Genomic DNA, 269,754 nt, shown 5'->3' with positions numbered 1-269,754 from the left:
GTCAATCGAGTCACATCCCGTCACTTCAGACAATGCAGACGATTCAATCCTCCCCGCGTGGCCACTCAGATATCATTACGAGTAACACGGTGGCGCATTATTCCCTCATTATGGCCGTTTAAGACAGATGGACACGTCCTGTCCAGCCGCTGGCGAGAAGAGGAGCCCAGGCGGCGTGTGGAGCGGCGGCGTCGCATAACCACAACAGAGCAGCTCGTATCCTCAACACCGGTGGTGATTCAGGTTCTTTATTACAAATTAAAACAATCTCATGAATATCTATGACTCCCCCTCCCTGTAAATGGCTTCACGGTCTTTAATTAGAGCTAACTTGTCACTGACTGAGCTGACACAAGCCAATGTCATGCAGACTAAATGAGGTAATCAAATAATTAATGGCTAATTGGGGATCAATTAAGCAGAAGATAGAGCGCTCGTATACAGCGTATCTGCTCCGCGAGTTTGCCCTCTTACATAGAAATTGCTAATTAACTAATTGAAAGGAACTGAACTGTGATTGTATTTCTCTAGAAGGACAGACCTGATATTCATTCCTCTGGTTTTAAATCATCCTAAAAGCTCTTTCTCTCTGGCTTTTCTGTAAATACAGCGACTGTACATTCGCTTGTTTTTTCGGGTTTTTTTACCCCCCTTTGCTTACAGAGCTCTTAAGATGAAGACGTCTCAGCAAAGCCAACACAGAGGATTATTATCATTTCTCAGCAGCGGGCTGTGTTGGCTGGAAAATGGGGAATTCACAATGCTGATTAGTGTGGGCATTTTGAAGTTTTGCAAGCTGATTCACTTCTTGTCAGAGGTGGAGAACTGAGGGCGGGTGAAGCCCTTTTCTAATCTTATTCAGCAGCATTAGTCCGGGTAGCGTGGGTAAGTGTTTACAGAAACAGCAACCATCAGCTTTCCTTAACAGCACAAATAAACAGAAATGCGGTGACTTGCTCCATAGCATATTCTATACTTATCTCCCAGAAGAACCATGTCAGCTCATTCAAGTGACTCTTAGGCCGCACTGTCCGCCAGTATAATGCTGCTTTGTACTAAAAGATGTAATATATCACATCAGCTGTGCACGGAGCTACTGCAGCTCTACAGTCGTCTCACAAATACTGAGAGAAGTTAGCTGCCAAGGCCACGTTTATACTTGTGCAAATGTTAAGTTATATTTTAGTGACTTTCAGTGGTTATGTACAGACAGTGTCTGGACTGGTTAAATGAGCTTTTGCCATGTGTATGCATTTTGTGCATGGTATGAACAAATCTGCAGCAAATGGCCACAAAGTTTGGCAACTTGATTGAACATTATGACCACCTTCCAAATATTGTGTAAGTCTCCCTTGCGCCTCCAAAACAAAACAAAAGAAATGGACATGGGCCTTCTGAGGGTGTCCTGTGGTGTCTGGAAACAGGATGTTGTTATGATGCCTTCCTTTTGTACCCAGAAGTCAAAATTTCCAAGTTGGACTTTTCAATTGGACCCCCCACCCCAAAGTCCCCCTGAGTTGAGTTACCAAGATGGCTGCCAGAAATGATAAGCTCCTGTAATGTTTCGTTTATTAGCACTTCTGATTAGCTTTTGTCGCATTAAATCGTCGTGTAGACAGTATTTTTAGACATGCATGTGTTGAAATTCTGTTACAGTGCAATTTAAGTTTTATTATGTGTTATATGGGAACTACAAGCCTGTGTCATGCTAACAGTGGCTAAAAACAATGGCCTGGTAAAACCAAAACGGTGCGAAACAACATCGTGGCAAACTGTGATTATTAGTGCATTATTAGAGTTGATTTAAATTAAACAGTTGACGTGATCTGTTCCATTTACAATTTGTGCAACTTAAACAACCTAAATTAAGTTTAACATAGTAATGATACCAGTTAATATCAAGGTTTTTAAAAAATTTCACTCTGCACTCAAAAAATGCAACTGAACACACCGAGTTTCCACCAAGTTATATTTGGACAAGATGAGAATTTTCATGGACACGGTCATCTACTTTTCTGACTTTTGTAACTATTACACAGACAACTCGGGTGTTATGTAATTCCCAGCTCTGACTTCCGACCTCCGAGGTAAATGGAACGCGCCATTAGTGGCGACTTTAGGTCCTATGGGTTTAGGGGAGGGGCCTCTATGGTGGACCATCCCACAGATACTTGATCAGTTTGGGATCTAGTGAATTTGGAGACCAGGTCAACACCTTGTGCTGTTTTTCATGTTTTTTGAGTTGTTCCTTAAGCGTTTTTGTGCGTGTCATCAAGGAGAATCATTGCTATGGGGTGTAGGATGCCTGGTCTGGTCTAGGTGGGTGCGATGAGTCTAAGTAACATCTACATGAATGAATGCCAGGTCCACAAATTTCCCAACACTAAACTGTCACAAGATGATCAACGTTATTTACTTCTCCTGTGGGTGGTTTTAATGTTGTGGCTGATCACTTTAAATGGTCTGTTCTTCCTGACTTGATCACATCAGGCATTTTTTCAATTAATTGTTCTCATTATTACATGAATATCAGTGTCTATGGCAACGTGACAGGTGACTTATCACCAACATTTAAGTTGAAATAGTGAACAGTTGGTAATTTGCATGTTTAGTAGCTAATCAGTAGCATCGTCATTTATTAAGAGTCTAAGATTTATTCTCTTTTTTGTTACCAATTCCTGACTTAAATGTATCCCCCCAGCATCCAGTAAAGACGGCTAAACAATAAGTGAATAGAATAGTACAGAATAGAGTTTATTTTCCATTTGCACAAGTACATTATAGAACGGATACGTTGGAATTCTTATGTGTTTCCCTGAGTCAAGGTTACTAAAAAAAATAGGATAAAAAAGAGTAGGCAAACTGACCAGGCACAGATAATAAAAACTAATACAGGTAAATACTGAAAAATACTAGATACTATGCTCATAAAGGGACTGAATTATATACTGTATATAGAGAATCACTGGAAACTTCATAAACTTTAGTAGATTAAGGTGATAATTCTCTGTAGATTTCAACACTTTACTGTTAGATTATGACTCACAGTTAAATACAGCTAAAATTCCGGATAATAAGAAACACGTAACACCAGCTCTGCATGCCCCCCCCCAAACCTCCTCCATGCTCTCACTTTTGGTTTCTCTTCATAAAGGGCACACGCGCCCTTGAACGGTACGAGGCATAAATCACGTAACGCACATGTGTTTCATCTTACGGTGATACAATCAGCACAGCGTCTTACTGAGACTGGGCCTGGCTGCTGTGACGCTGTGACTGTAGATGTTGCTGGGTCAAATATTAGAGGTCAGCGAAACGATGCTGTCAGTCACCGATCAGGCATAACATTATGACCACCTTCCTGACATTGTGTAGGTCTTTGTTTGTGCCTCCACAACAGTTGTGACTCATCAGAGAATGGACATGGGCCTTGTTGTTAGGTCCCCTCGGCCTGGGGGGTTGGACGCTCTGCATTTAGGCGTGGGGCCCACCTCTCTGCCGGGGTTGGGGTGACCCCCCCGGCCCCCAAAAGTAGTGTCCTTTTAGTAGCGTGAGTGTGGACGTGTAAATGTATTTATATGTGTGTATGTTCATGAGTGTGGGGTGTGTGTGTGTGTGTGTGGGGGGGGGGGATCTTGCTGTAATGTTTTATGTTTTTATTTGTATGAAGCACTTTCTGTGGCATTTTTGAAGAAAAAGTGACGTATAAATAAAGTTTGATTAATTGATTGATTGATTATTCACATCTCCTGTCACTGGTCATAATGTTGTGGCTGATCGGTGTAAGCTGCCAAAACACTGAACACACCTCAGATGTGTTTATGAACTTTGAATTTTAGAGTAAATCTGTTTTTTTTTCTGATTAGACTTCAATACAAACTTCATCTCTACTCTCAGACAACAACTTCAAAATGTGTCACTGTTTCCTCCTTCTATCTGTTTTTCAAGAAATGATTGATTTACACATAATAAATATAAAGATATTTTGATTCCATTACATTAAAATGCGAAATGCTTATAATGGATATTCTGCTACCGAAGCAGCAGCAGCTGCATCGAGTAGGTGAAAGAAGAAGTGTGTCTTCCTCTCTGGAAGAATCTGCGAGGTCTCGGCTCGACTCCAAGCAGTGTTGGTGGGATTTAAGATTTCACAAGTGTTCACACAGTTAATCCTCGCAAATTGAGTTCATTAAAAACGGTTTACTTTCGTTTTTCTTGCCTTTTGTAGACACGCAGCAGCGCGTCTCATCAGTCTGAGGCCTGCAGTGAGCCGAGCCAGCCTCCAGAGTTTCCACCAAACACACTGGTCTAAAAATAAAATATAAAAATGTACACGCACAAACATTTCTCTCTCTCTCTTTTTTTTTTCCTCCAGCACAGACGCACACACATCTGTTTTAAGAAGCCGACTTCATGAGGCGGCGGACGCATTTCCTAAACATTATTTCGGTAGTGAAGCTTTACAGCTTCCTTGAGTTAGAATCACAATAGGAAGGAAGCAGCCTGGTGTGAAATTTAACAGAGTGCTTGTGTAGGTGGATGTTGTGGGAGGTGAGAAGACATCAGCCTTTATTTCGCTCTTGCCGGATGCAGGAAATTGACGGGACTTTTGATTATTTCTCAGGCAGGAATCATGTGATGCGATGAGTTTGATGGGAGGTTTTCAATCCAACGCTGTCACCTCAGAAGTTCACGGCGAGTTTATCTTAAAGCAATGAAACTAAGAGCACAGTTAGAGCTGGATTTATGTTTTTGTGTCGGATCTGAGCCGAAGTTGCATTGTACCCCATCAGCCACAACATTATGACCACCTTCCTAATATTATATAGGACTCCCTTGTACCTCCAAAATAGAGATGGGCCTAAGGTTAAGGTTAACCAGAAACTGGTACCACTAACGGCAATTGGTAGCACTAGTTTCTGCTTCCTGTAGAAACAACTAAAGCAGAGTTTCCTATTTAAACTGCAACTTCCCACCAGTTTCTTGGACCTGAAGCTACTTGGATAAACAGTGAAACGCCTTCTCAAAACTCTACAAGTCCACTTGCCCTTTTTTTAACGCCTTTTGGATTACCATGACCTGACCTGACTGGCTGAGAACAGATGTTCCAGTACATCCCCCCAGAGCAGGGGCGTCACTAGGTTTTAAAGACAGGGGGGCTCAACCCCCAGGAGATGCACAGGATGTGAGTGAATGTAGTAGGTGAGCACAAAATTTCACAAACAGCAAACAAAAACTGAGAATTTATTTATTGTCATTATTTCAGTGTCCTTTCAAATACATTGCAAAAACAAACACAAGTTCCAAGTAGCTATTAATAACACAGACCAACATAGAGTCATGACTTTCACTCACAATGTCACGATAATTGTTTGTTCTCAAATATTTTGAAGTCGCTCATATTACATATATGTGACTAAAATGGTTGCAATTTTGAAGGCCTGAAAAATATTACTTAATTTTACGTGAATTAAATTAATATTAGTGAGAAGAATGGATTAGAAGGGGCTCACTCTACCTGATACTGTGAAATGAAATGGACCAATTTATGATCGTATTTAAGTGATCATATACAATTATTTATTTAAACTCATATTCTGCCCATTTTATATCGAATTTGTCATTGTTATATTTCATCTTAAAAAGGGTTTATATTTCCTTTCATGTCAAGGTTCTATGTCTGTTTCTGGTTTGTTTTGTCATGTTTCCTAGTTTCCCGTCCATCGTGTTTCCTTGTGGTTTTGTCGTGTCTGTCTGTGTCATGTTGTGTTTCCTGTTTTATTTTGTTAAGTTCCAGATTTCCTGTCTTGTGCCTCTTTGTCTCTTGATTGTTAATTTGTCTCACCTGCGTTGATTGTCCTCATGTGTCTCACCTGTGTCTTGTCACCTCTCAGCCCTCACGTGTATATATGAGGGCTGAGGGATGTTCCTTGTCGCGTCGTAATGTCTCCACGCCGTGTTCCATGTTCCCTCATCCTTGTTTTTTTTTTTTCCTGCCTTGCAGCGACTTTTGTTTGATTATTAAATACTTCTTTTGTTTGAACTTCCTGCCTCCTCATTAGTCCTGCATCTGGGTCCTCACCTCAGCTCCCCCACTTAACATTTCAGCACATCACTTGTGTCATTTTACAATTATTTTTCCCTTTTGACAAACTATATTAACACATTGGTCCTAAAATGACACTAAAACCGCAAACACTGACTAGTAAACAATTTGTTTTTTCACTGTGAAAACCACAAACATGTTTCATGAACCATTTTTAGAATTTAGAATGAAACTCTTTTAAAAGCTTACAGGAAACAGGAAAGCTAGTTATAACTATTAACATTAAAATGAAGGAAATGCATCATGCATTTTTGTGCAACTATTTGCAAACATTTACAAAACTACCAGGCGTAACAATAAGTAACAATATCTAGATCTATTGGTCATGTGATTAAGACGCACCAGCGCGTCCTCAGAGGTTACGGACATTTTACTTGGGCCTCAGCCTCCCACAGATACTTGATCAGTTTGGGATCTAGTGAATTTTGAGGCCAGGTCAACACCTTGTGTTTTTTGAGTTGTTGCTAAATGACGTTTGTGTGGTTTTGGAACAATGAAATCGATGTGAAATCATCCTAAATCCAGCAGTAATAATAATTAATAGTAATGACAGGACTTTGAAATGTTGCGTGTTCAGCAGTTTGTGGAGTTACATTAGATTTGATTGACAGAACATCCACTTTAGATACTTCAGTGTAAATGTCTAGTTCACGTAGTCCACAATGGCCCCATCAGCTACAAATATCACAACCTTACATCTGACTTTCTTGCTCCTAAAACCAAAGAGCATAACTGTGTCCTGTTTTCTTTCTATTCAAATATTCAAGATAGTTTCATTTTTTTTTTCACTTTGACAGGGTACAAGAATAAATAGGTCCCAAAGATGAAATTAATATTCAAGCAAAGATTATTTTAACAAGAGGACTCAGAGTTCCTTTCCATTCATTGCTGCATACGTGCTGCTGCCCATGAAGCTGCAAATCAAATATTTTTTTTTTACCTCTTCTCCTGAAAGGATCGTGACAATGTGATGTGTCTGAAAACCAAATTATTCCAACTTTAATGGCACTTGAAAAGGCTGCGAGCACTTTTGTTCCATTTATATTTGCGAATAAAAAAAAGAAATAAATGATGCACAACACAACACCGACACACAACACCGCAGCAGCAGCAGCAGCAGCAGCAGAAGAAGAAGAAGGATGGATGGATGTAGAATATTGATCCCTCTGAAGCAGAGTATCAGTCAACACTCCACCATCTGGCCTAGATAAACATTTGTTCACTGCGAAATCTCATTTATTTGCGCGCAAGATGGATTGTGCCCGACATCGTTTTGTAATAGTTTTAAAAGATTCCAACTTGTCTTTCAAAACAATTGGAAATAAGCGATAAGTCGTTAACCTCTTATAGATTAACAGTCAGCGAGTGGATATAATGTATAAATTAAAGATAGTACAGCTGGGCTGCCAAGTCGTGTGAAAAATTACAAACAATTAAAAAGCAAAACATTTATTAACCGGGGAGGCGTCAGTCCATCTGCCGTAACAAATGTTAATAATGACTTTTTAACATAAAGAATGAAGAACTGTCTGTTGACCAGATGTTCTGCACCCAGAAGATCAGTTCGGTTGTCGGCCTTCGGAGGATTAAGATGATTTATTAACCATGAAACAGCAATACTAACAGGTTGTTAATCCTGCTCTTCTTTCGTGGAGCCGGTGTCCTCGCCAGGCTGCGAAAAAGGAGGAACCGGGAGATCCCACAGTGTTGCTCTTGGACAGGTGTGTTTCCTGGTGCTCTGGTTCGTTTCAGGCTGCCAAACTCAATACAGCTCCTGCCAGATACGGGTGGTGGGAACCCTGATTAGTTGTGACTCTGTCTTCCTGAGTTTCAAACACAGGGTTCATGATAGAGTCCGTGCAGATAGCGTTTAACTGCTTGTCTCCTGGTGAGCAGCCTCGCTGTTCTTGGGGTTTGAGCGACACCATTTGTTCTTTTATTTATGGCAGGTTGTATTTAACGAGAGGAAGGAAAAAAATAAAACAAAAGAAGTCTTCTGACAACCGAGAGGCTTAGTTTTGCAGGGGTCAAAGGTCGGAGGGGTTTGGACTCCCGGGGGTCGCTGGAGCAGAGAGAAGTGGTCCGTGTAAATTCTGCCTCTACATGTTCAGATAGATGAACTAATTACCGCGAGTGTCTGCAGAGGTGCACAGACAATCAAGTCTTTAGCTTATCTGCTGCTTACAGCCACTCAGGAGGTCAAACGCACATTAGCCCGCTATCACTGCTAATCTCTGTCTCCCTGTCAGTCTCTGCTTCCTCCTCACTCCACTTCAGCAGCACACACACACACACACACAAACACACACATGCACTCGCATGCATGCCATTTAAATAACCAGGTTATCTTTGCTTTTCTGCAGAGCGCTGATTTCTTAAGGGCGATGTAAACAAGAAAATGGATTTCTTGAAATAATGTTCGGGGGTTGGAGGTGCTCCGTTAATGCACGAAGCTTTTCTGCCTGATTCCTCAGTCGTGTAGACACGAGAGCAGGTTTTTAATTGGATTTTTTCATGTGCACCAGAGAGTATTAGAAAGGAATTAAAGGAATTTGTGCCGAAAAATATATAAATAAAACGAAATATAATGCCACAAATACAGACATATTCTCGAATTAACCACAATCCGTGGGTCCTTCCACGACACACGATGCAGCATCAGTGTGTGATGTATTCAATCAAACTACACTGATCAGCCATAACATTAAAACCACTAACAAGAGAAGTTAACGACACTGACCAGGGCAAGTGTGACAATTAAACATTCTGGGAAAACTTTGGACCTGGCATTTGTGACATGTAGCAACCACCTAGACCAGACCAGGTACCCCCACCCCATAGCAATGACAAATACTTGATGGCAGCAGGATGCAGCCTGACACAGACACACAAACAGTTTAGGAACAACTCAATAAAACATGAAGAACAGCACAAGGTGTTGACCTGGCCTCCAAATTCACTAGATCCCAAACTGATCAAGTATCTGTGGGATGATCCACCATAGAGGCCCCTCCCCTCAACCCATAGGATACTAAGCCCCCCCACTAACAACACTGTACTGCCAGACACCACAGGACACCACCAGAAAACCCATCATGTCCATTCTCTGATGAGTTACAACTGTTTTGGAGGAACAAGGGAGACGTACACAATATTAGGAAGGTGGTCATAATGTTATGCCTGATCACTCTATAGTCATTTTAGCTCTGTTAGTTCCGTCTGTCTCCAAATATACAGTTTAGGATAATTTAAAACTTAATTTAAAACTCCTAAAATCATCTATGTTTCTCACAGGAAAGATACTGATGCACAATCCTTCAAAAATTCAGTTCTCTTTTGTCTTTTGTGTGACATAATTTGCATGTTTGTGATTATTTTTGGCCTATGAAGTTTTACTTCCTCTTTCCACCTGAACTTAGCAACATTTACACTGAAGTCTAATCACTCCCAACACTTCACGTACCGTATGTGGTCATTCTCACAGAAGAATCAAACTTGTTCATACATTCACTCACTTTTTATTCTTTGATCTAAAAAGGTGTTGTGCCCTTCATTTTAATTTGATTTCATGAACAAATGAGTGTGCATCCTGTTTCAGGCTAAGATGTTTTCCTGAAGGTTTTTTTTTACAGGGTTATAACGGTGCCAAGTTTCACAGTAGGAAACACACACCAGCAGACACACAAACTCAAACAAGCCCCCCTCCCCCGGTGAACGGCGACGAAGAATTGAGACGTGATGCGGTAACATTACGGCTTCATCTGGAACAGTAATCTAGGAAATTGTCCTCTTTGTGCAGGCGATGAGCGCGACATGTTCCACTTATCACAGAGAGTCAAATATCGAGCTGTTATGTTTCCACCTTCATCTCCCTTTGTCTCAGCCAGGGCTTGTGCTGTTTGGTTGACTTTATCTCCAGCTGTACTGTAAAGCTTTAAATTATTCAGTGCATGCACAGATCGAGAGAGGGAGAGAGAAGGGGAGGGTTGGTGGGAGGGGGGAGGTGGGATATTGTCTTCGACAGCAGCCTCTATTTTCCGCTCTTCCATCTCACTGCATATCAGCTCAGACACTGTTTGCCAGAATAAACCCTGCGCTCCCACGCTGACGGTAAAAAAAAAAGTGTTAAAGGCAATTTAACACAATGTAGATTAAATGGTTCGCGTAAACTTCAGCTGAACTGATTTTAATTAGTAATAAAATGTAAAAAACGTACTAGTCATAGGCCACTGCCGGTCGTAGACAACTTTGGTTTGACTTTGGCGATTAAAAGAAAGGACTGAAAATCATTAACAACGCGCACGCTTCATATCAGGTCAGATTAATATGTAACGTTATGGGTTAGACTACGTGTTACATGTTAACGCTAATGCTAACCGCGAGCTAACGCAACAGTAGCTGTATGTTTCATAGGTGTCCAAGCAGAAGCTGTATTTGCAACGTTCCCCTCCACTGTGGTTCCACTTAACATCTTGTAATATCTTTGTTGGAGAGGCTTCACTTCATAAAGACAGACCAGACTTTGTCCCCTCTGTGTCCTCCTTTGGTTAAATCGTCCATCCAGTGAGTGAGAGTGGAGGGGAGGGTCGGTGAATGTAGTCCCATCAGTCAGAGTCAACTTTTTAAAATAACACTCACGGTCTCGGAGTGTATTGAGTTTTGCCAAAACAGTCAATTGAAATATGCTAACTGCAGTTTACAGTTTCTAGTGTGATGTTTTGCCTCCAGTTAAGCCCCGTCCCTCAAAAAACGTCACATTGTTTACAAACTGTGAAAGGGTCTGTACTTTCATAGCGTCCTGTATCATGTAGTTCCTTACAGTAACTTACTGACTCCTTCCTCTTAGAACCTTTAGACTCATCTTTGTGCGTTTGTCACACCTTCGTAACAACAACCTGCACAAATGAGCACATGGGACGTCTCTCTGAGGACGGGGGGAGCTCTATAGGGGACCATGTAATTCACTGGTGTCTAAGAGGGAGTCTTTTAGTCTTGTTGATTCCTGGCTTGCCTCTCTTGTCCTGGTGGACTCAGGTCAGTTCAGTTCAAGTCCATTTAATTTACATGGGCTCCAAATTGTCTGAAGATGCTTTAAAGAAACCTGACACCTCCAGAGCAAGCAGCTAAGGACACGTTGAGAAAGAAAGAAATCTCCTTTTTAACAGGAGAAAACCTTGAGCAGAACCCATTTGCCTTAGGCCCGACTGGGGAGAGAGAGAAAAAAGGGAGAGAAGAGAAGATGAGAGCAGCAGGAGGAACAGCATGAATTCATAAATACATGTAAGGATGACACAAACAAGAGGTGCTGCGAGGTGTTCACATGAGAAACCGATAAGAGGAATGGATAGAGATGGCACCAGTATGCATCATGGGAAGTATCCCAGCAGGATTTACCTATAGCACCATAACTAAGGGATGATCCGGGGTCACCACAAAACATGAAGTTTCATCAAAAAAAAAAACTCTAGGAACTTCTGCAGACGTGTCGCGTTTGCAGAGAAACCGCAAGAAAAATCGTCTCTAATCAAAAAGCTAATGACTCTCATCAGGCTGCTTCCTTTGATACGAGACCTGAAAGAGGACGGTGGATTCCTCCTGTCCGCGCAGCTAAAAGCCTCCAGCTCTTTGTGTCCCTTCTGTCAGTCCGTAATCATCAAACATGAAACGGGATTAAAAAAGAGGAGAGCTGCTGAAGGGCCCGTTTCTCCTCGCAGGAAGATGGTCGAACAGAAGCACAGGGTGTTTAAAGGGGAGAACAATGAGACTCTGTCCTCCAGCAGTTTGAGAAATAAAGATAACCACAAAGATAATCTAGGCTGCGCACACAAGGTTGTGTTTTATCAATGTTAATAATATATATTGGGATTGCACCCTGTGGCATTTAATACATAGTCTAAATGGCACGTAACCTTCGAGAAGAGTTATGAGATAATATTGTGTTAGTTTTCATAATTAATGATCGTTTTATATTTCACATCATCTAACGCTACCACTGTAATGCTTCACTCTTTTCAGTCATGGATAAACTAAAAAGGAGCTCTGGTCAATACGTCTAATAATAAAAATTTAATTTGAAAACCTTCTGAACAGTCTGGTAATTTATTCAGAACTTCTCGTGAGTGTGTGTGTGTGTGGAACGAGAGAAAGGCAGCGAGTCCATCTGTGTGTTTCTGCACCTGGCGCATCCGGCTGGAGTCCATTGTGGAAGAGGAAGAGGAAGAAGAAAAGGAAGAGGAAGCTAACACACACATCGACATCGCACGTCGCACGCGTACGCGACTCTATTCTTCTGAGTCAGGGTCTCGGGTCAGCGTCGGGGGATCTGCTCTGATAGAACTGGCACAAAGAGCACGGCAACAGCAAACCTGATACTCATTACGTTCACTGTGCAGCGTGTGTGTGTGTGTGTGTGTGTTTGTGCTCAATATTTCGACACGGTTTGTGCTAAACAGCTGCATGTTCAAGTGTTCACGTTTGTGCGTCGCAGTTCAAGAACAAACCTTGGTTTTGTGCCCATTTGCAGCTGCAAGAGGCGACGTTCTCATACGGGGCTAAAATGATCAAAAATATTCCTAAACAACGCAAAAAACAGGCTTGTTATGCACCGATCAGCCACAACATTAAAACCACTGACAGGGGAAGTAAATACCATCGACCATCTTGTGACAATTCAGTGTTCTGCCGGGAAACTTTTAGACCTGGCATTCATTAGTGTGGATGTTACTTAGACATGTACCACCCACCCAGACCAGACCAGACCAGACCAGACCAGACCAGACCAGACCAGACACCCCCCCACCCCACAGCAGTGACACTCTTTCATGCACTCACTCCACGCTGCAAAAAGGAACGTTACCACAGGTCCTTCATCCCAGCTGCCATCAGGCCCGAGTTAACAATAACTCACAACTGGGACTCTCTATGACCTGATTTGTCCTTTTTTACAGATTCTTTTGCACAATAATCTGCATTTTTTTGCACTGCCTATCATGCATTAATTACCTCAATGTCCACGTTCACTGATTTTAGCTGTATATCCTTGTATATTTTTCACATTCTTTCAAATGTGATACTGTCTTTTATTGTTTCTTATATATGTTTTCGTACCTAATTCTGCACTAATGTGACAAGGTAATTTCCCGTACGTGGGATAAATAAACGTTATGTTATGTCTTATGGCAGCAGCGACCGTTCCCAACAGCATGCAGCCTGACACATGCACACACACTCAGAAACACTTTAGGAACAACTAAATAAAAAAAAAAAATAGATCCCAATCTGATCAAGTATCTGTGGAATGATCCATAGAGGCCCCCCTCCCCTCAACCCAAAGGACCTAAAGGTTCCTATTAAAACTTCATTAGAGAGGAGGAACCATTACAGTAAACCACATTCACTGAACCTCTCCACTGGCCTACGAATTTGAAGCTTTACAAATGGCAATGAAAGAAGAAACCACGATAGAATAGGAAGCAGGAAACTTGATTGACATCCCCGTAAAAAAAAAAAGGAAACTGCTTAAATACCATTTCATGTTAAAGGTCAGGATGCAGAGACTTGAGAGACGTGCAGCTTGATCCGGTTTATGAACACTGCAGAGCAGACGTGACTTAAATAAACGACACCAAAAAACGCAGCTCAGACTTCTTTGATTTATCGATTGCGTCCCTAACAGAGCTCCAGCAATCAGAGCAAAGTCTTAAGTTAGCATGTGTGGTCTTGATGTGTGTGTGTGTGTGTGTGTGTGTGTGTGTGTGCGCTGTCAGGTCGTCCTTGTCGTGTCCAGCGGTGACGGCGGAAGCTTTGGTCCTGTCACTGCTCATCGTTGCTTCACGTCCACAGCGCTCACTATGTGTCAGTGTTTCTGTTCCACATGGAGGCCAGTGGGGCATCATTACCATCTGGCTATAAGGCTGTAGCAATGTCAAATATAGGCCAGTGGACACACACACACGCCACGCGCCCTTACACAACGATAGTCCAGACAGTGCGCTGTTAGCACTCGGAGAGCAACAAGGGGGAAGGAGGCGACGGGGATGTGAGGCGAGCCGCTGTGACAGTCCATCCAAACTGACCGCCAGCGCTCTGGTGGCAGTTGGCCTGGTTCCCTCTCGCTGCTCTGTGACATTCCCTCAATCAGTGCTGCAACGCACACACAGACACACACACAGACACACACACAAACGCAAGATCACACATGCTGAGTGATATCCTCCAGCGGCACTCATTGTCTCACTAGACTATCCATATAGAGTCATTCATCCCCTACAGCTCCAGATACACACACACACACACACACGCCAATTTGTCCCTTTTCGTTCTGCACATCAGCATCAACACATGTGGTCACAAGAAAAAACATTTTTGTGGGCAACACATGGAAATAATTTCTACTCGGGATATTCTCGATTTTCAAAATTTTTTTTTTACACTTTGTGCTTAATTGATTCACTAAAAGATTCACTCCTCAAAAGAGTCTTCTGTTGTTTTTTTTCCCCAGCTGAGAAAGTAATGAGTGAGTCAGCATCAGGGCGTATTTCACTGATGCTGATTCACTTATTACTGTGGAGTCACAGCTTTTCAGCAGTGGAAAGTGATCTGAGTGCTTTAATTTTGCCTTTAGGTTCTAGAGATGAGTGGCTATCACAGTGATTTTTTCTTTTTTTTGTTTAAAAAAGTTGGATGTTGATATAGATATATACATTTTTATGTTACATTTAATATTACACTTTATATATTACATTTATTTATTGGTATACTAATATAACATAACTTAGTAGTAGTAGTACTCTACTTCGTTTATACAGGATATCATTTTATATTTTATATATTCTCAACGTTTGCACATTTTGTTTACATTTTTTGTTTAGCTGCTGCACCGTAGGAAGATAATATCAATCCTGTGTCATGTTGCACATGCCAGAATTGACAATAAAGTTGACTTGACTTGATAACGATGGAAAGTGTGATAACTGGAACATTCATGTGCTGTAACTTTGTTTTTGTCTATTTGTGAATCAAATTAAGGACCTTTTTTTTCAGCAGTTCCTCTAATGACCACTAGAGGCTTCTCCGTAAGCGAGCAGATCCCCATACACCTCCATGTTAAAATGCTAAACGCTAAACAGCAGAATTAAACACGTTTTCAGACAAATGCACAGACTAAATGATATAAAGGCTCAAAGTTATGCATAATTAAGCGGGTGTGGTCTCTTGAATTTGCCCGGAGTTAATTGGGAGGAGTCAGGCACTGCCAAGATGGCGACGCCTGAGGCCACCACACTGAGCTGCAAGATCTTTAAATCTTTGAATGCAGTCACTGGTTATAGCCTGGTTCCACAACTCTGGTCCACAAACTGCTGCTTCAAGGAAAATGACATAGAATTATATATTTTTAATGGAAATAACTATATGGTCTATAATTTGTCCACTGTTTTAGTCAGACAGAACCCAACCCTGAGACTCGAGACTAAGCAGCAGACAGCAATGTGACCAAATTGCACTTATTTTTATTAATAATTCATTATTTTTAAATTAGTTTATTGAATGCTTCGCTAACTTACTTCTTTGCACTAAAACAAATGGAAAAAATAAACTGGAGTTGTTATTTATGAGTTATTATGCTGTTATCTTACTGGTCCGGACTGAGTCTGACATCGCTGCCTCAAGGGGCGCGGACCCCCTGTTGAACATCTATGTAGTTTTTAAGGGAGCAGAAAACAATCATGAATGCAAACCAGTGATCTGAAAAATATGAATTAGTGTAGCTTTCAAATAACGTAATAGCGCATCTGCATATTTATATGTGACATTTAAATAGGAACTGATCTATAAAGTTCAGTGTGTTTTAATTTGCAGCTTCTCTCAGATCAAACCAGGTCGACTGATTAAAGGTCACGTCTTATATTTAGCAGGAAGTCGTCATCCAGAGTGCAGCGAAACCAGAAACAGGTGGTGTTCCTCGGCTCTAATATGTGTTTTTAAATGTTTTTGCATAACTGGCAGGAAAACAGATGAATCTTCAGCATCCATCCCTGGTGAGTTTCACCTTGCCCAGCAGTCTTCTGAGAGCTGCTGGTCTCATTAATCTCGTTTTCACTCCCCTGCTTGCTTTCCTCTTCTTTTTTTTTCCTTCCCTCATCCCTCGCTCCTCCTCTCTCCTTTGCAGACAATGATCCAATTAGCTGCTAGCTGCCGTGGCACCAGTTGCCTGCAGATGCCCGTGTGTGTGTGTGTGTGTGTGTGTGTGTGTGTTTGTGTAGCCTCCTGCCTCAGTAATTACCAGCCTGATACTCCTGCAGCTCAGTAACCTTCTTCTTCTTCATTCTGTCTCCGTGGTTCCCATCGCTGTTTAAAGAGTACGTAAAGCTGTGGAACACTTCTATGGCTTTAATCAGCCGTAGGAGTCGTGGATGAACCGTGAAGCTTATAGGTTCAGAGTGGATCAAGAAGTGAAGTCGTGGCCGCGCTCCGTGTCGGCAGCGATGCTGTTACATATGAAATCAGGCCCAGGCCGCTTGGTTAAAGGAGAATTCTTGGTGGTGGAATGAAATCAGTGAAGTCTGTCAGTCGTAAACGTAGCAACAACACGTCAGGACAAGAATATGACTTTTAGACAACGTAACGTGTTTAGAAAAGGTGCACGTGAATAATTAAGCAACACTGCACAACAGAAAAATGTGACTTTGTGAGAAGGTCTCAAACCAGGGGTCTTTGACCCCCGAACTGATGGAAAGATTAAGTAGGGACCCCCTACCTACTATATGTGTTCTATATTAAACTAGTGCTATTTATAAATATACATTATTATTATAGTTTTGCATTCATTCATATTAAACTATTCAAATAATGCATAGGTTCAAATATGTGCAACAGTTGGGTGGTCGTGTAATAAACATAAACATACATACATGGGATTTCACCTGGGGACTCAATAAGCTCTCTTTAAATTTGTGGTGGAAAATTAAAAAAAAGTATATATATATATATAAAAAACGTCTAGTCAACCAAATATTTTCCCCTGCAGTACCTCCGTGGACCCCTAGGTGTCATGGACCCCCTTACGCCCATGTCCTCTGAATTTAATGCACCTGTTTAAAGTAACTAATACCAAAAATACACTTCTATTAATTGTGACTCATGCACAAAAACCAGAGATAATCCAAAATAATTGTTGGGTGAAAAAGGGTCAGAAACAAACTTCATGTTTTGCCCCTTGATGCCCCAAGTGCCCTCATCAAAGTGTTTTTTTTTTGTTTTGTTAGTGTGTCTCTGAAAGTCGTCTGTGTGGCCCTTCAGCAATAATTACAGCAATAAGTAATAATTTAGATCATCTACGTCTACGTGGATCATGTAGACGTACCCTGACCTGCCCTCTAGTTATACATTTAAATACATTATTTATATATAATTTAACACATTTCTTCTATTGTTAGTATTAGGAATTAAAAAGGGTTATGAAGATGAATATACACTGTAATTCCTGTGTGTGCATCAGATTGAAGCTTATCAATCATATTTCATTCTGCAGAGATGAGAGAGGAGGTTGAAAGAAAAACAAAAGGAGCTTTTGCTTTTTGCACTGGCCTCTAACCAAGGTAACGGGGTGTGGACAACGATGTGGTCTGCTGTGACTCCCCTGTACGTTCTTAATGAATGTGCGTTGCTACAGTTACATAGTAAAGTATGTTTCTTTGTGGTGTTTCAAATGCTCCACATGCCGACGTTTTGATTTGAGCACCTGCGCCTCTGAAGGTCTCTGCACGGCCCTGCTGACTCCTCAGCACTCACATCGTCCACCTGTCCACCAGGTGTCCTCAGTGTGTTTCCACCTCATCCTCTCATCTACCTGCGCACCTGCTTCTCATTACCTCTTCTCCCTCTTAGCAGCACAACCACGCTTTTTCATTTTTCATCCTATTGTCTGTTGCTTTTTTTTTTTTTTTTTTTTTTTTTTTACCTTGACTGAGACGCACGGACGTTCATTAGCATGAAGTTACACCATGTGAGCGTTTCCATCCTTCAGCGATCGTTCTATAAAAATATGCAAAACCGTCTGTAGCCTTCTAGCCTGTAGTTGCTTCTCTAAATTGCTGCGGCGTGTTTGACAATGGTACTTGCTCGCATGTTTTAAACATGAGTGTGTTGTTCCGACTGCTGTGATATTTTGTGCACATTGTAAAGCGAGGCCAGCGCTTTAGATGTATTCACTGTGAAGAGAGCATTTCTAAAAAGCTCGGGGAGGAATCTGCGGGAAGACTGTGGCTTGAAGGACACACTGGAGAGAATAAGAATCGTTTTAAAGTGTATCTGTGTACATGGTCACAGTGTGTTATCGTTTTGTGTCTTTGAAGGCGCGTCGCTGATCTATTGTGTGTGTGTGTCTCTCTCTCTCCTCTGTCTTCCCCCTCGCTCCTTTGTGGTCCTCCCTTTTTCTTCAGCCCTCTTTCATGAAGGTCCCTGGGTCGAAGGGAGCAGCAGCTGCTTGAGGCTGTTTAGGATCCAGAGGGTTTGACCTCCGACCTTTATGCTACAACACCGCGCCGTTCGTTTATACTCAATTTAACACAGCAATATGAGTGAAGACGGAGCGGAGCGAGGCAGGAGAGATCAATGAGGGGACATGACTGGAATCCAACAGCAGCGCTTCAGCTTTACTCTCAGAGGAGGGGGAGGCCGATAGTCCCATAATAATTTTATATTTGAGGGGTGAAGACCTCGGTGAACACTGGCGTGGTGAAGCCTGGTCAGTGTGGCAGGACTGAGCGGGAGATTTACTTACAAAAGAAAGTGTTTGTTTTTTTTTTAAATCTAAAAAAAAACGCACAAAAATAAACACGTCTTAACCGAATAAAACTAAACTTTGATGAGGTCACACAGACCATAAAAGCAGGAAGTGATCAAACATTTCCTCCTTTTTGTTCCTGGAACACATGGTGGACGTGGTAAGTGACTCAACGATTAATTTAAAGCATGCACATCTGAAATAAACTAGTTTTAAACTTAATGACACTCGTCTGAGTCATATTTTATCCGGTATATAAATATACTGCACATAAAGACACCTGGGATAGTAAGCGTGTGCACATTACAGGAAACTGGCAAACTAACAATGAATGAATGGAAGTTTTTTTGTTCATAGAATAAAAGAAGAGAGAGCTAACATACAAATGACAAAAATTAACAACGCAAAGTAAAAAAAACAACAAAGCTTCACATGTTTTATGTAGCAAAAGGAGCAGGAAGAAGCCAAAGCTTATTATGTTATATCAATGTATACACATGCATATACACACATATATACTGATACACACAAACATAACTACATATAATTACAGTCAAAAAACAAAACAAGAGACATCAACAATTAGTAGTATCATCTAGTGTCTTTCACCCTCCATTTCATCCCTGCACCTTATAAAAACATCCTCTTTATAGTTGGAACTGTTTTAAATTTGGACATTGTTTTAATTCTTCTCTAATATTGTTGCATTTTTTTACTTTTGCGCTGAATGAATTAGGAAAATTCATTGCTTGTTTGTGCGTATTCTGGTGACTTTAGAGTTACTAGAAAAAAACATGATTAAAATGTAACAGGGACAGTTGGACAATGTTTTATTGGTGTATTTATGTAAGTTACATATCATGAAAAACTGATAACCTAACGGGCTTATGCAATTCCAAAACAACTCTCATACTTTGATCATAGCTGGCACCGTGCTGCGCTTCCATTACTACTAGAAATCTGCAAAACCTAAAATAATCTGATAATGGAAACGTCTGCATTTAGTTATCGCTAAAACATTTTGACGCTCTCATGAGGTGGTTTTTCAGACGTGTCGATATAAAAGTTTAACGCAAAATTTCATTTCCCCGTCACCAGAGATGACGCAGGGGATTTTGAGACCAGTTCATCTGAAGCCCATCTTCCTCAAAGTGAAGTCTTGCCGAGAATATAATGTTATGAGATGTCACGGGATGAGACTTTATGAGAGTCACAGCTCATTTGCAAGACACCTTTCAATGGAAACACGTACAAAGAGCAATTGTGCTTTATCGAAACTTTAGAAATATCGCTTTAATTTTGCGAAAAATTGGAAACGCAGCTATTGTCTGGTTCGCCTTGGGCACAGCATTTATCCGAGCATGCTAACACCTAACACCTAATGCCCTCATATAAAGAACTGGCGATGGCAGCGTGCATAAGATGCCAGGAGAGCAGTTTCAAAGCTCCTCGTGGTGTCTCAGGCTGCTGCCATCTAAGCAACGCCTGCCTCCACCTCACTCCTGGTTAAATCATAAATGGCCTAAAGAAGGTGGTGCTCAAGTGGCGACGACTGAAGCCACTCAGAAACGTTGAAAGCTGTTGTGTTGGCGCCGTTCTGTGACGACGCCACTTAAACGCTCTCAGCAGCTCCGCCGCCTAGAACCGAGCGGCTCATGTTGCGGTTGTTAAGTTAATAAATGTGGATCAACTTTCACTGAAATCACTGCAGCACAGAACATCGAGGAGACGTCTGAGTAGACGGCGTGTGGGAGGCTGAACAGAGGAGAATTTCTCGGCCTGTCTGGCTGCTGAGACGCAGGAGGAAGGAAATGCATTTCGTCTGCAGTTAGTTACATTTCTGGGGAGTCAGGTTACGCCAGAGCTTGATGCGCGACTGTAAATGAAGCTTAAGCAGACAGCTAGCGGCCTGTAAGGTCGCCCACCTGTCACTCAGATAAACCACACCCTTAATTAGTTATGCAGAACTTGCAAAGCCTTGATATCATTTAAACCAGAGGTCTTCAATGTTTTTCAGGCCAATGACCCTCAAACTATATTATTATTATCATTTTGTATTCAATGTCATGCTAGTCAAATAATACACAGGTTCAAATATATATGTTTTTTTTATTTCAAACATGTGCAACAGTATGGTGGCCGTGCAACTGCTGGAAACATAAACATACCTACATAACATAGCTAAACAATAATTGACACTTCCACGATTTACACATGGCTAAATGTTAAATAAATGCTAAATAAATTCTGCTAATATTTCACCTGGGGACTGGGGACACCAGCGTGGAATATTCAGCCTCATGATTGGCTCAGCAGCGAAAGGGGCGGGGCCTATTATGTACAGGAACTTTAGATTGACAGGTCTCGGCTAGTGAGGCGCTCTGTGTGAAACGGTGCGCTGCCTCCACTTATCCCTTTACTGAAATACGTTGGATTCATGTCAATGTGTATTTAAATGTGTGGGGGAAAGTTAAAAAAATATATATGTGTAAGAAATGTCTAATCAACCAAAGAATTTGGAACCCCTCTACAGCCCCACCCCCACCCCCTGTGGTACTAAGGCTGCTATCAGAGGTATGACTGCAGGGAAAGCAAATGTTTGCACCAACTTTCATGGCTGAGACTGAAAACACAAACAGAAGGTTCGTTCACTCAATGTATCCATCCACACTCGGGCAACCGTGGATATTTGTACACATTTCAAATCAGCATCTTCATCTCTTCAATAGTTGTTGACGTCTTAGTCTGAAGTGAAGCTTCTCGTTTGAATTCTGTATAAATAAAGACCTAAGTAGTGGATGTGGTGTTTACGTGCTGTATTACTCCATAACTAAACCTGAGCTAACCCCGGTCACTGATTTCCAATATTTTTCAGCTTAGGTCACAATCTGTGACAATAACTGTGTAGAAACGTTTTCCCTTCGTCTCTCCCGTCTTATCAATCCGCTCACAACCCGTTAGATTTATCCCGCCAGCCCTCGGGAACCCACACTGGAAACCACCGCCTCAAGTATATTAAATGCCTCGGGCTGTAGTTTATATATTTGCTGCATTGCACACCTTATCAGCTCCCAGATTTCCATCATATATTGATTTATTTCGAAATAAATCTCCCTGCAACGCCTTGAGATATAAATATTAAAGGAGCCGCTTGAGAAGCACATTCAAAGGAGAACCAAGGGTCTATTTGGGGTTTAGATAAATCTGGAGAGATAAAAAAAATTATAATAATTTCTGCCAGATTCAAGAAGTAAACAAGGCCAGATTTTGGAAATGGCAAAAGGTTAATTAATGTTCTTTTGACATTTGGGAATTTCTTGGTCATGTTGTTTTTATTGAGGGGAGCTGTGTGTGTCAGTAAGGCCGTGTTCTCTATCTGAAATATACAGTATGTTCATTTTTATGTATTATAGGCAGACATTTGGATCTTTTCTTTGGATTTACTCTCGTTTCATTTCTTAAAAAATGGTGAGTTGTTTCAGCTGAGCCCTGAGACTGTATCTTGCAAGAGACACGTGGGCATGTTTTGTATTCTCTGTGTGCATCTGTGTGGGTAGGTGAGTGGTTACCAGGTGTGGATCCTGCAGAGACGCAAGAAATGCACAGATGGCCAAAATCTCCAGGGTCTTTCATATGCACATGTGTAAACAGAGCCATGCAGCGGGAACGCTAAGCACGAAAAAAAAAAATAAATAAATAAATAAAAAACATGATGAAAAAAACTTTCTTCTTTGTTGTTTTGTGGCGACGTTATTTCATTATTTAAAACTGTTGCGACTCATAATCAGATGGTTTTAAATGGTAAAATACACCGATCAGGCATATCATTATGACCTAATGTTGTGTCTAAGGTCTCTCTGGTGTCTCCTGAGGGTGTCCCCTGGGTTCTGGTATCAGGATGTTGTTAATAGGGGCCTTTGGGTCCGATGGGTTGAGGGGAGGTTTTTCTGTAGTATCGGTTTGGGTTCAGTTCCTCATGTTCTGGTTTATTTTTGAGTTGTTCCTAAACGTTTGTGTGTCAGTGTCAGGCTGCATCCTGCTGGGGATAACTTCTGCCATCAAGGAGTTTTTTGCTATGGGGTGGGGGCGCCTGGTCTGGTCTGGTCTAGGTGGGTGCTACATGTCTAAGTAACATCCACATGAATGAATGTCAGGTCCAAAAGTTTCCCAGCAGAACATTGAATCGTCACAAGATGTCGATGTTATTTATGTGTCCTGTCCAGTGGTCATAATGTTATGCCTGATCGGTGTAGTACAAGTGCATTCGCAATGAAATGTGGTTGGGCATCTAATTGAATAGCAAAATGAACCCTGTGAATAAGAGGGAACAGGTTTAGGTTAGATTGAAGCCTATTGAGAAACCGTTACTCCTCCATGAACCATCCATCATAACAGAGCTAAATGATTCTGTTCTACCAAATACTAAATACTAGATTATGTTCGGTGTGGACACCTCTCATATATTTACATGTATAATTGAGAAAGCCGTGGAACTGTGCTGTGAAACCTCTGCAGTGGAGGATGCAGTTTGCTGCGCAGCAGTTCAACAGTGAGACATGACTTCATCAGCGGCGCTCAACAGTTCGTCATAAAAAGGCGCGTAACCCCTGACGATGAGCGATGATCGTCTCTCTCTCCGCCTCTGCTCCGGTCTAAAGTCTTTAATTAACATGTCTGTGTGACAGTGGAGTGTGTGTGTGTGTGTGTGTATGTGTGTGTGTGTGTGTGTGTGTGTGTGTGCGCCTGCAGACGAGTGTGAAATTGGCTAATTAACATGACCTCCCTTTGATCCGGGGAGAGCACACATATGACATCTGAGTCGGGGTGAGCCGGAGGGATGGGAGGATTCCTGGAAATTGTGTGTGTGTGTGTGTGTGTGTGTGTGTGTGTGTGTGTGTCTGCTGCACACGAGTTCAAGGTTAATTGTCACTCTCATAAGGTGTTATGTAAGCTTACAGTAAAGGTTAATCAAAGCAGGCTCTCGTTTGTGTATAAATAAGGGACTCAGTTCAGGTTTCATGTCCTTAACGTGATAATAATTGCAGCAACTATACCAGCCATAGCAGCCAGGACTCTTTCTTGGTCTTGACCTTGCTATTGTGAGTATTTGGTGAAAGAGCAGTGGTCTTAAAAGTGTTGCATTTGCAAAAAAACAAACAAACAAACAAACAAAAAACTGTAAATACCCAGAAGTGAAGCAACATTGAATAAGAGGAGACGACGAATTAGCCGTTGTGTAAGCACATAGCTGCACCAGATGGAGGGAGTTAAGCAGAAGACAGATGGACAATGAACTGCTTCATCGCACCAATATGTAAGAAGCATATTCACCCCTGCAATGTGTTTCTCTCCACCAAAGATGGTGTTGGTCTGCAGAGTGTGACAGTAGCAATAACCAGGAAAAAAAAAAAAAAAAAAAAACACTGTAGAAAACACTGCAGTATATCAGCATCTCATTTGTGTTGCAGAAGTATTCGTTAATCTGGTAACTGTGCTGGTTTATGCAGTGAAGGATATTTATGAATATAAATATAACTCACAACCTGGGTATATGTGTTACATTAATGCACTTTGCTAGTGCAAAATCCATGCACATTTCTCACTTAAATGTATGTATTTGCACCAAACATTGAATTAAATATTATCATGTGGGGCACTAAATTAGGTTTTGATTGTGATCGACGATTTGTGGTAACTTTGTAGAGATTTGTGTGATGCAATATTGTGGAAAATGGCACGTTACAACACATCATCCCACATCCTATCCTTTTTTTTTTATTTTTTTTTTTTGTATTAGAAGACGATTAAACACTGAATTTACCCTTAAATTAGCATTTTGCCTGACTATTTAGCTACTTCCTGACCCGCTCACAGTTTGTTTTAACCAACCAACGTTTTGTTTGCAACACATTTTTAATATTTAGGATTAATAGTACCTGAGAAGTATAAAAACTTAGCATCATCTTTGAACGGGAAGTAGTTTTTGGGGAAAAGAAAAAGTCCTCATATGTGGACACAGGTTTTATTTCATTGTGCAATACAATGAAGTCACCAATGTGCACCAACTGTATAAAACTATTTCAATCCCTGAACATTGCTGTGCAAAAACAGGACTTCAAACAATTAAGTCCCAACGTACTCAAACGAGTGACGTCAAAGCTCGTTACTATTGATAGAATTTGTTAAATTTGGTCTAAATGAAGCTGAATAAGCTGCCACAAACCTGAAACGTCCCCATATGAGGACGCAGGGTCTCAGGAGGTTGGAATAGAATAGAATAGAATAGAATAGAATAGAATAGAATAGAATAGAATAGAGAATAGAATAGAATAGGGTAGGCTGCTAGTGAAAGGCTGTGAGTAGAGTACCTTTTGCACTGAAGCTGTAGCTGCATAAGCGTTTGTGCTGCCTGCTACGTTTCCAGTTTTCACCCACTTTCTCTGCACAGCAACGACTAATTTGTGTCTAGTTTCCCTGTAAATTAGCTGTAACACAAGTTTTAAGGACCTCTGCCTGTGCACGTAATGAATATTTGAAAGGCCAAACCTCTTAACAACACTTATTAGCAAATTTATTAGACAGTTTTCAGCTTGAGGCCTTCATTAGGGTCATTGTAGTTAATATTTTGAAAGACCAACAAACACTTCCTCGGCTGTAGCTCGTTTTTGCCACATTGAAAAAAATCTAATGTGCTGATTAAATCCTTAAAAAATAAAAAAAAAATAAAAAAAAAAACGTCTAACCGTGACAGACTGTGCAAAAGTGTGAAAGTCTGCAAAGTGGAGGAACGATGTGGAAGACCGGAGACACCGCGTGGTATTTTAACGTCAGCTGTTTCTTGTCAAACAATCCGTCGTTGCTCATTTGCTGTTTATATTATTAGTTTTTTTGTGAATCGTGCACATACACGTACACTGTGTTCCTCTACAAAAGCCGATTTCCAAAGCCAGTCCCTGAATGGGCCTTGGTGAGCCACCATTAAAGTACATAATAGCGTGTAATAGATGATATCTGTGTAAAATTAAAGCAAAGCCAGCTGCCTCCAACAAACATACAAATATATACAATATATTTAACATAAATGTAGGAGACGGTTATTTAACATTCTAGTGGCCGTCGGGATTCAACTCTCACAGAGACAATTTTTAAATGATCATCCGACGGTTTTTGTCCTCAGTCACTGGACCGTTAACGTATAATTTTAGCTTGAAATGGGCTGTTCGTTCACCTTCCCTCGTCATTCCCTTTTTGAACTGTCCTCTCCCTCTCCGTCCCCGTCTCAGTCTGTCCAGCCTCATCCCGTCTCTGCGTCTCTGTCACATCAGTTCAGCTCTGCGCTCTCTCAACGTCTCTCTCGTTTTTGTTTTTGTTTTTTTGTTTTTTCACCTGCGACTCCATCATACCGAGTCCCCTCTTCGCTCGTTCTGTCTCTTTTCCTTCTCCGGTTATGTTTTTTTCTTTCTTTCTTTCCTTTTTCCGACTCCTTCTCTTTTTCCTTCCACCTTCCCTCCTCCCCCTCCTCCTCCTCCTCCTCCCCCCTCCTCTCCTGCTCCTCCTTCCCCTCATCTTTCTGTTCCCCTCCATCACCTCCTGGGTAATGACAGGGGGGACAGGTGGAGACCAGACCATCACTACCACCAGTCTGTGTATGCATGTGTGTGTGTGTCTGTGTGTGTGTGTCATTTACACACACACACACACACGCACACACAGATGGTGGACAGGGGTCCCTGCCGGCCAGCCTGTCTGTCTGGTGATGGGGTGTTGTTGTTGTTGAGTGCACTCAGCCTCACATGATTAGCTAGACAAACACACACACTCACACACACACACACACACACACACACACACACACACAGACACACATGCATGAAGTCCCTTCTACGTGGCACATATGGGGCTCAGCACCAAAACAAGTCACCTGCTATTCCAGTCACACACACACACACACACACACACACACACACACACACACACACACACACACACACACACACACACACAGGACGGATCATGGATCAGAGGACTGTGGGACTGTCAGTACTGATTATGCATCATCTCCGTGTGCGTTGTGTGTCTGTGCTTTACGTAACATTATCGATGCACAGAACGTGTTTATTACGCTGCGTTTACAGGTTACAGGGATATTTCATTGTCGCTCTTCATTGTGACTCATCAAACATCAGGAAATTAAAACGCGGTTGCCTATAATTCTATTTATTTACCCAACAGAGCAGCTCGCTGTCTGATTCATGCTATTTTGGCACATTCTGATGAAGCGTTAGATCCAGCGGATAAAGTTGGTAAACCGGTACATTTTACATTTCACGCAAGTAAAACTTTCAGTCAGCTTTTATACCAGTAAGCAGAATTCTTTTTTTTTTAAGTGTCGCATTAATAAAGTTAGGAGATAGTATTCTCTGTAATGAATGCCAGGTAGCTTTTATATGCACCTACTTTTATGTGCATAATAAAGAAATGGCACAAGGGAAAAGGAAGGTAGAGTATGAGATCCAATTAGTTGTGGAATATTGCCACAGTGCAAATATTGTTTAGGTTGTACAAACTCGCAAAAGCAAATGTCACATTGTCGCTGTTACGTGTAGATGCGGCAATGAGATGATTTGTGTTAAATGAAATGAGTTTGCTTCTGCTCATAATATCCTAAATTTTTCTGTTTGATTATCAGTCAAAAACCTCGTGGCGCTGTCGCTTTAACGGCTTCCACTCCCGATTTTAAGGCTGCACAGAACTGCTTGCAGGGGGTTGCCTTTCTTTCCAGACGCGAAAGTATTATTGATGGCAGCGAGGATTGGCTCACAGATCGAATTCATTCCGAGTGTACTGGGCTTTGCAAAGCCAGTTAAGTTCTCCCACACAGTACTGGGGAGGCCGTTTTTTTGGATCTGTTTTTGTGTGTAGGAGAAGTGCAGTGTTTAAACAAGAAAGGGAGATTTTAGAAAACGAGCTGTACTTATGTAAGACCTCTCACAATGCACCCATTCACACACACAAGGCGGTAGGTGTAGCAGTGATTGGAAAAAAATGCTTTAGTGGCATGAACTTGGACGGAGCTGGATTAATCTTGAGGCAAAGGCCAATGGTACAGTTGACATTTGACTTGTGACATACACCAATCAGTCATTACATTTAGAGCTTTGTAACCAAGGACCAAGGACCCCCAACCTGACTAATTAATTAAATAGGAACCCCCTACCTACTATATGTGTTCTATATTAAACTCGGCCTAATGCTATTTATAAATATACATTATTATCATTTTGCATTCAATATTAAGCTATTAAAGTAATACACAGGTTCATTATTATCCACATTTATTTCAAACATGTGCATCAGTAGGGTGACTGTGCCAGAGCATTGTGGGGGAAAAGAATGTATAAAAAATGTCTAATCAACCAAAGACTTTGCAACCCCCCTGCAGTACATCCGCGAACCCCTAGGGGTCGCAGCCCCCTCATTGAAAAGCTACAATCTTGTGCATGTCTTCAAGGTTTATCAGGCCAAGGACCCCAAACTGATGGAGAGATTAAGTAGGAACCCCCTACCTACTAAATATGTTTCTATATTAAACTCGGCCTAATGCTATTTATAAATATACATTATTATCATCATGTTGCATTCAATATTAAGCTATTCAACTAATACACAGGTTCATTATTATCCACATTTATTTGGAACATGTGCATCAGTAGGGTGGCTGTGCCAGAGCATTGTGGGGAAAAAGATTGTATAAAAAATGTCTAATCAACCAAAGATCTCGCAACCCTCCTGCAGTACCTCCACGGACCCCCTAGGGGTCGCAGACCCCTCGTTGAAGACCTATGATGTAGTGAATTTGGAATTCAGGTTCATGTTTTTTTGTTTTTTTTAGTTGTTCCTGAAGCATCAGTGGTTTTAATGTTGTGGCTGATCGGTGTATTTATAGGCAACTGAATGAAGGAGCGTCCGCTAGAAGCCAACTGAAAGCTACAGTTTATTGGGCAACAAGGACAGTTACATGTGTGGAACGGCACAGGAGGAGCCGGGGACTTAAGTGGCAACCGTGTCTGGCCACATTTGTTCCCATGTCAACCAGACGCCACTCAGCCACATTAAACGGCAGCACATGATGAAACGTTAGATATAATAGAAGAGGATGGTTTTTACACATGAAGGGAATAAATCACGCAGAGAGAGGTCACCAGTTTGTCACCTTCATACAACAGTGAGAAGCCTGACGGGAGGATGAGAGAAACAAATGAGGGAACGGCTCCATACGTCCCCCCTCACTTCGCTTTCCACGATCGCCTCCGTTGCATTTCTTCTTTTTTTTTTTTTTCCAGGCCAGCAGCGACGGCGGTGTCATCAGTGAGCAGGTGCAGAGCAGGTGCGAGACGCCCGACAACATGTGTCACCTTGACGTCAAACTGTTGTCACGTGTCAAAAGATATGTGTCTCCCAGCGGTGTCCTAAGAGGGTGGAAAGTGCCTTTGAGAGTGAGGCTGGAAAAGAAAAAAGCCCCGTAACATAGATCATTAAATTTAAGGATGAAGATGTCAAGGTTAGCCTTAGGTTAAATTTAAGGTTTATGCTTGGGTTTAGCCTGCATAAAGTGAATCTAAGTCAGTGTAACACCCCATGAAGTGATGAAAACGTGGCTCAGTGTGTGTGTGTGTGCTTCGTCCAGCTTGTGTGTTTTTTGACCGTGGAGCGTTTTCTCCCGATTCATTTATTCATCTCATATTTCGTAGTAACTTTATGGATTTATTCACGTTCATGTGTGATCCTGCGATATCCCCGCACGCCTTTGTATCGCGGTCCCCGTGTGTTTGTCCAGAGACGCCATATTATTAACATGGTTGAGTGACCTTCACAGGGTCATATCGCACTCAGTAAATCCCTCCATGCTGCGACCGTGCACAGTTCTCAGCTCTCCACTACTCCCTCTTTCACGCCGCCATGAATATTATATTTCCTCACAAAGCGGCTTCGAGCATCGCGCCGGTTGCACGCCGAAAGTCTCACAAACTCACATGACAGCGAGGCTTCGGCAGAGGTATAAATAGGCTCTGTCTGCTGATGTGACGCGCGGGTATTACAGTTTATTTGCTCCAGGGATGCCTTGAAAATAAACAGCACACAACAGACTTTGGGAGATTATCCCGACTGTAAAGAATAGGATGTATATTTAAAGCAGAACGAAATCTGTGACTGAACAGTAAACTGTGATTCCTGCAGCGGTAATGTGCGGCAATCAGCCACAACATTATGACCACCGATGGTAGAAGTAAGTGAGTAGAAGTAGATTTCATTGTGAATGCAGCTGTACTACACCGATCAGGCATAACATTATGACCACTGACAGGAGAAGTAAATAACATCGACCATCTTGTGTTCTGCTGGGGAATTTTTGGACCTGACATTCACTCATGTGGATGTTACTTAGATATTTACCACCCATCTAGACCAGACTGGGCGCACCCACCCCCATAGCAATGACACTCCTTGATGGCAGCAGTGCTCAAAAGCTGCATGATCATGTTTTCACATTTGTGCACTGTAGTTCAAGAACAAACCCTGGTTTGCTTGAAGCTCCAAGGGGCAACATTCTCATATAGGGCTGTCAAAAATATTCCTAAACAACACAAAAACAGGCTTGTTATACACCAATCAGCCACAACATTAAAACCACGACAGGAGAAGTAAATAGCATTGACTGTCTTGTGACAATTTACTGTTTTGCTGGGAAACTTTACATAGCAATGACAGTCCTTGATGGCAGCAGTCGTCCCCGGCAGGATGCAGCCTGACACAGACACTCAAAACACTTTAGGATCAACTCAAAAAAAACATGAAGAACAGCACAAGGTGTTGACCTGGCCTCCAAATTCACTAGACCCATGTCCATTCTCTGATGAGTCACAATGGTTTTGAAGGCATAAGGAAGACCTATACAATATTAGGAAGATCGTCAGGTCCATGTATGTTTTGGTCTTTCGATTTTCCATTTAGAAAAGGACATTAAAAACATAAAAAATTAGGGGTTATTTGAACAAAACATAAAATAGTAAGAATGCAGCAACAAAAAATGCCTAATTTGTGTGCAGTTACTTTAGCTATGATGAATATACAGAACATTCACTCAGTTTGACATAAAGATTTCCACGTCTAAATTGGATACTGCAACTGGCACATGAACTATGAGTAGTTATGAATGAACTATAATTGGACTTTTCATTATCTATGATTCATTGTTTCCATGGTGAAACGTTTGGCGTTGTAGCCCCCGGCCACTTCACCTCCCCTCTCAGCTCAGCTCTCCTCCATTCGACCCTGGGACTCGGGCTGACGGAGCGGCAGCGTCCTGCAGAGACACCGAAGACAGAGATGCCGCATCCGAGGCTGAGACAGAGGAAAGATAAACAGAGTGAGTGTGTAATCTATCTGCAGCTGTTCGGCTGCTGGACAGGGTGCTGCTGCTATAACATCCTTAATCTGACTGGCAAGGCTTGATGCTGATCTGACAGCTCCTGCTGATGCACTGTGGAGGGAAGAGACAGGAGCTGCACTCATGCACACACACAGACACACACAAACACACACAGACACACACACACCTTCATCCGTCCCAATAATAAATCCTAAATACAGCTAAATCCATGAGTGTCATTAATATGCAGTTAAATGATACATGTAAAATGACAGAAGTCAAACTTAAACAACTAAATAAGTTGTTGTGACTCCCCTTGAGATCAAAACAAATTCTAATCTGATCTTTGTGTCACTAACCCATTAAAACTCTGCCCTTTATTGTCATTACACAGTGGACAACGAGATTGGATAGATTCTCCTTTACAGTGCAAAAAACACATCTATATAAAAGAGTGAAAAGTAGTTATTAAGATTTACAAGCTAAAGTTAAAACATTAATGCTAAAAAATATACAAAATTATGAAATATATATAGTATTTTTTTGTTATTGCAGCAGTGGTAAAGTGTAAACATGTATTGCACAAGATCTGTCGAATAGACAGGATAGACAGAATAGCAGCAAAAAAGAAATATATATATATATATATATCGGTGCAATTAGAGGTCTGTTATTGCACATCTAAGTATTATCGCTAGCATGATGCATTATATTAGTTTGTTTTTTCCAAAAATATAACCAGAATATTTTATTTTTATTTTAATTGGGACCAAGTGAATCACTTTGCGGCCCGTGCAGCAGTTTTTCCGCAGTTTGTCGTGGTTCAGCTTGAGCAGCTAATTAAACGGTGAGAAAATTTCCAGTAAACAACTAACATCTGTATAGTGAAGCTAATGAGCGTTGAAAGAACAGGCTCCATTGTTCTGAAAGTCTCAGGAGAACACGCACACACACACAAAAGCAACCAGACACAATGGATTAAGATAAGAGAGTAAAACAGCTTTTAAAAAATGATGAGCACCCGTTGTGTTTGCTCCTATCCGTCCTTCCCACATTGTCATCTTCATTAAGTTGATGTTTAAATTACAGCGTTTGGTAATGAACGCAAACATGCAAACCTACCTCCACGACCTCTTCAACTCGTGAGGATACCTCTGCTCAATTCTCCTATAGCTTGGATGCAATGCGCACGGCTCTAAATACCTTTCAAGTTTGAATTCTTCAATTTCCAAATGATCACGTATTGAATGCAACTGATTCAGCTAAGCACTTTATGTAAAAAGTAACATCAATCCAACATGGCTACATACTGTATGTGGACATCATTGAAAAACATTTTAGCCAAAGTATCTTTCAAAAAAGAAAAAAGATAAATTTTCTATTGTAGTTTGGTCTAATATTAGCAAAACACACACACGTATACATAAAGACATTGGCTAACATGCTAGCCAGCAGTTGTGGGCTTTATGTCTTTAGAGTTAGGGGAACAGTTGTCAGTAAAGAAGTAACGTTGAAAGGGAGGGAATGTCCTGCAGCAAAAGAGTTCTGTGTGTTTAGTCCATATAAGTTTGGACGTGTCGTCTCTTCCTTGCATTGGAAAACACACGTAATGTCACATCCTGTTTCTCTGGCATCAAATAACTAATTAAAATGAAACAAAAAATTGTCACTTGAACATCCATGAACACAATATTAACTACTTACAATGACATAAACCATCCACTAACATGGAGGAGGTGGAGCTTAAGACCTATACTGCACTTAAAGTTAAATAAATTGTTCAATTCTCAAACTGTTTTCACAGGGTTCGATCATTACAGTGATCAAATGAAATTCAGGTGCGTCCAGGTCTTTATTTAAAGCATTGCTTGAAGGGTATATATTGAATTTAAGCATAATTATAATTACCACTACTAAAGCAAAGCCAGAGATAAAGAATTGTCTACAAAAAAAATAATTCCAGCATTAATTATTATTAGGTCTATTGGATGCTCTATTCTAGCAGATCAGTTACAATCTAAGGTCTGTTTTTTACCCGTGTAATAAGCCGTTATTAGGGACGCTGCTTGTTTGTCCTGTCAGAGTTTGTGAATAGATCTATAGATATAGATCTATGATGTGTCATTAAAAGTTTTATCAAATAAATAAATAAGAAATACTTAGGCCATTACTTTAGGAAAGTGATGATAATAAAACCAACATTTTTTTAAAAAAAATCCAAGCACTCTGAATCATGGCTACATGTGTGACGTTTGGAAATCGATTCAAAATTCAGAATACTTCTCCTTTAAGATTGCGGAGTATCTCTTTCCTTCGTTTGTTTACCTGCACTGCTGCCTCTGCTGGCACTGTACAAAGATGGCGGTGCTTTGGGCACGTTACCGCCCCAAGTCAGTGCAGCGTCTACGTATATATGTTTATGGCTCACTGCACCACTAAAACCAATTGCCACTACCTTTTAGCTCTGGTTTAGCCTCCACCAGCCTCTCAGTATTTGTCCTTTTAGCTGCTAAAGTCAAACTTGCCAACTTTGCTGCTTCCTGTAAAGATAAAGCTGAACGTTTTACTAAATGTGGCATAAAACCAAAACTACGAGTTAAACAAGGTGAACAGCTCCACTAGTGTCCGTGGGTTTTAATGCTGCGGGCAAAGCTTTACACATCTGATTATATTAACGTATGATTAGTGGATCTTTAATGTGTTAAATTTAAGCTCTAAGGTCGCCGGCTGGGGATTTTCCTATTATTATGCCAATAAGCCACATCAGAAGTACACAAGTACATATGTGAGCGTGCAGGCTTTGAAAGGCCGTCCATGCTCCTCCACCGAGTCCATGAATAATGCACAACGCACATTTTCATACGCTTCCTCTTCCCTCCTCGCATCCCTTTCTCTCCTCCTCCTCCCCCCTCCTCCTCCTCCTCCTCCTCCCACTGTGCCACAGTAAAAATAGAACCGTAGACCTGCAAGCTTTGGCTCTGGTGTTTACACCATCATGACCCTCCCCACCGCTCTCTCTCCTGACAGTGGGGTTATTACTCTCATTCATCTCAGCCTGTTCTCTCTATCCTCCACGGGAGCCAGAGAGCAGAAACAAGAGAAGAGGTTGTCAGGCCAGACTGGGAGCAGAAAGAGGGTCCTCAGGTAGCATATAGATGCTTCATCTCCATATCTTTATTATGTGTCTCATAAAAATAGCCCCGCTAAGGCCTCTGCCGCTCGCCTCCTCACGCCTCCCACTCCTCCTCTGCATGCACTCAGGCTCTGCTCAGGGGAAATGAGGAGCTCGTCTGCCAGACGTTAAATGTACAAACTAGGATGCACAGACAGAGAGAAAAAAAAATGAGATGCAGGCTCTTTTTCTGTGGATGCAAAGCAGAAATAATGATCCTTTACGATGCATGAATATAGTCATTGGGGATGTGAGATGTGAAAAGGCTTATTTTATTGTGGTTAGTGTTGTCCACATCTTTAAGTCGATACTGGTCAGGCAGAGAGAGTCCAAATGTAACTTTTGGTTTGTCTCTTAGGAAATCAACATGGTTTTTTGAACATCTCACAAATAGAATAACATCATAAACAGAAATTATAGACACAACAACAAGTGAGACTTTAGTTAAAAAAAAATATTAAGTTCTGATATAACTTGAACACTCATACACTGATCAGGCATAACATTATGACCACCTTCCTAACAGTGCATAGATCTCCCTTGTGCCGACTCATCAGAGTATGGACAAAAACCTTCTGAGAAGGTCCTGTGGTGTCTAGAGGCAGAATATACTTAGTGGGGGTCCTTTGGGTCCTATAGGTTGAGGGGAGGGGTCATAGATAGTTGATCAGTTTGGGATATAGTTAAGTTGGAGGCCAGGTCAACACCTTGTGCTGTTCTTCATGTTTTTTGAGTTTTTCCTAAACAGTTTTTGTGTCTGTGTCAGGTTGCATTCTGCTGGGGATGTCTGCTCCCATCAAGGAGTGTCGTTGCTATGGGGTGGGGGGTCCTGGTCTGGTATAGGTGGGTGCTACATGTGTAAGTAACATCAACATGAATGAATGTCAGGTCCAAAAGTTTCCCAGCAGAACACTGAATTGTCACAAGATGGTTTTATTCACTTCTCCCCGTCAGTGGTCGTAATGTTGTGGCTGATCCATGTGTGTGTCTACAGACTCATTTACAATTAAAACCTCACATTACTGAACAGAACAGCCACTGTACATAAAAGGTAAGATCGCCCCTTAGAAAAAAACAACCTTTAGTGACTGACTTCATTTCATTAACAGGTAGCTTTGTCCGTTATCCGTCGACATCTGCGATACCGCACCGCGGCTGGGAGACAGATGCTTTTTATGGAGGCAGCCAACAGGCGTTTTTAATCACGGTGCTGAATGCGTAATAGCTTGCACGTGTCAGACCTTTCGCTGCTATAATTATGTGTCTAGCATGACTCGCTAGCTTCCTCCATTTATCCAACAATGAAGAGAGCAACACCAGCCGGGTTTATTGTTGTGGCAACAAAGCGTGCAATAGCTCAGTGACTGCGCGCTGAAGTCACCCCACGCCAGAGTCCAGGGCACAGCCCTTTTTAGAGTTTAAACCCAGCTCCTTTTGTTTCATCCACATTAGAGCGCTTTCTGTTGAGTTTCCAATGATGCACTGCATGACTGTTCAACATTGTTTGAAACCTGTTCATCAAGCATCTAAAGCTCTTTGGGATTTGATACAACAAGACGATGTTGACCATTTGTTGGGGCTTCAGTTAACATCTGTGACTCTGGTTTTTCCGTTTTGGCTGAATTTTACTAAGTATCAGATCAGAAAGGCCATCGGTGGGATCGAACATTACTAGATGCCAGCTTTGTGTGATGTTTTTTTTTTTTGCTTTTCCTAGTTTCCAAGCCAACCAGCAAATCGATGTTTCATGTTTCCCTTTCTCAATAATAAGTACAGAGTGCTGCCACCTGCTGGTATGGAGAGTTATGTGCTTTCATGCCGGTGGCTGTTGCTTGTTGTCTTAGCAGCGTTTTCACACAGCTTCAGTTCAGTTCTTTGATAAAGGTTTTGGTCTTTTAAAGACATCTCTGTGCACATGAGCTGACAAAACATCATTTACATTATGCAGCTGGAAACTTTCCTAGTTTTTGCTCAAAATACCTCCAACAACAAGCGGTGAAAGAAGCGTTTATAGGGTTTGACTTTCCATGATAAGGTAAATTTGTCTGTTTACTTTACTATCAGCTATCAGTTCTTTTTATGACATGATATAACGCACATGTCACATCAGAATGCTGAGGCATTTCATTGGCCATATTTTGTAAATGTTTGGTTGTTTGGGGTAAACTTTGTGTGTCAGGACCCTGTCTCGTTTTTTTCTATCAGTGACTAATTGCTGGTTGAACGGACTCGGTGTCGAACGAAATGAAAAGCGGTGCCTCCTGTCATCTGCACAGAATATCAAAATCTCAGCTTTTCCCTTGAACCAGAGGCTACAATGGAGGACAAAGATGGACAGAAATGAAGGTGAGTAAAGTTCCCCTCCTCCACCGGCGAGTAAACAAAGATGCTGCGAAGAAGTGGCTACGTGTAATTTCTGGAAAGTGTGACACGTGAAATGGAGACAGATAGCTGCACTCAGCCGCTGTGAAGGAATCAAACCGCTGTTTTCTGGCTCTTTGTGAATAGGAAGCATATTGCACACAGTTGTCACACCTTCCCTTTGACCGTTTTCTTTTTTTTGTGTGGCAGTTTTCTTTCTTTTTTTTTTTTAAATTACCCCCTGGGCATGCTGCTGTCTCCAAAGCCTTTGAAAAAAGCTTTTATTTTGGCATTTGATTCCCTGCTCTCCTTTACTTTCAATGTGTCTGTGCGTTTTTTTTTCTTCTTCTTCTTTTCTTCTCTTTCATGCAGAGCACCTTGGCTGCTGAGGTGGGGAGCGGGGTGGGGGTGGGGGGGGTGTTGGAGGAGTCCACAGTTACTCAATGGGAGAGGAGAGGAGAGGAGAGGAGAGGAGAGGAGAGAGGAGGCAACGAGGAGACAATGAGACACTGGGACTGGGGAGCATGTAAAGGAAACGAGGAGACGAAAGGAAACATGGGGATGAAATGAAAGGGACAAAGCAAGGCAAAAAAAATGCAGAAAAAAGAAGAGGAGACGCATCAAGAGAGAAGATGAGACGGAGGGAAGACAGAAAAAAAGAAGAGCAAAAAAAAATAGACTGAAGAGTGAAAAGAGATGAAAAAAAGAAATGGATGGATGGGAGAGTGAAGAAGAAGAAGAAGAAAAAAGAGAGGACAGGAGGAGGATGAGAAGCCAGTCGTTCTTTACCCGAGGGGGGGGGGCACAGCGGGGGAGTGTGTGTAAGTGTGTGTGTGTGTGTGTGTGGGTGTGGGTGTGTGTGTGTGTGTGTGGGTGGGGGGGGGAGGGAGAGATGGGGGGGCTCCTCATCCCTCTCTCCTCCAACTGAGCCTCCTTCTTCAAGGTCAGCCACACACACATGTACATGCACACACACACACACACACACACACACACACAAGCAGGCAGGCAGGTTGGCAGACATGGTAGCAACACACACACACACGCACACATGCACACACACCAACGCACACATTTAGTGGAGCTCAAGTAGAAAAGACGCCTTCTGCCCGCTTTTTTCTCTCTGACTCCGTGTACCAACCAGCCAAGTCTCAGTCAACCATCTGGAGATAAAAACATTCTTCCCACACACACACAGAGACACACACACACACACACACACAATCACAGACACGCACTGTGTGTTTATGATAATCGACCAAATGCCTCTATTGATTCTTCCTCTCCCTGCGTCTATGTGCGTCTGTGTGCGCATGTGATATCAGTTTTATTTGAGAGCGATTCTTTAAAGCGTTCGCTTCCATTGATCCCAGTACGTCAGAAACTATTTCTGCTTGATCTTTCATTTAATTCCAAAACGCATAAAATGGCACGACCCAAAAAAAAAAAAATAAACAAATAAAATGCACATGTGCTGGGATCATGCCGGAGAGGTACGCTTACGCCTCTTTTTTTTTGTTCGTTTCTTTTCTTTTTTCTTGTGCAAGTGTCAGAATCACTTGGAGTGTTTGTGAAGCTGAGCAGCGGGGGTTTGAATCTAACGGAAATTTAAAACAAAAATGAAACCTTGTGTGCGCCTAAAGCACACAACACTAACCCAGTGATGGCGAGCATGGAAAATATCAAACGAGGACAGGTTGTGGATATTAGTTTGGCAATGATATGATTTTTCTTTAATATCTCCCTGCTGTGATCCTTTTTGGTATATTCGCAACTAGTCATAGAAATGCACTGTGCACATTATGAGCCTTTTTAATAATTTAATTTAATCTTTTTAATATTTTCCAGCTCTCTTTGAGCGCATGTTTTTCAAAAGCCTTGAAAATCTTCTGCTTTGAGCACCCGCTGAATGGCTTCCCCTCCACAATGGATGAGAAGCGGCGCAGACGTCTTTATTTGCGAAGGCCGCCCTCCAAAGAAAATCGTACAGTTTCAGAGAATGCCCCCGAAAATGACGGTTACGTCTCAGAGCGGAGCCTTCAGTCAAGACGAAACAGATTGAAAGCGCTGGACGCACACAGACGGGCAAAGACAGCGCGCCCTTTTTGCGTAAGTGTGTGTGTATTTCGAACAACAGCACGTGACAACCTGGCTGATTCGCGGGGACACACTCCACTGATGCATAAAACACGGATCCACTTTTCAAAGGGGCGAGTAACCGAGTTAAACTCTGATCGTCCTCCAGCCTGTCACACTTGTAAACACCCGGCTAGATTTACGCTATTTGACAAGTGCATCAGATGTGCTGCGGTTGAAAGGGATTGTGTTTTGCTTGCGTGGGAGACGTTTGGGGTTTGCGTGTCAGGAGTCTGTGCACGACACGGTGTAAAAGGATGCAGAATGACCGAGGATTACGGCGTGCCTGCACAGTTGCATTTATCGTTGCGGGCGTATGTTTATGAGGGAGAAGGAGTTCATCCAGTGTGTGAAGTCAGTTTTAGTTGTATTTTAAAGGAACGCATCAGCTTACTTTTAGTTTTTGAACGCTACGTTTACATATTTCATATAATAGGGCGACATAACCAATTCGCTTTTTTTTTTTGGCTACGCTAATTAGCCGGTGTCTTTTAGTGTCGTACTTCCCTTCTTGGGCAGAGGGGTAAGTGTAGGTTGAAGTCTAGTTGCATGTCCCATCACTTATTACCTGCTGCTGTTGGCTAGGCTAGTTAGCTGGTGTCTTCTTGTTGGTTGCTAGCTGGTAGCTAACTTCTAGCCTGCTAGTCTGGGCTTCTAAATGTGTTTCACCTCGGATCTTAACACAAGGGATTCTAACATCTTATCCTGTGTATTAATGAATGTGTTGCTGATCCTCTAAACCAGGGTTCCCCAAACTTTTTTCAATGTGCACCACATCAGCTTGTGTCGACGAATGTTATATTCTTTGAACACCGACACTGTATCTTTGCAGATTTGACACACTCAAGCCCCAAGTGGCCACTCAATGAACTGCAGCTTTTGGGCTTCGTCACTCAGACCCGGATGTTGACGTCTGTGTGAAAACGTCAAAAGTCTCCAGAAGTAACAAAAAGGTTGCTTGATTTGTCACTAGTCGCTTTTTGGGGGGAAAAAGTCGCTAGAGGGGTCTGAATACTCGCTAAATATAGCAACAAAGTCGCAAAATTGGCTCGGTCACGAGCAAAGTCACGTCAGAATATACCATTATGTGAGGGGTGAAGATGAGCATCGTTTATAAATATGATTAAAATATTATATTATAATATTATTATAATAATAATATAAAATAATATTATATTATTGTATATATTAAAACGTAATTAGAATTTAAACCTTTAAATGCGGATATGTAATAAGAATTGGTGAAGTTTAGAGGGATTGTCTGGGATCATTAAGGGGCCACTCCAATTGCTTTGGCAGACCAGGTCTGACCCAGGGGCTGAAGTCTGGGCTCCCCGGGTCTAAGCCCTAGAAATGCGCAAAACCTAAATTTTGCAATGAAAAACTGGTAATGGAAACACCTAAATTTCATAAAAACCTCTCAATTGTCGCTAAAACTTTACATTACACTACAGAATTATGGAATAAATCGAGACTTTACGAGAGTTACAGCTCATTTGCAAAACACCTTTCAATGGAAACACGCACAAAGTGCACTGTGTTTAACCACAATTTTAGAAATATTGTTTTTATTTTGCAAAAAACTGTAATGGAAACGCAGCTACTAAGAGATTGTTGAGAAAAGTTCTTGGAATAAAGTAAGAACCAAAGGGCGTCCATCTCCATCTATGAATAATTTTATATTTGTTGACATTTAATTAACATTCAAATTAAATCTCAAGGTTTTTTTTTACTCTGATAGTGTTTAACTGACCACTGTTTAAGTTTTTGTTATTGCAGGCTCCTTGGGACCCTTTGAAGGATTCATTTGAAATACACCACCAGATGTTGTCCAAACTTTTGACTGGTAATATATAATTTTACAAAATGTGCTTATGGGTTGTTTTGTTAAAAACTGCCTAGTCTAATCTTGTCCACATCTGTTCCCTTGAACCCTACTTAAGTGGTTATTATTGTAACCATGGCCACAGGTTTCTCCTGAACGTACCCATTTAACTTAAGTATCTAAACCTAATAAACCTCTAGAAAATAGTTTCATTTTTGCCATTGCTTTTGAGGACCCTGACAAAAAAAAAGCTTAAATTTTCTGTTTGTTCCTCTCAATCTTGTCCATGATTGGTCCCTTGGACCTTAACAAAGTGGTTATTATTGTAACCGTGCTTATGAATTACCCCCATCCATAACCTTGATGTTTTTATTTCTAAACCCAATCAAATTTTAGCTGCACCAGGAAAAAAAAAAAAAAACGGACTAATTTCAGGAGATGGAATTATTTTGTCAAAACTGTCCAGAAACTCTTAATGCATTCTTCTTTAAATGTTATTATTTGACCCATGAAAGCCAGAGAGGTCACATTATATTCAGTCTCATGTTCTGAGCACCAGAACATAGTGGTAGTATCTGCCACAAAGCCTGGAGATGGAGGTGGATGAATGGGTCAGTCAAACTTTCTATACCAACAGTCAGTGTTTTGGTTTTTCTAATTATGTCGATTATTTTTCCATTGAACCCAGAGAAAGTGGTTATTGTTGTAACCATGGTTCTTAACCTCCTGAGACCTGAGCTTCTATTTGTTACGTGTTGTTAATTTCTCCAAGGACCCAAGAATTTTAAAAACTAAGCATCACATTTAATCTCATTGTCCTCAAACGGATACTAACCAGTTAGCGACGCTGTAGCTTGGTACTACTGATAGAATATGTTAAATTTTCATGTCATATCAAACTAGAGAAGTTTCAACCATAAAAATAAAATAAAGATTTTCCTGAAATCATGCTATAATTTTTTACACCGACTAGTGTATTGACCCTTTGGTACCACTAAATGCAAAACAAACGCATCCACTTATGAGGACAATGGGTCTAAATGAAGCAAAATAAGCTAATGTCCACATATGAGGACGCAGAGTCTCAGGAGGTTAATGCCCACAAACCATACTCATATAGATTATGTGTTGGAAACCAAATTAAACTTGAACCACAGAAGAAAATATTTTCATTTCCATTTATTTCTTTTTTTTATTATTATTTCTATTTGCAACCCATTCAGATGACACTATACTCTCAGTAGGTCACTAGATCATGAACATGTACAGTCTGTGCTTCACATTTTGTCGTTGTATTTTGACATTTTGTTGTAGCTTGTCCAAGAAGCATTTGGCATTATTTTTTAAAAATGTGTCTGACCTTGCCTTCTGGAAGTCTGTACTTCACATTTACTCTCGTCTCCTGAGCACTGCTCACATTTGGTTTCGGGACCCGTCCAGAGAACATGTGGCTTCTGTTGACTTCCTCCAGTGCACTAGGGCTACAAGTCTAACATCCAACATCTTCAAGTCTCTCTTGAAGTGGATCTCTAATGGAGGGATTAATGCCTTCCAAGGGGGATTTATGTGAGTATTACTTGGCGGAGAATGGTGTCTAATGCAGTCAAACTAAAATTAGGTGTATCAGTGAGGAATAATGAACCAACCATTCAGCGACGTAATCACTTTATTTCTCCCCTTATGTATTTATATTCTCTTGTTTGCACGTTTGAGATAATCTGTATCTATTTTCATTGAATGTTTCAGATATACTGTACATATTTCAGGTTACAATATCACATTTAAACAGTGGAATAAAAATACTGCTTTTTTTTTTTTTTTTTTTTTTTTACTTATAAAAAATATAGTTATATTTAACATATAACTAAGTGAATCCTGACTGTTCATACGATTCAACTAAAAATCACCAGTGCTGAAACCACTAATGGGACGTGGGCTTCCACCCCCTCTTGTAAAATATTCCTCCTCTCCCTTTTGGGTTAAAATTGCCTCCCCTCCATTTATTTATTTATTTATTTATTTTATATAACTGGCTACAAATTCACTGCCGTTCATTACCCAGACAGGGTCAATTCCCCAAACAATGTGTTTGGTGCCACAATAAAAAGGGTGTATTTTATGGCGTGTAGCAGTAAAATGCTATTAAACAGATAAAACACCGGCAACGAGCATCAAGAGGATTATAAAAGGAATTGCCTTGATAAACCCCACATATCTGCGTGATGACACACCGGCGATGCTCCTCTCTCCATTTGCCGAGGAGGAGGAGGTGGAGGAGGAGGAGGGGAAGCTGAGACTTGAGGAGCACATGGCCGGTGAGATTGCAAAGCTCTACAGCGCCACCATGAGGATGAGTGCAGGCTGGTTAAAAGCAGGCTGCCTGTTTATCCTGGATCAAGTTCCATGAAGGGGGAAAAAGGAAACCCAGTGAGATAACATGAGATATTTTGTAGCCACAGGCCTGAAAAGGAGAAGAACGATGCACAAAAAGCCTTTAAATCAAATGATGACTCTGCAACATTTTCAGGAGTTTTCGCATCACTTCTTGTGGACTCCATCTTCTTTCAGACACATTATTTTTCGTTGTACTGCTTTCTGTTTTTCTACACAACAGTAACACGTCAAACACTGAGGGACATATGCACTGAGGGAAAATTCTGCATATATCTACATGTGTTTTAAATGTGTGGTAAAACTGTCACTAGTTCAAATGAGCCATCGTATTTCTTCGTCTGTGTGACGGACTTAATTAAGTGTCACACCCCGAGACGCGCTGCTTAAAATTCTAACCCAGCGTTGGGTAGTAAAACTGGATGCGTCTCCTCCAAGTCCCACGTCTGAAGCAATAAAGCTCTGACATCCTCATTAGCATATAGATGCATGCGTGAAATAATCCTTGCCATTAGGTTTTTAAGTACTTAAACATGCCTTTTGGTTTATGTCTTCGCAACTTTTAATAATATTTCTCACTTGGAAGGTTTTTCAGTATTCAGGAAAAACCTGCAGCCCTCCCTACAGCTGGTCTCATGCTCCCCTCTTGTGGTTAACGTGAGAATGGCTGCAACAAAATGGACCCTTTTTGCAGGGACTGTATTCGTTGAGGAAAGTAAGGCAGGCCTCATCCTCACAACTTTCTATAGAAGGCTGGTGGAGAGTGATAAACTGTGGATCTGAAATCAAGATTGATTGACTGCACAGAACTTTTGTCAGCCCTGGTTGATTTAAATGTTCTCTATAAATGACTTAAATCATTTATGCATTTAACTCTTTTATCTAAATCTGCACAGGTTCTAGAGAGAAAAGCCATTTTAAACCATCTGCATTACAGCTGCATGTATGTCAACATTACAATGAAACTTGATTTGATTTGAGCACTTTTAATTGATAAACCATGATAGTTGACCCACTTCTGGTGAGGTGTTTTGCACTGTCATGTCAAAGCAAGAAGTTTCCAAAGATACAACATGATGACAAGAGTGTGAACGTGAACGTGAGCGTGAATCCACACTGATGGATCTGACCCGTCACCTCTGTCATCAAGGACGAGCTCGGGTACGTCACTTAAGGACAAATTTGAGAAGCACTACTTTAACATTTTCATTTTCTTGTCACACGTGGTTCATTTTGTTGCAGAGCAGGTATTCAGGAGTAATGAAGTACTTCTGCATTGTCATGCTGGTACTTTGGGCGAACTCCGTATTTCAGTCCTAAACTACACTACTGGTCAAAACTTTAGTCCAAGCTAAACCAGAACTATCTCAGGATAAAACAAGATGGGAAGCTTGAAAATGTGGAGTGGACCATGGCCCAGTCTCTAGACTTTAACCCCATGGAGCTGGTTTGTGATGAACTGGACAGAAGAGTGAAAGCAAAGCTCCCTACAAACAAGTGCCACACATTTCTGGGAACTTCTGCAGCATAAGTGGGAAGAAAAATATTTGATTTATTTGGTCATTTCAGAGTAAAATGAGACATTAAACTGTATGCATTTCAACAAAAAAAGAAATAAATATTGGATTGGTATAAAACTTTTGACCAGTTGTTATATGTGCAGGAGCAGGGTCACACTTTGTTGTTTTCTTTTTAATCTGCCTTTAATTTTCCAGAAGATACATCTGGACAAATAAGGGCTCTGAGATTCGCCTGCAAGACAATTTCCTGATGTAATCTAGTCACAGAAAAAGTTTACATTTCTGGTTATGAGATAAGTGATTTATCTTGTAAAGCAGAAAATCAAGAATAGAGGTCTTATTCATCTCTGAAAGCAGCAGCCAAAATGCAGAACTGCAAAGGCCTGGGAGTAGGACTTTTCAAGGCATCACATAGAGAGAAGTCTATGCTCTGTTAGATAATATGTGTTCACATCAGTTTGATTCCGTAATAATATTTAAAAGTTCCCTTAAAAAAAATCACCATCTCCGCAGAAGAGTTGATGGAGATTACACAGACCTCATCATGAGATGTTTTACGGGACTATATTTCACATTTCCTGCTTGACTTTATTCATTTATAGAGCATTATATTCAAGTACTGATAAAAAAAAGATTATATATGTATATTATGTGACAGATGAACAAAACGACCCTTATATTCTAGTTAATATGCCAGCCTTTATGAGCACACATTTAGAGAACAGATTATTTTTGGTCTTTTATATAATTTATTAAACTACATATAAACCGCTTATTGTCTCATTTTGTCATTTTGCCAAACGCTTCACGGGGCAGGAGGGGGTCGTAAGGATCCGCTTCCCCTCGGTATTTTCCGGGCTTTTCCGGCCGCCGCTCGTTCGCGTTCGGCCGGTGTCGCCATCTGCTTTCTCGTCCTTCTCCAATCTCCGTGTTGTTGTTCCCGGTGACGCGGCGGAGGTGTAGCCTGACGCGGGCTCTTACGTGTCGGCCAGAATAAAAGTGGAGCTCCGGAGGCCCGGGAGTGACGAGGGGAGTCTGTACCGGTAAGGAGGATGCGGTGTCCGGGGCTCAGAGAGACGATACGCGGCCGTAGAAAGTGTCGGTCTGGTCGGGTTCGGCCCGAAGGAAACAAAGAGATCATGGCGCCGCGGTGTGTTTGTAGCAGGATGGAGGGAGGGGAGGCTGCGGCTGTTTGCGGAGAAACACGGGCAAATGTGCGGCTTTGACGCTGAGCCATGAGGGGCAGTTTGCGCGTTAACACACCGGGGCTTTAGCCTTGTTAATAAGCCCAGATGTCAAACGGTGCTTTTACAGACAAGATAATCATGCGTAAAATTTGCGCTGTTTTCCCCCGTAAAGGCGCACCTATAGCACCATGTCTATAGATATATATATTCCATTCATCACTGTAACTTTCACGACTTAATTCAGATTTCTTTATCAGCTAATGTCAACGCAGCCTCGTGGTTATTATCTATTAATATGTGAATAGTGGGGGGTTGTTGCAGGCCGTGGGGTTTGGTTGAAAACTGAACTCGGGCCTGTGGAGTTTACGCACAAACCGACGATGTGTTTGGGGAGTTTTAATCGTGGTTTCATCTTCTGGGATGTGACCGCGTTGAGGGGGGCGTTGCCCGGCCATGTGGCTCCGCTGTCACACACACACACACACACGAACACACACAGGGAGAGGGCGTCTGAGTGATATTTGAAAAGCAGAGGGAGAAATGCGTAAAGCCAATCATGCTGCTGGAGAGAAGCTACGCACAGTGTGAGATCACGGAGTGAACGACACGTCCCGGATCAACAGTCAGAGCCTCGTGCTGAATTAAAACTCAAAGAAGTCCAGTTACTAAAATTTCTTCCCAGGCAAGGTCCGAATATTATAATGTCGCTCGATACAGTGCGTCCTCATGCAAATAAAATCAACCACTGTACGTGTATTTATATATCTTTTCTTCTGGGAATATACTTTTAATAAACCAGTAAGTCTGAACTTGTGTGGCACTCCAGTGGAAATACTATAGTTGTCTTTATACATTTTAAGTAACAGACATCTGAGACTGAATAAAATAAATAAATAAGAAGTGCAACTTTGAGCAGCCTGAACTTCACCTTACACTCGTTTTATTATCATTAGGTGATAAACATCACAGATGCCGTCACAGAACAAAATGTCAAAGCACCGCTTAGAAAAAAAAACACAGAATAAATAACCAAGGTGTGTGATTGTGTGAACTCTGAGCCTTTTGTTCAAATATAGTAAAATTATTAGAATTAGAATTGAAAAACTTTTATTTTATTTCAACAATGGGGAAATTGCAGTTTGCAACATCATAAAAAAAGAAAAATAACAAGAGTAAAGAGAAACTGAAACTGCATAAAAGATAAAATAGAATAAAAAATATATGAGTATCTTCATATATACAAAAAGTGTTAAATTGCACAAATAATGATTGTTGGATATGGCACAAATATAAACGTGCAGAGCTTTTGAGCTGCTCCCTTTCTCCTCTCTCCTTTTCTCCTCTCCTGCCTCCCTTTTTAGCCTCCTTTCCTAGTGAGATAAATGGGCAAGTAAGAGAGTGGCTGGATCCCCTGGAACCTGAATAACAGCTAAGATGGTCAGAAGAGGAGAAGATTCCCCGTGTTATTTTGGTTCAATTAAATCTGTCTTGTATTTATTCGAGGTCCAAAAATTCAAGCTATGAGATGACCAAATGTCCCACATTTCTGGGACATTCCCTGTTTTGGATGACCTGTCCCCTGGCTACAAATGTCCCCAATTTTAGCTTTTTATGAATGAGAAAAAAAAGTTGCGCCTAGACTACAATTATTACAGCAGCTGGTCATGCTACTATTGACGTTACAGACATAGCAGTTTAAATATGTTTAAATATGAATAAATATGTCAAAATAAATTATATATAATATAATATTTACTCATCATCACAGTAAAATAGTCCATCCTTAGTCAATCTGCTGCTTTAATTCTTCTCTGATCCAGTAGAAAATGTTGTGAACACAAAACTCGCTGTAATAGTCTGAATCCTGACGCTCTGGTGCGCTGTGTTAAGATGCTACAGTGTTAAGGTTTTCAGTCTCTTCTCATCGACATATTTACATAAAGGGCGTCATCGATCGAGTTAACGTACACAGCGCTCAATCCAACATCCTCCCAGAAGAACACTTTAATTAACTTAAAAACAAAGTCAAATATTTATGTCTTCTCTTTAGAAGACTTCCCGGGTTGTTCTTAACAGAGGAAGCCACATGTTTGCTGGTTTATTATTGCAATTTTTCCAGTCACTCAAAAGCAACCGGCTGCACTATTGATAAACCCTTTAGAATAGGAATCTCTTCTAAACTAAGGAGCCAGTTTGAGTATCAAAACTGACTTAATTCTGGTGCAGTAGAACAGAGAATGTTGTAATTCCTTTTGGTTGCACAGATGAAATTAGACCCATGATTGACCTCTTTCCCACATCCTGTATCAAGTGTCATTAATGGGAAATAAACCGTGCAGAAAAAGCTGTACTTGTCCAGAATACTAGAGCCAGAGATCAGATAATTGCATTACAAGTGCATTATTGTTACCAAAATGCAGCAAAAGTAACATAAATCCATTAAACGAGTGCGTTTCCACTCGAGCTCTCACTGTAAAAACCGTTCTGCACACACAGTGCTGTCAGTTTAACACTGTGAGCGGCACCCGGCCCAGGTTAGGAATGAAGAAACTAACATTATCATTTGTTAACGTGTTTGTAGAGCTCCGCTAACGACAGATGCAGCTGTTCTCACGCAACGATTCCGGATGTGAACATCATAATTACACGTTGTTCATGTAAATTGAGCAGCTGAAAGTCTCATCTTGGATTCTGTGTACAGATGTGGATGTCTGTCAGTGAGCTGTGTGTGTGTGTGTGTGTGTGTGTTGCTCTGTTTGCGCGTCGGCTTTTCGTCGTCCCTGTTCAGTTGGAAAACAAATGTCACCATGTGCTGCAGAACCTCTTCTTGCTGGAGGGCGTACGTACTGGTGTCCTCCTTTTCTTGCACAAACAGATCATCCAAACAAACCAGTGAACACTTTATCACCACCACCACACCTTATTTTGGGCTTCAGGGTGCGTTCGTCTGCTGTGTATTCAGCGTTAATACCTGTAAGTACAATGCAGCCTCCGGAGTGGTTGCATTCAAACTAATATCCCCCTAATAATCTGAATCATTGATCAGTCAGTCCAGTGCATAAGTACGAGAACTAATCGCACTTATCGCACGCGATAAGTCACAGATTTAAAAGGCCCTGAACATCTGGTTTGAAATAGACCTGTGAATATTTGGACCTGAACTTTTCCAAGCAGAGAGAGAAGGGGTAATTGTCCAAAAATCAACAGCTGGAAACTCAGGACGTGTCACTTTTCCAGCACTTTGTATTTCACACCGTCACACGTTGACTCATGTGATAATTATGATGCTTCACTGAATCAGAGCTGGTAAAGAGACAGTCTGAACCCACCTTAGCATTAATCAGAACTGTAGGACATTACAGCAAGATCTTCCTTTAGATCAGAGGGGAATAAGTCAGATTACTGTATAAGGAAGTGGGACTGTTACTCACAGTTTAGGCTTCTGTGTAAAGTTGACGCAGAGGCTACAGTTGCTGTGTTTCCATGACTTCTGGAAATAACAAAACAAAATACCGCAATAAAAAACTGGTTGTGAAAGCTTATCACAAAAGTGTAATGGAAACAGTTTTTGGCATTTCCCCATCAGCAGAGAATATCAGAGTTACAGCTCATTCGTATTTGCAACTGCAATTGTACTTTATAGAAATTTCAGAAATATCACCTTTATTCTGCAAAAAACTGTAACTGAAACGCAGCTAGTTTCTTTTAATCTGGTCCACATCTGTTCCCTTGAACCCTTCCAAAGTGGTTATTACTGTAACCATGGCCACAGATTTCTCCTGGACATGCATACATGTAGTTTAAGTGTCTAAACCTAATCAACCTCTAGAAAATAGTTTTATTTTTGCAACTGCTTTTGACGGCCCTGAAAAAAGAAGCTTAAACAGACACCTATGCAGAACCTACATAGAGCCACAGTGACGCAGAACGCAAGAGCTGTGATTGGTCCACTGGGTAATAGCATGTTTCCACTCATACAGTATTTCCAGCAGCTTTTCTATCTCCCCAATTTTCAAATTGATTGTTGTGGACCAAAAAAGAATCTGTAAGGTTAGGAGAGGATGTTTGGAGATACACCTTTAGTGAAGCAGGAAGTAAAAAGTGAAGCAAGAAGTAGAAACAAAAATTTTATATTAATTAATTAAAACGACACAGTGCCATCTAGTGTTTGGGTGGTGTTTTTACACAGCTAGTGGTAGAAGTATATATGTCCAGAGTTGGCCAGGTGCGTAGGTTACTTCATCTAAGTCTGGCAGTACTCTAAAAGCACCTTTAAAGTTGATTTACTCTGCATACAGAACATTTAACTTCTAGTTTGGTACTTTTAATTACCAGTTACCCAGAATAGTACATTTATTAAAGGTAGCTGATAAACAACCTCATAGAAATCACCATAGAACAACATTGAGAGACTGTTAAGAAAAGTTCTTGGAATAAATTAAGAACCATTTGTTTTATTTAGATATTTAATATTTTGTTACTCTTTAGAAAAGGCTTTGAAGGTTTCATTTGGAATATAACTTTTCTTAAGGGTCGTGCGTTGGTTTGACTTTTTCTCATGGCGTCAAATGAACTAAAGAGGATCCTGATCACGCAGATGTTGTGTCTCCAGCCGTACTAAAGTTAAATCACGACACCTTCTCTTCTAATTCTCAGCTCAACCAATGAAGATGGAGTCAGCAACCGAGGCTCAGCAGGGGGCGGAGACTGCTGTGACGGAGACAGAGAGTCAGCAGATTACCCAGGCACAGATCGCTACTTTGGCCCAGGTGACACATGATGTTGACACTTTTACCCAGTACCATCTATACCCAGCTCAGGTTTGGAATAATTAACAAAATAAGGAAAGAAGAAGAAAAAAAAAACGTGTTAATGTCATTTTATACCGACGCGTGGCAGACGGAGCAGTGATATCTCTTCTGAATTTTAGGTATCCATGACAACAGGGCACGCCTCAGCGACGGGTCCCACGGTAACGCTGGTACAGCTTCCCAACGGACAGACGGTTCAGGTGCACGGCGTCATCCAGGCTGCTCAGCCGTCTGTCATCCAGTCCCCACAGGTCCAGGCAGTGCAGGTGAAACACACACACTCGCAACACATACACTCACTTCCAGCGTTTGGTGCGTCTATTGTTCGGGCACAAAATAAAGTCAAATGTTTGATTGTTCTGTTCCAGATTTCCACCATAGCAGAAAGCGAAGATTCACAGGAGTCAGTAGACAGCGTGACCGACACTCAGAAGCGCAGGGAGATACTTTCACGACGCCCCTCGTACAGGTAATCAGCGTGGAAGGCTGCCAAGAAAATCAGGGTAGCCCATTAGTAAATGAAAAAGGTGAGGTGGGACAACACAGTCATGTCATTCTAGGCCACACATGTGAGTTTATTAATGATATTTTACACAAGGCCCAGTATTTTTATACTCATTTACATTGAATCTAATCTGATGTCTGACAATGAGGATTTGCTAAATGTGATCTTTGTCTCCTGTGACAAACCTCAGCTCATGAAATTATTGTAACCCACTGAGGTTTATTCAGTAAATCTCACGGTCACTCGTCCCAACAGGAAAATCTTGAATGACCTTTCGTCCGACGCACCGGCTGTTCCTCGTATCGAGGAGGAAAAGGCTGAGGAGGACTCGTCTGCCGCCGCCGCCACGCCCGCCATCACCACCGTTACCGTCCCGACACCCATCTACCAGACCAGCAGTGGACAATACAGTACGTGATAGCTGGCTCAGTGGAGGCTACAGGTTTATCTAATTCCAGGGTTTCCACAGAGTCTTAAAAAAGTCTGAAATGTCATAATCCCAATTTAAGGCCTTAAAAAGTCTTAAATACAAGCATATTTTGCATTATATGTCTTAAATTACATTTGGTCAAGTCTTTTTTATTTTGAAAGTAATTCTGGGTCTTTTATATTCCTTATTTCTTTGTACTTTGTGTAGGTCTTACATTTAACCCATAATGGTCTTTAAAAAAGTCTTAAAATTCACTTGTTGAAACCTGCAGAGACCCTGAATTCAAACATTTAGTCTTGTTAACTTCATTTGTTTCATTTATCAATCCTGGTTGAATGCTGTAGTGCTAAAAAGCTCTAAAAACACAGTCATATGAGATTTTATTCCCTACTTTCCTGACTTTTTATTTTGCTGATGTGGACAAATCCTCCTGTATTACTTACTTACTTACTTAAAACAAAGAGAACATGTAGGACATGTAGGATACGTGCTTTAAAAGATAGTTGAAAGTCATTTTGTGTGACAAGCTTGTAAGTAAAGCGAGACAAATAAGAGCTAAAGGAGAGATATAATTCTCAGGTGTCAGTAGAGACCATTTCGGTTTGGTTTACTGACAACAGTGAATATTGTAAATATATTGGTAAAAATAGGATTAAACAGGCAACGATAAAAACATAACAATATATTATATGTAATATTTTTATTATTAACATTATAACCAGGAGGATCCAAAGCACAAAATAATAAATGTCCATACCGTGATTTGAATTAAACTAATTCCTAACATTTTTCCTTCATTATTTCTCTTATTCTTCTTCCCTTTTCACCTCATTGCCATTTGTCCATCTCACCAAACACATAGTTGCAATCACACAAGGTGGGGCCATCCAGCTGGCTAACAACGGTACAGATGGAGTCCAGGGCCTTCAGACTCTGACCATGACCAATGCAGCTGCAGCCGCCCAGCCTGGAGCCACCATCCTGCAGTACGCACAGACCAGCGACGGCCAGCAGATACTGGTCCCCAGTAACCAGGTGGTGGTCCAAGGTGAGAAGATGGGATTATTGTCTTTGAGTGAGTGAAGCATGGATCAAGGTTATTAATACATCAATTTTAACATCTATTTGTGACAACTTTTCTTACTTAGCTACCTCTGGTGACGTCCAGGCCTATCAGATCCGAGCGGCCCCGGCCAGCACCATCGCCCCTGGAGTAGTCATGGCCTCTTCACCCGCCCTCCCGACCCAGGGGGCCACCGAGGAGGTCACCAGAAAACGTGAGGTTCGCCTCATGAAGAACAGGTATGAACAAAGTAGAGTGTATATTAGAGATTGACCGATATGGATGTTTTAGGGCAGATACCGTTTTTTTTTTTTCACATCAGCCTTGGCTGATGGCCGATACAGTACTGCTTTTTCTCCCTCCATTTAAATGATAAAAATGGCGTAATTTCACCAAAAACAAACATTTATTGGTCTCAAAGATTATTTAACAGCATGCAAATACATACAAAATAAACACGTAAAAAGAGGTGGAGCACAAGCATTTTCCAGCTTCCAGCTGCAATACACACTTGGCTAGTGGGGGAGGGGCAATGTATGGGCTGCACAGGGCTGACTGTGGATAAAAATACACTACCGGTCAAAAGTTTTAGAACACGCAGTATCCCCTGGTATAGTTGTTAGGACTTCATACAGCATGGCAGTGATCCAAAACTTTAGTTCAAGCTCTATTAGAACTACCTCAGGATAAAAACAAGATGGAAACCTTGGAAACATGGAGTGGATCATGGCCCAGTCTCTAGACTTTAACCCCATGGAGCTGGTTTGTGATGAACTGGACAGAAGAGTGAAAGCAAATTACCCAACAGGTGACACACATTTCTAGGAACGTCTGCAGCAAAGTTGGGAAGAACTCTCTGTAAAATATTTGATTTCCATTTTAGAAAGAAAGAATGTCACAAGTGTGTTCACGTGTTAAATCAGCCAAAAGTGGTTACTGTGATGAGTTGAAAGTTTAAAATATATTTTGGGTTAAATATTGATTACATGATTTTTTTCTTGGTCTTAAAAAAAGAAAGAAATATTGGAGTGTTCTAAAACTTTTGACTGATAGTGTATTTGTGTGTATCACCGAATGCACCAATGTATCGGCCCATGCCGATACCAGTAAAAAGTCCAAATATCGGCCCAATATTACGACCGGCTGATATATCGGTCGATCTGTAGTGTACATGTTTAACATCAAATATACCTGCTGTCATCATCATTTTCACTTAATGATAAACCAGTCTGAAACATTGGAGAGGAAGTTTGATGTCAGACAAAAATTAATCAGGAGCCTCTGATTATTACAGTTAAATCTTTGCTTTAATTAATATTCATGCATCCAACAGCCGACATGGAAAAGTCCCAAATCCGCACGATAAATCCAATTGTGAGAAAGAAACAAAACCCCAAGTTGTGTCTGATCCTTCCTACAGAGAGGCAGCCCGTGAATGTCGCAGGAAGAAGAAGGAGTATGTTAAGTGTCTGGAGAACCGAGTGGCCGTCCTGGAGAACCAAAACAAGACACTAATTGAAGAACTTAAAGCCCTTAAAGACCTTTACTGCCATAAATCTGAGTAGTTCCTCTTCTGAACGTCAAACGGGGCCAAGTAGCATTTCAGTTTCTTTCAAATACTGCGACTGTTTTATTCTGCCTTTATTTTTTCTTCTTTTTGTTGTCACCCAATCTAACTCTGCTTAGATGACCTTATTCAGTAGGCTGTCGGGATGTTGAATTTAAAATGCACAAAGTTGTGTAATCCCACCCAGGTTTGATGATAAACATTGGGGAACTGAAACGTCATGGTTTAAAACAATCATTACAATGGTACAGTCAGCTGGTGACAGCACTTAATGTGATAAATGCGTCACACGCCTTCATCTGAAAGCCTGTGTCTTGTTGTTATGGTTTTGGCAAACATCCTTGTAAGTTAACTTCTCATTGTGGTCATGGTTGAGATGCTTCAAAAAGCACCACAGCTGAGTAACTCAGAGGAGACACTTGCTGCATTTCCATTAACCCTAGAAATGTGCAAAACCTAAATGTTGCAATAAAAAAACTGGTGATGGAAACGCCAACATTTCGAAAAAAACCTCTCAAATATCTCTAAAACATTTTTGCACTCTCATGAGGTGGTTTTTCAGATGTATCGATATAACAATGCGTTGCAAAAGTGCGGTAGAAGCACTTTTTCTTTTGCAATTCCCTGTCACCCCTGAGATGATGCATGGGGTCATGTGACCAGTTCATTTGAAGGCCATCCTCCCCAAAGTAAAGTCTCGCTCGATGAGAATTTAAGAGAATTGCCAAGAGCTCATTGGCAACCTTTTAATGGAAACACGTACAAAGCGCAATTGAGCTTTGTCGAAATTTCTAAGCTAGCTAAAATTACATAACTGGTCCAATAGAAGAAGACCAGTTTGGTGTCTGTCTTGCAGCCTTTTATTTCACAACTTCTCTCCAACAACTAATAACTACTCTGAGATGTTTTATTATCTGTCCTTTTGGTCGGTCTTTTACTCTTGGCTTCCTCCATTAACATCCAGTTCAGTCTCTTTACACAGCTATCACCTGTTTATATCTAACTGAAGACCTCCCAGTATTATAAAGCGTTACGCACTTCTTCTGGCAGAACATACCCGATTACCAACCAATGTTCAGAGCACAGAAAAGAGACACTACTATCCCTTCAACAAGCATCGTTAAAATAGTTTTGAATCTTTTATTGTAAAAGATATGGCGAACTTCCAGGCCAACTCGCAGATTCCAATGCCAAAGAAACAATTTCTCATTATAAAATAAGCAAAGCGTGAAGACTTTCAGCTCCTTTTGAATCTGTCTTTGAATGAGCACAAAGTCAATCTTCACAAATTCATAAAACAACTTAAGTTAAGAAGTCAGCGATTCTTTTTGTGAGCTATAACTGTTTCAAACAGTCATGAACAGTGTTGTCTGAGTCAGACTGTCAACATTTAACTGAGGCAAAATCAACATTACGCAAACACATGAACACCATCCACTGGCATCTGTGAATTTTTTATTATCTGCCAATAGACTGAAGGTGGTCGACCAGGGGATTATGAACCAACATCGATGTAATACAGCATTCACATAGTTGAGAGTTCTTTAGTGAAGTGTTTTAGTTGTTCAGCTGTTGAAAAGGCGCTTAAAAAAAGAGTGTTTGTGTTTACTATTACTGTATATGTAAGCAATAATGCCCCATCAAGTTGGCCTTGGTATCACTACACTATATCATTATTGTTGTCATGGTTACCTGTGGTTTCATTAACATTGTGCTCTGGTTTACAACAGTTAAAGTTGTTCTAATATAAGGTGAGTGTATGGATGGCTGGTGAATGGTGGTTACATTTAACTGTTAAACAGTTTTCTTTGGCCAAAACTGTGACAACAAGATGCAACTTATAAAACTGTTAGTTTTCTTTAACATAAATGTGATACATTGATTGTGATGTTTTAGCCTGTTAATTTGGTGCACTTTGCGGTACATTTTACTAGTACATAAGACAAGCTCAGTGGGTTGCAGTTAAAGGCTTGATCCACATCCCGACCCAACAAATTAGGCACAAACAAGTTTTATATTTTTTTGTTGTTGTTGTTTAAAAAGATGCTATCGACTGCCGATCATGGATTAAGTGGAGAAGTTGTAGTGGGTTGTCACACCTTTCCATTGAATCATATTGTTTTTTTACTTCTACATGACTGATGGTTATCAGAGCTGCTATTACACTGATATTGTTAGCAGGCTGAGACATGACTTTAAACGTTTGTTTTTACAACCTGGACTCCTTTTTTTTAATATATATATATATTTTATCATTTTATGTCACTATTTACTTACTTATTTAAACATTTTGCTCACCAGTTTTATATAAACCTATTACATTTAATTGGAAAAGAAAGAAAAAATAATACTTTCACCTTTGACTGATGACTTATAACTGTTCTGTACACAAATAGTAATTCAAAGGGCATTTATTATATATGGACTAATTATGTTTATGCTTCTGCGTCAATTTAACCAGACTTGGCTACGTTCATAGATCATGGTGTCTAGTCCCGTTGGGATTTAAACTGCACTTAAAGGCTCAATTAATGTACTGCAGGACATCGACACTGTAACCTACGCACGTAGTCTATGACGCTGTGAGATGTTTATATTTTGCGCTCGTCAATCTGTAACAACACCACCCAAACGCTAGTTGGCGCTATGTCTATTTTGGCATTTGGGTTAATATTCTGTTTCCTGCTTCACATTCAGTAATGGAGACTGAACCTTTCACTGAAATTTTGCCCAAGTGGAATCATACGAATGCTTGTACCTTCGAACCTCCTCGGTCAGTCTTTTTTCAGTGATTCAAAACAATCAATTTAAAAATTGCTGAGATGGAGAAGCAGCTGTAAATAATAAAGCGTAAACATGCTACTACCGAGTGGCCCAATCTTGCGGCATTGCGGGAATGCAGGCCCCGCCCATTTCTGGGGAGGTGCACGCCAGGCTGTTGCATTAGGGTCTGTGCAAGGTCTGGGTTGTCGCCATAGCTACGCCATCAAATTGAGGCAGAAGCATTTAAACCGTCTGGTAGTGAGTTAAAATTAAGTATGCAACAGATTAGCATCTGAGGGGATAAAAATAAGGTCCAGGTTGTACAGAAACTTATGTCCAGCACCAGAGATGCAGATGTCACATCAAACATTTCTCAGTTGGTCATTAAACACAGTTGTTTCATGATGTTAGATTTTTCAGCGTTGTAAAATGTTTTTTGTTTTTGCAAAATGGCGGCAAAATATTGTTAACCTAATAGCGTAATTGCCTAAGTCATATTTGAAAACAAGAAAAACACAATTTTTAGCAAGCACATTGGTATTTTTTATTTTTATTGTAACAGTAAGTCAGAAAATGACTTGGGCAATTATGCTATTAGGCTAACGACATGGATCGTGACAAAATGTGAGATTGTGGAGCCCTTTTGTAGCAGATTCTTTGAAAAAAGAAAAAAAGACAATAACTACTGCTACGAAAGTGTAAAACTAATTATCCACAAAAGTGAAAAGAGAATACTGTTGTGGGACTGTGTGTGGTTTTTGAGGAGATATGTGTACGTACTCGTCAGTTTATTTTTATATATATATATTACTGTATATAGACTCTACAGCATGTGTAGACCTCATGTATTTCTGTTTGTTTGATATGAAAAATGTTCCTATGGCTTGTATGAAACCAACTTTGCATATTTGTAACATACGTCGGTGTATAATTGAAAGCAATGTATGTGTGTGTGTATTCATGTAATCCGCCGGGCCTACCGTCGTCATGGCAGCTAGTGTAAGAGGAAAAAAAGGCCTTTTTTGTGGGGGGGGGGTGCTATATTTTGGAGTGCTGTAATCTGCTGATGGATCAGTGTTGGGGAGAGCGAGCCTTTTTGAGAGCAGTTGGGGTCCACAACATGTATCATTTTTTATCTTTCTTTTCTCATAGTGTTTTATCATGAAATGATAAAAAAAAAGGCTCCACCAGTACCTGTTTTTTTTTTGTTTTTTTTTCCAAGTCATACAATGAAAGCACAACTTTCTTTCCACTGGAGCCAATCTTAGTGTTTATTTTATTGTACTTTATACAGCATTTATTTTAAAGTTTTCCCATTTATGTTGGATCCAGTGGGAAGATTCATACCTGTAAATCTGTCTTCAACTAGAAACCGGTGTGAACGGTTTCTGAACACTAAGTGCGTTATTATTTAGGGAGGTTAAAGATGCAGTCTGTGGATGCATTTTAGTTTGACACAATTATGTCCTGTTAGCACATAAGTAATGATGTTGACCTTTAAAATGGAGGGTTTGTTTGTTTATAGCTTCGTCTGGAGATTAACCTTTCTCAGAAGCTAATGAATGGGCTTTCAGTTAACGTTCATTTGACTTTAAGTCATTACTGTGCTGATTTAAAGTCAATCATTACTAAGTTTTAAAGCCTCTGGGATTAGCTGAGAAAAAAATTTACTGGATGTACTTTATCTGCCCCTGTCTTGCTGTTCTCTTGTGTCACAGTGTTGTTCAGAGGAATTTGTGTAGAGATATGACATTTCAGGAGATATGTGAAGTCTGAGTGCAAAGGGTCGTAGGATGGAGGATAATTCATTAGTACTAGCAGTTCTAATGGTGTGTGTAGGGATTGGTAGCACAATGTCTTGATGCTGCTGTCATTATGATATTTAAGATGAAGAAGTGTGTTCTGAAAAAAGGAATGATTTCCACCCCTTGTAATTCACACATCCAGTGATGGTGCTAAGAAAAAAAAAAGACTAGTAATAATAATCTTTTTATCAATTGGATATAGTGAACTCGACTGTGTGATGTGATTACGCAATATCTTTCCAGCAACACCGACAGTGTTGTTTTAATTTCTGTGCCGGAAGAGTTTCCTTTTTGTACCCACGGGCCTCATTTTTTTTGCATGTGTCATGTTGATATCAATGTGTGTAAAAGTATAAATAGAGAGAGAGTTTCTAGAACAGTAATAATGACATTTTTCTAACTTTTAATGTGATCGGTTTGTATATTGCCACTTTTACAGATTATCAATTTAAAAATGCTATTCATTGTATAGTATCTTTGTCACATTATAAAACTACACCAGCCCATTATTTCAAAGTGCTGTTAACCTGACATTACATCGCTCTTTTGTAAACACTTGCTATGTTACAATAAAATACTCTGGATGATTGTTATGAATTTTATTGTTAATCGCTTATATATACATATATCTATAAACATTCAAGTTATGATTTATACATTGATGAACTTTTTATTCTGGCTGACTGCATGGCGTTAGCTGTTCTATTTGCCAGTGACATTTTAGCGTCGCATTTGACCAAACAGAGACATGTTTTTGTCAAACATCTTACTCACTGGAGGTTTTTTGTTGAATTACAACATGTGCACATTTATTCTGAATGGCTGGGTTATAATACTCTCACATTAATAAACTAAAACCTTACCTTAAATATCTTGGGCTGGGTACATTTTTATCCCATATTATCCCGTGAGCAGCATTGAAATATTGCAGTGGGCTTGGGTGCAGTTAATTTGAGCAATTTATATTCTGTTGTTCTAACTAAATCTATCGATATATGTACAAGTTTAATAAATGTTTACGTTTTATTTGCACAGTCTTTATTATAAATATACAAGTATGTTAAACAGATAATTAGCCTAGCAAAATATATAGCAAATAATGGAACAACTTTAAAATTTAGTTTAGTTTATGTTTGTAAATTTCTTGGTCACAGTAGTTGAAAGATAAGAGAAGTAGAAAGAAAGATAAAATAAAATATGAGTAATATCTAGTAAAATAAAAAAGAAAATAATGTAAGCAAAAAATGTACAGAATTAGCATATCAACAAATGTATGAGAAACAGAATTTGAAGAATTAGCTTGGATAACTTAACTTTTAAAGAAAGGTGAGCTAGCAGATGACAAATGTTTTTACTCATATATTAAATGAGAAATAAAGAAAAATATGAAGCATCCCTCAGCTATGCATTGACTGACAAGTAGATAGTGCCACTAATGATCCAAAAATAGTAGCGTTGTAAATACATTTCATGGGTTTTTAAATCGTCTCTGACAGACAGCTTCTTTAACCAATGAGCGACATCCAAAGGCTCTTGTTTTGATTTATCAGCCAATGGGAGTGAATGGCATTCCTTAGTGGGCGGGGCTACAACGTAACCGTGGCGAGTAGTGATGGGAAGACTCTCTTTTCTGAGAGTCGACTCTTTTGCCATGGCTCTCTAAGAAGAGTCAGCTCTTTATAATATTTTAGCCCAACAAGGCGACTACAAATGCTTTGTGTATTGATAAGCCCTTTTACATTCAATGTTTTATGAAAAGCCTAAAAATTGTCTCATTTTTACTTTCATTTAATATTTCAATTCTACTTTAATCGTGTGAACAAATTAACAATTTCAGTCAGATGCTGCTAAACTTATGGGTGTCTCAACTATTTTTGGTTTGAAAAAAACTGGAAAAGGCCTCATACCAGTGGTTGTTAATGACAATTAGTGCTACTATCTAAAATTAATATTATTTTCATATTGAAGTAAAGACACTCTACTCTGCCATCCCCAGTGTCTTTAAATTTCAGCCACCGAAACAGCCTCCATAAGTCACTCATAGCTTATACATTGTCATTCTGGCTTGCGCTGTAACACTTCGTGCTTCACTTTAAACAAGAGCAACTGAAAATTTTGCTTAAATTTCAGCCAAATTCTTTCTTGAGTGCTGCAGAGGCCCCTGCGTCAACGCTGACGTGCACCTCCCCAGAAATGTAAGTACTCGTTGCGGCGACACAGCGCTGTGATTGGTCCGCTTGGTTGTTGCTTTTTCCGTTTTAGTATTTCCGAATTGTTGTCCATCTCTGAAATCTCTCCTATATCTCGGAAAGGCTAACTGAGGAGGTTTGGAGATCCAGGAAGCAGAAACAAAAATTAACCCGACTGGCAAAAAAGTGTCCTTAAGTGTTTGGACCGACAGCGGGTCTGCGCATAATGTCCTTAGCCCTGTGCAGTAGTATAAATTAGGCTTACTCTCTGTTTTCACATAATAGTATGATCCAAAGTCCTCACATGTGAATGACAACATGGTGTAGTCAATAAAAACAAAGTCTTGTCCCCAAACTAACGCAAACGAAAAGACAAAAAAAAAATAGTGAAGAGCCGGCTCTCACCGGATGGGAATCGGCTCTTCTGATTCACTGCCAAGCATCGGCTCGTTTACGTATTGCACATCACTAGTGGCAGTAGAGGCTGTTAGTGAAGTCCGGCAACAGATGGCGGAGGTGGCGGCGTCTCCATTCAGCACAAATCTGACAGGGCGGAGGCTCTGAAGGAGGAGATGGTTATCTAAAGAGGAACCACACGAAAGCCTTGTCGAGCTGACTCCATTGATATTTTTTCTCCTACTGTCTTGGATTTTTTCCCCCCTACTTCTTTTCTTTTTGTTGTTATTTTTCGCTTGAGGCCTCGGAAGCCTCGGGCTAGATTTGGCGACACGCCGAGCCGAGTGCACGGAAGAGACGTGTGTGGGATTGTTCCGAAACTCCCGATAAAAACAAGCGAAAAAAAATGTGTTTGCCAGGATTTGAAGTTTCCGCTTCGTGACGCTTTTTTTTTATTATTATTATTATTATTTTGTAGAGCCGGTCTTATTTACACGATACCAAAAAACAATTTGAATTAATGTGGAGTAGAAAAAAGTTGAAGATACGAGCTGGCCTGCTATGGTGCTAGTTAGCTACTTAGCCGAGAAACTTTAGCATTGTTGAATGAATGAATGAATGAATGAATGAATGAATGAATGGACCAGCGACCACTTTTATTTAAATAACATCTGATTAGTGTTAAGGGGGAAAACGTCGAAAACAACACAAGACGACGCTGAATGTAAACAACGCGGTGGTTGTACTTTGTTGAACCACTTAACCTCATAACAGACCGGAATGCAATTAATTAGCGTCGGTGGACTATTTATCCTTCAAAGATAAGTGTTTTATGCGTTTATGCGACTGGAGCCCGGTAATGTTCACGAGGCAGGGCGACGCTAAGTTTACCTAGCCCCAGATATTTGCACTACTTGGACTTGGCTGCGGTAGCGTGAAGCTTTACCGAAGCTTCCGCCCAGTTCGCGATGGGGAACACGGTGTCGTGCTGCGTCTCTCCGGAGTCGAGCCCCAAGCTCCCGTCGAGGCAGCCCGCGGAGAGACTGGAGGATTTCCAGACCAGCACCGAGGCGAGCGACGACAACACCGTGCCCTACCTGCAGCACATAAGTGACAGAGAGGTGCCCGATGGTAAGTGTCGGCCATAATACCCAGCAAACACACACACACACACACACACACACGTGACGGTGGTGAGATGGCACAAACCTGATTTTTCCCATGCCAGCGTTTTAAGCCACGGGCGTGTCTAGCACGTTTTTAGGGGTGTTCACGCCCCAAAACTAAGAGTCTGCAAGGTCTGTTCAGTGCAAAAACTAGAGCCAGAACATAGATAGATGTTGGCTTTGTTATTGACATTCATATCTTTAACCTGTTATAATTCCAACCCTTTTTTTTTTTTTAGGACGCACTCAAAGTAAATTGAATGCTGTTCATGAACATTTTGGGAGCTCATGCATGATCTTGGTGTCTTTTAAAAGACAAGACACTGAAGTGTCTATCACGGAAATCAGAATCACTCTAAGTGTTATTATTCCTGAGTAATCAAAGTTGGCACACAGTTAAAAAAAAAAAGAAAAAAGAAGTTGCTTAGTTTGACTGAACTTTTTATTTTTTGAAAAAAAAAATGTGTCAGCTCTGTAGTTGGGATCCTATAATGGCTTTTATCAATGAAATAAGAAGAAAATCACATATTGCATGCAGCATTTACTCAAACGCAACTCGTGCACAGAGCTCTGATTCATTCAAAAAGCTGCTGCTGCTGCACTTATTGTTCCTACATCGTCTCATGTACTTGCAATACTTTTCTGTATTTAAACCAAACGGTGGCTTTGTGACACAGTAGTGTGACATTAAAACACCCCGTCTGACCCTTGAATCGCCCCTGAATTTTGAGTCTCGTGAAATGCTACAGCCGTATTTGTTTACAGCAGGGGTGTCAAACTCAATTTATTTCGGGGGGGGGGGGGGGCACATACATACGGTCCAATATGATATCAAGTAGGCCAGGCCAGTAAGATGATAATAGTGTAATAACCTATATCAGGGTTTTTTTGTGGAGTCTTAACATTTGAAAATCCCAATTTAAAGCCTTAAAAAGTCTTAAATCTGAGCGTGTTTTGCCTCGTGGGTCTTAAATTACATTGAGTCGTAAATCCTTACGTCCATTTATTACCGCTTCATTTGCAGTATGAGCTCCTCTGGCCCCGGCCTATTATATTATATATCCTCATTAGTGGAGGGTTGTTCTGAGGTGATAGTAAAATGACAATACATTTTGTTATTTTGAAATTAATTCTGTGTTTTTGACTTGTGGAGGTATTAAATGTAACCCATAGTGATCTTAAAAAGGTCTTAAAAAGTCTTAGATTACACTTGTTCAGAAACCTGCTATAAGTAAAGACAGATTTTATTTGTTTTAGTGCAAAGAAGAACAAGTAAATTTAATAAACTTTAAAAGAAAATGAAATTTCTTATGAACTATAAGTTCAATTTGGGCTCATTGCTGTTTAGTCCTGGGTCTCAGTGTTGTGTTGTGTTCATAATTTAGTTAGTGCTGGCAGCTAGTTTCATTGAACGTTTGCAGTCTGCTGTGAATAAAAACAGATCTGACCCTCTGATGTGCGTCCTTTGGCCCGCGAGCCGCATGTTCGACACCTGTGCTTTTACAGGAAGCCTTTTCTTAATCCAGTCACTGAGCGAAGACGGCCTTCGCGTGACTCCCCGCGAGCATGCAAACTAACCTGGACGGCAAATATGCAGCCACGCACCAAGTCAACTCGTGTCAACAGACAAACAAGATAGTTCAATTCCTATATTTACACACGACAACTTTATAGTATAGCCTTTCACAACTGCGAGGAAAGTATGCGCTCTCGACACTGCCAGAGGAGTTTATTGCCCTCCCGGTGCCAGCACTGCGCTGATATGAGAGCATTCTTGGCACCGCTTGGTTTTGCACTGCATCATATTGATCCTACTAGCGTCACATTACAAAGAAGGACATAAAAGATGAAAACAAACCCCATAGAAATTGGCAGTTAAAGCCTCCCTTTATTCGTTTTTTTTTTTTTTTTTCATGACCTACTAATTAATGTGGTCGGGGAGAAATCGACACCTTCACCAAAACAAACACTATCTTAATGTGTCTGCAGCATGGAGTTAAAAGTCAGGCCGCTGATCACGGAAGCATCTCAGATATTTCTCTGTGATGTGGGCCCGTGCTCTGTAGCCCTTGTGTCGCCACCCTTCATTGATTCCCAGACATGCACTATGTCCACTCGTGTTGTTGTGGACAGTTCTCTGTGTGTGTGTGAATGAGAGAGAGAGAACAGCAGCTGTTGTCCGGTTGAGGATCATAATCAGTCCAGCAGTCAGTCTTGCATTCCTCCTTTCACAAGTGCTCCCATCACCTAATCCCCTGTCTTTCATGTAATCTGCCGCCCGCCCAGATTTGGAGGAAGAATGCTGTGCTTCTCAAGCGCAAACAAGCATCGTGCTTAAATATATGGCTTTTAATACAGTCCGGTGATGCACTTTTTTTGTTTTCCCAGAGCTGGCTTTGGAGTCCAACCCATCGGATCACGCCCGAGCAAGCACCATCTTCCTCAGCAAGTCCCAGACAGACGGTGAGCAATCGCAACATGACGAGCGCACGGCGGTGATTCACGTTAACTGTGTTGCTTAAGACCATGTGAACAGTAAATACGAACGTGTCTTAAACACACAAATTGTTGCATGCACAGTTATGTTCAGGGATGTGTTGTTAATTCTCTGCTAAATACTGAATGTTTATTTCTGTTGACTTAAATTAGCTGCAAGTTTCAACCACAAAAACATTTGCTAGTGACTGAAATTAGTCTGAAAAGGGCTTTTTAACAGTCAGTGATTATTTATACACAAGTGTTACTGAGAGGAGAATATGTAATAAATAGCATTTCATGTGGTATTTAAAAAGTCCCTTTCTCTTCCTTTACAGTACGAGACAAGAGGAAAAGCAACCACATAAACCATATCAGTCATGTAAGTGAACAAATCCAGATGTTAGTTTAAAATCTTTGTTCAAAAAATGTAATAGTTTAACCAGTTTCCATAATGACCATAATGACCTGACTAATTCAGCGTCTTTTAATTTTATGCTAATTTACGTCTGTATATAGTTTGTGGGGGTGGATATTGTCAAAGACTTCACATCAGATCACAATGATAATTCATTGGACAAATTGCATCAAAAAACAATATTAATTGAAATGATTCAGTTCCATTTTTATTGCACTTGTCCAGAAAAAGTGGATCAAGTTTCTTGCCACTTAAATGTCACAACACAGTTTCAAGTTTTGCTGCCATGCTCGTTTCTGCTATTTGCCAGTTTTGCGGAAAATCTATATTAAGACATTAAATCAAAATCGATGTTGTATCGGATATGTTGCCATACAGATATGTTTTCCAACTCCTAATAGTTTGTGTTTAATATCTACCACTTAGGCTAAATAAGAAAAGAGTGTCACATGAATAGAAACGACCGCGGTTGGTGAAAACTCTTGAGGCGGCATAAATGCTTCAAAACTATATTTATTCTCCGGTGTCAGATAATGATTGGTCCAAAATGAATTCTTCATCCACATGTTGCAGTGATTTTAGTTTGGGTTGATCAATGTTGCCACAGTTACCTTGAAAAAGTAATCCAGTTATTGATTGCTCCTTTTAAAGTTAACCTTACTGATTACTTGATTGAGCAGCTCCCACCTCAACATAAAAATGACAACCAGTTTGGCCAGTACTCAATTTATTGGAAGAGCATTTTTAACAGCTTTAACTTAAAATACGAAAAAAAGAAAAAAGGCAGCATTTCCTCTACAACGTACAGCCCAAACAACTTCTTCACTTCTCCCCCACTTACTGGTTTTTGCACCAAAGTCCAGCTTTTGCTGTTTGGCGGTGGAGGACCTCCTGTACTCGATGCAGCTCTCTGCTTCTTTTGCATCACCTGGTGGGATTTTAACGTTTAACGTTAACTGCGACTCCGAATGTTTCTTTAAATGCGCACTTGTGTTTTTGAAGCTGGATAAGACTTTTCCACCAGCACAGAGTGTTTTCTTTAGCTGACACAAACTCAAAATAGTGGCGGTATTTCCAGCTCTTCCCCCCTCATGCTGAAATCATGAATCCTTGTACTCGGGAAAATGTGAAACATACTAACGCACAGTGACTTGGATAAGTAACTTTAATTTGATTACTGGTTTGGAAATAGTAACGCGTTAGATTACTCCTTACTAAAAACAGTGGTCAGGTTAATAACGCGTTACCAGCATCACTGCTGTTGATCAAAATTTATTAACTCCAAGATGAGCTTCACAAGTTTAGATATCGTTAACTATAGCAGTGGGAAAAAATATGGATGTGGCCATATATCACACCTCCACCACCACTTTTTCTGTACAAATACAATAAATTGGAAATGGATCATTCGGATTAATATTGTTTTTTGACTCAATTTGTCCAATGAATTATCACTGTCATCTGCATTTCAAATTTCTCCATGAGCTATGAAGAATATTGCAATGATGTGTTGTATCGTGAAGTCTTTGCTAATACATATCACTAGTTAACTAGCAAGCGGCTAATGTTTTAGTGCCGTAATCCCAAGACAACACAGAGACACCGGCACAAGTGTGAATGTTTTTAAGCTTTAAGCACTGCATTGAAACAGAAATGTGGAAGTTTTGAGCAATGACGCCGTCTGTAAGGCCCCAAATCTGTAAATGCCAACATGTTCATCTCTAAGAAAAACAAGGGTAAACCAGAAAATCTGGTGATCAGTAACAAAATATCTTCCTTTGTTTAGTTTTTTTTTACCAAAGGAAACACAACTTTGTTAGTTTTACTCTTTGCTCTTGAATTGTCTCAGTTCAAAAAGGTGAATCACACTTTTTAAATGACAGAATAAAGATCTGGTCCAAGTTGTTGATTCTGTGATTTCGCCGCCTCCAGGTTTCTCCTGGTCCGCTCTCCAAGAAGTACAGCTCCTGCTCCACCATCTTCATCGACGACAGCACCGTCAGCCAACCAAACCTCAAAAGCACAATCAAATGGTGAGAATGTCGCAGCGTCGTGTCGCCCAAAAAATCTAATTTCACACGAGTAAATCCCGTTATGTCACGGCGGGGGCTAATCCACGCACAGTAATACTTAACGGATGCGTGACTGAAACAGATGAACTTACACCTCGTTTAGGTCGTTCAGCTGTGATGACATTATGTTCATGACTCTGGATAATCACATTTAATCAGGATTATCTCGGTGTTTAACTGACGGCGACCTGATAAATATTTTATTTTTGACAAACAAAAACACACCACTCTCCCGTTTTTTCATCATAGATATGAAACTAACACGTTTTTTCTTTCTCCAGTGTCACTTTAGCAATATACTACCACATCAAAAACAGGTTGGTGTAAATCTTTAATTTGATTGTTGTTGTTTCACATATGGGAGATTATGTTGCTGGAACTTGAAGTGAACTATATTGACCGATGCCGTGTTTGTTCTTTAGGGACTCGAACAGGTCACTGGACATCTTTGATGAGAAGTTGCACCCCTTATCAGTGAGTATGTTTCAGTTAGAGTCTCATCACCTGTTATACATCAATAAAACTCAGGCCGAACAAACAGGAAGATACTAGAACTGATGAGAGTTGAACTAGTCTCGTATTTTAATGTTCTGCTTGGTTCAGTCTGACATTTTATGCTGGAAATTGTTAAATCAAAGCCTGAAACATCAACTAGCGACCGAGCGTCAATACACAATATCTTCATATGTGGAACGGGGCTTGAACCAGAAAAAGTCCCTCATTTGAGCCAGTTGTTTAGGTTCATCTAGTTCGTTGTATAATCATATCCATTCATCCAGTGCAACCACAGTTTGTTCCTGAGATCTATTTGCATTGTCATGCGTCTTGAATCTGAGCCTTGAGTGGTCTCCTAGTACAAAACTTCACTTTGTTTAGAAACTCTAACCCCCTCTTCTTCCTTCGGTGGTGTGATTCACTGACATCTGTTCATGTGATGAAGGGAGACACATGAGTGGTGTCCACCTCTGCAGTGAAGACGTTTTATTGTTAGCTCTCATAGTTCAGACTGAAGCCAAGTATTCACCATGATGGAAGGGTTTACTTCTGGCCTCATCTGTTAATTTAATGGTATTAGATCGTCATTTTTTTATCCCACAGTTTGGTACTTGATATGGCAATTTCAATTTAAAGCCATATGTTCCATAGTAGTGGAATCAGTCCTTTATCCCCCCTCATACTACAGTCCAGGGTTCCTACGCAAGTATGGAAAATATGGAATTTGATTTTATGAATTTCCACGTCTGGAAAAAAATGGAAAAATATTAATGTAAATTGTAAGTTGTAAATTCTGTAATTTTTTTTATTATACGGTTTATTTTATTTTGCTAGTTTTTGTTTTACTTTATCTTTCTTGTGTTTTTTTATGAGTGTTTCCTTTTATGTGCAACGAAGCTATGGTGACATAGTCATTAAAGTCTAAGACTGTTACAACTGTTCAACACTGTTCAATGTGAATATCTTAAAAATAAATTAATAAATATAAATAAAATGTTTGTGTGAGAGCACACATTAGTCTAAGAAAAACATCCAAAAAAACGGTTTGGGCAGATTGACGTCCATCCAGTGCGTGAGAGTGTAGAAGTCGTGAATGTAGTCAGTCAACTTTTTAAAATAACATTCACAGTCTTGGGGAGTGAGTGTATTAGTATATTCTCTAAAATATTCTTGCCAAAACAGTGCGTTGAACTATGCTAACTGGCATTTATAGCTTATAGTGCTTGCGATGTTTTGCCTCCAGCTAAGCCCCGCCCCTCAAAATATGTCACATTGTTTACAAACTGTATCGGAAAATGTAAAATCTCAGACGACCGGCTCACTCAAGTTATAATTTTTTTAATTTATGATTTATTAATTTATTTTTGTTAAAAAGCATTTGAATACTTATTTGATGTTTAAAGTCTTTTATAACACCAGGTACTTCTGATGTTCATGTGCAACTTACAATAAGAAAAAAACGTGCACTTAATTTATCTTTAACTTATCTGTATGAGCTTCATTAACTAGCTATAATCTTCTAGAAATGATATATGTTCAGAATAAAGAAAACAAACAATTAATTCCACAATTTATTTACATGATACACAACTGTTTGCTCAAATGCCATAAATTTGATTCTGAAAATTAGGGACTGGAAAAAGTGTGGGATTTTTAAATTCCAAAGATGTAGGTCCAAAGATGAACCGATTCTCTTCACATTTTAACTGTATTCATCCCGTACAGAGAGAGCCAGTGCCAGATGACTACTCCCTCGTAGACCCAGAACACAAACTGATCTACCGCTTCGTCAGGACGCTCTTCAGTGCTGCACAGCTCACCGCAGAATGTGCCATCGTCACTCTTGTAAGTGGTCGTCTTGATACTTTTATGGTTTTCACAGCTTTTAATGTGAACACCTATAAGGTTGTAGAATAGAAAAACATATTTTATTATTATTATTATTATTTGGAATTATTAAGAATCTTAGTCCAAAAGAACTTGTAAAGCTGCGTCTTTTTGATATTATTGGTGCTGTTGGGGTTTCTGGCCACCAGAGGGCAGTAAACTCCCACAATCTGACTTTACCCAAACAGCAGAAATGACACTTTACAAATTGAATGTCTACAGATTCTACCTCAGGCTGATTAAAAAGCATCTGAGGCACAAAGCAGATGATTCCTGGCTGCATCAAATTATATAAATGTATAAGTTTGATATCTACATATACTTAAGATGATGTCATAGACTGACTAGGGTTGTCTTTGAATGGACAGATGAAAGTTTCTGTTGCATTTTTGCGTTAACCAGAGATGAATACTAGAATTGTAAAAACCGACCTTCATGCATGCGTCTTCCTGAAGGTGTACTTGGAGCGACTGCTGACCTACGCTGAGCTGGATATCTGCCCCGCCAACTGGAAGCGCATCGTCCTGGGAGCCATCTTGTTGGCCTCCAAAGTCTGGGATGACCAGGCCGTGTGGAATGTCGACTACTGCCAGATCCTTAAAGACATCACCGTGGAGGACATGTGAGTTAAATGCATATCCACCGGATACATGTTTGATGAGGTGCTTCATCATGTTAGAGAATATTGGTTCAGGGAAAATTACACAGCCCAAATAGAACTTGATTGTACAGTTATTCAATGAAAAACATTCAGCACTTTCAAAATGTATTTGTGTAAAAATCATTTGAATTGGGAGGAGTGATCACTTTCTGTTCACGTAATTAATCCTGAATAAAGTAAAAAAAGGAACCGAACAAAGTGCTTAATTGGTATCGTTTAAAAGATACTGGTATCGGTACTGGTATCGAACATTTTTAAGCGATACACAACTCTAGTGTCATGGTATGAGTAAGTAAATTGTGAGTAAATTTGACACTAGATGATCATTATTTCATTATTTAAAGTATAAATAACGTAACATTTTTATTTGTTGGTGTGTCATGGTTTAAGAAAGGTTGGGAAACACTGACCAAATTCTGTGCTGAATATAGATTCACTATGTTTTGTAAGATAACATCATCTTTAAAAAAAAAAAAAAAAAAAAAAGATGTTTTATGAAGGCGGTGGAGTCAGAATTGGAGCAAAAGTGGCTCTGAATACAACTAATACTTACCATGGGATTGTTCAGTGCTGGTAGTGTTTTGCATTCTTGTTTGAAGGGAATTAGAAGACGATAAGGACGAGAGTCGACTCGGTCAAGAAAACCAACACAAGTGAAGTGAAGGGACAATGACTGAGGACCACAGAGAGAATTTTACTGTGCACATCTGGCACATCAGATCGTGGTTGTGATTTCATAACGTAACAGGAGGTCGTGTGCTGCGTTTGTTGCTCAATTATTTTCAAATGTGCAAATTTGAGATTAGAGAGAAGAATTTCAAAACTCCTGTAATCTGAGCCCATTTTAACGCTGCCAGATTATTTAACTGTCGTTTTCCTGAGCTGCCGCTGAAGTTTCAATTCCTTTCCTGAGGCCACGTTTACACGAATACGAGTTTTGGGTGAAACTGCGTAACTTTCTGCCGACCGATGTGTTAGTGGAACCGCGACGCCTGATACGAACACAAAGAACATTTAATGGCTGACTACAGACTTGTGACGGTGCTGCATCAGATATTGACCCTTGTTGGGTGGTTAGGGCAAAATATACTGTTGCTTCACCACTACCATGAGCTAAAAAGGATGACAGACAACTATATCCTTTCAGATCTGGCACAGGGTTGATGCACAGGCTCCGCCTCTTCTTGTTTTTTGAGTTCTGATGGCAGAAATGTCACCACGCATATGTACTGCAGACTTTCTACAACTGGGTTTTGCAGTGGATCCATCTTTATGGAGAAATTCTCAAAAACGACACCAAGAAAAAACTGAGGAGAAAAAAAAAAGATCTTGGTACGTGTGGGCATGGCCTGAATGTGGTTGTGCTTTGAGTTTTCAGGACGGCAGATAGTTTCAGCTGTAGGAAAAGGAAGGTTCCCAACAAACGCAAACGTGGTTCTGGCGACTACAATCTCCCGTCTCTAATAAAAAGAATAACAGAACAAAGATGCACTCATGGCGGACAGAAGAAGGGCCGGGGTAGATGGAAGCTGTCTGTCAGGCTGGAAGCCAGTGAAGAGCACAGGGGGCTGCACTTGGAGGACCTGAGCTTTATTGCCTACAATTGCTTTTCGTGTGTGTGTGCAAAAGAGGTTGAAAGTGCCTCCTTGTTTTTTTGCGATTCAGAAAGATGCGTTCGCTGCCTGCATGTGTGTTCCCCCCATCCCCCCCATCCCCATCCCTCTCTGACTCTCCCCTCTCATATACGTCTGACCTACACTCTCTGTGCTCTGTTTTCATTGCCGCTATTGAAGTGTCTTTGTGAACCCGGTCGGGTCTAGATGGAGGGATGGGGACGAGGAGAGCAGGGAGAGAAACAGAGAGAAATGAAGGGGAGGGTCTCAAGTGCTCTCACTGCTTCTACATAATGGCCCTGGCTCTCGCCCGCTCCATTAGTTGCCCCGGGAGACCAGACATCACACACACACACACACACACACACTCGCGCTCGCTCTCAACCACCTTTGCTGACCAACAAAGCATCCTGGATGCTGTCTCCTTGGCGACCACCTCCCTTAGATTTTCTCGTGACCGTGATGATGAAGGAAGGATGATGGAGGTTGTAGTCTGAGGGTGAAAAAAAAAAAAAAAGATGAGCTGTGATACTCCAGCTAAGTGCTTGTCTGATTACCCTCCTGTTTGTGTTTGTGTGTGTGTGTGTGTGTGTGTGTGTGTGTGTGTGTGTTCCTACCTCCATGGTCACTTCTCAAGTTTAAAGTCGATACACAGATAACTCCCGACCAAGTTTCTAATGAGAGTCTCCTCCTGGTCCGGCTGTAGACGTCATTTCTTTGGTGAACTCCTCCAGGTGAACGGGATTAAAGTCGTGGATGGTGTGAAGCTGTTTCCTCTCAGTTTCAATGTGCCTGTTCAAAATTCACAGCGACGCCTCCGTCTCCTCAGCTTTGTCCTCTTCTAACCCGCAACACCAGTCCTTCTTTTTGGAAGATTACTTTTCTTTAAATTGCTCTTTGGAATTATTTCTCGTCAGGAGAAAGTCTGAATACATTTTTTTAAAATACTTGTTTACTTTTCAATAAGTACCTGAAAACATTTTCACCTCCTATGCTGGACAACTTCCTCCTCTCATGCACTAGACTCGATTGATGATTTTTGTTCTCCTCATAACCAGACTGCGTTTAAGATACATCGTTAGACGCTGCAAGACTTTCTGTGCACAAACTACATGTAGTTGCACGACACTTTGATCCCCATCAAAGGACAAATGGGACTAAAATGCATTTATAGTGCATTAGACATAGCTTCAGTAGTTTATTTTAATAATAAAATCAGAAGGAGTGCAATTAAAAAAACAAAATAGTTTCAATTAGTCCTGAGTGATATACTGGTTCATACCAATCTACCGCAGTAATTCTTCTCTCAACCAGTAGAAAATGTCCTAAACACCTGATTATGCATGAAAAAAAAATAAATAATGATAATACAGTGATACCGTCAGAATTTTGTAAAATACCATGATATAAACTTTTAGTTTTAGTTCATGTGATATCTATCAGTAGCGGGGAGTTTAGAGGAAGAGATTTAAATGTTGAACTTTTTGAGAAATGAAGTGTAACTAAACATTTAAGCGTCTTATGAGCCTCGTCTTTCCGTATTCTGTTGCTTCGAATGCTGCAGATAATCGTCTGAGACTCTGTTTCGGACGCTTCGTGTCTGAGATTAACCCTCTGGTGTCTCCCTCCCCTCCAGGAACGAGATGGAGCGCCACTTCCTGGAACTTCTTCAGTTTAACATAAACGTTCCAGCCAGCGTATACGCCAAGTACTACTTCGACCTGCGGCAGCTGGCTGACGACAACAACCTCAGCTTTCCTCTGGAGCCCCTCAACAACCAGCGCGCCCAGAAACTAGAGGTGAGCCGACTTCTGAGAAAGACCACACAGTGACGCGTTTGCTCGGTAGCTACTTCACATTCTCAGACAAAATGAGTAAATGTTTGTTTCTGCAACTGCTTCCTGCACCAGTGGTGATTTCCTATTAGTATTTATGCAGATTTCTTTAATCCAATTAGAACGCCATGATCTAATTTCCCTGCAGGTTTCAGTAATATTTCTGATTTATGTTTTATTACTCATCCAGGCCATTTCAAGATTATGTGAAGACAAGTACAAGGACCTGAGTCGCGCCTCGATGAGACGATCCTTCAGCGCAGACAACCTGATAGGTATACGACGCTCCAACGCTGTCCTCTCGTAGGCCACACTTCTTCCCTTCCTGTTTTCCAAAGCCCAGCTAACCCACAGCCAGTCCCGGACGAACATGGCCGCCTCGACGTGGCCGCCGCCGCGTTTTATTACGCTGAACTTGAAATTGAACTGTTTACCTAAATTGACAAAACTGTACGACAACACGGCTTTTGTTTTTACAGAACCCATTATTTATTTCTTACTTTTCCCACAAGTTTCTAAGTGTTAAACTAGGAGCGGCTCTGACGGAGGTAGACTTTGGATTGTCATTAAAATGTAATTTTTACAACAAGAAATGACTCATTACCTGCAGCGTTAAAGGACGAGGCTGGTGTTGTTCTATTTCGTTGTTGCCAAATCCCATGAGAAGACAAAAATGATAATATATGACCCTGTGTCAGTAGAGCGTCTTTTTGTCTTTCCCTGGGATTCGTTAACAGTTTCAGAAATATAAGACACCACCAGACGTCTTCTTTTTTTAATAGAACAAGTGCGAAACGTTCTTTCCTGTAAATTAGACACCAAACGTTTCTTTGGGTGGGTGTAAATCACACTTTGTTTACTGTCGATACCAGTGATGTTTTATTATGTTTGAGTAAATTTTCTACCCGTGTGGACTGAACATGCGGCATGTCTCACATTACAAAGTATTGGACTATTAATACTCCACAGGAGTCGACTGAAGCGGCCCCTTCGGTCAGGAGTGCCAACTGCGATTGGTTTCATGTTATATATTCGCCACAGGTGGTCCAACGGGGGACGGTTTACTGACAGTGGATCAGTACGGTTACTGAGCAGCTCGGTGCAACAGTTAGGTTGTAGGTGGGGGTCCACACTGTCCAGTATAGTGCCCCTTTAAATCCTGCCCGACGTCGTCTGTAAGAGCCCCTCTACAGATTGTCCTTAAACCTGACTACACTACATAGATCCTGAGAGGGGGGGTGAAAAAAACACTGATGCCCCCCTTCACCCACACCCCCTCCCACCCCTTTGCTTACTATGTAGGCTACTAGCTGTGAAATTTGTCTTGTTTTTAATTGAAAAAAAGATGCAGATGGAGTATTTTAAATAAACACTAATCATGTAACAAAGATGAGAAGTTGTGGGTTTTATGTTTTCTGATCATTTGTCTCTGTTGAGTCTTTCAGATTGGTCTGATGAGAACCAATCAGAGGGCTCCTACCCTTGATCTAGTTCAGACAAATAAAAGCCATGCTGGGGTCTATTCCCATAGAGAAAAAGGTTGAAACCTGAAATAATATAGTAGAGAGCAGGGCTGTTACAAATTACAAATTCAGTTGGGACAAATTTCATAAGATCAAGAAATGTTGCCATGCCAGACCAGTAAGCAGCTGTCATCGGGAAATTTCAAACCAATACAGATCCGTATAATGAAAACTATGAACTTTTTATCCATAAATCAAAGTATTATCTTATCTTTTAAAGTTGATTATGCCAAAACGTGCATAAAAACTAAACTAGTTATAAATAGAATGAATTGTTTCTGGTCGTATCTAACATGGTACATACATTGGAAAGTGCATTTAACTGAATAAATCTTTTAGTAGTACCCCAACGCCCTTACTTGATGGTAAAATGAGTTGGTGTCTTCATTTCAGTGTTGAAAAGGACACGTTTTAGACCCCTAGCAGCACCTCTGCATCCACTTTCCTGGACTGATGTGACGTGCAAATTTAACAAATTCTATCAATGGAAACGAGCTACAACGTCGCTAATTATCAAGTCCTCGTTTGAGGACGGTGGAATTTCATTGCTTGCAATTCTGGTGTTGCACAGCCATGTTCAGGGATTGAAATAAACGCTTTTATAATTTGTTACACATTGGTGACTTTATTGTATTGTACAGTGAAATAATCCCGATGTCCACATATGAGGACTTTTTTTTCCCCACAAAAACTACTTCCTGTTCAAATATGATGCTTATTTTTTTAAACACCTTGGCTCCCACTGATCCCAAATTAAAAGTGCATGACAAACAAAAGCTCAGGTCTCAGGAGTTATACTTACCACTGTACTATATATCGGTGTAACTACGTAAGTACGTCAGGTTTTAAATCAATTTAATGCTGCACTGAGCAATCAACCATGTTTTATTCAAATGAATGCATGATATTTAATACATGGCAGTAGGAAATTTTAAATTATTTTCACATCTCCTTCATTAGTTCTTAACTCATTAGGTTAGAAAACGTGCTCATTTTCTCAGTGTTTATTTACAGAAAGATGGATGCAAAGAGAACACACTGTAGTGTCATCATGGCAGACTGCACTGCTCTCCTCTTTAAAACCCCAATGAAACGAGGTGTCTAAATCCTCAGCGATTGCAAATGTGCTTCCAGAATCTGCACTGATGCTTGTTGTAGATTAAAACACAGGAATGAATGTCTTGTTGCATGTGTAGTCGTCTGTTGTGTGAAGCTACTGAGTGAAATCCTGTCAGGGAGCAGTTTAAAGATGGAGGACGGTGCCACTAAAGTGCCCTCAAAGCATCGACGCAGGATCCTGCAAGAGGTACGTGAGATGTATTTAAGTCCAACCTTTATGACCTACAGCCCTTTATATGAAGGAGACTCTTAACTGTGATTGCTGTGTGTTTGTTTATTGTCATATTTAGGCCAATAAACAGTCACACTGTGATGTTAATTGTTTACCTTATGTGCATTTTTCTCCCTACAAATTCACTTTTAAATCAACCTGTTTAACGATTGTTACTTAAGTACAACTTTAGATGTTGTTCAGATACGCACAGTTTTTTCATTCTTGTTCTCTTGAAGCAAAGAAATCACAACATAAAATGAAAAAGAGCAACAATACAGAGACAAAACTCGAGATCAACTCAGTTTTAATTCCACAATATGAATCAAAATCTACAGTATTTTTTTTGTATCCTTTAAGGAAATCTATGAATGTGACAAACGATGTCAACAATTAATCCTAAATGTCACTTCTTATTGTTTTTTGTCTTTTTTTTTTTTGTCAATACTCTTTTTGGCATTCACCGTCACTCACGCGGTCACATTCACTCACACACATCAGACTAATAAATTAGAGAGGTCATCTAGCATGTGGACACACAGTAGTCTAAGCAACACGAGGGGCAAACAACACTGAGGGAGAATATCGCAAAACATCACAGGAGGAGGGGAGAAAAAAGTCTGATTTACAATACCAGAATAATTTAATACACCTGTTTGGTCTTTGTAGTTTACACTGAGATGGCTTCATATTTGTCTTTCCAGTCTGGGCTAGTTGGTAAATGGCACTACACACTTTACAGTATGTTGTCGGTGCCTCTAAAATAGATTTGACCACAGATTCCTACTGATAACTATTTTAAAACCATGAATTCAGTCAATTATCAGTGCGATTTCTCAAAAGTTATAAAAGATTGAGTAAATAACATTAAAAAAAAGCTTGTTAAGCTATAAACTGTCACAAATAATGACACAATACTTTCAAGTGCTTGTTTGTCTTCCAACAGTTCAACCTTCAATCTTCATATTTTAGTTGATATTTTTATGCAATTCTCAAACAAATTTCAAACCATTATCACAAATTATTGGTTGGTCAAGAAAACGGTGTAAATAGTTGTTAGATTTTCCCCCAAGGTGTTGTGTTCAAAATGTTTGTTTTCAAGCTAAAAGAAAGAAAATACATTTACAATGTTAGAAATAAGTGCACATTACTTCATTATAGATTTTTTCTTTCATCAATGCAGTCGCCAAGTAGCTTTCTCTTTAAAATCTGTCCAATGAATCAATTAAATGTTTGAGTTTAGCGTCTGTTTGTTCTGCCGTGAAAGTATTAGAAAAGTATGTTTCTCAAAGTAGGGTCTGGGGACCTCTAGAGGGCCTTGAAATTAAATCAAAACTCCAACAGAAGAACTGTCCAAACAGAAAACATGAAAAAGTGAATACAGGTAAGTTCACTGCAACAATATTTTTGTAGTTCACACATTTTAGACAGATGTGGCACAAAAGTCAGTGGTTTAATGTCGATCTGTTTGAGGGAAGTTTTATGTTTGTTTTCTTGCCCCTGATGAACATGAAGTGAGCAGTTCCGCTGTGAACCAGCAGGTGGGGGTAAAGACCAATGTCCCCTCGTAGCTTTAAATTGATCATTGTTATTTCTAACAAAAGTTATCTTTTCATTGAGAATTAGTGACTTTATAACAAAGCTTCTGAGGAACCTGAATAAATCGGTTTACTTTTCAAAACTGACAAAAAACAAATAAAAGATTTAACACACTTTGTGATCATACCAAACACACCACTCAAACACTGACATACAACAACACATTTATGTGTCTTCGCTTGTGGCGTTGGTTGGTTATACACTAAACAATATCGCACATATCTTATTTTTCTTTCTTTTTTTACAGGTGAGATATATATATATGTATATGTATATACAATATGTACACAAATAAATATATTTTTATCTCTCTCAGTGCTCAAGCAGACAGGAGGAAGCATGTGAGAGTCCATTATGGATCCACTTAACTTGTTTTGAGCTCTTCTGCTAATAAAAAAACAGTTCTAGTTGCTGGAGTCACAATTAAATATTCAATGTTGGATTTTCATTTCGTTAACATTCAGATTATTCAGATATTTCCTGTTTTTTGTGTACCAGAACTTTTGGTCCGTCGAGTTTTATATCATCTCAGTCGTTGAGTTTTTGATATTTAGAGCTCAATTATACAAAATGACACAAGGTGTTTGGATCCTGGGAACAGAGGCGACTGTATGTCCTCTTAAAAGTTCATATATGGGACGGAGCAGCTTTATGGTAGATCCCTGATGTCAGTCCAGTTCCTGTGTGACCTGTTAAAGCCGTACTGGCCTCACTGTACATGGAGGGGGGAGCGGTGGCTTTCTGTGACCAGCAGGGGCAGCATCGAGCCACAAACCTCCTCCAGGACTCCAGGGTCTTTCCTGACCAAATCCACACTCCCGAGGTGATGCCCACCACTAAGCACATGAAGTACTTGAGCATGAAGACGGCGTAATCGGGGCCCTGGCCCGAACGCTGGCGCTCGGACATGCAGGAGCAGGCCAGAGCTTTCTCCCAGCCGGGCCGGTAGTGCTGCTCGTAGACGAGGCAGGCCACCACGATGGTCGCGGGGACTGTGTACAGCACGGTGAACAGTCCGATGCGAATCATCAGGCGCTCCAGTTTGTCAGTCTTGGTGCCGCCTTGCTTGATGATGCTCCTGATGCGGAATAGTGAAACGAAGCCAGCGAGTAAGAAAAGCGAACCGGTGAAGAGGTAAACCACAAGAGGCGCGAGTACAAATCCCCTCAGATTCTCCAGACTCTGGTTCCCCACGTAGCATATACCAGCCACAGGGTCTCCGTCCACCGAGCTGAGAGCCAGGACCACGATGGACTTGACGCTGGGGATGAGCCAGGCGGCGAGATGGAAATACTGAGAGTATCCGGCGATGGCCTCGCTGCCCCACTTCATCCCTGCAGCCAGGAACCAGGTGAAGGACAGCACCACCCACCAGATGGAGCTGGCCATGCCGAAGAAATACACCAGCAAGAAGACGAGGGTGCAGAGGGCAGGGCCGGTGGTGTCGTAGAGGATGTGCAGCTGGTCGCCGCCAACGCCGCTGGCGCCACACGCCACCCGTTCGTGACCTGCCACCAGGCGGATGATGTAACCCAAGGAGACGAAGAGGTAGCAGGTCGCCAGGAAGATGATGGGCCTCTCCGGGTACTTGAAGCGCTCCATGTCAATGAGGAAGGTAGCGACCGTGGTCAAAGTGGAGATGAAGCACAGCACCGACCAGAGTCCCACCCAGAAGCTGGTGAAGGCGCGTTCGTCCGCCGTGAAGTAGGGCTGGTGGCAGGGCTGGGCGCAGTTGGGCAGGGTGCCGGTCTGGACCCGGCCATACAGGTTGTGGGACTCCCTTTTGATGGGGACCAAGGGGTCTCGACAGCGGCAGTCCCTGTCACACGGCGGGGGGTTGGGGGGCCTGGTCCTTCCTTTCGCGGTGGGCTTGGGGAACAGGGGGGCCAGGGTGGTGGTCTCGCTGCTGTTCTGGTCCATGCACAGGGTCTCGTCTCCCAGCTGGGGCAGCTGCTCGCAGCTCATCCTCTCAGGCCACTCGAAGCCGTACTGGCTCATCAGGGGGGAGCAGCCCCGCTTGGCCCGTTCACACACGGCGCGGCAGGGTGGAAGCGGCTTGCGGTAGTCCGGCAGGCAGATCGGAGTGTACATGCTGCACAGGAAGAAAAGCAAGTCCGGGGAGCAGCGGATCCGGACCAGGGGCCAGAACTGGTGCACCTCCAGCCCCACCTCCTCCTGGGTGTCATGGTTGAACTGATTGGGCATGTAGGTCAGGTTGTAGCCGATGCCCCTGCACATGGGCACGGTTATGGGCTCGCACACCAGCTCTTTAGAGGCTCCTGATGTGAGACCAGGGCACCAGAGCAGAAGCAGCAGGAGCTGCAGGAACACCAGACTGCAGGGCATGTGTCCGACTATAGGTGCCATGTAAAAAATTATAAATATTAAAATGTGTATTTATTGATTCAGAGTCTTCAAAACTAGAAAAATGATTTAACCGTACACCACTTTTTCAATTTTCTTGGAAAACATGTTCCTCTGGATGAATCACGACCAGAGTTTCATTCTGCTCCAAGAGGGGAAAGCAGCTTTCAGCCTCTTAATGATTGAAAAACCTTTACGGCAGATCCAGTTCTTCCAGCGCCCTGATAGAGCTGTCAATCATTCACCAGAGCTCCCGCAATCATTACGGAGAAAGTTCATCTCCGGCCTTCACGTTCCAATAAATCTAACGACCCTGTAACAGTTTTACCAGCTCCATTTCTCCCCGGGTGGCCGCGTGCGCCGGAAAAAGTGGCATCATGAAAGTCAGGGTCGGTGTGAAAACAACCTGAAAGATGTCCACGGGCAAAGCGATAAAACAGAGACACAAACAAAAATATATAAATCACAGAGCGGTCATGAAAAACTCAGCAAAAGCTGACAAGTGTCCGCTGTCTGCGCGCGGAGACTGATGCGTAAAATCCACTTGACGTCTCCTCTCGGGTCGGTTTATTCCCATCAGCAACTCCAAATCGTTCTTTTGAAACTTTCTCAGGTGTCCTCTTTGTTGCTTCTGCAGGGAAAAGAAATAAAACGCAAAAATAATCCGAAGTGTCCGTAAGGGTGGAATAAAAAAAACTTCTCTTGAGTCGTAAAGTCCTGCAGCTGCGCTCTCTGAGCCTGAGGACGGAATAAAGTCCGTCTGAAGCTGCAGCACCTCCTCATCACACCGAGCCTCTGCTGCGTTCACGGACATCGGAAATGTCACCACTCTGCCGTGAGCGCATCTGAAAGTCGACTTAAGGAATTCTCTGATACTGACTGAATGCTCCAAAGCCATTTTATTTTTATTGTGTTTGGTGTTTATTCATTTGATCTCAGCCCAGTTCAGATTCAAATAAAAACAGAAAATATAACACTTTATTTATTTAGAGCAAACAAACACATAATAAACTGTGAATACAGCAGAATGCAATAAAAGGTTAAAAAAATGAAATGGTGACTCTGCTAGGTCTATTACAGAAGAGCATCAAAGGAAAAGCCAAAAAGTATCTTTTTCAGAAAAAATAAAGGAAATATATCAAATGGAACAAATGACGAGACTCCCTAAAGATATACTCACTGTATAAGATGGAGCCCTGCCCAGATTAATGATTTTTTTTTAATGATTTATTTATTTATATTTTCTTATCTTGTTTTTTTATTCTGCTTCAATCCTTCTTACTTTCATTATAGTCTCTGTCTCCTTTGTTGTGTCATAATTGTTATTAAGTCCTTATAAACACTACATTATTAGTATTATTATTATTATTATTATTGAAAAACTTGAAAAACAGCAGATATGTTGAATATGATTCTGTATGTATGATTTTGAATGAATTAAAAAAAATTTACAAAATAATTGAACAGGTTACTAATACAGTTTAATTAATTCATGCAAGAATAAAAAGTGTGCGCCCCTGAATGCACCCTCTGTCATTTGTTTAGTAGAAGTGCAGCTCTGAAGTGGATTTATCAGAGTGTATTTATTATGTTCGAGTCCTTTTATTGCTTTACTTTATCACTTTTATTCCTCCATAATACATTTGTTTTAACATGTCCATTATGATCTATTTATTTATTTATTAATATTTAATATTTATATATGTGTTAATATATTTATTAACGGGCTAAAATAGAAAGGTACTTGTTTTCAAGTTAGTCTTTGTTTGCCAAGTAATGTTCTACCAGCCTTTAAGACTGTTTTTTTTTTTTAAATGTATAAATGTACAGCGAATGACTTTCTCTTAGGTTACATTAATTTCCGTCATGTTTTGATAAATATTGTGTGTTTTTCTGGTCTAATTAGTGACATCTCTGCCTATAAAGGTTACGTTAACTTTAGTCTCCGGAATTTGTTAAAATGTCTGATCTGTGTTAATGTTGTTCTTCTGCAGCTCAGTGAAGCCTGATAACTGAAAACCTGCCTCCAGGCATCAAACTGTCCACGTTGGAATCACCTCCAATTTCCAGCAGCACGTGAACGCATCATTGAGTCATATTTACGGCTTCCTGCATTAGGAGGTAGGAGTTTTTCCAGGAGAGATGAATGTTATAAATGATGAATGAGGCCTCACCTCCAACCAAACGACCACACATGTAAACTCGCACACACCTCAGTTTTGTTTTGTTTTTGGATTTTTGCTTAATGATGGATGATGTTAATGATGTTGAAAATATAAAACAAGAATTCGCTTATTTACATATTTTCTATTTCTCATGTTATTGTTTTCTTTTCCGAAGCTGTTTTAACACGTGCATTTTCCACAACATTTTTAGTCAGATTTCCATCGCTGAACTTGTTGTCCTGAGTATTTGTCCACATCCACCGTCCCTGACCTCTGATAAACTTCTGACCTCAGTTTGTAGTTCCCTGACGTCAGCAGATGGTCTGTTTTTCATTTCCTGTTCGCTCTGATAGGTCATTAACAGCAACGGTGTTTAGCCTCTTTTCTTTAATTAAACGAGACCGGTGCAGATGTATGGGACACTTTACATACTAAACTTTATTAACCTCCTGAGACCCGGCGTCCTCATATGGGGACATTAGGTTTTAGGTTTGCTGCAGCTTATTCTGCTTCATTTAGACCTGTTGTCCTCATAAGGAGACACTTTTTTCTGCCATGTACTGGTAGGGAAGGCTCAGTACACTTGTTTATTTATGCTTATTAACTTTTCTAGTTTGATGTGACATGAAAATTTAACAAATTCACAAGTGCACGTTTGAGGGCGTTGGGTTTTCATTGTTTCCCGTTTTGATTTTGCATTAAAATAGTTAAAAGTTTTATGCTTTTGGTACATATCGGTGACTTAAATTGAAATATACAGTGAAACAATCCCTGTGTCCACCGAACCTTTGTCAGTGCCTACTTCCAGTTCAAAGATGATGCTTTATTTTTCTTTTTTTTATATACTTCTACTAATCCCAAATACCTAAAAATCTTAATCTTAATCTTAAAGAAATTAAGATGCATTTCAAACAAATGTTTGCGTCTTTGGAGGTTATAGACTGGTTTGGAGTTGGAGTTCAGACACTGAGCTCTTTATTAGGACCATGTAGAGTTTACGTTGTGTTCACTGTTCACTGTGACCTACAGTAGATTGTTAGTTGGGGTCTCTGGGTCCTATATGTTGAAGGGAGGGGCCTCCCTCTGTGGATCATCCCATAGATACTTGATCAGTTTGGAGTCTAGTAAATTTGGAGGCCAGGTCAACACCTTGTGCTGTTCTTCATGTTTCCTTTCTAAACCATTTACTAATTTAATTTTTTAATTTAATTTTGTTTTCTGACGTTGAAGCTGAAGCACAACCTCTTGTCGCGGAGTTGCTCCCGTTTCAAAGCCGATAACCAGCAACAATATTTGCCCTCATGTCCGGCGGCTTTTTTCCTTTTTTCTTTGCTTCTTATCATTTGCTCATTCAGTGGGTCTCTCTGTCTCTCTGATCTGTACAGTCTGTGTGCTGCAGCAGTGAGGGTACTTCAGAGCCTGAAGTGGCTCACAGGCAGCACCGCGTCGCACAACCGCTGCTTTAAAGTGAAAAAGGGATCATCCAGATCAGTTTGGCAAACTTTGAAACAAACGCGTTGAGAGAAAGAGAGAAAAGACGAAGATTTGTGCATTAAATATGATTCGTTTTGTCACACTGATGAGACGAGATTAGACTTTATTGTGCCTCGAGGGTGAAAACGTGTTAAAACCGGACGGCATAAAAATGTGTTTTGTAATCACAAGGAAGTGTTCTAGGTTTAATCTAATCTGCTGATTTAAATCAGGAAGTATTTGAAGAAACATGTAAACAAGATTCTTTTATGTCATCAGTGAGAAATTTTAAATGTTCCAGTTGTATTTAGCTGCTAATGCTAATAAAACAATCAAAACTAAATGAAAACTAAAATAAGATTTTAAAAAAATAAAAAAAACAACCTCTCTGTCTGTGAGCCACGCCGGACAAAGGTCACCGCGCTCTCTCAGGGACAAAGGTCTCCAAAGGTGTGTTTATGTGTGTGTGTTTAGTGGTGAGGGTGTGTGTGCTCAGCGTATCAGCCTTTCAAGACAAGTCTCTCTGATTCTCCCCCCGCCACCCCCTCCCGCTCAGGTTACTCTGACAGACTAAAGCAAACAGCGAGGAGTTTGTGAGTAAAGCCTGGGAGGCATCAATCTCTCGTGTCTGCCCACAAACACACACAAACGCACACTCACGCGTATCTGTGTGTGATTGTTTGTGGTGATTTTCCCTGGTGCCAGGCTTGTTTGACTAAGACTTCAACAAGAGAAAACACACAAGGAGACGCAACCTGCATCACTGGCAGGTAACCACGGGATACACACACCTTTCTACTTAGCTTCCCTGTGAGGACCCCGACTGACCCGAGTCGAGACCTTTTAATTCAACTTTGAGGTTCATTTTCATTTCATCCTGATATATATGGGACATTAACGTAGATGTATGAGCAGTCACCTGCAGTTCCTCAAATGAGCACTAGAGGTGGGGTCTAAAATCGCGTCAACCCTCATAGACCTCCATGTTAAAATGTGCAACTTTAACATAGAAATAAACACGTTTACACACTGCTATAAAATAAATAAAATTAAAAAGCAGTTATGGTTTCAATAGTTTTTGTATTGCACCTGCACCGCTGCTGTCGGCTGCAGGTTGGGGAGCAATGCAAGAACCAGGGAGACCCATGAAGAGAGAATTGTTTGGAGGAATTTGTTGGTAAAAACAAAGTTAGTTATATCTTTGAGATGTCATGAGAAGGTCTTCCAGACAGAAGCACAACTTCCCAGTGTTCAGCCACACTTTTTGTCAATAGCACAAACCACTGTGAGTTACAGTAATTCAAATACAGCCGGCTTTAAGGGTTCATGCTGTCACCCAGTATATTTATATGCATGTTATTGCCCTAATCTGACTCTAACTGGACAATAAACGAGTTTCTCTGACTGGCATACAGACTAAGGCATGTATACGCCTTAATCAGAGTTTAACTAGACAATGTTTGCGCAACGACTGCACTGGCGTATGACCCCAGAACAAACACTTCTAAGAAAGCCGCTCGCAGAAGAAGAAGATAAACAGGGCCAGTAGAAGAACCACCTGAGGGAAAGTGCCATCTAATCTGAACCATAAATAGCACTAACATTACATATGTAATTAAAAAGCTGAACTATTGTCCATCTTGTTCTGCTACATGAACGACAATTGTTATTATATGACATAATAGGTCAACTGGAAAGGAAGACGTATTAACTCACTGAAAAGACACATATCGCCACCTAGTGCGGAGGAGGAGGAGGACATGTTCCCGTCAGTTATTCGATTTTCTCCGTTGCATGTAAACTGGGACAAGGACTGTCAGCAAACTTTAATTAACCATACAGTAGGCGGAGTCATGGCCTGTCAAGATGGTGGCCACCTGTGTCAACCAGTCTGATCTTCAAACCAGGGATGAGAAGACACCGAACACCCACGTGAAGAAAAACACAATCTGGAAAATGTCCTTGTAATCAAAGAACACGTCTGAAAAGAGAAGAAAGAGCATTTAGTGATTGATTTGTGTGAATTAACTCTTGATGAATTAAGTTAATGAAGCAGCTTTTGCCTTGTGCTCTAACTCAGGTTAAATTATCCAAAATTTTCCCCCACTTTAGGAGTCAATCTGAGAGAATCCGACCAGAAATCGTTGCCAAGACCTTGCATCAAAACCAAAGATACTGACTCTTTCTAAAAACAAACAACTCATCTTTAGCCTCGAGCAAGTAGCAACCAATAAGACAATTATGAAAAAAGCCCCTTTGCTCCAAACACAGCTCCTGTTTTTGCCTTTTCAGGGGAAGCGTAAACCTTTGTCCCAGCGGAGACCTGTCGCAGCAAGGAAAGTGCATGTGAATTAACAATGGCTCGGTTCCATTAAGTCTCCCAGTCAGCTATGACTGTGAAGGAGTGTGTAGGACCTCCCCTAGGTGGAATGCAGCCGTCATTAATTCACCAGTGATTTCGGGACTGAGACGGGTCAACATGTCTGCCGCGAAGAAACCAAACACAGCAGCAGTCGACCGTTCTGGCTGAAATGGTGAATTAAAGTTTGAATGCTGCTGCGTTGATGCATTAAAACGATGGAGATGAGATGGTTTAAGCTTCTTTGTATCGTTTACTGCAGTTCATCCGAACCAGTCACACTTCTGACACAGCTGGACCCCACTGCTTTAACCTTTAACAGTTTATATATATATATATCCTTTGCAAACCTCATATTTTCATGTTGAAGTAAAACATTTCTCTTTGAAGTTCAGCGGAAGGAAAAGTCTGCAAAAGTCCAAGTGGCCTTCACTTGACGGCAGAGGCAGAAACGTACATCTCTGCCTCTCGGCCTCCATGTGTGAGTCGGCTCAATCGTGGCGCCTCTCCGTGTTTGATCTGAACACGCCTTCAGGATTGAATTTAGATGATTTTTATTTATTTATTTATTTAATTTTTTTTTTTGTTTCCATAGCAGACTGTAGATTGTGTGTTTCCCCCCCCCCCTCCTGCCGCCGCCCCCCCTCCCAGGAAGCCACTTTCATGTCAGCGCTGCATGAAAATAGGACGTGCACAGACTTGGAGCTTGTTTGGCTGAGGCCATCCGTCACAGAGAACAAACGTCACGGCTCTCTGTCCGACTCACGTTAGCGACTCTCTGCACGCAATTTTTAATGTGATGAGAAGAGAAAGTCATCAGTGGACGCCTGGAGGACAGAAAATACAGAACGAAGCTTTTAACAGTTGTGACCGAATTGTGACTGTCTCCTGTTTATTAAGCTTTTAACTTTTAACTAACCTTTCCTAAAATATTACCTCTCACATCCTGTTATTTTATTTATGTGGTGTGCAGCAATCAGGCATAACATTACGACCACCTTCCTAATATTGTGTAGGTCTCCCTTGTGCCTCTAAAACAGTTGTGTCTCATCAGAGAACGGACATGGACCTTCTGAGGGTGTCCTGTGGTGTCTGGCAGTACATTGTTGTTAGTGGGGTCCTTTGGGTCCTATGGTTTGACTGGAGGAGCCTCTATAGTGGATCATCCCACAGATACTTGATCAGTTTGGGATCTAGTGAATTTGGAGGCCAGGTCGACACCTTCTGCTGTTCTTCATGTTTTGTTTTGTTGTGTTGTGTCTAAAGCGTTTTTGTGTCCATCAGGCTGCATCCTGCTGCCATCAGGGAATGTCATTGCTATGAGGTGGGGGTGTCTTGTTTGGTCTAGGTGAGTATTAAATGTCTAATTAACATCCACATGAATGAATGCCAGATCCAAAAGTTTCCCAGCAGAATGATGAATTGTCGCCAGATTACATAAAAGTGGTTGTAGTCGTTTTAAGGAGTTAAAATATTTTAGACCACGTATTTTCTATGGTGTGTCTCTTCTTTCAGCTGGTTCCTGTGGGTTGAACTCAACTACACTACTAGTGATCTGTTAGTCATCGCTTTCCTTTTTTACAACCATAATCTTTCTTCTGAATTCTGATGTTCTTCTTTATGTTGATAATCGTTCAAGGCTTTTTCGGCTCTATAATATTTGCCCTGATCGCCTGAACTCATAGAACCTCGGTTACATTCGTAACTACCCCATAGGTTCTGGTGTACTTGCCGTTGACTGTTGTGTGTCTCTGGCCAACTAATCATTGCTGGTTGGTGTGAAACACATTGTTACTGGTGGTTCTTCATGTTTTTTTTTTTTTTTTTTTAGTATTTATTTATTTTAGTTGTTTTGAGTTTGTTGTTGTTGGATGAATGTCAATGAATTGTCACAAGATGCTCAGTGTTATTTACTTCTCCTGTCTCCTGGTTTTAATGTTGTGGCTGATCGGTCCAGTCTTAAACCGTTCATCCTCAAGTAGAGATGAGGAGCAAATGTCACAGCACCTCGAGATTTTTTAAAACAAGTACCAACAACTCTTGTTATTGGCTTTACAGGCAAAGTACCTGTTTGTAATGTAATGTTTTTATTTTTTTAAATTAACTTATTAACTGAACATTTCAACGAACAAACAAACAAAATGTAGTTTATCAGTGTATTTATATATGAAATATGATTTTTCTTAATTTTTTTAAGCAGCTGGTCAGACTTTTTTCTTGCAGGCTTTGTGTGTTCACTTGTTCAGATGGTGTTGAAGCGTAGTGAGAGGAGTTTATGTTTTATTTCAGTTGAAGAAAAAAAAAAACGTTTTAATGACAGTTTAAGTAGAAAATCAGCTTTAACACTGATGACAGCACTCAGACAATCTGCTCGGCCGAGACCTGCTGAAAGCTTCGATGTGTCCAAACGAGCCTCTGAACAACCAGGTCACTGGGAACGCTGGGGCCCCGCCAGCTTTTGTGTCAGTGTGTGTGTGTGTGTGTGTGTGTGTGTGTGTCAAAGCCATACACTCTCCTCTCATGTTGGGAGAGCAGAGGCCTGGCCCTTCCCTCCTCTGTGACCGTTGTCCTCCTCCTCCTCCTCCTCCTCTTTTTTCTTTCCTCCGTCCCCTTTTCCTCCTTAAACTGTCTTTTGTTTTCATTTTGCGTTGGCATTTCTGCTCCGTCGTTGTTCGGGACCTAAATGAGTCTTGACTGGCTCGCAGGCCACTGGAGAAGCACAAAGGACTTCGTTCCACTCGCTACAGTTGATCCATTGTGGCCGTCCCACAATGCACTAATTGGCGACGACAATTAAGCGCGGTCGACACTCAGCTTCAATTTGCCCGCTGCTCCACGTTCATCACAGGCAAACGAGTCCGAGCTCCGTGCTCCGTGCTCCGTGCACCCCCCACCCATCCATACTCTACCCCACCCCCCAGATAATATTAAACATTCACTCTCAGGCAGCTTCACGCTCACCTTCATTCGCATCAATCCCATTCGTCTCTGGAGGCCGAGCTCCTGAGCTGAGTCCGTTTAGAGGAGCTCTTGTTTATTTCAGGCCGGAGTTCATCCTTAAAAAATAAATAAATTTCTGTCTTTTAAGGGAAATATAGTGTTTGCTCCCGCACACAGATCGATGAACCGACAACTCAAAGATCATGAGACTAGAACGATGTTACGCACAAACGTCTCAGACGTTTCCTTTAACGTAAATACTGGAACATTTTACCAGTTTTCTCCTGTTGTTACATATTCACAGGGGAAGTCTGCACATATTTAACACTCAGTTCTATTTTCAGTATGAACTCATAAGATAGCCACATGTATGCAGAGAAAAAAAAGATCATAATTGAAAAGATTTAGCTGAAGTGAAGGAGTAAATCTTTAATTTTTCACCACTGGATGTGATTGAAAGTTTTGAATCTGCTACTAAATGAATCTTTTTATTTTTTATATCAGTCACTAATGGAGCACAGAACTGAACTTCACCAAAGACTAACCAGTGGGTTAAGAGTAAATTCACCAGCCTTCATGATTCCAGTTTTAGTGTTTTTCTGTTTGAGAGGTTCATGTCTGAGTTGGAAGAGAACGCTGTCAAATCTCTGACCGGTGGTTGCTTTAAAGTCGGCTCTAAAAGGCACAGCTGTACCCTACAAATTCTAAAACGCAATACGTCCAACAAGGGTTTTAAAAACATCTGGCTCTCCAAACTTAACATCTAACTTGGGAAACAAACAGTTCACCCCCAGGGAGAACAGACACGCATTTGAAACTGTGCGAAAAACTCTGCAAAAAGAGTAAAACTCAAACGTAAATGACATAAACAGAAATCCTTGATACCTTTCATGCAATCTCAGAAAGGAAGCTACTTGTAAAGACTACAAGTGTTTTGATGTCTCCATTTAAATCTACTCTTTACATTCATTACAGTTGTGTCAGTAGCTACTTTTCAGATTCCAGTTAAAGATGAAGAGTTAAAGATTATGTTGTGACTTTTTGGAGCTCAAGATTAAAAACAGTGAAGTAGTGCAACTGTTTTGGAGGCACAAGGGAGACCTACACAATAATTGGAAGGTGGTCTCAGAAGCAAAAAACGACAAAGGTTTCAAACACTTCCACTATTAAGAAGTTTGTCTTTATTGGCATCAGTGGCTAGCGGACAAACATGAACAAAACCAGACATGAGGAATGAACAGTGGCGATTGTAAAACGAAAAGAATCGAATCAACTCCCTGTTCTTGCATAAGAGTTTGGCTGCGATGGAGAAAAACAAAAAAAAAATTAACAAAACAAAAAATTTGACGACGAATAACTTAAAAAGTGCAAAAGAGTTCCTGTCCAGTTAACTCTGCTTAAATACTGTACAATATATAATCTTCTCCAGAAATGACGATCGTCATGTGCCTGAAACATAAAGAACGTTTCTTCCAGTCGATGTTCAAGTTAAGTTTTGTCTTTATGCAAAAGGAAAAACAAACAACATGTTCTCAAATATTATAATACGTTCAAGTAAAAGTTTAAAAAAAAAAAAAAGCAAATGCAATCAAACTTGTTCTTTAAATTGTCTGAACAAACAGCATAAAATGAGCAACAAAAAAAAAAAAAAAAATCCAAAACTTTCACTACATAAGATGAGAACTGTGGAGCCCGGCAGGCGCTTCATTTATTTAATCATTTCATTTATGTTTTCAATCATTTGTGCACGCAGATTAGTAACTTGTGCTTTGTAATATGCAACAATACACTGAGGCTAATTTATCCCAGAGGATGTTTGGTTCATTTGCAACGTTAAAAACATCTAATGCATGATATAAAAAAAAAGTTTCTCCAGATGATCTTAACCACTTTGTTGTGAGCGAATCATGATCTGTATTAAAGCCTTTGAGTCTGGGTTGGTGTGCAGAACTCTAATCTGTGCAAACATTTAAAAAATAAATAAATAAATGAAGCTCCTTGAATCCTGCCGGGCTCCACGGTGCATGAAAAGAAAACCCCACGCATTCAAAATAAATACAAATACTTCCCTTTTTTTTTTTTTTTATGCAGCAGGCACAGTCAATCAGCTTCAGGTCAAAAACCAAACAATAGAATAAATAAAATCAGTGCACTTTTCTTGTCATACCCTCAACTACTACTCAGTCTACAGAATCCTGCGTGCTTCGTAGACATGGATCACTGTCGGTCTGATCTCGTAATACGTGTTCCTGAATAAAACCAGAGTCAGTTCAGTCAGGCGCTGATAACAGCAGCTTATTCCCACAAAGGTCTAACATGGTTTTTATGGCTCAAAAGAGAGAAAGAGAGAATCAGTCTATCCACACGGAGACTTTCAGGAAAAGAAAACATGGAGCAGGAAGAGATGGCAGCTACGTTTCCATCCACATTATAGATAGTGAATTAAAAAAAAGAAGAAGAAGAAGCTCGCGTCGTAGCAGAATATGAGTCTGAGCAGTTGGATTTCATTATGTTTCAACCAATAAACACAAAAATCTACGTGCAACCAATCAGAGCAACGTACTACGAGTTGTTTTCTGCCTTAATTGCTTTATTTCACTGTCAATGTCTTTCTGATGGCGGCCATCTTGTTCTCACCGTCACATAAAACCCGCCCACCTGATCCTATTGGCCCAGATGACGCGGCCAAAATTTCCTCACTTAAGATTTTGTGGTCGTGGAGGAGCTTTAACGTGGCCCTCAGGCTCCTTTAACCTCCTGAGACCTGACATTTTCTCGTATTTGGGATCAGTAGGAGCTAAGAACAATAAAAACTAAGCGTCACCTGTGAACAGGAAGAAAGATTTTGGGAAAAGCATTATGTCCTTATATGTGGACACAGGGATAATTTCACTCAATATTATAATAAAGTCTAACCAACATGAAACAAAAAATAAAACTGTTAATTTTCATGTCTGAACATGGACAGAATTGTAAATAATGCAGTCCCAACGTCCACAATCGAGTACTTGCTAATTAGCAAAGTTACGGCTTGTTACTGTTGATAGAATTTGCGTGTTATATTAAACTAGAAAAGTTAATAAACATAAATAAACAACTGTAAAATCTGATGAGGTTTTGCATCTTATCCATTTTTGTTACGTGATCGTCTGCAGAATGAATCAGCAGAAATGCCCGCTATCATGTTTTTACACCAACTAGTTATGAGGAAAAAAGTTTAAATGAAGCAGAATAATCGGCCACAAACTTTAAACTTAACGTCCCCAGATGAGGACGCAGGGTCTCAGGAGGTTAAAGCTGCAGACTGGGGTGCAGCTTTAAGCCAGAATTGACTTTCTTTAGTTTGTGATAAGCAAAACTTAAAAAAAAACAAAAAACTCTAAAAATGAATTCAGTCTGAACAATATAATTTTCTTCAAGCCGACAGAAACGACCCCCGCTCTTCCTCTTCTTCACGTTCGTGTAAAAACGTGGACGGAGACGCAGCTGGTGCGGCGGCGTTAAGTCAACTGAAGTGTTTCCAGACCTTTACACATGAAAGCGGAGGGTTATATAAAGGCCATCTAGGTTGCATAGAGATACTAAAAGCTAAAGCCGCTATCGTGTTGGATAGATTCTGCATGAGTAAAGCACAACAGGATGTAGAATCACAGAGGAAGAGAAAGAGGAAGAGGAAGAGGAAGAGGAGGAAGGCAACAATGAGAGAATAAGTTACAGTATATTATTGCCCCTTTTTTTTTATTTTACACTCAGACGGATGGAGGGATGGAGAAAAGTTTGAAATTAAAGTCCGGTTGCATTTACAGTCGAGAAAAACACTGATGAGTTTGAAACACGTTTCAGTGAATAAGAGGACGGGTCAGCTATTAATTTAATTATTTATTCATTATTCAGTGAGTTCACATCTATGTAAACCCAAAATCCACTCGAATGCTCTCACTGAACGGGACTGTAAATTAATTTTTTATCATTATTATTATTATTATTAAGGACAAGTTCACATTATTTACTTTAGATGTATCGACTATTTAACAGGTTCTTTAAAGATACTTTTTTTTTTTTTTTGCAAATTCTGGTTAGAGAGGTTGGTCTCAACATGCTTGGCATCAGGCATAACATTATGACCACCATCCTAATATTGTGTAGGTCTCCCTTGTTCTTAAACTGTTTCTGAGTCTGTGCGTCAGGCTGCATCCTGCTGGATTAGGTGGGTCCAAGTGGTTTTAATGTTATGGCCAATCGGTCTGGTCTTAAACTTAAGCAAATAGTATAAATGTTTTTTTAACTTATTAACTGAACATTTACATCCTTTTATTTCTAAGAGCACCTGACTGTGGTTTTAGGACAGAAAAACTGTGAACTTGTCCTTTAATATTTAATACATTTATTCTCGTAACAGTCGCCATTCAAGTCTACGGTAAAGTTTTATTTGGGCGACTCCACCACGTTTTTTTTTTTTTTTTAGATTAATGGTTATTTCCCTTTTCAATTTGCAGTTATTCAAGTTACTCTGTGATTTAGTTTGTAAACAAAGACGTGTTCCCAGAGGCCAGGATTCATTTTACGCTTAGTTCGTCGGGAGAAACCCAGAAGAAAAGCAGCAAATTTCCCCAAAATATTTGCTCATTTCCAGTCTAATCATTTCTTAACAATAAGAGCAGGCGGTTTGATTAAACCACCAATATGTTTTTTATTATTTAACGTGAGGAAAAAGCATTAGGTGAAGATGGAGGTGTGTGTAGGGACAGAGATGGAACAAGACGTCCTGTGTGTGACGACATTAAACTACATAATAGCAGTAGTTTAGTCTGTGAAGCCTGATGCAGCCGTTCTTCGGTTAGTCCCCCCCCTCCACCCCCCAGGTCTTTACAGTGGGACGGAGGAGGCTCTGCTCAGGTGTGTGTGTTGGCAGGTACACAACCTGATGATGCAGGTTCTTTCCCTCAGACACACACAAACCAGGAAAAAAAAAAAAAACAAAAAAAAAGAACAGGCACTTTGTCCAGTGTCACGGCCGTCACGGCGGTGCCCTCTTTGTTACCACTTCTCTCTGTGTGTGTGTTGGTCTCAGGTGTCCTGGTAGGGCAGGTGAAAGCATCCGGGGCTGTCGTCTTCAGGCGACCAGAAGGACGACGGCCTCTTGTGGTGGAGCTCTCGACGAACGCAGCGAGGACACGGCTGAGCTTTCTGACGACACTCTGTGTGGAAGACGGCGCCGCAGCCGTCACACCTGAAGACAAGGACACACGCAGGTCAGACACGACTAGTCGAATAAAATAAATCAGACACAACTAGTCAAATAAAATAAATCAGACGCGAGTAGTCGAATAAAAAAAAAATCAGACGCAACTAGTCCAATAAAATAAATCAGACACGACTAGTCGAATAAAATAACGACTGGTCGAATGAAATAAATCAGACACAACTAGTCAAATAAAATAAATCAGACGCAACTAGTCAAATAAAATAAATCAGACACAACTAGTCGAATAAAATAAATCAGACACGACTTGTCGAACAAAATAAATCAGACACGACTAGTCGAATAAAATAAATGAGACATGACGAGTCGAATAAAATAAATGAGACATGACGAGTCGAATAAAATAAATCAGACACGACTACTTGAATAGAATTAATCAGACACAACTAGTTGAATGAAATAAATCAGACACGACTAGTTGAATAAAATAAATCAGACGTGACTAGTCGAATAAAATAAATCAGACACGACTAGTCGAATAAAATAACGACTGGTCGAATGAAATAAATCAGACACAACTAGTCAAATACAATAAATCAGACACGACTAGTCCAATAAAATAAATCAGACAAACTAGTCGAATAAAATAAGACAGACACGACTAATCGAATAAAATAACGACTGGTCGAATGAAATAAATCAGACACAACTAGTCCAATAAAATAAATCAGACACGACTAGTCGAATAAAATAAATCAGACACGACTAGTCCAATAAAATAAATCAGACGCAACTAGTCGACTACTCATTAGTAGCCAGCAGACTTGGTGCACATCTGTAAAGCCTTTAAAGAGAACCCATGTTGGTCCTGATCCACTCTGTTTGATTTGACATCTTCCTAAAGCCCACGTTATCATAGCTTTCACTACGCTCTTCAAATGGAAACAACAAAGAGCTGTCACAGATATATTTTTACAGATATCTGCCAAAGAAAAGAGAATAATGGTCAAAACTACAAATATAACACAGTGCACAGATAAAATCATTAAAACTTGATTGTAATAAATCACAACTGTCCATTAACGGTGATTACTCATTTCCTGCACATTCACCTTCTGAGTAACTAAGTCAACAAAGTCCAACACGGTGAGGATTTATAGTTCCGTTCCAGTAAGTACAGCAGATACAACTGTTATCAGTTAAGACTTAACACTTCCCTCACAAGTCATAAAACACAGCTCCACGAGGTGTGTTTGTCCACAGCTCAGAGCCTTCAAAGAATCCGTCCCGATCAACTCTTATCTGTCTGCTCTGTGTCGCTCTGAGTTTCAGGGACGAGGATCTGGACTGTGTCGCACAAGATCCCTCCATGCAACAGACACACACACACACACACACACACACACACACACACACACACACACCAACACACACACACACACACACACACAGACACACACAGAGCTTTAGTGTTAGCAGATAGCCAACGGTCACTTCATCCAGCTTCCTCCCGGTCATATCTGTCCATGCAAATACTTTAGTTATTTTTGGTTCAGATTTTACAGCCTGTTTCATCTCAGCGACTTCCAGGTAGAAAACCTCAGAGTCAGTGGATAAACGCGACTGACGAGGTGGGAAGTTGACACAAGACGAATATTACGTGACCCCCAAAAAAATGTTTTCCTCACGTCTATTACTATTTCGATGTGAAACACCACCAACAAACTGAAATAAAACATCATAAAAATCAGCTGTTTAAGAAGCTTTTTAAATGCATTTATGAGCCATACTCTCCGCCATCTTTATTTTACGTCATCAGATGTGTCAGTTGCTTTGGCTGCTTTTGAAGAAGACGTAGTTTAGTTTGAAAATATGTCAGAGGACGAGGCAGAAAGGGAGATTCCTCGTTCAACTAACCCAGTAGCCTACGCTTACGCCATGAGTCTTCAACAGGGGGACAGAAGTTTAGGTTATTTAAGTTACACAAATGAACAGATAACTTGAACCGACTCATGAGTTTTTTTTACTAGAACTATTAATGAAATCTACAAGACCACACGAGGCAAAAAATTATAAAGATATTCTAAAAGTTTTAATTGTTTAATTTAAATGTAGAAAAAAAGTACTGGTGTTTCGCACCGTTTCGGTTTTACCAGACTATTGTTTTTAGCTGTTGTTAGCGTCACATGGGCTGGTAGTTCCCATATTACGCATGAAAAACTTAAATTACACTGTAACAGCATTTCAACATATGTATGTGGAAAAATACTGTCTGTATGCAACAAAAACTGATCAAGAGTGCTAATAAATCTAATATTACAAGCAGGCGGCCATCTTGGAAATTGAATTCTACGACTTTCTGAGTAGAAAATCCAACTTTTGGGGGCGTTCCAGTTCTAAATTTCAACTTGGAACTCAGAAGATTATAATGGAGCGTTTCATTTGTACTCAGAAGTCAGAATTTCCAACAGTGCAAAAATGCAAATTTTAATTCCAGCTTGCAACCTTTTGAGTGCAGCTAGCCAACGTGGGAGAACAGGTGGTCGTGTCAGTGGTTAATAAAAAAAAATTCAGTCTTTAACTTTATAAAACTCATGTGAACATCCAGGAGCAATGCAGAACATGCCTCCTTTAAATGGTTTTCTAATGTCCTCCTCTTTTCCTGTCGTTTTCAGTGTGAATACGTAGCTTGACAAGTTGAGCCAACCACTCCAGTGACAGCGATGGCGGCGACCTTTGTTGAAACTTAAATAATCTTTTTAGCATGAGCGCCACAAATAAAAATCAGAAGTAGATATTTGTCCTGCTCAAATCAAACCGAATCCACACACACACACACAGGAAACACAAGAGGGAAGTCAGAAATACAGTTGTTCCTGGGAGCTATCGGCGCTATCGCGTGCAGATCCTCTGACTCACTTTTCCGCCGTGTCAAGTCTAATCTTATCAGATCACATCAAATATAAATCAGTCGCATCTATGACGGCCGACCGCGTTAAAGGTTCAGATTGATGAAAAGGTCAAGGCAGGACGTGCACCTGCGGGTGGCGTTCTCCTGGAAGGGGTAGATGACCTGTCCGTTCTGGCAGAGCTCGCAGATGAAGCCTTTCTCTCGACACAAGCTGCAGCTGAACACATGGGAGCTGGCGAACTTGATCACCTTGGACAGGAAGGGAGCCAGTTTACCGTCAATCACCTGGAGGAAGAAGAGGAGCGAAGGAAACGATCAAGACAAACCAATAAAACGCACGTTTTTTTGTTGATTAATACACATACATGCAAGTCAAAAGTTTGGACAAACCTTCTCATTTAATGTTTTTTTTGACTATTTACATTGTAGATTCTCATTGGAGGCATTTTTTTAATGGACTGATTAATTTATCATTTACTTCTTGTGTTAATCTTTCAATTGCTGTGTTTCCATTACCCTAGGAATGCGCAAAACCTAAATATCATGATAAAAAACTAGTAATGGAAACATCTACATTTCGAAAAAAAAAAAAACTAAAACATCACTGGTTTTTCAGATGTATTGATATAAAATTTTATTGCAAAAGTGCAATGGAAACACTTTTTTTGCATTTCCCCACCAGAGGAGATGATGCAGGGGATCATGTGACCAGTTCCTTTTAAGTCCATCTTCCTCAAAGTGAAGTCTCGCGAGAAGAGAATTTAAGAGAATTATTGATATCACATAAAGACGAGACTTTAGGAGAGTTACAGCTCATTTAATGGAAACACGTACAAAGAGTAATTGTACTTTATCAAAATTTCAGAAATATCACTTTTATTTTGCAAAAAACTGTAATGGAAACACAGCCACTTAATCCTTCATTTAACTTACCATTAAATAATAACCAAAGTTAACTTTTCCTTAATCTTTTATTAAAAATGCTGTGTCTGAAGCTGCTATGAAAATGCAACAACCAGGAGAAATTAATATAAAAACTGATTTTAAAATAACTTAAGCTACATCTCCTGGAGAAAAATCAACAGGAGGAGAAACTGGAGGGAAGACAGTAAATGAAGAGAACGTCTTTTAATGGCAACGCTTGGCAAGTTCCTTTAAGACCTGAGCCCTCGGGGGTGGGGTGGGATGAGGTGGGGTGGGGTGAGGTTTGGGGGGGTTTGGCAGCCACAGGGAGTGGAGCTGTATTGTCTTGGATCGACGTGGATGACTGCACCGAAAAGCCGCGAAAAACTTCCAGACGTGAAAAACCGAACGCGGCTGCAGAGCTTTGTCGTTGCTGCGTTAATAACGCAGACAGAGCCGCAGGCAAAGTAAGATGGAAGTGAGACAGAAACGGAGCAGAAAGTAAGAGAAAGAGAGGCGGTGATACAATATGCCAAGAGAGATCTTGAGAGGGAGCGAGAGCCTGTATTCAGATACAAGTGGTTCCACCTGGCAGAGCTCTGGACCTCCCAATTATAACCTCCTTCATGCTGTTTGTTAGCCGACGAGGACGAGAGGACGAGAGGACGAGAGGAGGACGTGAGATGGAGAGAGCAGGAAGAAACCACACACACGGAGGAAACGAGCACACTGAGGCGTATACTGAGGCTGATTATAGTAAACCATCAATATCTACTACAACAAGGCAGCGGCACGGTGCTTCTAAGGACACTCTCTGGATGCAGAGACGTGTCCTCCTTAAGAAGTTTGTAAGAATGATGAAGCAAATGGAATTAAGCCCAGAGAATAATCCATATGTTGCTTTAAACTGAGCAAAAACACATTTGTTGAGTCCGCTTCATGACTGTGCACATGAATCTGTTTAAAACATACAAAAAATAGTATATTTATGTAGCACATATGTGTATATGTGTACGTATGTATAGTATAGTTAAAATTGTATGTTAATGTACTGGACATATTTTATATATTTATATGGATGTTTGCATTGGAGGAATGGTTAAAAAGAGGTGCCAACTTAAATAAATACTTTTCGAACAGATGGGCTGTGTTTCTGTTCATATATATATATTTAGTTTTTTGGTTTATAATCATCATTTCTTTCTTTTGTGTGTACAAATGCTTACATATTTCTATACACGTCTGACATGTTTGAAATAAAGCTCATTTATAACTTCATTAATAAGAATAAAAATAGACATATAAACGTTAAGACCTGCAGTTCCTGGTAAGTCAACACATCTTGTAGCTAGCTAGACCTAACTAACTAAAGGGTTGTTTCCTAAACGGCATATTTTAAAATGATCGGCTCGGGTTTCAGCAAAACTATTGTGTTACAGTAGTTATTTGTCTTAAATTTGCCATAAACAAAACCACGTCCCTGTATCGTCAAAACTTCTTCTGCTTCTGTTTTAATGGCAACTGGCCAGAACTAAAATCAGGTGACTTAACTCTCATAAATGAAGTGAGTCAAACTGAAATTTGAAAAGGAAGCAATGTGGATGTTTGCTGAGGTGGTAGTAGGAGATCATCATCCAATAATACCAACTGGATTCACTATATACAAAAACATATCGGGAAATGAAATAGATTGAGTGCACTCAGACAAAGGCTGCACTGAAATACTGTGTTTAAAAGAAAAGAAAAGTTTCCTCAAGACAGCGTCAAGGTGAAACGTTAAGTTAAGGAGTTTATGGTGTTGGACGACCAGAACATTTTTAAAACAGAGAACCGAGGTACGAGCTACCCTCTCCATGCTATATTAGCTTTGACAGCTCTATTTGTTTTATTTAATACAGTCGCACGGAGTGAACACGATCTTGGAGAATACAAGGACTTAAGAAAAGCTTTTATGAACCTCCAGGGAGGAAAATTTAGTTTTTGCTCGGATCGGCCAATGTTAAATGGTCGGGCGGCAATCAAAGACCTGATTGGGACATCGCTAGACATCCTTCAGACACATTAAACGTCTGGAATATAATGTTTTTCTCTCAGTGGGACAGACAGGTACAGAGACATGAAGCTGACATGAAGTATATATGTGCTCCCCATCACCCCACCAAACCTAAGCAGGCCTGCTCAGTCGGTCCAGCCCAGTCCACATGACGAATGGCTCTCCTGATGGAGGCTGACAGGCTCCGTAATTAAGGCCCACTATAATTGGACTGGGCAGAATCAAACGACTGGCAGCGCAGCCCTGGTGGCTGACTGGTTCTCTGGAGGCACGGTGGGAAACAAGCAGGAAGGCACAGAAAGATGGATGGATGGCAGAAGTAAATAAGCAAAGAGAGGGTGGGGACGTCATAAAGAAAACAATGAATAAATCAAATCTACCAATCTTCATATGTATCGGGCTCGGATGCAATTTTAATTCTTAACTCTAATATACTCTATATTTTATTGCTGAACACTTTGCTCCATTTTCTTAAACTTGTTACGCTATAAATATTCAGTGACCATTTTATTAGCTGCACCGCTGTAGCACATGCCAGCAGGGTCGCTCTGGGACAATCATCTAGACGGGAGTCTCCAAATTGGACGGGACTACAATGAAGCCAAATATCGACGGCTGCCCTGAGTGTCTGGGCCAACCAGCAGATCTGTCGGAGCTCAGATGATTGTTCTCGCTCAGCTGAGTCGGACTCATTTCTTCCTGCAGACAGGACTCAGGATGTTTGTTGACATGTGTATTCTGCAAAATGGTTCACGACTCTGCCAAGGTGTCGAGGAACTCCTTGCTTTGGTGTAACCAAACCAAAGTTTGGTTTGGGTACTTTAACATTAAACTTATGATACTATTCATCAAGTTAAGATTTATTCACTGTTGACCTAATTATGAAAGGCATCATTCACATTATTCTAGCATTTATTATCATAAATAGCAGCTTTAATGACTCACGCTGATTGCAATTGAAAATCTAGCTGTATTATTTATCTGCGAATGGTTGTGTACGCCCATTTGTGGCATAAAATCATTGGAAATCTACCTTTTTAGTTAGCTTTATTGGTCTATATATGCAAAAACAAGTAACTTGCTAATGCACTGGAAAGCAGTGTGAACATACGAGACATTAACATCTGTAGTATTGGGACTGTAAGGTCATTTGTCCCTCAGACCGTGAGACATCGCCTCCCTGTGAGAAACCAACTGGACTGTGGTCATTATTGCCACTACTGTGTATTATTTATTTATTTTATATACAGCATTATATATTCATGTTTTCCGGTTTTCAGGCTTCTAAATGTGTTTGACATGTACAGTAGTTGCATATCCCATCACTTCTAACCTACTGCTGTTGGGATACTTGTACATTGGGGTTGTGCTGCTCTAGTAGATCGGTTCGATTTTAGAAAGTGACCAATCACAACAGATTCTCACACTTTTAATGTTTTGGTTTAGTGTTTTGGAAAAAAGACACAACTGCAAATGAATGGAAATATTTACATCATCAGTGCTATCGCATCGTTGTTGCCCTCGAGTTCGGTGTCTCAAACACCACCATTATTAATTGGTAGGTAGGTCATAGGTATAATTTGATCCTCATGTTTTGTTTTGTTTTTTATAGATAAGCCAATAATGCAGAAGAATGTGCATGAGGGACTTCCTGACTTCCACCGATCCGCCACAACATTAAACCCACTGAAAGGAGAAATAAGTAACGTTGTCCATCTTGTGACAATTCAATGTTCTGCTGGGAAACTTTTAGACCTGGCATTCATTCATGTGGATGTGCCTTAGACATGTAGCACCCACCTAGACCAGACCAAGCACCCCGACTCCATAGCAATGACACTCCAAGAAAAATCTGTATAGGAGCAACTAAAAAACATGAAGAATGGCACAAGGTGCCTCCAAATTCACTAGACCCCAAACTGATCAAGTATCTGTGGGATGATCCACAGAGGCCCCTCCCCTCAACCCATAGGACCCAAAGGCCACCCAAGTAACAACATCCTGTTTCCAGACACCACAGGACACCCTCAGAAGACCCAAGTCCATTCTCTGATGAGTCACAACGGTTTTGGAGGCACAAGGGAGACCTACACAATATAAGGAAGGTGGTCGTTCCTAGAACACTGATTTACAATAATTAACATTATTAGTTAAATATCAAAGTGAGTCCTTGAGTCTGAACTTCTAAAACACAATAAAACACTTCAATGGATAAAAAAAACAGTTTCACTTCATCCTCCAGACGTATTCACCTATTTGTCCGTTTCCCTCCAAAATTCCTCCCAAAACACGCACACACTTTTCACCTCCTCTGCCTCCATCCATCGTTTCAAACTCCTCCCCCTCCAGTTCAGCCTCTTTCTCCGCTCCATGCAGAGTCTTTGTGCTCCAAAACCTCCTAATCCCCTAAAACTGCTGTTTAACAGCCGTTCGCCTGCCCTCCTCTCTGCCTCTCTCTTAGACACACACACACACAGAATAACACAGCTCCATTGAGAGAAACTAGAAAGCCAGCTGGGATTACATGGCTGGAAAGACCAGGGTGAGCTCTGTTTGGATAACACCCTCTCCTCTCTCACACTCACGGAAGACTTGATGCATGTTGGACGTCAGTGTATCCTTGGTGGAGCCTGTCTGTCTTACCGGGGGGTTCCCCGATTTTCTGAGTAAGGCACCGGGTGAGCGAATGTACACGGCAGGGTCTTGTGCATGACAAGTGATGGATGAAAACATGTAGAACGCAAGAGTACTCCTGAATCTGGATGTTGTGCACATGAATAAAGGCGGCGAGAAACACAAAAAAGAAAAAGGAAAGGGTACATCTAAGTAAACTGTGTACTTTGGATTTTTGACAATGAAACGTGATAAAATCTACTTTAATACATTGAAACTGGGTTTATACCGTGCTTCTGTGGCGTGCAAAGGCCCAAGCTTAAGATAATGATGCACTATTTGGTTTAAAAAAAAGAAGAAAAGAAAAGAAAGGAGGATGTTATACTCAGGAAGCTCAACAAGGTACAAAACTTTAAATCTGTGATGCAGAACTTTTACAAATGAAAGACCCTCAAGCTCTTGACACAAAGGTTCACATGAAACCAGAGTATTAAATTATTAAATCTGCAATCTGAGGTGAGATTACTGCGTTGGCCAGTAACAATGTGTTTCACACCAACCAGCAATGATAAGTTGGCCAGAGCAACTTAAGCCACAGACACAGAACAGTCAACGGCAAGTACAGCAGAACCTATGGAGTAGTTATGAATGTAACCGAGGTTCTATGAGTTCAGGTGGTCAGGACGAATATAATAGAACCGATGAACGATGATCAACATAAAGAAGAACATCTGAATTCAGAAGAAAGATTAGGGTCTAAAAAACAAACAAACAAAAAGAAAGCGGTGATCACCAGTGGTGCAGAGTTCCACTCATTGGAAACAGATGAAAGAAGAGATGCACCGTAGTAAATATGTGGTCTAAAATATTTTAATTTCAAAAAGAAACAAACTCCTTAAAACTTGAGCCTGCTTTTATGTAATCTGGTGACAATCCAATGTTCTGCTGGGAAACTTTTGGACCTGGCATTCGTTCATCTGGATGTTCCTCAGACATTCAGTTACCGACCAAGAACACCAGCCTGACACAGACACACACACAAAAACACAAAAAAAAAAAAAAAAAAAAAAAACATGGAGAACAGCACAAGGCGTTGCCCTGGCCTCCAAATTTACTAGGTCCCAAACTGATCAAATATCTGTGGGATGATCTACAAAGCCCCCTCCCCTCAGCCCACAGAACAGAGTGTCCCACCAACAACATTGTGTTACCAGTCACCACAGGACACCGTCCAAAGGCCCATGTCCATTCTCTGATGAGTTTTTTTTGATCGTTGTATATTTCAACACCTTTGACCTTTCCAGAAAAACAGTTATATGTACGAGACCAGAAACTACAGAAGAAGCAGATAAATAAAACAACATGCTGACACACATCTTTTAGATTCACATGCGTCTCTTTTTTTTTTTTTTGCTCCTCAACATGTAATTTGTTGATGTGCATTTACGCCTCAAAGCCCCCCCCCCCCCCCACACACTCAAAGCCCTGATGAGAAACTGAAAATCTTTCTGAGAACATCTAACATTTACTTAAGAGGCCTGTGTGTGTCTGGACAAGTGTGAGTGGAGAGGCATGCCTGGCATACGGGGAATGCCAGGGTGTCGGTGTGGGAAGCCTGCTGCACGCACACACACACACACACACACACACAAACAGACACACACACACACACACACAAACACTGCTACTACTTTAGCCCCTGCACAAAACCCTAGAAAACATCCTTAAAGGTAGCAGAGGGAAAGAAAAAAAAAGGGCAGAGTGTCCTTAGACAAACACATATGGCTTCTACAAAATGAACTAGTTCCTAATAGGGGGGGTGGTGGGGGTGGAGGGTGGAGGGAGAATATGGGTGGAGGCTGTTTTTGTGTCAGGATGGTGAAAAGACTAGTGCGGTCCGGGGTTTAGCCAGGGGAGTTCAGCCTTCAGTGACCTCTGAGCAGGAACAAAAAAAGCCACGTTGATTAAGAGCGTCATTTTATTCAGGGGGCGAATCAAAAGAAACAAGCTTGTTAATATGGAAAACCAATTAAGAGGCAGAGTGCTTGAGAATCTCCGAGAGGAGGGAAGAGAGACGGGGGAGGCAGAGGAGGAGGAGAGGGAGCTGTGCAGACTCGACCCAAGACAGTTGTTGTTGATATTAGCACGAAATCGCTAGTGTGGGGTTTTTTAAAAAAAAAAAAAAAAAAAAAAATCAAGGGAGAGGAGACGGCTTCGCACACACCCACATCCATAACAGGCATGTGTGCTTAGCGTGTGTGAGGCCAAGGGGATGTAGGGAAGAATGGAGGGATGTCACGCTTTGTTTTTCTGCCTGTTGATTCTGAATGTGACCAATTAGTGAAGCAGAGAGGCACAGAGTGTGGGAGTGGAGGAGGAGGAGGAGGAGGGAGTTCAATCTCTTTCACCGTGAGAGTCTTTGCGGCCCGAGCTCTGAGTCAGAGCGGGTTGAAAGAAGAAAAAAAAAATAAATGGGGCAGGGTACAACATAATGAGCATAATGACAAACAAAAGAACTTTTCAGTCATTTGTGGTCGCTTTCCTCTGACCCCCCAACCTACACCCCACGCCCCCACCACCCCAACTCAATTCGACGACTCAACACTGACCTGCTGATTTCAGCTTTAGAGAAAAAATGATGTCTTTGCTCTCGTATAAAACTGTGAACATTTCATAATCTCCTCATGAATTAAAACAGGGAACAGCAAGCACACACTGAGAGACGGGGCAGTTCGGATTTCTGCTGACGAAATAAGTGACGAGGCCGAGTTTTCACGACGCCCGATACGAATTCTTTCCACCGACGCCATTGTTGTCCGGGGATCAGGACACTTGAAAGAGCGGCTCCAAAATGAACCTATTAGAAGGTATTACCCGCTCTTATCGCCGCTGTGACATGGGACACTTGCCAAAGAAACAAAAGAGAGGCCGTGTTGACTTAAAGGATAAGAAGAGCATTATTCCATATGTTTTCTTTCCGTCAACAAATCCCATGGAAAGACCAAAACTAACAACGTCTTAGTCATTCTCCCCGTCCTGTTTCACGGCCTCGGCTCCGACTCCACGGGTTCGAAAACAGCTCACAATGTGCAGCTTCATATTTTCTTTTTATGCCCTAGTTAGTTCGTGCACCTGCTGCACAAATTGTAGTTTTTAATCAGCAGATTAATACACATCTAGTGCTCTAGTAAATATTTTCAGCAGAAAAAAAGGTAAATGTGGCATAAGTCTTATGCTTATTCTAATGATTTTCTTACAGTGAATAATTATTTAATGTCACGGGGAAAAACATTTCAAATCGAGAAGATCTATGGGTCATAAAGCTAGCAGCTATTAGCTACAGAGCAGCTAACATGTGTCCTACAAATCTACAGGATAAACTTCAAGAAGCTATTAAATAAAGAGAATAAAGTTAAAACACCAACACAAAACCATGTTATGCAAACAACTGACACTACATTTAAGATGTCAGGCAGAGCTTTAAAATGTTGGCGTTTCTTGTATCATGAATTGTTTCTTAAACCTCCAAAACAAGGGATTTACACAAACTCTAAGTGAGTGCCCTGCAGCATTGTTGAGCATTTACGCGTGCGACGACAGCTTTAAACCGGCTGTGCTGAGTTTCTCTGTTAAAAATCAAACAGCAGTTATTGCTGGAGTGTCTCATGTCGGATTTATTATTTAATAATAGTTATTTTGACTAAAATCGCCGAATCACACAGGAGGAGACATCTGTGTTAGAGCCACAGATACGTGGATGACGAAGTCTTTTCTTTATCTAAACCAGTGGTTCTCAACCTTTCTACCATGAGGACCCCGTCCTTATCCTCAGGGTGGATCAAAATCTTAATTTCAAGTGCTAACCTGAACATGCAAGTTAATGAGTTTCCCACATGAGCATTATTAAGATATGGATGGTGTTTGCCCACTGAAATAGTAGGGACCTCATCATTTGAAATGGATGCAGATCATGTTAAGTTTGTATTAAACAAACAACCGTGAGTGAGATCTTTTAATAAAATACAGTAAATCACACTAGTGTAATCCTGTTAACTTCTGTAGTTTAGGTAGATAAAGGTCTCAGTCTCACAGCAGAACTGATCTAAACCATCTGAAGAAGTGGGTTCCAGTTTGATTCACACTGACATTTAGCCTCTATGCTGAATGTGACATCGCTGTATTCACGTGAGGAGTGAGGAGGTTTTGTGAGAGCGTACCTGCTGCAGGTCAGCCATGGAGTACAGGTGGATGTGCTGTAGCAGGTATTCCCTGGGGAAAATCCTGGAGAAAAAGACACACAAAAGAACAAGTTTACTGCACCGTCCTCTACAGAGCTGGTTCATCATCATCAGGACTGAGGCACCGACGAGGCGCTGTTAGTCCATCCATCTCATCCACTTATAACATGCTATTCCAGATGTTTCCTCTCACTGGCAATGGATTCCAGTTCCTCGTGAGGTATCAAAAGATATTCCCAGGTTAGAAAATTCTGGGTATCACCACTAAGTCTTTAAGGAGGTTCTACAAGGAGGCATCTTCAACAGATACTCAAACCATCCCAGCTGGGTTCTTTGCTGGGTTACAGATTTATTTATTAGATTAAATATTGTCAGGAGAGTAGGACTCTGATCTCCCATCTCTAACTATGTATTTTTATAAGTGCAATATGGTGCATTTATTAGACTAAGGGCTACTTTCATGTAATTTTAATGTTCTTGTCCGTCTCTTGTAAGGTTTGCACCATAAACTAATGTCACTGCATATCTGCGTTTGGAGGCTGACCGCCTTAGTAAACTGCTGATTACACAACAAGTACTGAATCCAAGCTTAAACTGGCTCCTAATGCCCTCTGCGAAGACTAGTTTGTAAATAAATAAGGAAACAATGATTCAATGCCGTAGGTACGTGTGAGCACATTTAATGTTTAACCACCAGCCTTTGAGCCCAAGGTGCTAAACAAAGCAGTGACATCAATCCAGACACTGTGGTGAAACGAGCGCATGAATGTTTCAGTTTTCCGCGGACAAATTTGTTTCAAAAGCCACTAAGTGAGATAACGTGTTGATATCTGCGGTTTACGGTGTTTGGGGTAAGAGGCTGGGGAGCGTATTGTGTCAATGAGTGTCCTCACAAAGATATGAAGACGCGCATGTGCGCTCGGAGGCCTCCTCTCAGACCGCTAAGATGGATGGCACCACGTTAAATCCTGGCTAAACCTGTGATGAGTGTCACTAAAACGCTGGGATGTGTGTGCATGTGTGATCCAGACACGTCGTGGCGATATGCACCGCTGATAACCGAGTCTGTTTGGCAGGTTACCAATGGTTACCACATCAGCATTCATAAGACAACACAAACACACGGGGCTGATTGTGCAGTCGGAGCCCAGATGGACACGCCCTTACAGTGTGTGCTAATCTCGATAAAAGCACTTGAGAACTAACACATTTTTAGGATTATATCACAAAGGGCCGACACAGATTGATGCATGTATGCAAATGTACACAACATGCCAACAGCGCACAATGTTTGCACAAGGCCTGAAAGTATTAAAGGCAGAGTTTTATTTCACTATCCTCGGGGATATTTCCACTCCAGCGGACACACCTTTCATTAAAAAACTGTTATCACTGAGCGATTATGGTTGTGTGTGCCGAAGGAGCGTCTGACCCGAGTGAGTGTGTGTCAGCGTGAGGAAGTCTCGCAAATGTGTCTGTGTGTATGTGGCAGGGGTGGACAAGCTAACACGTTGCAATCTAAAGCAAACCAAAGCCGTATCTGTGCACACAGATGTTATCGTGCCAAAGTTACACAGATCATTTTATGTTTAAACTTTTAGGATGTTGTAAGTGTCACCGCTGCTACTTCATAGCCTCACGATAAATAAAGGCGACCATCCTGAGACGCCATCTGGGAGACGCGAGCCCACGGCTGGACGTCCACAGGAGACAGTGGCTCGGTTTTGGACCAGCCTCAAGTGGACATTCAAGGAACTGCAGTTTTTGTCTCTTTCTCTTTGGTTTAAGCTTTTAATTCTGGACGTTGCCGCTCAGAAGAGAAAAAAATAAGAAAAACATCAACTAGACAAGAAGGCACGAGCATTTTTCATCTTCGTCTCATCTGAACATTTAATAAGATGTTTTGTTTGTTTGTCTCAAAAGGTTTCAACTTGTGAACTACGAACACAGACTACTGCCCCCTGCTGTTAGAGGGAGTTATTTTCTCTCACTCACAACGTGCTAACTGGTTGTTGGATGTACCTGTTGTGGTGTGTTCAAGTGCAAACTCTTAGGCAAAGACACAGGCGACCAGAGGAGACTGTACACCGATCCAGCATAACATTATAACCATCCCACTAATACTTGATTAGTTTGAGATTAAGTGAATTTGGAGACAAGGTCAAAATCTTGTGCTGTTCTTCATATTTTTTTGAGTTGTTCCTAAAGGTGTTTTTTGTTTGTGTCTGTGTCAGGCTGCTGCCATCGAGGAGTGTCATTGCTATGTGGTGGGTGTGCCTGGTCTGGTCTAGGTGGATGCTACATGTCTAAGTAACATCCACATGAATCAGGTCCAAAAGTTTCCCAGCAGAACACTGGATTGTCAGTGTTATTTACTTCTCCTGCCGGTGGTTTTAATGTTGAGGCTGATCGGTGTACAGTCAGAGTTCGTAGCTTTGGTGTGTTCGAGTCCTAAACAAGCATCAAAATAACATTTGAGTACTCTGCTACTTGGCTTGAGATCCTTCCCAAACAACCACAACTACATAATTAGAAACTACCTAAGAATGTTGTACCAAGGGCTATGTCTGCATTTATATAAATGAGATGCACGCTCACGTCAGTACCAACACACATGCTATGAAAAGAATAATGCAGCTGGTTACATGAAAAGAGACACGACCACTGTAAAATAAATAATACAGTGAAGGGCTGGGCGGTATGATCAAAAACATATATTGCAGTATTTTGCAAAATTCTGATGGTGTTACGGTATTACGGCTCGGAGAATAAAAAAAAAAAGGAATTAAATATTATCAAGATGAAATCAGATAATGGGGACAAGTACAGTTTAATTTATTTTGACATATTTATTCATAATTAAACAGATTTAAAGTGCTGTGTCTGTGATGTCAACAGGACTGGCTACCGTAATAAATGTAGTCTGCGCGCACCATTTTTTTCTCATTCATAAAAAGCTAAAATTGGGGACATTTTCAGGGACAGCTATAGATGGGAAGCAGGGTCATAACGTGGGACATCTGGTGACCTTAAAAAAGAAAAACCAAACCCCCCATACGACCAATGTGGCACCATTATTTTTGGCACAAGTCTTCTCTTTCTGCCGCTTCATATTTTTTTTTTTAGACCTTTCCATCTTCACCAAATCACAGTGACACAGTCGCACAATGTGTTTTTAGTGTAATCAAATACACTGGTATGTTAAAAATTCATATCATAACAAAAAAATACCGTATTTGGTATGAACTGTTATACCACCCAGGACTAAAAATACGTTTTTTTTTTATTGCAAACAACAGGTATTATTTAGCACTCAGAACTGTTGTTGGTTGACTTGGCAAATTCTTACTTTAGTATCAATGATTTCCGAGCAAACTTTCTGCAAATACATTAAGATCAGCAACATGGGACTAACACCCAAACGTCCACGTCGATATCACCAAGCAACAATAGGATCAGGATATTTGTTTGCGTCTTTCCGTAATCAGCAACTTTGTCGTTATTGTGGACTTTGTGTACTTTGCTAGTACGGAGAGTTGGCAGGTGTAGCAACAGCGGTTTGTGATTAGGCACTTCCACAAACAGTCCCATTCATCCAGTATAAACAGACTCTTTGTGCTCAAACTGTATGTACTTTTCTTGCTGTCGCACATATTAGAAATTCTTACACTTTTACCCGTACGGGGAATACGAACGTCAGTGCCGTCTTATAAAAAGTGTCGCACTGTTGTCTATATACGTTGGTCAATATAAAGACAATAAAGTTGTACCTGAAACTTGACTCCTAATTAAACTGCACCTTATCTTGAGTCTCACCTTCACCGAGCTCTGACAATAAAATAACAGCTTTTTAACTGCGTATTAAGCAACTGAAAGATTCCTCCGCTATCACTGATGTGAACCTCTGATAGCGTCCGACAGCTGCAGCACAGGGCAAAACAACCTCGCCGATCTCTAACCCACAGAACGTGGCCGCGTTTCCGATTCGCAGCTCTCTGCCTGTATGAAACAGACATCTCTCTTCAGACCCCCCCCCCCCCACCCACCTCCCACCCACCCACTGAAGTAGACTGATGACTACGGGAAGGTTTTAGCGCCATGGCCCTCATCAATCCTGCAGTGTTTGGAAGTGGCGGGGCACCGGCCGGCACTCGCTAATGGGACAGAAGTAAACACAGGACGGCGTGATGCGGCTCTGCTTCGCAACAGAGGACGACTAACAAGGCCGATAGGAATACTCCAATAGTCCGTGGTCTCCAGTAACATCTGTTACTTTAAAACATTAAAAAACAGATGCTGCATTGTAGTTACCCGACAGATTTAATTTCCTGTCTGTAGATAATCAGCTAGGTCGTCCCGTACTGCACATTCGGGACAGCTGATATGAATAAAATACACCTATTAAAATACACTTGAAAATACGCTTAAAATACCTGTTCTGCTTTTATCTCCTCATGTTTTATACAGTCCACTCTTTGTTCTTGTCATTTTTCTGCCCCTATGTATCTATGGTGTAGTAATTTCCCCATTGTGGGAGAAATAAAGGTTTTTAATTACAATTTTAATTCTAATTGATGTGGTAAATTTCCACTTAATTCTATTGAGAAACAGGCTAAATATTAAATAATCATATGTATTATTAATTAGTGGATTAATCATTAAACAAATCATCAATATTCTTATATTAACGCATGATGTGGTACATTTCCTGTTAATTCTAATGAGAAACAGATTAAATATCAAATACATGAATTATTAATCAGTGGATTAACTATTAAACAAATCACTAATATTATTATCAAGCTCAGTGTAAAAGCTTTAACGAGATCCTGAATATGTTTCATTTATTATTACAATTCTGTACATATTAATTATGTGCATATTTTGGTTACACTGTTGTGCATTTTATTTTTACACTTATTTTATTTTATTTAATCTTATTTTATTTTATCTTTCTTTTTACTTGTGATGTTTCTCTAATGTGACCAAGTAATTTCCCTTGTGGATCTGTCCAAGTCTAAAACAAGCAAATATTCACAAGCTGAGACTTTAGTTGTTTTTGTTATTTATCAGCAACCTAATTTATTATTCATTCATTTCCGTGGCTGGTTATTATTACCACGCAACTGTTTCAGCTCAAGAGGCAACACAAAAAAAAATTAAATATATTCCTTATAAAAAAAAAAAAAAAAGAAAAAGAAAAAGAAAACCTCATTAAAACGACTCCCACTGACATCGAGATTTTATGAATGAACATTAAATGTGACAAAGAATGAATTAAATTCTCTCCGTCTGCCGGTTCCGTCGGCTCAGAACGTATTAGTGACCCGGAGCGGGTCAAGCAGCATCCATCAGCTCACAGACAAGGCTTTCAGGGTGGGACCCCCACTCAGATAAACAATCATCCCCTCTGACCATCACACACATCAACATACACACACAGGCACACGTCTTTTACACATACGCACATTCCTCTGTGCATGTGTGTGTGTGTGTGTGTGTATATATATATATGCAGATAAAAGTTATGGCAGTATATACATTTGAACTCAGACACACACACACAGATCGTACGAGGAGACGTCAGCAGTATTTAAGTGCATCAGTGTGAGCGTCTCACACAAGCAGCTGATGTTAATCATGAAGATGTATGGTTTTATGTATCATAAAGTCAGCTGTGCTGCAAAAAAAAACATTAAAGAAGCGTTTGAATTAAAGTTCGCTGCCTCATCTTTCTCTGTTTACTGTAGGTGGAGACGTAACAGACCATTTTACAAAAAAAATAAAATATATTTATGCCTGATTTCTTGTGGGTTAAAGATATGTGCTCAGACCTTGTCTAAATCTGACCTGTTTGCAAGTTAAAATGTGTAAAAGTTTCCTTGTTTTTAAATGGGACAAGGCTCCATGACATAATCAAGAACAGTTTTCACCATTTTAGTGAATTCTGAATGAAAAGATAGTGACATCTATGGTGTTACGGGTCAAAGATGACCTGTCCTGATATATTTTGTATCATCTTTGGGGGGGCACATCTAATGAAGAGGAGGGATGACACAGGTGCACAAAGAGAGGTCTTCAAAATCATATAAGGTGACGTGTCATGGCCGTCGATCCCTTATTTTACACAGTCTGCTGGTTAAAAGTAATTCCATGAGAAGTTGTTGGAAGCTTGCAACGTAGCGCCTCTTATTTGGGGTCTTAGTAAACCAGGCCATGAGTTTTAAGAAAATGTTGATTCATTTCGGAGCATCACCAAAGCAGTAGCGCCAGTGTACCTTCGCCTGAGGTCTTCAGCGACGGTTGCTCTGCAGCTGAACAGGTAGGCTCGCAGCGACTGGAGCTGCTGACGGAGGCGCAGGACCGTGCTGAGAGGCTCACAGTGTTCGTACAGACACGGGTTGAGCTGCTGGACGTCCAGCAGCGGCTCCTCGTACACAAACTCCAGGAACTCCTTGGCCTGTTTGGACACCTGGGGGAACACACTGGAGTTTACACGATCGCACGAAGGAAGTAACAACCTCCAACGAGCCGGACTTTCTGTGCTCGTGACGGATTGACGTGAGCCGATGAATCCTCTCTGGGGCAAGTTACAACATGTTAATCCGTGAGCTTTAGAGGTGTCATCTGATTTTTTATTTTTTTCTTCCTTTGGACAGGGCCAGTCTGGTCGTCTCCCCCCCTCCTCACCTCCCCTTCCATCCCCCTCTTTCTTTCCAGCCATTAAACTAATCTAGAATAATCTCTTCTGGCTGTAGCATCATACTTAGCCTACGGACGTGAGAGAAGTATCAATCTTCTCAACCAACTCACAGTAAGTAAGAGAATTTACAGGAACATTTGCTCTTACAGGAAAACAGTGGATCGTTAATGGTGCCCAAATGCATCCTAATAGTTTTTTTTTTAAAAAAACAAAACAATACTAGTCTACTTTTTATGCCTCAGAGTCTGCTGATGTTTCTACTGCATGTTTTCTCATTTATGCATGCGTGCTTTCCCACCTTGTGCTTGCTGGTGTCCCAGTTGTGCAGCAGGCGCGCTGGGATGAGGAAAGAGTTGTCCTGGTGGCAGCTCTGGCAGTAGTACCAGCCACTGTAGTAACAGACCTTCGCCTTCCCCCTGGAGAGGCCTACTGGACGCTGACAACCTGGAGAAAGTCAGTGGTTTAGTATAAGTATGTGCTTACGTGTTACCATTAAACATACAGTAGAAACACTCTTATGTGTCTATGTTCTCATGAGGAAACCATGATTTCTTAGTGGATTATTTACATATCGTGAAATAATGGCTTCATGTCCGTGCAAGTGCAGTAACCACTGGTTGTTTCACTTCGAGGTGTTGCACAGGTGCAGTCTCGGTGTTAAAGCAGCGCGATAAAGCAGGAGAAGAACCGAGATCTGGAAATGTCAAAGGTTGTAAGAGGAAATAACGTGTCAGTTTACTGCCCCTCATTAATTATCACACTGAGCCGGTTGAGCAAACCCGCTGATAATTAACAAGATAGCATGAAATGAACTCTGCAACAACCAGGACAACGACACAGCAGCAATGGACAGACTCCTCTTATTACTCAGTTCTTTATGTTAGATGATATAACATGGCTATAAAAAAAAAAAAAACGTCCTGACCGGATTACAACATTTATTTTTCTTATCCGTCCACACGTTGTCCTGAGCATCTGATTAGTTGAGCTTGCTGAACGTTTTCAAACACCTGGACATTCACCTTTTCTACCAGCCAAAATAACAGCTGTACGCACCTGACGTTGCTCCTGACGTTTTTTTTGTGTGTTTGTCTCTGTCAGGCTGCATCCTGCTGCTGCCATTACTAAAGGTGGGGGTCCCTGGTCTGGTCTAGGTGGGTGGTACATGTCTAAGTAACATCCACATGAATCCCAGGTCCAAACGTTTCCCAGCAAAACACTGAACTGTCACAAGATGATCAATGTTGTTTACATCTCCTATCAGTGGTCATAATGTCATAATGTTATGCCTGATCGATGTACGTGACATAAAAGTAAACTAAACACTGGGAACCAAACATCAAGTCAGTGTGTCATCCATAAAAACAAATATTGATTTTACTGAGTCCACTCTGTGTAATATTGCGTTAACAGTTCATGTTTAGTTCATCTTCTCTTTAATCCATTTGAAGTATTCACCAGAGTCGTGGTTTTCCCCAGTAGTCACAACACAGCGGACTTCAACAAGTAAGAGCTTTGTTGGACCTGAAACACCAAGAGATCTTCTGCTCTATTCAGCCCGATAGCTTCCCCACTCTGCTTTGTCTTCCTGGCTCTTTAAAGTTCATTCTTCACCCAAACACCCGGACTTGGTCCTCTGATCACACACACACACACACACATAGAAACTAGAAACGGCAGCGCTCTGAAGAAGTGCAACAGGTGTCCCTTATCCACACCATCTTAGAGGACATGGGGCCTGGAAGAAAACATCAAATTAAGGGAGGTGGAGAAGAAAAGAGGCCGAAGATTGTTATCTGACGTTTGAGAAAACAGAGGCTTAAGAAAGCCACCGAAAAGAAGAAATGTCAGAGGAAGAGGGACATGTGTCAGCATGTTTGTCAGTGGAGCTTCAGCACGAGAAACAACACGGACGGCATAACTGAATAAGAGGAAAGAGAGAATAAACAGGGGCTACCGAGAGATGGATGAAAAGAATTAACCGCATGAAAGAGAAGGAGGAGGAGATCAAACAAGAACAGATGAGTGCAGACAATAAAAGAGAAGTTGGTCCGGCTACTTTTCTATCGGAGACGACAATCTGAAGTCTGGAAAAAGACAGACAATGGTCTAATCAGCATTCAGAGCTGGATTCCTTCTTTATCAGACCAAAGGGAAAAACAACACTCATGTCGGAGCTCCGCTCAAGGGACTGAATAGTGGACTGTTACTGGCAATCACGTAAATAATCAGAAAATCATCTGATTTTTCTTTAGACCGCTGACGAGTCCCATCACGTTAAAACAGGAAGACGCTCAATTTGTCTAAACAGTAAAGAAAAACAACAATGACAAGCTCATCACCGTGGTCTTTCACTCTACTGGCTGTGATGAAGTTGGGTGTAACACTTATTTACATTCAAATGTACATTTTGCTGCTCTTACAACTTTGATTACCAAAGATAAAGAAACCACAGCCAAAAACTACTGGCTACGAAAGCCAGTCACTCTCCATAGACCTTAAAATGTCCCAACTTTACAGCAGAAATAAACTCCTGAGTAAAGATGTTTATGGCTAATCTTTTCATTAATGACAACTGCACAGGGTTTAATGTTGGTATAACGGCTTAAAGGCCTTCACCCTCCTGTTACCAGGTATCTGATACTCTGCACCATAAAGGCACCGGTGCTGATGCTAACGGTAGTAATCAAACTGAAAAGCAATGCATACTTGGTTGCTTCATTTCGATGCCAATAACCACCCCATTAGTTCTATAGCTGTGCCGATGCTACATGTGACGTCACGTCAGTTTTTCACCTGCATGGATGGAAGTGAACCTTCAAAATGCCTGAGGCCAAACGTTCATCAAAAGTTTGACTTTAATAATTCACCTCAGAAGGTGCAGGCTGGACAACCTGGAACAAATGTTTGAGGAGATATTGTACAAGGGAGGTAACACCTGGATTTTGATTAATCATCTGATGATTTAAAAGTCGGGAAATGTACCATCGTTGACATGTTTCCAGACTTTACGCTACTGAAATGTCCACAAAATGCCTTAAGATAAAGAGGCACCATTTTTTTCCATTTTTCAAGCACCAATTCGGGGACATTTTAAACAGCAGCACCGTTTCAAAAATACCGGTCTGGCACCCAGGGACACACGACCCCTTGGACCAGTTTTTCATGTGCTCCCTTAGTTGTGCCATGTGCTACAGGCCTAGGACACTGGGGGACGATGCACTGACCTGGTTCTCTCCAGATAGTCCGGTTTCCTTCGACCCTCCAAATACATGCTCGTTAGGTTGATTGGTGATTCTAAATTGCCCATAGGTGTGAGTGTGAATGGTTGTTTGTCTATGTGTTAGTCCTGCAACAGACTGGCGAACGTGTCCAGGGTGTACTGCACCTCTTGCCCAATGACAGCTGGGACAGGCTCCAGCAGCCCTGGTAGGATAAGCGGTAGTAAAAGATGAGATGAGACTGATCAAATTGTATGGCGTTATGTCAAGATGGCGACAGCCAAACCTTCATCTTATGCACCACACTGGGTATTTGACAACCTTAAACAGCTTTTTCATGGGTTTTCTTTTGAACCGAGATTTTCAGAGAGTTTCGTTAGTGCGCCTTTTAACTTTCTGAAGAATGTGGGTGACCACACGAACTGCCTTTACACCAGTTACACATCTGATCCCAACATGAGTCAACTTACGTCCAGATGTGATCTGGCGCATTGTGACTGCTATGGTTTTAGACATTTTCTTTGTGTGCCAAACAGTAATCTATAAATTACAAGCATCTATTTTCAAGACAAAGTTTCAGCATTGGATGTTTGTTTAAGTTTCGGTTTAAACTACTGCCTGTGGATTCAAAGGAAAAAAGGAAAACTCTTATCTCACCGAAGGACCCATGATGGAATACATATGTGTAAGTCGGATCTAGGTAGGCTAATTATGGCAATGAGCTCATGCTGTTGTTGGGGTGTATGCTCCTTCAAAAAAACCACAGTCGAGTGGTTGGGAGCCAGCCGGCCGAGGGGATGGTCAAAAGTCAGGGAAATACTGTGTCACTTCGAGGAAACAGCTGACCACCAGACCAGCTTTCTGGCCAACTGCAGCCTCAAATTTGGTCCGCTGCTACTGGGACCGGAGGAACAAAGGAGCATACGTATGGAGCCTGAAAGCGTTTCCAAACTGAATAACAAACTTTAACCTTAACCTCAAATTCTATATCATGAGTAAAAGGAGAGAACACACCCACACATTCAGGCACGTGGTGGGAAAAGGGACTTTGACCACAGCTGCAGCAGCTCTATCATCCGCTCTGCGCAGTAAAACAAGCAGTAAAGCCTCAATAGGAAATGCATGGGGGCTCTAAGGAAGACAACACAGAACACAATAGAACAAAGTATATAAATCTGATAGTGAAATCTTATTGATTAAAACCCCAGAAAGCAGCAAAACTTCCCTAAAACATGCAACAACATCAAAAAGAGGAAACATAATAGAGATAATAAGCAAGTATTTCTACATAATATGTAGAGATATTGAGCTATTATCCAGAAGTAAGCATCGTGATTACATAAGTAATAGTATAAAATGGTTAGAAATTACTCCAACAGAGTTTTACAATTCTCACGAGAGAAGTTTGTCAGATGTTTCCGGTCCAACCAGCATCATCCAGCTGTATAGGTGCAGTTTGAGCAGATTCATAAAGACTCTATTTTCATTGCTACTGTTTGTATATGTTTGAAAGTTTATCTTTTTGAAGGAGGAAACAAATAGTCAGCCTATGAGAGACATTCTGCAGTGTTTGTGATGAAATAATTACTTGGTCAGGTGTTACTGTACAACAAAATAAACATCTGCTAGAACCGTTAGTATCTGCAGGGGGCAGATGTTTTAACCGTAAGAACACACCTTGCTGCAGTTACTTTATTTTGCTGTAGGTGGTGCAGCTGAGTGGCTGGCTAAATACCACAGTAAGTAAAACAAGGTCATTAATTACACCATATACCAACTGAAGCATGCAACAAAAAAAGTATTAGTGCAAGATTGCGGTTGTTTACTCCAAAAAAACTGTGATTTAAACACCAAAGCAGCGTAGACTTAATTAAGAAAGATGTTAATAGACGTGTTATAACTAATTTGTTAGTATAGGGTTGCTTTAGGAAAACTGTAACAGGAAATGGAGCTGCATACAGTTTCTTACATCCATTGAGGGCATAACATTATTGGAAATGTAAATTGTTTAGTTTTCATAAGTGTATGTGCAAATAAACAGCTAACGACTTGAAAATGCATCAGCAAGCAGTGGACGTAGGACGGTATGAGCAAAAATGTATATTCTGATGGCATCACAGATTTTTTTTTTTTTCATATGGAGACATTTGGGGACATTTACAGCTCTGAGATGTATTTTTTTTATCAATATAAAGAAGAAACAGGGACAATTACAGTTTAATTTATTTTGATGTTAAAAGTAGCGCGACCAGCTACCGTAATAACTGCGCAATATTTTTTTTTTTTTCATTCATAAAAAGCTAAAATTGGGGCCATTTTTGGGGACAGCCTTGGACGAGGGACAATTGGGGGGAAAAAAAAGTTCTCTTGTTCTGCTGCTTCATTTTTCAGACCTTTCCATCTTCACCACACCTCACAGTGACACAGCTGCACCATGCGTATATAGAAGCGCTACATTGAGAACAGTTCGGTCTGAAAAGGTGTCTCGTGGTACAAAGCTCCAAACACTGTGTAATCAAATATACAGTTATGCCTTTATATTAAAAATTCACATCATAATGGGAAAAAATACCAGTATTCACTATGAAGTGGTGTACTGCCCAGCCCTATGTGGGCGGGCTCCACGCAAATCGACATAACTACATAATTGACATCATTAATTACGTCAGTGCATCGCGCCGAGCTACGTCCTCCTTCATCAACAACTGCATTTTCTGCCCGTCTCTGATCTTTTATGTGTCTTCCTGGGATGAAGAGAAACGCGGGACAGAGGGAAAAGATGAATGGGAATTCAAACGTAGCTCAAAGGTCCACCGATTGTACCGCGGCTCTCTGTAGTGAGACAGAGAGGGGTCACTTTGACCTGCTCACAGTGAGCGAGCGAGAGACACAGAGATACAGAAAGGCAGCGAGGGAGAGAGAGGTGACCTCACGGCCAAAAAAAAATGGGAGCTCCTGCTTTCATCTGCCCGCCGCTGGTCCAAACCAACACACCTCTGACAGGACACTGGTGTGTGTGTGTGTGTGTGATGTACATGTGTGAATTAAAACTGAAAAGACAAGAGAAGGCTGAGCTTTGATGTGTCTCATTCACACCGACCAACACTCAAACGAAAACCGGGACAAATGGAGAGTCCTATAAGTAAGACGCTGTGTATGAGAGTTAGAGTTGCACAGACAAACGGTCCATCTTTTGATGTGAACCCACCTCCTACTTCCTCCATTGGCTCATATCTCGCGATTCCCACTTCACCCCCAGAGTCCCCCCCCACCTTCCTATCCAACAGATTCACATCATGGTCTCCAGGGGCCTGAGAATGTGCTCCGGTACAACAGCAGGGGTCACCAAACCTGAGGACGCTTTCTGCGCAATCTACACAACGTGTGTGTGTGTGTGTGTGTGTGTGTGTGTGCGCGCGCGTGTGTGTGTGTGTGTGTGTGTTGCAGGGTTACGGGTTGATGGGGATCGCAGCCTTCAAACGAACGACCATTTCCCATCAAAAGGAATCTAAAATGCAGTAATTCCCATATGTAATTAGTTGAATACATTTCACATTTTGATGTTAAATAACCAATCACTCGATATGTATGGATGGAAGTAGCATGCATATGCAAAGGGGCAGACTTGAAACAAGTTCAAAGAGAAAACACAGGAAACCAAAGTAGCTCGCTAAACATCAGGCGGCGGCGGCGGCGAGGTCGCAACCATCAAGAAATCTTCTTAAAAGTAGTGGCTTCCTAAATGAATAATCAGATTTGCATTGATGTAAACAAGAGAGTATCTTTGATGAATTAGGCTCATGGATCTATTGATCTTACAGTACTTGGTCTTCTATTGACACCTCAGTCCTAACTAGTGCCTAATACGAAAATTAAAAAGTAAAGCTTGGAGACCTCCAACAATTTTAAGGCTTTGAAATTTAAATGGTGTTAAAAAAAAAAAAAAAAAAAAAAAACTTTTCAGGACCTGCTAACACGGTGGGAGACTCAGAAGGGATACAGTGAAATAAATGAGGGGGTGACAGCAGGAGAAAAGGAAACAAAAAGAGGGAAAGGCTGCGAGAGTGAATGAACCGGTGAAAGAAAGAGGGAAAGAAATGGAAGAAAGAGGAGGGCAATAAGCGGACTCGGTGAGCAGAGGTGCGCTCTGTATAGAAAATGGACGTATCCAGCTGTCCCGTCCATCCAGCTCTGCCCAGAAACCCTTCAAACAAACAGCCACGACAGCGGCTGACCACTGTAGCATCCCCAGGCCGCTTTCATTCGAACCTTATTCATTCATTCATTCATCCATTTTTCCTCTCCTCCGGTGCTTTAAGCCTACCAATTATCATCAGTTGCCCCCAGACGGCCTCTGTTCTTGTTCCTGTTTCAGCTGGCCTTTCAAAAACGGCCCTGCATTAATAAGCCAGTTGTTACAAATAAAAAGGGAGGTGAGCGGTGATTATTCAAAACCCTCCTGAGAGAGAGAGCGAGAGGGGAGTGGGAGAGGAAGCCCACGTTTCACACCCAGGGAGAGTAAAAGCACCGCCTGCCATTTATGGGGCTGGTATGGAGACTCAGGAATAATAAAGGAGATGGAGGCCGTAATGGGCCTGGAAAAAGGGGATCAGACTCAACACTGAATAATGACAGATAACGGGAATAGGTACAATCATTAAAGAGAGCATCCGCCATTTTCAGATTGTGCTCAGTGTGATTTAGTTTGGGAAATACAATTAACAAACTCTGTGGGTAAAGTAGCATCAACTGAAAACTAAACCTAAAGACACTTTTGGAAGAGTTGGACCTAAATATTTGATTATTTGGAATTTGGATCTTATAGATTTTCCCTTAGTTTTTTCCCTTTTTGGGTAAAAGTTGGATATTAAGTAAAATGTAACATATTTTGTACTTTTTAATTGAACAGTTACAAAATATTTGTAGGGAAGGCAACAGGCGACACAACGCACACACAAAACTACATTAATGTAAAAGTAGTATGCTACTGTTTGGGTTTACAGTGTAGAAAAACCAAAAGCTAGCAAACGTAGCTTCATGACAGCCCTGTTTTATGAAGCATTCTCACACCTGGTCTAGGTGGATGCTACATGTCTATGTAACATCCATGCCAAATTTTTCCTAGCGGATCATTGATTTGTCACAAGATGGTCAATGTTATTTACTTCTTCTGGGGTCATAATGTTGACTTTTCTGCTGAAATTGTGTAAAGTGCTAAACCAAAAACCACATGACATGATCAAGCCGCAGTCGCAGTAAACAACATGACCCTGGCAGCAGAGTGAGCAAGTGGGTGGCTGTGGCTAAGGAGGCTAACGTGCTAGCTGGGGAGCATGCTAAAGCTAAAGCTAAAGCTAAAGCTAGCTGAGTAGTTTTAGTTAGTTGCTACGTAGTTCTGAATCTGAGCCACTGGTATGAGGTTGTGTGGCTGCATTTTGGTTTTGGTTTAGTCTACATGTGCAGGGCGAAACGCAAGACTGTTTGGTACACTGATTTTGTGTTTAGGTGAGCGGGTCGTGACTCAGTCCTGTATCCTCAACCCCTACCCAAACCAGGTTCTGTACCCTTATTCCCCCAATCTCCCCGACCCTCATTCCCTACCTGAACCAGGGTCTGTATCCTCATCCCACCCCTTCTTTTTCCAGGGAGAGAGGAAGCTCAGACAACCGACAGACAGAACTGTGTATTTTGTTGAAAAGCAGTAAAAAGGGCTAATCTCTTGGTGGTTGAAAGTCACAGGGTTGTGTGGGGGCAGCATGGAGAGGGGTGACTCCAGGACGCTGGAACTCACTGCCTTCTTGAGGTGTCGTGAGCCTAACTTAACAAAATATCTGTGAAAACCCCAATGAATTGCAGCATACTGCCCACTGCTGTTGGCTAGGCTAGTTAGCTGGTGCCTTCTTGTTGGTTGCTAGCTGGTAGCCGACTGCTAGCCTGCTGGTGTTTGTTGTGGGATATTGGCACAAGGGATTGTAACGTCTTATCCTGTCTTAAAATGCTCAACTGCACAGGGACTACATTTTTATACAAATCAAAAATGTCTGATTCATCAAATACATTTGATTAAGTTATGCACAATTAAGTGAAGGAATGCTGTGAGTGACAGATGGGTGGTGTATCAGGTTGCTAGCTGTCTCACCTCAGGTCCAACCTTTGCCTAATTTTAAATAGACCGAAAACTTGAAAAACCAAAACCTCTCTTAAGGAAACTCAACGGTCAGTGCACAGTCAATGTTCCAACATGGTGACCACTTCCTTCCCATTAATGCTTCCTGTTGGCACATAAGGCCAAAAGATTTTTCACACATCCGCAAGTTTCTTCTTTAATACTTGAATGTCAAGAAAGTGCAAAAATATTTCTGTGCGTCAACACTAATGCCTTCTGATCAAATTAGGCAAGTTTACTCGTGATTGTGGAAGCCTCGCGGTTAGTAACTGATGTGTTGGAAATAGAAATGTGTTAACGGCCTAATTAAGAGAGAAGTAAAGAAAGGGAAACATGTCTAATAATTACTCTCCGTGCCTTGTAAACATCTTATTCAGTAACTTGTGAGCATGTGTTTGTGTATGTACAGCACGGGTCAGTATACCACTCACCTGCACACTTGAAGCTCTGAGCAGTGAGCCCCTTCTCCACAGCCAGACATGTGAGAATACTGAGGAAACTGGTGGTGACTGACTGTCGCTTGGCTCTCTGGGCCTCCCTCTGCCTCCGATCCCTGGACGGCTTCGACCTCAACAGCACTCCTTGAACGCTGGAGGGTCCTTCTCCTGAGTTTCTTCCATCTTCTTGTGCAGGCCTCTGCGCTGCGACCGCCTCCCGCAAGGCCTCCACCCATTCCTGGGCCTTGAGTTGGTCCTCCGCCCTAAGTCTGAGGACCTCTTTAGGGAAAACAGCCTGGAAAAATGCTTTTCCATCAGCCCATGGCTCTCCGTTCTCTACCTCCTGGTCTTGCTGCACAGACGAGCAGGAGGCCAGGGAGTACTGGTGGACGGGTTTGGACACAGACCCACGACCTTCGGTGGGGAAGGCCTGGAGAGCCGATCTCGTCAGGACAAAGGTGAAGGCCCGCCAGTTGTTCTGGTCCATCAGCTGGTGCAGCAGACCAGCTTTGAGGACTTCCTGGCAGCGCTGGGTGAACAGGGGGAGTGTGGTGGGTCTACTGAGGACAACAGGCTGAAGAGAGAGCGATGCCTCTCCTGATGTCGGGGTGTCGCTCTCGCCATCGGGCCTGGTGTCGAGCCCAGATGGAGACGGAGACGAGGAGGGGGACATGGGAGCGGGAAACTTAGCGACCTGTTGCTTTTCCACTCCGGTCTTAAGCTGCCGGATCTCCTTCCTCACCGGTCTGGCCGCCTGGACCTTCTCCCACATGAGTCGTCGCCATTCCATCGCCTCCCATTGGCTGGCCGCCCTCAGCTGGAGACGCGTGCTGTTGAAGAACAAAGCCTGGAGCGTGCGTTGGTCGGCGGGCGGCGTGATCTGACTGGTCTGGCTGGAGGGCGCTGGCGAGATGACGCTCTGGCAGTGTGACAGCGAGTAGGCGGTGCCCAGCTGGAGGTTGGCACTGCTGTCCAGAGTGTACAGCCGGAGCTCGCAAGGCGTCAACTCGACATGGCAGGGTGTCCAGCGGCCCCGGGGGCCTTCACGCTGTTCCATCTCACCCTGCTTCACCACGCTGCTACTGCTGCTACTTTTATCAGCTGGAAAAAAGACACAGAGGAGGAGGGTAAAAATAGGGAAAATGGAGAAGTGAGACATGAGTAGTGCATGCGTGTTCATGAGAAGGCATTTCATGCAGCTTCTGAGGCAGCAGATAATGTCAGACGTTGTTTGTTTGTTAAATCCTTATGAAGCCTGGTCTCTAGAAGCGAGTGATTTTAGAAAATATAAAACCTGCCAGTACATTAGGTACATTAATGTGAAAAGAAATGCTTTACAATATAACAGTCCTGTATTAAGTCTTAACTTCATGAACGTTTTCATTTTGGAGGCTCCCGTTTGTTATACTATTGAATTTTATTGTGTTTTCCCAACACATGTTTTTATTGTTTATATGCTAGCGTAAATAAAGCTAAGCTAAGCTAAACAAGCTACATCCTCCAAGTTGCCACCTTGCTGATGTTGCTTCAACATGAAATGAACTTTATAATGGTCATGAAGGGAGGACTTAGTGCAGGGCTTTTAAATTAGAATGCATTCATATTCACATATTCACCAGTGAACCTATTTTTGGCAAGTGAGGAGCTTTAAAGGAACACTCCACTATAAATTAAATGAAGCTCAAGAGCTGACTCTGAAAAGCTCTTAGACAGCTGTAGTTTTTTGATATTTCAGTAGATGGTTAATAGCGTTACACACACGATCACGATACACGATCACAACACTATCAATTTTTTGAGGATATATTAACTCAGTATATAATAATGTGTCAGTTAGAGACATTATTTTGATTAATCTGCGGATTATTCCACTAATCCAACAGCAGTAGCAGTAACGGTGCAGGAGACAGAACTCCTTAAATCTGAACATGACTTATTATTGTTATATATACACTATTGTATATTGTATATTGAATCCACTGGTTACCGATATGTGCTTATAAATGTATGTATGTGTAATGAGTATTATATTTATAGAGATAACATACATTTCGAAAACTATTATTTATGAATAAATGGGATTATATTATTGTAATGAAGTTGACTGATTGATCGTGTATATGTAATAATTATATCCTGTAATGCCTATATTGGTGCCGCTGATTGATTATATATCAAAGCATTTTGTATATTAAATCCATTCATTATATAGGGACATGCAACATGGCAACGAATCATAAGGTGATGAGGCAGCAGGAGTTAATAAGTTTATACTTTTTCTTGCTCCTTTTCAAAATTATCTTCATATTTTCCTTCTCTTTTCCATTTTTCTTTTTGTTCTAAATAAACAAATAAATAAAATAAACATGACAACCCTTCACACTTCTAAATATTTTGAGGTCTCAGAGTACACTTGGTTCCCTTTTAGTGACATTTCTGAACATTAAGGTTAATTCCTTCTTGATGTTCAGCATTTTTTTCTGTTCCATCGTCTCTAACTGACCCTTGGGCCATCATCTAGGTCGGCCTGTTTCCTAAGGAGGTAGCTTATCAGGAGGTTTGAGCATGAGTATTTTAGAAAGAGAAAGCCATGCAGGAGTGTCCTCCACTGACAACGTTTCTTATCAACTAAGCAGGAAGAAACAGCGTTGTTTTTTTTTTTTTAAATGAAAGGTCAGTGGGCAGGCTGTCCTAAGTACTATGTCCTAAGTACTAAAGGCTCATTAGTTTTTCCTCTTATTCTCTTTCTGTGTGTGTTTCCTCCTGGATTAAGGAGAGTTCAGACTCAGGTAAACAACAGATGTGACCTTTGATTGGACGCAGAGCTGGGTCAGTCTTTATAATGACTCGTTAAATAATAAACTTTATTTGTACAGTACTTTAAAAGTTCATAAACTGCACTGCCCAAGTATCAACAACCTGGTCATAGGACAGCGACGTGCAAATAAATCCTACTAAACAAATGCAAAATCCAACACCACATTTGGTTGCCACATAGTTTGGTATGTTATCACGGTAATATCTTGACTGGGAACATTCTTAAATCAGTGCTTACTGGGCAGACAGGTTTACTTAAAAATAACAACAATCACTTACCCTCACCGCCTAAAGCAACCTGGCAAATTAATTTAATTGAAAACCGCCACCAATTACAGTCTAATTGGCAAACACTGCATTTAGTTTCTGTAACGTGCTGAGGCAGTCAAGGAGGGAAAAGGGAAAAGCTGACTCCCTCAGAGCTCCTGTTAACTTAAGGGTGGCGAGTCCAGCGCCTCATCAATCTTATCAAAACAGCAGCAGACGTGGTGTCAGTCTAGGTCTCGGGGTTTGCGTGTTCACAGACATTTCGCCAAAGGAAACAAATGAATATGCAAATAAGCTTAGCTGGAATCAAGTCCGGCTGATTGGCAGTCTCCACGCTTGGGAGGGTTTGCGATGAGAACTAGGCATTGTGGCCCAGGAAAACTGCTCTGTTCAATTAGCCTTCATTTCTACCTGGTAGGTTTTGACATCACACAGAGTAATAGTCTAATGCACACACACGGGCCTACGCTCAGAATTAACAATTCACTCTCCGTGCTGCTAACTAACGCTCCAGCACTGCTGCCCTCAAGTCAATCACGACGTAAACTTTTGCATAATACCACATGCTTCTTTACGCTGAAATACAGATTCCCTGGAAAGCCTACATTAACATCCCTCCTGGGCATCACAACTAGCCAGCTTTAAGCACCTGTGATCATTCCTGGCATTAAAATTCACCTCCACATGTGTCCCCAAGCCACAACTGGACACAAACACTTTAGGATCAACTTAAAATACGAGTAGAGCAGCAAAAGGTGTTGACCTGGCCTTCAAATTCACTAGATCCCAAACCAATCAAGTACCAATGGGACGATCCACAGAGGCCCCTCCCCTCAATCCACTGCACCCAAAAAAAAAAAACACTTGTAACATCCTGTTACCAGACACCACAGGACACCCTCAGAAGACCCATCATGTCCATTCTCTGATGAGACACAACTGTTTTGGAGGCACAAGGGAGACCTACACAACATTAAGAAGGTGGTCACAATGTTATGCCTGATCAGATTAGAACTAGAAACATCAGTTTGCAGAGTAATTTAGTGGGTGCACCATTAGCAGCAGTGACAGAAAGATCACCTGTTATAAGACACCAACTCTACATGGCCGCTTTGCGTGATTGATCGTTTTTTAAAGAAAACCTATTATGCTCATTTCAAGGCTTTTAATATGGTGTTGGACCCCAGAGGGACACTACTGGAAGATTCAATCAATAGAAAAAAAAAACTCCGTACTCCTCTATTCTGCTTCCCTCTGAAACAGCAGCAAAAAAAAGCAAATAAAAAAATGTCTACTCCATCTATACAACCGTACGTCTGGGACCCAGAATCTGACCCAGTCAACGACACAACAACACACGACCTGAACCTCGTTTGCAAGACGTCTCTGAATGGTAAATTTGCTAAATTCCACCACATCTCATATAATCACCGTATCAAATTTCAATGACAGGTGGGGTGGGCGGCCACTGGGGGCTGAGACCAGAGTCAGGTGAGCTGCCATATATGGAGCTTCCCCTGAAGTCATGATGTCACAAAATGAGACTTTTTGAGAAAACTTTGCAAAGTTGGGAGTTTTCAGCGGCGCGGAGCTGCCTGAAACACAAGCCTACCTCATGATAAGACTTTTATCCAGCGTTTTAAACATATTTATAAGTCTGAAAAGCAGGAAAAACATCATAGGTTTAACTCAGCTTATGCAAGACCACCCCTGTTGAGTAGGCGATGCTTAATGTGACCCAGGACAAAAGGAATTGTCACATTGGGCGACCAACCATTCTGAGATCGGATCAATCAAAGCGTCCTCGGTTCCTGGTTGTGTCCTCACTTGTACTTTCAAGCTCGTCCTTTGCAATTGAACTCCCCAGGACAGTCGATGTCCACGATATAGCACGTTTGTTACTAACAGTTTAAGCCATTTGTCAGAACATTTCTCTGTTGGGTATTTATAGATAATCAATAGTCCAAATGGGCCTCCAGTGCTCAAACTTGCGAGAATGCGCTGCATTTGAACGCATCATCAGGCAGAGGCTCACAATTTGATCCCTGCTTTCAAAAATAAACCCTGGCTATGGACTCGTCTGAATGCATTTTACAAAACATTTCTATATTAATCACTGTAGTTTACTAAGAATTTGTTTTGTTGTGATGTTTTTCCGTTATTCATTTTAAATTAGTTTATTTATTCATTTGTTTTGAGCAAATAATAGACTTCAAAACATAACAGAACTCAAATAAAAGCAATATGTAAAGCCTGTTTGGTTCTATATATGCATTAATATTGTGTATATAAAGCAGTGATCATCATATCCATTTACCATCGAAACATCCACAGCTGTCGCTAATGGAAAGGCAAACAGGCCACTTTTTTTTTTTCTTTAAATGTGAATGAAGAGACATTGCGAGGCTGCTCTAAATGACTGTGCCTTCTGCTTATTACCGTCCCTTTCCTACTTCTCTCCTTTCATACACATCGAGGCCAAACTAAATAGCCTGATGTCTTTTCACACATATGCTAATACTAAATAATCCTGCCAGTATCAGGGGCCGGGTAATTGGGTTGCCTCTTCTCTCGCCTCATTTGAGTCCATTTGCTGACAGGATTACAGGCTATTATCCCTCAGGATCCCTTAGGATCTCCTTAGGCCTTCAGATAGCCAAAACACACAAACAAATGGTGTGTGTGTGTGTTTGTGTGTGCACACGTGTGTGTTGGCCTCTCCGCCTGAATGCGGACTGTCATAGCACAGCTGTGTCATTTCAAGTTATCATCATCTTCTATCATTATTGCTTTCTCTGAGGATGCTTCAACCCAAGTACAGCACACGCCCCGATCTGCAGCACAAATAGCCCAGGACTTCTGTTCCCCCGAAAAGCCCCCCCCCCAAAAAACCCCACAACCCTCCCCAAGGGCTGATAAAGCATTTCACTGAACGGACGGTCAATCAGAGCAAAAAAAGGGGGAAGAGGTGTGGATGTATCTGGCAGGTAACCTGGCTTCCTTCTGGCTGGAGCTGAGGCTACTTCAGGTTCAACGAGCTGGTCACCAGAGGCCACGACGACATCATCGTCAACGAGATCCAATGTGATTAAAGGGTCAGTTCACCCAAATTGGAAAATAGACACATATTAGCGCAACAGTGCTGCAGCTACATAATTTACATAAATGAGTGAATTAAGTGATGAGTTGCACATGATAAATAACGGCACGTTTGACTGTAAAGAATCTTAGTCAACCAGGTCACAGCATCTTTAAAACAAAACTGACTGAATTCAACTGGACTGGACGGAGTATGTTTGTCTTGTTTCGCCTTCATCCCCTTCTACATGACTGGCAGGCTTTTATTTGGACCATTCATTAACCCAGGTTAATAGGATTAGCTGTAATAGAACTGTTATTGACTGTTTAATGCCCCAGTGCCCTAGTTTATCCCTATATCAGTAACTTTATGAGCACTCAGCATACACCCTGAGCCTGTTTTATAATGAATATTTTTATAACTAAGTCCATTTTTCTTTTCAGGACTGACTTATTTACGTCAGGGTAGCACGGTACCCACCAGTCATTTTAAGTAGAATGTGTCATTTATGAGAAAGATACTGAAATAACGATACTCACAGGATATCAGGTCTTTAAGCTCTAAAATCGATTTTCAAATCAAAATATTGATACTTTCGACACTTCAGTCATTGGAGGTAATGTAGGAACACGGTGGAAAGTGACTAAACTGTTGAGTTGTGGCAACACAACAAACCTTGTGAAACACCTCAGGTTAAACCACGACACAGAATACGAGACATTTAGGACAGAAGAGGAGAGAAGAGTCAAGAATTAAGATGTAAGTTCTCATTTTATAGTAGTTAACAGTTCACAGTTAAACAATAATTTATTTTAATGGTCTTATTATTTTTACTTATTTCTTTTTAAGTGTTTGAAACACCACTTTCACATATTTTGTAGAACTGAATCCTCTGGTTTTTCACTACCTCAATATACTTCCCAGTTTAAAATAAATAAATAACTCTGATGTCCTGTATTCTTTATGAAGCTATGATTTGAAACACACTTTTTAAGGTTTACCAGACACATTCGAACATCGAACATCAGCATCATCTATATCTTCTGCTCTTGTTTATGCTGCGTTCACATGCTGCATGGCCCCCGCTGCCCCCACAGCCTCATAAAATCCTGGGAGAAGAGCAGCTAGCAAGTCACGTGAGTTTCAGGTGAGCACCACCCACTGATGTTCCTAATATAAACCCAACCCCCCACCACGAAGGAGTTGCAGGACTGTCGACTGTTATGTGATGAAAGTCAGGTCGACACTGATTATAAAACACAGTAGAGGTCGTAATTAAATCTATGAAATCTTGACTTGAATAAATTTGCTGAGAACAGACAAATACTGTGCACTGCAGTCGTGTATGTCCTGTAGGAAAAACAGGCAGCACCAACAATAGTATTTAATAGTACAGTACTCCAGCATGCTGCAAGTTGGGGTAGTGTAGTGGTATTTATCTGGAGGCTGTCGAAAGGATTTGGGCCATTCCTCTGTTAGCGTTAGTAGACGCCTTTTCAGATGAGAGTGCACTGCAGTAGGACTTTTGTTGCATTTCAGGACTATTTTACATGTCATCGACTGCAGGCATGATCCAACTCTCTATGTCTAAATCAAGGCTAAAGACATTTTTACTGTTGCTTATAACTAATGCTATACATAAGGCTTGGAAATGTTTTTATTCATACTATTTTATTGGATTTTTATTTATTCGTTTCATTGTGAACCACATTGAAGTCCCTTGTGTTTAAATGTGCTATATAAATAAATTAAGGTTAAAACTTACCATCTCGCTGATGGTTGAGAATCATGTTCTTCAGGGTGTTGCAGTCCACCGTCGGCAGACCGTTGTCGGTGTAGGCGGACGGCCTGTAGTTGACGTCCGACCTGGACCGGTTGTGTCCCTTCTTGAAGACCGAGCTGGTGGAGGAGTTGGCCGTGTTGGTGGTGCACTCCTTGCTGTGGGCCGCCAGGTCATTGGTGGAGCGAGCTCTGCTCCTCTTGCCGTGCCTCAAGCCCATCCCCAGCCCCAGCACGCTGAAGTTGTCGGCCCAGGCCAAGCCGAGGGGTCCCACCTCGGGCTGCTCTCCGGCCAGGAGGCTCCACACGCCGCTGGAGCTCAGCTTCCCCAGCGCTGCGCTGGACACTTCCTGTAGCTGCTTGGGCTGCCGAGCCGGCTGGAGGTTCACCGTTTGAGCTTGGCTCGGACCTTGGCCCTGCATCCTGTCCATGCAGTGGATGAAGTCCTCTGTGGCCTCCAGAGCCGGGCTGATGTCGCCCACTACATCAAGCTGCTCAAGACCCTCCATGGTCGTACCAGGGTGGGCTTTTCCCCCCCCGCCCCCAGAGCTGGAAAGACAACTAGATAGTTTTCCACAAAATCCCTGTAAGCAGCATCCACACGTCCAACAAACAAAACTAGCAGTCAGCTGGACAAATAAGTCGTTCAGTAACGCTAATCAGCTAAGAGGAGGAGAACATCCAAGCAGGCTGCAGGCTTCACAATCTGCCGTCTGAAGTCTAGTCCTGCTTCCCGCCTCAAGACAGGGCGCCCATCCAGGTTTCCAGTCTTCCTCCTCTAGCTCTTAAGGAAAGTTGGATATCTGTCAGGGGGGGGAGGGGGAGCTACTGCGGCTTCATGCCAGAGCTTAACAGGACTGGAAGCATCCTGGGACTCTCTGATACGATCCAATTTGGGCGACGAACTGTGTTGCGTAGCCAGATTTATTCAGTTTGAGTGAAAAAAAAAAAAAAAAAAAAGATGAAAAATCCCTCCGCCCTGTCCGCTCAAAACGAACCATCGACTCTATGTACTGTCATGTCCTATCAGGGGGACGTAAAGTCATCTTCGCTGTAAAAAAAAAAACAAAAAAAGGGAAGAGAGAAAGAGGAAATGAAAGAATATTCTGATTAGTTTACGCATACAAACGCTTCTCGGCCGCTCTTGTAAAATTTAACCAAAGCCTCCGCAGAAAGAAAAGTTGGATAAGAAGAAAACGATGCTTCTAAATTAACTTTAAGGATCTGAGTACCTACCGACATACTGTATCATCCTGACAATGACACCAAAGCTTCACAAATCGCTCCTTGGCAAATAGAAACAATCATCGTTCTTCACATGTCCTGATGAAATAAAGCTCGACTTCCTCCTCAGTTGCTTATCACTGGTCTGAGCAGACTGAGAGGAAGCAGGCCTGGGTGGGGTTGCCATCATCTGCCCGACCACATGTCTCTTCTGTTTCCACTCCTCTTTCTGTTTCTCTCTCTCTCTCTCTCTCATACATATATATATATATACATATACATATATGCATACAGTCTATACAGTTCTTTCTTTCTCATCTGTGCTCTTAGTGATTTTCTCCTCCTCCACAGCTCAGCCTCTTTTACGTTTCCCCACATATGAATTATTTATGGACATTACATCAGTGCAATGCAAAGTCTAGACGCAATATAGAGAATATTAACAATTCTATCTATGAGGATTTGTTGGACATTATTGTAATTTTATTTATTTTTTTAAAATTATTATGTAAAAGTCACTTCATGTCTATATAATTTCTTTCTAAAAACTGCCTGATCCTACAATTAATCACAAAAAAATAAATAAAATCATCATCTAATCTGTTCTCATTCGGTTTTGCCAACCCGTCCATGTTTCACTTTTATTTTATCACCTGATATGATCTCATTTTATTCCATGACATTTTTCCCATGACATCATCCGCCTGCAGATGCAGCTCTCAGCTAAAGGTGCTTCGTCATCGGGGTTAGTTGCTCACCGAGCTGAACTCCTGTTGACTCACACATGCTGTCGAGCTCACACAGTCGACTCAGCGCAACAATGCAGATCATAACACCTCCGGGCCGATTCTGCTTGAGAAGATCATTTTCGTTGTTTGTGGCGATCATAAAATGAGTGAAACACTTTTCACTCTCACCACCACCGTGTGTGTTTGATGCCGCACCATAAAAATATCTGAACACAAGTTCTCATGTGAATTTTTTTCCCCTATGTTTAGTATTTGAGATGCCTCACAGAGACCACGTCACGATTAACCAGCCAAGAACCAAAAATAAGCCCAATAAACTAAAGAGCACAAACCTTGGCATGGCTTGTACTGTGAGCATCATTTGTTATTCAGCAGGACAACGAGCCAAAACACACCTCTGGGCTTTTTAAGGTCTATGTGACCGGGGATAGTGCTGCATCAGATGACTTGGTCTGACCTCCACAATCACATGATCTAACTCCAGCTGAGACAGTTTAGAAAGCAACAAAGCTGGTTGAGATATTGGAGATGGTAGAAAACTGATGGCACTCAGTCAGATATCTAAAACATAGATTATAGATTTTATTTGCTCACGTAACTACAGACAGAATTTATGTTTTACTTTGTCAGAATTATTACAGTTTTTAACCAAGTGAGTCTGAGATGTGGAAACAATTCAGAGGCGTGAGATCCGACAGCTCTTTGGAGGTTTTGAGTTTTTGTTTCTTATTACAACAAATTGTAAAAAGAAGCAGCACACGCAATTTACAGTCAACAAACATTTCACCAGCGTTAATCACGATCTTATTGGTTGCAGATGGATGTTTTAATTTGAACTGACCATTTACCGTAGCAATCTTGAAATTCCACAGCAAGAAAACACGAGCTCAATAAGAAGTGTGAGAGTCACATATTTCTTGATATAATAAGTCTAAACACAGACGCTCAGTGAAGTCTGTCCATTCAGAGAAGATAAACTTAGCTCACAAAACAAGCAAAAAATGTGATGAACTACACATGCATTATCTCTTAAAAGTCGTCCAGTTAACTTTCTTTACACAACATCATTTTGTTGCCACTTCATGCTTCTTTAATTCAGCCGCAAATTAAAAGCACCTTTTAAAAAAAACCTCGGCAAAGCACACAATTAAACATAACAGAGACTTTAAATGCATCACTACCTCCTCTTTCTCACCTAGATTAGCTTTTATTATTTAAATAAAATAAATAAATAAATAAAATAAAATAGCTCTCCACAAATGTATTGCCTCAAGTTTGATAATGATAGGAGCTGATAAACAGTAATGTTTTGATTCCTGTTGTTTGTCTCTGCTCTTCCTTCCTAACCACACATTCAGCATCAGCATCAGTAAACACAGTCAGAGGTGAAGCCACGGTCAGCCTCACGGATGAGCTACAGTCACTGACAACGTAAAACTAACCCTCCAACACGTCCCGACGATCACGGAACCAAACATTTAATAAATAAATGTACACAAATCGATTTAACTACTAGGAAATATGCCAGAATAAGGCCCGTGTTTATCCCCGGCTACTAGTAGTTAGCTTGCGGCTAACATTAGCCTCTCTCCATCTTTGAACAATGACGTTTTAATTTGAGATAAAACTGTTCGCTCGTTAAAATCTGAAAAAATCTCGTTTAGTTGCAGCTGTATCGGTGTTTTCTGGTGGTTAAATCGGCACCAGGGACAAGCTGTAAAGTGTAAATCGAGACTCACCTTACTGTGTTTACCATTATGTCATTTGAAAGTCCGTCAGCGGTAAATTCCTCCGACGGAAACCGAGGCCGCAGGAGAAAGGTTCCGCGTACCATTTGTAAAAACAGAGAGAGCTGCGTTAGTCCCTCATTAAACAAAAATACATATATAATCTAGTACTTACAAGACAAAACAATGAATGAATCAATAAACTCAATCAATAAGAAGATTTATTAACGCATAAACACACTGAAGATGGTTTATATTGCTGCAGAAAGCAGTTTTAAAAACATTTTGTTTCATGGTGGCATGAAATGCTGGAAATTTTCTCATCCATTTCAGTTATTTGTAATTCTTTATTTCATGTACAAGGATCAAAGAAGTTTTGACAAATCTTATGAGCTTTTTAGGTCACTCCTTCAACACTTCCCGGGCCCCATTTACTGATGTTTTCTGCATTAAACCAATTCTGTTTCACACACTGGGGCATTTCCATTATTTTCATTATCATGAAATGGGATAAAAATCTCTAAAAGCCATGATCAATACAGGGGCTGGTAGCAGGAGGTAGTGCATTTACTTAGACTCACAAAGAAAGGTCGCGACATACGGCTACACAGACAAATCTGGGAAGAGGGCTGGAGAGAGGAGGACAAAGCAGAGGTGGAGAATAGTTTGGAGCTAATGGGCTGCTTGAAGCTGACCCTGCATCCAAAGTGTCAGTCCAGCACAGAGAGAAACACAGTTATTCTCCTGCGTGGCCTGAATAGATATACACGGGGACAACAATGAAGGGCTTCGCACTAAATCTGAATCGAACTCCAAAATCATAGACATGCAGGCATATCTGAGGAAAGTAACGGTATGTACTGCATCATTGTACGTGTTTAATTAAACATGCAGCTGTCCAAAGAATCTAATTGATGCAGCTTCTTTAAAGACAAAGAAACAGGTTTGATGTGCAGGATGCCTTCAGTTTATAGAGACGAAAATCAGAAATGAAACTAACTGGAATCGGTTTGGTCACATGTTATAACTTTAATGTCATGGTTCAAAGCTCACTTAGCACAAGATTCTCCAAAACCTGCTTGTAATTAGTCATAAGAGACAGAACGGCCTTTTACCGTTGAATACTGAGGACGAGCTTGGTTTATTTTTGCTCCACCTCAGTCATGATTCCCCGTCTAACTCGATGTTATCAGGATAAAATCACAGATTCAAGCTGGATTTTATGCGTTCATGAAAAACAATTTATTGTTGCATTGTACTCATCTTTTCTTATAATTGCAAATGAGCTTATGTTATGGATAAGTCATTAATATACTTTGCTATATTTTACCTCTATAGCTATAATATTTACAATCTTTCAATATAAACTGAGTAATTATGTTTTGGACGAATCCTCTTTCTCAGTGTGTCTGGATTTTTTGCAAAGCGAACGGTAAATTATTTCATTACAAATATCAGCGCAAATCACTGACTTTCAGTCCAAGAAATACTACAAAAAAAGCTATAAAAAATACATTTAAAAAAGCCCATTTGAGTAAAACGTCTCTGTTGGATCCCTCCTCCTCATCCTTCTGTGAATGCTCTTTGTCTGAATTTGTTCAAAAAGTAAAGAAGAGGAGGGCCAGGCCGCACTAATTGGCTCCACTATGTTACTCTCTCTGCAGAACAGGACAATAGTCCCACATGGCTGCAAAATAAAGAGGGAGATTTGAGAAATGCTTAGATGTTATTCCTCTTTGTCAGAAGTTATGGAAAGAAAATTTACAAAGAGAAGAGAAGAGCATGTTTTTCCTCTTTTCTTATAATCATTTCTTCATGAAAAGAACATTTTCTGAGAAATTTTTATAATGTTTTGTCCCTGCTGCTCACTATTTAGCTTTTGCAGTTTCATTCATCATATTTTTATGCTGCATGAAGTCCACGGCTCAGAGGCTCAGCTGCATCTGAGCATTTGGAATCCTTTTAGACTAAGTGCCTATAGCGACTGAGGCAACAAACAAGCATCAGCTTTAGGAATAAGACTATCTCTGTCCACGAGACGACATCATTTTCCATCTAAGAGCAATCTCGCATCCCCCTTCCCTTGACTCATGCACTCAGGTCTCTCTCCGTCCTGTCAGCGTTGCATATCTCCTCCTTTATTTTGATCAAACCATCTCCTGCTGATGACTAAATTATGATTAGATTTAAGGATGTGCAGCGCTTTCATCTGTCTAGTGCGTTGTTTAATACTGCTCCCCCTAACCCCTCTCGAACCGCCACCCTGACCCCCCAAACACACACAGCACAATAGCCGCCTACCTCGACTCACTCACCCGCTATTGAAGAGCAGAGTGGCTGCTTGGTCCCCATGGAAACGCTGCGTGTGTGTGTGTGTTGAGTAAATGTTTCTCCCTCGCTGAGATTAACCTGAACATGGACTCAAAAAACAAAAAAGAAAACAAGGACTAATTTTTATGTGTAAATAATCGTCTCTGATCCAGTGCAACCTGTGTCCCGCTGCTTTGTCCTTCCTATACTGAATGAGAGGTTTCATTCGTGGAGAAACTGAGACACTTTGTCGAAGTTTTGCAAACGTATGTGTTTGAGAAAGAGCGCAGCGCTTCCTGATGTTCAGGGAAAAGGTGACAAAAGGTAAGGACCAGCTTAGAGGATAAAGATGCAACCTCTCCTATTCTTACATTTGAACCTCTTTTGTTAAGTTTTTATTCAACAATAAATTTTGTTGTTTGTTTTTTTTTTTTAAATATTTATGCTGTCTGTGGTGCAGTTTAAGGGGAGAAAATGTTAATTTAAGTAGAAAGGCAGCACAAAATCAAAAAAAAAAAAAAAAAAATCACCAAAAAGTAAAAATCACTTCTTATACACCAATCAGCCAAAACATTATGACCACAGGAGCAGTAAATAACATTAACCATAGATAGATAGAACCATTGGCACTAGTATTTGACTGACACTAGTCAGAGTTGTGCTGAGGAACTTTTGGACCTGACATTCATTCATGTGGATGTTACTTAGACATGTAGCACCCACCTAGACCAGACCAGACACCCCCCAGCCCATAGCAATGACACTCCTTGATGGCAGCAGACATCTAATGCAAAAACGCTTTAGGAACAACTCAAAAAACATGAAAAATAGCACAAATGCGTTGACCTGGCCTCCAAATTCACTAAATCCCAAACTGATCAAGTATCTGTGGGAAGATCAGTAGGGACCCCTCCCCTCAACCCATAGGACCCAAAGCCCCCCCCCCCACCATTAACAATACTGTGTTACCAGACACCACATCCTCAGAAGATCCAGGTCCATTCTCTGATGAGTCACAACTGTTTTGGAGGCACAGGGGAGACCTACACAATATTAGGGAGGTGGTCATAATGTTATGCCTGATCAGTTAATCTAAACACAGCTGTGAGCCAGAATTTAAGAGGCTTTACGAAATGTCCAGTTGATGGACCGATGTCCTGCTGCAGCATCACTTCTATTTAGAGTAAGAGGCTTCGTTGGGGCAACAACTGAAACACAAAGTTGAATATTATTCACTCATTCACTCTGTGAGGTTCGTCATGCACCTTTCCGAGTCACATAAATTGTCAACTTTTCGATTCTGGACTGCTTATTTGAACTGGGAATCATCATCAAGCTAATAAAAACTAAAAGATATGATAATTTAAGGGTGCAGATGTTTTACAAAATGCTCTGTGGATGCACGTGCAGAATGTCTTTTTTATGTTTTTTCTTTTCTCTCTCTCTCTCTTTTTTTTTTTTTTTTTACATGAAAACAGCAATTTCAAATCTATGTGGATTAGCATGGACACGTGCGTGTATGTATTCGTCCATTCAACAGGACAATACCCCGGTGTGTGTGAGTGTGTGTGTGTGTTCAGCCCTGGCACCACATGTTTCATTCACACCTAATGATCGCGGCCTCTCAGTGGCAGCCATCTCTCCTCCCGGACCAAATCCAATTACTGGGGACAATAGAAACCAGCTCCCGGCTCAGGACTCCATCAGCTCCTCTGTGCTGCTGCTCCGAGACTCCTGCTGGACCCCTAATCATGTTAAGGGTCCACAAGGGCCACAGAGAACACCTGTATGTACACACACACACACACACACACACACAGAAACATACACAGATGAAACTAGAAATACAAACGCAAACATGTATCAAATGCAAAAGTAAAATGTGCATTGGAGAAAAAAACACAGACCACACACACACACACATATATAACACAAGCAGCATTTTAACAATCAAAGAAAAGTCATATGCATAAACACAGTAAGCAATGTTAACACAGTGAGCCCTCAATATTGCTTCCTGCGCAACTCACTGGACTCAATATTTACCTAATGATAATCTCTCTGGGAAACACAAATAATTTTTAAAGCATTACAATGGCTCCATCTAGTGGCATAAACATTTCACAACATTAAAACCACTGACGGGACAAATAAATAAGGCTGACTTATCTTGAGACAATAAAATGTTTTGCTGAGGAACCTTTGGATCTGACAATAATGTGGATGTTACTTGGACATATAGCCTCCACCTAGACCAGATCAGAACCCTCCCCTCAACCCATAGGACCCAAAGTCACAACTGTTGATGTCGAAGAAAAAATTATTATTATTATTATGACAACTGCTGCCTCACGGCCTCACCTGGTGTGGTATATAAAGTGCGTTTGCAATCAAAGAAAGAAAAAGTAAAAACTCTGTGTATAATCTCTGTACACAAAAAATGACAATAAGTACAAAACATAAAAAGAGCTAAGACTCACTGATTCATTGGAGCCATGTGTTTCTCGCCTAAAGAGTTTTTGAAAAAAAGTTGGGTGTTTTTAAAGTGCTTTATAGTTAAAGTTGGACTGGTTTGGATTGAAGGTTGGATAATATTTGTGTGTGGCATGTAGTAGATTTTCATATTCTCTGGAGAAATAATTTTCATTCAGCTTAGTTCCCCTGTATATTGTTTCCTCCTTGTTCATGCATGACCCTCTGCAGAGGGTCAGTGAGTCACAGAATCAGAATCAGAAAAATCTTTATTTGTCCCCGAGCAGCAATTAGGAAGCCAAAGAGCGGTACCTAAAATTAAAGAGCTTGAGGAAAAATACAATAGAAGCATATTGTGTGCAATGGCAGGCCTTCTGCCAGAAAAATCAGAATATTATGAAATAAATATTAGGATATAAAGAAATTTAAAGTTGTGGGAGAAAATATATATATAAAAAATATATTTAAAAATGTGCGACCCCCCTGCAGTACCTCTGTGGACACCCTAGGGGTCCCAGAACCCCTGTTGAAGACCTATGCCTTCGAGTTCAGGAGGAGAATATGTTGTGATCAAAGGTTGCTCTCCTCCAGAGTGGCCTGTACAACTATTTGAAACCCATAGATGTAAAATTGACTAGATTTAAATACACGTTTATGAACAGCATGGTTCCACGTGGTCTTTAGTGTTTTTCAATGAATTAATGAAAGCTTTATTTTAATCATTTAATACAAACGACCAAACAAAGAAAACAACATTTGAACAATTTTTACATGTTCAAAAAGGAGCAGAAAGAAGCTTTACGCATATCCTACCCCTTCTCCATTTAACATGCACTTCCTGTGTTTTTTTTCTTATGTTCTATAATATTTGGTTATACAGTACATACAACACCAACCTCACTGAAATAACTGAAGAGCTTGAAAGGATTCAGAGTCTGTCAAAATAGAGTGAGTCTTTGCATTCAATGAGATGTTTTTGTTGCTCGTCCATGAAGATGTTTTACAGAAATTAGTCTGCATGTGATCAGATCCTTCCTAGCTTTATGCTTTATTGCCTGAGAAATCACATGAACAAATGAAAAACGTTTAACTGGATGAAAAAAACTAATCTTTACAAGAGCACAGAGGCTCAAAAAAGTCCAAAGCATGCAACAGAAACAATTTGGGCATTTACATTACATTTTTCACATTTAACATTTAATCTTCATGTCTGAACGACTGTTTCAACTTTTGTGTTTGGCCTTGCGTTTCCAGTTTCTTTCGCCTTTGAATATTTAGCCAACACTTGGAATAAACAGTAATTACAACTTGTCCAACAAATGTCACATAACGTCACCTTCTGACCTTCAGTGTATTTGCTCCCGAAATTGCAAGAGGGATCATGTTTGCAGTCATTTCTAATACGCTTAGCTTGTCATCAGCTTCATTTTCATCATTGTCCTCAGAAAAAGTGTTTCTTGTAGAAAGATCAGAAGATATCTGCCTCAAGATCTTTAACTGTAAGGGTGGATCCAAAACAGCTCAAATCCTGAACTGCTCCCAACTGGGACATTATGGCCGGGCTCGTCTTATTCTTCAATTAACCTTACAGTTTGCCTTTTGTGTAACAAAAAGATTTTCTAAAAATACAGAAATTTAAAGGCACTCTTCAGTGCTTGTTTCTTCTGAGTGAGAGTCCTATTTGTTGCATCATTCAATCAGCACAACCTCATTCGGAGGTTGTAGCGCTTTATACTTCTTCATCTGACTGAGGAATCAACCTTTAGTTTCTCCCAGATGGCAAAGAAATTTCATGAAGAGGAAGCAAGTGTTGTTCCTCCAGCTGATAACATAATGAACGTAAGATGAACTCAGATGAAATCACTTCAAAGTGATGTGAGCAGCTACAGAAACAGCAACAGGTTTCACGTCTGCAAAAAAAAAACTGCAGCCGTGAGATGAAAAGTGAGGTGATGACTTTTTTGTGAATATTTTAAAATCTCCTCTTGAAGAATAGTAATTACTAAATGACCAGAAAGCCTTACAAAACCACAGCAGACTAAACAGGGTGCCATGCATGATAAGGCCACACTCAGTGCTTTCAAAGCATTCATATCCTGACAAACATTATCAGGATATGAGTAATTTGGATTTCCTTATGGGGTAAGTTGGGCCAACACACAGAGAAAGCATATCTGAACATAACTGCAGATCATTTTCATTCTAAACTAATTTAACCCCAGGGTGGTTAGTAAAACAAAGAAAAAGCAGTTGCACAATAGTAAGAAGCTGCAGGCATGTTTCTGTCCCTTGTGTAAACAGCCCATGCCTTCTGAAGCTTAACACAGATGAGAACACATACACAGAAAGAGAGCATTTCTTCCCATCAGAGACCACTACTACACATCAGTGCATTTTTATTTTATTTTACCTTTATTTTATCAGGCAGCCTGGCCAAGAAGGCAGCATTAAAGGACAAATCATAATAAAACACACACAAAGAAAGCACAGAGCTGAGAGCAGGGGCGTCACTGGGTTTTAAGGACAGGGGAGGGTTAGCCTCCAGGAGATACACAGGATGTAAGCGAACATGGGTTTTCTCCGATTTCTCCGATATTGGCGTGAGTGTGAATTACTGTTTGTCTATGTGTTAGCCTGCAATAGACTGGCCAGCGTGTACCCCTCCTCTCGCCTGATGACAGCTGGGATAGGCTCCAGCAACCCCCACGACACTTGTGAGGTTAAGCAGTGGTAGATGATGAGATCGTTTCACGTTGCAACAAAAAACACAGGTTCCAATGGTAATAACTGATCAACATAGAGGCTAATGCCATCACTTTCACTCACAACATAATAATTGTTTGCCCTCAAATACTCTGAAATCACACAGATTACATACAGTATGTGATTGAAATGGTTGCAATGGTTTTGGAGACTCCATTGTCCTGCTGGGGGACTTCAGCGCTCATGTGGGCAATGACAGCGTGACCTGGAGGGGCATGATTGGGAGGAGCGGCCTGCCTGATCTGAACCCAAGTGGTGTTCAGTTACTGGACTTCTGTGCAAGTCACAGTCTGCCCATAACTAACACCATGTTCAAACATGATTGACTTCATAGTTGCATCATCTGACCTGCACACACCTGTACACTACCAGTCAAAAATTTAGTATCGTTGTATAGTGTATAGTTGGTCAGGGCTTCATCCTACAGCAAAATAATGACCGACAGTAGAACGTAAGCAAAGAACCCTACAAGTGCAACACATTTCGGGGAATTTCTGCAGAAAAAGGTGCAGCCTAGTGGTGGAAGGTGTCGAGTTTGGTGATTGGAGGATCTGGTCTCTGCTGTTGGCAGACGATGTGGTCGTCCTAGCTTCATCAAACTCCAGGTCTTTCTGGAGTGGTTTGCAACCGAGTGCAAAGTGGCTGGGATGAAGATCAGCAAGTCTTAGGTCTGGGTCCTCAGTCAGAAAACGGTGGATTGCCTACTCCTGCCTCCTGTGTAGGAGCTAAAATTTCTCGGTAGCTTGTTCATGAGTGAGGGTAGGATGGAGTGGGAGATCGACGGATGGATCAGGGCAGCATCTGCCGCGATGCGGCACTTAACTGGTCTGTCATGGTGAAGAGAGAGCTAAGCTGAAAGTCAAAGCTCTCAATTTACCAGTTGATCTAAGTTCCAACCCTCACCTATGGCCATGAAGTTTGGGTAGTGACAGAAAAAACAAGATCGTGGATATAAGCGGCCGAATTGAGTTTCGTTCTCAGGGTGGCTGGGCTCAGCCTTACTGATAGGGTTAGGAGCTCGGACACGAGGAAGGAGCTCAAAAACACTGCTCCTCCATGTCAGTTGAGGTGGTACGGGTATTTGGTAAGGATGCCTCCCGGACGCCTCCAGTTAGAGGTGTTTTGAGCATGTCCCACAGGAAGGAGGCCTCAGGGTCGGCCCAGGACATGATGGAGGGATTATCTTCCATCCGGCCTGGGAGCGCCTGGGGTTTCCTCCAGAGGAAGTGGCTGGGGAGAGGGTGGTCTGGACCTCCCTGCTGAAGCTGCTACCCCATGACCCAGACACGGAAAAGCAGAAGACAACAAAGGAACCGAACGGAACTACTGCTCAGACTGGAAAAGCTTTGCCAAGTTCGTTGTTATAACATACAATGGTGTTGGCCTATTTTCTCACAAATCCATAGGATAGAAGTTTTTCATGTCAGGTCGTTTCACTCATTCTGTTTAGTTTTGGGTCATTTTTTTTTTCTCTGCAACATAAGTGACAGAAATGATCTGGGCAAAGCTGACCGTGTGAACTCACTTATTAATCTATGTTCTGTCTTGTGCACATTAACTTCATAACGATAAAGCTCTCAGTCAGACTATTCAAGGATTCAAGGATTTTTATTTGTCATTCACAACCATACAGAAGCATGATCTGGAACCAAATTATGCACTCAGGTCCCTGGTTGTTACCCATAGTAACTATAATATATGGATACTGAGTAACTATAATATAGACACAGTAAACAGTATATAATACAAGTAGCTGTGTCTTACAAGATAAATAAAATAAGATAAGATATAAAAAAATATATATACATAGGAATAAAAATAAGAAAAAGCTATATGATGGTAGTAGTGCACATGGATTATTCAGATTATTCAGTTGTATACTTCAAAACTTTAAACATGCAAAATGTTAAATGTGCAACAACGCTTGAGTTGGAGAAGAAGCTGTTCCTCAGTCTGGTGGTCCTGTTCTTTATACTCCGCAGCCTCTTGCCAAAGGGGAGGGGGACAAAGAGAATGTGTGCTGGGTGGGGTCCTTCCTGATGCAGGTTGCCCTCTTCCTGGAGGTATAACCTAGAAGTAATGTTTCTCAGGCTCAAGTCATCACTGAGCAAGTACTCGGACGCCTAAGTACTTGTAGCTGGAGACCACTTTCACCACAGACCCTCCGATATGCAGGCGGAGGGGGAGGTGACTGCCCTGTCGGAAGTCCGCAATCATCTCCTTCGTCTTCTTCACGCTGATGCAGAGGTTGTTTTCTCTGCACCAATCTTCCAGGCGTTCTACCTCTTGTAAGTAGCAGGACTCATCGCTGTTGCTGATGCATCCGACCACTGCTGTGTTGTCTGCAAAGCAGCTGAGCAGAAAAGGACTCAGCACACAGCCCTTGGGGGAGCCAATGCTGAGGGTGATGGAAGAGGAGGAGATGTTGTTGATCCTTACAATCTGCGGCCTGTTTGACAGGAAGTCCAGTACCTATTGTTGCGTTCACATAAACACTATTTAGTTATAAACAGTATTGTTTCACTGTTATTTCAGTGATAATCACAATAACAACCCAGTCAGAATAAAAAACATTAAAAAAGCATAATAAAATGCCTTATGTTACTATTTCAGTCAGAATCGATTGGCCCAACTGCAAGGAATTTTCAATCAGATTGTGAGAGGTGAAGTAAACCATTTGATTATCTGTTGACCTGCACCTTTTTTGTTGTTGTTTTTTGTTGACAGTTTTTCTGTCTCAATTCAAAAATATTTCTCAGAGGTTATTAAACAAAAACAAGTCAAAGTCAAAAACCAGCAATAGGGACAAGTGGCGATGAAAACAGCCCAAATAAAGATTTTTCTCAGAGCCCCTTGAATCGGAATAGAATATAAAAAAAAGAGCTGTTAAAGTATTTTATTGTAATGCAGTGGCGACTTTGTTTAGAAAAGTCTGGTGTGGCCATGCAGGAAAAACCTTATGATACAGTCCAGAAATACCATAATCAATGCCCGCACAACAAAAACAGAAGGGCCAGAAACCGGAAAGGCCTGAACTGGACTCAAACCTGGACCTTCTTGCTGGAAGGCATTGGCTCTATCTAACCACCATACCACTGTGCCAGTGATGACATGTCCTCATATCAATAGCACCACCAAACAGAAGTGTTCAAGATCTCACTATATCGCACATTCAAGATTGAAATAATAAGGCGACAATGATAAAAATAAAAAATACAGTTAACTCATGGTGTGAAAGGCACACCCAATACACAGCAATCAATATACAAAGTCAAAACATATAATATACCGTAGCCAAATGACAAATGATTAAATAGCTCCGTGAAGCACACACACACACACACGTATCGCCAGTTACGCATTACACAAGTTCCGCCATAAATCAATCAATATGTTAATTAGATTATCAATTCCATTTAGATAAAAAGTAAATTAGTCATGTCTGCTTAACCAAGTTGTCTGCTTAAAATACTCCTGGTTGAATGACCTAGTTTTGTCTTTTCCCTCTTGAGAAATGGTTACATCCTCTGGCCAATGTGGTCCCAAACCATTCATCTCCAACTTTTGCTCAGACGGTAAACTCCTAAATCGCACACTATTTGGGTAGTCAACTCAATTCATCACGCTATTAATGAATGAAACGTGAATTACCTCCGGTTAGCCACTAGTATATACAGTCAATGACGTTAGCCAAATTAATGAGTCCTGTGCAATCCCTGCCCCTTGCTTCAAATTAGCCAATAAGAAGCCTAAACCTCATGTCCCACTACTCAAACTGAAGTGTACACTGTACACATGACAGAGACGCAGCATCAGGCACAACAAACTATTCACACACAACTACACTACAAAAAGTGTCTACAGAGGGATCTGCGTTCACCAAATGAAAACTGTGGACAATTAATTTAGGGCAATTTATTTATTATTACCGAAAAAAAAAAAGAAAAAAAAACCGAAAAGCTAAGATCTTACAATTTTTAGAAACACAATTAAAGCACAGTGGCCATTCTCTAACCTTTGCATGTACCTTATCGCCGTTGGTCACACCCGTTTCTTTGTGTCTATAACACTGGTATTTCCTCTGTTTATGAACTTTTCCATGTCTGCCCAATTTATTCCTTGTCAGAGACCTAGGGCTCCTTGGGTACCACCCCCAATCTATTTCCCTTGTTAACAGACACATGCTTTAATTTAGAGCAAACAAAAGTATCACTATAATTTATTTGAAAATAGAGAATATATTTTTTATTATTTATTTTCAGAAAGCTGCAATCTCACAAATGTAAAGTTTGTCTTTTTAAGAGATGTCTTCATAATCATTTGTTGTTATGTACAAAAAGTTGCATTTTGCAGTCACACAAGTTAAATAATACCCAAGCTGAAAAATATGAATAATTCAATAGCTGAATTGGTAAAACATTTACAAATTTAACAATGTTATGGTATTTTTTCACACATCCATGGCAGAGATTTTGAACATGAAGCATCATTCCAAGGAAAGTTGCCGCCGGCTGAGATGTGTGCACAGTCTTCTTCCCCCCACCTGCCACTTGCACCTCCATTATCAGGTTGATTTGGGCCCCAGTAGCTGGAAGGTCAGGGAACACAAGAATCATCACTATTTATCATTCAGTGGTCAAACCATAGACTTTATAAATAAGGATGGCATGTTCCCACTTCTTCTCATTGGCCACACTGATGCTATTTTCCTGGGGATATGGGCAGCAACATCTTGCAACTTTGGAGCCAGAGTCTGATCAGTACGATCCGAAAGTGGAGCCAAACAGAGCTGTTGTATTGATGATCCAGCAACACTCCCTCCAAATTCACTCACGTTTTGTTTAATTAATACTAGTCTCTGGTCCACCTCCACCAGTTACAAGGTAATGTTGGATTATACAAGTCGTTTTTACAATTCTCACGGTCCCACAGGACCACTTTACAGAGCAGTTGACATGGCAACTGGTGGTTGATATTATGTAACATCCTGTTTCTATGGCGTCAAACAACTAAGATGAAAAGATACAAAAAAAATTACACTTGAACATGCATCAACATTATATTAACTACCTAAAATTACAAAAACTATCCTAGACAGAAATTTATTTGGCGTGTATTTTAGTTTAATTTCCAATTCTCATCCACTAACATGTAGGAGGTGGAGCTTATGACCTTTACTGCAGCCAGTCACCAGGGGGAGCTCTACTTGCTTTAGCTTGACTTTTGAGGAGCAGTTCCACCTCCATCTTTATAAAATCTATGGGTCAAACACAGAAAGTTCTTCTGCCCCCATGTGACTGAACATTTTAAAAATGTTGCTCTGGTTGATTTTTTTTAACTTGTTCACTGATGTATACGTCCAGCAACCATATTATTTCTGCATGGTTATATTTGCCATTGAGACAAATGTACAAATGTACATTTTGATTACAATTCTCAACTGAAATGAAGACTTACTTCAGAGTCATTGGAGTCCCATCAATCCATTTCCAGGTCCCTTCCTTTTCTGTGTCATTCAAACCAATCCAAGTGTCTTTCTTGATGAAGCCAGAGATTGACGTCTGTTCAGCAGGTAGAAAAACATGTTTTAGTTTTGATTGCCATTCAAAATAATTCTAAATTAACAACTAGAACCGTAACCTAATTATATCATAAATATAAAGTAACTATATCCAGAGGGAACAAGTGTTTAATACTGTAAACTATCATGAACATGTCTGTAGTCAGACAGGCTTCTAGTTATTCAGGACCTGTTCTTCAGGGCTGTCTATCACCACCAGATCTGCTCCTCTGTTTCTACAGTCCTGTCTGCCTTCATCCCAGGAACCAGACGCTTCAGAGAGGAAATGACAGGTACAACTGAACATTTTCCATCCTTCAGGACATGTTTTCCTTGGAAGAACTGACAACCACAAAACAAAACATAAAGTTGCACGTTTACATTGATTTGAAACTAATGCCAACAATTTGCCCACTTAAGTGTAACATAATCAATCAAGTTATCAAGTGATTTAGAAACCTGTCATGCCAGATGCCACTTCTTCCATTTATGAGTAAAACAGTTAGACTGATGAACAGTTCGTAAATCATAAGACATCCAAAGACTCACTCTGTTTAGGCAAATTCTGAAGTCTTTCCATCTCTTTAGTTATTTTAGTCAGGCTGATGTTCAGCAGGTCTCTCTCCTCAGTCATTTCAGTCAGGTTGGCGTTCAGAAGGTCTCTCTCCTCAGTCATTTTAATCAGGTTGGCTTTCAGCAGGTCTCTCTCCTCAGTCATGGAGGAGAGTTTGTCTTTGCTGGTCTGGAGAAACACAGTCATGTTGCCTTTGATGTCAGAGAGCTCTGCAGCTGAGTGACCATCTGTAATGAATAAAGAGATGGCTTAGATATATACATATATTTAGGTTTTTATTTTCTGAAAATAATGAAACGTGTTCATTAATGAAGGCAAGACTATTCCCAAAGCCGACCAACTGAGCATCAACTTCAGATGAACAGTAGAAACATAAAAACTGAAGCCATTGTTCCATCATTCCATTGTTCTATTAATGTACAGTGATTTTTTTCAAAGTGAAATAATGACCTGAAAACAGCATTATTTTGAATGTTCCAAAGACGTGAGATGTGAACAAAAGACAAAACATTATTACAGAAGACAACTGATGAAAAGACAGAATGTCAATTAAATACTCTGGTAAAACATTTTCCCTTTTCAGAGCAGAGTTAGGAAATAACCATTCATCCACCTTTTAACTGAAAAGACTGAGAGTTTGGAAGCATTTGGTTCGTTGAACTAGTTCAGTAAAAGTTGTGTCACCACGCGATGCCTGTGTATGTCTCTACAGAAAAGGGTTAATGAATTATTAACTCAGAATTATTAACTCAGAAAAAAAACAGACTCACAAAAGACAACAAGAGTGACGAGTCCAAGCAACAGGAAAATACTGAGCAGTCCCAGAAAGATAGTAACACCTAAATATGAACTCTCCTCAGAGCTTGTTGGACCTGAACAGAGAAAACACCAATGAAACCAATAACGTCTACAACAGCGATAATGGAAAAGCATAACATACGTCTCTATAAATTCATGCTTACCTGTGTGATTTGTTGAAGGTTTTGGTTCAACATTGGCATAATTTTCCTCCATTGTTCGCACTATTTCTTACACTGTAACAAATTTCTTTGTTAAATTACAGTAAATTACTGGCAGCTACATTTACCAGCTTGAAATTGTTATTATACAGTGTACCTACTGTGATCTACAACAAGTTTATTTCTGTAAAAAATATTACAGTGGGTACACTGTGAAATAAAACTGTAGCTGCCAGTAGTTTACCGTAATTTAACAGGGAATGTGTTACTGTTATTTTACAGTTCCTGCTGCAATATCTAGATGGCCTTCCAACATTTGTCATTTATTAAAGTCAAACATTTTCAAACATTCAAGCATTTTAGTAAAAAAAATAACATAAAAATAGATAAATCACTATTTTTTAAAATTATTATTTTTTGATCATGTGCACTTTTTTTCACGTTACCTCAAAATTATAATCTGACTGCTGTATTCCTTTGTGAAAGGTAGGTTCTGTGTGGAGATGTGTTATGGGCTACATGATGCACTCAATGAGTAAAAATAACTTCTTAAAGAGGGTGTCCATGTGTGAATTCACTGCTTTTTTCTGGACAAGCTTACCTGTCTTCTTGGACAGCACCTTCCCCTGGCGGGACCAGTGGTGGTTCTAGACCAATTTTACTGAGTTTGTCAGAGTTGTACATTCAACCAAAAAAAGACAAAGATCTGGATCTTATTTTAATTTTTATAAAACTAGTGATTAACCTTGTAACCAAGGTGAATGATTCAAAATATCACATGAGACACAAGTATAGATACATATATTATGACATCTTATAGACTGATAATGAAAATAACTGTTAGATGCAGCCTTGGTTCAGTTTCTCAGTGCAGAATTATATAAATACATTGTATAAGTACATTGCCTCATTATTCATCTTTTTGGTGCAGAAATAGGATACAATGTCCCTTTTTTTCCTCTTCATTTTGAACTATAGACAAAAAGCAGTAATGGGGAATACACAACACTTCAACAACTCAACAAGTATATAAATAACATTTATTATAATAGGGTACTTTTGTCGTAAAGTTAACTAATTTTAGTCAGAAGCATGCAGTCAACATGCTTTTATTAACACCTGGTCTGGCAGACTGGTATTATAATTCATAAAGTTAGTCAACGACATTTGTTGACCAGAAATTCTTACCTTGTATGCAATATTGTTAGTGGTAATCCTTTCTTTCTTCTGGCTGCCTCTCGTCTTGTGTATGGTAAATTCGAGCACGTCTTTCTCCAGTGAGGCCTGGATTCTCTCAGTGACGCTCAGTATCGTAACGATCCAAATATCGATACCGTGTCAGTATCGATGTAAGATCGATACTAGTGTGATGATCGATCATTTTGTTTCAGTTTCTCTTCTATGCTTCCAGCAAATCACTCATCACACAGTTCATGCAAACGCGGCTTCTGTCCGAGTCTGTGCAGGTCAGGAGTTTATCCATCTCCACCTGTAGTAAAAGAACAGATTTTGACAATAAAATCTTGGAATCACAGAAGCATCACACAGCTGGTATCAATGCTGTTATTGAAATGCATTGGTACTCGGAAGAGAGGACAATTGCACAGGATGCAGACCCACTGATGAAAGATGAGTAAGCCAGCATTTCTCTCTCTGAGCAATATAATAATATTATTATTGTTTCTTTTTTTTTCCAGATTTCTTATATTACATTAATGACAATTATGTGTAGTGAAAGTGGAATTGTCTCATCTTTATACTGTTAAATTAGTTTATGTTGTAATTAGTCAATAAAAACAGTGTGTTGTATCATAATCACAATCAACAAAATAAAGGCAGAATTACAAAGTTAAAGAGGGTATGCACGTGACGTCACAGCAAGCCAACGTCTCCGTGGTTACTGAGTGACAAAACGTGTCAGTTGAACATGGGGATTAGCAGCATTCACAGAATCACAGAGTTTAATAAGGTCAAAATTAATTTAAAAAATGTGGAAGAGCTGTTGTGCAATTGACTGAACCAGCAGATTAAAAAAGCAGTCGCAGAATATTTTTTACAAATATCTCAAACTGCCAAAGAAAAGAGAAATAAATATATCTCTGCATTAGAAGAAACAAGTGGAATCCAGGCACTTAACCCTGGTGTTGTGGATCACATTTAGTTTTTTTTTTTCATACTTTAAGTTACCTTACGTTACTTCTTAAGTTATGTTCTGGAGGGCTGTTAGATAAACTTGTCGATTTTATATTACATTATTTATTTTTATAAATAAAAATAAAACAATAAGTATTTGCCATCGCTCCTCATCATCATTTTAATGTCCAGTCGGATTCTACAGTATTGTGTTGCTCTCAGTAAAGCTCTTAGCATTAGCATCTTTTATTTAGCTAAATTTATCATAACTGAAATGAACTTAAACTAACTTAAAATAACTGAAACTGAGGCTAGTCCACTTTTACAAATCCATACTAGTCCATATGGATCATTGTCGAGTCCAATTGTCTTTAATTTGAACTAATAATCCACATTTTTCCTGGTCTCCTTGTATTTACTGCTACATTTCACTGTTTTTTTTGACAGTGACGTCAGTGCAGACCTACTGAATGATTATGACATTCATTTCAAGTAAAAAAAATAAAAAATTAAAATAAAAGGTATCGGTATTGTAGTACCGGTATCGGCGATACTAGCGCAGTACTTTCCCAGTATCGGGTCGATACCAAAACTCCCAGTATCACCCACCCTTAGTGACTGCCGGGTGTGGCGCACACCGGCGCCTCTGATTCCTTGCCAGGATCCCTCCTGTGGCGCTGGCGCCCTGTGCGCTTTCCTGGCGAAGTTTATCGAGGATTTATGTAAAGCGAGAAAGGAAAGATAAGAAATGAATAAGATCGTTGGGTTGCACCGTGACTCCGTTCTGTTTCCCTTGCAACTTTACTTTCAATACCGAGTAACGATGATTATCTGTTATTTATTTATTTTGTCATATTAAACTGACAAAAAAATTAAAAAATAAAAATGAATATAATTATTATCATAATTATGACAAACATGGGCAGTAATGAAACTCAACTCGTGTTTTATTAACAATCAATAAATAACATTTCTATTTACATATTCGTGGCTAATTCCCAAGGACTGTCACTGTCTCTGTCTTTGCAGTTGACAGAACCCCCTGGCAACCAGAGCAGAACGAAGTTGGTCAGGTTTATATTTATTCTTTTAAAAATAAATGTGTCGCATCTCTGTGGCACTCGGTTTCGGTTTCGTTTGCTAAAAACCATATCCGGGATACTGAACAACATTAACTCCACCGCTAATGTATTCATTTATTTTTTGCCATGTTTACACGGTATGCATACCTTTATGTTTACAGCAATCACTGACATAATGCAAAAACAAAAAATCCCATTACACGAAACGACGACATACTGCAACGAACTTTTTTTCCATTTTGCATCACATGCTCCCCCACCCCGTAAATAAATAAATAAATAAATAAATAAATAATCCCCATGCCACTGAAATCAAATCGTTCTCCCAAGGTTGTATGTGGGCAAACACCTATCAGCCACAACATTATGACCACTAACAGAAGAAGTAAATAAATATGGGCATCTTGTGATAATTCAATGTTCTGCTGGGAAACTTTTCAAGCTGTCACTCACGTGGATCTTACTTAGACATGTAGCACCCACCTAGACCATAGAGGCCCCTCCCCTCGACCCACAGGACTCAAAGCTCCCCCACTAACAACTGTTTTGGAGGCACAAGAGAGACCTACATGATTAGGAAAGTGGTCATAATATTATGCCTGATCAGTGTATAGTAAAGCCGAGCGTATCCAAACACGAAATGTAAATATATGCCTTAAACATTGAGTTTGTTTTGTCAAGAGACAAAGGTCATACAGACTAGGTCTAGATTTAATTTCTTTCAAGCTGTCTAGTTTATATGAGAGAATAAATAAAGTAATGGCAGAATAAAAATATATATTATACAGTGTCTCCACCCTGCTGATTTGTTTTCCAAATCGTGCTTATTTTGTTTTACTTTTCACTGAACATGCAAATATACAAAAAGCACAGGCTCCTGCTGAGGCTGCTATATTAAAGTGAAAGAGATTGTTATCTGCCTCTTTGTGACTTATGATCTAAGTTTAACTATTTACATGCAACTAGGAAAATATCACTTCCCCCTTTCTTGTTTCCACTGAAACATAACATTATAGGTGACATGGCAACATTTATGTCATAGCAGATGTCTGGTGTGAATATTTTGTGCGTATTAAAGATGCAGCTCTCAAAAATGGATTCAGTTCAAACTGCCCATGTTATGTCTCATTTGCATTTTAAAACAACCATTTAAATGACAGCTTTGTTTCTGCTGACTTAACATAGTCTTCCTTCCTCCCATGTGGGCAGTTTATTATTAACACCCGTGAATCAGATGCACAGAGACCTCACCTTATAATTATATTTTTCCAGACATCAAATTCAAAATGAGCTGATACTTTTGAACAGACATTTCTCATATTGAGTGTTTTCATATATACACAGTTTACTATGGTAAAAAAAAAAAAAAAAAAATAAGCTGCAAAGCAACATTCTCCTCTGGTTTGAAGTCTGGGCTTTTGGTTTGAAACTATGTGTAGATTTCACTGTAAGCTTTGTTAGAAAACATCCTCCCAAGTCATAGTACAGGATTTCCTGATAGTTTGCCGCATTTATTTTACTACGAGAAGAATCCCCACAGCATGACACTGCCACCACCGTGCTTCATGGTGGGGAAGTTGTGTTTGTGGTGATGCTGGTTTGTAGAAATCTGCTTTCAGTGTGAAAGTTTTTTTCCCTCATAAATTCTTGTCAAAAGCCAAAAATAAATCAACTATGACTATTACGTTATATGAACAACAAAAAGGGTAAACATCCAAGGGCATGAATACTTCTTATAGTAACTTAGATGTGACAAAAATGATGTCCAAGATTATTACAAATACGGTTTTGAGGTTCGGTTTACAAGCTCCTCAATCCCACCAGCACATATTCCACAGTGGAAACAGAGCCAGAGAGCCTGGGGTTGGGCCATCCGATCTCTAGGTCACAAGTCGCTGAGGTTGTGAGACAACTCCCTGGCGGAGGAACTCCAGTAGAGGATAAGATCCACTCTGGGCATCTTAAGGCTCTGGATGTTGTAGGGCTGTCCTGGCTGACACACCTCTGCAACATTGCATGGACATTGGGGGCAGCACCTCCGGGACCTTGCTCACAAGTGAGGGTAGGATGGAGTAGGAGATGGACAGATGGATTGAATCGGCATCTGCAGTGGTTATGGTCATTTGGGTAATGACCGAAAGAACAAGATTGTTGATAAAAGTGGACGCAATGCAGAGGGGCTTATAGATAGGATTAGGAGGGTCACACGGGAGGAGCTCAGAGTAGAACTGCTGCTCTTCCACGTTGGGAGGAGTCAGTTAAGTTGGTTTGGGCATCTGGTAATGATAATACCCGGATGTCTGCTGTTAGAGATATTATATATCCCGTCTGGCCAGGGAGCGCCTGGAGATTCCTCCGGAGGAGCTGGTGGAATATCTCCGTCTGCCTAATATACAAAGATGAGCTGTTCCAGAGTTTGGAGGCTGCACTCGAGAAAAAAACCCTGTGCTTCAGCCTTGTTCTAGGAACTACCAGAAGACAGTGGTCAGCAGATCAGATTCCAGCTGCTGCTGTTGCTTTGCTCCATGTAAGAGTAGAGACAGTAAGGATAAAACAATCAAATATGTATGTGGATAAAAAGTATGAAAAAAAAAAGAGAGTTATAAAGCTATTCAATTCACACATTATGAATCACATTAAAAAGGCCACTCCAGAGAGGTCTTGCACAACTACGGAACAAAAAAAAAAAAAAAAAAAAAAAACAAGAAAATTGTTGTTCTGCAAAATTTATCTGTGAAACACATGACTTCCTGCCAAGCTGATGAAAAAAAAGCGAAGACGTTAAAGCAGAACAGAGTTTTACATTTCACATGTGCTGCAAGGCAGAGAGTATCTCAGAAATAGAAACCTGCATGTTTTGCGAGCAATGGATGAAATCTATGAAAACTTCGAATCTGGCCAATCTGTCAAACTGAAATATTCGGCAAATTTCTCAGGTAGGGATGAACGGAAAGAGAGGTGAATTTATGTGTATTATTGTCAGCCATTTTAATATACAAAGTGTAATAGTACTTCTTGTGTTTCATGTTTTCTCTGTTCAGGTCCAAGGACCTCTAAGTGGTCTTTATATGTAGGCCTTAACTTCTTTCTGATACTGCTGAGTGTTTCCCTGTTGGTTGGGCTCATCATCCTTGGTGTCCGCTGTGAGTATGGTTTTCATAAGTGTAAACCTCTAATACTCCCCAGCCCAAATTAGGGGCTGTGGATATTCAGTCACTACTCACTTTGCTTTCTTTGTTTTTTGTTAGTCAAAAAACCAAATGGCTCAAGAATTGCTGCATTTAAGTCACAGTAGTTCTTTATCGAGTGTAAAAACCTTTCCTACTTCTCTGTTGTCAATAGTGGCGGCACACTATCATCACTCTAAGAGTTCAAAAAAATAATAATAAATCCTTTCAGGCATTTAAATAAAAACAGAGGGGAATGTTAAGGTTGGATGATATTTGTGTGTTACATTTAGTAGATGACAAATGTTTTTTTTTTTTTTTTTTTTTTTTTTTTTTTCAGTTTTAACACACCTTTTTGACTTTCAAATAATTTCCCAGGCCAAGGTCACTGATATTAAGTTTAACATTGTTACACTTCTGCTTTTGAGTTCCGATTTTTTCGTAGTCTGCATAAACCAGTTTTGAAGCTCTCATGTTTCCTGTCAAGTTGATTCTTTGAATGCTAAAAAAGTTAATCTGTATATATATCAAAAATATATATAAAATATCATATATATTATAATATATATTATTGATAATATATTATTTATAAATTATATTTATAATATTAAAAGAGCTAAGACTGAATTTGACTTAATTCAGCTTAGTTCCTCTGTTGATCCTCTGCAGAGGGTCAGTGACCCTCAGAGGAACCTGCATTAACCCATGGGTGTGAAACTGACTTGATATTAAAAGCCAGAAAAGCATGGTTCCACGTGACCTTTAGTGTTTCTGAAACATCTGTTTTGATTCCTTTCAGGTCATACCTCTGTTCATGATGTGGCTGCAGAGCTCTCTGCCAACAAGGAGAACCTGACTAAGCTTCTCCAGACCAGTAACGACAAACTCTCCTCCATGACTGAGGAGAGAGACCTGCTGAAAGCCAACCTGACTGAAAAAAACAAAGAGCTTGAAAGGCTTCAGAGTCTGTCCAAACAGAGTGAGTCTTTGTATTCCATGAGATGTATTTGTTGCTTGTCCATGAAGATGTTCTACAGAAATTAGGTTCAAAAAGTCAAAATCATGCAATATAAACACTGGTTGCAAAGTTGCATTTTTCAAGAATTAATGCATTCTATGTCTTCTGACAAACATTTGATCTGTATGTCTGATCGGTAACACTCAGCCAAAAGTTCCAAAAAAAGGAGTAATCCACCAAAGCATAAAAAGAGAATCTAGAGCTAAAAAAGAGAAAAAATAATGAAGGCCTGCAACCAGTAGTGTAGCGTGTGAATTTTTTTTAATTTTTTTTTTATTGGGTGGCACCGTCATCTGATTGGTTCATCATTCTTGTTGTTTTCTCACCATGGGACGCTAACTCTGCCTGGCTTCTCTTCAGACAACAGTGCAATACTGTGTTTGGCTATGTAATGTGTAGATGGGTGCTGTTTCACACATCTTAAAATCTTCAATAAGAGAAATAAGGAAGAGACGAAGTGACACAACAGAAAATTGTGTTCTCAGCGTTAATTCTCACCTATGGTTGCAGCAGGTCAGCTCTGACATCAGAACATCATAACAGTTCACACGAGGCTGTGGTAAATTTGGTCGTTACATGACATGTCACACTTTAACCAGACTTACCTTGTGGCTCTGTGTAACGACCCGGCTCAAGTGAAGACAGTCAAGTCAAAGTGAAGACACATGGGGGAGTTACAAAAAATTATTGTTTATTTCACGTGGTAAGCTTCTGCAGCTGACAAGTGATCCCCCTAGGCCTTTACAACAAGGCCCTTTATTCAGTCTTCTCAGGTGTGACTGGTTAAGGTGATTAAGCACAGGCCAAAGACACTTGAGCCTTTCACATCGAGCGAAAATCCCAGGTGGATCCAGGATTTTATTGGCTCGGCTAGACGCGGCTTTGATGTGAACAGGAATGTCGCATCGACCCGGGTTTTTCACTCTGATGTTGATGAATCTGCATGGTACATTCTCATCGACGGCCTGTCGGATTTGTAGAAGCTTCAGCTTAAAAACAAGTTTTGGTCTACTCCCATAAAGACCGATCTATGAAGGGCAGAGATTTTGGTTCATTTTTTTCAAGAAAACAAATCAAATGTGTTGTTACACGATCCTATGAAAGCGCATAGGTGAATTATCCATAGGCTACGTCATGTTTGGGTAATTGCACCGATCGGGGAATACATGTGTGACTTTGTTTACATACAGTTGGTATAGCGATATCCCACGTTTTTTTAATGATCATGGCAGCGCACCAACAAGACCATGCCACCGATTGTTTATCTGCAAAGTACATTCTCACGGTGGGATGTCTGACCCGGGACTGCTGCCGATGTGAAAGTGCACCGAAAGGGAAGTGCAGAGGGCGGTAACACTGTCAAAGGATGTTTCAGCTCCCGGAGAAGAAGATAAATTTCCAGTGTGTGTTTAGCCTTGATTTGGCCGTTTTTTGCCTCAACACTTGAATGAAATCCAATAACTACAACAAACGCCACATAACGTCACCTTCTGAAATTTAGTTTATTTGCTCAATACGCTTAGCTTGTCTTCAGCTTTATTTATGTCATTATCTTAAGAAAAGGTGTGGTTCCTCAAGAAAACAAGCCAGAAATCAAGGATGGTTGTAGAAAGTTTGGAAGATATTTGTCTCAAGATCTATGAACATAAGGGGGGATTCATAACTGAACAACTGAAACCCTGAACTGCTCTCGACTGGGACATTGCGGCCCGGCTTGTCTTATTCTTAAATTAATCTTACACTTTGCCTTTTATGTGACGGACAAGACTTTCTGAAAATACAGAAAATGAAAGGCACTCTGCAGTTCTCGTTTCTTCTGAGTGAGAGTCCATGTGGTGCAATATTCAACCAGCACGACCTCATGTGGACGTTGTAGCGCTTTATACTTCTTCATCTGAGGCTGAGGGCCCAACCTTTAGTAGACGGCAAAGAAATGACATAATTAACTCAAGATCTCAGATGACATCACTTCAAACTGATGTGAGCAGCTACAGAATACTTGCTAGCTTTCAAAATTTGTCAGTCGGCAGGTTCTCATTGTTTTCTTTGGCAATCCCCCACTACTTGGTTACAAGCCACAGGCAGGCAGGAAGGAGCTGTGGGTGGGTGTAGGTGGGTGACTAAGACCAGCTTTTATAATTCGATCTTGAGCTGGCTTGCAAAATCTTTTTTGGCTGAGTAGTTGACCACTGTACGCACTGGTTTAGGTCTGCAAAGAATACCACCGCCATGAGATGAAAAGTGGAGTGCGTGAACATTTGCAACTATTACTAAAATCTCTTGTTTTTTGGAAATTGAACGACGGTAATTAGTAAATGACCAGAAAGGTTCAACAAAACCAGAGTAAACATGGCGCTATTAATTTCTAGCTATTAACGTCCATTACCACCATTACCTCCCCCTCCTCCAGCTCATCACCATGTCTTCCGTCTCACACCTCCACACCCCCAACGCCGGTGCCGCTCCCCATTTCACCCCCCCCCCCCCCCCCCCCCCCCCCCCACGTCTCTTGCAGAAGGTGCAATGACTTAGCTTTTCACACCTCACCACCCCCTCTCCCTCACAACAGAGGGGTTGGAAGGTGAACTGAAGCGACTGCATCTAGCACTGAGGAAAACATCATGTCTGGTTCTCGTTCCCAAGGTTGGGCGACCGGTCTTAATCCATGACTACGCTGCAGCACTGAGAGGTTCAGGAGCTCCTTTGTTCCCACAGTCAACAGACTGTACAACGCCACTGTTTAAACGCTTAAATACTCACTCGTAAATTGGTCAACTGTACATAGTTTTACACTCAAATACATGTTAGTACAGTCTCCTACATATTTCCTTACGTGTTGGTGTGTTATGCTGATGTGTATGTTTGTGTACAAGCTACTGCACACTCGAACTTCCCACATGGTCTGAATAAAGTAAAAAAAAAAAAAAAATCTATTAGGATGTGAGTCACTTGGATTTCCTTTTTTTCGAGTGGCCCGGCAGGTCTTTGCTGGAGCGTATCCACTTCCCAACAGAGTGACTCCAGGCCAGCTTTCCTGTAATGTCTCTTCTTTGACGTTTCTTCCAGAGAAAACGTGTCCTGCAGGATGGAAAATGTTCAATTGCACCTGTTACTTCCTCTCTGAAGCATCTGGTTCCTGGGATGAAGCCAGACAGGACTGCAGAAACAGAGGAGCAGATCTGGTGGTGATAGACAGCCCTGAAGAACAGGTATAGTTTTTCCCTGTAGATTATTTTAATAGGTATGAGATTATGTTTCAGAACTCAATTATGTTTTTCTTCATTTTGAACAGACCTCTGTCTCTACATTAACCAAGGCAGCAGCTTGGATTGGTTTGAATGACAGAGGAGGAGAAGATACCTGGAAATGGGTTGATGGAACTCCATTATCTCTAAGGTATGAACAAATCCTTTAAATTGGTTTAAATAAAAATTATTCATCCATGAAAGAGGATTCTAGCAATTAACGCTGCCTGTGATTAGCAACTCATCTAAAACAGAGGGGTGGTTGAACTGTCGTTTGATTAGGAGATAGACCAAAAAAATAAAAGATAAAAATAAACCACCCCACAAATGTCAAGGCAACCAACCACAAGCCCTCAGCTTCCTGTAAAGAAAAAAAAATAGTATCAATGGTAAAAAATAAATTCTGCTGCAAGATACAAAACTAAATATCTGCCTTTTAGAGCGTCTAAGTGTATTTATAAGTAATGCCAATGGATTAGAGTTTTTTCTTAGGGTCGACCCACACCCAGTATTAATTCTACACTTATTACTAGCTGCATTTTACATGGGTGTTAATTTAAAAAAATAAAAATAAATAAAATATGACATATGTGTTTACGTGTCCCAAAACATCAATCATGACAGATAAATATGGACCACAGTGGGCCTCCATGTATTAAAAAAATACCCCTTAAACTTTCTTGACACCAATGAATATACACTGACCCATGTTTTCAGTTGTGCTGCCCACATCGAGTCTGGTTTCATTTATCTTTTAAAACGAAGCGACTGTCAACTCTCTACAACTAAAAAACGTTGCAGACATGTTTCTGTCCTGTGTGATTACAGACACACAGATAATAAAATAAGCTTTATTGGTGTTTATGTGAGCCGGACAGAGTAGAGATTAAAAAGTGGCTTCAAACCGTTGAATTTGCCCAAAATTCCATTTACATTATCTATACGTCTTAATTGGATAATTAATTTTTTTTACGTGCATGTAAACGACGTACTACTGAGCATTTACATCAGCTTTCATGATTCACTTGTTCATTGTTAGGTACTGGGGGGAAGACCAGCCTGATAACGGAGGTAAAGATGCCCCCTTGACCGAAGAGGACTGCGCTCATATCAGAGCTGTCACCAGTGAGTGGAACGACCTGCCGTGTCAAACTTCTGTGCAGTGGATTTGTGAGAAACAAGCCTAACACCAAAGTATGGTATCTGACAATAAACCTGGCAGTGCCCTTCCAGTGTAAGCAGTTATGAGAATTTGTATGTAGTTATGCATAAACATGTATGTACACGTATTGTATGAATAAAAGAAAGAGTTACACATTTTAAAAGACCACCAGATCTGACTTCTTCACTTTGTGTGTAACTGCTATTTCTGCCGTTGAATACAATATCTCTGTCTCTCAGTCATGTTGTGAAGAGTTTTCTTATTGCATCGACTTGACTGTACATGTACACATGTAAAAGTGTGAACTTTCGACTTCTGTTTCTTAAATCAAGGGAACCAGTTGATCAAAAAAAAATTAAAAATCATCGTCAGTGTGATTTGATGTTCAAACAAGTGCTTTTGTCACGTCTGAAGCATGTGACTTCCTTAAAAAAAGAAAGAGCAAGAACTGTAAGCCACAGAGGTTTCAGTTCACAGAGATCATTTAGAAAATAATCTGCATCTGAATGAGCCATGGAGGAGATCTATGTCAACGTTAAACAAGTCAGATCTGTCAAACCAAAACATGCAACGAATCACACAGGTAAGAATAAATTTACAGAGAGGCTAATGTATATATATATATGTGTGTGTGCGCGTGTGTGTGCGTGTGTGTGTACATGCTATCGTTTTCTACTTTTGTACTGTTTCAGTTTTTTTCTGTTCAGCTCCAAGGATTTCTGAAAGGAGTTCATGTTCAGGTGTCACTGTCTTTCTGGGACTGTTGAGTCTTTTCCTGTTGGTTGGTCTCATCGTAGTCGGAGTCCTCTGTGAGTTTTTTTTTTTTCACAAATTAACCTTCTAACACCTGTTTGCTAATATATTTTAATTTTTCATTGTTTCAGTCCAGTGATGCTATGAAATCAAACCCAGTTACACTTCTGCTTTTGAGTTTAGATATTTTTGGACTACCTAAGCCAGTCCCAAAGCGTTTTCTGTCAAGTCGATACACTCACTTGCCACTTTATTAGGTACACCTGCTCAATTGCTTGTTAACACGAATAGCTAACCAGCCAATCACTTTGCTGCAATTCAATGCATTTAGGCATGTAGAGGTGATAATGACAACTTGCTGAAGTTCAAACCGAGCATCAGAATGGAGAAGAAAGAGGATTTTAGTGACTTTGGACGTGGTCTGGTTGTTGGTGCCAGACGGGCTGGTCTGAGTATTTCAGAAACTGCTGATATACTGGGATTTTCAACAACATGAAAGCATGGATCCATCCACCAAAATCTCTGAAGAATTAAAGGAGTTCTGAAGGCAAAAGGGGGTCCAGCAAGGTGTACTTTATAAAGTGGCCGATGGGTGTAAACAGAATTAAAATAGGAGCTCACATAGGCTTATGGCAACAGAGTAAGTTAAATCAAATTTACTGAACTTGGTTACGGAATGTTTTTTTTTTTTTTTTTTTTTCTGCAGGTCATTCCATCTGTGTTTCTGAAATCTGTATCTTTTTTTAATATTTTATTTTAGACCATAACTCAGTCCATGATTCAGCTGCAGAGCTCTCGGCCATAAAAGACAACCTGACTGAGCTCCTACAGACCAACAACGGCAAACTTTCCACCATGACTAAAGAGAGAGACCTGCTGAACGCCACCCTCAATGAAATGACTGAAAAGATGGAAAAGCTTCAGGCTTCACTTAATCGGAGTGAGTCTTTAAATATCTCGTGATTCACTGGTTGTTCAATGGTGCACATGTGTTTTACTAAGAAACTGAAGAAGTGATTACATCACCCTTGTAATTTAACATAGCCATAGGAGTGTGTAGTCCATTTTTAGGGGCCGCCTAAAGCGCCTGTAGGGTCTGTTCAGTCTAAAAGGAGACACCAATAGATTGATGTCATCTCTTCGGCAGGGTTGCCTATTTTTAATGTTTATTTTGCACTTTGTTCCCACCTCATCTTCTCATTTAAATTAATTTTATTTTCATTATTTTTTAAACCAAATGATAGCTTTGTGTGATGACAATCCCTAAAACAAGGCTGAAGCTCAGAGGTGACAGAGCATTCGCAGTTGCTGCACCCAAACTTTGGAATGACCTCCCTTTAAACGTCACACAGGCCTCCTCGCTTCCTGTTTTTAAATCTCTTCTAAAAAAAGCACTTTTACTCCCTCTCCTTTAGCTTACCTTAATGTTTGTCTGTCATTGGCTAAAAAGCACATGCAGTGAGCTTGTTTGTTCCTTTATTCTGTTTTCTTTGCTTGTTTTGTTTGTCTGTTTTTGAAGTGATTCTGTGTTTGTGTTTTTTATGCCTTTTATCTTAATCTTAAACCTATTTTATGTCCCAATGTAAAGCACTTTGGCTTCCTCTGTGGTTTTTAAATGTGCTATATAAATAAAGTTGATTGATTGATTGATTGATTGATTGATTGATTGATACACAAATTTACTGTATCAGGTTTCTAAATCCCTTGATCGCTCAAGGAAGCAACAGATGGTCAAATGGGCGGCCATTGGTTTCAAACCTTCAAAAGACAAGTGAGCTTGTAATTTAAGGTAATTTTAAAATCTTGTTTCCTTCTGGTGAAATAATTTGTCAATGGAAGGAAAAGTCAAAATATCAACTTGAAAAATCATTAGATTCAAACTACAGTTAGTACAGTTACAGTACGGCATATATTGACACCAACAGATATTTCAGTTGCTTTCCAGTCCTTATTCAAGTTAATGCTATATACTGAATACAAATTTGTACTGCATACCATTTCTGTACAGATGATGTACAGACATTGTTTTAAATTTTGTTGTAGCTGTCCATGGATTTAGGAATTCTTTATCATTCAAGCATGGAAAGGACATTGAAGTGTGGCAAGGTACAGGTAACTTCACAGGTCCATAATGGTTGATTTATAATGTCTCCTCTTTTATGTTTTTTTACTTCTAGAGAAAACATGTCCAGCAGGATGGAAAATGTTCCGTTGTTCCTGTTATTTCCTCTCTGAAGAGTTTGGTTCCTGGGTTGAAGGCAGACAGGACTGTAGAAACAGAGGAGCAGATCTGGTGGTAATAGACAGTCCTAAAGAACAGGTACTGAATAGCTAGAAGCCTGTCTGACTACAGACATAGAGTACCATATTTAACACATTAATTGAAATAAAATGTAATTATAAATATTTTATGATTGTATTGAAATACATACTACACTGCCTAGCTGAAAATAAGGTCACAATATTTCATTAGACAACCTTTAGCTTCTTTTGTTGCATCATTCTTTCGATGAGAAATTTCTGCAATGTTGCGAGATTTATTTCCATCCAGTGTTGCATTGTTTTTTCACCAACATCTTGTACTGATGATGGGGGAGTCTGACCACTGTTCAAAGTGTTCTCCAGTACATCCCAAAGGTTCTCAGTGGGGTTCAGGTCTGGGCTCTGTGGTGGCTAATCCATCCATGCTAACTGAACCACTCTTTCATAATTTGAGCCAGATGAATCCTGGCATTGTCATCTTAGAATATGTCCATGGCATCAGAGAAGAAAAAAATCAATTGATGGAATAACCAGGTCATTCAGTATATTCAGGTAGTCAGCTGACCTCATTCTTTGGTCACATAATGTTGCTGAACCTTGACCTTGAACAACTCAGCAACCCCAGATCATAGCACTGACCCATAGGCTTGTACAGTAGACACTAGACATGATGAGGGCATCATTTCATCTGCCTCTCTTTTTACCTTGATTCCCTCTCAATCTGGAACAGGGTCATTCTCGACTCATTAGACCACATGACCTTCTTCCATTGCTCCAGAGTCCAATCACTATGACCCTAGAAAACTGAAGCCTTTTTTCTGGTTAGCCTCACTGACTAGTGGTGTTCTTAAGGCTACAAAGCTGTTAAGTCCCAGTCCCTTGCGTTTCCCTCACATTGCACGTAAGGAAATGCTTTTACTTTCATGACTGAACATAGTCCTTTAATATTTAAGTGATCACAGATCAGCATCAATCAGGATTTTTAATTTTTTTTTTGCTTAGTTGAATATTACATTACAAACAGAATGCCATTGCCTTGCCATTAAAGATTTTAGTAAGAAAAAAAGGGGGAATGTAGACAATACAGATACCCAAAGACAGTATAATTCACAGTAACACCTTATATGCGAGCGAGTAAAGCTATGTCAGAAAGACAACCAATAAGGGCGTCCCAGGCCTGCACTGTAGATGCTCGTGCTTTGTGTATGACAGCCAGTGACCTTTCTAAAGCGTTTTAGCCATTCTTTTGCTGATGGGGTGTCTGGGGAAAACCATGAGTGTATTATGGTTTTCTTAGCAGCAGTCAGTCCTGCAAATATAATTTTCCTCTGTTCCAATCTGGTATTGCCACTAAGAATGGAGTCATCATTGAATAGAAATAGAGGGGGAGGCATCGGGATAGGGACCCCTAAAATATTTTCAAGGCACCTATGCACTTTAAACCAAAGGCTACACGCAGAGGGACATTCCCAGAAAACATGAAGACATGCGCAAACATTGTTCTGATCACATTTTGTACAGTTGGGATCATCTGTCAGTTTCATTGTAAACGTCTCTATGGTGTGGCATAAAATTTATGTACAAACTTACAATGGATAAGTTGATGTGCTGGTTTCTTTGACGAGATTACAACCAAGACCCCCAAGTTCACGATTCCAGGAACTGATCACTCCCAGAGGTTTGCCATTTTTAGAAAGTAGGTCATTGTAAATAATGGATAATAATCCAGTAGAAGGTGTTTAAGAGGAAATCCAAGTGTCCAGCGGATGAGAATAGTAAAGGTGAATCCCATGGAACTCCATGGGCACGGATTGCCGACCTCAGCTAGAAATACAAGAACCAAGGAAACCCAGGGAAAGAATAGCATTCTTTAAGCTCTTGGAGTGAAATCAAACCATTTCTGTCATACAGGTCTTTGAGAGTATTAATTCCTCCAGAAGCCCAACTATCATTAAAACATGGACCAGTATGCTGCAATAAATTGTAGCTGTACCAAACAAGGGAGCGGTCACAAAGATTTACATTACATCCCATGTATTTCTGGACCAGATTTTCAAGGAGTTGCCTATGATTGGTCCAAACTTTCTACACACAGATCTAGGGTCCAGGGTGTGACAACATTCTCATTGTACCAAATTGTCAATTGCTTTATTTAAAATGACCAGTAGTATAGTTTAAAGTCAGGTACTGTCAAGCCTCCAGAGTGTTTTGGTCGTTGTAACATGCATAGGCGAATGCGAGCTGTTTTATCACTCCATATGAATTTAGTGGTGAGGGATTGTAGATCATCGAAATAGGTGGTGGGGGCATAGGCATCATAGAAAACAGAAAATTCCATCGGCCGAGAACATTCATTTTCAGTATCGCAATTCTGCCCTGCAGTTATATTATATCAGATTAGACCACCTCTGAATGTCCAATTCAATTTCTGTTTAAATCTTATTGTAATTTGCATGTGATATATCAGGGAAATTGGTTACAATTATGCCCAGGTATGCAAATGTTGAGTGATGCCACTGAATATGTTGAATGACTGGTAAGGTAAAAGATTTTGCAGGGGCATTTTTTGGAATGAGGTGGGATTTATCCCAGTTAATTTTATAACCAGAAAATAGACTAAACTGTGTGAAGACATTGAGTATTTGATGCAGAGCAGACTTTTTTTTTTTGACCAGGCAGTGTAGATTGTGGTTTGAAAGTAAACATGTTTTTCTTCCTTTTGAACAGAGGTTCCTCGAGGACTTTACCAAGAGACCAACTTGGATTGGTTTGAATGACAAAGACAATGAAGGAATCTGGAAATGGGTTGATGGGACTCCACTGACTCTGAAGTGAGTCTACTGTTTTTATCTTTTATTCAACTTCCAGAGGATATTTCTCTCAATCGCAGATACAGCCAAGAAAAATAACATTGTAGCTTTTCAACGAGCATTTCACCCTGATATGTATGATAGATAGACCGTGCCGTGATTTTGTTGTTCACTCACCTTACAGATACTGGAATACAAAACAACCTGATAATGGAGGTGGCATCCCAGAGTTGGGTAAAGAAGATTGTGTTCATATCAGAAGTGATGACAGCACTTCTTGGAATGATCTTTCATGTGCGTCATCTCTGCTGTGGGTCTGTGAAAAGATACCATAACTTTGTTGTACACATTGTTTAAAGTTTATATACTGCATGTAAATCTGTTACATTTTTTATTTCTGCATGACTGGTATTTCTATCTGTGACTTAAGTGTCACATTCAAATGAATTATCCACAGCTCTTTTTTTCTTTGAAATTAAACCCTGTTTTCCCAAGGAAGATAATTAATTGTCTGGTAGTACGTGGACAAACACCGACCAGCCATAACATTATGACCACTGACAGGAGAAGTAAATAACATTGAGCATCTTGTGATAGTTCACTGCTCTGCTGGGAAACTTTTGGACCTGGCATTCATTCATGTGGATGTTAGCACCCATCTAGACTAGACCAGACACCCCCATCTCCCACCCAATAGCAATGACACCCCCTGATGGCAGCAGCCATCCCAACTCAAAAAACACGTAGTAAAGCACAAGGTGTTGACCTGGCTTCCAAATTTACTGGATCCCAAACTGATCAAGTATCTAGAAGATGATCCACAGAGGCCCCTCCCCTCAACCCATAGGACCCAAAGGCCCCCACTAACAACATACTATTTCCAGACACCACAGGGCACCTTCAGAAGGCCCATTCATTCTCTGATGAGTCACAACTGTTTTGGATCCACAAGGGAGACTCACACAATATTAGGAAGGTGGTCGTAATGTTATGCTAGATTGGTGTATATGCAGCTCTGTGTATTTGAGATCTAGCAAAGAATTTTGTCAAGTCCCTGAATATCTTTATGTAGCTGTTGTTTATAGTAAATGTGTTGTATCATCTGCCATTGCAATAACATACTTTCACTGGTCTTTTTTCTGTTCTATTTAGATTTAAGGGGAAAGAATCTTTATTTAGGCCGTTCTTATCTCCACTAACTGTGGATGTTACGTAGACATGCAGCACCTGCCAAGACCAGACCAGACACCCCCCACCCCATAGCAACTGGCTGACTGATTGTTATTCTGATTGTCACTGAAATTAATAATAGTGTGTATGTGAACGCAGCAATAGTCTGACTGATAGCTTTATCAGTGTCAAGTTAATGTGAACAAGACAGAACATAGACTAATGAGTGGGTTCGCACTGTTGGCTTTGCTCAAATAATTTCTGTCACTTTTGTCGCAGAAAACAGAAAACAGCCCAAAATTAAAAAACATGAGTGGAACTACCTCACATGAGTAACTTCTATTCAGTAGATTTGTGATAAAATAGCCCAACACCAGCGTATGTGGTCAGGCAATGCTTTTCGATTTCACTCTTGTATAAAGTACTCAAAAGTCAAAGCCATACTTGAGTAAGTGAAGATATCTTACAAAGATGACTTTGGTAAAAGTGAAAGTTATCGCTTCAACTATTACATGAGTAAAAGTCTTAAGGACTTAGTGACTCCATGTGATCTGCTGGAAAGAATAAGTATTCATCCAGCTGTTTTGAGCTTGTCTTGTGTTTGAGGTGACTTCAGGACTTTAGGATCATTATTTGGGGGATTCTTGTTACATGTCAAAGCTAATGCTAACTGCTAGTTAATGCAACGTTAGTTGCATGTTTCATAGGTGTCCAAGGTGAAGTTGCATTTACTATGTTACTCTCTACAGTGGCTCCACTTACCTCTTGTAATATCTTTGTTGGAGAGGCTTCACTTGATAAAGACAGACCAGACTTCGTCCCTCTGTGTCCTCCTTTGGTCAAATCACCCATCCGGCGAGTGAGAGTGTAGGGGTCAGTGAATATAGTCCCATCAGCCAGAATATGCATTTTCCTCATCCATACTTGCCAAAAACAGTCTGTTGAAATATGCTAACTGGTGTTTACAAGTTATAGTGTTTGAGATGTTTTGCCTCCAGTTAAGCCCCACCCCTCAAGTAACATCACACTGTTTACAGACTGTGAACGGGTCTGTTTACCCAACAATTTGTCCCCTTCCACTATACTAGCCTGTCTCATTAGCCCCACTTTGTCAACTCTGCACCGCATGTTTAATTTGTGATATTTGCTACCTAAGTTGACGAACATTAGTCAAACACAAAATTGTGCTACTTTAGCCTTATGTGCCCCCTGCTACATCCAGTGATAGCTCATTCAAGTTTATAGTAAATGTGTTTTTTGTCATCTGCCATTACAATAAAATACTTTCACTGGTCTTTTTCTGTTCTCTTCAGATTTAAGGGGAGAAAAATCTTCATTTAGGCTGTTCTTGTCTTCACTTTACCTTGTTCCCCCTGCTACATCCACTGATAGCTAGCTAACATTAGCTACACCTTCTTGTGGGAGCTGCTCTTTAAACAGCCAGGCTAATCTCATGCTAATGATAATAATGTTATAGACATAGTTGTAGAAAATGTTACCTGAATGTTGTAGCTTGATTGTGTTTCTTGAGATTTGCTGGTGCTGTCGTTGGCAGTCCAGTCATCAGACTCCATCATTGTCCTCAGTTCAAGCAGATGGGTTAAGTGTGTACAGCTAGGTGAACTAAGGTTCAAGTGTGGAGTGGACGATGATGCAGTGTAAAGTTAACGCAGCCTCCTGTTTGCACTTGCACTCTAACACGATTAACCAATGACCACGACTTTTGATTTCTGTGATCCAACATTATTGGCTACCGAAACATAACAAAAAATAACATGTAATGAAAATGCTGATGAGAAATGTATGGGAGTAAAAGTCTCTGTTTTCTTTTGAAAATGTATTAAAGTAAAAGTGTTGTATGTAAGGTAACCATCAGCGTAACCATCAAGTGTGATTTGTTGCTCAGCCAACCACGTTCGTCTTGTCTGAAGCACGTGACTTCCTTAAAAAAGAACGTGCAAGAACTACAAACCACAGGGGTTTCAGTTGTTCAGAGATCATTTAGGAAATAATCTGCACTCGAATGAGCCATGGAGGAGGTTTATGTCAACGTTAAACAAGTCAAGGCTGTCAACACAAGACATTCAACCAATCAAGCAGGTAAGAATAAATAGAGAGGCTTAGATATATATATATATGTGTGTGTGTGTGTGTGTGTGTGTGTGTGTGTGTGCGTAATCATTTTAATTTCTACTTTCGTACTGTTTAACTTTTTTATTCTATTTAGCTCCAAGAAACTCTGAGAGGAGTTTATGTTTAGCTGTCACTGTCTTTTTGGGACTGTTGACTGTTTTCCTGTTGGTTGGCCTCATCGTAGTCGGAGTCCTCTGTGAGTTTGTTTTTCACAAATTAACCCTCAATGATATATTTTGATTGTATTGGGTCCCATCTAGTGATGCTATAAAATCAAGCACAGTTACAGTTATGCCTTTTAATCGTATCAGCATTAATGGGTAGAATTGAAAAACTCATTTGAAAGCACATAGCCTCAGGATTTAAACATCGTTGAGTTTAGATATTTCAAACACTGCATGAACCAGTCATAAAGCGTTTTTCTGTTTAGTATAAATTGAATTAAAAGGAGAGCTCACATTAGTTTACGGAAACAGAGTAAGTTAAATCAAATTTACTGAACTTAGTTACAGAATGTATTTTTCTGTGGGTCATTCCATCTGTGTTTCTGAAACCTGTATCTTTTTATTATTATTTTATTTTAGACCATAACTCAGTCCATGATTCAGCTGTAGAGCTCTCAGCCATAAAAGACAACCTGACTGAGCTCCTACAGACCAGCAATGACAAACTCTCCTCCATGACTGAAGAGAGAGACCTGCTGCACATCAACCTGTCTAAAATAATTGAAGAGAGAGACCTGCTGAATGCCAGCCTCAGTAAAATGACTGAAAAAATGGAAAGGCTTCAGACTTCATCCAAACAGAGTGAGTCTTTAATATGATTCATTGGTTGCTCAATGGTGCACATGTTTTCACTAAGAAACTGAAGAAGTGATTACGTCACCTGGCCTTGTAATTTAACAAGCTCTGACCCTAGAATCATAGGAACAATTTATTGTAATGGGTTTCTAAATCCTTTGATCACTCAATGCAGCAAGGGCTGGTCAAATGACAGTCATTGGTTTCAAACAAAAGACAAGTGAGCTTGTAGTTTAAGATCATTTTAAACTCTTGTGTCCTGGTGAAATGGCAATGATAATGGAAGAAAAAGTTGAAAAATCAACAAAAAAAAATCACTATATTTGAACAACAGTTAGGTCCATACTGCATAAAGGGTATGCACATGATGTCACAGCAAGCGAAGGCTCTGTGGTTACTATATGCAACTGACTGTACCAACAGATTTTAAAAGCAGTCAGAGATTTATTTTTACAGATATCTGCCAATGTAAATGGATCACTGCATTACAAACAAACAACTGGAATCCAGGCACAGAAACCTGGTGTTGTGGTTCACATTTAGTGTCAGGTAATATTAATTCATGCTGTATTTTTTGATGAAGTCATACCTTAAGTTACTTCTTAAGTTACGTTCTGGAGGGCTGTCAGATAAGTTTGTGGATGTTGTTTTTTTTTGGTGTAGTTATAGCCGACAGTAACTATTTCAGTTACAACAATAAATAACAATAAACAGAACATTTGCCATCACTCCTCGTCATCCTTTTAACAACCGGTCGGACGCTACAGTATTGGATGGCGAAAGTTACTTCTCAGTAAAGCTCTTAGCGTCAGCACCTTTTATTTAGCTACATTTATCATAATTGAAATGACCTAAAACTAACTTAAACTAAATGAAACTGAGGCTAATCCACTTTTGCAAATCCATATCTGTATGGATGGTTGTCCTTAATTTTATCTGATAATCAACATTTTTCCTGGTCTCGCTGTATTTACTGATACGTTTCACTGTGTTTTTGCCACTCAAGGGGCGTGGCCCCAGGAGGAAGTGATGCCACTGCATACCCTCTATTGGGACACCAACAGATATTTTTTATTTCAGTGACTTTCCAGTCCTTATTCAAGTAAATGCTATATTCTGAATATAGACTTAATGTACAGACTCAGTTTTAATTTAGTTATAGCTGTCCATGGATTCAGGAATTCTTTATCATTCAAGCATGGAAAGGATGTTGAAGTGTGGCATTTGTGTTTGAAATTGGAGGCTGAAAAAAACTGCAAAACGGTTTGGTTCATTTTAAGTAAAACCAAACTGCTGAGCTCAGCAATATAAAGAGGCTTGGACATGCACAGAATAGAGAAGTGGTGAGAGGATCACAAAGGCCCTCCCTATGTTAAACAAAACCACACTCACACATCTAAACGAGATGTCAATATTCAAGTCTACTATGAGAAGGCTTCATGTGTAGCGGCTATAGAGACTGCTCATAAAGTAGGTACAACTACTAAAGTCAAAAAATAAACTTAAAAAATCATTAAATTCAAACTGTTAGTTCCATACTGGATATAGGGACACCAGTTGCTTTCCAGCTCATATTCAAGTTAATGACATATACTGAATACAATATATACTATATACCGTTTCTTTACAGAGCATGTATAGAGAATGTACAGGCATTGTTTTAAATTTTGTCCATGGATTTAGGATTTTTTTTTATCATTCAAGCACGGAAAGGACGTTGAAGTGTGGCAAGGTACGGGTAACTTCACAAGTCCATATAGTGGTTGATTTATAATGTCTCCCTTTTTTATATTTTTTTTTACTTCCAGACAAAATATGTCCTGCAGGATGGAAAATGTTCAATTGTTCCTGTTATTTCCTACATGAAGAGTCTGGTTCCTGGGACAAAGGCAGACAGGACTGTAGAGACAGAGGAGCAGATCTGGTGGTGATAGACAGCCCTGAAGAACAGGTACTGAATAACTAGAACCCTGTCTCACTACAGACATAGAGTACCATATTTAACACATTTTCCATTTAAATAAAATGTCATTATAAATATTTTATGATTGTATTGGCATGACATACTACACTGCCTGGCAAAAATAAGGTCAAAATATTTCATTAGACAACCTTTAGTTTCATTCTTTCGATCAGAAGCTTCTGCCCTGGTCTTCCAAGGCAGATTGGTCCCAGGTGAAGGGTCAGACAAAGTACGGTTCATAACATCCTGAATGATAAGTACAAGCGAAAGTCAGTGTCCCCGGCCCAGAGGGCTACCAGAGCCACACCCTGGGGGTTGAGGCGGGTGGTTGGTGGTTGGGCCTTTGTCCATGGGGTCCGGCCGGGCCTGGCCCGAACCGATGACATGGACCCTGTGGGCCCACCACCCGCAGGAGGTCCAGGAAGGGGCCGGTGCAGTGCAGATTGGGCGGCGGACCAAGGCGGTGGACCAAGGCGGGGGCCTTGGCGGGCGGATCCTCGGGTATGGAAACTGGCTTTTGGAACATGGAACGCCACCTTCCTGGCGGGGAAGGAGCCAGAGCTTGTGGAAGAGGTTGAGCGTTATCGACTTGATATAGTCGACCTCACCTCGACACAGTGTCGGCACAGGAACCCAAGTCCTTGAAAGGTGTTCGACTCTCTTCTTTGCTGGAATTGCTGCGGGTGAGAGACGGAGGGCCAGGGTGTGCTTTTTGGTTGCCCCAAGACTCTTTGCCAGTATGCTGGGGTTTTCCCGGATGGACAAAAGAGTTGCTTCCCTGCACCTTCGGGTCGGGGAACAGGTCCTGACTGTTGTTTGCGCTTATGTGCTGAACAGCAGTTCAGAGTACCCGCCCTTTTTGAGACCTTAGATTGGGCACTGGACTGTGTCCTGACTGGGGACTCCATTGTCCTTCTGGAGGCAATGACAGCGTGACTTGGACGGGCGTGATTGGGAGGAACGGCTTGCCTGATCTGGACCCGAGTGGTGTTCAGTTATTGGACTTCTGTGCAAGTTACAGTCTGTCTATAACTAACACCATGTTTGAACATAAGGTTGATCACTGGTACTCTTGGCACCATGACGGCCTATGTCGTAGGTCGATGACTGACTTTGTCGTCATATCATCTGACCTGCGAACGTATGATCTGGACACTCGGGTGAAGAGGGGAGCAGAGCTGTCATCTGATCACCACCTGGTGGTGAGTTGGATCAGATGGCAGGGGATTTTGCCATGCGGACCTGGTAGGCCCAAACGAATAGTGAGGGTCTGCTGGGAAGAAATACTTTGAGCAGCTCCTCAATCCCACTAACATGTATTCCTTAGGGGAAACAGAGCCGGCGGGCCTGGGGTTGGGCCATCCTATCTCTGGGGCAGAAGTCGCTGATGTGGTGAAGTAACGACCCGACGGTAGAGCCCCATGAGAGGATGACATCTGCCCTGGGCATCTCAAGGCTCCGGATGTGGTAAGGCTGTCTTAGTTGACATGCCTCTGCAACATTGCATGGACATCTGGGGCAGTGCCTCTGGAGTGGCAGAGTGGGATGGTGGTTCCCATCTTTAAGAAAGGGGACTAGAGGCTGTGTTCCAACTATAGGGGCATCACACTCCTCAGCCTCCCTGGGAAAGTCTATGCAAGGGTGCTGAAAAAAAGAGGTTCTGATCAATAGTGGAACCTCAGATCAAAGAGAAACAATGTGGGCCTTTGTCACCGGTTCTGTTCATAACCTTAATGGACAGAATTGGTGGAGGTGGAGGGTGTCGAGTTCGGTGATCAGAGGATCTCATCGCTGCTTTTTGCAGATGATGCGGTCCTCTTAGCTTCATCGAACTGCGACTTCCAGCTCTTGCTGGGGCGGTTTGTAGCCGAGTGTGAAGCGACTGGAATGAAGATCAGCACTTTCAAGTCTGAGGCCATGGTTCTCAGTCAGAAAAGGGTGGATTGCTTGCTCCAGGTCGAGGAGGAATTCCTGCCTCAAGTGGAGTTCAAGTAGTTACGGAGTTACGGGCGCTTAACCAGTCTGTCGTGGTGAAGAGAGCGAATCAGAAAGGCAAAGCTCTCAATTTACCGGTCAATCTATGTTCCAACCCTCACGTATGGTCATCAACTTTGGGTGAAAGAACAAGATCACGGATACAAGCGGCCGAAATGAGTTTCCTCCGTAGGGTGGCTGGCCTCAGACTTAGAGACAGGTTAAGGAGCTCGGACTCTCGGGAAGAGCTCAGAGTAGAACCGCTGCTCCTCCACGTCGAGAGGAGTCAGTTGAGGTGGTTCGGACAAGAGGAATCAGGGTCGCATGGAGGGATTACATCTCCCGTCTGGCTTGGGAGCGCCTGGGATTCCTCCAGAGGAGCTGGTGGAAGTGGCCAGGGAGAGGGCCATCTGGACCTCCCTCCTGAAGCTGCTGCCCCCGCTACCTGGACCCGGATAAATGACGAAGATGAGACAGTGTTGCATTCATTTTTCACCAAGATCTTGTACTGATGATGGGGGAGTCTGACCACCGTTCAAAGCGTTCTCCAGTACATCCCAAAGATTCTCAATGGGGTTCAGGTCTGGGCTTTGGGGTGGCCAATCCATCCATGCTCCCTGAACCACTCTTTGAGCCAGAGGAATCCTGGCATTGTCATTTTGGAATATGCCTGTGGCATCAGAGAAGAAAAAAAATCCACTGATGGAATAACCAGGTCATTCAGTATATTCAGGTTGTCTGCTGACCTCATTCTTTGGTCACATAATGTTGCTGAACCCAGAGCTGAGCAGCTGCAGGATCAGTCTGGAACAGGGTGAATGTGGACTTATCAGACCACATGACCTTCTTCCATTTCTCCAGAGTCCAATCTTCCCTAGCAAATTGAAACCTTTTTATCTGGTTAGCCTCACTGATTAATGGTTTTCTTATGGCTAAACATCAGTTCGGTCCCAGTCCTTTGAGTTCCCTTCACATTGTACATGTGCAGAAGCTCTTGCTTTCACAATCGAACATGGTCCTTAGATGGATGGATGGATGGATGGATGGATGGATAGAGTGTTGTACAGTTTTTAACCTAATTTGACAACTTTCTGCTTCAATCTCCTTAGATGTTTTCTCTGCCTGATCATGCCAATGATTTGACCCTTCTTAAACAGATTCACAAGCTTCTCATTGCATCAGTTGGGGTTAAATAACATGTTGCCAGTTGAAAAATAATCACCCATGGAGTAATTATCCAATATGATGCTCGTACCTATTTACTTAGTAAAATCCAGGTGGAGACTTTTTTTTTTTTTTTTTTTTTTTGACCAGGCAGTGTAGATTGTGGTTTAAAAGTTAAACATGTTTTTCTTCCTTTTGAACAGAAATTCCTCGTGGACTTTACCAAGAGACCAACTTGGATTGGTTTGAATGACAGAGATAATGAAGGAATCTGGAAATGGGTTGATGGGACTCCACTGACTCTGAAGTAAGTCTATTGTTTTTATCTTTTATTCAGTTTCGTCAAAGGATAAATAACATTGTAGCTCAACAACAGAGATTTTGGGCACATAGAGACAGAAGAACTTTTTTTCCAGAGGATATTTCTCTCAATTGTAGATAGAGCCAAGGAAAAACAACATTGTAGCTGGACAATGAAGACTTTGGGTATCTGGGGTTAGAGAAACTTTTCAACAAGCATTTCACACTGATGTGTGTGTTTGACTGTTTACATTGTTTCCAGATGATTCATTTGTCAAAGATAAACAGTGCAGTGATTCCGTCGTTTACTCACCCTCTAGATACTGGAGAACAAATCAACCTGATAATGGAGGTGGAATCCCAAAGTATGGTGAAGAAAACTGCGTTCATATCAGAAGTGATGACAGCACTTCTTGGAATGATCTTTCATGTACATCATCTCTGCAGTGGGTCTGTGAAAGAATACCATAACTCTGTTGTACGCGTTGTTTAAAGTTTATATACTGCATGTAAATCAGTTACATTTTTAACTTCTGCATGACTGGTATTTCTATCTACGACTTAAGTGTTGCATTTAAATGAATTATCCGCTGCTCTTTTCTTTCTTTCTTTGTAATTAAACCCTGTTTTCCCAAGGAAGATAATTAATTCTTTGGCTGTATGTGTACAAACACTGTCCAGCCATAATATTATGACCACTGACAGGAGAAGTAAATAACGTTGAGCGTCTGATGACAATTCAGTGTTCTGCTGGGAAACTTTTGGACCTGGCATTCATTCATGTGGATGTTAGCACCCCCCAGCGCCCACCCCATAGAAATGACACTCCCTGATGGCAGCAGCCATCCCAACTCAAAAAATATGTGGAACAGCACAAGGTGTTGACCTGGCCTCCAAATTCACTGTATCCCAAACTTATCAACTATCTGGGAGATGATCCACAGAGGCCCCTCCCCTCAACCCATAGGACCCAAAGGCCCATGTTCATTCTCTGATGAGTCACAACTGTTTTGGATCCACAAGGGAGACTCACACAATATTAGGAAGGTGGTCGTAATGTTATGCTAGGTTGGTGTATATGCAGTAAATGTGTTTTATCATCTGCCATTAAAATACTTTCACTGGTCTTTTGTCTGTTCTATTTAGACTTAAGGGGAGAGGAATCTTTATTCAGGCTGCTCTTATCTCCACTTGTGCCCATTGCAGGTTTTCATGACATTTGACATGAGAAACTTTTATCCAATGGATTTGTGAGTAAAAAAGTCCAACACCGGTGTATGTGATCAGACAATAAACTTGGACATGCCTTTCCAGTCTAAGCAGTTGTAATTATACACAAATATGTTTGTACATGCATTGTATGGATATAAATGAAATTGGAAAGTGTGCAGTAACACATTTTAAACAGATGTAACAGACTATAGTGGCTAACGACCAGAAGATGTGACGTCACTTTACGTGTAGCTGCATTATTCCTGCTTGTTTGTTTTGTTAGCATGGTAGCATTTAACAGATCTTGAGATAAACATCTATAGACTGTACACAGTCTATCAAGATCAAGAATATTTTTCAGAAAAGTGCTAACTTCTGACTTTTGTTACTTTTCTCAAGATAACCATTTCATTCTAAGACCCAAAGCAACTGTTTAGTTTCCAACAATTTGTACTTATACCACTCTGAATTTGGTTAACACTTTTTTTTAAGTAAAGTCCATCTACTGCTTGGAACTCACTGCAGAAAACTTAAAGATTAAAGGAACTCATCACCCTTGCATCTTGGAGAACCTGTGTGAGAGACCTTGGAGCACCTATATATAACACTTCTTCTTGTTTTAATGTAAATCCTGAGTCCCATTCCTGTTTTGTATCTTCTATGTATTGCATTTCTGTTGTTGTGTGAGTTCCTGTTTGTTCCTAATTGTCACAACTTTCCTAAGCTGCTGTCTTGGCCAGGCTTCGAGCTGGTAAAATAAAGGCTAAAATAAATAAATAACCAAATTCAGTGGTAATGTCAGCCACCTACATTCATTACCTCTGAAGCATGTGACTTCCTTAAAAAAAGAAAGAAAGAGAACAACTGAAACCCACAGAAGTTTCAGTTCACAGACATTAGCATCTAGGAAATCACCTGCGTCCTTGCGAGCAATGGATGGTATTTATGTCAATGTCAGATCTGTCAACCCAAAACATTCAACAAATCACTCAGGTAAGAATAAACTGACTGAGAGATGAATAGGTGCATATTATCATTTTTCATTATTGTTGTTGTTTTCTCTGTTCAGGTCCAAGGGGCTCCAAGAGGAGTTCATGTTTAGGTGTTAGTATCTTTCTGGGACTGCTGAATGTTTTCCTATTGGTTGGACTCATCGTCTTTGGTGTCTTCTGTGAGTTTGGTTTACACAAGTTATTTGGTAATAGATTTTTAATGGCATCACCACATTTTTGGTTTATTGTTTCCTATAGGGACATGACGCGGTACAGGCGTTGTGTGCTGCACAGAGTTCATCGAACAAAAAGTCTCAGTCTTTTAGGCTGAAAAGTTTTTTGTTGTCATTTGTAGAAGCCTAACTCCTCTGCACTCTGAAAACAAATAGAAGTGAATACTCTTCTAAACACACCACAACTCCGTTTGAATTTACCTTGGGTTTCTATTGAAAACAGCTGTGCTAACTGAATCCAGTGATGCTATAAAGTTAAACACAGTTATAATTCTGCCTTTGAGTTTAGATATTTCAAAGGCTACATAAACCAGTTTACGAGTTCTGTTGAATCAGTGTACATTGACTTACAGGAGGAGATAACATTAATTTATGGAGATAAATGAAATCATTTCATGTTATTCTACTATCCCTCTGATGTGGCTCAGAATGTTGTTAGTGGGGGACTTTGGTTCCTATGGGTTCAGGGGAGGGGGCTGTGTGGATCATCCCACAGATACTTTATCAGTTTAGGATCTAGTGCATTTGGAGACCACTTCGTGTTTTTTGAGTTGTTCCTGTACTGACAAGACGTACTCACGCATGTAGTTCAACATCAATGTATACTGCAAACAACCACACTTCCGTGTTGCATACACTTCAGGTAAGTGCCTAGTGCTAACTAGTGGTAACACTGATCATTACATCTCAATACATCTTCCTTTTTTTCAAAGTCTTCTTGTACATACAAGAGAAATAAATTCCTTTTAAATCAAATTCACAATATACTAACATTCAATTGCTTCATCTTAACACAATTTCCTTTCTGGCACTTTAACTGTTTAGAACATAACACCCTTAACATGTGTGTGCTGTTTACACTCTGTTTCTCTTCCGCTTTTGTTTATTTTATTAATTTATTTTTTTATTTCTCTTCAGTCTCTTTGGTTTCACAATCTGTCTTTTCGGCCTATAACCCTGTGTGACATCAGTTGGTGTGTGTTTGTCTGTCTCAGAACAGGCTTGGTCTGAGATGTCTGACATGTCATTTGTGTAATTGTCCATGATTTCTCTCTGAGGCACTTTGAGCAGATGCCTTCTGTTCCGCCTCATTTGTGTCCCATGCTCTGTGATGACTTCATATGATCTAGGTGTTGTCTCCTTGACCACCTTAGCTAGTGGTCCCCGCTGTCCATCACACCTCACCCTCACAATGTCCTCCTGTGAGAGTGGGCCCAGAGCCTTAGTTGCTCTGTTGTACAGTTCAATCTGTCTCACATCTGGACGCGTTGTCACATACTTTTCCTTCTGGTATGTGGCTGCTGGAAGCCTGGTCCTGAGCTTTCTTTTCATGAGCATTTCGGCTGGTGAAAGCCCATTTTCAAGTGGTGATGCCCTGTAGTTCAGGATGGCAAGGTGTGGATCTTCTGCATTTTCTGCAGCTTTTTTTTTTTCAGAATACACTTGACTATCTGCACTCCCTTCTCTGCTAATGCATTCGATTACGGATAGAGAGGGCTCAAGGTCACATGCTCAAAACCATACTTTCCTGCAAAGTCCTCAAAGCATTGGCTCGAGAATTGTGGACCATTGTCACTTATCACAGTCACAGGAATCCCATGGCGTGCAAAGATTGCTTTTGTGTGTGTCACAACTTTCTCTGCAGTTGTGTCACTAAGACATGTGAATTCTGGGTAGTTGGAATGACAGTCCATGACTAACCGATAGTCCTTGCGTTTAAAGTGAAGTCAAAGTTAACATCACATTTCTGAAGGCTTAGCATTAAGCGTTGGTGGAATACGTGGTGGTGCATCACCCAGTGGCTTCTGTGAGATTGCTATTAGTGGTTTATGATCAGTTTCCAGTGTCACTGGTCGACCATAAACATAATTATGGAACGTCTCACAGCCATAGACAGCCCCCAATGTCTCTTTCTCAATTTGTGCGTAATTTCTTTCTGCACTAGTCATTGTGCGAGACGCATATGTGACAGGATACCACTCTGTGTCATGCTTTTGAAGCAGCACGGGTCCTAGGCCGGTTTTAGATGCATCTGTGGACACCTTTAACGGTTTGTCCTGCTCATAGAATTTCAGGACTGGCTCATTGATTAAACTGTTCTTTAGCCACTCCCATTCTTATGCTCTGGCATCCACTGCCACATTGTATTATTCTCTAGCAGACTTATCAATGCTTTAGTGTTAGCTGAGACGTTCGGGACAAATTTTCCCAAGTATTTAACTAAGCCTAAGGCTCTCTGCAGATCATTTTTGTCCTGTGGTACAGGCATTTCAGCAATTGCCCTGACCTTATCTGAATCTGGCTGTACCACTGCCTCTGACAGTTTCTCCCAGATGGGTTATTTATTTCACCCCAAATTGGCATTTGTTCTTGTTAAGTTTTAGACCTGTGTCAGGACCAGGTTGGTGGACTCTAAAGCAGGGAAGTCTGACTGTGGCTCCAGAACTTAAATGCCCAGGGTTAATTAGCAGCAGCTGAGGGATCTCCAATCCAGTCTCCCATCTGTAATCAAGTCCGCACACACACACACTAGGGAGTAGGGACAGAGGGCATGACAACCTGACTTTTGCGCCTGAGTGACGACTCTGTGCAGCCTTGCATCATGCTCCTCTTTTGTTTTGCCCCAGACGACAACATCATAAATAAAAACTCCCACTCCCTGTATTCCATCAGAGTTGCATTCTCACTCTATTGTCCAGTACACCAATCACGATCTGGTCACGTATCACTGAATCAAAAAAACATGCCGAAGTTGCATGACTGACTTTTCAGCCTCAGGTCTGTGACATACTATTCAATCGTCTCTTCAGACATCGTTCAGTCTTTCTGAACACGGTTTCTGAAAACATATCGCTGATATGTCTTATTCTTTCTTGGCGTGTCGTACTCCTCGAATTTTGCCATGACCACGTTGAACTTATCTTCTTGGTCATCTGAAGACAAACGTGTTGTACATGTCTAGTGCACTACGGCCTGCCACTGTTAGCAACAGTGCTATCTTCCACTTGTCGCTGCCGTCCAGTCCGATGGCCAGCACATACAGTACTTTCCAATTTTCATCAACGTTTCCTGTCAACTTCGACTCCTCTGGTTGACGTACAAAGTTCAGTTTTGGTCGAGGTATTTTCTCCTGGTACCATGTTCCTAGACTGTTTTTGTGTGTGTGCCTGTTGTATGTCTAAGTAACATCCACACCTATGACAGGTTCAAAAGTTTCCCAGCAGAAATTTGAATTGTCACAACATGGTCGATGTTTGTCTTTACTCATTTCAGACCATAACTCAGTCCAAGATTCAGCTACAGAGCTCTCTGCCCTCAGAGACAACCTGACTGAGCTTCTCCAGACCAGCAAGAGTTTGTCTAAACAGAGTGAGTCTTTGGATGCCGCATTGTGATTTAACATATCTTTCTTTGAGACCTTCTATCTATATCCATATGGAATTATATTCAAATGACCACCAGTACAACAGTTTTTTTGGCAGGTTGATGAGATCAGGAACACAGATGAGTAGGAGAAATTACTGTATATTAATACTGGTGTGATATTTCTTCCAGAGAAAACATGTCCTGAAGGATGGAAAATGTTCAGTTGTTCCTGTTATTTCCTCTCTGAAGCATCTGGTTCCTGGGATGAAGCAAGACAAGACTGTAGAAACAGAGGAGCAGATCTGATGGTGATAGACAGCAATGAAGAACAGGTCCTGTGTGCTTGTTATTGTGTTTGCAAATGTAGTCATTCATACATGGTAAATGCGTAACATTGCTTTTTATGTTGTGGTGCTACACTTAAATTCACTTTTGCATGATGAACAGGGTTTTGTCTCTAAGATCATCAAAAAAACAAATTGGATTGGTTTGAATGACAGAGAAGTGGAAGGAACCTGGGAATGGGTTGATGGGACTCCACTGACTCTGAAGTAAGTCTGTTGTTTTCCACAATGAGAATCTTTTATTAATTTCATCTGCCACACAAAAATGAACATTCTTGCAAAACTGAAATGTAGATGAACTAGTAGAAAACAATCTGAGCAACCACCCTCGGCCCTGGCTTATGTGTTTGACTATTTACACTGTTTCTATATGATTCATTTGTCAAACATTAACAGTGATTCTGTCATTCACTCACCTTCCAGTTACTGGAGTACAAATCAACCTGACAACGGAGGTGAAATCCCAAAGTATGGTGAAGAAGACTGTGCACATATCAAAAATGATGGCAAACCTACTTGGAATGATCTTCCATGTGCGTCATCTCTGCTTTGGATTTGTGAAAAGATACTGTAACTCTGTTGTACATGTTGTTTAAAGCTTACTGCATGTAAATGAGTTATAATTATTATTTCTGCGTGAGTAGTATTTCTATCTATGACTTAGGTGTTACATTCAAATTCATTATCCATATTTTTTCTTTTTTTTTTCTTCGTTCAGTTGAAATTAAACCCTATTTTTCCAAGGAAGAGAATTCTTTGTGTAGTTGTACATGGACATAGTCATTAGGTCTTATTGTTTAGCCCTGCAATGCCATTGGATGGTCAATGTGTAAATGGGTCAGGTCATGAAGTCATACAATTTGCAAATCTTTCTAGATGCACATCTCCCTCTTTCACTAAAGTGGATATCTCAACACTTAAGTAAGTAAAATCCCTGAATTATTTATTTTGTGATTATTCCCAAAAAAAGTAATTCAGTAATAGATTTTTTTTTCACCTACATGTAAACGTATTGAGTGTTTACGTCAGCTTTCATGATTCTCTTGTTCATTGTTAGATACACTGGGGGGATACTGGTGACAGCTCATATCAAAGCTGTCACCAATGAGTGGAACAACCTGCTGTGTCAAACTTCTATGCAGTGGATTTGTGAGAAACAAGCCTAACACCAGAGTATGGTATCTGACAATAAACCTGGCAATGGCCTTCCAGGATGAGCAATTACGAGATGTAGTTATACATAAATATGTATGTGCATGTATGTACAATATAAAAGAAAGAGCTGCACATTTTAAAAGACCACCAGATCTGACTTCACTTTGTGTCTAACTGCTATTACTGCCGTTGAATACAATATCTCTGTCTCTCAGTCACGTTGTCGAGAGTTTTCTTATTGCATCAACTTGACTGGACACCATGTATCAAGATCAAGAATTTTTTTTAGAAAAGTGTGAAATTCCAACTTCTGTTTCTTAACTCAAGGGAACCATCGCACAGTTGATCACAAGAAAAAATAATTTTCAGTGTGATTTGTTGTTCAGCCAACTACGTTTGTCACGTCTCAAGCATGTGACTTCCTTAAAAAAGATAGAAGGAGCAAGAACTACAAACCACAGAGATTTCAGTCGTTCACAGAGATCATTTAGGAAATAATCTGCATCCACATGAGCCATGGAGGAGATTGATGTCGACGTTAAACAAGTCAGCCCAAAACATGCAACGAGTCACACAGGTAAGTATAAACTTACAGAGAGGCTAATATTTATATACATATGTACATATTATAATTTTCTTTTATACTTTTGTACTGTTTCACTGTTTTTTTTTCCGTTTAGCTCCAAGTATTTCTGAGAGGGGTTCATGTACAGGTGTCATTGTCACTCTGGGACTGCTGAGTGTTTTCCTGTTGGTTAGCCTCATCATAGTCGGAGTCCTCTGTGAGTTTGGTATTTCCACAAATTAACCCTCTTAACACTTGTTTGCTAATATATTTTAATGGTATCAGAATTGAAAAACTCCTTTGTAAGCACATAGTATCAAGATTTACAGTAAATATCATGAACCACTTAAGATGAATTTTTAGAAAATTTCAGAAGAAAATTAAGTGAATCAAATGCAGGTTTACTGTCATGACAACATTATTTGGACCTTTCTCTTTTTACCAATATCGGCTGCATTGATTCCGTCCACCTCTGCTATAAAATTAAACACAGTTACACTTCTGCTTTTGAGCTCAGATATTTTTAGACTGAAGTGTTTTCTGATGAGTCGATATGAATTGAATTAAAAGAGGAGCTCACATTAATTTATAGAAACAGACTTAAGTTAAATCAGATTTATTGAACTTAGTTACATGATGTATGTGTTTTTTTATTTATTTATTTTATTTTAGACCATAACTCAGTCCATGATTCAGCTGTAGAGCTCTGGGCAATACAAGACAATCTGACTGAGCTCCTACAGGCCAGCAATGACAAACTTTCCTCCATGACTGAAGAGAGAGACCTGCTGAGTACCAACCTCAATGAAATTACTGAAGAGAGAGACCTGCTGAACACCAACCTGACTAAAATGATTGAAGAGATAGACCTGCTGAACACCAACCTGACTAAAATGATTGAAGAAAGAGACCTGCTGAACACCAACCTGACTAAAATGACTGAAGACATGCAAATGCTTCAGAGTTCATCTAAAAAGAGTGAGTCTTTAAATATCTTATAATTCACTGGTTGCTCAATGGTGCACATATGCACATGTGTTTTATTAATAAACTGGAGATTACATCACCCAACCCTTGAATTTAATATAGACATAGTCATAGGCATGTCTAGCACATTTTTAGGGCTCATCTTCTTATTTAAATGCAGTTTAATTTTCTTTATTTTTTAAACCAAATGATAGCTGTGTGATACGGTAGTTTGATAGTAAAGCACCGCTAAAGATCTGACCCTAGAATCAACCCTGAACAAAGCTATCATTGAGACCTAATTCAAGGAAATTTTAGGAAATTTTAAGCTGTCCATGGACTCAGGAATTCTTTATCATTCAAGTATGGAAAGGACGTTGAAGTGTGGCATTTGTATTCGAAATTGGAGGCTACAAAAAACTAAACTGTAAAGTAAAAGTTTAAGTAAAAACAATCTGGGGAGCTCAGCAACATAAAAAGGCTTGGACGTGCACAGAATAGAGAAGTGGTGAGAGGATCAGAAAGGTCCTTCCCATGTTAAACAAAACCGCCTTCACACAGCTGAACAACTGAAGAACACTGCGAAAAGATTTCATGAACAAATACAGGAGGTTTAGTCTAGTGGCTATACAGATAGTTCATAAATTAGATACAACTAACAGGTACAGCTAACTTCACACATCCATAGTGGTTGATTTGTAATGTCTCTTCTTTTCTGTTTTTTACTTCCAGAAAAACCATGTCCTGCAGGATGGAAAATGTTCAGTTGTTCCTGTTATTTCCTCTCTGAAGAGTCTGGTTCCTGGGATGAAGGCAGACAGGACTGTAGAGACAGAGGAGCAGATCTGATGGTGATCGACAGCCCTGAAAAACAGGTACTGACGACCTGTCCAGCGTGTACCCTGCCTCTCACCCAATGACAGCAACCCCCACGTTACAATAAGCAGTAGTAGAAGGAGATGAGATGAGATGAGATGAGATGAGATGAGATGAGATGAGATGAGATGAGATGAGATTGTAATGGAATTACATACTACACTGCCTTGCCAAAAAAAGGTCACACACTCTAATATTTCATTGGACCGTCTTTAGCTTCTGTTGTGTGCTATGTTTCCTTCTGGGCATGGACGTACGTTCTGGATGGGGAGGCGGGAGTCAGTCGTTTGTGGTGGTCGTGAGAAGTTTAAGTAAAGTCACATAAAACGTACAGCTGTCGTCGTAGTTATTGGACTAACACTGGCAGCAGAAGATGGTAATTATAAAGTTCTGCCAGCGTTTGATGGAATAACTTGTTCACTCAGGTAGTCAGCTGACCTCATTCTTTGGTGACATAATGTTGCTAAACCTTGACCTTGAGCAACTGCAGCAACCCCAGATCATAGCACTGACCCACAGGCTTGTACAGTAGACAATAGACACGATGAGTCTCTTCTTCTTCTCTTCTTAATCTGATTCCCCCTCAATCTGGAACAGGTTAAATCCGTACTCATCAGACCACATGACCTTCCAATCTTTATGCTCCCTAGAAAACTGAAGCCCTTTTTTCTGGTTAGCCTCACTGATTAGTGGTTTTCTTATGGATAAACAGTTGTTCAGTCCCAGTCCCTTGAGTTGCCTTCACATTGTACGTGTGGAGAAACTCTTACTTTCACAGTTGCACAAAGCCCTTTAATGTTTAAGTGATCACAGATCACCATCAATCCGACCAGATTTCTTCCTGGAAGACGATGGTTCCCCACTATCATTCCGATTTTTCATTATGTGTTGGACAGTTTTAACCTAATTTGAGTCGTTTCTGCTTCAATCTCCTTAGATGCCAGTTAAAAGATAATCACCCAGCAGTGATTATCCAATATTATGCTCGTATCTCCAGCTTAGTTAAATCCACGTAGTGACTTTTTTTTAGCCAGGCAGTGTAGATTGTGGTTTAAAAGTAAAACATGTTTTTCTTCTTGTTGAACAGACGTTCCTCTCAGGCTTCACCAAGAGACCAACTTGGATTGGTTTGAATGATAGAGACGATGAAGGAATCTGGAAATGGGTTGATGAGACTCCACTGACTCTGACGTAAGTCTATTATTTTTATCTTTTATTTAACTTCTAGAGGATATTTCTCTCAATCGTAGATAGAGCCAAGGAAAAATAACATTGTAACGGGACAATGGAGACTTTGGGTATTTGGGGGTAGAGGAACCTTTAGGCAAGCAGTTTACCCTGATGTGTGTGTTTGACCGTGTACACAGTTTCTAGATGATTCATTTGTCAAACATTAACAGTGCAGTGATTCTGTTATTTATTCACTTTCCAGGTACTGGGATACAAATCAACCTGATAACGGAGGTGGAATCCCCAAGTTTGGTGAAGAAGACTGTGTTCATACCAGACCTGATGAAAACACTGCTTGGAATGATCTTTCATGTGCGTCATCTCTGCCGTGGGTCTGTGAAAGAATACCATAACTCTATTCTGAGTGTTGTTTAAAGTTTATATACTACATCTAAATCAGTTACATTTTTAACTTTTGCACGACCAGTATTTCTATCACTGACTTAGGTGTTACATTCAAATAAATTATCCACTGGTCTTTTTTTTTGTTTTGCTTTCAATTAAACCCTGTTTTCCCAAGGAAGGGAAAATAATTGTGTGGTTGTACATGGATAAAAACCTGTGACTGCCCTGAGGAGGTTATGTGTACAACCAGTGGATGTGCACAAGGACATGATCGCACATGTCCCTGTAAAAACAAAGAGAGGCGATACAGATACTGTGATAAAGGCCACACCAATACCCTCTGTAGGAAGTGCTTTTCAAATCAAAGGAACTGCTTTTTGGAGTACCACTGTACATGAACACAAGTGGTTAATGTCATTGTCTCCCACTAATCCGCTAGTGTGTCCTGGGTCTGCATCAAAGTCTTTTCTTATCTGCTCAATAAATTTTGATTAAAAAATAAATGACTGCTGATTATTAATTATAATATGTACTGTTATAGATTTTTGTAAGAAATCCACAGTGTAAATCAACACTTAGTTGTTTTGACAGCGTGACATAAACATACAACATACATAAACATAAAAAATAGGTAACCCTTCAATTTCTGCATCATTTAACAACATATGAGAGGTGAAGAACAGGGCTAAAATGGAATGAAAATTGAATAAAATGGAAGAAAGGGTGGCTGTAGCTCAAAGGAACTTGGAAAAAACCTTTTTCATTATCAAGAATTGACCTGGGGTCTTTCGTGCTCACTTAGGCAGTGGGTTTCAGAAAATAAATGACTTGTCCAGACTTAACCGAGCAAACTACAGGAAGACTATTCAAATGAAATAATAATCTCCAGAATCTCCAGAATGCATTAACTTATTATAAAATAAAACAGTTACATAACCCATGGGGGATCAGTATAGGGACACTCACTGCACACACAAATTACACACCCATTATTGACAAAGGCTTTCCTGTACACAGCATTGGATTATCTTTGTACAGACTGTATTCAGTGTGGAAACATGTCACGTCCTCAAGGGGTTGAGAAAATAACTTTCACACTTGAAATACATGCACTTCATCAGTTTGTCCTGCTGCAGAGCTCACCACCTGTGAAGTCAGTGGCATTCTTATGAGCAATGGAGACTATTGGAGTCTGATTTTCATAAACTAACAATCACAAGCATCATTCTGCTTTAAAGGGAGAAACTCTTTTATTAGACTTTCTTTGTCTTAATTAGCATTTTCTGTGATTTTAAACTGTATCCTACTTAGTTTAGTGGCCTTAAACCATTTTTCTTGAGAAATATTTGCTGATGTTGTTAGGATTTGAAGTCGAGATGTTGTTGAACTACTCACCTGAAATCGTTAAATCAATAAGTAATGTGTTCATTGGCAAACATGGGTCTGATTTAAATACTGCCAAATCATTGGTAATTTCTTCCCTGAGATAAATAGTATCAAAAATATATTTTTATTATCTATTCTAATTTGCATCTCACTCCACTGTGTGGAGTGAGATGGAAAGTAGTAGAGCCCTGACAACAGAACATGAATTTGAGTAAAACACTGTTGATGATTTTGATTAGGATCAAGATATTTTCATAAACTTTTTCTATCAACTCGATTTCAGTGACCAAGACTGTCCACCAAATTATTTCACTTTTTTTAAAAAACAGAAGTGAATCTTCCTATAGACACCACAACATGGTTTGGATTCAGTATGTTTTTCTGCCGTTAACAGCTGTGCTGCTTCAGTCCGTGATGCTATAAAACTAAACACATCTGCACTTCTGCTTTTGAGTTTAGATATTTCAAGGACTGCATTTGAGTTGCAAGTTCTATTAAATCACTGTATTCTGAATTACAAGTGGAACTACCATTAATTTATATATCTATATACACTCAGCCACTTTATTAGGTACACCTTGCTAGTAAAAGTTTGGACCCACTGTTGCCTTCAAAACTGCCTTAATTCTTTGTAGCATACTTTCAACAAGGTGTTGAAAACATTCCACAGAGATTTTGGTCAGCTGCACATCTGTGATGAAAATCTCCCGTTCCACCACATTCCAAAAGTGCTCTATTAGAATGAGATCTGGTGACTGTGGAGGCCATTGGAGTACAGTGTAATCATTGTCATGTCACCAGCCTGAACTGTTGATACAAGGCAGGATGGATCCATGCTTTCATCTTTTTACACCAGATTCTGACCCTGCCATCTGAATGGCTGAAATCGAGACTTGTCAGACCAGACTTGTCTTCTTCTGCTGTAGCCCATCTTCTTTAAGGTTGGAAGTGTTGTGCATTCAGAGATGGTATTCTACATTCCTTGGTTGTAATAAGTGGTCATTTGAGTTACCGTTGCCTTTCTATGATCTCCAGCCAGTCTCCCCATTCATGCACATAACTGCTGCTCGCTGGATATTTTCTCTTTTTTGAACCATTCTCTGTAAACCCTAGAGATGGCTGTACATGAAAATCTCAGCAGATCAGCAGTTTCTGAAGTACTCAGACCAGCCCATCTGGCACCAACAACCAGACCACGTCCAAAGTCACTTAAATCCCCTTTCTTCTCCATTCTGATGCTCGGTTTGAACTTCAGCAAGTTGTCTTGATCACTTCTACATGCCTAAATGCATTGAATTGCAGCCAAGTGATTGGCTGATTGGCCATTTGAGCTAACAAGCAATTGAACAGGTGTACCTAACAAAGTGGCAAGTGAGTGTATCTTCAGTGTAAAGAAGAACAAGAAGTCCTGGAAGTGTTGGCATGACCTTCACACGGCCCTGATCTCGACATCATCGAGTGTGACTGAGATTACATGAAGAGACAGAACGATTTGAGGAAGCCTACATCCACAGAAGATCTGTGGTTACTTCTCCAAGAAGTTTGGAACAAGCTACCAGCCAAGTTCCTTCAAAAACTGTCCAAGTGTACTGTTACGCCTCATCTAGGGCTCTAGGACGTAGCATAAAAAAGGGCCCCCACCTTCCCCAAGTCCCAAGCAGCCACAAGGACAAAAGATACTAAATGTAAACCAAGGAAGGGGTTTATTTGACAAATTAAAGAAATATATAAACCATAAATCAACTTCAGAGTGAACCCAGGCCAAAATAACAAGCAAAAGGATTCTAACTGGAAACAACCCAAATCTAACCTAACAAAGACAAAATAAAACTTTAAACTCTTCCCTACCTCCACCTATCCAAAAACAGGAGAAAAAGGGAATAACAAAAATGCCGGTTCACTCCTACTAATCTTGAGACAGAAAGTAAATCCAAAAGCCAAGGGTAATAAATGAACAGGGTGGTGGCCAGTTGGGAGGTGATGAGGAGCTCGCTGACAGCCGCCATCTTGGACTTTTAAATTGCTCCCTCTCTGCTGGTTATCCAATAGGAAATTGACTGAGGAACCCGCAGCCAATCCCACGTCGGCTACGGCACACACCAATCTGCATAAAAGAGATGGGAAGGAAAAGAAAAACAGGGAGCACCCACTCCTGCCAAACAAATAATACGACCTCTGTCGTGACAGCCCCGAGAACTGCATTTTGTTAAATGATGAAAATAAACCATTACCACTTCATTTTTGTATCTTGTGAGCATAGATCTTCAAGTAAATTGTTCAACAACATTATGGCATTTTTTCACAAATCCACTGAAGATGGATATCACATGAAGCATCATTCCAGGTAGTCGCGTGTGTCTGTCTGGTATGTACACAGTTCTGTCCATCAGACCCTTGACCTCCATTATCAGGTTGTTTTGCCCCCCAATACCTGGAAGGTCAGTGAACAACACAATCACTAAACTGTTTATCTTTGACAAAAGAATATACTAGAAACACTTCTACAAGCTACACGAAAGTAAGGATTACAACAGCAACATCAAAATGTTTTCATGGCATTCTTCTTTCAGTGCTACTGCTGATAAAGACTGAGATTAATTTTTCTCAGAAGATGCTGGTGAATGAAACAGGGCACACACACAAGTCCAGATGAAACATAATGGTAGTTGAATTCTCCTCCGTGTGTTAATAGGAAATAGCTTGTCATTATATTATATATTATAAGTTATTTTGTCCCCATGTAGCCACAAAATACGTTAAATCAGTTTTAAATGATCCATGATTAGGTTATTTCTGCATGATAGTGTCTGTAGGCGACAGAGAAATTACTTCTGGAAGGTTTCAATAAAAGATAGTTTTATTAAGCAATGCTGTTAAATGGTATTGTTAACATTGGACCAAAATGAAGACTTACTCCAGAATCAATGGAGTCCCATCAACCCATTTCCAGGTTCCTTCCTCTTCTCTGTCATTCAAACCGATCCACGTGTATGTTTTGGTGATGTTAGAGATAAAAATCTGTTCGACAGGAAAAAAAACAACATATTTTAGTATTGTACCACAACATATAAAGTAATGTACATTAAGCATTTGCTATGTATAAATGACTGCATTTATAAATGCAATAGCAAACAAATACTGTAGTACCTGTTCTTCAGAGCTGTCTATCACCACCAGATCTGCTCCTTTGCTTTTACAGTCCTGTCTGCCTTCAACCCAGTAACGTTTCTCTTGAGAGAGGAAGTAACAGGAACCACTGAACATTTTCCAACTTGCAGGACACACTTTATCTGGAAAAACATCAAACAAGAGACTTTACAAATCAACCACTCCATTTGTGTTTTTTGTTGAAGTTAGTTGCAAAGACTATCACTGCACTGCAAAAAGAGCATTAGAAAGAAGCAAAATATTCTTATATTCAATCAAATCATCTTGTATTACGAAAAAAATCTGCCAATGGGTAAGCTGTTTTCGCTTGACAAAAATTCTTAAAATAAGCACAAAGTTATTAAAATAAGCACAAAGTACAAAAACACAAAATATAAGACGTAATTCTTTGATACAAGGATTTGTTGCTTTGTTGAAATTCCTTTTTGCAGTTTGACTATTTGAAGCACTTGTAAAAATGTTGATTTGATTGATATTTTTTTATTTTATTTCTAAGCGTATTAGGGGTACGAGCACAGAAAGGAGATTATGGAAATCAATTGAAATTGTTAGTTTCTTACAATTAATTTGACAATATGAAACCAGAAGTAGTGTCTCACATGCTTAACCATTAAACATTTTAGTAAAACATGTTCATCAATAAACAACAAGTAAAGTTTAACATGTCCAAAGACTCACTTTGTTCAGACAAATGCTGAAGTTCTTCCAACTCTTCAGTCATTTTAGTGAGTTTGCTGTTCAGCAGGTCTCTCTCTTCAGTCACGGAGGAGAGTATGTTGTTGCTCGTCTGGAGAAACACAGTCAGGTTGTGTTTGACATCAGAGAGCTCTGCAGCTGAATTACCATCTGAAATAAATAAAGATGCATGTATCACAAACAAAAAAGATCTCATAGATCCGTACAGTTTTTTTAGTCTTAAGTCACAAATATCTGTTTCTTTCCAGAAATTATTAAAATATGTTCATTACAGCTGCTACAATTTTTTTTTTCATTTTCTATTAAAACAATCTACTTCATTAAAATAATCTATTTCATTAAAATAATCTATTCTATCAGTGTCCTGCCACATCTTGCTGCCAACTCTTAGTGTGTATATTGGTGTGAGTGTGGACTTGTGTATGTGCAGTGTGCATTCCAATGAGTGGCTAAAAGATAAGAAGAAAAGGATAAAAATGAAAAGAAAACCTGAAAAAAGAAAAGGCAGAATGACAGATAACTAAAAGCACATAATAATTCAGCCTCTCTCTCTCTATATATATATATATGTGTGTGTGTGTGTGTGTGTGTGTGTGTGTGTGTGTGTGTGTGTGTGATATTTCTGATATGACAGTCTGACTGTGACTGGTCCATGTTAGTGAGTGAAACTGTAGATTGGAGGCACTGAGTGTTAGAGGTAAATTTATGAAAACCAGACTCACAGAGAACAGCAAGGATGATGAGCCCAGCAAACAGGGAAACACACAGAAAGACAGTAACACCCAAATATAAACTCCTTGGACCTGAAGAGAGAAAACAGAGTAAAAACCAACAAAGTCTACAACAGTAAACTAGAAAATTCCCCTTGGGAAGTTTTGAAAGGGCCAGGGGGGACTACTGCCGGGGGTACCATCTCTGTCAGCATGGGAATCAAATCCACGACCAGCGCTAATCAGACAGACATATGATCATCTTTCACTGATGTTCATGGAGTCACTATCTGCTCTCCATTGCTGCTAATGTCTCAGATGTTAATAATGTTGTGGTGGTTTGGGCGACTCAGCATTATGTTGCCATAGCAACCAGTCTGAGAGAATAGTAGCCCGTGTGTGTGATTGTGTGTGTGAGTGTGTAACTGTAATCACAAAGTTACCTATGTTGTGAGTGTGCGTGTGTGTGTGGTCTCAGCTGTGGCTCTGGTCTGAGGGTTGCCATGGCAACTTGAGGTGGGTTGTCAATGACGACAGAAGCGCACTGGGCCAGGACAGAAAAGTCTGATTTTCTCCCTTTGCGCTGGTCTCACGTTTGGGCTTAATGTGACAAAACGGTATTCCTATCAGGAAAACACCTAGACCGTGGATGGCGTAAGACCTTCCTGAAGACTTTGATATGTTTTTTGTCTTTCTATAGTAAATATTTTGGAGACACGTGTGAGTTTAGAACCGGGGTCCCTTCTGCTTCTTTGAGAAAATCTTTGCATTATAGTCAATGGAGAGCAGAGAGAGACGTGACGGCACTCAGAGGCTCACAGTTTAAATTCTGTACATCTCACTGATTTGCTGAGCACATTGTGAGACAGAAACAAGTTTGTCTACAACTGTGGAAAAAAACAAAAATGATCATGGTCATTGAACAGAGATTGAAAAACTATATGACCTATCAAAACGTGAATTAATACACCAATATGCAAGACTCGTGTCTATAGTTTAAAGTTTTAATTTTAAACGTCTCTAGGTGAAAGTATGCCTGAGCAGTAGACGCTTGAAAAACTCTGTTGATTTTCCTTTTTCGCTCTTTTTTTCCCACAGTTTTTCAGATTTTGTAGAGAAAAGTAATAGCACACCGATCCCGATCAAACTGCACGTTTGATATGTAACTATAACTATAATGCAAGTTAAGGGACAAAAATAAGGACAAACACGCAGTATAACAATAGTGCCTCAGTGCGTTTCCCAGTGGCCCTAAAAATAATAAGAAGAAGAAATAACAGGCAGTACAACAATACTGGCCCCAGTTTGTTGCCCCTGGGCTCTGATGACAGATGATAAAATACATCGACTCTTTGTCTCTTTTCTCACCTGCGTGATTTGTTGAATGTTTTGGGCTGACAGGTTTGACTTTTTCAATGTTGACATAAATTTCCTCCATTGTTCTTAAAGATGCAGAGTATTTCCTAAATGATCTCTACTCTCTGAAGCATGGACGTTCAAATGAATTTTGAAACCATTGTGGGTTTCAGTTTATTTATCTCTTTTTTTAAAACTGACATACAAGGAAGTCACGTGTTTTAGACAATTCATTTGGTACAGTAGTAAAAATAGCCCTGCACTAAATCTTGTCTTTATGAAGGTTATGGTATTCAGCATTTGTTTAAAGTAACTGAGAAAGCTCAAAAAAAGAAAAGACTGTAAAGGCACTCTCTGGTTGAAAAAAGTAGACAGGCAAAAAACAAATGGTTAAAAGCACAGGCAGCTACATGTTGTAGCCATATTGGCTTGGCAACAGGAAGTATGATGTGACTGAGAGAGCTCTTGATTCAGCTGTGTTTCTATTTTAGAGATGGTGGTTTGCAGTACACATACTTCTATCATTTGAAGAAAGAAAAAATCTGAACTTTGTATTACATCTCTATCAAAAATATCTTCACACACTTTCTTATATAAATCTAAACACAGCCGGATGTGCTGTCGTTCATCTCTTCTGGACTTTGACAGAAACTAGTGACAGAAAAACCAAAGATTTCTGAATCAATGAATCAGTCTGAAGCTGTTGATTTGAAATGGTTCAGTGTTTAAAAGCATTTGATGTAATTAAATGTGGTGACATCTGCAGGATAAAATTATACATAAGTTGTATGAAACAAGGGCAAAGGGTTGTGAAACATTGAGGCACTGTTGTGTTTAACAATAAAAGATCTACAGTATATGCATCTTGAAATGCTTGATTTTTTTCTTCAATAGAAAAGAATAACATACTTGCATGATTATGCCATTATGTAAAAGTGTATGTGTTTGATGCATGCTTTTGTAAAATTGATAGAAGCACAAAAATATATTTATGAAATAAAAAAAGTGAAATGCTTCTAGGGACTGTGTTGACAATAGGTGTACAAAATGCTTGTAAAAACTGGTAAGCATTGAAGAGGTGTTATTAGAGTCCAGCTGCTGAGCACTAGATCTTTCACTGACTGACTAACTAACTAATGTTTATTTGTGTGTATGTATGTGTGCATGTGTGTGTGTGTGTGTGCACGCGCTCTTGTTTTCATGACAATTCAGGAACTTTTTTATTCTAACACACCTTCAATTTCAGGACGCCTTGAAAAATGACGTCTGCTTTTTTCCAAACTCTCTACAGTGTTGGTGTCGCCCCAAAGATGCTCCAGAACCAGAAATCCACAATGTCCTGACACATCACAATTCTATGAATAAAGTGTGTTAAGTGTGTTTACCGTTTTTGCTCATCTTTGATTTTGACGCCTAGTGGCCAGTTTTGGAATTTAACACACTTCCAGTGATGTCACTGCTGGTACTTACGTGTCAGTTTCTTCAGACACACTAATACACGCTTCAGCACTTGGAGCAGGTTTTAGTTTTACTGCAATAAACATATTCTAAATAATTAGAGTCAGATAGAGACATTCTCAGTTCTTACTGATAACCAAATCCAGTTTTTTCTTATATTAGATTTAGATCACATCCTTTTGGTAAGCCAGCTAATCATCCTTGAGAAAAACACCATTCTTGTGTTGGGATCATTATTTAATGATTACCAAACACACATTCATTCACATACACAAGGGTCATTACATTTAAAAAGTTTTTTAAATTTTGGGGGGCATTTGCACCTGTACTAGATAGGGATAGCTTGAGGCAAACAGGAAGGAGAATCAGTACCAGCGGGTGCTTTTGTCATTGTCACACTTTGTTTTTTCTATCGGCGCAACATTTCACGATTCGATAGAACACAATAGAACTGGAGCCGTCCTATCGGGCCCCGATATATCTGTGACCAATAATCGGTTCGTCACTACTGTAAAACATTTTCATCAGGCTCATGTCAGGCAGTCCCTTAGTAGGCTGGTTTGTTTTATTTTGCATTTTCTGTATCCTGCTGTATCCTACTTACTTCAGTGCCCTTAAAACTTCTTAAGAAATATTGATGTGAGTTGTTTGGTTTAGATGAAGGTTTCAGACCATTTTGGTTTGGATCAAGATATTTTCATAAACTTTTGTCAGTTATAGTGACCAAAACTGTTCATTATTTTATCAATCATTAATAAAATTGTGGGAACAAACTCTAAATTCATGCCTTCTGAGGGGGCAGCTCCACAATTTGAGGGTCTTTGACTTATTTCGAACTAAAATAAAGAAACTGTATTAATGTAAATCCACGTGGTCTTCTGAGTTTGTGAAACATGAGTTGAAAACACTTGGCCATCTTCCACATCGTGTGTCCATCGTGGTCCTGCAGTGAGGTGAGAGAAATGTGTATACACAGAACAGCCACATCATTATGACCACTGACAGGAGGATGTGACTTAGACATGTACCACCCACCAAGACCAGACCAGGTAACATAACAGATACAGAAGGTTTGCCTATTTAAGGGAAGAAGAAATAGTGAAGAACTGTTCAGTTTAAGGGGAACTTAGTTATTCAGGAAGCTGCATTTATCACATCTGAAACATGTGACTTCCTAGCAGGTCCATCAAAAAAGACGAGATAAATGAAGTGAAACCCATGGTATCACAGATTTAGATGTACAGCAGTGCACGCTGCACATCAGAGAACAGAGCTCCTCTGGGAAATAATCTGCATCCTTGTGAACAATGGAGGAAATTTATGAAAATGTTGAACAAGTCAAATCCTACAAATCACAACTTTCAACAAATCACACAGGTAAGGATACATTTATAGAGAGTTATGTGATGCTTTTTTTTTATTATCACTGTTGTAGATGTTATTAGTTTCACTGTTTTCTCTGTTCAGGTCCAACGAGCTCTGAGAAGAGTTCATATTTAGGTGTTACTATCTTTCTGGGACTGCTCAGTGTTTTCCTGTTGGTTGGAACCATCACCCTTGGTGTCCTCTGTAAGTCTTTCCTAAGTTAACCCTCTAACACTCGTCTCTAATAATTTTTTAACCCTTTTCTATAGAGACATACACAGGCATCACGTGGCAACACTACTGTTACTAAACCAGTTCAAACAAAACGCTTACAAACTCTCAGTCTTTTCGGTTAAAAATAGTTCAATGCTTATTTCCAGGATCCTAACTCTGCTCCCAAAGAGGAAAATGCTTTACCAAAGTATTTATTTGAGATTCAGTCTTTTCTTCAGTTGTCTGCTTTAATAACCTTTTAATTTTTGTTCTCATCTCGGTCTTTGGAACATTCAAGAGAAAAATAATGCTAGTTTCAGGGAATTATTTCACTTTTTTTAAAAAAACAGAAGTGAATCTTCATATAGACACCAAAACATGGTTTGGATTCAGTATGTTTTTCTACTGTAAACAGCTGCACTGCTTTAGTCCATGATGCTATAAAACTAAACACATCTGCACTTCTGCTTTTGAAGTTAGATATTTCAAGATCTGCATTTGTGTTGCAAGTTCTACTAAATCACTGTACATTGAATATATATATATATACAAGCCATCTTTTTATTCATTACAGATCGCTACTCAGCTGCAGAGTTCTCCTCCGTGACTGAGGAGAGAGACCTGTTGAACACTAACCTGACTGAAATGACTGAGGAGAGAGACCTGCTGAAAACCAACCTGACTAAAATTATTAAAACGATGAACACACTTCGGAATTTGCTCAAACAGAGTGAGTCTTTGGATGTCTTATGATTTACGAGCTGTTCATCAGTCCACCTGCTTTACTCATAAATTGAAGAAGTGGCATCTGGCATGAAATGTTTCTAAATCACTTGATCACTTGATTGATTATGTTACACTTGAGTGGTCCGTTTTTTTTTTGTTTGTTTTTTTTTTTCAAATCAATATAAATGTGCAACTTCATTTTTTATTTTGTGTTTGTTTCTTCCAGGGAAAACATGTCCTAAAGGATGGAAAATGTTCAGTTGTACCTGTCATTTCCTCTCTGAAGCATCTGGTTCCTGGTATGAAGGCAGACAGGACTGTAAAAACAGAGGAGCAGATCTGGTGGTGATCGACAGCCCTGAAGAACAGGTCCTGAATAACTAGAAGCCTCGTAATAGTTTACAGTATTAAACACTTGTTCCCTCTGGATATAGTTACTTTATATTTATGATGTAATTAGGTTATGGTTCTAGTTGTTAATTTAAATTTATTTTGAATGACATTCAAATCTAAAATATATTTTTCTACGCAGAAGTCAATCTCTGTCTTCATCAAGAAAGATACTTGGATTGGTTTGAATGACATAGAAAAGGAAGGGACCTGGAAATGGATTGATGGGACTCCAATGACTCTGAAGTAAGTCTTCATTTCAGTTCAGTGTTGACATCAACATGTACATTTGTCTCACTGGCAAATATTGTATTTGTTACTGGCCTCAGGGCTAGGCATACCTGGGTCAGTAGCTATTTTGCTTCACAGTCCTGGATGACTGTGGAGCAGTGAGGAATAAGACAAGTTTGTCAGTATGTGTCCAGCTCAGTTGCCATTTCATTCTGACGTAAAATGAAACAATACATTTCACCACAATTCACTGTATTCAATTTCAATCATTGCTCAAATACGTTCTGTATCAAAAATAATAGAAAAATAAAATGATATACCCTTTAACATCACTTCTTATCGTGCGTTCAATTCTCACTCAAAGATAAAATTATACTCCAGCCAAATAATGCACACTTCACATTTACAGTATTGTTAGCTGTTCCTCTGACTGTCACATAAGTTACTTCAATTACCAGAATGTGAATATTTAATGAACTTCTATCTAACGAGACACTTTAACAAAAAGTCAGTGTTGAAATGTATGAAAGTGTTGACACAACACAACAAAAACTAACAATAAAACAATAATATCTGTATTTCTCTTCTCTCTAGAAACAACTTCAGTCTATTTACATGACCAACATGACCCGATGGCCGCCATTACAAAACTACGGCGCCATTAATACTCTTCCGCGGTCATTTCATCCATGCCTTGTGAACTCACAACTAATATTTTCCCTGACATGTACTTATTATCTTAAGAAAATGAACGTAACATACACAGTCACTTTACGCTGTTGCCTCTTAGTCATTGCGAGTTACACTATGTTAACAATAGGTGTTTAAAATGCTTAAAATGTTAAACTCGGCACAAAACTACGTCATACTCAACCATTAACCCTTCATTTCTCACACACATCCAGCTGGATGGTTCATTAGCCCCTTATCAGTTTGTAAACACAATATTAATTGATGTACACCACGTTTCACATACCTGTGGAGCAGTGAGGAATAAGACAAATTTGTCAATATGTGTCCAGTTCAGTCGCCATTTTATTCTGACGTGACATTATGGCAACACCTAGTGTCACAAAAAATCATAGCATTTAAATGAAATTAAATGAAATGAAGACTGTTTATACCGTAGCTTTTTAAGAGTTTCTCGAAAAAAATAAGAGGGGTGTCAACATTTAGTTTGTTTTTAATAGAGGTCATTTTTCAACCCTCTACATATTATAATATTGTTGCTGGACTTATATATCAGTGAACAAGTAAAATAAATAAATAAATAAATAAATAACCAGAGCAACATTTTTAAAATGTACTTGGACTTCAGCCACATGGGGGCAGAAGAACTTGCCCCCCATGCTCCAGGAGGAGCAAGTAGAGCTCCTCCTGGTGACTGACTGCAGTATAGGTCATAAGCTCCACCTCCTACATGTTAGTGGATGAGACTTGGAAATTTAACACTAAAAAACACATCAAATAAAATTCTGTCAAGGACAGTTTTTGTAATTTTAGGTAGTTAATATAATGTTGATGCATGTTCAAGTGTAATTTTTTGTATCAGTTCATTTTAGTTAGTTATTTGACGCTATAGAAATAGGATGTGACATAATGGCGACCACCAGTTGCCACGCCAACTGCTCCATGAGTCCCTCCAAAGTCGCAAGATGGTGCTGCCCGTATCCCCGGGAAAATAGCATCAGTTTGTCAAATGAAAGAAAGTGGGAACATCCCATCCTTATTTACAAAGTCTATGGTTTAACCACTGAATGATAAATAGTGATGATTCTTGTGTTCCCTGACCTTCCAGCTACTGGGACGGAAATCAACCAGATAATGGAGGTAGAAGTGGCAGGTGGGGGGAAGAAGACTGTGCACACATCTCAACCAGCAGCAACTCTCCTTGGAATGATATTTCATGTTCAAAATCTCTGGCATGGATATGTGAAAAAATACTGTAACATTGTTACATTTGTAAATGTTTTACAAGTTCAATTATTGAATTATTCATATTTTACTTTTCAGCTTCAGTATTATTTAGCTATGTGTGACTGCGAAATGCAACTTTTTGTAAATACACAACAAATGACTGAGAAGACATCTCCCAAAAAGACAAACGTCACATTTTTGAGATTGCAGCTTTCTGAAAATAAATAACAAAAATATATGCACCATTCTCAAATGAATTACTTTTCTTTACCTAAATTAAACACTGTGTCCTTTAACAAGGGAATGGGTCATTTAGGAATTTCATTGTTTAGATTGGGAGTGGTACCCAAGGAGCCCTAGGTCTCTGACAAGGAATATATTGGACAGACATGGAAAAGATCATAAAAAAGAGGGAATACCAGTGTTGTAGACACAAATTAACAGGTGTGACCAAAGGTAATGAGGTACATGCAAAGGCTGGAGAATGTTCACTGTGCTCTGAAAATAAACCTTATCTAGAGAGAGAAACCCCTAAGTGCCCTCCTCCTCTGGTGCACCATGGACTGCTGCTAGCAGATAGTCTGTATCCAAAATCCCTTTGGCTGACGGACACCACACAGAGTGGGTCTTTTGAGAGGTGATACCTTTAAAGGTTTCACAGCAGAAGTGTAGTTATGAATGAAACAAAGATGGTGAACCCCAAGAAAGAACTGTTTAGGGGAGACGGACAGAGGCTACTCAGCTTCCCAACTGTGATGTTCGTGTTCTTCTTTACTGTATCATTCAGGTAAGCAAAGAAGTTCTTTAGCATGTCTCTAAAAATGTTGTTTCACATGACCTGAAAAATCGCTGAGTTATTTGTTTACCAGGTGTTGTTTTCTGCTCATAGTATACCAGTTGTACCTTACTAACCACAGGTAAAATACGTGATATGTTCTGTGTGTTCCTTTTATCATGTTAACTAGAGAGTACATTAGGCCAGCCAGACAGTATTATGTGATTATCACTTGAGTGTATCACATAATTGTTATTCATTTGCAACGACATGCTTAAGACTTAAGACTTAAGCATTTTCTAACACTATTATTTCCATTGCAGAATGCTACAAGCAATGAAACGTGTTTACATCATGAGAGATGTCACTTAAACTGTCCAAAACAGAGAGAGTAACTTTGAAATGGAATCAGACCCCAGCGAATCAGGTGAGGAGGAGATGGAAGAGGATGCAGGTCCAGTGGACAAACAGAATCAGACACCCATCAACTCCCTAGCTGATCATGAGGAGGACATTGAGAATAATACCACAAAGACCTATCACTGCCCTGAGGAGGTTATGTGTAATTATTGTTTATATGTTAATGACAACATTAGAAAAGTTTAATGTTGATAATAAAGATGTTTTAGCGTGTTGCTAGGTAGCCGCCAAGCTAGGCTGGCTTCTTTATAGTTTTTAAACGGTCAGCCTAGGGTACCGAATGAACATTGTAATGCCCACGCTGTATCTCTGCGTACCTCGCCCAAAGCCATACATTTCTGTAGCTGCCATTCACACAATTTTATTTTCTTCGATCAACAATGTCATCTACTGAGGTCAGGGGCGTGAGCATGGCCCATACCAAACAATCCTTTTCCACTCGGCCCCACAAGGCTGAGACTTCACCTTAATCATTTTTGTTGCTGGAATATTCAAATATTTATTCATTTTTAAACTATTTTAAAAAATTAAAACAGGATGCATATGGTCCCCATGATAATAGATGTAAAACACCTTACTTCCGGTTGATAAATTAAAATTGCAAATCACAAATATCCTTCAGTTGAGGAGTCTAAAGAGTAAGAACCTTCTCATATTGGACACATAGTCATAGTGTTTCCCTGGGACTACTGCACTGCACTTGCCATGTGCAACCAGAGATCACAACAATGCAACACCCTCATGCAGTTGTGAAAAGTGCATGATGAAAGGATGGTGCTCAGAAAAAAAAAAAAATAGCCAAGCAGAACGCATAGTCTATCTGCCACAAATCAATATACACTAGAAGTGACAGGGTCATTCACCCCCCATTCTATAGAAACAACACATTCCTACTGCCACAGGACCATCGTATGATGCACTAAACTTCTTGGAAAGCAATCGCCATGACACATTGTCTAAAACCCTTTTTAATACCGAATGTTTACATTAAAGTCCTGGAGCAACAAGGACCAGCGCATGAGGCGCTGATTGCTATTCGCATCCTATTCAGGAACACGAGCGATTGTGGTCAGAGAAAACAACGGTTGGCTCAGCATTAGACCCAAGGTACACTTCAAAGTGTTGCAACGCTAACAGTAAGGCTAAAGCCTCTTTTTCGATCGTGCTGTAGTGCAGTTGGTGCTTTTTGAGCTTTTTGGAAAAGTAGGATATGGGATGGTCAATGCCACGCCCATCTTCCTGGAGAAGCACTGCACCGACGCCAAGTGCACTGGCATCCACCTCCAGTTTAAAGGGATGCCCGAAATCTGGGGCGGCAAGTACAGGCGCACTACAGAGGAGAGCTTTAGCGGCCTCAAAAGAAAACTGACATTCCTCTGACCACTGGAAGGGAACTTTGGGGCTTGCTAAACTTGTCCAGTGGAGCCACTACATCTGAGAAGTTTTTACAAAACCCACGGTAATATCCAGCCATACCCAGAAAACGCCGGAGCTCACGGCGCGTTCGGGGGCTGGAAAATCTACGATGGCCTGCACCTTGGCAGTCACGGGACAGACACGTCCTTGTCCGACTATCTTACCTAGATAGGTAACAACAGCCTTCCCAAACTCACATTTGGCCAGATTGAGAGTTAAGGAAGCTTTACACAAACGTTCAAAAATCTCCGAAAGGGTTTTTCACATGTTCAGTCCAGTTGGATGAATAGGCCCACAATGTCATCCAAATAAACCTCACAGTTTCTCACCCCGCAAAGAACTGTGCTCATGAGCCTCTGGAAAGTGGCTGGGGCGTTTCTCAGACCAAAGGGCATAACAGTGTACTGTAAGAAATGGTCGGGGGTGACAAACGCACTTATCTCAGAGGCGCGTGGGCTCAGGGGACCTGCCAATATCCTTTTAGAAGATCTAACTTACTGACATATTTAGCTGAACCCACCCGATCGACGCAGTCCTCCATGCGAGGAAGTGGAAAGGAGTCTGGTTTAGTCACGGCATTTACCTTACAGTAATCATTACAGAAACGGGGAGTCTGGTCAGATTTAGGAACCAGGAGCGAGGGAGAGCTCCATGGACTAGTACTCGGCACAGCAAAACCATTTTCAACAAGGTATGATGCTTCTTGTCGCATGATGGCACGTTTTGTGGAGGCACCCTGTAGGCGTGCTGTTTTATCGGGGGGTGATCTCCCACATCAATATCATGACATAACACCGTAGTTTGAGTGGGGATGTCGCCAAATAGGGTTGGGTAACTTTTTACCAGTTTGCCAATATCAGATCTGGCAGAGTCAGACAGGTGCGCCAAATGGGTCTCTAGATTTGACAGGATTTCGGAGTTTCTCAGGCGCGCGCAGGCAAAGGAGCTGCGTCTGTCACTCAGCCCGTCATCACAGGGATCGTATGGAGGCTGTGCAACCGACACTGCGACAACAGGCGCAACCATGGGAGGTGGAACACTCTTCTCACGGTCAACATAAGACTTCAGCATGTTAATGTGACACACGCGAGTCTTCTTTCTGCGATCGGGAGTGTGGATTACATAATCGGTCTCGCTGAGCTTCCGGTCAACCACATATGGACCACAGAACTTTGCCTGTAGACCAGAACCAGCAAGAGGTAGGAGAACTAGTACGCGCTCACCAGGGGCGAAGGTCCGCGCAACAGACTTTTGGTCAAAACGCGTTTTCATTTTGGACTGAGCAGTGGAGAGTGAATCACGGGCCAAATCACAAGCGTGATGCAATCTCTCCCTAAAGGAACTAACGTAGTCAAGGATGTTTTCACTTGAACTAGTTTTATTTGAGAGAAATTTCTCTCGCAACAGACGGAGAGGGCCGCGCACGGTGTGGCCAAACACCAAATCGGCTGGGCTAAAACCTAACGCTTCCTGCAACGTTTCCCTCACAGCGAACAACAACAGGGGCAGTCCCTCATCCCACTCACGATTGTTCTCGGTACAATATTTGCGGAGCATAGCTTTCAGAGTTTGATGAAAACGCTCTAACGCACCCTGACTTTCAGGATGATAGGCGCTGGAAGTGTGGTGTTTCACGTTTAGCTCTGACATGACCTGGGCGAAAATTTTGACATGAAATTTGATCCCTGGTCACTTTGGATGCGCCTTGGAAGGCCGAATGTGGAAAAAAACTTGACGAGCGCTTTTACAATGGCGCGCGCTTTTAAGGAGCGCAACGGGACACCCTCAGGGTAACGGGTCGCGGCACACATCACAGTGAGGATGTACTGATTTCCAGACTTTGTTTTTGGCAGAGGACCCACGCAGTCCACGATGACATGTTCGAATGGCTCTCCAACAATAGGGATTGGCTTTAATGGAGCTACAGGGATTACTTGATTGGGTTTTCCTGAGACCTGACATGTGGCATGAACGGCAAAACTTCGCAACATCTGACTTAAGCCCTGGCCAGAAGAAATAACGGAGGATACGGTTGTAGGTTTTTCTGATACCTAAATGACCGGACATGCTATGGTCATGAGCCAAACCTAGCACCTGGGAACGAAACTGCTGTGGCACTACAACCTGAGTCACAGACTCATATGCTGGACCAGGATGAGGGACCAGCGGCGCATCAGAACTCCATCAGCTATCAGGTAGGACCCAGACTTATCACATTTTGGATCTGTTGCAGGAGAGAAACATGGAGACAAAGTGGGATCAGTTTTCTGTGCTTTGATTAGTTGTTCTCTGTCTATTGAAAGTGTGAGGTTTCAACATCTGGCTGGAGCTCAACAACAACATTCTCTTTAGCATCTGAGAGAGAATCTGTGGGGTCAGAGGACATAAAAGAGTCACTGAGATCCACCAAGTCTCCAAGTTTCCGGGCCTGAGCACGGGTTACAGCACACACAGGAAATAAAGGAGGTGAACCGGTGCAGCAGAGCTGGAAACGCACAAATCTGTTACTGGGTTTTCAGTTACCTCTGGGGATGGAAAAACCTTACCACCTGCCAAATCATTGCCAAGGATCAGATCAATACCAACTATGGCAGCTGGGGTCTCACAGCGACTTTGAATTTGCCTGACACAATCTTGGAGGTGAGCTGAATGAAATGCAATGGGGCCCGCACAGCACTTAGCTTAACCCCCCATGCTATGATGTCAGAACCACAGTATGACTGAGCTGAAAAGGGAAGAATGCCTTCACACATAAGGGACTGTTTTGCACCGGTGTCCCGAAGGATAGTGATAGGAACTGGTTTATCTACTCCCTCAAGAGAAACAGACCCTTGAGTTACAAATGGTTTGAAATCCTCATCAATTCCATCTACTACATCCAATTGTTGCTGGTGATGTGGCTTGGTGTGTATGAAACTGATAGGGGATGGTGATTTGACATTCTTAGATTGGTCTTTTCTTCGAAGAGTGGGACAGACCGCAATGAGGTGACCCTGCTCATGGCAGTAGAAACACTCTCGTCTCTCAGTGTCACCAGAAGCAGCAGTGGAGTTACGACGGGAGTTTTTGAGTGGTCTAGGGCTCCGGCCACTGGGGACTGGTTCACGGCGCACTGGGGGAGAAAAAACACTTTTGTGTGTTAACAAAAATTCATCAGCAAGCACAGCAGCATCAGTGAGTGAGGTGACTTTTTGCTCATTCAGATAAATGACAATTTTCTCAGGTAACCGGTTTTTAAATTCCTCCAGCAAAATGAGCTCCCTCAAATGATCAAAAGTAGTTACCTTACTGGCCTGACACCACTTGTCGAACAGAGCACTCTTCTCCCTCGCAAACTCAACATGTGTCTGGTTGGCAGTTTTTCCACAGTTCCTGAATTTTTGTCTATATGCCTCTGGTACCAATTCATAGGCTCTAAGGACAGTGGCTTTCACTGAGTCATAATTGAGGCTGTCTTCAATAGACAAAGAGTTGCACACTTCCTGTGCTTTCCCAACTAGCTTACACTGAAGTAGCAGAGGCCACACACTCTTTGGCCAATGTAGTGTAGCAGCGATGCGTTCAAATGCACTAAAATATGAAAACGACTTCAGATTCCCTGAATGGAGGAACTAGTGCAATGTGCCTGCTCACATCAAAGCTGTCATGGGGACTAGGCGTGGTTGTCTGCGTGGGTACAGGGCTGGCAGTTACAGCAGTTCCCCGCTCTAACTCCAGAGCCCTTACTCTCAGGTGCATAGTCTCCACCTCCAGCTCCCGCTGTCTCAACTCAACCTCCTTTATACGCAGGGTGAGCCTCAGCTCCTCTGCATTCATGCCAGCTTGGGCCTGGGCGGTTGGGAGTGGGGCAGAAACACCTGCAAGATCACCTGGCTCAGCTCCGACCATGGGAGCTGGCCCGCCGATTAATCCCCTCTCACTCAGCTTCACATAGAGTAGATCATGTATCTCCTCTTTCTTTGCACCAGTTGGCACATGCACCTCAAACGAACTGGCAATAAGGCCCAAATCAGCCTTTTTTACACCTTCTTAAAACCTCTGCGGTTGGATTAGCCACAAACTCCTCCAATTTGAACTCCATTCCACTTACACATCTGCCCCCACCACAAAAGAAAACTGCCAAACAGACAAGCAGAGACCACGAGAGAGAAAAGGTCAATTCACTTTACACAACGAAACAGAGAAAGAACGACGAGCCCCCATTCATGTTACGTCCGACCTAGGGGAACCGAATGTAACATGGAAAGGATGCCCCCCTCTCTCTCCCACTCCCAAGGAAGACCATACAACAGAGCTGCAGACCAACAAATAATTATTTATTTAATCAACAATGGTAGTGATAGGCTTCAGGGTGAGCATGGCCCAAAACAACAAACAAAAAAACACTGTGCCCCCAAGCTGACTTACCTAATCAAAAATAAAGGAAATCAAAATACAGGTTTCTAACCTGACTCCCTATAAAAATAAACAGGAGAAAAAGGTCCCAACAAAAAGAGCTACTCACCCTTACCACTACCTGGTCTGCTAACAAATACAAATTGCCAAATCACACACAAATGCCTGGTTCAGTTGGGAGGAGGGTCAAGAGGAGAGGAAGAACTCCATAATGACGGCCATTTTATAGGGTTTCCTCCCGCCCATTCACCAATTGCCAGCCAGCACCTGGAGACCAACAGAGGTGGCACCACCCTCAGGCAGGGAGGAACAGCACATGGAAAAGGGAAAAAAAAAAAAAAACAGCACAGACAAGTCATACATCCAAAAACAAATATTACACAATGACCCTGGGTCATAACAATAGTCTATTGATAAGCGGGTTCAGCTCTGTGGTCTCCCAGTGAACTTGTTATGCCCACGCTGTTAGTAGTTACTGCTGTACCTCGCCCTCAAGCCATACTTTTTCCTGTTAGCTGCCATTTCATCGACACCGTTTTTCCGCCATTTTCCTTCCGGCTGTCGGAACGTGTCATCTACCTGGGACTGGTCCACCCGGGGAAGCGGTGACGTCCTCCTGCCAGCCAGCATCCTTTTCCCATCGGCCCGCACAGGCTGGAGACTCACGAGACCTTTTCATTTTTGGTTGCTGGCCAGCAGCTATTCTCTTTTTGAGAATATTGTATTTTATTTTATTAATTTATTAATTTTACAAATATACGTGTTCTAAAACAGTGATTGCATTTGTTGATTGTTTGTGCCTCTCATTGTTGATATATTGAGATTGAAAAAACAGCTACTTCCGGTTGAATAAATTGAATAAATAAAATATTTCAAGTTGATAGCTAAAGCTGTCAGAACCCTTACCCGCCTCTACTTATTGGCTACAACAGCAGTCACAGTGTCCTCGTGGTACTACTGGCACTGCACTGCCTTATTGTGGCAACAGAGATCACAAAATCAAAAACCCTTCAATGAGTTTGTGAAAAAGTGCATGATGAAAGTTTGTGAGCTTGTGTGCTCAGAGAAAAAGAAAGCATTTTTAAATGTGAGCCTAAGCAGAAACGCAGTAGCTGATCTTGCCACCAATCTATATGACCAGCTTATGGAAAAGGGAAAAGATGTCGTCGCATTCTCCCTTGCAATGGATGAGAGCAGCGACACATCTGATACTGCCCAGTCAGTCTTCATCCGTGGAGTGGATTCAAGTCTGTGTGTTACGGAGGAACTTTTGGGATTAAAATCAATACACAGCACAACCACAGGCTGGGAAATCTTTGAAGAGGTTTACAAATGCGTAACTGAAATGAAGCTGCCATTAAATAAACTCCTGGGATTAACGGCGGATGGTGCACCAGCGATGTGCGGTCAATGGTGGTAACGCTATCTAGGGACCTCTGGTCATTGTAACATTTAACATTTTTTTTAAGTTACACAATTAGAGCAATTCTCATTGTAGACCATTAAAGTCCTCAATCAAAGCAACCTGCCTATAATATATTATTACCAATATTCACATTTTGGTTCCTCGACCTTCAACTACTAACATATAACCTTGTTTCAACATCTAGACTAAAGTTATGTCTGGATCCATACTGTAATATTCATATTTTAATATAACTGAGCACAGCTCAACACCAGTATATCAAACTGAACCAAGTCCTTCTTTAATCCAAAAAAGCGTTGAATAAGGTCAGCTGGACTTGTAGGATTTCTTGAAGACGTTTCGCCACTCATCCGAGTAGCTTCTTCAGTTCTGATAAACTAGTGGGAAATTTGAGGTTTAAATAGGAAAAAAACCCTGTGGGTAACACCCACCAGGAACTTGCTTGACCAGAAACTGGGGTCACTAATTACCATAATGGCTGATACTTACCTGTCCTTGAATGGGGGGAACTGTGTGCCTAGGCTACTTACCCTATGAATAGAGCTCTAACGAGGCTATTGTCCATGGGAACCTGGAGGCTCAATGTGTGAATGTTGTTGAAACTTCTTGGGGACAGATGTCAAAACTGAATTATAAATAGTTGGTAAATTAAATCTCAGTCCACCTCCTCTGTTTAGAGAAGGTTTCTCCACTTTGACATAGATGGCTTCCTTAACTCCTCTCTCAAACCATCTGTCCTCTCTGGGCAAGACTTTGACGTTGGTATCCTCAAAGGAGTGTCCTTTGTCCTTCAGGTGGAGGTGGACTGCTGAGTCGTTTCCTGATGAGCTGGCTCTCCTGTGTTGGACCATGCGCTTGGGGGTTGTTTGGTTTCCCCAATGTACAGGTCTGTACATTCCTCGCTACACTGAACCGCGTACACTACATTGCTCTGTTTCTCTCTAGGTGTTTTGTCTTTAGGGTGGACCAGTTTCTGTCTTAGTGTGTTTCCAGGTTTGAAATAAACTGGGATGCGCTGTTTACCAAAAATTCTCCTTAGTTTCTCTGATACACCAGCTATGTAGAGGATGGTGATGTTCTTCCTTTTGTTTTGTTCCTCTTCCCTGTCCTTCCTGGGATATCTTTTTGAGCCTTTGACAAAGGCCCAGTTGGGATATCCGCATGTCTTGAGGGTTTGTTTAATGTGTGTTCCCTCCTTGTCCTTGCCATCCTGTCTAGTGGGGACAATCTGTACTCGGTGCTGGAGGGTTCTGATGACTCCCAGTTTGTGCTCCAGGGGGTGGTGTGAGTCAAATAACAGGTGTTGATCTATACTTCTATGTTGAGGCTTCGATCTTCTTCAACATGCACCAAACAGTCCAAAAAGGCCAGACTGATGTCCTCCCTGGTGAAGTTGATGTTGCTGTCCACTGTATTGATGTGTTTAGTGAAAGATTCCACCTCCTTTGTCTTGATTTTAACCCAGGTGTCGTCCACATATCTGTACCAGTGGGTGGGAGTGGAACCTGCAAAGGTGTCCAGAGCTCTGGTCTCTACTTCCTCCATGTAGAGATTGGCCACGATCAGTGACACTGGGGACCCCATCGCACAGCCGTGTTTTTGCCTGTAGAAACCTCCTTTGAACTGAAAGTAGGTGGTGGTCAGGCACAGGTCGAGTAACACACAGACTTGTTCTGGTGGGTGTTACCCACAGGGTTTTTTTTCCTATTTAAACCTCAAATTTCCCACTAGTTTATCAGAACTGAAGAAGATACTCGGATGAGTGGCGAAACGTCTTCAAGAAATTCTACAAGTCCAGCTGACCTTATTCAATGCTTTTTTGGATTACCATGACCTGGATGACTGAGAACCTTCACAGACAAGTCCTTCTTTGTTACCGTAGTATTGGTCATATGAAAAAAGTAACGTGAACGAGACATTATGTGGTGGATTAATATTTCCTAAACTGACTTCAGTGGTGGTTTGACTGTTAGCCTCCCGTTAGCCTGGCTAACAAACCGAAGCTTCGCTGGAAGGCTAGCCTAAGGCCATGCTATGTTGGACACTGACATCAACCATAAAATAATTCTCAGAATTCACTTCCCAGATGGTCTTGTAGGAGGTGCAGCAAAACACACAACCATTATTTTTTATTTAAAATAATCCAAAATAGACCAAAACCTCAAACTCAGGCAAGAGGTTGTCATTAACTCAGGTGAGGAATAGCAGAGAGACCAAGGCTAGCAGCTAGCGGCCTCTGGCAGCGCCCATACGTCACCTGTCACTCAAAGTCTTAATAAAAAATAAACAAATGAGTTAGAAAAAAAAAATCAGCCCTGTACAGTTGTCATGAATAGTGAAATAAACCACTGAGACCAAAACCATTGTTTGAACCAAGCTGTAAACATGTTTAATAATGTTGTAAAGCTGGGCTTTTTAACATGGGAGTCTACGGGAATTTGTTCCCTTTTGCAGCACAGTCAATTAGAAATAAGGCTAAGAAATACATCAATTCTGATAGCCTCTTAAAAATAGTTTGCTGTTTCACAAAAACTGAGATGGTGAGAGTTGTTCAGGTCAGTAAAGGATGTCCACAGATAAAATGTTTCTCAAGCAGAAGAGAAGAGTTGAACTGAATCACACAGAGAGGAGTTTTTATAGACGTGTTTGAAGATGACGTGATAAGAATTTAAAGTCATTACTCCTTTGTTCCTGTTTCTGTCATCTCTATTACATAGCGTTGGATTATTTTTGTACAAACTTTATTCAGCACCTTGGAAACATCACATCCTCAGAGGTTGAGAAAATAACCTTCACACTTGACATGCATGCACTGTATCAGATTGTTGTGCTGCAGAGCACGCTGTCTGTGAAGTCAGTGGTGTTGTTATGCTCTGTGTTGTTATGGAGTCTGTTTTGTATTCGTTCGTATTGAAGGAGGTTCTATTTAGGCATTATGATCAGGCTTATGCCCTTCTGAGGTGGCAGCTCCACTGTCTGAGGGCCACAGGGAAAAACTGATTGATTCATGAAGGTCTTTCACTATTTTCTGGTAAAACTGGGAAGTCTTTGACTTATTTTGAAGTAGAATAAAGAAACTGAATTAATATAAATCAACAAGGTCTTCTGTGTTTTTGAAACATGAGTTGAAAAGACTTGGCCATCCTCCATGTCATGTGTTAATCGTGATCCTGAGGTGATTTGAGAGAAATTATTATACACAGAACAGCCACATCATTACGACCACTGACAGGCGGATGAATGTGACTTAGACATGTACCAAACACCTAGACCAGACCAGGTAACATAAAAGATACAGAAGGTTTGCCTATTTAAGGGAATAAGAAATAGTGAAGAACTGTCCAGTTTAAGGGGAACTTGGTTATTCAGGAAGCTGCATTTATCACATCTGAAACATGTGACTTCCTAGCAGGTCCTTCAAAAAAGACAAGATAAATGAAGTGAAACCCATAGTGTTACAGATTAGATGTACAACAGTGCATGCTGCACATCAGAGAACAGAGCTAATCCAGGAAATTGTCTGCATCCTTGCAAACAATGGAGGAAATTTATGAAAGTGCTGAACAAGTCATATCCTACAAAAGACAACATTCAACAAATCACACAGGTAAGAATGGATTTATAGAGAGGTATGTGATGCTTTTTTTTATTAACACTGTTGTTGATGTTATTGGTTTCACTGGTGTTTTCTCTGTTCAGGTCCAACGAGCTGTTCATATTTAGGTGTTACTACCTTCCTGGGGCTGCTCAGTATTTTCCTGCTGGTTAGACTCATCATCCTTAATGTCCACTGTGAGTCAGTTAAACCTCTAACACTCATCTCTAATAATTCTAATCATTTTCTATAGCGACATAAACAGGCGTCATGTGGTCCAAAAGGCATTTAAGAAGAGAGTTTTTTGAGAAGATGTTTTGCTGCTCATCCGAGTGTCTTCTTCAGAAGAGAAGAGCAGCATTTACTTTCACAAAACCAGTTCAACAAATAAAAGATAAGATAAGATATGCCTTTACTCATCCCATAATGGGGAAATTTTCATTGTTTACAGCAGCGGAGACATTCAGTGATCACACGGAAAAAAAGAATATAGAGAATATAAAAAATAGGAAAGATGCTGTATATAACAAACAAACAATGCAAGAAACTCTCAGACTTTCCAGGATCCTAACTTAGCTCCCAAAAGGAAAATGTTTTACCTAAGTGTTTATTTGATATGCTGTACTTTCTTCGGTTGTCTGAAATGTCTTCTTCATTTTGTCTAATAGTTTAGTCTTTGTAACATTCAAGAGGAAAATAATGCTGGTTTCTGGCCATTATTTCACTTTAACTGAAAAACAGAATCATCCTATAAAGACTCCACAACATTGTTTTGTTTTATCATGTTTATCTACCATTAACAGCTGCGCTAGTTCAGTCCTGTGACGCTATAAAACTAAATGCAGCTACACTTCTGCTTTTGAGTTTAGATATTTCAGGGAGTGCATTAGTGTTGCAAGTGCTACTAAATCACTGTATATAGAATTACGAGAGGAGCTACCATTAATTTAGGGAAATTAAATTAAATAATTTTCATTTACATCAGTTCCAGTTTATATTTTTCCACTGACCATCTTTGTCACTCTGAAGATGACGCTCAGTTGGTCAGTCCTCTGGTCATGCGTTCATTTATGAACATGTTTCATTATTTTCAGAAAATAAAAACCTAAATATACAGTGGAGGAAAAAAGTTTTAAAACACCCTTAGAATTTTACACAATCTCAAATATTATCATGAAATATTTGTGGAAACATTTTTTTTGTGTTTCAAAAGGTGTCGCTGCATTAGACAAATAGAAACAAATACAAAATATATTTATTTTGTTGTTCAATAGAGTATATGTCCGGGGATTGATTTGGCCACTCTAAGACCTGGATACTATGCTCCTGCAGCCAGGTTCTACTGGCACTAGATGTGTGGCCATTGGCATTGTCTTGTAGAACCATCCAGTTCGGACGTTGACAGTGTGACATCACAGGCAGTGAGATGACCAACACCAGCAGCACTCATGCATCCCTAAACCATGACACTGTCTCCACTATTTTTGACAGTAGGTACCGTACATCTGTGAAGGTTCTCAGTCATCCAGGTCATGGTAATCTAAAAAGCGTTGAATAAGGTCAGCTGGACTTGTAGGATTTCTTGCAGACGTTTCGCCACTCATCCGAGTAGCTTCTTCAATTCTGATAAGCTAGTGGGAAATTGAGGTTTAAAAAGGAAAACTCTGTGGGTATACCCACCAGAAACTTGCTTGACCAGAGACTGGGGTCACTATTTCCATAATAGCTGGTACTTACCTGTCCATGAATGGGGGGAAACTGTGTGCGTAGGCTACTTACCCTATGAATAGAGCTGTAACGAGGCTCAGAGGGAGCCTGGAGGCTTAAGGTGTGAAAGGTGCTGAATTGTGCTGAAGCCAAAACTGAATTATAAATAGACGGTAAATTAAATCTCAGTCCACCTCCTCTGTTTAGAGAAGGTTTTTCCACTTTGACATAGATGGCTTCCTTTACTCATCTCTCAAACCATCTGTTCTCTCTGGCCAGGACTTTGGCATTGGTATCTTCAAAGGAGTGTCCTTTGTCCAGGTGGAGGTGGACTGCTGAGTCGTTTCCTGATGAGCTGGCTCTCCTGTGTTGGGCCATGCATTTGTGGGTGGGTTATTTAGTTTCCCCAATGTACAAGTCTGTACATTCCTCACTACACTGAACAGCATACACTACATTACTCTGATTTTGTCTGGGTGTTTTGTCTTTGGTTTCTGTATTAGTGTGTTGCCAGATTTGAAATAAACTGGGATGTGGTTTTTTCCTAAAGTTCTCCTCAGATTCTCTGATACACCGGCTATGTAGGGGATTGCCGATGTTCTTCCTTCCGCTGTGCTCCTCTTCCCTGTCCTTCCTGGGATATCTTTTTGAGCCTTTGACAAAGGGCCAGTTGGGATATCCACATGTTTTGAGGGTTTGTTTGATGTGTTGTCCCTCCTTGTCCTTGCCATCCTGTCTTGTGGGTACAGTCTGTGCTCGGTGCTGGAGGGTTCTGCTGACTCCTAGTTTGTGTTCCAGGGGGTGATGTGAATCAAATAACAATTGCTGGTCTGTGTGCGTGGGTTTTTTATATACTCCGATGTTGAGGCTTTGGTCTTCGTCAACATGCACCGAACAGTCCAAAAAGGGCCAGATAGTCCCCGCTGATGTCCTCCCTAGTGAACTTGATGTTGCTGTCCACTGCATTTATGTGTTGTGTGAAAGACACACCTCCTCTGTCCTGATTTTGACCCAGGTGTCGTCCACATACCTGTACCAGTGGGTTGGGGGTGGAACCTGTAAAGGTGTCCAGGGCTCTCGCCTCTACTTCCTCCATATAGAGATTGGCCATGATCGGTGACACTGGTGACCCCATTGCACAGCCGTGTTTTTGCCTGTAGAAACCTCCATCAAACTGGAAATAGGTGGTGGTCAGGAACAGGTCGAGTAACACACAGACTTGTTCTGGGGTGAAGTTGGTTCTTGAGGCCAAGGTGTCTGGGCCCGGTGTGACATTCTTGACTTTGTTCACAAAATCCCTGGAGTTTTCGATGTGGTGTGGGGTGTTGCTTACCAATGGAGACAGGATGGATGCCAAATGCTTGGCAATGTTGTATATGACTGAGCTTATACTCCTGACAAAGGGTCTGAGTGGGGCTCCCTCCTTGTGTATTTTGGGGAGTCAATAAATGCACGGTGTGGCTTCCCCTGGGTACAGATGGTTGGTACCGTACATGCTGGAGATAATGCTTGGCCTGACCTTCTGCGAATTCACATTGACAGCAGGAAGATAAAGCTGGAAACTGGACTCATCTGACCAAAGAATCTTCTTCCAGTTCTTCTGAGCTGGGGCCCAACGATGCTGGGCTAACCTCTGTCCCTCATTGATCAGGGGCTTTTTGACAGCCTTGTAGGATGTTAAGCCAGATCTAAAAGTCGACCACATATAGTGCAGGTGGAACACTGGACACCAATTGGTTTGAGCGCTGCTGTTGGAGCTGTTGTGATGTCATTCTGTGGTTTTCCCTGTACATGTGGATCAGGATGTGGTAATTTTTTGCTGAAGAAACCCTTGGACGCCCAGATCTTCCTTTGTCTTCCAAGCTGTTAGTTTGTCTGTATTTTTGCAGAGTGGATCCAACTGCTGATGGACTGCATCTGCACTTCCTGGCATTCTGGCAGCAGCTGTGCCGTTCCTGGCTGAGAATCTGCATCTTCAGACATGTTTCCTGTGTTAGGTTCCTCGTTTTAAACATTTTTGTCTCTGAAGAACCTTCAAATGTACTAGCTTTATAAAGACATAAAGCACGGCAGCAGAAAAAAAGTTTTTTAATAAAAAGCACTTCAACTTCAAAGTGGACATGAAACACTAAACATAGTTATGATAATTTAAAGAAGGCCTCTTATACTAAAACGATTATGAGTTTTAACAATGATGGCGAAAGGATTTTCAAAATCTTGTCATTATGTTTAAAATATGTATACTTTTACTATGTTGGTGTATGTTCCATTTGTTTCAAGTTTTTGATGGGGGGAAGATTTGTTTAGTATTTTGTTCGGTGACTGTACTAAAACAAATTGCAACTGAAGACCTAAGAGTGATGCTTTGTGCAATATGTCCAAAAAGAAAATTTCCACCATTGTATATATCTAAGCCATCTTTTTATCCATTACAGATGGTCAGTCAGCTGCAGAGCTCTCTGCCGTCAAAGACAACATGACTGCGTTACTCAAGACCACCAACAACAAACTCTCCTCCATGACTGAGGAGAGAGACCTACTGAAAGCTGAACTAACTAAAATGGCTAAAGAGATGGAAAGGCTTCAGATTTTGTCTAAACAGAGTGAGTCTTTTGATGTCTTGTGATTTACGCGCTGTTCATCAGTCCACCTGTTTTACTCAAGAATTGAAGGAGGAGTGGCATCTGGCATGTCTGGTTTCTAAATCACTTGATCACTTGATTGATTATGTTGCACTTGAGTGGCCAATTTGTGGGCATTAGTTTCAAATCAATGTAAATGTGCAACTTCATGTTTTGTTTTGTGGTTTTTGTTTCTTCCAGAGAAAACGTGTCCTCAAGGGTGGAAAATGTTCAGTTACACCTGTCATTTCCTCTCTGAAGCATCTGGTTCCTGGGATGAAGGCAGACAGGACTGTAGAAACAGAGGAGCAGATCTGGTGGTGATAGACAGCCCTGAAGAACAGGTATTGATGATGTAATTAGGTTACGGTTCTAGTTGTTAATTTAGAATTAAAAACTAAAACATGTTTTTCTACCTGCTGAACAGACGTCAGTCGCTGACTTCATCAAGAGAGATACTTGGATTGGTTTGAATGACAAAGAAGAGGAAGGGACCTGGAAATGGATTGATGGGACTCCAGTGACTCTGAAGTAAGTCTTCATTTCAGTTGAATATAGAAATCAAAATTTGTCTCAATGGCAAATATTGCCATGCAGAAATAATATTGTTGCTGGACGTATACATCAGTGAACAAATATAAAAAGTCAGCCAGAGCAACATTTTTAAAATGTACTCAGACTTCAGCCACATGGGGACAGAAGAACTTGATTTCTGTGTTTGACCCATAGTCTTTATAAAGATGGAGGTTGAACTGCTCCTCAAAAGTGAAGCCAAAGCAAGTAGAGCTCCCCCTGGTGACTGGCTGCAGTATAGGTCAGAAACTCCACCTCTTACACGTTAGTGGATGAGACTTGAAAACACTAAAATACACGTCATAATAAATTTCTGTCAAAGAATTTTAGGTAGTTAATATAATGTTGATGCATGTTCAAGTGTAATTTTTTTGTATCAGTTCATTTTAGTTATTTGACGCTATGGAAACAGGATGTGACATGATGGCGACCAACAGTGGCCATGCCAACTGCTCCGTGAGAGTTGTAAGAACAATTTCTAAAAATAAGGACAGTGTATAATCCAACATTACCTTGTAACTGGTGGAGGTGGATCAGAGACTAGTATTAATTAAACAAAACGTGAGTGAGTTTAAAAGGAAGTGTTGCTGGGTCATTGATATCACAGCTCAGCTGCACTTTCGGATCGTACTGATCAGACTCTGGCTCCAAAGTCACAAGATAGGGCTGCCTGTATCCCTGGGAAAATAGTATCAGTGTGGCCAGTGAGAAGAACTGGGGATATGCCATCCTAACTTAAAAAGCCTCTGGTTTTACCACTGAATGATAAATAGTGATGGTTCTTGTGTTCCCTGACCTTCCAGATACTGGGCTTCAAAACAACCTGATAATGGAGATCAAAAGTGGGGGGAAGAAGACTGTGCACAATTCTTAAACAGACACTCCTCTCCTTGGAACGATGTTCCATGTTCAAAATCTCTGCCGTGGATGTGTGAAAAAATACCATAACGTTGTTAAATTAGTAAATGTTTTATATATTCTACACGTAGAATACTTGATACATTCTGGACTCTCTTGATCTAAGTGGTCTGTGTGATCCATTTAGTATGTAAACTTGAGAATACATTAGGCAAGCCATGCAGTATTGTTTGACTTGAGTGGAATGTAGCACATAATTAGCATCCATTTGCAATAAAATGTTTTAGACTTTAGCATTTTTATGCAAAAGTCATTATTATTTCCATTTCAGAATGCAACAAGCAAAGAAACATGTTTATATTGAGAGAGACATTGAAACTGTCCAAAACAAAGAGAGTGACCTTGAAATTGAATCAACACCAATGAGTCAAGTCACAAGGAGGTAGATGCAGGTCTAGTGGACGAACAGAATCAGACAACCCTTGATTCCCCAGCTGATCAAATGGAGGGAATCAAACCATCCATGAGAACCGCCCCTTTGCCCCACTGGCATGGCCCCACCAGGGGGTGCTGCTGTGTTGATGTGAATTATCAGCTTTTATGTTTTTCTGTGTCAAAAATGTTGTCATTTAATAAATAATAAACTCTGTCCCCAATGAAATGTCTGCAGTTTTTACTTGATGAATGCAACTTCCTCTGTAGACAGAGTTGTAGTGTAGTTGTGTGTGTGAATAGGGGGGTGTGCCTGGCGCTGCATTTCTGTGTGCGCTCCGTGGGGCTCAGCTGAGATGGCCCTGGCCTGTGTAGGTACCAGATCTGCTTAGGTGATTTTCTGTTGTAAGGGATGCTGACGTTGCGTTTTATAATTGGTTGGACAACAGGAAGCAGCGGAAGAGAGGTTAGCAGTTATTATCGAAGCAAAGCAACTTATCTGTTTTATTTTGTCCTTTTATTCTTTGGATAAATTGATAAAAGACGTATTTTTATTTAACCTTTTACAGGAATCTTTTTGCGCTTACAATACGAATGAATGGATTAAACTCAAATTATTTTGTAATTTTATTACTTTATTTTTATGAATAATGTGCTGTCATTGTATTTGTTTTGTGGAAAATTAAAAATTATAAATAAAAAACTTTATCAAGCTATCTCTTTCAAACATATTGTGGAAAATAAATGAAACTAGTGTCTAACCACTAACCACGAAAAAATAGTTGACGTCATCTGGAAGCGCTAGATACACACCCGAGCAGATCTGCAACTGCAGTGTCGTGGACTGGTGAACTGCTATGTGTGCAGGCACGTTTACAGCTCACACTTCAGCTTGGGTAGTGGACTACCTGACTATTGTGAGGTTCAGGACTTTACCACTTGAGCAGAAGTTGGACATAAAAGGCTTGGGACAACATCGACTTAATACTTACTTACTTACTTGGATTGATTTGAATAACATAGAAGAGGAAGGGACATGGAGATGGATTGATGCGACTCCAATGAATCTGAAGTAAGTCTTAATTTCAGTTTAGTGCTGAAATGTACATTTGTACATTTGTCTCAATGGGAAATATTGTATTATTATGTTGTTGCTGAACGTATACATCAGTGAGTAAGTTAAAAAAAAAAAAAAATCAACCAGAGAATGTACTTGGACTTCAGCCACATGGGGGCAGAAGAACTTGATTTCTGTGTTTGACCCATAGATTGTATAAAGACGGAGGTGGAACTGCTCCTCCAAAGTGAAGCCTTCGAAATAAAACACTAAAATACACGTCAAATAAATTTCTGTCAAGGATATTTTTTGTAAATGTAGGTAGTTAATATAATGTTAATGCATGTTCAAATGTGAGAGTAGTGAGAGAAGTGGATGCAGGTCAGTGAGGAGGCAGGCAAGGTCATGGTAGGTCTGAAACAACAGTCAGAAATAAAACAATACACCAATAAAGGAATACACCAATTCAGTTATCTTCTGAAAAACAATCTGCTGCTTCACAAAAACTGAGGATAATATTATGAGAGATGGTGAGAGTTCTTCAGGTCAGTAAAGGAATTGAAATGGGAGTTGAAATGTCTCTCAAGCAGAAGAGAAGAGTTGAACTGAATCACATGGAGGAGTTTCATATACTTGGTTGAACGTGAGAGATAAGTATTGTTTCTGTCTGTTCTACGAATTCATAGTGTAAATTTAAAGTCATTACTCATTTGTTCCTGTTTAGGTCACTTCCTTTATACAGCATTGGATTATATTTGTACGGACTTTATTCAGCTTGGAAACATGTCACGTCCTCAGAGGTTGAAAAAATAACTTTCACACTTGACATACATGCACGTTATCAGTTTGTCCTGCTGCAGAGCTCACCGCCAGTGAAGTCAGTGGTGTGAGTGGAGACTATTTACCTTTACAGTGGGGGAAATAAGTATTTGATCCCCTGCTGAATTTGTAAGTTTGCCCACTTCCATAGAAATGATCAGACTCTGGTTTTTATGGTTGTTTACTGGTTATGGGTATAGACAGAATATCAGTCGAAAATGCATAAAAAACACACAATCTAAAAGTTATAAATTGTTATGTATTTTATTAAGGGAAATAAGTATTTGATCCCCAAGCACAACACAAGTCAGTACTTTGTAGAGAAACCTTTGTTGGCAAGCACAGCGATGAGACGTTTCTTGTAGTTGGTCACCAGGTTTGCACACAGCGCAGGAGGGATTTTGGCCCATTCATCTTTACAGACAGTCTCTAAATCCTTCAAGTTTCTTGGCTGCCTCTTGGAAACTCGGAGCTTCAGCTCCCTCCACAGGTTTTCGATCGGGTTAAGGTCTGGAGACTGACTAGGCCACTCCATGACCTTAATATGCTTCTTCTTGAGCCACTCCTTTGTTGTCCTGGCAGTATGTTTTGGGTCATTGTCATGTTGGAAAACCCACCCACAAGGCATCTTCAGTGTTCTTGCTGAGGAAAGAAGGTTTTTGTCCAAGATGTTACAGTACATGGCTGCATTCATTGGCCCCATAATGCGGTGAAGTTGCCCTGTACCCGTTGCTGAAAAACAGCCCCAAAACATGATGTTTCCACCTCCATGCTTAACCGTGGGTATGGTGTTCTTTGGGTCATACTCACGTTTTTTCATCCTCCAAACACGGCGGGTCGAGTTAATGCCAAATAGCTCAACTTTGGTTTCGTCAGACCACAGCACTTTCTCCCAAGCCTTCTCTGAGTCATTTAGATGTTCACTGGCAAACTTAAGGCGGGCCTGTACATGTGCCTTCTTGAGCAGGGGGACCTTGCGGGCACTGCAAGAGTTCAATCCATAACGGCGCAGTGTGTTGCCAACTGTTTTCTTGGTGACGGAGGTCCCAACTGCTTCCAGATCATTAACAAGCTCCTGTCGTGTTGTTTTAGGCTGCTCCCTCACCTTTCTCATCATCATCCTCACTCCATGAGGCGAGATTTTGCGGGGAGCTCCAGACCGAGGACAGTTGATGGTCCTTTTATGGGTCTTCCACTTGCGAATAATGGCACCAATAGTTGTCACCTTCTCACCAAGCCTTTTGCTGATGGTTTTGTAACCTATACCAGCCTTGTGCAGGTCTACAATCTTGTCCCTGACATCTTTTGACAGCTCTTTGGTCTTGCCCATGGTGCTGTAGAAGTTGGAATGTAAGAAACTGATTCTTAGAGCAGGTGTGCTTTATATACATGACGAGTTAAGATCAGGAGTATTGGTAATTAGTTGACTGAGCATAGCTGTGTGCCACATGCGCACCAGCCAATCTGTAGGAGCCTGAATTCTAAGTGAATTGTTGGGGATCAAATACTTATTTCCCTTAATAAAATACATAACAATTTATAACTTTTAGATTGTGTGTTTTTTATGCATTTTCGATTGATATTCTGTCTATACCCATAACCAGTAAACAACCATAAAAACCAGAGTCTGATCATTTCTATGGAAGTGGGCAAACTTACAAATTCAGCAGGGGATCAAATACTTATTTCCCCCACTGTATATATTTCTCTGCTTATGTCCAATGAGGAGTTTAGGTTTAGAATTAAGGTGCTATGATCTTTCTGGGCCTGCTGAATGTTTTACTATTTTCTGGGCTCATCACCATTGGTGTCCCGTGAGTAAGATTTTCATTAGGTTCTGTGATTTTCAACTGTGTCCTACTTAATTCAGTGGCCGTAAACTATGTTTCTTTAGAAATATTTGTGTGAATTGTTGGGTTTAGATGAAGGTTTCAGATCATTTTGTTTAAGATAAAGATATTTTCGTAAACTTTTCCTATCAACTCAATTTCAATTACCAAATCTGTTCATACTTTTATCAATCATGAATAAAAGTGGTTGGAGCAAACACTAAATTCGTGCCGATCTGAGGGGGCACCTCCACTGTTTGAGGGCCACAGGGCGTCATGTCATCCATGCAGGCCCTAATTGGAGGGAGGTGAAGCCCTCCATGCAGCTTTTCTCCACCTACCACCTAATAATCACCTCCATTACTATTGTAAAGGCTAGTGGAGAGATTGTACACCCTGCCATGATGCCTACCTCCACCTGCTGCTATGCTATAGTGTACACTGCTGTGGTAAGGCAGAGCTGTATATCTGAAATATAGGCTTTGACTAGACCTTTGATATTTCCCAGGACTCTAAAGAAATCAAGAGCTTCCCATAGCAGACTGTGAGGAACGGATCCCAATGCATTAACCAGGTCTAGAAATACCACATGCAGGTTTCTCTTCTCTTGCTTTGGTAACTGAATTTGGTACCAGATCATGCTGGTGTGTCTAAGCATCCAGAAAAGCAGGGGATTCTAGCTTTTTGTACCGATGTATCAATCAACCCATTTTTGTCCAAGAAGCTAGACAACCTCTGCCAGACTGCCATTCTTCTATTTACCAAATAGCGATTTTACAAATCGAAATGGATCCCTATGGAATGCTACTTGAGCCCACTCTTTCCTTATGCTATAGAATCTGCCTCAACATTCAGGATGCTGGGGTGGTGTTTAGCTCAGTGAGTAGAGCACCCCCCCGCCTCCCCATTTCCTGTCTGTACTGTCCTTTCAATTAAAGGCTAAAAAGCCCCAAAAAAAGAAAGAAACAAACAAACAAAAAAAAAACATTTCAACAAAATTTCAATGTTTACATTGGGAGTGGTATCCAAGGAGCCCTAGATCTGACAAGGGAATATATTGGGCAGTGCGATAAAAACTGTTTTTAAAATGGGTGCATTATGATATTTGCTGTTACAGAGCTTTGTGAGCAATCCACAGTAGAAATTTAGTAGTTCAGCATATTTGTTGACACCATGAGTGCAAATACACAAATTCTGCTCCCATCCAGGCCCAATGTAAAAAACTTACTTAAACATAAAACAAATAGGTAGCCCTTCAATTTCTGTATCAGAGGCCTCATTTAACAATATATGAGAAGTTTTACAGTCACAAGCATCATTTCTCCTTTTAAAGAAACTCTTTTATCAGACTTGACTATGTTTTATTAAGCATTTTCTGTGATTTTCAACTGTATCCCACTTAATTCAGTTTCGTTTAGATGAAGGTTACTGATGATTTTGGTTAGGCTCAAGATATGTTCATATATTTTTTCCTAGCAACTCAATTTCAATGACCAAAACTGTTCATATCCACCGCCACACTTTTATGAGTCATTAGTAAAACTAGGAGGAGCAAACTCTAAATTCATCCATCTGAAGGGGGCAACTCCAATGTTTGAGGGTCACAGGGAAAAACTGATTGATTCATGAACATCTTTCATTATTTTCTATTACAATTGGAAAGTCTTTGACTTATATAAACTAAAATAAAGAAACTATATTAATATAAATCCACAAGGTCTTCTGTGTTTGTGAAACATGAGTTGAAAACACTTGGCCATTGTCATGCCAGGACTCAAAACAGAACTCAAACTAAGAGAGAGAAAATGCAAACAAAGGTACCAGATAAAAAAAAAAATCTCAAAACAAAACTACGCCAAAGGAGGAAAACCAAAAATCTTTCACAGTGAGGTTCAAAGAAAAACAGACTAGAACTCACAAAAGTGACAAATTGAGGACCATGGATGGCTGGAACAACCACATGACAACAGACAAACCTATCTGGACAAGGGGCCACGCAGACTATATATACACACATACAGGAAATGGGGAACAGGTGGAAACAATTGGAAATCAGGGAAGACAGACTGGTGACACGCGAGGGGAGGTCAAGTAACCTGAAACAAAAGAAAAAATGACTCCACTTTTCAAAATAAAACAGGAAGTCATGAGACAAAAAAGGAACAACACAAAATCTCACCGCGTTGTGACAGAACACCCCCCTTTAGAGCCAACACCTCACAGCCCAGGCTGGTCAGGATGGTCCCTATGGACCATAGTCTTCTATAAGTCACGGGTCCATAATGCAGCGAGAAGGGATCCATTGTCTCTCTTTAGTACTGCCTTCCCCAGTCCCGGTTGCATACTGCCAGCAGCCACTTCACCCTGTTATTGGTATCACTATCTACCAGCTCAGGTGGTGGTGGGGGTGAGATGGCTGGGTACAATGGGCTTTCCCTGGTGAGCTTGACCTGGCTAACGTGGAATGTGGGGTGAACGCTAAGGGATCGGGACGGGTGAAGACAAACTGCTGCAGGGGTTAATGACCTTAGTTATGGGGAATGGACCCACAAACCGAGGTGCCAACTTCTTGGATGGGACTTTTAAACGGAGGTTTTTATTTATTTATTTATTTTGTGTGCAATTGTCTATATAGTTAATCACTACAGGGTGTCAACATTATATGAGATTGATGCAGTTATATTCTTGCAGCTTAATATTTTATTACTTCAGTGCGTGTGTGTGTGACCATCACCAGCCCTTGTTGATCTTTACTGAGTGGAGTGACCTTGTGTGGCAGGGAGGGCAGTGCTACACCTCAGTGAACAGAGGGGGAGAACAAAGGACAGAGAAGATGTGGAAGGATGGACAGTGGAAGAGAGACTTGTGGTGCTGGCAGGAAGTGGTGGTGTGTAGGGTTCTGCGCTTCCCAAGTCACCTCACTCAGGTTTGACAGGGTTTGGGGGGAGGGGGGATCTCTGGAGAGATGGGAGAGTCCAATAGGGTGCCCCAATAGAGGAGAGAAGTCTGCGATAGGGCACATAGCGGTAGAGTGAAGGAACCGTCCAGCCCTTATTAGACCTGACTCATCAATTCTTGATCCAGCACGGGCTGGCAGATGACACCACAAATGCATGTGGGCATTCCTTAAATATGAGTGAGATCATTGCCAGGGCCCAGAGTCCAGTCAGAAGCCCCAGCCCCCGAGAGCCACCACCCCGGTGCAGAGTGCATCGGTACCAAGACTAGAGAACAACCATAGCCACGGGGCACGGCGCACATGGCGAGTGACGGCGATCACCCCCAGACCGACCAAGCGAGCACAAGCCGATGCAGGCCAGAATGGCCCCCATGCTGTGGCCGGAAGGCACAGACACTTGGGGATCATTATCTGCGATAACAGGCCGTTGGCCCCTGGGTCTGGTCCTGAAGTCAGGCTGGCCTTGGCTCCAATGAGTCAGCAGAATTCCCTCCAGAAATGGGACATGAGCTGGGGCCCCTAGCCAGAGACAATCTCTTCAGGGAAGCTGTGAACTTTGGAAATGTGGTTAATCATGATTTCAGCTGCTTCCTTGGCTGAAGGCAGTTTTGGCACAGTGGTGAGTTGAGAGAAATTATTATACACCAAACAGCCACATCATTATGACCACTGACAGGAGGATGAATGTGACTTAGACATGTAGCACACATTAGACCAGACCAGGTAAAATAGCAGATGCAGAGGGTTTGCTTAAGGGACGAAGAAAGAACCGCCCAACTTAAGGGGAACTTGGTTATTCAGGAAGCTGCATTCACCACAAGTGAAACACGTGACTTCCTAGCAGTTCCATCAAAAGGATGGTAAAATGAACTGAAACCACGGGTGTATAGTTTCGGTCAATCATCCAAGTGCATTCCTCCAATACATGGAAAAGAGAGCTCATTAAGGAAATAATCTGTATCTTTGCGAACAATGGAGGACATTTATGAAAATGTTGACCAAATTAAATCCTACAGACCACAACGTTTAACAAATCGTACAGGTAAGGATGAATTTATTGAGAGGTATATTATGCTTTTTCATTATCACTATTGTAGATGTTATTGGTTTCACTGTTTTCTCTGTTCAGGTCCAACGAGCTCTGAGAAGAGTTCATATTTAGGTGTTACTATCTTTCTGGACTGTTCAGTGTTTTCCTTTGGTTGGACTATCATCCTTGGAGTCCTCTTGAGTCTCTTTTTTTAAGTAACCCTCTAACACTATCTCTATAATTCTTAAAAAGTCTTAAAGTAAAAAAATAGGAAAATGGAAATTTATAAAAGTACAAATTAGTATATATATTACAAACAAACAATGCAGCAAATAATGCTTCCAAACTCTTAGTCTTTTCAGTTAAGAAGTGGATGGATGGGTATTTCCAGGATTCTAACTCTGCTCTGAAAAGGGAAAATGTTTTGACATGCTGTCCTTTCTTCAGTTGTCTTTTGTTTGTTTTTTTAACAAACTTTTGTGCCATTATTTCACTTTCTTATTTTTTTCTGAAAAACTGAAGTGAATGTTTCTATAAAGACACCACATCTTTGTTTGGATTTATTAGGTTTTTCTACCATTAACAGCACACTGGTTCAGTCCAGTGATGCTATAAAACTGCATCAGTGGTGCACATTCTATTCAACAGCTGCATTATTTTTTGAACAATTGCATTATTCATTTATTTTTTGAAATAGTTTTCTATAAACACATTGTTTGTTATAGTTTTTTTCCACTGGTCATCCTGACTATAAAAGTCAGTGTCACATTATTCAAGCAATAATTCTTACTTATTTATGAAATAGTAGTTTATTTGTTGCCAGTTTATACTTTTCCACTGATCATCTCTGTCACTAGTTGATGCTCAGATGGTCAGTCCGTCAGTTTGAGAGCCACAACAATAATCTTTTCTTCATTTATGAACACTATTATGACCCCTCCCTTTCTGCCAGTTTTGGTATGGGTTTGTTTGTATAATCCAAGAAAAACCTGTGGAGGCTGCAACTGGTGCAGGAGGACAAGGCTGAAGTGGTTCTCATGATGTCGATAGCTGCTGCGCATTGTTTGTTTGATGGCTGTAGTACATGAGCCGCTTTTTCACAATGGTTAACACTGACTCATAAAACCAAGCGTTTTGAAACATGGATCAAATAGTGTTGCAACTGTCAGTTAACTCACGGTTTGTGACCACACATTTTATTACTTTCAAAAAAACCTAAATATATAATCCATATTTTTATTCATTACAGATTACAGCAGTTACTCAGCTGCAGAGCTCTCTGCCGTCAAAGACAACATGACTGCTTTACTCCAGACCAGCAACGACAAACTGTCCTCCATGACTGAGGAGAGAGACCTGCTGAACATCAGCCTGACTAAGATGACCGAAGAGATGGAAAGACTTCAGAATTTGCCTAAACAGAGTGAGTCTTTGGATGTCTTGTGATTTACGCGCTGTTCATCAGTCTAACTGTTTTACTCATAAATTGAAGAAGTGGCATCTGGCATATCTGGTTTCTAAATCACTTGATTGATTATGTTACACCTGAGTGGGCAAATTGTGGGCATTGGTTTCAAATCAATGTAAATGTGCAACTTCATGTTTTGTTTTGTGTTTTTTGGTTCTTCCAGAGAAAACGTGTCCTGAAGGATGGAAAATGTTCAGTTATACCTGTCATTTCTTCTCTGAAGCATCTGGTTCCTGGGATGAAGGCAGACAGGACTGTAGAAACAGAGGAGCAGATCTGGTGGTGATAGACAGCCCTGAAGAACAGGTCCTGAATAACTAGAAGCCTGTCTGACATGTTCTTGATAGTTTACAGTATTAAACACTTGTTCCCTCTGGATAGAGTTACATTATATTTATGATACAATTAGGTTACTGTTCTAGTTGTTAATTTAAAATTATTTTGAATGGCATTCAAAACTAAAACATGTTTTTCTACCTGCTGAACAGACATCAGTCTCTTGCTTCATCAAGAAAGATACTTGGATTGGTTTGAATGACAAAGAAGAGGAAGGGACCTGGAAATGGATTGATGGGACTCCAGTGACTCTGAAGTAAGTCTTCATTTCAGTTTAGTATTGACATCAAAATGTACATTTGTGCATTTGTCTCAATGGCAAATATTACCATGCAGAGCAACATTTTTAAAATGTACTCGGACTTCAGCCACATGGAGGCAGAAGAACTTCATTTATGTGTTTGACCCAGAGATTGTATAAAGACGGAGGTGGAACTGCTCCTCAAAAGTGAAGACTTGGAACTAAAACACTAAAATACACGTCAAATAAATTTCTCTCAAGGATAGTTTTTGTAATTTTAGGTAGTTAATATAATGTTGATGCATGTTCAAGTGTCATTTTTGTATCAGTTCATTTTAGTTAGGTATTTGACGCTATAGAAACAGGATATAATGGTGACCACCAGTTGCCATGCCAACTGCTCCGTTAGAATTGTAAAAACAATTTTTAAAAATAAGGACAGTGTATAATCCAACATTACCTTGTAACTGTTGGAGGTAGATCAGAGCCTACTATTAATTAAACAAAACTTGAGTGAGTTTGGAGAAAGTGTGGCTGGGTCATTGATATCACAGCTCTGAGTGACTCCGCTCTTGGATTGTACTGATCAGACTCTGGCTCCAAAGTCACAAGATAGCGCTGCCTGTATCCCTGGAAAAATAGTATCAGTTTGGCCAGTGAGAAGAAGTGGGGACATGCCATCCATATTATAAAGTCTATGGTTTGACCACTGAATGATAAATAGTGATGAATCTTGTGTTCCCTGACCTTCCAGCCACTGGGACTTAAAACAACCTGACAATGGAAATAATCTTCCGGAGTTGGGGGAAGAAGACTGTGTACACCTCATAGCTGTCGAGAACAGTCATTGGAACGATATTTCATGTTCAAAATCTCTACCATGGATTTGTGAAAAAATACCATAACATTTTTTTTATTCCAAATATGCAATCAATACAAGGCTTCCTAATTGCTACCAAACAAATTCCCCTCACAACAAAACACAATACAAAAACAAAAACCTGAGCAAGCAAACAAGAGCAAAACAGAAAAAATAGAAACAAATGACACATTTGAAAAGGAGTGAGATGAAGCGTAGATTGTAAGCTCTCACCCCTTTGTTACAATACATACACACATATGTATATATGAGCGCATACATATACACACTTACATACATATACATATATCAATACATAGACATTCCTATAGGCTTCTGCCTGTCACCAGTATGCCGTATCAGTTAATAAATCATCACAGTAATCATTAATAATTATTATTGTACCCGATAAACAACATATTTTTGTACCTTTTCTTAAACTGGTTGATATTTGACTTTTCTTCAGTTCCTGACTGAGCTCGTTCCATAGTTTGACACCAGTAATTGATACACAGAAACTTTTCAAGGTTGATAATATGTTTTTTGTTTGTTTGTTTTTGTTGTTTTTTTTTTGAAGTTATGTTCCCCTCTTAACTGATAACCTCCCTCCTGATTCCTACATTTTTGATTGTTTTCTGGTCCGTTTTTCACCTTATACATGATAATTGCTGTCTGTAAGATACTATGTCAGTGAATTTCAAGAGTTTTGATTTGAAAAAGTGGATTTGTATGTTCTCAGTAGTGGACCCTATGAATAGTCCTTATTGCTCTTTTCTGCAGCATGGTAAGTGAATGTAATGAAGTTTTGTACATATTTCCCCAAACCATGTGTTTTGTTGTCTGTTGCATCTGTGAATCAACTGATTCCATTATTGCCTGTGATGTTGCTGTTGATCTATTAACCCTAAACCAATCTGTCTAAAAGGCTTTTCCAGTATTTTTGAGAGTAGTGGTATTATTAAGACAGGTCTGTAGTAAAGTTGTGTATGCTCCCAGTTTTGTATAGCAATTTAACAATTTCCATTTGATTTGAAAAATGTACATTTGGAAATGTACTAGTTTTAAACAACAAATTGCACATGTGTGCTAATGGCTTCGATATCCCCCCTATGACCTATTTAATCAACACCATTGTAGTCTGTTGATGTTTTATTTTTGCACTTTTTTACCCACGCATTCTCTGCTGCTTTCTGACATTGAGTGGGAATTCTTCTCTATTAGTTTATCCATATAGACTCCATCTGACACTGGATTTGGAATGTTTTTTTGCTAGATCAGGACCAACATCCACAAAGAAGTGATTAAAACTGCTTGCCACCTCTTCCATATTATAATTTTCAATATCATTTATAACGACATATTTAGGGAACTTGTTTTGTTTAGCACCATCTCTGATAATGTTGTTTAGTTTATTCCATATTCCCTTTGTATTGTTTCTTTTAATAGTATTCTTTTTTGCTTAATTTTATATCAGCTTATTCTTGTATCTTTTATATTTGTGTGTCTCTCTCCCTCTTTTCCTGCAAGTGAATGGTGGAACATTGACTGCCACCTATGAGCTCCAGAATGAGACCGTATTGGCTCTAACTCCTTGTTATCATCTCTTGTTTCTTGCCTCATGCCCTCCTGCTTGTTGGACCCTGTTATTGTTTGATTTCCACAACCTGTACTTTAATGGCTTATGGTGGGAAGTTAGAGCCTACGTAAGGCCAGGGTACAATATACACTTTGCACTCACGTAGTTTGCACTGTTAACACCTAGTTAATGGGTTGATGGATGCCACCAATTTAAGTTTTGTTTAAGCCCAGTTGTAGAGAATATAGGCAGACATTTTGTTTCTTTTGTTTTTCACATCATAAAGTGATAAGCCAGCCCTTTTTTTTTTTTGTAATGCTTTGTTTCTTTGTTTGGCACAACCCCTCACAGCTCTTCCTTGCCCCCACATTTCGGGAAACCTTTGTTTATATTTTTGTTACCCATTTTTATTCCCATGCTTTCTGTCATTCCATGAACTTGACATTTTTAAATCTGTAAATGTTTTACAAATTCTACTACTTCAATGATTCATATTTTAATTCTCAACTTGGGTATTTGGCTATGCACAACTGTGTAATACAACTTCTTGTAAATACACAACAAATGACTATGAAGGCAAACTCTACATTTGTGAGATTGCAGCTTTCTGAAAATAAATAATAAAATTATATGCATCATTTTCAAATAAATTAAAGTGATACTTTTGTTTGCTCTAAATCAGTGGTTCCCAACCTGGGGTCCACCTGGAGATCACAGGGGGTGCTCCAAAACTTGTCTGATCTGAGCTCACCATCCGTTTTTACTTGTTTCACCAGGTTTAAGCAGTCAATTGAGTTCACCTACTAATGGAATGAGAGTAACACAGCTTTCTCTCTCCAAGCGAATACACTAGCTAATCAGATGTAGAGTGGGGGTGGTCTTGTGCATGTAAAATGCTTTGTAGCAAACAGAGTCTTCCCCTCAGTCTCCCGTGTTCATACATCGCCGTTAAAAGTTTGAAATTACTCAGAAAAATTATAAATACTAGTCTTACTGTTATTTACTATTATCATTAATATTGTGATTATACTACTCCTTGAACCATCACCTTATCGTGGTGGAGGAGTTTGAGTGCCCTAATGACCCTAAGAGCTATGCTTTTCGGGGCATTTTGCCCCTGTTAGGGCCTCCCAAGGCAGATTGGTCCTAGGTGAAGGGTCAGACAAAGACCCTGAATGATTAACACAAATGAGAGCCAGTGTACCCAGCCCGGACGGCTACCGGGGTCCCACCCTGGAGCCAGGCCTGGGGTTGGCCTTTGTTTTGGCCTCTCTGCCTGTATGTAGGAGTTCTCCCAGATGGATGAAAGGGTTGCTTTCCTGCGGCGTCGGGTAGGGTCAACAGGTCCTGACTGTTGTTTGCGCATATGCGCCGAAGAGCATTTCAGAGTACCCGCCCTTTTCGGCGCTGGATAGTGTCCCAACTGGGGACTCCATTGTCCTTCTGGGGGACTTCAACGCTCACGTGGGCAATGACAGCGTTACCTGGAGGGGCGTGATTGGGAGGAATGGCCTGTCTGATCTGAACCCGAGTGGTGTTCAGTTATTGGGCATCTGTGCAAGTTGCAGTTTGTTGGCACTTCGCACCATGATGGCCTAGGTCACAGGTCGATGATCGACTTTGTAGTCATATCATCCGACCTGCGACTGTATGTTCTGGACACTTGGGTGAAGAGAGAAGCAGAGCTGTCAACTGATCACCACCTGGTGGTAAGTTGGATCAGATGGTGGGGGAAGACGCCACGCAGGTCCTGGTGGTAACCCCCGAACCTGCTGGTGGACACCAGAGGGGAAGGGAGCCGTCAGGTCGAAGAAGGAGGCCTACAGGGCATGGTTGGTCTGTGGTCAACGGTCTTCTGCCAGGGCAGTCGCTGAGGCAAAAACTCGGGCATGGGAGGAGACTATCCATTGGCTCCAAAGAGGTTCTGGCAAACCGTCCGGCACATCAGGGGCAGAAAGCGGCAACTTGCCCATACCGTTTTCGGTGGGGGCGGGAGCTGCTGACGTCTCCTGGGACTATTGTCTAGTGGTGGAAGAAATACTTTGAGAAGGTCCTCAATCCCACCAAGATGCATTCCTTAGGGGAAACAGCCGGAGGGCCTGGGGTTGGGCCGTCCAATCTCTGGGGCAGAGGTAGCTGAGGTGGAGAAGCAACTACCTAGCGGTGGAGCCCCAGGAGAGGATGACATCTGCCCAGGGTAACTCAAGGCTCTGGATGTTGTAGGGCTGTCTTGGTTGACACGCCTCTGCAACATTGCATAGACATTGGGGGCAGTGCCTCTGGAGTCGCAGACTGGCGTGGTGGTTCCCATCTTTAAGAAATGGGACCAGAGGCTGTGTTCCAACTATAGAGGAATCACATTCTTCAGCCTCCCTGGGAAAGTCTACACCAGGGTGCTGGAAAAGAGGGTCCAATCGTTAGTTGAACCTCAGGTCAAGGAGGAACATTGAAGTTTTTGCCCCGGGCGTGGAACCATGGACCAACTCTTTACACTCGCTAGGGTTCTGGAGGGGAAATGGCCCAACCAGTCCACATGTGTTTTGTGGATTTGGACTGGATTTTGTGGGGGCTGCTCTGGAAGTATGAGTTGGATGGCCCCTTGCTAAGGGCCATTCAGTCCCTGTACCAAAGGAGTGCGAGTTCGATCCGTGTAGCCGGCTGTAAGTCGGACTTGTTTCCAGTGAGGGTTAGACTCCGCCAGGGCTGCCCTTTGTCACCAGTTCTGTTCATAACTTTTATGGACAGAATTTCTATGTGCAGCCGGGTGGTGGAGGGTGTCGAGTTCGGTGATCAGAGGATCTCATCCCTGCTTTTTACGGATGATGTGGTCCTCTTAGGTTCATCGAACTGCGACCTCTTGCTGGGGTGGTTCGCAGCCGAGTGTAAAGCAGGAAAAGGGTGGATTGCTCACTCCGGATCGGGGAGGAAGTCCTGCCTCAAGTGGAAGAGTTCAAGTACCTCGGGATCTTGTTCACGAGTGAGGGTAGAATGCAGCGTGCACTTAACCGGTCCATCGTGGTGAAGAGAGAGCTAAGTAGAAAGGCGAAGCTCTCAAATTACCGGTTGATCTATGTTCCAACCCTCACCTATTGTCATCAACTTTGGGTGACGACCGAAAGAACAAGATCGTGGATACAAGCGGTCAAAGTGCGTTTCCTCTGTAGGGTGGCCGGGCTCAGCCTTAGAGATAAGGTAAGGAGCTCGGACACTCGGGAGGAGCTCAGAGTAGAACCATGTCGAGGAGAGTCAGTTGAGGTGGTTCGGGCATCTGGTGAGAATGCCCCCTGGACGCCTCCCTTTAGAGGTGTGCCAGGCATGTCCCACCAGTAGGAGGCCTCAGGGTCACCCCAGGACACGATGGAGGGATTATATCTCCTGTCTGGCCTGGGAGCACCTGGGGATTCCTCCGGAGGAGCTGGTGGAAGTGGCTGGGGAGAGGGCTATCTGGACCTCCCTCCTAAAGCAGCTGCCCGCGCGACCTGGACCCGGATAAATGAAAGAAAACGAAATAAAAAGACATTGACATTTGCCTCACATACAGGTAGAAATCAGCTGACATCCAGTTCTTCCTTCAATCTTCTGCTCCCTTAACTTTCTCCGATTTTGTTCACTGTGGAAACGGTGGAGTTTCCTCCGTGTTTTCCCAATCCTGTGCTGGAGCTGTAGGCTGAGCGCTGTGCTATATTTTAACTTTTAATCCTATTTTATTCTCTGTTATTACACTTCTCTATGGGTGAATATTGGTTAAGCACTTTGGCGGGTGAAATTTTTAAAATATTTTTAACTGTAGTTTTCTCAAACATCATCTGAAATAGTAAGCGAAATGCAAAGTGAGACTATGTCTCCATGGTTACGGCCAATGAGTGGCAAAAAGTGACAGTTGAGCATGGAGATTAGCAGCATTAGTTTGAATCATAGACTTTTTAAAAAAAAAAGGCAAAGACCAGTTGTGCGCAGATAACTAGGAAGCTAATTTTTTCCGAATAAAATCTCTTTGCATCATTAGTTTATGTCACATTATGTAATAATTTGGCTTGGGCGTGCATGGCCGCTTCTGGAACAGACTCATTAATATTTATTGATGATGTAATTGATGATGGTAACAGCAGAATGAATTACAAAATGTACAGAAACATTTTGTCTGTCAATTTACAGCGAAATGCATCCACACTAATCGGAGGAATTTTATCATCCAGCAGGACAATGACCCAAAGCACACTGCCAACAGAACAAAGGACTTCTTCGGGGGAAAAAAGTGGAAAGTTTTAGACTGGCCAAGTCAATCACCTGACCTTAACCCAATTGAGCATGCATTTCACCTCCCGAAGAGGAGGCTGAAAGGAGAAACTCCCCAAAACAAACAAGAACTGAAAGAAGCTGTGGTAGAAGCCTGTAATAGTATCACAAATGAAGAATGCAACAGTTGGATGGCGATGGGTCACAAACTTGAGGCAGTGATTGCAAGCAAGGGTTATGCCACCGAAAATTAAATGTTATTTACTTAAAGATTATTTGTTCCATTACTTTTGCTCACCTAAAAATAAAAAAAAAAAAACTAAAAAAAGAGAGGAGTTGAACTGAATCACACATGGGGGAGTTTCATATACTTGTTTGAAGGTGAGAGATAAGCATTGTTTCTGTCTGTTCTAAGAATTCATAGTGTGAATTTAGTCATTACTCATTTGTCTCTGTTTAGGTCACTGCCTTTATAGAGTGTTTGATTATATTTGTACAGCTTGGAGATCTGCTTGGAGACATGTCACCTCCTCAGAGGTTGAAAATATAATTTTTCACACTTGACATACATGCACTTTCAGTTTGTCCTGCTGCAGAGCTCATCGCCAGTGAAGTCGGTTGTATGAATGGAGACTATTTACCTTTGTATGTTTCTCTGCTTCAATCCAAGATTCTATTTAGGTGCTACGGTCTCTCTGGGCCTGCTGAATGTTTTACTATTTTCTGGTCCTCTCACCATCGGTCTGAGTCTGATTTTCATAAGGTTCTGTGATTTTCAACTATATCCTACTTAGTTGAGTGGCCCTAAACCAGTTTTCTTTAGAAATATTTGTGAGTTGTTTGGTTTAGATGAAGGTTTCAGATCATTTTGGTTAGGATCAAGAAATTTCCATAAACTTCCAGACATCAATGAATCATCACTGAATTACCTAGCTACCTAAAGTCACGTGAGGGTGTAACCCTTTGGACAACAGCAACAGCATAACAAAGCATGTGTATTCCGAGGTGGATGGAACCAAAGGAAGATGTACCTAAATTGTTATTCTTCAACAATGTATAGACCTTTTTATTCTGCTGTGCTCAACTTGATTATTCAGGAAGCTACATTCACCACATCTGAAACATGTGACTTCCTATTAGGTCCATCAAAAAAGACAAGATAAATGAACTGAAACCCATAGTGTCACAGATGAGATGTACAACAGTGCATGCTGCACGTCAGAGAACTGAGCTCTTCTAGATATTCATCTACAACTTTGCAAACAATGGAGGAAATTTATGAAAATGTTAAACAAGTCAAATCCTGTAAACCACAACATTCAACAAGTCACACAGGTAAGGATGGATTTATAGAGCTATATTATGCTTTTACGTTGTTATCACTGTTGTAGACATCATTGATTTCACTGGTGTTTTCTTTGTTCAGGTCCAACGAGCTCTGAGAAGAGTTCATATTCAGGTGTTACTATCTTTCTGAGACTGCTCAGTGGTTTCCTGTTGGTTGGACTCATCATCATTGTTGTCTTCCGTGAGTCTGTTTTTTTATTTATTTATTTGTTTTTTATTTAATCCTCTTACACTCATCTCTAATAATTCTTTAACCCTTTTCTATAGAGACATACACAGAAATCATGTGATCCAAAAGGCTTTTTAAAAAAGGCAACTGGACTTGTAGAGTTTTTTGACAAGACGTTTTGCTGCTCATCCGAGTGTTTTTTTTTCCGTTCTGAAGAAGCCAGTCGGATGAGCGGCATTTACTCACAAAACCAGTTCAATAAACAAAAGATGAGACGAGACGAGACGAGACGAGATGAGATGAGATGAGATGAGATGAGATGAGATGAGATGAGATGAGATGAGATGAGATATGCCTTTATTCATCCCACAATGGGGAAAGTCTCATCTTTAACAGCAGCAGACATTCAGCGATCACACAAACAGTTCACACAGTGCACATATGGGTGGACTATTTACACAAAAAAGAAAAAGAAAATGAGAATATAGAGAATAAAAAAATATTACAAACAAACAACTGAGGAGACGTTTCATCACTCACCCAAGTGGTTTCTTCCGTTCTGAAGAAGCCACTCGGGTGAGCGGTATTTACTTTCACAAAACCAGTTCAACGAACAACATAAGATAAAAATGAGAATTTCCTCATTATGGAATGAATAAACGTATATCTTATCTTAACAACAGCACAGGCATTCAGTGACCACACTGACAGTGCCCACAGTGCACATATGGGTGGACTATGTACAGAAAAAAATCCTCCATTTATGAACACATTTCATTATTTTCAGAAAATAAAAACCTAAATATACATTGGTGGAAATCATCGCAAATATTATCATGAAATATTTGTGGAAAAAAACTTTTTTTGTCTTTCAAAAGGTGTGGCCGCATTAGACAGACACAAACAAATAAAAATTCTGTTTATTTTGTCTACTGTTTAGAAGAAAAACTAACAAAGCTAAATTCTTGACAGTTTAAGTATTTCAGGTCTCAACGTTGTCACTATCAAAGTCAACACATAACAGAGAATGTGCTCAAAACAGAACACATTAAATAAACAATTAATTAAATAACAGAACAGTTAAAATGAACATTGTGAAGTGGCTAAATGTTTAGAGCAATCTTAAAATGACTTTTTAAAAGGGATTTAAAAGGGATTTAAAGGTGTCGGGGTCTGGACATGGGAACAGGCAGCAGAGTTTTGGACGATTTGGACTTTGTTGAGGAGTTTGGAAGGTAGACTGTAGATGAGGCTATTGCAGTAGGCCAGTCTGGAGCTGACGAAAAATTGGATGAGTGTTTTAGCTGTCGTGGGGGAGAGACACGGATGGAGACGGGCAGTGTTTCTGAGGCGGACGAAAACTGTTGAACTGAACTGAACTGAACTGAACTGACCGGGTGAGGTGTTGAGGGCCGACAATCAAGAGGTCTGACCTGTCACAGTTCAGCTGAGGGTAGTTGGTTTTCATTCATGTGTTCATTGGCCACCTGCGGCTCCAGAGTCACTTGCAGTTCTTTTGTCTCTCTGTTGCAAGCAGTGCAGATTAAGGACGCTTATCAAAAGCGTTTACTTTTTCACACCTACTGCCTCAGAGTAGTGACAACTATACACTCAACAGTACAAGTGCTATGCAACAACTGAATGACACTGAGTGCCACGCTGCTTACACTCATGGTTGCAACATCAACCAAAAACACTGAACTCCCACAGTGCATTGCAACACATACTCCATGCTATCGAGTATTTAAATCAAATGTATTTTATTTTAGTTTGTTATTTTTTTAAAATATAATTCTAAATTTGAATTTATGGTGATCTTGTAACATTAACATAAAATATGTTTAATTTTTTGTCGCTCAAAATATACGTCACAGCTGCTGACGTGGGAAACCTGCCAGCAGGTCCAGCCAGCTATTTATTGAACTTTTCGACTGCAGGTAAACTAACCATGTATAAATCCCTGTTATGTATACATGAATACAATTTTGTTTTCTCTGTAGCAGTTCTTTAATTTCATAAATGCAACACACCATAATTTCTATACATAGGCCCAGCATAGAGGTAACAAACTATATATATGCAGTGTTGTCTTCATTGTAGATGTCAAACGGGTTTTGTGGTTCCCAGTGTTTTCTTGTCTTTGGTAAACATGTCTTAATGGCTCTTTCACTGTTGAAGGTTGCTGACCCCTGGGTTAGAAAACGTGGAATGGATTCAGTGGAGAGGTATAGTTGAATGTCATCAGCGTAACAGTGGAAGTTGAGACCGTGGGGGCGGATGATACTGCTGAGGGGAAGGCTGTAGATGATGAACAGGAGAGGGCAAAGCACCAAGCCTTGGGGGACACCTGGTGTCAGGGGGGCAGTGGATGAGGAATGATTGTTTATGTGTATGAATTGTTGTAGGTTGGAGAGGTAGGATTCGGTTCATGGACAGCCCGATGTACCTACTGAGCCACAGCTGCCACGGAGTGGACAGCTAGCTGGATGTGGACCGCTAGGGTGGAACTGCCTAGCCTGTTAAAATGAACCCTGTCACTCCGGAACAGTGGAGGTCTATTCCAGAAAAGGTTACAATTGTCAGTAAAGTTGATCCCACGCACACCACGTGAGGCTTAGAAAGTGACTGAAGCGGTTGACATTCTGAGAGAGCACTGGCAGCAGACCACTGATAAAAATGGACTTTCCACAGTGCCTTAGAAAGTTAAGAAGAACTTTTAAGTCTCTTTTCATGAGTTCAGATTGGCAACGTGCCACGTCATTGTGACCCATGTAAACAATGATGCGGTGGATGGAGGAAGGATGAGAATGCAGGAGAGCCGCAGTGTCAGTGACAGTAGCTCCGGGGAGACAGTTAGCGACGGCGTTGAAAAAGCGGATACCTCTGGTGATGCTGTTGGCAATTATCAGGATAGTTGGACCAAAAAGTGGGCATGGTGTTTGATGGGTCCCTGCAGGGTCATGGCCGGGGAGATCAACAGTAAGTGGAGGCTGAGACAGTGGTGGCTCCACCGACTGCCTCCACAGGACGTTTCAGCCTCTGTTGTGGGTGGTGAGAGGCTGCCATGATAGTGCGTCGAGGTGTCGGTGCCTTGAGGGAGACAATACAGAGGGATTGCTCATGGGTAGCATCCATACAGGAAGACAAAAGTTCCGATTTAGACCTCAATTCCTCTGTGAGTTAGCGGATGTCCTCCTTGAGGTGAGTAATCATTTTGTTTTGTTTTTAAAGGTTAGCTCTGCATCTTTTCCTGGATCAAGTCGGGCCTAGGTGGGACAGCTGTCTGAGTCTGGTGTGGTCTGAGGCATTCAGAGTTTGCGGTTGTGTCTGCATGGTCGCCATGTTGGTGAAAAGCAACAGACGGCAATGCCTAGCAAATTCTACTACGATTACTGCTTTTAATTCTTCTAAATTCTTTAGTTTATGCTTGGGAACATACCTCTTGATAATCCAACACAGATTTTCAGTGGGGCTCACATCACAGAAGGAAGCATGTGGGTTTGGAGAATGGCACAATATTTGGCGTTGTTCAGTGTGCCATCACAGAAAGTGAGATGACCAACACCAGCAGCACTCACACATCCCCAAACCATTACACTGTTTCCACCATTTTTGACAGTAGGAACTGTACATGCTGGAGATGATGCTTCACCTAGCCTTCTGTGTACCCTCGCATTAGCAGCAGGAAGATAAAGCTGGAAACTGGACTCATCTGACCACAGAATCTTCTTCCAGTTCTTCTGAGCTGGGGCCCAGCAATGCCGGGCTAACCTCTGTCCCTCATTGATCAGGGGCTTCTTGACAGCCTTGTAGGACCTCAAGCCAGATCTAAAAGTTGACCACATACAGTGTAGGTGGAACACTGGACACCAGTTTGGTTTGACTGCTGTTGTTGGAGCTGTTGTGATATGATTTGGCGGTTTTCCCTGCACATGCGGATCAGGATGTGGTCATTTTTTGAAGAAGAAACCCTTGGACACTCAGATCTTGGTTTGTCTTCCAAGCTGTTGGTTCATCTGTATTTCTACAGTGTTCAGAATATAACTGCTGAAGGACTGCATCTGCACTTCCTGGCGATCTGGCAGCAGCTCTACCCTTCCTCGCTGAGAATCTGCATCTTCTGATGTGTTTCCTGCGTTAGTTTCCCTGTTTTAGTCAACTTTGTCTCTGAAGAACGTTCAAATATACTGGCTTTATATAGACATGAAGCACAGCAACAAGAAATGTGTCTTTTAATAAAAAATACAGCCTTTATTTGTGGATGACTGGTACTAAAGTGACCCAATACAAATACAAAATCTCTGGATCAAATCAATTTAAGGTTTTTAGTGGCTGTTTTAGAAATTGCTTGGGCCTTTCTGGGTGGTGTTTGCATGTTATCCCTGTGTCTGTTAGGCTGATTGGTGACCTTTTAAAGTGAGTGTGAGTGAATGGTTGTTTGTCTCTGTGTGAGACCTGTGATGGGCTGGCGACCTGTCCAGTGTGTACCCCGCCTCTCGCCCAATGACAGCTGGATAAGCTAGAAACCCCCGACTAGTAGAAGATGAAATGAGTGATGCTTTATTTCACAAATGCATGGCATGTCTGAAAACTTTTTTCCACCACTGCATATATCTATGCCATGGTTTTATCCATTACAGATGGTTACTCAGCTGCAAAGCTCTCTCCCGTCAACGACAATGTGACCATGTTACTCCAGACCAGCAACGACAAACTGTCTTCCATGACTGAAGAGAGAGACCTGCTGAAAGCCAGCCTGACTAAGATGACCGAGGAGAGAGACCTGCTGAAAGCCAACCTGACTAAAATGACTAAAGACATGGAAAGTAGTCAGAATGTGCCTAAACAGAGTGAGTCTTCTGATATCTCATGGTTTACGAGCTGTTCATCATTCCACCTGTTTTACTCATAAATTGAAGAAGTGGCATCTGGCATGACACTTTTCTAAATCACTTGATCACTTGATTGATCATGTTACACTGAGTAGGCAAGTTTCAAATCAATGCAAACGTGCAACTTTATGTTTTTTTTTTTTTTTTTTTTTTTTTAAGTGGTTGTTGTTTCTTCCAGAGAAAACATGTCCTGACGGATGGAAAATGTTCAGTTGTACCTGTCATTTCCTCTCTGAAGCATCTGGTTCCTGGGATGAAGGCAGACAGGACTGTAGAAACAGAGGAGCAGACCTGGTGGTGATAGACAGCCCTGAAGAACAGGTCCTGGATAACTAGAAGCCTGTCTGACTACAGACATATATATATAAATAATATATATATATATATATATTATTATATTATTATATATAATATAATTAGGTTACTGTTCTAGTTTAGAATTATTTTGAATGGCATTTAAAACTAAAACATGTTTTTCTACCTGCTGAACAGACGTCACTCTCTGGCTTCATCAAGAAAGATACTTGGATTGGTTTGAATGACAAAGAAAAGGAAGGGACCTGGAAATGGATTGATGGGACTCCAGTGACTCTGAAGTAAGTCTTCTTTTCAGTTCAGTATTGACATCAAAATGTACATTTGTCTCAATGGCAAATATTACCATGCAGAAATAATATTGTTGCTGGAGTTATAAATCAGTGGACAAATAAAAAAATCAACCAGATCAACATTTTTAAAATGTACATGGACTTCAGCCACATGGGGGCAGAAGAACTTGTTTTCTATAAAGTGAAGCCAAAGCAAGTACGTCAAGATAGATAGATAGATAGATAGATAGATAGATAGATAGATAGATAGATAGATAGATAGATAGATAGATAGATAGATAGATAGATAGATAGATAGATAGATAGATAGATAGATAGATAGATAGATAGATAGATAGATAGATACTTATTGAGCATAGATGTGTCTATTTACAAGAAATAAGTGGATACGGAACTTTCTTTGGGACAGCAGAGTTGTCTGAGTCTCTTGATGCATCAGATGATAGATGGACAGCAGAACTCCTTCTCCAAGAGAGGAGATGGTGCCACCCGTATCCCAGAGAAAATAGAGTTAAGCCAACGACAGGAAGTTTGGACATGCTATCCCTATTTATAAAGTCTATGGTTTGACAACTGAATGATAAATAGTGATGATTCTTGTGTCCCCTTACCTTCCAGGTACTGGGGCCCAAATCAACCTGATAATGGAGGTACAAGTGGCAGGTGGGGGGAAGAAGACTGTGCACACATCTCAACTGGCAGCAACTCTCCTTGGAACGATGTTTCATGTTCAAAATCTCTGCCATGGATGTGTGAAGAAATACTGTAACATTGTTACATTTGTAAATGTTTTACAAATTCAGCTATTGAATGATTCATATTTTACTTTTCAGCTTCAGTATTAGTATTCAGTATAGCCATGTGTGACTGCGAAATGCAACTTTTTGTAAATACATAACAAATGACTGAGAAGACGTCTCTCAAAAAGACAAACTTCACATTTGTGAGATTCCAGCTGTCTGAAAATAAATAATAAAAATATATGCACCATTTTCAACTAAATTATAGTGATACTTTTGTTTGCTCTAAATTAAACCCTGTGCTCATTAACAAGGGAATATGTAATTTAGGAATTTCATTGTTTAGATTAGGAGTGGTACCCAAGGATCCCTAGGACTCTGACAAGGAATGAATTGGGCAGATATGGAAAAGGTTATAAACAAAAGGAATACCAGTGTCATAGCCACAAATTAGAAACAGGTGTAACCAAAGGCAATGAGGTACATGCAAAGGTTGGAGAATGCCCACTGTGCTCTGATGAGAAACCTCATCAACAGAGAGAAAATCCTAAGTGCCCTCCTCCGGTGCACCGTGGACTGCTGCTAGTGGATAGTCCTTATCTGATGTCCCTTTGGCTGACTGGGACCATGCAGAGTGGGTCTTTTGAGAGGTGATACCTTTGAGGGGAACATCAGCGAAGTGTAGTTATGAGTGAAATGTAAGTTGGTGAATCTCGGGAGAAGAACGGTTTGCAGGAGACCGACACTCAGCTTTGAACTAGATGGGATCCATCTGACTGCTGCCCTCTAACAAAACAAGAAAAACATCCATCAAAGTAGGATATTCTTTATCAACAATGAAATGATCCGTTCATGCTACACACTATCTCTCCTGCACACGCACACAAAAGCACACACACAGACACACACCACACACACTAACACACTTTAACACATACACACAGACACACTCACACTTGGTGTCCCCGGTAGTAACATAGCCCCATTATAATAAATGAGAAATTTACAATTACATGCATCAACCTACAATGAGAAAATGGTTGAATCTGATCAAATACAGTGTAAATGTCAAATATCACTACTTTTCCTCTAAATTAAACATTAACATCACATAATGCATGGTTTTATACTGGAATTGCAGCCAAATTAATAAATATAGTTATAATGGGAGTCTATGGGGCATTTTTGGCCACAAAGGTGTCCAGAGGGAGTATCTGGCGCTACATAAAAAATACTAATGCAATCAAATCAATTGCTAATCTTTGACATATCCAAGACTCCAATTACCACCAAAGTCCCATACACCTAGTGTTTATTTTATGGAAAATAATTCGGTTTTTATCATTTTTTGTAAAAAAGAAAAAAAAAAAAAACGTTTAAAACTTATTTTAAAATATTTTCAGACTGACATTAAAATCCTGAAAATTATTGATATTTCAGTAGTTTTGAGCAGGTCTGAAGTTGTTTAAGTGGTTAAAATGGTTAAAAGCCTGAAAACTCTTAAAATTTTAGTTGCTTTGATTAAGTCTGAAGTTGTTTCAGTGATTCATGAAAAAAAAGTAGAAATAAATATCTAGAATGAGGATTTCATGACTTCATGCGTTTACATTTTTCACATGATGGTGTCCAGAGGGGTCAAAATTTGAGGAGGGCATAAGGGTTAAGTTACATCCTGGAGCACTGTCAGATAACTTTGTCGATGTTGTTGTTTTGGCATATTTATGGCAGACAGTATCTATTTCAGTTCCAACAAGAAATAAAATAATAAAACAAGTAACTGAATATTTGCGATCACTCCTCATCATCCTTTTAATGTCCAGCAACATTTCTGTAAAAACAGACTAAAACATTACAAAATAGGTAACCCTTCAATTTCTGCATCAGAGGCATCATTTAACAACATATGAGAGGTCTTCTTTCTATTTTGAGGTTTTACTGGTCTAAACTTGAACCCAGAAGAGAGGTGGCTGAGAGGAACTTGGAAAAAAAAAAAGTTCCTTACTTAGGCAGTGGGTTGACATATAGCACCCAACTAGACCGGTCCAGACACCCCCACACCATAGCGGCCTGACACAGACACACATACACAAAAACACGTTAGGAGCAACTTAAAAAAAACATGAAGGACAGCACAAGGTTGACCTGGCCTCCAAATTAACTAGATCCCAAACTGATTAAGTATCTGTGGGATGACCCCCAGAGGCCCCTCCCCTCAACACAACGTATAGACCTTTTTATTCTGCTGGGCTCAACTTGGTTATTCAGGAAGCTGCATTCATCACATCTGAAACATGTTACTTTCTAGCAGGTCCATCAAAAACAACGAGATAAAAGAACTGAAACCCATGGCTTCACAGATTAGATGTACAGCAGTGCATGCTGCACATCAGAGAACGGAGCTCATCTAGAAAATAACCTGCATCCTTGTGAACAATGGAGGAAATTTATGAAAATCTTGATCAACTCAAATCCGCCAACCTAAAAGCTTCAACAAGTCACACAGGTAAGGATGAATTTATTGAGAGGTATGTTATGCTTCTTTATTATCAGTGTTGTAGATGTTATTGGTTTCATTGGTGTTTTCTCTGTTCAGGTCCAACGAGCTCTGAGAAGAGTTCATATTCAGGTTTTACTATCTTTCTGGGACTGCTCAGTGTTTTCCTGTTGGTTGGACTCATCATCCTTGGTGTCCTCTGTGAGTCTGCTTTTTTCTAAGTTAACCCTCTAACACTCATCTCTAATAATTATTCTTTAAACCTTTTCAATAGAGACATACACAGGCGTGGTCCAAAAGGCTTTTAAAAAAAGGGAACTGGACTTGTAGAGTTTTCTGAGAAGACGTTTCATTGCCCGAGTGGTTTCTTCCATTCTGAAAAAGCCACTCTTCACAAAACAAAAGATAAGATAAAATATGCCTTTATTCATCCCATAATGGGAAAATTTCTATCTTTAAAAGCAGCAGAGACATTCAGCGATCACACAGACAGTTCACATATGGGTGGACTATGTACGGAAAAAAATAAAAGTGAACAGAAGTGAATGTTCCTATAAAGACAACACAACATTGTTTAGATTTATCATGTTTATCTAACATTAACAGCTGCGGTGGTTCAGTCCAGTGAAGCTATAAAACTAAACACAGCTACACTTCTGCTTTTGAGTTTAGATATTTCAAGGGCTGAATTAGTGTTGCAAGATCTACTAAACTGCTGACTATTGAAATACAAAAGGCGGTAGCAGGTGGTGTTTAGCTCAGTGGGTTGAGCACCCACCTTATGTTTAGAGGCTACAGTCCTCGCTGGTTTGAGTCCCGCACCGAGGGGCCCGTTCTGCATGTTGTTCCGCTCTTGTCTGCCTCCCCATTTCCTGTCATTCTTCACTTTGCTGACCAAAAAAGCCCCAAAAAATAATTAAAAACAAAAGGAGCTACCATTAATTTATTGGAATAGAGTAATTTAAATCATTTTTATTTACGTTAGTTCCGGTTTATATTTTTCCACTGATCATATTTGTCACTCTGAAGTTGACACTCAGTTGGTCAGTCCTCCGGTTTGAGAGCCATAGGAATAGTCTTGCCTTATATATAGATATATATATTAGATGTATGTATATATCTAAGCCATCTTTTTATTCATTTCAGATGGTTACTCAGCTGCAGAGCTCTCTGACGTCAAAGACAACGTGGGGTTACTCCAGACCAGCACCGACAAACTCTCCTCCGTGACTGAGGAGAGAGACCTGCTGAACGCCAACCTGACTAAAATGACTGAGGAGAGAGATCTGCTGAAAGCCAACCTGACTAAAATGATTAAAGAGATGGAAAGGCTTCAGAATTTCCCTAAACAGAGTGAGTCTTTGGATGTCTTGTGGTTTACGAGCTGTTCATCAGTCTACCTGTTTTACTCATAAATGGAAGAAGTGGCATCTGGCATGTCAGGTTTCTAAATCACTTGATTGATTGATTTCTTCCAGAGAAAACATGCCGTGAAGGATGGAAAATGTTGAGTTGCACCTGTCATTTCCTCTCTGAAGCGTCTGGTTCCTGGGATGAAGGCAGACAGGACTGTAGAAACAGAGGAGCAGATCTGGTGGTGATAGACAGCCCTGAAGAACAGGTACTGAATAACTAGAAGCCTGTCTGACTACAGACATGTTCATGATAGTTTACAGTATTAATCAGTGAACAAGTAAAAAAAAAAAATCAACCAGATCAACATTTTTAAAATGTACTTGGACTTCAGCCACATGGGGGCAGAAGAACTTGATTTCTGTATTTGATCCATAGACTTTATAAAGATGGAGGCAGAACTGCTCCTCAAAAGTGATGCCAAAGCAAGTAGAGCTCCCCCTGGTGACTGGCTGCAGTAAAGGTCATAAGCTCCACCTCCTCTTTGTTAGTGGTTGGGACTTGGAACTAAACCACTAAAATACACGTCAAATAAATTTCTGTCAAGGATAGTTTTTGTAATTTTAGGTAGTTAATATAATGTTGATGCATGTTCAAGTGTCATATTTTTGACAGGATGTGACATAATGGCGACCACCAGTTGCCATGACAACTACTCCGTGAGAATTGTAAAAACTATTTTTAAAAATATGGACAGTATATAATCCAACATTACCTTGTAACCGGTAGAGGTGAACCAGAGACTAGTATTAATTAAACAAGTGTGTGTGAAAGTTCTGTAGGGGGGTGGGGTGGGAGTGTTTCACTATGGGGGGAGGGAGGGTGATTGCTTTAACAGCTCTGGGGAAGAAGCTGTCCCTTAGTCTGTTTATCCTTGTTTTAATGGTCCTGTACCTCTTTCCTGATGGAAGAGGGATAAACAGGCAGTGCGTTTACATGCATGTGAAAAAAACTAATTATTGCCTTAATCGGACTCTAGCTGGACAACGTAAGTGCACGTAAACACGTTATGGTATAGCGCATATCTTACCTGCACCATAAGTAGTGCACTCATTAGGGCTATAAATACACATGAGGGCCGAGGGATGACAAGACACAGGTGAGACAGATCAGGGCAATGGCACCAGGAGAAACCAATTAACAATCAAGGGATGCACACAAGGAAACACAGACAGGAAATACGAAATTTAACAAAATAAAACAGGAAACAGAAAACATGACCTGGACAGACATGACAAAAACACATGAAGAAGGACAGACAGGAAACTAAGAAACTTGACAAAATAAAACAGGAAACACAAAACATGATCACAAAATAAAAAACAGACACAGTCATGGACATATGAGGAAACACAACAGGCAATCAAGAAACTTAACGAAATAAAACAGGAAACTCAAAACATGTTACAGACAGGAAATCATGCAAATTAATATTTTAATGTAGTTCCATTATACCTAAATTTTTTTAATATGGTTGCCATTCCAGTATAAAACCATACATTCTGTGATGTTTACATTTAATTTAGAAGATTTTTACTGTTTTACTGTATTTGATCAGATTCAACCATTTGTACCTTTAATACCTTTTCTTAAACTGGTTAATTTTTGACTTTGAGTTCCTTACTGATGTTGTCACCGCTTGACACCGGTTATCGATATGCGGAACTTTTCAAGGTTGTTCGTATGTTTAAGATTTTGAAGTCATGTTCCCCTCTTAACCTCCCTCCCGATTCTTTAATATTTGTTGTCTGATTTTTGCCTTATCCAAGATGATTGCTGTTTAGTAAGATACAACGTCAGAGTTTGATTGTATAAAAAGTGGATTTGTGTGTTCCAAGTAGTTGACCTTATGAATAGTCCTTATTCCTCTTTTTTGCAGGATGGCAAGTGAATACAATGAAGTTTTGAACACATTTCCCCAAAACTCAGCACAATAATGTAAATATGGCAAAACCAGTGAACAGTCAAGTGTGTGGAGAGAATTATGATCCAGTCATTGTTTTGATTTCTGAATGACTGCAGTGCTCCTTGAAACTTTGGACTGTATGGGTTGATGTGTGGTTTCCAACTTAGCTTGTCATGCACTGTAACCCCTAGAATTTTTTTTTTCATGCACCCTTTCAGTTTCAACCCCATCAATTTCTATTCCCACCTTTGTGTTCACTGTGCCTTTGCGAAATACCATGAACTTATTTAACGATAATTTATTCCAGTCTAGCCATATTTTCAGTGTTTTTCAGTTCCTCATTTATAACTATTTCCCCTTGTTTAATGTTTCCTCCTGTACCAGAAATATTTCTGTCATCTGCACAACAGTGACTACCATAGTGAACGCTACAGAACTTCTTTTATTTCTTACTCTGTCCATCTGTATAACAGCTCATCTTTTTGTAACAACTACCCTACTATGACCAAGCAATTTCCCTTGTGGATAAATAAATGTCACATGAATAGAAGCTAAATTTGATTTTGTCTTTTAGTTCAGTTTTATATAAGACTATACTTTTAATAGGGGAACTGTGGAGTAGTGGTTAGAGATGCAGCTTCGGGTTTCTGAAGAAGTTTTCTGTTTTTTTCTTACTTCTATAGAAACTGAAGGCCTGATTGAAACAGCTGTTTGGGGAAGTTGTGTCTGCTACTTAAGTCTTTCAAGAATTGATGTGCTCTCTAATAGTAAGTGCTATAAGTGTTGATGACTGATGGACTGAAAGCCATTTTCATGTGAGACTCATATGGCTCAAGACCAACTTCCTTGTTGGTGTCTTGGCAAGTGACAAGTTTCTCGCTTCCAGTAGTATAGATAACACTTGCATGTCTCTCTGGTCTGTGAATCATTCTTTCTTTTGATATAAAATAAGTTTTTATGTTATGTGCGTATGAATTTCTATTCAATAAATACCTCTAATCATGTCACATCTGTACGTCCCATCCTGGTGAGCAACTGAAGGAGTCTTTTCAAAAAAAGAAAAGTCTGCAACTGACTGCAGGGCATGAGGTTGCAGAAGCACATGTACCAAAGACACACTTTGCACACAATTGATTCAGTGAAATGGGGTTTATTTAATTAAATTAAATGTTGTATGTGTTGTATATATACACACACATATGTATATGTGTGTTATGTGGGTAGTATTGAGCATGAATATTTTTGTCAGTGCAGTTTACAGTTGCAGAATAAATGAATAGTGCTTCAGTAGCTAAAGTTAAAAGACTGGTAAATATCTGATCTTCAAGCAAATTGTACAACAATGTTATGGTAGTTTTTCACAAATCCACGGAAGAGAGTTTGTACATGGCAGATCATTCCAAGCAGGGGTGTGTCTATGTCCTGTATGCACACAGTCCTCATTAGTATTAACTCCACCTCCATTATCAGGCTGATTTTCCGTCCAGTACCTGGAAGGTCAGTGAACAACACAATCACTAAACTGTTTATCTTTGACAAAAGAGAAACTAGAAACACTAATACAATCTAGAAGAAAGTAAGGATCACAATAGGAACAACAAAATGTTTTCACGAGTCCGTGATGTGACTGTGCAGCTCTTCATAGCATTTTAAACTACTGTTCAGTTCTGCTGTTGATAAAGAGTCTGAAGAAGATGGTGGGAACTGAAAGAGGCAGTATAAACCCAATGAAAAGATTAGAAACAGTCCTACTGCAAAGCAAGCAGAATTGAGAGTAACCAAAGCAAACACTTACTGTAGACCCCCAACAAGGCTTATGGGAACCAAAAGCACAGCACAAGTCAAAACCCAACAACTTGCTTACTTCTAGTCCTTGCCAGTCCAGTTGCTAACAACTGGACTGGCAAGGACTGTGTTGGGAAGGAATCAGATGTTCTCACGCTTGCTTTGGTAGTTCTTGCCCACGGTGAAGACACCGTGACACATAAGTGACCAAGTGTTGATTGATGGAAATACCAACTAAACACCTCAGTCACCTTCCAGTAGTGCTGCATAATGAGACTGCACATGCTGTAACCATCCGACCTAAAATGGTACTGGCTGAATTAAGTGCAGTACCGCACACCTGGAATAGAGCTACTGAATTGCAAGTTGAAATGTTGCTAAAACCGCTAAGTGGAACAAAGTAGTTTATGACAAACGAGTCACTCAATCTATCCTCAATGTTGGTGATAGAGTGCTTGTAAGAAATGTTCAACTGTGAGGGAAATACAAGCTGCCAGATAAATGGGAGTCCAACCTCTATCCAACACCTATGTTGTAGACAAAACTAATGTTGGTTGAATTCAACTAAGTGTGTTAAAAGGAAATAGTTGTCATTATATTTGCCATAAAATATTTTTAACGTGATCATTTGTTGCATATGCTATGAGTTGTTTACAATGTACTCTCTCCCCATGTTTCTAAACTTACTGTAAATCAAACGTCAAAAAAAAAAACAGATTGTCTCCACTTATTCGATTTCCACCAATGAGGTCATTTGTGCTTAATGGTGTCTGCATGTGACTGAGAGAACTGTCATCTAGAAAGTCTAATAATACAACACTGTTAAATTATATTGTGAATATTGGACCAAAATGAAGACTTACTGCAGAGTCAGTGGAGTCCCATCAACCCATTTCAAGGTTCCTTCCACTTCTCTGTCATTCAAACCGATCCACATGTAGTTTTTGGTGACGTTGAATAGAAACATCTGTTCAATAGGATGAAGAAAAACAAAAAAAAAAAAAAATTTTAGTGTTGTACCATAACATGAAAATAATGTACATTAAACACAATGGCAAACACACAGTACCTGTTCTTCAGGGCTGTTTATCACCACCAGTTCTGCTCCTTTGTTTCTACAGTCCTGTCTCCCTTTATCCCAGGAACCAGACTCTTTAGAGAAGAAATAACAGGAACAACTGAACATTTTCCATTCTCCGTGGCACATTTTCTCTGGAAGAAACATCAAACAAGATGTTACAAATCAATCACTCCAGGATTTGTGAGGTTAGAGGTGTAAGTACTGAATTATTTATTTATTTATTTATTAATAAATGACCATTTGAAACGCCTAGAACAATGTTGATTTGAGGTAGCTGGATAGTATTTAGTTGTAGTGTCTTTTTATTTTTTAAACTTCTCACATAATTAAACCAACTGTTGTTACAGTTTTATGTTAAGATCAATAAAATCATTATGGAATTTGCCTTATTACTGTGATGAATTATTTTGTTCCTATTCAGTTTTTATTCATTTACCCAAGTGTAACCTCCTGCCACCAAATGTTAACAAGGATCTTTTTACATGCTGGGTGGCTTAACCAATGAGTATTTTAGTAAAACATGTTCGTCGATAAACAACAAGTAAATTTTAACAAGTTCAAAAACTCACTCGGTTCAAACAAACACCGAAGTTTAGCCAGGTTTGCGTTCAGCAGGTCTCTCTCTTCAGTCATGGAGGAGAGTTTGTTGTTGCTGGTCTGTAGGAGCTCAGTCAAGTTAACTTTGATGGCAGAGAGCTCTGCAACTGAATCATGTAACTTACGGTCTGAAATAAATAAACATACATGCTTTTGAAACACAAAATACTTCATGGATTCAAAGCTGAACATTTTCCAACCTATAAGACATGTTTTATGTGAAATAAACATTAAAAAGAGACATTATAAACTAACCATGGGTTTTTTTAAGCTTTACATTGATACGACCTCTATCAATGATTGAGGATTTTCAGCTGTAATTAATCAATGCAGAGGTGCTACAATCTTAATTTATCAAGTTTGACTTAAAATTTTGAAAATGCAGGGCCAGTAAAATATAAAGTCTGATCACAATGCCCGGTGACGTAGTCACCTGATATAATTTTATTACTATCTTTGAAAATCCAAAGACTCACTGTGTTCAGACAAACTCTCCAACTCTTTAGTCAGGTTGGCGTTGAGCAAGTTTCTCTTTGCAGTCAGGTTGTCTTTGATGACGTCTAAAAGATACATGTTTCAGAAACAGAGAAGACCCCTTTGTAACAATGTTATCTGTAAATGTGTGTGATATATCTGCCATGACAGTTGCTATCATTGTGACTGGTCCGTGTTAGTGAGTGACAGTCAGTGGAGGTTGAAGGCACTGAGTGTTAGAGGTAAATTTATGAAAACCAGACTCACAGAGAACACCAAGGATGATGAGCCCAGCAAACAGGAAAACACACAGAAAGACAGTAAAACCCAAATATAAACTCCATGGACCTGAACAGAAAAAACAGAGTGAAAAACAAACACATTCTGTAAAAATAAGTGAAAATGATGGATGATAAAATATTCACCTCTTTGTGTCTTCTTATCTGAGCAATTTGTTGAGTGTTTTGGGCTGACAGGTTTGAGTTCTTCAATGTTGACATAAATATTCTCCATTGTTCTTATAAATGCAAAATATTTCCGCAATGATCTCTACTCTCTCTGAAGCATTGACGTTCATAAGAATCATGAAACCACTGTGGGTTTCACTTTTTAAAGTTAGCATGCAAGGAAGTCATGTGTTTCAGATGCGGTGATCATGCAAATCGTCATACTTGACAATTCATAGGTCCACTAGTGAAAAATAGCCCTGCACTAAATCTCATCTTCATGAAGATAATGGTATTCACCATATGTTTACAATACATGAGAGAGCTCAAAAAAGAAAAGATTGCAACCACTCTGTGGCTGAAAAAGTATAAAAAGCTTTTATTCAAGCTTGGCAAAAAACTGGTTAAGAGCACATGCACCTATGTGCTGTGGCCATATGGGCTTTTATTAGGGCTTGTTAACAGGAAGTAGGACATGACTGAGAGAGCTGTGCTTTTATTTTAGAGGTTGTGGTTTGTAATACAGACGCTTCTATCGTTTGAAGAAACATAAATTATATCAGAACTTTTTCATATTTAATATACATATTACAACTAATGCAATGCCACTACAAAAAGTGAAAACCCTGTCATCGTAACAATTCATAACATGGAACTAACAGTCTTCACATTCTATTTATGTCTCTTTATGGAGTGACATAATGTGTTTTCCAGTTAATGTGTTTTCACACATTTTTTCACACCACCCTGAACTGCCGCAAGTAACAATCAGTATAATGTGCAATACAAGACTTGAAACCACATTGACTTTAGCTGGTATTATGTCTTAACCGACTATTACAAAAACCTTGTGCAATACATGTTTACACATTTACACTTTATCACTGTTGCTACACTTATAAATATATTGATTTAAAAAAATTTTAATATTTTAAATTTTTTTGGTATTTGTATTTTAACTTTAGCTGCATATCTTGTAACTAATATAGTACCTTCTTTGCACTGTTTTAGAAATACTTGTTGTACACTATATAATGACAATAAAGGGCATTCTGTTGTACTTTTGAGGAATAGTTCCACCTCCATCTTTTTACAGTCGATAGGTCAAACACAGAAATCAAGTTCTTCTGCCCCCATGTGGCTGAAGTTCGAGTGTTCACTGATGTATAAGTCCAGCAACAACATTATTTCTGTATGGCAATATTTGCCATTGAGACAAGTGTACAAATGTACATTTTGATGTCAATACTGAACTGAAATGAAGACTTACTTCAGAGTCATTGGAGTCCCATCAATCCATTTCCAGGTCCCTTCCTCTGCTATGTCGTTCAAACCAATCCAAGTATCTTTCTTGATGAAGCGAATGAATGAAAAGACTGACGTCTGTTCAGCAGGTAGAAAAACATGTTTTACCTTTGACTGCCATTCAAAATATTCTAAACTATAAAAGAAGCCTAATTATATCATAAATATAATTTAACTCCATCCAGATGGAACAAGTGTTTAATATTGTAAACTATCATGAACATGTCTGTAGTCAGACAGGCTTCTAGTTATTCAGGACCTGTAAATCCGGTGTGGTTAGTCGTACGTATCTGTGGTGAAAATGCCGGCTTCTGCAGGATGTGATAAAGTGAGCCACAAATGGCAGAAAAGAAGGGGTCGTAATAGTGTTCATAAATGAAGACATGATTATTCCCGTGGCTCTCAAACTGAGGGACTGACCACCTGAGCATCAACTTCACGTGACAAAGATGATCAGTGGAAAAATATAAACTGGAACTAATGTAAATGAAAAAGATTTCATTTACTCTATTTCCATCAATTAATTGCAGTTCTTTTTGTAATTCATGATTCAGTGATTTAATAATACTTGCAACACTAATGCGGTCCTTGAAATATCTAAACTCAAAAGCAGAAGTGTGGCTGTGTTTAGTTTTATAGCAACATTGGACTGAACCACCAAAGCTGTTAACGGGAGATAAACATGATAAAACCAAACAATGTTGTGGTGTCTTCACAGGAACATTCACTTCTGTTTTTCGCAAAACAGAAAAAATAAACATTAATAAGGCTCCCCATCCTACTACCTACCAAATGTTTTAACAGAGTTCTTGCAAGGGGTCATACACTGCAGTGGGGGGTTAATGGAGTGAGATCTGGCCTCCTTCTCCATTGCTGTTAATGTCTAAGGTTGGTCATAATGTTTGGGCCGTCCAGTTGATTCAGCATCGTGTCGATATAGCCACCAGGTTTACAGCTGTGGTGTTAATGAAACGCCCTCTCCTTATTTAATGCTGCAAATGTCAGATCTTACCTCTTTCTCCATTGCTGTTAATGTCTGAAGGGGTCATAATCTTTTGCGTGCGTGTGGCTCATTAAGGTTGCCATGGCTACGAGGGTCAGCAGCTGTTGTCTCTAAGCACTGGAGGGCTAGGTACAGATACTCTACCTTAGGTTTTGACCTCTGAACAACTGCTTATATCTCAATGGCCGGTCGTACAAGGAAAATGAGCGACAGTCGAGGGCCCTCTTCGTTTTAATGTTTCTTCTACACATGTACAGTGAAAACTGTGGCTGCTGTGACGAGAGAGAGAAGAGCATGCACTTGGAATTTTCCCAGAGAATGGCAGCGAATTATTGCGTACACATGAATGGGGAAAAGTTCAAAAACTGCTCGGCGCACTCCTCGCTCGGCTGAGCCTGGAGTCCAAACCGTAGGTCCTACGGGAATCAGAGCCACACCATCGGAAAGCCAACAAAAATTCCTATGGTTTTATGTCGTTTTTATCTCTGTACCTCAAAAAATGTGAACATAAACAGTGATCACACCCAAACCTTAGCGGATGTCGCAACGCTGTTTTGTGGAAAAGCCACACTTGTCGTGCCACCTACAAACGTTTAATGATTTTTCTCCTCCAAAGCAAGGTCAAGTAATCTTTGTGCAAAGTGAGTGAGTAGATTTTGGAATGTTTGGGTTCTCTCCATTACTTTTATGGGAAAAATCTCTCACTTTATTGTATTCTCACACTGCTCCTGATCGAGATGCACGTTTTAATATAATATTGTCCACATTGCTTCAAAACTCTGGGTCGAGTTAGCCAGTGAATTTTTTGCGTAAGAAGAAACGGAATAATAAACACAGTGGAGAGCAATATAGGAGGCACGCGTTGCATTGCCTCCCTAGAATAATGGGTTAAAACAAGGATTATTTTCCTTCTGAATGTTTCGAAGACCAACAAATGAGACAAAAATAATATTAAAGAAGACAACTGAAGAAAGGACAGCATGTCAGATAAACCCTTTGGTAAAACACATAACTATTCATGGAAATAACTATTCATCCACTTTAAGACTGAAAAGACTGAGAGTTTGGAGGCATTGCTTGTTTGTAATATACAGTATCTTTCCAATTTTTTATAATCTCTGTATTCTTATTTTATTTTTATTTTTTGGTACATAGTCTACCCATATCTGCACTTTGTGCACTGTCAGTGTGATTGCTGTTAAAAATGAGAATTTCCCCATTGTGGGATTAATAAAGACATGTCTTATGTTATCGTTAGTTCCTTAAACTGGATTTGTGAAAGTAAATGCAGAACAGAAGAAGCCACTCGGATGAGCGATGATACCTCTTCTCAAAAAATTCTACATGTCCGGTTCCCTTTTTTAAATGTCTTTTCGACCACATGATGCCTGTGTATGTCCCTATCAAAAAGTTTAAAGAATTATTAGAGATGAAGAAAGCAGACTCACAGAGGACACCAATGATGATGAGTCCAACCAACAGGAAAACACTGAGCAGTCCCAGAAAGATGGTAACACCTAAATATGAACTCTTCTCAGAGCTCATTGGACCTGAACAGAGAAAACAACAATGAAACCAATAACATCTCCAACAGTGAAAATTAAAAAGCATCACATAACTCTCTATAAATTCATCCTTACCTGTGTGATTTGTTGAAGGTTTTGGGTTGAAGGGTTCAACTTGTTCAACACTGACATAAATTTCCTCCATTGTTCACAAGGATCCAGATAAATTCCTAGAGGAGCTCTGTTCTCTGATGTGCAGCATCCACTGCTGTACATCTAATCTGTTACACTGTGGGTTTAAGTTCTTTTATCTCATCATTTTTGATGGACCTGCTAGGAAGTCACATATTTTATGTGATTATTGGAGCTTCCTGAATAACCAAGTTCCCCTTAAACTGGACAGTTCTTTGTCTAAGTCACATTCATCCTCCTATCAGTGGTCATAATGATGTGGCTGTTCTGTGTATAATAATTTCTCTCAACTCATTGCAGGACCACGATAAACACGTGATGTGGAAGGCGACCAGGTCTTTTCCACTTGTGGATTTATATTAATAGTTTCTTCATTTTAGTTTAAAAAAAGTCAATAATAATTTTACCAGAGAATAATAAAACAGTTAATAGGAAAAGTTTATGAAAATACCTTGATCCTAACTAAAATGATCTGAAACCTTCATCTAAACCAAACAACTCACATCAATATTTCTAAAGAAAAATGGTTTTAGGCCACTGAAGTAAGTAGGACACAGTTGAAAAAATACACAAAATGCTAAATAAGACATAGAAATAAGACATTCTTTTAAAGCAGAATGCTGATTGTGATGGTTTATTTATTTGTTTATGAAAATAAGACTCAGAGGAAACCGATGGTGATGGGACCATTAAACAATAAAACATTCAGCAGGCCCAGAAAGACCGTAATGCCTAAATAGAACCTCCTCATTGGACCTAAGCAGAGAAACATATAAATACGTAAATAATCTTCTGTTGGAATTATTGTAGATAAGTTATCCCATATTTACTCTGAGTGCTTACGTATCTATTAATCTCCTAGTATGCCAATGTGCAACAGTATAGTCTGTAGAGCTGCTTTGCAGGAAGGAGAAGTTTTGTGGACATGATTTCTGCTGAGTCATCCCAGAGCCGCGATTTCAGCTGAGTCATCCCAGAGTCATCAGTGACATGCAGGAAGTGCGTCTTCGCCACAGAAATACGGCTGAAGACGGAGCATACAGTCCTGAGGACAAGGTCAAAGCGATTAAACATGTACCAAGAAGAAGATAGTGCATGTATCGTTTGAGAAGTTGCAGCTATGTGCTCCCCTCCCCATTAGCGCTGCAACTTCTGTTGTAACCAGGGACCTCCCTAAGGAAATAAAGAGAGGGTACAGCGAGGTACGCTTCAGAGCGGTAGGAGATTGTAACTGAACATATCTCTGCCGTTCTCCTCGCGAGTAAAAAGTAGCTCTTGTCTTTCTCTTCTTTGTGCAATGTTTATGAATGTTTTAGGTCATTGAACCTGACATTTACTTGGTCCTTCGAGCCGGATACCAACACGTTTGAGGATTCCAGCAGGTGCTGTGGAATCCAGGAAAGACTGTGGCCATGGCAGAACTCCGTTAGAGAGAGTTTCTCAAACCCTTTCTGGGACTGGAGATCAGCCTGCCAGCTGGGATCCGACGGCTGACGGTAGTCCGTGAAGGGGAAAGACAACAGTGGTGAGTGGAATTTCCCTTAAAAAGTGGCGAATGACTGAGGGTCATTGCGCGTAGAAAAACCCTGGAAATCCTAGGCTCAAGCAAGTACTGAAGGACGGCGCAGTCCGAGAAATTCTGTGAAAAACTAAAGGACGGCAGAGTCCTCTAGCGCAGTTAAATTCTGTAGAATGAGTGATAGGATGACAGAGTCCTGCAGTACGTACGCTTAAATTCCGTGTTAAAAAGGTGAGTGATTGTGTGTGTGATTGGAGATTAAAATACAACTAGGTATTTTATCTCATACCAAAACAGTAGGATTGTGAGTAGCGAGCCTCTTGTGGATGCAAAGGCAAGAACTCTCCACTCAAAATAGTTGAAGTGAGGGTTACCACAAAAGGTAGTTTGATCGCTGCCCTACTGAAAAGAACCCAGTTTTTAGAACAGGTTCAGCTGGACAATCGTGCCAATTGTCAATCTTAATGTTTCCAGAGTGTCCTGTCAACCTCCTAGGCCGAGAAGGTTTGCTGTTATTGGGCTTAGCACTAATACCTAGGCTTGAGGGACAGATTGTGGTAAAAAGAAAAACTGAATTGAAGAAAGGAGATTTCTTTGTACTCCAAGGGACAGGACAGCCACATTACTACTACACCCTCGACGTTCCTAACAAACCTCCCTATAATACAGCATCCGCCTTAATGGCTGAAGGGAGAAATGCAATCCCGAAACCACAGGTTCAGATGACAGAGAGCGACCTACATATCAATCTGGTACAAATCAACACCTGGCCCAGATGAAGATTACGAAGATAAGCTAAAGAAAGTCACTCCTACCAAGGTTACTATAAATTATCTGTATGGAGATACGGAGAGTGCAGTAGTAGCTGGAGTGACATTGCCTGACGAAATCACCAAGCTGTATAGGATGTGGACCCCTCCCCACATATATCTATACAAAGCAGTACAGTGGAAGGATTTGGGCAAAATAGTGCAGATGGGAGAAAATGTGACTGATGGTCCAAGACCTGCAAGCTGTAAATAATGCTGTAATCCAAAGAGCCCCATGTGTGCCTGACCCTCACACACTACTAAATTCCTTACGACCAGATGCAAAAGTATTTACAGTAGTAGACATCAGCAATGCATTCTTCTCAGTGCCAATGGATAAAAATAGTCAGTTCTGGTTTGCATTTATCCTCGGGGACCAAAGATACACATACACCAGGCTGCCCCAAAGTTACTGCGAGAGCCCAACTATTTACTCCCAAGTAATGAGTGGCCAAATTACAACCTCCAGGAAGGAGCCAAGTATTGTTGTACGTAGATGATATCTTACTGGCCTCCCCTGATATGGAAACGTGTAAAAAAGATACAATCGCACTCCTAAGACATCTAGCCGAGGAAGGTCACAAGGCAAGTAAAAATAAGCTACAAATGTGCAAAGACACTACACAGCGCAAGCAGCAGAGCTAGTAGCATTAACTGAAGCGTGTAAAATAATGAAAAACAAAGAAGTAACAATCTACACTGATAGCCAGTACGCGTACGCTACAATTCATACCTTTGCGCAGTACTGGAAAAACAGAGGCATGATTACGTCAACGGGGAAGCCAGTGACACATGCCGAACTCTTAACAGATTTACTGCAAGCAGTACAAATACCTAAAGCATTAGCTATATGTAAGTGTGCGGCGCATACATCTGTACCAGCAGTGATGTCACTGGACTTGTGTTAAAAGTGTGTTAAATTCCAAAACTGGCCACTAGGCGTCAAAGTCACAGATGAGCAAAAACGATAAACACACTTAACACACTTTATTCATAAAATTATGATGTGTCAGGACATCGTAGATCTTTGGTTCCGGCGCATGTTTAGGGTGACACCAACACTGTAGAGAGTTTGGAAAAATCAGGACATCAAAAATCAGACCTAACTTTTCAAGGCGTCCTGAAGGTGTGTTACAATAAAAACAAGAACACACACACTCAAGGGAAGGGGATCTCACCACAGTCACGAGAACTTTCTGTGTTCCCAAAACATTTACCCAGGTTCCCGCAGACACAGACACCGGCTGGTCTTAGTGGGGACAGCAGAATCCCAAAATATTGAAATACCAGCAAACAACATGGGAGTAATCATTTATGGTGCATAAAGGGAACAGAAGTCATCCAGAGGTCAGACGGTGCCTTCACAAAGACACGAGATGTGCACCTGCAAGCACCTGCACCTGTGATGTAATAAAATAATGTAGAAAGTAACAAATTAGAATCTGGGAATCTTGGGTTGGGAGGGAGGTGATGGAGGTCATAACAATATAAAGGTCGGTATGGGCTGCCATTTTAGTGATGGACATCATGGCAACAAGACTGAATGTCCAACAGGCCCTGGATCTACTCTTCCAAAATGGGTGTGATTCTGATTTAGAGGAGGACGTGTCTGAGCAGGAAGACAATTCTCCATCTGATGAAGATGACTCTGATGAAGAGGTGCAGACATTTATATCTGTTATTTATATCTGTTTTTACATTTTCTGTTTTTACATACAATTTAAGTGGTGCTTAAAACCGATTACTACACAGAACACTGCTATGTTCACTGTGCAGAGCTAGAAGAACTAACTTCTGACTAACTCTGTTCTGTGTGTTACTACTTAATAAGAGTACACCCAGCAGATTTAATGTGGTCAAGAAAGGCAAGATGAAAACACTGTGTACCGTACGATATAAATATTGAAGTGGGTGATAAGTAGCAGCCTTCGTTTTTGTTACTTTTGGGCCACCGGACCATACTATGAAGGTAAAGAATATGAACAGTATGTAAGACGTATGGTATGTACGATGTATGTATGATATGTAAATCAAAAAAAGTTCAGACTTTTTCTTTCTTCAAAAGATAGAAGCATGTGTATTACAAACCACAATCTCTCAAATAAAAACCGTTGAATCAATTGGTCTCTCAGTCACATCCTACTTCCTGTTACCAAGCCCTAATGAAAGCTTTTAACCATTTGTTTTTTGCCATGCTTTTATGCTTTTATACTTTTTTCAACCACAGAGTGCCTTTACAGTCTTTTTTTTTTTTGCACTTGTTTTTTTTGAGCTTTCTCAGTTAGTTTAGACAAATGCTGAATACCATAACATTCATAAAGACAAGATTTAGTGCAGAGTTATTTTTACTAGTGTATCTAATGAACTCTCAAGTGATTGCATAATCATCACCTCTAAAACACGTGACTTCCTTGTATGTCAATTTAAAAAAAAAGAGACGAATGAACTCAAACCCACAATGGTTTCAAAATTCATTTGAACGTCCATGCTTCAGAGAGTAGAGATCGTTTAGGAAATACTCTGCATCTTTAAGAACAATGGAGGAAATTTGTGTCAACATTGAAGAAGTCAAACCTGTCAGCCCAAAACATTCAACAAATCACACAGGTAAGAAAAGAGACAAAGAGTCGATGTATTTTATCATCTGTCTGTCATTAGAGCCCAGGGGCAATGCACTGGGGCCAGTATTGTTGTACTACGTGTTACTTCTTCTTATTATTACTTTTAGGGCCACGGGGCAATGCACCGAGGCACTATTGTTATACTGCGTGTTTCTTGTTATTTTTCATCTTCTTCCCTTTTTTCGTCCCTTAACTCGCATTATAGTTATATATCAAAATGTGATCGTGATTGTTGTGCTATTGCTTTTCTCTATGCAATACGAAAAACTGCAAACAAAAAATTAATTGAAATGAATGGGGCGGGCGGGAAAAAAAGAAAAATCAAAGAGTTTTTCAAGCATCTACTGCTCAGGCATACTTTCACTTACAGACTTCATTGAAACTTTAAATTATAGACACAAATCTTGTGTATTGGTGTATTAATCCACTTTTTTGACTCCATGAACATCAGTGAAAGATGATCATATGTCTGTCTGATTAGCGCTGGTCGTGGATTTGATTCCCATGCTGACAGAGATGGTACCCCCGGCAGTAGTCCCCCCTGGACCTTTCAAAACTTCCCAGAGGGAAATTTCTAGTTTACTGTTGTAGACTTTGTTGGTTTTCACTCTGCTTTCTCGCTTCAGGTCGAAGGAGTTTATATTTGGGTGTTACTGTCTTTCTGTGTGTTTTCCTGTTTACTGGGCTCATCATCCTTGCTGTTCTCTGTGAGTCTGGTTTCATAAATTTACCTCTAACACTCCACTGACTACCACTCACTAACATGGACCAGTCACAGTCAGACTGTCATATCAGAAATATCACACACATTTATATTTTGTTTTTAACTTTTTTTTATATCAACAAATGACACAGATGTTGTTCACAAACAAGCAGAAGTTCAGCACCTGTTTTTTTATCCTTTTCTTCTTTTTCAGCCACTCATTTGAACAGTTTGGACAACATTGTCCCAAATTAGGTCAACACAAAATGAAGATAAACGTTTGTGATGAACAGTACCATTAAATATTAAATATAAATATTATGTGAACATATTTGAATAAAAGTTTGTGATAGCAGTTTAAATAAAAGTCATTACTAGTTACTAATACCAAAGTATTCATGAAACAATCAAACGTTGTTTATATAGCACTTTTCTAAAAAGACTAAAATATGAATATACAGAATCTGAATCTATGAGGTCTTTTTTGTTTGTGATACATGCATCTTTATTTATTTCAGATGTTAATTCAGCTGCAGAGCTCTCTGCTGTCAAACACAACCTGACTGTGTTTCTCCAGACGAGCAACAACATACTCTCCTCCGTGACTGAAGAGAGAGACCTGCTGAACAGAAACCTCACTAAAATGACTGAAGAGAGAGACCTGCTGAACAGCAAACTCACTAAAATGACTGAAGAGTTGGAAGAACGTTCGAAGAAGCGTTTGTCTGAACAAAGTGAGTCTTTGGACATGTTGAAGTTTACTTGTTGTTTATGGAGGAACATGTTTTACTAAAATATTTAATGGTTAAGCATGTGAGACACTACTTCTGGTTCCATACTGCCAAATGAATTTATATTTCAAATATTGTTGTAATTCATATTTCAAATTAATTGTAAGAAACTAACAATTTCAATTGATTTCCATAATCTCTTTTCTGTGCTCGTACCCCTAATAATCTTAGAAATAAAATAAAAAATATCAATCAAATCAACATTTTTACTTCAAGTGCTTCAAATAGTCAAAATGCAAAAAGGAATTTCAAGAAAGCAAAAAATCCTTGTATCAAAGAAATACGTCTTATATTTTCAGTTTTTGTACTTTTTGCTTATTTTAATAACTTTGTGCTTATTTTAAGAATTTTTGTCAAGCAAAAACAGCTTACCCATTGGCAGATTTTTTTCATAATACAAGATGATTTGATTGAATATAAGAATATTTTGCTTCTTTCTAATGCTCTTTTTGCAGTGCAGTGATAGTCTTTACAACTAACTTCAACAAAAAAAAACACAGATGGAGTGGTTGATTTGTAAAGTCTCTTGTTTGATGTTTTTCCAGATAAAGTGTGTCCTGCAAGTTGGAAAATCAGTTGTTCCTGTTACTTCCTCTCTCAAGTGTCTGGTTCCTGGGATAAAGGCAAACAGGACTGTAGAGACAAAGGAGCAGATCTGGTGGTGATAGACAGCTCTAAAGAACAGGTACTGAAGTATTTGTTTGCTATTGTAATTACAAATGAAGTCATTTATACATAGCAAATGCTTAATGTACATTACTTTATATGTTGTGGTACAACACTAAAATATGTAGGTTTTTTTCCTGTTGAACAGATTACATTCTACACTGCCTGGCCAAAGAAGGGTCACACATTCTAATATTTCTTTGGACTTTAGCGCCATTCTTTCAATGAAAAGCTTCTGCAATGTTACAAGATTTTCTTCCATCCAGTGTTGCATTCTTTTTTCATCAAGATCTTATACTAATGATGGGGGAGTCTGACCACTGTTCAAAACCTTCTCCAGTACATCCCAAAGATTCTCAATGGGGTTCAGGTCTGGGCTCTGTGGTGGCTAATTCATCCATGCTCCCTGAACCACTGCCACTGTTTCATAACTTGAGCCAGATGAGTCATCTTGGAATATGCCCATGGCATCAGGGGGGAAAAATCCATTGATGGAATAACCAGGTCATTCAGTATATTCAGGTAGTCAGCTGACCTCATTCTTTGGTCACATAATGTTGCTGAACCTTGACCTTGAGCAACTGCAGCAAACCCCAGATTATAGCACTGACCCACAGGCTTGTACAGTAGACACTAGACATGATGGGGTCATCACTTCATCCAAATGTGTAAGTGATCACCATGACCATCATCAGGTCAGGGTGTATTTTTGACCAAATTTCTTCCTAGAAGATGATGGTTCCCCACTCTCCTTCCAGTTTTTCATAATGCGTTGGACAGTTTTAACCTAATTTGAGTAGTTTATGGTTCAATCTCCTTAGATGTTTTCTCTGCTTGATGCATGCCAATGATTTGACCCTTCTTAAACAGATTAACAAGCTACTCATTGCATCAGTTGCAGTTAAATAACATGTTGCCAGTTGAAAGATAATCACCCATGCAGTAATTATCCAATATGATGCTCTTATCTCTTTGCTTGGTTAAATCCAGGTAGTGACTTGTTTTTTTTGACAAGGCAGTGTAGATCGTGGTTTAAAAGTAAAACATGTTTTTCTTCCTTTTGAACAGACGTTCCTCTCAGACTTCACCAAGAGACCAACTTGGATTGGTTTGAATGACAGAGACCATGAAGGAATCTGGAAATGGGTTGATGGGACTCCACTGACTCTGAAGTAAGTCTATTGTTTTTATCTTTTATTAAACTTCTAGAGGATATTTCTCTCAATCGCAGATAGAACCAAGGAAAAATAACAATGTAGCTGGACCATGCAAATGAGCATTTCACCCTGATGGTTGTGATTGACTGTTTATACTGTTTCTAGAAGATTCATTTGTCAAAGATTAACAGTGCAGTGATTTTGTTCTTCACTCACCTTCCAGGTACTGGGATACAAATCAACCTGATAACGGAGGTGGAGTCCCAAAGTATGGTGAAGAAGACTGTGTTCATATCAGAACTGATGATAACACTGCTTGGAATGATATTTCATGTGCGTCATCTCTGCCGTGGGTCTGTGAAAAGATACCATAACTCTACTGGGCTCGTTTAAAGTTTATATACTGCATTTAAATGTTTTTTGTTTTTGTTTTTTTATTTCTATCTACAACTTAGGTGTTCCATTCAAATTAATTATCCACAGCTTTTTTTTTTTTAAATCAATATGAATGGCATGTGATCAAAATATGTAAATATCACATCACTTTGCTTCAACATCTACACACATGTATAATAACTGAGTTCAAAACTCATGTAAGCATTCATTGCATTGTTTGTATTCAGTATCAGTCTGTTGTCTTGACTTATGACAAGTTTTCCTGTCCTGCTCCATTTAAAACTATAGCATGATGGTATCAGGGAACCTCTGGTTATTTTAACATGGCATCAGTTTTCAGCTGGGGCCTATATGGGATGGCAGTAGTTTGTTGAACAAATCAGAGATCTCTACACGAGTTGTGTTTGAGCAAATGCTGCATGCTGTAGGTCATTGGAAAGCTCATTTTCTTCTGATTGCCATTATAGGATTCAACTAACACAGCCAACACAACCAACACGTTTTGTTCAAAACAATAAAAACAAGAAACAAGCATAAACTCACCAGAAAAAGCCTGTAAAAGTGCTATATAAATCCAATCCATTATCATTATTATTATTATTATAATAATCAATATTATCCAGCTCGAGATAGATAGATCAGTGCGTATTGGAGCTGGACGTTTAGATGAGACCTGTCCTCAGGCAAACTTCTTAGTTTTTAAATGTGTAACAACTTTGATTCCTCAAGAACAATACCACTTACAGTGATTCTTACTTTTGTGATGGAAACTTCAGAGTCTTAAAATTTCACCAAGAGACCAAGAACATGCATGAGCTGTTCATGAACAGCATTCAGTTAATTAAGACCATTAAAGTCCTCAGTTTAATCAACTACCTATAATATCAGGTATAATATACACACATTCCCACAAGTGTCACCAGTATGCCATATCAATTAATAAATCGTAACCAATAATCATTAATAATCATCATTAATGATCATATATTATGATATACATTATAATAATCATTATATTTTTGTACCTTTTCTTGAACTGGCTGATATTTGGACTTTGACACTGGTAATCGATATGCAGAAACTTTTTAAGTATTTCTAGTATAAATAAATATTTTTTGGAAGCTTTCTGGTAGTTGTCTGCTTTTTTTTTTTTTTTAACTTTTTTTTACATGATTGCTGTTTGGTAAGATACGATGTCAGCAAATTTCAGGAGTTCTGAAATCCTAATCCCATTGATTTCTATTCACATTGTGTTTACTGTGCCTTTGCCAAATAACATGAAATTAGTCTTAAATTTAATGATAATGTATTCCAGTCAAACTATATTTTTATTTTTTGCATTTCGTCATGTTTCCTGCTGAACCAAAAATATTTCTGTCATCTGCAAAATTGACAAATTTTAACCACCTAGACACTTTACACATTTCATTAATATAATGTCTTTGTATCTTTATTTTGTATTGTTTTTGTCTTCTGTTCTGCTTGTTTTCTGTCCTGATTTTTTGTGAACTGTTTTCTTCAATCTCCCTTTTTTAGGGTGTCCCTGGCAAGCATTTAAAAAAAATAAAAAAAAATAATTTAAAAAAATCAATCAATTGTTTATTGTTATTGTAGTCAAATTGTTGTTGCACTTGAGCTATCCTAAAAGGTGCCAAATAAATAAACGAAATAACGGATAAACAATTTGTGGCCTAACACTGATCCCTAGGGGACACCACAACCAATGTCCAAATATCCAGAGCAATGATAACCCAACATTACAAACTGTTACTGTCCTTTCAAATAACTCTTTACCCAGTCTAATACCAGTCCCATTATCCCATATTTTCCAATTTATTGAACAGTACGTTATGTTATGTTATGTTATGTTATGTTATGTTATGTTATGTTATGTTATGTTATGTTATGTTATGTTCACTGCTTCATT

At 40.5% G+C, this 269,754-nt stretch overlaps 15 protein-coding genes across 20 annotated transcripts; 10 read left to right on the top strand and 5 right to left on the bottom strand.

Annotated features, from left to right (window-relative positions):
• Window positions 1-45,626: 45,626 nt before the first annotated feature.
• On the top strand, window positions 45,627-59,519 carry creb1b (cAMP responsive element binding protein 1b). Of its 3 annotated transcripts, none has more exons than XM_047601619.1 (8): window positions 45,627-45,768; window positions 50,569-50,681; window positions 50,843-50,989; window positions 51,092-51,192; window positions 51,484-51,638; window positions 52,521-52,706; window positions 52,807-52,960; window positions 54,142-59,519. In XM_047601619.1, the coding sequence occupies exons 2-8, from the start codon at window positions 50,577-50,579 to the stop codon at window positions 54,284-54,286; spliced, it is 993 nt and encodes a 330-aa protein (XP_047457575.1). In that variant the 5' UTR covers window positions 45,627-45,768; window positions 50,569-50,576; the 3' UTR covers window positions 54,287-59,519. The 3 variants fall into 3 exon arrangements, with proteins under 3 accessions (XP_047457575.1, XP_047457574.1, XP_047457573.1); XM_047601618.1 differs by having other exon boundaries at window positions 50,569-50,732; XM_047601617.1 differs by having other exon boundaries at window positions 50,843-51,192.
• A 2,004-nt stretch (window positions 59,520-61,523) lies between these two features.
• On the top strand, window positions 61,524-75,451 carry ccnyl1 (cyclin Y-like 1). Its single transcript, XM_047600837.1, has 10 exons — window positions 61,524-62,572; window positions 64,996-65,070; window positions 65,421-65,464; window positions 67,433-67,533; window positions 67,854-67,889; window positions 67,995-68,046; window positions 69,793-69,912; window positions 70,410-70,576; window positions 73,865-74,027; window positions 74,254-75,451. Exons 1-10 carry the CDS (start codon window positions 62,410-62,412, stop codon window positions 74,368-74,370), a joined length of 1,038 nt encoding a protein of 345 aa, XP_047456793.1. The 5' UTR covers window positions 61,524-62,409; the 3' UTR covers window positions 74,371-75,451.
• Window positions 75,452-77,206: 1,755 nt separating this feature from the next.
• On the bottom strand, window positions 77,207-81,674 carry fzd5 (frizzled class receptor 5). The gene has a single exon (XM_047600836.1). The coding sequence runs from the start codon at window positions 80,880-80,882 to the stop codon at window positions 79,143-79,145; it is 1,740 nt and encodes a 579-aa protein (XP_047456792.1). The 5' UTR covers window positions 80,883-81,674; the 3' UTR covers window positions 77,207-79,142.
• A 9,300-nt stretch (window positions 81,675-90,974) lies between these two features.
• plekhm3 (pleckstrin homology domain containing, family M, member 3) lies at window positions 90,975-135,969 on the bottom strand. 2 transcript variants are annotated; one of them, XM_047601845.1, is made up of 8 exons: window positions 135,919-135,969; window positions 132,193-133,257; window positions 124,259-125,365; window positions 114,739-114,884; window positions 114,016-114,209; window positions 107,717-107,780; window positions 98,058-98,215; window positions 90,975-95,046 (listed from the first exon to the last, which is right to left on the bottom strand). In XM_047601845.1, exons 2-8 carry the CDS (start codon window positions 132,713-132,715, stop codon window positions 94,884-94,886), a joined length of 2,355 nt encoding a protein of 784 aa, XP_047457801.1. In that variant the 5' UTR covers window positions 132,716-133,257; window positions 135,919-135,969; the 3' UTR covers window positions 90,975-94,883. The 2 variants fall into 2 exon arrangements, with proteins under 2 accessions (XP_047457801.1, XP_047457800.1); XM_047601844.1 differs by lacking the exon at window positions 135,919-135,969 and adding an exon at window positions 133,443-135,166.
• Window positions 135,970-147,183: 11,214 nt separating this feature from the next.
• LOC125017806 (CD209 antigen-like protein C) lies at window positions 147,184-151,848 on the bottom strand. Its single transcript, XM_047601315.1, has 8 exons — window positions 151,733-151,848; window positions 151,146-151,191; window positions 150,548-150,619; window positions 150,356-150,457; window positions 149,561-149,812; window positions 149,202-149,353; window positions 148,909-149,012; window positions 147,184-148,039 (listed from the first exon to the last, which is right to left on the bottom strand). The coding sequence occupies exons 3-8, from the start codon at window positions 150,597-150,599 to the stop codon at window positions 147,889-147,891; spliced, it is 813 nt and encodes a 270-aa protein (XP_047457271.1). The 5' UTR covers window positions 150,600-150,619; window positions 151,146-151,191; window positions 151,733-151,848; the 3' UTR covers window positions 147,184-147,888.
• Window positions 151,849-156,538: 4,690 nt separating this feature from the next.
• On the top strand, window positions 156,539-162,589 carry LOC125017266 (CD209 antigen-like protein C). The gene is made up of 6 exons (XM_047600170.1): window positions 156,539-156,695; window positions 156,801-156,902; window positions 157,726-157,905; window positions 161,011-161,153; window positions 161,237-161,340; window positions 162,229-162,589. The coding sequence occupies exons 1-6, from the start codon at window positions 156,626-156,628 to the stop codon at window positions 162,374-162,376; spliced, it is 747 nt and encodes a 248-aa protein (XP_047456126.1). The 5' UTR covers window positions 156,539-156,625; the 3' UTR covers window positions 162,377-162,589.
• A 937-nt stretch (window positions 162,590-163,526) lies between these two features.
• Window positions 163,527-178,428, top strand: LOC125017267 (CD209 antigen-like protein D). 3 transcript variants are annotated; one of them, XM_047600172.1, is made up of 5 exons: window positions 163,527-163,744; window positions 163,865-164,044; window positions 165,282-165,424; window positions 168,094-168,197; window positions 178,001-178,428. In XM_047600172.1, exons 1-5 carry the CDS (start codon window positions 163,693-163,695, stop codon window positions 178,149-178,151), a joined length of 630 nt encoding a protein of 209 aa, XP_047456128.1. In that variant the 5' UTR covers window positions 163,527-163,692; the 3' UTR covers window positions 178,152-178,428. The 3 variants fall into 3 exon arrangements, with proteins under 3 accessions (XP_047456128.1, XP_047456127.1, XP_047456129.1); XM_047600171.1 differs by lacking the exon at window positions 178,001-178,428 and adding an exon at window positions 168,361-168,837; XM_047600173.1 differs by lacking the exons at window positions 163,527-163,744; window positions 163,865-164,044; window positions 165,282-165,424; window positions 168,094-168,197 and adding exons at window positions 170,841-171,675; window positions 172,064-172,285; window positions 174,088-174,230; window positions 177,584-177,687.
• Window positions 178,429-185,498: 7,070 nt separating this feature from the next.
• On the top strand, window positions 185,499-189,427 carry LOC125017148 (CD209 antigen-like protein E). The gene is made up of 6 exons (XM_047599999.1): window positions 185,499-185,559; window positions 185,663-185,764; window positions 186,220-186,525; window positions 187,246-187,388; window positions 188,477-188,580; window positions 188,822-189,427. The coding sequence occupies exons 1-6, from the start codon at window positions 185,499-185,501 to the stop codon at window positions 188,970-188,972; spliced, it is 867 nt and encodes a 288-aa protein (XP_047455955.1). The 3' UTR covers window positions 188,973-189,427.
• Window positions 189,428-193,235: 3,808 nt separating this feature from the next.
• Window positions 193,236-196,362, bottom strand: LOC125017145 (CD209 antigen-like protein E). Its single transcript, XM_047599994.1, has 4 exons — window positions 196,293-196,362; window positions 194,197-194,364; window positions 193,498-193,640; window positions 193,236-193,368 (listed from the first exon to the last, which is right to left on the bottom strand). The coding sequence occupies exons 1-4, from the start codon at window positions 196,360-196,362 to the stop codon at window positions 193,261-193,263; spliced, it is 489 nt and encodes a 162-aa protein (XP_047455950.1). The 3' UTR covers window positions 193,236-193,260.
• A 2,587-nt stretch (window positions 196,363-198,949) lies between these two features.
• Window positions 198,950-205,155, top strand: LOC125017144 (C-type lectin domain family 4 member A-like). Its single transcript, XM_047599993.1, has 8 exons — window positions 198,950-199,115; window positions 199,206-199,307; window positions 199,891-200,046; window positions 200,269-200,411; window positions 200,575-200,678; window positions 203,742-203,917; window positions 204,769-204,843; window positions 204,947-205,155. Exons 1-8 carry the CDS (start codon window positions 199,046-199,048, stop codon window positions 205,153-205,155), a joined length of 1,035 nt encoding a protein of 344 aa, XP_047455949.1. The 5' UTR covers window positions 198,950-199,045.
• A 9,394-nt stretch (window positions 205,156-214,549) lies between these two features.
• Window positions 214,550-220,515, top strand: LOC125017142 (CD209 antigen-like protein C). Its single transcript, XM_047599991.1, has 6 exons — window positions 214,550-214,619; window positions 214,712-214,804; window positions 218,786-218,917; window positions 219,137-219,279; window positions 219,363-219,466; window positions 220,312-220,515. The coding sequence occupies exons 1-6, from the start codon at window positions 214,550-214,552 to the stop codon at window positions 220,454-220,456; spliced, it is 687 nt and encodes a 228-aa protein (XP_047455947.1). The 3' UTR covers window positions 220,457-220,515.
• A 9,017-nt stretch (window positions 220,516-229,532) lies between these two features.
• On the top strand, window positions 229,533-231,760 carry LOC125017281 (CD209 antigen-like protein A). The gene is made up of 4 exons (XM_047600196.1): window positions 229,533-229,915; window positions 230,124-230,266; window positions 230,449-230,552; window positions 231,292-231,760. Exons 1-4 carry the CDS (start codon window positions 229,789-229,791, stop codon window positions 231,440-231,442), a joined length of 525 nt encoding a protein of 174 aa, XP_047456152.1. The 5' UTR covers window positions 229,533-229,788; the 3' UTR covers window positions 231,443-231,760.
• A 6,886-nt stretch (window positions 231,761-238,646) lies between these two features.
• Window positions 238,647-245,164, top strand: LOC125017952 (C-type lectin domain family 10 member A-like). The gene is made up of 5 exons (XM_047601524.1): window positions 238,647-238,736; window positions 243,365-243,574; window positions 243,795-243,937; window positions 244,109-244,212; window positions 244,843-245,164. The coding sequence occupies exons 2-5, from the start codon at window positions 243,412-243,414 to the stop codon at window positions 244,991-244,993; spliced, it is 561 nt and encodes a 186-aa protein (XP_047457480.1). The 5' UTR covers window positions 238,647-238,736; window positions 243,365-243,411; the 3' UTR covers window positions 244,994-245,164.
• A 2,233-nt stretch (window positions 245,165-247,397) lies between these two features.
• On the top strand, window positions 247,398-269,338 carry LOC125017141 (CD209 antigen-like protein C). Its single transcript, XM_047599990.1, has 6 exons — window positions 247,398-247,467; window positions 247,558-247,659; window positions 248,605-248,811; window positions 248,937-249,079; window positions 267,343-267,446; window positions 267,655-269,338. Exons 1-6 carry the CDS (start codon window positions 247,398-247,400, stop codon window positions 267,803-267,805), a joined length of 777 nt encoding a protein of 258 aa, XP_047455946.1. The 3' UTR covers window positions 267,806-269,338.
• Window positions 251,912-255,279, bottom strand: LOC125017758 (CD209 antigen-like protein E). Its single transcript, XM_047601228.1, has 7 exons — window positions 255,140-255,279; window positions 254,982-255,062; window positions 254,717-254,800; window positions 254,213-254,368; window positions 253,632-253,774; window positions 253,426-253,529; window positions 251,912-252,267 (listed from the first exon to the last, which is right to left on the bottom strand). Exons 1-7 carry the CDS (start codon window positions 255,225-255,227, stop codon window positions 252,123-252,125), a joined length of 801 nt encoding a protein of 266 aa, XP_047457184.1. The 5' UTR covers window positions 255,228-255,279; the 3' UTR covers window positions 251,912-252,122.
• Window positions 269,339-269,754: the final 416 nt, after the last annotated feature.

The sequence above is a fragment of the Mugil cephalus genome, chromosome 12 (genome assembly GCF_022458985.1).
Source record: "Mugil cephalus isolate CIBA_MC_2020 chromosome 12, CIBA_Mcephalus_1.1, whole genome shotgun sequence".
NCBI classification, from domain to species: Eukaryota; Metazoa; Chordata; class Actinopteri; order Mugiliformes; family Mugilidae; genus Mugil; species Mugil cephalus.
Note: the sequence above shows the minus strand (reverse complement) of the source record. Positions and strands in the feature narration are given on the sequence as shown.

Bases quoted from the DNA above. Each gene is read 5' to 3' on its own strand.
- creb1b (XM_047601617.1), top strand. From the start codon at position 50,577: ATGAAGATGGAGTCAGCAACCGAGGCTCAGCAGGGGGCGGAGACTGCT. The intron at 50,682-50,842 runs GTGACACATGAT...TCTGAATTTTAG, and splicing joins AGATCGCTACTTTGGCCCAG to GTATCCATGACAACAGGGCA. The intron at 52,707-52,806 runs GTGAGAAGATGG...TTTCTTACTTAG, and splicing joins TAACCAGGTGGTGGTCCAAG to CTACCTCTGGTGACGTCCAG.
- ccnyl1 (XM_047600837.1), top strand. From the start codon at position 62,410: ATGGGGAACACGGTGTCGTGCTGCGTCTCTCCGGAGTCGAGCCCCAAG. The intron at 65,465-67,432 runs GTAAGTGAACAA...CGCCGCCTCCAG, and splicing joins ACATAAACCATATCAGTCAT to GTTTCTCCTGGTCCGCTCTC. The intron at 70,577-73,864 runs GTGAGTTAAATG...CCTCCCCTCCAG, and splicing joins GACATCACCGTGGAGGACAT to GAACGAGATGGAGCGCCACT.
- fzd5 (XM_047600836.1), bottom strand. From the start codon at position 80,882: ATGGCACCTATAGTCGGACACATGCCCTGCAGTCTGGTGTTCCTGCAG.
- plekhm3 (XM_047601845.1), bottom strand. From the start codon at position 132,715: ATGGAGGGTCTTGAGCAGCTTGATGTAGTGGGCGACATCAGCCCGGCT. The intron at 125,366-132,192 runs GTAAGTTTTAAC...TCTTTTTTCCAG, and splicing joins TCTCAACCATCAGCGAGATG to CTGATAAAAGTAGCAGCAGT. The intron at 114,210-114,738 runs GTGGGAAAGCAC...GTGTTCCCCCAG, and splicing joins GGGACACCAGCAAGCACAAG to GTGTCCAAACAGGCCAAGGA.
- LOC125017806 (XM_047601315.1), bottom strand. From the start codon at position 150,599: ATGGAGGAAAATTATGCCAATGTTGAACCAAAACCTTCAACAAATCAC. The intron at 150,458-150,547 runs GTAAGCATGAAT...TTCTCTGTTCAG, and splicing joins ACCTTCAACAAATCACACAG to GTCCAACAAGCTCTGAGGAG. The intron at 149,354-149,560 runs GTGAGTCTTTGG...TGTGGTTGTCAG, and splicing joins TCAGAATTTGCCTAAACAGA to TTCTTCCAAGGAAAACATGT.
- LOC125017266 (XM_047600170.1), top strand. From the start codon at position 156,626: ATGGATGAAATCTATGAAAACTTCGAATCTGGCCAATCTGTCAAACTG. The intron at 156,696-156,800 runs GTAGGGATGAAC...TTCTCTGTTCAG, and splicing joins ATATTCGGCAAATTTCTCAG to GTCCAAGGACCTCTAAGTGG. The intron at 161,154-161,236 runs GTATAGTTTTTC...CATTTTGAACAG, and splicing joins TAGACAGCCCTGAAGAACAG to ACCTCTGTCTCTACATTAAC.
- LOC125017267 (XM_047600172.1), top strand. From the start codon at position 163,693: ATGGGTGTAAACAGAATTAAAATAGGAGCTCACATAGGCTTATGGCAA. The intron at 163,745-163,864 runs GTAAGTTAAATC...ATTTTATTTTAG, and splicing joins CATAGGCTTATGGCAACAGA to ACCATAACTCAGTCCATGAT. The intron at 164,045-165,281 runs GTGAGTCTTTAA...TTTTACTTCTAG, and splicing joins TCAGGCTTCACTTAATCGGA to AGAAAACATGTCCAGCAGGA.
- LOC125017148 (XM_047599999.1), top strand. From the start codon at position 185,499: ATGGAGGAGATTGATGTCGACGTTAAACAAGTCAGCCCAAAACATGCA. The intron at 185,560-185,662 runs GTAAGTATAAAC...TTTTCCGTTTAG, and splicing joins ACATGCAACGAGTCACACAG to CTCCAAGTATTTCTGAGAGG. The intron at 187,389-188,476 runs GTACTGACGACC...CTTGTTGAACAG, and splicing joins TCGACAGCCCTGAAAAACAG to ACGTTCCTCTCAGGCTTCAC.
- LOC125017145 (XM_047599994.1), bottom strand. From the start codon at position 196,362: ATGGAGGAAATTTATGTCAACATTGAAAAAGTCAAACCTGTCAGCCCA. The intron at 194,365-196,292 runs GTGAGAAAAGAG...TATTTATTTCAG, and splicing joins ACATTCAACAAATCACGCAG to ATGGTAATTCAGCTGCAGAG. The intron at 193,641-194,196 runs GTGAGTCTTTGG...ATGTTTTTCCAG, and splicing joins TCAGCATTTGTCTGAACAAA to ATAAAGTGTGTCCTGCAAGT.
- LOC125017144 (XM_047599993.1), top strand. From the start codon at position 199,046: ATGGAGGAAATTTATGAAAATGTTGAACAAGTCAAATCCTACAAATCA. The intron at 199,116-199,205 runs GTAAGGATACAT...TTCTCTGTTCAG, and splicing joins ACTTTCAACAAATCACACAG to GTCCAACGAGCTCTGAGAAG. The intron at 204,844-204,946 runs GTCAGAGAAAAC...ATCGTGCTGTAG, and splicing joins CAGGAACACGAGCGATTGTG to TGCAGTTGGTGCTTTTTGAG.
- LOC125017142 (XM_047599991.1), top strand. From the start codon at position 214,550: ATGGAGGAAATTTATGAAAGTGCTGAACAAGTCATATCCTACAAAAGA. The intron at 214,620-214,711 runs GTAAGAATGGAT...TTCTCTGTTCAG, and splicing joins ACATTCAACAAATCACACAG to GTCCAACGAGCTGTTCATAT. The intron at 219,467-220,311 runs GTAAGTCTTCAT...CTGACCTTCCAG, and splicing joins GGGACTCCAGTGACTCTGAA to ATACTGGGCTTCAAAACAAC.
- LOC125017281 (XM_047600196.1), top strand. From the start codon at position 229,789: ATGACTGCTTTACTCCAGACCAGCAACGACAAACTGTCCTCCATGACT. The intron at 229,916-230,123 runs GTGAGTCTTTGG...TGGTTCTTCCAG, and splicing joins TCAGAATTTGCCTAAACAGA to AGAAAACGTGTCCTGAAGGA. The intron at 230,267-230,448 runs GTCCTGAATAAC...CCTGCTGAACAG, and splicing joins TAGACAGCCCTGAAGAACAG to ACATCAGTCTCTTGCTTCAT.
- LOC125017952 (XM_047601524.1), top strand. From the start codon at position 243,412: ATGTTACTCCAGACCAGCAACGACAAACTGTCTTCCATGACTGAAGAG. The intron at 243,575-243,794 runs GTGAGTCTTCTG...TGTTTCTTCCAG, and splicing joins TCAGAATGTGCCTAAACAGA to AGAAAACATGTCCTGACGGA. The intron at 243,938-244,108 runs GTCCTGGATAAC...CCTGCTGAACAG, and splicing joins TAGACAGCCCTGAAGAACAG to ACGTCACTCTCTGGCTTCAT.
- LOC125017141 (XM_047599990.1), top strand. From the start codon at position 247,398: ATGGAGGAAATTTATGAAAATCTTGATCAACTCAAATCCGCCAACCTA. The intron at 247,660-248,604 runs GTGAGTCTGCTT...TATTCATTTCAG, and splicing joins CATCATCCTTGGTGTCCTCT to ATGGTTACTCAGCTGCAGAG. The intron at 248,812-248,936 runs GTGAGTCTTTGG...GATTTCTTCCAG, and splicing joins TCAGAATTTCCCTAAACAGA to AGAAAACATGCCGTGAAGGA.
- LOC125017758 (XM_047601228.1), bottom strand. From the start codon at position 255,227: ATGGAGAATATTTATGTCAACATTGAAGAACTCAAACCTGTCAGCCCA. The intron at 255,063-255,139 runs GTGAATATTTTA...TTTTCTGTTCAG, and splicing joins AGATAAGAAGACACAAAGAG to GTCCATGGAGTTTATATTTG. The intron at 253,530-253,631 runs GTACTGTGTGTT...CCTATTGAACAG, and splicing joins TAAACAGCCCTGAAGAACAG to ATGTTTCTATTCAACGTCAC.